The sequence below is a fragment of the Hydra vulgaris genome, chromosome 15, assembly GCF_038396675.1.
Source record: "Hydra vulgaris chromosome 15, alternate assembly HydraT2T_AEP".
Lineage (NCBI taxonomy): Eukaryota > Metazoa > Cnidaria > Hydrozoa > Anthoathecata > Hydridae > Hydra > Hydra vulgaris.
Genome location: NC_088934.1, coordinates 36,488,091 through 36,776,448, shown reverse-complemented (window position 1 = coordinate 36,776,448; position 288,358 = coordinate 36,488,091). Strand labels below are relative to the sequence as shown.

The 288,358-nt window shown below is 28.0% G+C and overlaps 7 protein-coding genes, 1 long non-coding RNA gene and 1 pseudogene across 13 annotated transcripts; 4 read left to right on the top strand and 5 right to left on the bottom strand.

Moving 5' to 3' along the window:
* Positions 1-22,964: 22,964 nt before the first annotated feature.
* Positions 22,965-23,043, bottom strand: LOC136092491 (small nucleolar RNA U3; annotated as a pseudogene).
* Positions 23,044-23,252: 209 nt separating this feature from the next.
* On the top strand, positions 23,253-49,659 carry LOC105848436 (uncharacterized). Of its 3 annotated transcripts, none has more exons than XM_065820638.1 (5): positions 23,253-23,409; positions 34,976-35,026; positions 39,721-39,753; positions 40,385-40,475; positions 48,851-49,659. In XM_065820638.1, exons 3-5 carry the CDS (start codon positions 39,722-39,724, stop codon positions 49,172-49,174), a joined length of 447 nt encoding a protein of 148 aa, XP_065676710.1. In that variant the 5' UTR covers positions 23,253-23,409; positions 34,976-35,026; position 39,721; the 3' UTR covers positions 49,175-49,659. The 3 variants fall into 3 exon arrangements, with proteins under 3 accessions (XP_065676710.1, XP_065676708.1, XP_065676709.1); XM_065820636.1 differs by having other exon boundaries at positions 23,254-23,409; positions 40,385-40,481; XM_065820637.1 differs by lacking the exon at positions 23,253-23,409 and adding an exon at positions 31,718-31,740 and having other exon boundaries at positions 40,385-40,481.
* A 6,234-nt stretch (positions 49,660-55,893) lies between these two features.
* Positions 55,894-58,574, bottom strand: LOC136091915 (general transcription factor II-I repeat domain-containing protein 2A-like). The gene is made up of 5 exons (XM_065819635.1): positions 58,399-58,574; positions 57,828-57,925; positions 57,046-57,492; positions 56,442-56,841; positions 55,894-56,386 (listed from the first exon to the last, which is right to left on the bottom strand). Exons 1-5 carry the CDS (start codon positions 58,572-58,574, stop codon positions 55,894-55,896), a joined length of 1,614 nt encoding a protein of 537 aa, XP_065675707.1.
* A 1,404-nt stretch (positions 58,575-59,978) lies between these two features.
* LOC100202547 (transmembrane protein 208) lies at positions 59,979-84,712 on the bottom strand. Its single transcript, XM_065820166.1, has 5 exons — positions 84,556-84,712; positions 79,049-79,138; positions 75,054-75,107; positions 67,236-67,424; positions 59,979-60,871 (listed from the first exon to the last, which is right to left on the bottom strand). The coding sequence occupies exons 1-5, from the start codon at positions 84,559-84,561 to the stop codon at positions 60,734-60,736; spliced, it is 477 nt and encodes a 158-aa protein (XP_065676238.1). The 5' UTR covers positions 84,562-84,712; the 3' UTR covers positions 59,979-60,733.
* Positions 84,713-84,752: 40 nt separating this feature from the next.
* LOC100211988 (ubiquitin-like FUBI-ribosomal protein eS30 fusion protein) lies at positions 84,753-89,151 on the top strand. The gene is made up of 3 exons (XM_065820167.1): positions 84,753-85,052; positions 88,777-88,832; positions 88,991-89,151. The coding sequence occupies exons 1-3, from the start codon at positions 84,833-84,835 to the stop codon at positions 89,120-89,122; spliced, it is 408 nt and encodes a 135-aa protein (XP_065676239.1). The 5' UTR covers positions 84,753-84,832; the 3' UTR covers positions 89,123-89,151.
* Positions 89,152-106,978: 17,827 nt separating this feature from the next.
* Positions 106,979-220,356, bottom strand: LOC101237638 (centrosomal protein of 192 kDa). 4 transcript variants are annotated; one of them, XM_065819999.1, is made up of 36 exons: positions 219,247-220,356; positions 215,409-215,479; positions 197,219-197,287; positions 196,922-197,082; positions 189,773-189,836; positions 184,819-184,930; positions 184,269-184,330; positions 177,466-177,666; positions 170,030-170,167; positions 168,815-168,880; positions 165,750-165,883; positions 165,107-165,288; positions 162,853-162,889; positions 162,359-162,461; positions 162,107-162,238; positions 161,735-161,773; positions 158,886-158,950; positions 158,305-158,445; positions 152,166-153,407; positions 151,737-152,090; positions 149,301-149,463; positions 148,876-149,006; positions 144,123-144,331; positions 143,181-143,770; positions 141,060-141,264; positions 140,264-140,538; positions 137,981-138,291; positions 131,912-132,110; positions 130,358-130,533; positions 129,940-129,999; positions 123,196-123,252; positions 119,525-119,607; positions 119,011-119,215; positions 112,973-113,037; positions 108,077-108,212; positions 106,979-107,294 (listed from the first exon to the last, which is right to left on the bottom strand). In XM_065819999.1, the coding sequence occupies exons 1-35, from the start codon at positions 219,426-219,428 to the stop codon at positions 108,080-108,082; spliced, it is 6,417 nt and encodes a 2,138-aa protein (XP_065676071.1). In that variant the 5' UTR covers positions 219,429-220,356; the 3' UTR covers positions 106,979-107,294; positions 108,077-108,079. The 4 variants fall into 4 exon arrangements, with proteins under 4 accessions (XP_065676071.1, XP_065676073.1, XP_065676070.1 ...); XM_065820001.1 differs by having other exon boundaries at positions 196,922-197,079; XM_065819998.1 differs by lacking the exon at positions 106,979-107,294 and having other exon boundaries at positions 107,777-108,212.
* A 7,955-nt stretch (positions 220,357-228,311) lies between these two features.
* Positions 228,312-230,051, top strand: LOC136091366 (uncharacterized). The gene is made up of 2 exons (XR_010643937.1): positions 228,312-228,791; positions 228,940-230,051. It is a non-coding gene; the product is annotated as an uncharacterized LOC136091366 (long non-coding RNA).
* Positions 230,052-232,915: 2,864 nt separating this feature from the next.
* Positions 232,916-241,867, top strand: LOC136091914 (prisilkin-39-like). Its single transcript, XM_065819634.1, has 6 exons — positions 232,916-233,087; positions 240,968-241,096; positions 241,187-241,300; positions 241,389-241,499; positions 241,554-241,670; positions 241,776-241,867. Exons 1-6 carry the CDS (start codon positions 232,916-232,918, stop codon positions 241,865-241,867), a joined length of 735 nt encoding a protein of 244 aa, XP_065675706.1.
* Positions 241,868-265,660: 23,793 nt separating this feature from the next.
* Positions 265,661-266,149, bottom strand: LOC136091913 (zinc finger MYM-type protein 1-like). The gene has a single exon (XM_065819632.1). The coding sequence runs from the start codon at positions 266,147-266,149 to the stop codon at positions 265,661-265,663; it is 489 nt and encodes a 162-aa protein (XP_065675704.1).
* Between the last annotated feature and the right edge of the window lie 22,209 nt (positions 266,150-288,358).

Sequence of the window (288,358 nt, the reverse complement as noted above, 5' to 3'; positions counted from 1 at the left end):
AAGTGTACAAAATTTCAGGTCATATGATGATGGCTAGCCTTAGATATTATGTTTTGAAATTTAGTCCAAAAAGGCATTTTTTGATCGTTTTTCCACCATTATGGTCCTAATGCTAATTTTTTTTAATTGCTAATTAAAAAAAATTAGCATTAGGATCTTAATGGTGATTTTAAATTTCAATTAAATCCTAATTGCTTTTTTTTATTTAAATTATTTGAGTAAACTGTATTTAAAAGCATTTGTATTTTGGAGGTCTATTTCATTTTTTTATTTATTTGGTGTTGTACCACCTTAATAATATGTTTTTTATAATTAAGGTTACAGTCCATTGTTACTCTTAGGTCTTTTGGGTTTGAAGACCAAGCCAAAGTACACTCATATAGTTTATATTTAACCTTTATAACTTTACATAATGAGGGAGGTATTCTAAGTGCAAAACACTTACTGCTAGCAATTGTTAGTAGCCAAGTTTCTGCCCATAGTACGAGTCTACTTAGAGCAACAACTAAATATTGGCTTAGATCCATGTCTCGGTATGAACTATATAACTTTAAATCATCAGCATAAGGTTTTATACAACAATCCGTATTATTAGTTATAGCAGTTAAATCATTAACATATAATAGAAACAACGAAGTTCTTCTCAAGCTAACTAACTCAATCTTTATTAAGTTTTGGTTATGATGATACTTCATAAAAAATTTGGCTGCATAAATTCATGCATTATTATAAATTTTTAGCTACTAACACGTAATCTTTTTTTTGCTCCAATATTCTAATAGAGGGGTAGAAACATTTTTGATTTTATTTTCCTATACTACCATGGTATATAACAATCTTAAAAAAATTCAGTTAAAGTTATTAATTTTTATAGTTTTTAAAACAATTTTTGAGTCGAGAACTTTTGATGCAATTGGCGATTTTTAACAACAAATTTTTAAGTATTATTGGAATCGTTTTATTTATTTCCATAAAGACAAATTTTCTATTTTAATCAGTTATACAAAAAAGTATGATATGAATAAGATTATGGTGCAAAGACAAAACTAATTTTATAAATTTACATAAAAAAAACATTTATCAAAATACCAACTTTTTTAAAATTACTATCTTAGTTTATTAATATTAATCATAATAGTAGTCAGGCAAATCAACATCACTGTTTTTTAAGTCTTAGTAATAGTTAACTAAAAAAAGTTCTTTTTCTTCGTCTGTCTTGGTTTCCTTATTGATCTCTTTTTCTTCGTCTACCTCTTCTCCTTTATAGGTCTCTTCTTCTTTATCAGTCTCTTCTTCTTCAACATGCTTAATTATTTGGTTCGTTATTTTCTCGACTTCATATTTGGAATACAAAATGATCTAACACTTGTTAGATCATTTTGTATTCCAAATTTACTTTTTTCTTGTAAATCTACCAGCGAAAGCATTTTACTTGTGAATTTAAGCATCTTAGCCATTGCATTATAACTGCTTTCAATTATTTTTAAAATAATAGGATCACTTGTTTCCAAACATTTACTAAGCAAATCTCTGCTTGCCAATATTCGGCTCATTTTTCTGTAATATTTATCTCTATATTTTCTATACTCTTTGATTCTTTTCTCAGCTGGATCTTCTGTATAAAATATATAACTCCATAATATAAAACTCCATAAAATCCAAACAATCCTGGCAGATGAATATTTGGCATGACTTGAACGCTGTGGACCAGTAGTTTATGTACTGAAACTGGCATGAAAAACCGATTGTAGGAAGCAAAACCTTTCAAAAGTTGCTTTGCAGTAGGCTTCAAATGTGGAAAAAATGATCTTTTCATTTGAGTTGATGACGCTCAATATAGTGTAGAAGCTGCGAATCATTTCAGCATCGACTCCGGTAATCTGGTAATTTTAAAATGCTATTCGCAACGTATTACCTTCATTAGTTGTGCCGTCACCACCTCCATTTGGTATGTCAACAAGAAGACCTAAACGTTTTTAAAATTCAATTTGAATGCGATGTTTTTGGTCTGAAGCCAATTTTTTATGATCTTGATCTCGGATTTGCCAAGTCTTGAAATCAAGTCGAAAAGCAGTATGAAGTATGCATTCAAAACAACAAATTATAATATTTATTAATAAAAAACATTAATTAATATCAAAAACCTCTTGTTTTTTTGTTTTAGTCATCGCATTATGCGTCGCAAAGCAGAAATAGGATTTTACTTTTCTGAAAAAAATTCAATTTTTTTATTTAAAATATTTTTTTGATCGATACAAGTTAGTATCAATTGTGGCCTACTTAAATACACGGCCAGACTTGTTGCTAACATATTCGAAAAACAGTAGGCCAGTTTTCACAATTTAATTATTGCTTATTGAAATAATATTTTTCAAATACTAAATATATTTCAACAAAATATATAACTTGAGAAAAATATATAGGCAAAAAAAAAATACAGCTATGGAAAAACATAACTTATCAAAAAATAAAACAGTTTTAATAACAAATACAAAAGCAAAACTTAGTCCACCATAAATTAGCTTTAGAAAAAGATGACAACTATAGATAAGCAAATCAAAACAAAAATTAAATATACAGGATCCAAACAAAAGTGCATCTATAGGAAAAATAAATATTTTAAATTAAGGTTATTTTTTGTTGTGTCAACTTTTAATGGCTTCTACTTCATCTTTTTGAATTGAAAGAACTGATTGTTCCCTTTAGAACTGATTGTTCATTATTACAAAATATATTAATAACAGTTGTGTGAATATATTGTCTTTTTGTATCTAAATGGTCAGAACACATAAAACAAATGTTATTTTTTAACAGTTCAAGTACAGCTAAAGCTGAACTTTTCAATTTGTTGGAATATTTAGTTAATAATAATTCTGTAGTGATGTCTAATATGCAAAATAAGGAGTAAAATATTCTATCATGTGTTTACTAGGTTCAGTTAAACCTCCCTTTCAGACTCTAAAGGGGATGTTTAACTGAAGTTAAGAGTGTTTCCATATAAATCTTCTCAAGTTGAAACTATTTTCATACAAAGTAAAGATATTTTGTTAGTTTGAAGAAGATCTTGACAAAAAGAACATTTAAATTTGGTTTTAATTTTTTTTTGTTATATACCCAGCAACATAAATAACAACTTCCTTTAAACTTACACACTGAATTATTATCTCCTTCTAGTAGATCACTAAAATTGCATCTGAATTATCACGTCCCACCTTGTAAATTACTAAATTGCAGCTGAATTATCACTTCCTCCTTTATTGTTCGCGCCAGTTATTGTCTGCTGTAATGAAATAGGGTTTTTATGTCCCACTAGCAACATTTGTTTGCATTCAACGTGATTAAAGTGTTATTTTTTACGGTTTCATCTTTAATTATTACGATGAAATTATATTCACAAAAGGTAGTAAAACCGACTCTATCAACGCAATCTGCAATAGCACCAATTTCTTTTTTTAACATTAATGTGTTTTTTAGCATACATCAGGTGTATGTTGTTTTATCTCAGTAATTGCTGAAGCTGCGTATTTCAGCAATCAGTAAAACGTTATAGAGAAGCCATAAATCCGCAATATATTGTTTAACTTTCTAAAGAAAGTAGTCAATTAAATATGTTATTAAAAGTAACTGTTGCGAACCGTGCATTTATATTGGCTTTAAAATCGACTAAAAGATCAGCCGCATTTTTGGCCTTAGTCGCGTGTTGTTGTTTTTTAAACTGAACGTTCGCCTCAATGTCTTTTTTGAGAAAAATTCAGTTTTATCAGCATCAAACATTTGAGCCAGCCAATATTCACTGTTTAAAAGAATTTTTGTTAAACCCTAAGAATACTTATCAGCTGGTTATTTATCAGTTGAAGCAGTTTTGCCACATGTCTTCAGATTATGAAGTTCGTATCGTTGTAAAACCTGATATTGCTTACATTGCTTATAGAAAGTTTATAACTTTTTGTAATGACCCGTATTCTTTATCAAAACGTTTCTTGAACGAAATGCTTATTCAGCGATTTGTTTGTAGAAAATTTACTAGGTTTATTTATCTCATTTGTATGTTTTTGTATGTCTTTTATAATGTTTTTTTTTATACAAATTCTTAGCAAAGAGCTTTGGATCATTCACCATTTTCTAATTTTTTTTATTTGTAGCCCTAATTTCTAAAAATGTTATTACCCTTTTTGTTTATATATTTTTTTTGTAAAATACTTCTTTAAATAATTTTTACCTTCATGTTTCAGGAATGAATTTACTATGAAGGACCTCATTTTCTATTGATTTTAAAATTTGAATTTATAATACTACATTTCTCTTAATCCATTTATTTGTTTAAATTATTGCTGCTGAGAAAGAGAGAAAATAGCAGCAACTCGAAAAATTGTATAATTCAAATGAGAGGACTTGATTATATAAATCATGCTGTCATTTTGTTTTCCTTACTGAATAATTTTTTCAGTTTGATGCCATTATCTACTGCTCTATTGATTTGTTATTAACATCTAATTATAGTCTTTTTTTTGTACTTAACGCATTCACAGGTGCTGCTGAATTGTTACATAGATCTCTTTACAAGACTTTGCTGTATTAGCTATGAACGTTACCCATACCCTTAAGTGTGCTTCTGTTATACTCTTTGCATGTTCTACCTATTTTTCAGTCGATGTAGCAGCACTCCCCACGTGTTCTACGTATTTTTCAGTCAATGCATGTAAACAGTAAAAAAATAAACTTAAAAAAATTTAGTATGCATTTTTTTTGTTATAAAATTCTAAATGTTTTTTAAAAAACTCCTGTCTATTAACATGTTTTTTCGTGGATTTTTTTAAAATTGACAAAAATTAATTCGTTTCTTTAACTTAACTGTATGAGTTGACTATAGCAAAACTTAACTAAAATAAAATAAGGTAAAAAGAAAACAACAAAACCATTTAATTTAATCAAATAAACAATGATTATAAACATAAACAAAAATTGATTCACTTTATCCAATTTTTGATTCAAAAGTATATTGTTTTAAATACAAGCACAAAACATTCTGTATTTTTTAAATAAAACAAACAACAGAAGCGTTTGTTACATAGTTCTATTGACTTTGAAATTTTTAATTTTTACTACTTTTTCACCTGCTACTACCTTAATTAAAAAAACTAGGGATGATCAAAAATAAAAAGCATTGTCATTACTGCTTTACCACAATAAATAATCGAAGTATCATGAAAGCAGTTTTTCAATTTTAAAAAATGTTTTAAGAACGTTTTCAATTAAAAAAAATTTTCAATTCAAAAAAACTTTCCATTTAAAAAAAATTTAAAAAGAATTTTAATTTTAAAGAACCCATTGACCTTCAGACTGAAGCTCAGCTGAAAATAATCAAGTTTCATCCTCGTTCTATAAGTTATGCAGGATCCTCAAAATAAAAAGGAAGATTTCAATTTTGTCATGAGTTTTATTTTACTTGAAAACATAGTCAGTGTATTGTAAAAAAATGAAGAATTCTAAATTTTATATATTTGCACTTTTTGTTGTTGTTGTTGTTGTTGCATTTTTTGCATTTTTCTCAAAATTATTTTATTTTGTGGGAGCGACGCGGAACACTAAACAAAATTCATATATATTTGCAATATGGCACACTTATATATTGTTTTAGTATCTTCAACGTACAAAAGGATAACTTCTACTGCTTTTCTAATTTCTTACTTTTTAAAGATTTTGCGACCTTCATAGCCGCATATATTGCCCAAAAAAACAAAAATGCAAATAATTTATTGTGTTTTAGAACTAACTTAAATTATTTAGTTTGGCTGGATGATAAATTGCGCGTACAATGACACGCGCAATATATCAACAGCAAAAATTTCAATATAATATAAGGAATGAGTGCTTAAAAGTCCTTGTTGTCCATTACCTCATTTTAGGACCTTTAATTAGAAACGAAAAAAATTATTTTATTTGGTTTTCTAATGGGATATTATTTAATGTGAGAAAGAGAATCATTTGTGAAAGATGAAAATTTACTATAAATAAATTTTTTTTCTAAATACTGAACTACCACCTTAAATTTAAATTTTTAAGTACAATAGTAATGCGTTTTTTTCAATGGAATCGATAAACATGTTGTTTTGCGGTGATGCAGTTTTGTTATATTAATTTCTATTTTAAATTAAAAAAAGTGTTTAGAGTTTGCTTTAACGGTTACCGTCAGGTCTTCTTAGAGCACCAAAATAATAATATAAAAAAAACAACTTACTATTTACCAAGACACTAGAATAATACAACTGTATTATTGTTGATTTTATCGTTACAAAATGTAATTCATTTTAAGTACTTTGTTTTATAGATGATTACTAATATGACCAACAACTTTATTTAACGTTTCAATCAAAGTTTTAATTTTAAAATATTAATTTATTTTATTTATTTCTAATTTTATCTACATATAATATACTTTTCGATTAGTTGATACGGAATATACACCTTTTTTCAAAATGCCTTAAAATTCAAAATTGAATTTAAAATAGTAAGCTAGTTAAGATGCCTATAAACGTTGATGAATAAATATGAAAAGTTAAGGTGATAAACGTTGTTGAATAAATATGAAAAGTTAAGGTGATAAACGTTGTTGAATAAATATGAAAAGTTAAGGTGATAAACGTTGTTGAATAAATATGAAAAGTTAAGGTGATAAACGTTGTTGAATAAATATGAAAAGTTAAGGAGATAAACGTTGTTGAATAAATATGAAAAGTTAAGGTGATAAACGTTGTTGAATAAATATGAAAAGTTAAGGAGATAAACGTTGTTGAATAAATATGAAAAGTTAAGGTGATAAACGTTGTTGAATAAATATGAAAAGTTAAGGTGATAAACGTTGTTGAATAAATATGAAAAGTTAAGGTGATAAACGTTGTTGAATAAATATGAAAAGTTAAGGAGATAAACGTTGTTGAATAAATATGAAAAGTTAAGGAGATAAACGTTGTTGAATAAATATGAAAAGTTAAGGAGATAAACGTTGTTGAATAAATATGAAAAGTTAAGGTGATAAACGTTGTTGAATAAATATGAAAAGTTAAGGTGATAAACGTTGTTGAATAAATATGAAAAGTTAAGGTGATAAACGTTGTTGAATAAATATGAAAAGTTAAGGTGATAAACGTTGTTGAATAAATATGAAAAGTTGAGGTGATAAACGTTGTTGAATAAATATGAAAAGTTAAGGAGATAAACGTTGTTGAATAAATATGAAAAGTTAAGGAGATAAACGTTGTTGAATAAATATGAAAAGTTAAGGTGATAAACGTTGTTGAATAAATATGAAAAGTTAAGGAGATAAACGTTGTTGAATAAATATGAAAAGTTAAGGTGATAAACGTTGTTGAATAAATATGAAAAGTTAAGGTGATAAACGTTGTTGAATAAATATGAAAAGTTAAGGAGATAAACGTTGTTGAATAAATATGAAAAGTTAAGGAGATAAACGTTGTTGAATAAATATGAAAAGTTAAGGTGATAAACGTCGTTGAATAAATATGAAAAGTTAAGGAGATAAACGTTGTTGAATAAACATGAAAAGTTATAAAGCAATATATCAAAGTTTCATCATTGAAATGTTATAAAGAAGTTTATGAAGTATAAAAAGTTGTAGTATGCTTGATTAAATTTCAGTGAAACTTTAGAATAATGGTGTGCGATTTTGAAACACTTAGTTTTTAAATGCATAAATTGGATAACATTTTAATCTAGGGCTTGATAAATATTTTCTATATTACAAATGTATATTATAAATATAAATTAAAGCGTGTACTATTCAGATTACCTTAATCTTAATATTATTTTAATCTTTTTATTATTTTAATGAGTTAGATATGTTTTTTTGTAAGTTTTCCGATCTTTTTGAAATATTCTCAAAGTTTAGAAGACTGTGACAATCTTCTAAATTTCGAGATTATTTACAGTATTGAAATCGCAGGCGTAGTAACGTAGTAGCGTACACTGCGCGACATAATGATAAGACACCCCAAAAATATTTATAAAACTCTACTATACATTTATATTTAAAAACTGATTTTTATAGTAAATAAGAGCAAAAGGATTACAAGATCAAATAACATTTAAAAAAATTTTTTTTAAACTTAACTCGCATTTTATTAAAAAAAAACTGTTTTTTTAGTGCGACATAATTGTAAGACACTTTTGGAAAAAATTCGTATAAATTGTCATTTATATAAAAAGACGTCTCAATTTTAAACAATCGATGTTAATAAATGTATTTTTGTAAAATTGTCTTATAATTTTGTCGTACTGAAAAAACGTTGTTTTTTTTTTAGAAAATGCGTGTTACCTTGAAAATAAATTTGTTAAAATGTTGTTTAGTGTTGTAAACCCTTTGCTTTTATTTACAATAAAAATTAGTTTTTAAACATATATGTATAGTAGAGTTTTATAAACCTTTTTGTGGTGTCTTATTATTATGTTGCGCACTTTAGTTCTACTAACACCAAATTGTCTCAAAAAATAACATCATCTGATAAACTGGATTTGGCTTTTGCTCAATGTACCATATTGAGTGTCGAATGATAATTTAATTAAAAGATTATAAATCATATGAATACCTCGGTAAAAACACGTTATTTGTTTGTCTTATTTTTAAACAGCATTTTTTAAACAGCAAGATTGAACAAATAATTTTTTCAAACAAGATTGAACAAATAATTTTTTCAAACAAGATTGAACAAATTAAACAAGTAGCTCACCCTCCATTTAGAGTAAAAAAAAGAAAACATTTACTATCCGTTTAGAGATATATTTATTGCTGCTCTTTCATTTCCGTTGAATCCGTTGAAATACCGTTGTCAATTCGTGACGATTTAAGTTTGTGAAATTATATATAAGGAATACGTTTTTGATACTTGTTTTATATTATTGGAGGATCAAGACACCGGTTTATATTATTAGAGGATCGAGACACCGTTTTTATCTCTAAATAACTCTTAATGTCCAATCCAAGCCAATCATAAAATATAATTCTTATAGATAATAAATTTAACCCATTAAATACCATATGGAAAGAAAATAGGGAGATAGAGAGTATCTATATGAAATATCTATAGTATCTTTATGAAGTATCTATTGTATCTATAGTATCTATATGAAATATCTATAGGAAATAGAGAGTATCTATATGAATGTTTTCTCTCTTTTTTTCTCTAACGATTTCCTGTTAAAATGTTTCTTTTTTAAGTTTCAAAATTTATGATTTGTCATTTCAAAAGTTTTTTAAAATTATTTTAAACCAGTTTTTCTTTCTATATCTTATTAACGCAATTCTCTGTTATTTTCTTTCATAATTTAATAATGATTACTTATTATAACTTAATTATTTAACTTAAGCCTACTTACCCGTAAACATAAAATATTTTGCCTTATTTAGAAATACTACTGTGATCAAAAAGTAAGGTGAATTTTTAATTTAAACTTCCCGCCTTATTCGAATCGTCCAATCTTTTTTATTTTTAAGTTGGTAGGAATGTCATTAACATTTGCGCCAAATTACGTGTCAAACTCATAATTATTTTTTTTTTGTTTACGCTTGTTTCTGAAGTACCAAAAGTGCATTCGGCGATTTTCACGATGTCTAATTTTGTTGAGCAAAGAAGTGCTATTAAATTTTGTTTGCGGAATGATATTTCTGCTGCTGAAACGTATCGAATGTTGCAAAAGGCCTTCGGTGAAGAGACTACGTCTCAAAAAAATGTTTACAAGTGGTACAAAGACTTCAAAGAAGGCCGAGAACGTGTTGATGACTTGGAACGCTCCGGACGACCATCGACTTCGATTGATGATCACCACATCAACAAAATCAAAGAATTGGTGCTTGCAAATTGTCGGTTAACCATTCGAGACCTTGTTGACATGGTTGGAATATCATTTGGGTCGATGCAAGCAATTTTGAAGGATCATTTGGGCCTCAGAAGACTCAAATCACGTTTGGTGCCGAAATTTCTCAATTTCTTTGAAAAAGAGCGTTGCGTTAAAACGTGTGAAGCAATGCTTTCTGACTATCAAGACGTCTACAAATAAATTATTACTGGCGATGAGACTTGGGTCTACGCATACGACCCTGAAACAACCGACCAATCGAGTGAATACCGTGAAAAAGGCGAGCCGAGACTGAATCAACCACGTCAAAGTCGCTCAAAAATCAAGGTCATGTTGACTGTTTTCTTTGATTATTGTGGTGTCGTGCACTACGAATTCCTTCCAACTGGCCAAACTGTCAACAAGGAATATTATTTAAGCGTTATGCGACGTTTGCGTGAAGCTATTCGCAAAAAGAGACCGGAATTATGGGCCAATAACTCTTGGATTTTGCACCACGATAATGCGCCTTCGCACACAGCACTGGTTCTTCGTGAGTTTTTCGCCAAAAACTCTACCCATGTTGCTCCACAACCACCGTATTCGCCCGACTTAGCACCGTGTGACTTCTGGCTGTTCCCAAAGCTCAAGAGACCACTCCGGGGAAATTGTTTTGAGTCCATTGAAGAGATCCAACGTGAATCGGCACGCGCATTGAAGGCTATCCCTACCGAGGACTTTTCGGCATGCTTCGAAGACTGGAAAAAACGTTGGCAAAAGTGCATTGGGGCCGGGGGGGGATTATTTTGAGGGGGACGATATAGATTTGGAAGAATAAATAAAGATTTTTCATTTTATAAAAAAATTCACCTTACTTTTTGATCACAGTAGTATATATATATATATATATATATATATATATATATATATATATATATATATATATATATATATATATATATATATATATATATATATATATATATATATATATTTATATATATATATATATATATATATATATATATATATATATATATATATATATATATATATATATATATATATATATATATATATATATAATATTTCTAGACCAAATTTATTTTGTTACAAAAAAATGCATGTTTTGAACTGAAAAATGAACACCTTTCCTTTGTTCCTATTTATATCAAAGGCATTTGTTCTACTTCTTAACAAAGGTTGGTTATCCGAAACTAAACTTGTGCATGTGAGTGGTATTTTATAATTGTTGGCCAGAATCTACAGGCAGCAAATTTGGTTGCTACTCAGTGCTAGTTTTTTAATTGTCTAGATGACTGATAACAAAAGAAACCAGATTTTTCCAATTGCTAACCAACAACTTATTTGGACAATGTATACAAACTTCCAAGTGTTAATGCAAATGAAAGTAAGGTGACATTTTTAAAACTTAACTATCTAGTACCTTATCGAAAAGAAGATCAGTATTTTGAAGTTTGGCTTGGATAATATCTTTTTGACTTTACTAAAAGTGATAATTCAGGAAAAGTTTGTGTTAACGTATATGGTGTTGACGTATATGGAGTTTTTCAATAATGGTAGTTAAATGTAAAAACTACTTTTTGTACTCTAAGATTTTTATTTTATTAGTATAACAAAGATTGCAAACTCCTTTGTAATTGTATCTAGTAATAGGAGAGACTAGGTCAGATTATATTTGTTAATAGGGAAGACTAGGATAAATTAAAATTTTTTCCACAGTTCTATCAATAATTAAGAGTTGATTTTAGAGGGGAATGTAAATAAAGATCTTGCACATTTTTTACTCCTTTTAACACTAAATTTATGTTATTCTCTGCAATTGTTTGGATGATACTAAAGGCATTGCCAAGCTTTATTTTTTGAAATTATTTATCAACTTGGTGATTAGTTACATATGAAGATAAATATCGTCATTAATATAAATCTGCCCATTATAACGATATATTCTAATGACTATTTTATAGTTTAGTTGCTCGAGTCAGCTATTGCCATCAAATATATAACTTTATCGTATTATTCTGGAAAAATATACAAAGAAAACATTCCATTGAATTAAACAAGTTTATCACAACCAATATAAAAGCTAGACAAGGAGGAGAAGCCAAGGAGTTATAAGAAATAGTTTTTACAACACAATTAAAAAGGCTTTTTTTTGTGTGGTAAACGGGGTTTGCACAAAATAAATCTCAAATAAAAAGCAACTAACAATATAAAAAAGAATTTTTTTAAAAAAATAAAATAACGAGTCTCAAACAGTGTATAATACTTTATTTAAATATTTACTTATTTTAATTAAATATTTAATTTATTTAAATATTTATTATTAGAGGCGTCCTGAGGGGAGACGTAGGAGGTGTCTTGCCCCCTAAAAAATTTATTAGTTGGCAAATTGGACACTGGAGTCGGCAAAATTGGTTATATAGTTGGCAGTCGGCGAATGTTAGACAACGAGGGCCTTTTTTTTTTTTTAAGATCTTAATCGGTCGGCAAAATAATTTTTCTAGGTCTCACTTGGCAAAAAACAGATACGTCACCTCTCCCCCGCCTAAGATCTCTCGGGACGGCCCTGTTTATTATACGTACAAAAAAGTCTGAAAACACGCGAGATTTCCCAATTGACTCTTTACATGCAAGTGAACTATTTCTTTTTTCACCGTTTTCTTATCTGTATATAATGTCTTTCCTTTTTAATTGAATAAAGAAGCCCTAAAAAGTAAGACTTAGCGGAACAGTTTTTTATGTTTTTGAAAAGTACGTTAACAAATTATTTCGAGAAAAATAGAGGTCGCACTGAGTCGTCATACTTTACGGTGCTTTTTTTTCCATTTAAATTAGGACGGGGTCGTATACATTTTAAAAAGTGGTGAAAATACAATTTTCTTGCTTGTGATGAGTTGTTTACGCATCTTTTAAAAACATGAAAAACGTAAAAATATATAGTTCGTATTGGTCGTCATACTTTTCTTTCGATTTGTTTTTGAATATTGTATAGAACGCATGTGGCAAAACATTTTTACGGATTCATTTTCCGCAGGTTAATACTACCCTAGAAAAATATCGTCAAAATGGCTTTGCCATAACAATGAATCAAAGTTTATACATTTTCAAAGATGATACATTTTTAAAGAAACCACTGCTTTACCATCAGACCGAAGTTCAGTTGAAAATATTTAAGGCTCAACGTTCTTCAGTTAGCTGTCAAACAAAGAACTTGTAAAAGTTCCTCAAGATATTAATGAAGATTATTATGAGCTTTTTTTAATTAAACATATTTATGCTTCTTAAATTAAAGTTAAATTAAAGATTTTGTAAATTTACAGTGCGATTCTTAAAAAATAAAAATAAAAAAGGCCTGTGCCGAGGTATTGGACTAAAATCTTGTTGCAATGATTGTTAATGAGAGATTTTCTATTTATTTATTTACTACTATTGCTAAAAAGAACTCCAATACAAAACAAAATGGTCTAGTTAAACATAAAACTTAAGTTTAAATAAGAGTGTATAGTATAAACAATTTGACATAGACTTTTATGCTGCTGCATTTCGTGAAATAAGTAAATAATTGTATGCGCAATAAAGGCCCATGGTGCGAATTCCAGGCTAAAAAACTGGCTGAAAAATGTCATATAATTAAATTTTTGTATTCTAGCTGCTGTTTGTACACTACAATTTCTTCTTTATATTAATGATTTTTACACATCCATTAAGTTTGCTGCTATTTGCCGCTTTGCTGATGATACTAATCTAATGCTAGTTAATAAATCCCTTAAAAAAAATTAACAAACACATTAACCATGGTTTTGCTAATCTAGTTCAGTGGCTTTGCTCCAACAAACTTTTTCAAAACTCTAATAAAATTGAACTCGTTATCTTTAAATCAAATAAAACAAAAATCTATAAACATATGAACTTTAGATTAAGTGGCAAGAAAATTAAACCTGTTAACTCAATTAAATATCTAGGTATAAATTGATTCAAACCTTTCCTTTTTATCCCACTGTAAAGACTTAGCAATGAAACTAAGTAGATCTAATAGCATGTTGGTTGAAGTTCGCCATTATGTTAATTTTGATACACTCATCAACATATACCATCCTATTTTTGGCTTAAATCTAAAATATACATGCCAAGTATGAGGGCAGTCCAATCAACAAGCTCTTATTAGATTATTCCACTTCCAAAACAAGGCTTTAAAAATTATTTATTTCCAGAATGTTAATTTTAATCCTAAACATTTATGATTGTTTTTTTGACATCACGCTCTTTTTTATATTGAGTGATCCAGCCGTGAAAGACCAAGACACTTCAAAGTCCCTGAATGTCAAAAACCTTACTAAAATCTATAAGAAAGAAAGAAAAATTATTTATGAAGTATCTTTAAAAAATCTTATAAAAATAAAATAACTTATAAATATTACAAAAGTATTTTGAAAAATAACGGAAAGATGCTCAAAAAAGCTTTATTATAGTCAGATATAAAAAATACTAAAACACTAAACAAAAATGGAATGTAATTAAGGATTTAGTTAAAAAAATAAAAATAAAAAAACTCCATTTATTATAAATTTTTTTTATAAAAAATGGAAAATTTGTTTATGTTAAATCAATATTGCTATAATTGATTTAACATATAAACTATAACATAAACTTCTGTAGACAGAACTGAACAACTATTTTGTTAATATTGGTCCAAATTTGGCTGCTACAAAAAAATCCTCAATATTCCACTCTATTTGATTCATATTTAAAAACTTATGATAAACTTATGGACGAAGTTCATAAGTTTATCATAAGTTTTTTTTTTATAGTTATTTAGGCGCTCCCAGAAGTCCTTACAGTATTATCACAGAGCACTGCGGGAGAGCATTGCATCACGACTGCTTAAGAGCTGCATATAGCAGTCTCAAAAGTGAAAAAAGTGAATAATTTGATAAAATCAGATATTTTCAAACCAGAGTTTAATACTATTGAACGTTCTTTATTTTATATTTTTAATCTTTCATTTAATACCTGACTTAAAAGTATTGTTTTTGACAAACTAAAAACTGCCAGTATAACACAAATCTTTTTAAATCTGGAGATAAGTCAAATATTTTAAATAACAGACATGTATCTATCCTACTTTGTTTTTTAGAACTGTTAGAGAGTTATGTATAATAGGATTTCTATTTCGTCTTTTTAAATCCGAGATTATTGATTAGCTGGAATCGTGTTTATAGAATAACCAAATAATAATAAAAGTAATCACTGCAAAATTATTTCTTTAATAACTTAAAAATTCACATGTTGAAAATCACAATATCAAATTTGTATTTTTTTTTTTTTTACTTTTTTAATCTAAATATTTGGGCATGCTGTAGGCGCCTTTGTAATACGGAGACCGAAAAAAGTTTTTAAGCCGAATGCATCAACTTTACAATCAAATTTGGCAATGATCTGGAGTTGGATCATGGCCACCTGTCGCGTATGTGAAATGTTTATTTGCGAGGGCAGGATGAATGTAGAGCACGGTGGCCGGTTCTAGACAAGAATTCAGGAAAGCCTTTCTAGGAAAGAAACATGAAAATTCTTGCTATGATAGAAAAAAACATGATTACTTTTTAGGATAGAATAATTGAAGGATAGAAAAGAAGAAAGAAATACATATATCCTTTCTGGCAAAGAAAAATGAAAAACGTGCTAGCAAAGACTTTTTTAGGATAGAAATCGCACAAGTAAAAGTCATTTTCTTTCTAGCAAAGAAAATTGAAAAAACGTACTAGCAAAGAAATTTTAGAAAAGAAATTTTAAAAACGTGCTAGCAAAGAACCCTAACCCTAACCCTAACCCTGACCCTAACCCCTAACCTTAACCCTAATCGTCATTATAGATTATAAGTATAATCTAACAAAATCTTTGTGAAATAATAAAGATTATCTGAAATTTCTGAATCATTCATCAGTGATTCACTTTTATTATAAATGGTAATTCTGTCCTAGCAAGTTTTTTTGGATTAATGAAATAAAATTCTGTCGAAGCAAGTTTTTTAGATTTATTAAATAAAATTCTTTCCTAGCAAGTTTTTCGCATTATTAAATAAAATTCTTTCCAAGCAAGTTGTTTACGTTTATTAAAAAATATTCTTTCTTAGAAAGTATTTCAAGTTTCTTTTCAAAATTTCTGCCAAAAAATATTCTTTTGTAAAAATTCTTTTCTAGTAAGGTTTCTTTATTTCTATCATAAAACATTCTGTTCTGAAATTATTCTTTCCTAGTTTTCTATCCTCATTTTATTCTTGTCTAGCATGGCACACCTAGAGCACTAAATTACCATGCTCAATGGAGTTTTGGTAGTCATCAATATTGAAATAATTTGAAGAAAATGTTCCTAATTACTATTTTTTGCAGGATAACGTTCCCAGCCACAAAGCAAAAAATTTTGGATCAGTTTGCAAGGAACAAAGTTCTCCTCATAAAGTTCTTCATTTTTCATTCTACATTTTTCTTCCTGTTTTGTTGTCAGACTTCTCGCTCACTGAAAACTTATGAGCTAATTTAATAAGGAAGCTGTCCATTTGTAGATGTGAATCTACAGAAGAAATAAAAAAAACAAAAAAAAAATCTGACTGAATGGGAAAAAATACTAGCAAATTTATGCACAATAAATTTTACAGCCAACAAAAATTCAATCTTGTTAATATAACCTAAGGTTGTGATTAATCTTTAAACTTAACCGCACCAATTAAATGCTTTGTTTAATTGAACACTTTAACCGCACCAATCAACTGGTAAATCGAACACTATTTACAAATGTATATGCTTTTTGTTAATATACTTTTCTTATGTCAAATTCAATTATATATGTTTCCTGAGTCAACTTACTCCAACATATAGTCTAACATACTTCGTATGAATAAAGGTACCTCTTTTAAAGAATTTAAGAATATTCATTGCACAAATACATATCTTCGAATAATGATTTTTTAAATTGTATATGGCTTTACCTACGGTTAAAAAAAAAAAGAACCTTAAGATAGATAGATAAAAAAATTAGATAAAAAAATACAAACAAACGTGGATTATGCTTACCTGGAGTACCCTCTACGCTGACAGTTTGTGTGATTCTTTTATTGAATGATTCGTGGTAAGAAATTAAATCAAAATATATTTTTTCTGGTAAAAATGGAAAACCTATAAGTAGAAAAATAGAAGAGGTAAATAGAAAAATAGAAAAGGTCACTGAATTGTAAACTTTATTAATATATATATATATATATATAATATATATATATATATATATATATATATATATATATATATATATATATACATATAATTAACGCTGGAAAGTTTCAAGAATGTCAAAAGAAAAGAAAATTGGCCCAAGATTGGTTAAAACATCTAGATAAAGTAAGAAATAATCTTCAACAGGTTGTCGAGTTCTTTGTTGGAGTTTCTGCATCACCTCAGCTTGAAATTAAACTTTTTTGGAAGCGGCTTAATAATTCTAAATATATCCTAAACAAGTAGAGTTCCTTCGTCAAGAAGTCAGCAAATAAAAACTATTTTAATAACATGTTTACTATAATAATGGCAATATTCTCTTCTGGTCTTCTAACGTAATTTTTGAAATTACTGACAGCGACGGTGTAAACAAAATTGGTTCTCTTTTTTTACATATCATTTTAAAATTCTTAACATATGGATTTTTACCCATATGTTAAGACTTTAAAACTGTTACTTTTTAAATGCCACGCAACCCCTATTTTAAAAAATTTTAACGTTTAAATCTATAAAGAAATCTAGCGCCCTATTCAGAAAAATTAAAAGGTATGACCCACCTTGCTATACAATGTATAAATATTATATTTTTAAATGTGGAAAAATTAAATAAAAGTGTTAAACTATATTCATATTTCTTTTCTAGATATATTGTATTTTTTAATGTCAGCCAGCTACTTGCCTTATTGACGTCCCTCTTAAGAGAGTTAATCTCGTGATAAAAAAAAATCCGTAAGAGTAAAAAACCAAATATAAAATATTTATATCCGTTAAAAACTAAAATAAAAAACAAAAAAATAAAAATCGAAGTAAATTCAAATAAAACGAAAAAGCGAAACAAAACGAAAAAGCAAAATAAAACGAAATTACGGAATTCGAGAAAGTTAAGATTACCTATAATAGTTTTTTATATCAGCGACCAGGTAAGGGTTTCTATTTTAAAAAATATTTCTTATCTCATTAATGTATTTATCTTGTGTGTTGTTTGTTTTTATTATTAGAAGTTCTTTTTTTAATGTATTTTTAACTTTATCATCAAATTTGTTAAGCAAAAATTTTATACTAAATATTTTCTTATCATAATATGACTTCATTCAGTTAAAAAAAATTTCTACAATGAGAGTTTCTAGTAAAATATTTCCAAACTCTCGTATAAAATGCGCTATTTTAAATAGTATATCATTTGCTTTTTTATTTGTGTTTCTTTTGTGTATTTTTAAAAAGAATTGTTTCCAGTCATCTTCGTTTAGTATTTTCATACTATTGTAATCCCTCAATGACCACTTTTTATATCTTAGATTCAAAGGGTTTTTAGGTTTGTTTAGGAGTTTGTACATATTTAGTACTGTAATATTTTTATATTCGTATTTGTCTTTTTGTTTTGCTAAAAAATTGGGTACTTTGTTATGGTCATAACTTTGTCCTTCCTGTTTAATTTTGTTATGCCATTGAAACGGCAAAGCTAACACGATACTTTAAGCTCTGATTCCGTTAACCCTATTGAGTTATGGTGTAGGAATCCGGGCTGAAAAGTTTTCGCAATGTCAGCTACGATCATTATGTCATTAGTTTGAAATATTTGTACGTTTTGGTTTGATTTCCTATGCGAGTTTATTATGTGAAGCATTGCGTTCTTTCATGGGCCTTCCAACCTTGGGTTATATAATTTGGAGACCCATTGCATTTGGATTGCCTTAAGTTTGTTTATTAGACTGACAACTCCAACTCCACCATTTTTTATTTTTTGTAGTGTTGTTTGTTTGTTCAGGTTGGGTATTTTCCTGCCCCATATAAATTTATTTATTTTTATATCCATTTTGCTTAAAACTCCATCATTTGGGAGGGGTATTATAAAGGCTAGATGTGTTATTTGTGGGATTATCAAAGAGTTGATAATAATTTTCCTTCCTTTTAATGAAAGTTTATATTTACTCCATTTGTTTAGGGTATTATCCATTTCCTGAAATCGGTCCCTTCAGTGGGTGAAGTAGGAGAAACTGCCTAAAGCTGAGAAAGTGATTCCGAGGCTCTTAAAGGATGATTCCCCCCATTCAAAATTTAGTAATGGTTCCTTATCTTTAAATTTATTTTCTCCTAACCATATACCTTGGCATTTGGCTAGGTTTATTTAAGCGCCTGTGGCTTTTTTGTTTAGTTTTAAGGCTTGTCCTACCATTTTTATAGAATTATCACCCGAGAGGTAGAAGTTGGTATCATCAGCGTATTGTTGGATTTTTGTTTCTTCTCCTCCATTTATAATCCTCTTAATGTCCTTATTTTGTCCTATATATGTTGCAAATATTTCAGCTTGAATGATGTACAATTTCATTGATAAAGGGGCAACCTTGTCGTACTCCTCTTAAGATATTTATATTTTCGGATAAAAAGGCATTCATTTTTATTTTAGCATTTTTGTTATTATAGATTGTCTTAATATGAGAAATAAAAACCTTTGCAAAACCAAAGTGTTCAAGACTTTTAAATAAAAAAGTTCTATCTACTCTATCAAAAGCTTTCACTTGATCTATGAAAAGTATACATATTTCTAGTCTATCAGTATTAAAAATGCTGTCAATATCTCTAGTGTAACTTAAATTGTTATTTATAGTTCGGTTTTTGATCGAGGCCGTTTAGTTACTATTTATAATTTTTGGTAAAGCTTTGTCCAATCTATTGGCTAAAGTTTTTGTTAGAATTTTATAGTCTACATTTGTCAGAGATATAGGTCTCCAGTTACCGATTTCATTTTTATTTCCTTTTTTGTAAATACATGTGATTAAAGCTTCTTTTTGTGAGGGCGTCATTTCGCCAGTATTTAGCATGTTATTTAACGTGTCTTTAGGGTCATTTTTTATCAGATCGAAGAATATTTTATAGTATTCTATGGTTAGGCCGTCTGATCCTGGTGATTTATTATTTTTCATTTGTGGGTTTGTTTAATTTCTTATTCTGATATTTCTTTTTTTAAAAGTATATTATCTTCTTTAGTTACTTTATTAACTTAAGAATTAATTAAAAGAATTTCCTGGGAATCGTTATCGTTTTTTTTTTATTTTTGCATAGGTTTTTATAGAACTCTCTGAAATCATATAGGATGTATTCAGGTGTATTTTTTGTTTCTCCGTTTTTGTCATTTATTTCTGAAACGTATTGTTTTGCTAGTTTGTTTTTCTCCAAATCGAAGAATAATTTTGTACAATTCTCTCCCTCTAATCGCCATTGAATTTTTGCTCTTATAGCCGCCCCTTCGGCTCTTACTTTTTCAATTAATTCTAATTTTGTTTTAACGTCTTAATATAAAATTTTCATATTTTTATTTAAGTGCATTTTCTTGGATGCGTTTTTTAGAAGTCTTTTTAGTTTATAATCTTTTTTATTTTAATTTTGATTTAATTTTTTACTAAATTTTGTAGAAGTTTGTTTTATTTTTTATTTTCCGGCTTCCCACCATTCTTTTGTGTTTGTAAAATTTTCTTTTTGTTGTCTCCACTCTTCCCGGGTCGTTTCTATTAGAGTTTTGTATTCGTTGTTTTAAAGGAGCGCATTGTTTAATATCCACGTTCCTTTTCCGAAAGTTATTTTGTTATTTGTTAATTTTATAATTTGAGCATTATAATGATCCGTTAATTTTGTAGGTTCAAAGTAGGTTTTTATATTTTGTCTACTTTTCTTACTTATATAGAAACGATATAGTCTTGAGTGAGAAACTCCATTAGCGGACGCAAATGTATATTCGTTTGCATTCTGTTTAAAAACTCTCCACGTGTCCTCTATTTCTAGAATATTTAGAAGAGTTTTTAAAACTTTATTTGAGGGAGATTTTTTTTTATTTGAGATAGGATATCTGTCTTTAATTGAAAGGGTTCCATTAAAATCTCATCCCATGATAATAATAAAATCTTTGAGTTCTTTATTGCGAAATATATTTGCTAATTCAATATATAATTTTTTCCTTAGGGATTACGTGTTTTCGCCTGAGAGAACATATATATATATATAATTAAACAGTTTACGTTTTTTATTTTTATTTCTATATAATTAAAATTCCCATGCATATCATTTCTTGAAAAAATCACGTGCTCGTGATGTGCTTTGCATAGAATTGCAGTTCCACGGGTTTTAGAATTCCCAGGAGAGAAAAAAATGTCTCCATTCCATTCACTTGCTAGTAAATTTACTTTCTCATTATCTAAATGGGTTTCTTCTATTAAAAAGAAATCGTGGTTTTTGTTTTTAAAAGAGTTTATAATTGTTTTTCGCCTACTTAAATTATTCAAACCATTAACGTTTGACGTAAAAAAACTTATTTTCTCCATTTTTAATCGTTCAAATAAACATTATTTTTTTAATATTTCCTTTAAATCTCAGGAAAAAAATAGTGTTAATTTTTGTATTTCTTTCCTAAATCAAAGGAAAGCTTTCAATCGGAGCACATATGCTGATAATATATAGTGTAAAAAATGGTCAACATTATATAAACTATAAATAAAATAAAATGTAATAACAAACTTAGAAAATAATAAAAAATGCACATACCACCGTATTTTCTGTGTAGATAAAATTACTGTTGCCATTTTTGATTTTTTTCTTTCAGGTCATTTTATCTTTTCCTGGTGTTAGTAGTTGCGTTTGTTTCTTATTGCTCGTTTCGTTTCATTGATCAAATCTTCCGCTTGAGTCTTCCTCTATTTTGTCGTCATACTGTGTCTTGTTGTTACATCGGTCGGCGTATTCTTCATTTTCGCTTTCTTCTTCTTCTCTGTCAATGATTGCACTTGTTCTTGATTTATTGTTTTGTTTATTTGTACTTTTATGATTTTTTCGATTCTTTGTTGTTGTTTTTTTGGTTTAAAATCTATGTGTGGTATTTCTACTGTTGTGGTTTCAGAGTGTTGTTTTTGTTGTGCTTGTTCTTTTTCTTCTTTTCTTCTAGCTTCAGCAAAGTCAGCCTCATTCCTTTTTTGTGTTTCTCTTACTTTCTTTTTAATTTCCTCAGGGAGACTAATATCTATTTGGTCGTCGTCAAGGACAACAAATTTAGGAATATTTTTTTTGCTTACATATATTGAGTTTTTTACCTCTCTTTTTGGTTCTGTTTCGCGTTTTTGTTGTCTTTTAGTTTCCATTGGGGTAGTCATTGGAATGGTTGTTGAGATGGGCTGGTTTATTTGAGTTTTTTTAGTTTTGAACCTTTCTCTCGGGATATAGATCGAGCCACATGTTCGGCAGAGGAGTTCTTTTCTGGCAAAGTTAAGAGTTTTCTTTTGCCCGTTTATTTCGATTTCGTGTGGCATTTCTTTAACTGCTTTCGTAAGATTAACTCTTAAGAGTCTTCGTCCGTCTTCTATGGTTCTGTCAAAATCATATGTTGCATGTTTGATTGAATTTATACTTTTAATGTGTGGTTTTAATTGTTCCGAAAGTTCTTCGTCTGTAATGATCGGATCGCATTTGATTGTTATCAGGCATCCAAAATCTTCCTCTTTTTCTAAAATATATTGGTTTTTGAGATTCGGTCAACTCGATTTCCGATCGAGCTATGGTGTTGGCATCGTTTATATTTCTAAACACGGCTATCCAATTTCCGTCTCTATGATAGGTTAGATTCTCAATTTTTCCTTTACCAATTTTTTCGGCAATTCGTTCTGAAATTTCTTGAGCATTTTCAATTAAGTATCTTGCATCACTAACTTTAGAAAAAACAATTCTCGTCTTGAATTCAACAATTCTTTCGGATCTGTCCGTATGAAGCTTGGTTGCATGTGAATATGAAATCGCCATGACAAAAAATATAATCTAAAAATCTTCTTCCTTGAAAGTCTTTAACTTAAATTCGCATTTAAAAACTTTTAAAGATCTAAACAAACTTTAAGACGCATACTATAGAAATGATCCTAGTTAGTACGGTCTTAATGATCCTAGTTAGTACGGTCTTATTTCTTTTCTATGTTTTTTGTGTTTTTTTTAAATTGCGTCGTTAGATTTTGAAATTATTTATTTATAAACAACGTCAATAGATTGTGGTTTGACATTGCTTGGATAATTATTATAAATCTGCAACATAAATCGATTAACGTTTGTTATAAATGAATTATCTTGAAATCTAAATGACGCAACTTTCTATGCAAATATGGTTTACCAAACTATTACGCTTGAACTTGTTATAAATCGACAAAAACTCCAACGAAAAAAGAAAGTTGATAGCGGGTTTTGTGTTTATGGTGTCTATGAAATGTTTGTCTAACAAATTAGATTTAGGTTAAATCACGAAATCAAGGTAATTTTTTAATGTATAAATCAAGTAACTATTTTTAAGTTACTTTTCACGGAAAGGGTAAAAATAAATAAGAACAAAATTAAATTTAATATATATTTACTACAAATAAAAGAAATTATTTTTGATCTAAATATATAAAAATATATCTTTGTTTTAATTTGAATACTTTGTTTTGTTTATTTAGAAACTTAAAAAACATTTTACATGTTGTTCCATTAAATGTATTTTAATAAATAATTTTCAATTTTTGAAGAAGTTGTTTTTTTTGAAGTTCTATTCTAATTCACTGTAATTTTTTGTAATTAAGTTTTATAGTTTTAAATCCTTGACAAGTAACAATTTTTTCCCTGCTTTGCATAACTTCAGTAAAAATAACTACCTTTTTTAGTTTTGCGTTGATGTACTTTGCAATTTTTTACATAAAATGACTTAAATTTCCAGTTGAAGTAAACATGTTTTAAAAATTTTTCTATTTTATTATCAAGTAATTTTAACAATTTTGTTTCTTCTTTGAAGTAAGTACCATCAATACACACCAATCTTTCATCACCAAACAAATCAATAAATAAATACTTATTTTTTGATGCAATATTGTTCATGCAATTTATAAACAAAAGAGTTCCAAGTAAACTACCCTGTAAAATCCCTATATCACATAATAATCCACTAGATTCTTCATTCTTGATTTTGACTACTTGAGTTCTGATTGTTTATTAGTTTATTAGATTGTCTATAATTAAATTTATAAGTGTATTTTTAACCTTGTAGCATATTTTTCTTAAGAATTTTTCTGTTTATTGTTTAATTGTTTTTTCTGTTTATGGTCAAGCATTACTGTTATAACAAACATTTTGTTATTGCTTAGTTTCATTTCATTTTTTTTATTTCTTATTTTTATTAAAGTTGTTATATTGGTTTGTTTATTTGTTTTTATTATACCCATAAGATTTATACTAAAAACATATTTTTTACCACTCTTTTATATATTATTTTGCTATACCTGCATATGAAGAAGTCTTTAACCAGTTACGGTGAATAGATTAATTGTTATCAACTTATCAATTTCTTCTTTCCTATTTCAATGGTAGAGGTGTAGTGGTAGAGTGCTCGCCTCATAAGCAAGAAGTTCCGAGTTCGATCCCCACCATGTTCCTGGTGATACTGCACTTAACTTATTTCTCCCCACTGTGGTCTTGTTTGTTAAGGTTCTTGTTTTGGAGTTATAGAGTTAAGAAAAGGTTGCAATCTGAAATAATAACACCTTTTAACTATTAAGGCTTTATCTATCATATGTCACTAAATCAATACAATAGAAATTTTTAAATAATAATTAATAGCACAGCAATTCTAAAGAAAGATATTAAGTCATTATAAGTTCATAACATTTATAAATGATTCATAACATTCTTCCAATCAATAAAATTATTTGTCTCAAAACCATACCTTTGGAGTGTTCTCCGGTTTTATTGAGATCATCTTAAAAGATGGCTAGTTTTCACTTGTGGATGAGTTTCAATATTAGATTCTGGATCAAGCAAACTTTCTTCATCTATACTTGGGGTTTTATTGGGTTGCAAGCTCAGGCCTTGTTACGAGTAATAAAACAGTTAATACAAACAGTTTTTTTTTCCTCACTATAACTAAAGTTACAACTAAAATTCAAATTCCTATTTGAAAAATCTTTTTTTTTTTTAAATATGAACTAAATTTTATTTTGAAAAAAATCTTTTTTTTTTAAAAAACGTAAATTAATAATTGTTTATTTTCTTATAATTTTACAGTTGGTTTTTGGTTATTTTATTAACTGTTAATAATTTTTATCTTATTTATTTTGTGAACTCTTTTTATTAATGTTTTTAAACAATAAATAGTTTTTTTATTATTTATCAGTTACCGATAACATATTCATGATCATAATTTATTTTCATAAATTAAACGAACGTCATTAAAACTTTTGTTTATTGTTAATTCAATAACGAACGTTATTGAATTAACAATAAACAAAATATCTTATTAATAAAATATTTACTTCAAAATAAATTGTCCATTTTTTAAACTATTATGACAAAAGATAATATTTATACTTAAAAGGAATTTATATATTTAATTCCTTAAGATAAAACTTAAAACACTTTATTTTCTTTAACTAATTTTTAACAACAACAAAAAAATTATTAAACAAACTGTTTCTTTAACAAATAATCTATTAGTTTACAATGCGGTTAAATGCTTTTACTAGCAACTTTATTTCTTCTGAACAAACGTCACATTAACGACATCAAAAGATAATTTAAATATTCTAAAAGATAAAAGTTTTTGCGTAGCGCAAAACTGCTGAACGCGTAGGCAAATCACCTTTTTGCAGGCAAAATGTGAACTGCATAACGCTTCTTAACAAGGCCTGCAAGCTATACTTTGTGTCAATAGTACTATTGTCAGCGATTTCTGTATTTGAATGAGGAGTTTTACTATCTTCTAATGGCGCTAAGTCTTTAATAGATACAGTAGATTTGTCCGTTTTGAAATTTATGTGAGAATACTGTTGTTCTGCCTCTATCAAAATAAAGAGCAAATCAAGTGTAAAACATCCTATAGCACGGTTTCCCAGTTTTTGACTGGTAGCTATTTTAAATTTAGAACTAATGTCATTGGTTTTAATATTATTCCATTAAAGCGCTCTACATGTCCATTTACTCTGGGATTATAAGGCATCATTCTGCTCATAGCAACTCCTCTAGTATGCAAGAAAGTATCTTCAGATATTATAGAGCTACCTCTGTCAGAATAAACATTAGCAGGCATGCCACACAAAGTAAATTCTTAAAACACTTTGATACTGAAAAAGAAGAAGTATCAAAGCAAGGAAAAGCAAATGGAAATCATGATTATTTGTCAATAACTGTAAAGATAAAACTATTTTTAGTTGATGTTGGAAGTGGGTTTATAAAATCTATATTAAATCTATACCAATGGTTGGGTTGCTTTTATAAGGTAAGCAGTAGGTGGTTCGCAGGCTTGGTTTGGGGAGCGGGTGCGTACTCTATATCTGATCCCGCATATAATATTTAGTTGCAACAACATGGCCACGACTTTTTAGATGTTTCAAGAACATTTCAAAAAGCGCAAAAAAAAACTTAACTTGATGGGAGACAACTACTAAAATAACTAACTAAAAAAAGAAATGAGTTCTTAATAAAAAAAACTAAACTAAAACAAAATAAATTACGTTTAGATTAAATTATTTCTAAACTTCTTTCTTTTATAATTTTTTTATAAAATTAAGCTACACTTTTATAAAAAGTAACAACTTACTATTAATGATCATTTAGTAAAGAAACAAACATTCTTCAATTAATCAAAGTGTATAATATAATTCTTTATTTAAGTATTTATGTTTTATTTCCACAAGATTCTAATAAAACTAACGGTAGTTGAGTTATATAGTAAATAAAGGAGTAAATATATTTTTATAACCATTTCATGCTTTGCATAGTTTGCAGTATATAATATAAGTTTAAAATACTTAAAACAATTCTTCTTATGAAAGACAAACAAAAGTTATAATTAAATTGTTGCCTTACTATAAAAATATTATAACGACCATTTCTTTTAACAATGTCTTTACAATGCAATGCGCCAGACTTCTGAAACAGCCGTCTAGAATGATCAGTTTCCAAACTCCCCAAGTGCTGAGACAAGTTGTGTTTATATTAAAGAAAATGTTTAAAAAAAATGTTTGGGCTAAATTTTTTTGATTAAAACTAAATAACGAATGCACGCCATTCATTTTAAAATTCATGTTTTAGTGAAAGCTCACTGTCTACAATTTTTTTTGGTTCTTGGAGTCTGTATAATGTTAGCCACAATCTGCAGAATTGATAATTTATTTCATGCGTGTTTAATTCATAAGGCGAGTTAAATGGTTCTATAATTTTGTTATTTAGTAATTTCTTATTTTCGAATTAGGAGCTATTGTAGAAGAATTAGGAGGTAATGTTCCTCCAAAAGGTATTGTTATGTTGCTATGCTGTTTCATAAAAGCTTGACCAAGAATAACATCAGCACTTAAGTCGGGTAATATTGATAAGGTAATATCTGCATATTTCTGATTTTGAAAAGTAGTATTTACTTTACAATAGCCTTGATTTTTCGACTTGAAATCGGACAATGTCATTGATATGCTCCCAAAACTTTTTGTATATAGGATTTGATACTTATTGACAATATATTTGTTGATAAAGTTGTCTGAGCTTCCAGTGTCTGTTAATGCAGAAAAGATTTCTCCAATAATTTCCACCTTCCGAATTGCATGTGAGCGGCAGTGAGGGGCCCCAGCTTTTATGATAATTGTATAATATATTGTCAAACTGAGTTATAGCTAATAATCTATTCGATTTACATACTTTAGCAAAATGACTTTTTTTTTGACAAGAGAGATGTTAGAACACAATAAACTCATAATGTTTATAAATGATTCTTAATGGAGCAGCCTTGATTGTCAAGGTTCATGTTTTGGAGTTAAAGAGTTAAGAAAGGGTTACAACCACAACTTAAGTAGCCTCCTCGACTCTAGTGGCCTTCTCAGCCATGGGGAGGTGAATTAACATTAAAAAAATATATGTATCATACATAGACAGGAATGGGATGTGATCATCCTTTTGGCATTTTCTTTTCAATAATTTAATTTCACTTTTTAGTGTTTAAGTAAAATTTGTTCATTTATTAAACAATCATTAAAAGTAATTTGTAAAAGCGTTTTGAGTAACTTCGATAAAGTATTTCAAAAGATAAGTCTTAAAGTAATTTATCTCAAATGCAATTAAAAACGTAACAAAAAGTAATTTTTGCTTCGAGTTTCAGTTTTATTAAAGCTTATATATTTTTTTTTTGTAAGGAATTGTTTTTCTTTTTTTTTTAGTCTTTTTAATATTTTCTCCTCCTCTCTCCAAAATTTCTCCAAACTTGTTCTCGTCATGATTACATATATTTTTAACATTTTATTATTGTTGTCTTTTGATATTTTGATCAGTATTGTTATATTAATCAAGGATGCGGAGTTTTAAAATAACTCCTGCTTTAAATCTCTATTTTTTCTTGGTCTCTAGTGTCCAGTAGCTCTAAAAGTGTTGAGTGATTTATGATCTGCAATTAAAAAAATATTTATGAGATTATGTGTCCTGGAGTCTTTGCCACCATTACACATAAAGACTCTCAGCCTGTTTGGGTTATTCCTCTAACCTAAGAGTCTTAATTTTTTCCCCAAAAGTAATTCATAAGCTTCTTTACGTTTTTAGAGCTCCTGGATACCAAAAACTAGGAAGAAATAATCATTTTGTGACTTTTAAATACAGAATTCTTTTTATGGCTCTGCATTCCTGATAATAATGTTGTTATTGTTGCTATTGTCTAGTCATTATTTTATTATTATTGTTATTGTTACTATTATTAGTTAATATGGTTAATAAGTAGTAAGGGATTGTCCATAAAGTGCGCTTGCTTTTATTTCAATCTCCTCCACCCCCACATTTCGCTATACGCTTTTTTGAGTACCCTCCACCTCCCTAAAAGTACCTAGGCTTTTTACCTACTTACCCAATATTTTTTGGTACTGTTTTTTTAATTTAATGTCTCCTTACTTTTATAATTGACCCACTGCCCTCCCATCTCATATACACCATTTGCGGACCTCCTCTTTCCCTCCGAGCGTACATACTTTATGGGCGGTCCCTAATAATAATACCTAATAGTAGTGCTATTATCAGGTATTATTATTAGTTTAATTGTTATAATTATTTTTCATTTAATCTTATTATTAGCATTATTATTATTATTGCTATTATTATTGTTGTTAATTATTTTTTACTATTACTGATATTATTATTATTATATTGTTAGTAACATCATTAGTCTATTACAACATCATTAGTATATTTATTTTATTATTTCATTACAATTATTTTGAGTAATTGCAGGTTGTTACAGTCTTGCATGTTCTAACTTCTAATATTTAAAAATGAAAGTATTCAATGTTGCAGGAACAAAGGATTTTTCTTCTTTGTTAACTGTATGAATTAAGTTAATCTTCATGATCACTTTGATCATCAATATTAAAATGCTTATATAATTTATATAGGTTTATATTTTAACATAACTTATATACATATATAACTTATACAATATAAGCCTTCCCATAAAATTATCAATATTGTGGTTATTTTGACATTTTGACATAAAAAAAAAATTGATAGGCTGTGTCAAATTTCCTTCAGATTTTCCTAAAAAAGTTTAGGACTTTATACCTCTTATTGTATCTTTACTTATTTTAACCATAAGGTTTGTTTTATTCTTAATTGATGGATTTCTAAAGTACAACAATGTATACAACTGTTTAAACAAAAACATTTTTCTTTTTTTATTCAATTCAACTCAAATTTTTTTCAATCTATAGAACAAGTAATCTTAAAATATATTTACTTTGTTAAAATATTAGATTTGAACAAAAAATTTGAGCTCTATTGTTAAAAGCATTGTAAGTTAATTTTTGTGCAGCACTTTATTTAATTTTTATTTTGCTATTATGATTCCTTTTTATAAATTTAAAATCACTTGATGTTTAGAAGTTTGTGAGTGCAGAATATAATTCCTGTTACATTGTTATATCTGAAAGTTTTAGGTGAACCATATTTTTTCAAAATATTTTTAAAACCAAAAATTATGCTTAAATATTTATTTGACAGCAATTATTATTATCAGATAATATTGATACTACAATATGATATTGATATATCAGATAATATGATTTTCAGATAACATGATTTAGACAAAACTTTTATTTTAACCCTCCAAAATAGATTCTTGTTGATTACCTAAACTTATAAAAATCAAAAAAGTAATGTTTTGTTAATTAACCTAATAAAAGTTTCAGTAATGTCTTTCAAAAATAGGTGTTTCAAATACTTCAATATTTAGAGAAGCATTTAAAATTATTTTTGAAAATCTTAATCTGTTGCTTTTAAAATGTGACTTTTAGCTTCTTTTTTGTAATTCATTTGTTGATATTTTTATGAGTTTGTTTATTATAAAATTCTTTGACAATTGACAAAATTAATAATTATGCTCAAAATTACTAATGTTGAACACTAATATTGCATACATAAATTGGCTTTAATAACCTAACTAAAAAATATTTGAAGTCAAGAGTTCTTTCTTTTCATCGGTTTCTGCTTTTTTTATTTCTTTCTTTTCATCGGTTTCTGCTTTTTTTATTTAACTCACTTTATTATTATAAATTTTTACAAATGTTAAATTTTTCTGAATTGTAATTAAAAAAATAAATTTGATTTGTTTCTCAAGAATAATATACTTTTAACACAAGAAGTTCATTCAACATTATTATTAAAAAGTTCAATTTAAATAATTTAATACTTTTTTGATATTCAACTAATAATTCAAAAAATAAACATAATTATTAACAGTGTGTATTCTATGTGTGTGTGTTTGTGTTTGTGTGTGTGTGTGTGTGTGTGTGTGTGTGTGTGTGTGTGTGTGTGTGTGTGTGTATGTATATATATATATATATATATATATATATATATATATATATATATATATATATATATATATATATATATATGTATATTTAACATTTAAAGATATATATATATTTAACATTTAAAGATATATATATATTTAACATTTAAAGATATATATATATAATATATATTTAACATTTAAAGTTATATATATATATATATATATATATATATATATATATATATATATTATATATTATATATATATTTAACATTTAAAGTTATATATTATATATATATATATATATATTTAACATTTAAAGTTATATATATATTATATATATATATTTAACATTTAAAGTTATATATATATATATATATATATTATATATATATAATATATATATATATATTTAACATTTAAAGTTATATATATATATATATATATATATATATATATATATATATATATATATATATATATATATAATATATATATAACTTTTAATGTTATATATCATCTTTGATGTTTTTTTAGAAATATTTAAAAATGTTGTGTATGTGATTTACTTAAAAAAAAGTAAATTTAAATTTACCATTTTCAAAATGAACAAGGATTTAAGGATTTATAAATAATACAGAAATTTTAAAAATAGTTGAATTACATTAACTCTTGTTGTATGAAAACTACTGATCTTTCCAATAGCATCCAATATGCAATCAATATTAATAATTCATTGGTAAAGGAAAAGCTATTCATTTTTTTATTTAAAGATTTTTTCATTATAAAGTTTCTCATGTAAGTTCTCAAGTATTTTCAAATTAAATATTTGTTTACAAAATTTTGATAATTTTTTTGTATATAATCAGTTATAATATAGTATATTAAATAAAATCTATTTTTATATCATCCAATTTTATCATTTAATTTTTGTTGATTGTTGTTTGTTTTTTTATGAATAAAGTTTTTTCAATTTTTATAGTTCATTTACATAGTTTGTTGTCATAGAAATAGTTTAGGTAGCAAATCTTATCATTTTATATTTTTTTGATCACAATTAATTTTTTACCATGACCACAATTAATAGCTACAGATGATAAGTTTGAATAATTCTTTTCTATACTATTTTTTTTAACTTGTTTACCTTTATTTACTTTTGACCATTTTTCATAACCATTTTCTACATTTATCTTTATATTTGTATATTTATATATAGTTATTTATATTCCTAGTTTTTAAATATAATAAAATTTAAATATTAAACCATTAAAGCAGCATAGCTTCACAAAAGTCATGTTTTACAATTTAATTAATTTATATTTATTTTTTCATTAGGATTTCAATAAATAAATTGATTTTAAAATTGATTTTAAAATCAATTTTATTATTTTAATTAATTTTATTATATAACTTTGACAAAAAAGAGTTGTTTAACGTTTTTTCAAAAATAACAAAAAAACGTTGACAGGGTGTTAGTCAGTTAAATGGCACCACATATAACGCAGAATTCCCAATGGGTTTTCAAAAATTCGATAACCTTGAAGAAATAAGACAATTTTAGCCCCAATATTTTTAAAATTCCCAATATTTTTAAAACAATAACAATAAATATTCCCAATATCATAAAAACGCAGTAAAAAAATATTCCTGGCTATTGGCTGGTTTATTGCATCTGTCTCAATGCAAAGCTTTAAAAGTAACAGCATTAGTTGCTTCTACAAAATCTAAATCAATTACAATAAGCAGAGCCTATGATGTTTTTGATGTTGACTGATTCCAAGTAATAAAATTTTATTGAAAAATTTTAAAAATTTTTCTTTTGACTTTCTTTCAAAAATTAAGATAAAAAATAGATATTCCTTTAATTTTTAAAAGGAATTAGATTAACCCAAACGCCTCTGGCTTTTTAAAACAAGTATTAAGCATAAAGGCCACTACAGTCAAGGCTGCTTTAGTTGTGGTTACACTACACCAAGGCCATGAAGGCCACTACAGTTAAGTAGGCTGCTTTAGTTGTGGTTACAACCCTTTCTTAACTATGTAACTTCGAAACACGAACCTTGACAAATAAGGACGCTGCGCAGAAAAACATGTTGAGCGCGGTACTACCAGGAGCGTGGCGGGGATCAAAAGTTATATAATATACATAAAACAGGTATGAACCAAGATGAGCATGCTGCTGGAGCATTATAGGCACCAAAAAATAAATTTTTTTTAATGTAAAGTTTTATAAAAATAAAAAGTATAGGTAAAAATATAGTATGTGTTCAAATGGTCCAATACATAACAAACTGTTTATTTCTACTGCTAATTCAAATTTCTCAAATATTATATGTTATTTGACTGAAGTTGTAATAGTTCAGCTTGTTGTTGCCATTTTACTTGTTCTTTCCAATTCAGCTTTTAAAAACAAATAATTTCTACCAGAACTAGAGCAAGCTTGTGAAACAGATTATTTTTTCAATATGTTTATGTTGTGAATAAAACATTAGTTTTATTCACAACATCTCTTTAAGACCAGTTCTCTTTAAGACCACAAATCTCTTTAAGACCAGTTAAAGTATGCTAATACCTTTTGGTAACAGAGCTCAACTTCAGAATCACCTTTTTCCATATTAGTTTCAGTTAAGACGCCAATCCATTACTTATCAGCATAGATACTACTGCTACATAACTTTGATAAAAAGCGATTGAAATATATCTTTTTATTCATTATTGTGTATTTATTGTCTGTACTACACCATGTTATCTTCAAGATATTTAAATTGATAAAAGTTATTAGTAAAATGTAGTTGTTACACCATTGTACCTTTCTTTTTGTTTTTCATGTTGCATGTGTCTAATCCTTAGATGTAAATAAAGTTAACAACTTTGATTTTGTCAATAAAATATTTATGCATGTCTTCTAATGTGAGAGTTCTTGGCTAAAAAGTTCACGCGACTGTAAGGCCAAAATTTACTCTCTAGTTGGCATATATTGTAAAAGCTTTTATAATTTTTGTACAGTCCTGCACAACCATTAGTGAATAAATGTAAATTTGTATACATAGTTCATATTATGGGTAATGTGATCTTTATCAAATCAGTAAGAAGTTTGTTTTATGTATACCTTTATCGCCCTAATGGTATATTATAAATAGATGTAAAGAATGTTGAATGTGAGTGTTCCAGTGATAGCTTTGTAATTTTTTTTTAATTTGGTATCTTGGGCTACAAGAGCATTAGTTTTCTGCAAAGTCGCCAATGATAATGCCTGATTGATCCATATTTTCTTGAGTTGACTAAGATAAAGTTATTGAGAGTGAGCAATAAAAGAATCAGCTTTTCAAAGCAAAATACTAGTTGTTCAATGAAAATTAATATAATATAGTGTTGCACAATCTGTAGTTTGCCAAATCTTCAAATTCTTGGAAGTTCTCATACTAATATGTGGTCGTGGTTTTTTAGCAAGACAATCAACACTGCAAGTATGCATTCTTTATTTTTCACGGGGCAAACAGTTTTTGAATATAAATCCAGTTATAGTTCCAATTTGACTAAAATCACTTGAGACATAAAAGGTTTTTTAAGATTTTTTATATATGTTTAGGTAAAACCTTAATACAATAAGTAGTAACAATCCTTTTTTGTGAATCAAATTAGTCTATATTTGCATTGTATTCTGAAACTGCAAAGTTATTTTGTACTTCAACTTTCGGGTTCGAGTGTAAGAAGTTGAACTATAGCTGTTTTAAAATAAACTATTTGTTGTATGTTCACTTTACTTATATATATTTGTTAGAATTAATTTTTTTAAATTAAACTTATGTAAAAAAACAAATAACATTGAATATTTTTTTAATAATGTATAATAATAAAACAATTTTACTTTAAGATATTGTAATTTTTGAAAAGAAAAAGTAATAGTAATTAATTGAAAATTATTTTTAGTCATAATTTGGTGTACTTTTTGTTTATTTGTTTGTTTATTGTTTGTAATTAACAGTACAATAGTCTATAGGATCAAAATAAATTAGAATATAATTTTTTTTAGTTAAAGTATCAATGTTGTAAATGGTGCTGCATCACATACAAACATCATAAAGTATGTTTTATTTTGTTTTCATGATCATTATTATTCTAACAACGTGATTGTTGTTATTGTTCGATAATGGTTAATATAAAGTTTTATGTAGAAACTTATCAGATTGTATAGCAGCGCTTAAAATAAAAGTCGGTTGAGGAAATATCACCCAACAGTTAGTCTAGAATTGTAAAGAATATCACCCATAATCAATTCTGGCAAATTGATTTTGGGTGATTTTTTTTTTTTCCTAAAATTTAATTGCCGAGTACTGCAAGTCAAACTTTTATAATAAAGTTTAAGTTATTATTATTTGCACAAAAATTATATTGAGTAGGGGAAAGAGGGGAGCATTTATTTTCTATTTGATTTAAATTTCCCACAAAATTTGGCACTTGAAGGATCGTCTATCATTTCTTGTCCATTTGGATAAAATTTAAGACGTGTTTAGTTAAATTAGCATTTGTTTAAAGAAAATTAAAAAATACATCTAAAGGTAAGATTTTTTTGTTTTAAGTAGTGATCGACCAAAACAAAAACAAACAAAAATTTTAACATTCTTTGAAAAAGAATGCTTAAAATCCCTGAACCTTTTATGATCACCGAGTTATAGCAAAAAAAACTATTACATATATCTAAGCAATTACCATGTAACATAATTTGATAAAAACTATAATATGTCAAGACATTTCAATAATTAAAGTTAATAATTGATATATTTTCTTTGCAGAATACATTTTTTTTCATGTTTTCTGGCAAAAGTCTGTTTCTTTCATTTGAAAGAATGTCTCTATGCAAAATCTGCAATTTGAAAATATCTTTTAACTTGGGTAGATGTTGGTGGAGGTGTAAGGAATTTCTTTGCTACTTTTGCCAAACCAAACTTTGCTTTTAATGTTGTTCTCTAATATAGATCTATGAAACTTCAGACCTTCTTCGGAGTTTGAATCAATTTTTGAGATATTGTCAACCCAACCAGGCATTGTAAATTGCAACATTTCAGTCCTCTGCCATTTTGATTTAATGTCAAATAAGGGTGTTGTTCTTTTTTTAATTGTAATAGGCTCAACTTGATCTGAAGTTGGTATATTTTCAGGACTGCTGGTAGTTGTGAGTATTGCTTTTTCTGTTAGGAGATTTTTTAGAGTAAGCTGTGGGTGTCGGCTTCTTAAATGTAATGAAAGTCCACTAAGTGATTGAAGTTTAGGATTGTGCAATCCACAAGATATTTTCAAATTGCAGATTTTGCATATTGCGTATTTGGAATCACTGGCTGTCACGGTAAAATGAATCTACAAATCGCTTTTTATAGATTATTTTCCATTGTAAAATTTAGCACTGAGAAACTTTTGATGAAATTATTGATTTGGGTTACTTCACTTAAATGTTAATTCATTTTAAGAATGATTTGAGAATAGTAATTTAAAACTAGTATGTAAAGTGATTTCAATTAAAATTTCTACAATTGTTATAATTAAAAATTGATTTACTAACAAACGATTACAATTAGGAAATCGTCATGATCCCATTCTAAATTAAAAAAAAGTTATCTAAACTTAAAAAAAATTTTATAAAAGTTTTGGTTCATTTCGGTTGCAGTTTGAACCAAAATTTCGGCCGAATCAGGAAAAGTAAAAAATTTTTGAAGCAGAAATTTTGGTTTCGGCCAAAATTTTGGCCGAAGCCGAAAGTTTCCGTTCACTAGTTTTAATTACTTTCGTAAATTTTGTTTAAAATGATGTTTTGTCAACATCTTTTTTTGTGACTTCAAATATTGTAAAATTAACAAAAATTGTTGTTTCTAACCTACAAACTCAAATAGTTTCTTTACAAATATATTTCTCTGACTTGGTGTACTTGGGAGCATTCGTCCGCCTATATTGGGTGAGCAATCGGCCGTGGCTAAATGCTTCTTTTATGTTTTAAAATATTTTTTTTAGTTTTAGATATGCCTCGAAAACGAATTTTGAAAACCAACAGGAACCAAATAGATGAAAATAGCATCAAAGCAAGCAATTATTGGTCATTTTAATGTGTCATACTCCGAGTGAGAGGCTGCTAGGTCCTATGGTATAAAGAGATCCACATTACAAAAAAAATATTAGAAAAAAATACCAAAGAAGAGTGTTAGTGAAGAAATTTACAAAATTTGAGTGACTCTGGCAATGAAAGTGAACAAGAATTGCCAAGATATGTAAACAAGTATACCAATAGACAAGTATTTACAACAGAACAGTAATCTGAGCTAGAAGCTTATATTAAAAGACGCTCTGATTTAAATTATAAACTTACATATGTTCGTATTGAAAAGTTGGTCTATGAGTATGCTTCTGTTTTGCCTAATTGCAAAATTTCTCTGAAGTGGCAACAAAAAAGGCAAGCAAAGGACGGATGGCAATGAGGGTTTATGGTATGTCACCCAACATTATCTTTAAGAAAGCCAGAAAGTACAAGCTTGAGTAGAAGCACCGGTTTCAATAGATTTAAAGTGGATCATTTTTTCAAAATCCTGAGAAAGGCACTGGAACAGTGCACATTTGCCCCTGAAAGAATATTTAATCTTGATGAGACCAGCATAACAACCGTAATGAAACCAGTGAAAGTTGTTTCTACTACTGGAAAAAAACAAGTTTCACAAGCTGCCTCAGCTGAAAGAAGAGAATTAATCACCTTTGTGGGAATTATTAGTGCATCTGGACAAAGCTTGCCTCTTGTTTATGTTTTTAATTTTTGTTGCATTGCATTTAATGACTGCATGGTGTCTGTTCCTGGGAAAACAATAACTGTTTATATAAGAGTTTAAATAATGCTTATATAAGAGCTTTTACAAGTGAAAACATTGTAAGTAGTTTCAAAAACCCTGGCGTTTGGGCAATGAACTGCTTGGTTTTTACTGATGCAGATTTTGCTTCAAGTGCAATTACAGACCAACCCTAACGTGAAACCTTACAAAACTGTAAGAAAATAATGAAGGCCTAGCTGAAAATCATAAAATTTTGCTAATCACACCATTGTGCAGTGGTTATCAAAAATAAAATGATTCTAAGCATTAAACCAAAATAACGCCAGAATCAATAAGACCTTTCCCCAAGGCAATTAGAAAAGTAACTAAACGTAAATGGGCGCCAGGCATTTCAAGAATTTATACTGACAGAGAAAGAGAAAGAACGACTTGAAAAAAATGAACAAGAGAAAATGAAAAAGATGAGCTATAAAAGAAATATTTTTAATAAATTAAATGCAAAGAAAAACAAGCTACCGAGAAAAAAAATTGAGAATAACAAACCAGTCAGATTCGTTATTCAGCGAAAGTGATGTTTTATCCCTTCATGACAATTCTGATGACTATTTGAGTGATAATTTGGAAAATATTGAAAAGGTCTGTTAGGGAGGATCTTAATAATGGGGATTTTGTTTTAGTAAGATTTAAAACCAAAACTAAATTGGTACATTTTGTTGGCCAAATTTTAATTTTGGTACATTTTGTTGGCCAAATTTTTGTCATCGCAAATAAGCACTTTTTTTTTTTTTTTGTCATCATTACTTAGCTAATGGATCCTAAAAGTAAATACTGTTAGAAAAATTATTACTTCTGAACTTGAAAAGTTTATGCAAAAATATGTTAAGCAGCTGAATGCTCCCCTCTTTCCCCTATTCAAAAAAATTGAGTGCTTTTGATGAGTGTCAACAGTATTGTGAACTTTAAGCAGTTTTAAGTCCTGAAAATCTGTTTTTAAAAAATAAGAAAAATAAAATTGTAAGTTAACGTTTCCTTAACAGTCCAAACGTTTAGAAATGCTGAGAGTATAAGATTAATAAAAAAAAAGCATTGTTTTACAGCCATAACAGTTTCAGCAAAATAAAATTGTTTCAAGTAAGAAATTCTACCAAATTAGAAATCATAATAAGCAGATAAAAACTGTAATTTAGTATTTTAGTTAAAGATATAAAAGTATCAAAACTAACATTTTGAACATAAAATTTGTAATAACTTAATATGTTAATTATATTATAACTTATTGTTAGTATAATAAATTAATTTGTTGTATATTATTATTTTGAAAATAATTATTTATTATGTAGGAATATTTATGTAAATTTTGAATATGCTTTTGTGCTGCACTCCCTAAGTAAAAATTCAAACATATGTCGCTAGAGTGCTTCGTAAAACAGCAATTTTTAAAATTGCTTTTTCTCACCCATAATTGTATTCTATAAAATAAAATAACACAGGACTTAAATCATAGATAAAACATGATTGTGTCAAATGTCAAGAAAACAAACAAATATTTTTTATATTTTAAAAACTGGATATTCTATTTAAACTTGTTTTGCTGTAATTGCCGAGCATTGAAAAAATAAAAGTTGGATTCTTCAAAGATAATAGCATTAAAAAGTTATCTTTTGTTTAAAAATTATCAAATTAAAAAAAAAAAAACTTCAAAAATTGTAGTATTCAGGTTCCCCAAGGGGAGGAAAGGGGGCCAAAAAAATCTTAAAATTTTCTTTTTCCCAATTAACTATCAACTTTCAAAGATTAACTGAAGATTTTGCTTTACCATATTTTAACTTGTATTTTAAATAGTTTTTTTGTTGCGAAATTGCGTGACCAGTTAAATTTAAATCCTTTTCCCCTATAAAATGTTTTCCTTTCAGATGCTTTATCTAAAATAATGGCTTTGAATGAATAATGTTTGTAAAACCTTTTAATTTAGAATGTCACCACGTACAGAAGTACTCTTTTATATGTAAGTTTATACATTTTAAAATATTCAGTAATATTTTAAAAGTATTAAAGGTTATAGGAGTGACTATGATACTTATAAATACTGCACATATGTATATAATATATTGCATATATGTATATAATAGTGGTAAAAGTTAAAATCTGTATTAATTCTCAAAAAACATTAATAATCTTTAAATTTCTTGATATTTTTAATAGTTATTTTATAAAATATTTATGCTATTTTTTACTCACTTTAAATTGGTATTCTTGGTCACCTCAGAAAATAAGTCAATGCAAATGACTTCATAACTCCAAAGTGACATTTAGTTCATTGTTTAAAACCTTAGTTCAGGAAAAAAACTGCTATTAAGTTCCTTTTTTAAAAAAACCTGAATTACCATTTTATTTTTCATTGATAATTGTAAACTAGTAATAAATAAAAACAGACATTTTATTTTTCAATAAACAATTTTTATTCTATAGTCCATCATTTCACTTTATTATATTTTTGGGCTGTTAATTTTTTGAACCATGATCCTGCAAAAGCCTAATATGGAATTAATTATTAATATAAATAAAGTTGGCTTATTTTTAATGTAAAACTTTCTGGTTATTATTATATTTTGGTTATATTGCTATTATTACACTAGTGTCATCATTGTGGTAATTGTTGTAAAGTTATTATTTTGGACAGTATATCTATATATTAGAAAAAGAAGAAGATCAAGACAATTAAGGGAGGCACGTGTAAGCTTTTTTTTTTAAAACTTCACATTAAAACTTTGCATTCTTAGATTTGTATTATTTGTTGTGTATATATATATATGTATATATATATATATATATATATATATATATATATATATATATATATATATATATATATATATATATATATATGTATATATATATATATATATATATACATATATATATAATATATATATATATATATATACATATATATATAATATATATATATATATATATATATATATACATATATATATAATATATATATATATATATATATATATATATATATATATACATATATATACAGCATATATATATATATTGGTTGAGTAAAGGCTAGAGATGGTGTCTCGATAAAAATACTCATCTTGGGCAGATGCTAAATGCATCCGGCTACTGTCTTGTAGAAGGCCTTTTAGGCAAAGACTTAAGGGGTAAACAGATTCTATCTGTTGATCAGTCTCGCACCCCTTCTTCATCTATTAGGCTGGGGCAGATGTATTTTTAATACATTGTTTCCAGTTTAGCATGTTGAATGCTGGATCTTCTTGACTCAATGCATAGGTTTTGCTTGTGTCTCTGTTTTTATGACTAGGCAACTCATTCTATTATCTCCTAATGAGGGTAGAGTTCTAAAACTCGGTTTTATGGTTCTGAGGCTGGCTGGTAGTCAGGTTTCCTGTACACTGTGGTAGCCTCAGAGAGGCTGATTCCATCAACAGCTGAAAGATATCAAAGTATTAACAGTGCCATGTTGCGCATGGATGGTGTCCCTGTTTGTACTTTTGGTGTGCATTGCGGAGGCTACATTTGGATCCCTTTGTTACAGCTTAGGGTTTATTAGTAGTAATGAGGCAATTGCTTGGGCTATTAAACAGTGTTCTGAGTACTATCTATGCTTTGAGTCAAGTTCTTCAATCAAATTTAAAAATGAATAAAGTACCAAAAGCTATAAAACACAAAAAACCATCATCATCACCAAGTTCTCTAAACCTATCATTCACTAATATTCGTGATCATCGAAGTAACTTTTCTTCTAAGTCTTATCTCTTGCAAAGTTCACCAGACCTACTTGCTCTTTGTGAGACTAATTTGAGTTCAGCTGTCTCATCTTGTGATCTTAGTGTTGATGGTTATCTTCCTTTAATTCGTAAAGACTCCAATAGTCACATGCCTGGGCATTTACATTTGTAAGAATTCACCCATTTGTCATAAAACTAGGTTTGAATCAACAGCCAATTCTTTTATGTGCTTTCGTTTAGCACCACTTCACTCTATCGCATTTCTCTTTGTTCTATATTGCTCTCCTTCATCTCAAGACTGCACTTTTTTTGATGTTATTTCTGATCATATTGACCAAGCCCTCTGTCTTTATCCATCAGCTAATATAGTTGTAGGTGACTTTAATGCTCACCACTCTAAATGGCTTGGCTCTAGTGTCAGTGATTCTGCAGGCATTAAAGCTCATTGCTTTTGCCTTTCTCATTCCCTAACTCAAATAGTCAACTTTCCGACTCGCTTTTCAGACAACCCGGATCATTTACTTTCTCTACTCGACTTATGTTATGTTTCTGATCCTAGTCAGTGCTCAGTTTCTCCACATTCACCCTTAGGTGCTTCTGATCACAGTTTGATCTCTCTAAAACTAATATCTCATTCTTCTTCATCACCTGAATCCCCCTATTGTTGTACCTCTTACAACTACAGTAAAACTGACTGGGATTCTTTCCGTAATTTTCTTCGTGATGGCCCTTGGGTAGAATTCTTTTGTCTTCCTGTCGACAAATGTGCTTCGTACATAACTTTATGAATTCAGGCTGGCATGGGATCTTTTGTTCCCTCTCGATGATTCCAGGTCAAGCCTCACTCTCCCCCATGGTTTTCCTCACACTGTGCTGCTGCGATTGCCAATCGAAACTGTTACTTCCATATTTATCAGCAAAACAACTCTCCAGAAAACAGATGTCTGTTTATTACTGTTATTAAAAAGGTTTTGTCTAATGCCAAAGCCCGCTATTCTCAGGTTATGAAATCTCGTATCTCATCTCAAAAATTAGGCTCTCGTGACTTCTGGAGAATCTTTAATAGTATTAATAATAAGGGCAAATCTTTAATTCCTCCTCTCTTGTATGGTTCAGACTTTGTCTACTCACCTAAAGACAAAGCTGAATTGTTTGCTAAAAACTTTTCATCAATATCATCTCTTGATTCCACTAGTTGCATTCTACCTGATATTGCCAACAAACAGGTTGATCCATTGCTTGACATTTGTATTACTCCAGCTTCTGTATCTAAAGTGATTTCCTGTCTAGACTCTTCTACAGCTTGTGGCCCAGACAACATACCTGTTATTGTCTTACAGAAGTGTTCTCTGGAGCTGTCGTCTATACTCTCAAAACTATTCCACAAGTGCTTATCAGAGTCTTGCTTTCCAGCCTGCTGGAAAGCGGCATCTGTTATCCCTATCTTCAAAAATTCTGGAGAGCGATCTGATTTGTCTAACTACTGTCCCATAAGTCTTCTTCCTATCATAAGCAAGGTTTTTGAATCTTTAATTAACAATCACTTAATTTCTCATCTTGAACCTAATAACTTACTTTCTGACCATCAATATAGATTTTGATCTTCTCGTTCTACAGCTGATTTGCTAACAGTATTAACTGATAGGTTTTATCGTGCATTAGATAAAGGTGGATAGGTTAAGGCCATCGCTCTTGACATTTCAAAAGTTTTTGATAAAGTTTAACATGCTGGTCTTCTCCATAAGCTTTCTTCTTATGGTGTATCTGGCAACATCTTTAAGATTATTGAATCCTTCCTTTCCAATCGTAGCATACAAGTTGTCCTCGATGAACAGCACTCTTCTTCTTATTCTGTAACTTTAGGGGTTTCTCAAGGTTCTATCCTTGGCCGTATACTCCTTTTAATTTACATTAATGATCTTCCTGATATTCTCACATCTAAGGTGGGATTGTTTGCTGGCAATACTACCATTTATTCTTGTCGTGATAAGAAACCAACACTCTCTGATTGCTTGGAGGGGGCATTTGGTCTTGAAAAAGATCTCACTTCTGCTACAGCATGGGGCTCACAGTGGCTGGTGAACTTCAATACAGATAAAACTCAATTCTTTTCAGCCAATCGTTATCACAATAATTTAGATCTTCCTATATTTATGAACGGTGATGTACTCGATGAGTCATCTACTCTTCATCTTCTAGGATTAACTCTTACTTCCAATCTTTCTTGGAAACCATATATCAAATCAGTTGTAAAATTAGCATCTGTTAAGGTTGCATCTCTTTATTGAGCTCGACACTTTCTTACTTCGGATTCTATTCTCTATCTCTATAAATCTCAAATCCGGCCTTGTATGGAATACTGTTGCCATATCTGGGGTGGATCTTCTAATGATGCCCTTTCTCTTTTAGACAAGGTGCAAACATAGTTGGACCTGCTCTTGCAGCCAACCTCCAACCATTATCACATCGTCGTAATTTTGCTTCTCTTTCTCTTTTCTACAAATACTATAACGGGCACTGCTCTAAAGATCTAGCATCTCTTGTGCCATCTACTAAAATTCATTCTCATGTTACTCATCATTCAATTAAATCTTATCTATTTTCTGTGACTGTTCCTAAGTGCTCCAAAAACGCTTATTCGTCTAAATTTTTTCCTCGAACATCAGCTCTTTGGAATTCGCTTCCTTCATCTTGCTTTCCTGATTCATATAATTTGCAATCCTTTAAGTCGTCCGTCAATGGTTATTTTGCTCTACAATCTTCATCTTTTCTCTTCCAGTAACTTCCAACTTTAATTAGTGGCTACTTGCAGCCTTGTTGGAAACGAAGATGTTTAAAAAATATATATATGTGTGTGTGTGTATATATATATATATATATATATATATATATATATATATATATATATATATATATATATATATATATATATATATACAGTGTCTCAAAAAATTATCCGACCAAACACTTTTTAAAATATTTTTCCTAAAAAAAGTGCTGTATTTTCGTAAATTTAGACTTTTTTGGTAAACTCTAGATTAATAAAAATAAAAGGACATGTTTTTAAATAGATTTTCTTTATTTCAATGTAAAATATGAATCACAAAGTTTTCAGTCTTTAAATAAATGAACTTAGGTCGTTTTTTTATTGTCAAAAAAATATTCGACCAAACGCATTATTTGTTCCATAATAAATTATTATATAACAAAACAATTATTTTAATACTTTGTTGGGCCTCCCTTTGCTTGGATTACAGCTTCTAGACGTCTGGGCATTGATTCAACTAAAGATTTTGTTTCTTCTGATTGAATCTTTTCCCAGGCTTCTTCAATTGCCACTTTGAGGTTTTCTTTTTTGGAAAATGACCGATCTTCAATTTTTCGGTCTACAATTTCCCACAAATGTTCAATGGGATTAAGGTCCGGTGATTGTGCAGGCCATTCCAAGACCTCAACATTATTTTCAGCAAACCACTCCTTTGTTTTAGTGGCACAATGCTTGGGATCGTTATCTTGCTGAAATGTAAAATCAGATCCTAGCCGAAGTTTTTGAGCAGATGACTTCATATTTTGCTTTAATATGTTTCTGTATTGCACCTGATCCATTATAGTATCAATAAATTGGAGTTTTCCAACACCCTTCCAAGCCACAGGATCTTTTTCCAGAACCTTAACGGCATGTTTTTGAACTTCTTAGCAAACTCCAATCTTCTTTTCATGTGTTTCTTACTCAAATATGGTTTATTACGCACAAGTCGTCCTTGAAATCCCTGGTCTCGGATATGATTTCTGATTGACTGTTGGGATAATTTGATTCCATAATTCTCTTCAGCTTGCTCAGCCAGTTTTCGAGCAGAAATGAAGCGATTTTTCTTGACTTGTATAATTAAGTTTCTATCAAAACTCTTAGAAGTCTTTTTTTTGCGACCCTGGCCTTCTTTTGTGGATGTTGTTCCGATCAAATTATACTTCTTCATTATGTCGGATACTGTATTATGCGGAATTCCAGTCTCTTGCTGCACCTGACAATAGGTTTTACCTGATTGACTAGATCGACAGCTAAATTTCTCTGAGAAACAGTCCAGTGACGTTTACCTCCAACCATTTTACTTAAAAAAACATTAAACCTTTTTTTTATACAAAACTTTTTTTTTACAAAAAAACAGTTTTTTGTTATCAATTTCATTAATTGTATAAAAATTTGCTAAAATATTTCAACAAATTTCACATAAAATTAATTAAACTTACATAAATATGGCTTGGTTGGATAATTTTTTTACAAGCTTATTCAGTACTAAGTTTCTTTTAGGTCAAATAATAAACCAACTGAAGCATGAATCAAATATAATGAACGCTTAATAACATACTATTCCCAATAGAATTAAAATGACAGACAAAATAAGTATCGCTATTCATTGTTTTTAGTATAATTTAGAGCGTAAACATTTTTTATTGGGACTTTTTTGGTCTGATAATTTTTTGAGACACTGTATATATATATATATATATATATATATATATATATATATATATATATATATATATATATATATATATATATATATATATATATATATATATATATATACAAGAAAAGTATAATATATTTGTATATGTGTATACATATTATATTAGGTAACCAAAAAAGTTCGTGCGGTTTTTGGTAATTGAATTGTTTTTAGCATTTTTTACAACACCCACATCGCACAAGGCAAGTAGCTTTGTTGCGTAATAGAACGCGTGTGTCACGCGCAGTTGCTGCATATATAGTGTAGGCTTGTAACAAGCTTACAGGAAAAGTTTTGTGTAAAGAAAGGATGGCAACCCAACCAACGATTATTCAATCTTGCTTACTTTACGAGTTCAAACTTGGAAGGAATGCAACACAAGCGGCCAAAAACATCTGCACAGCATTTGGAGAAGGTACAGTAAGTGAACGCACAGCACAGAAGTGGTTTCAGCGATTCTCTTCGGGAGATGAGTCCATCGAAGACCTGCCGCGTTCTGGACGCCCATTGTTGGTTGATGAGGATGAACTGAAGGACGCTGTCGAGTCTGACTCCAGCCAAACTTGCCAAGAACTTGCAGTGAGGTTTGCTGTGAGTGTTGAAACCATCCGCCTGCATCTGCATGCGATTGGGAATTGAAAGAGTTGGTGGGTTCCGCACAAATTGTCGATCGACAACAAGAAGCAACGGCTTACGATCTGCACATCACTCTTACCACGCCACAATGTTGAGCCTTTTCTTGATCGTTTATTGACATGCGACGAAAAATGGATTGTGTACAACAATACCAAGCGTTGCTACCATTGGTTGTCCCCCGATGACCCCATCCCAAAGACACCCAAGCCCAATCTCCACGAGCGGAAGGTTTTGCTCTGCATTTGGTGGACTACAGCTGGTGTGGTGCATTACAAGCTGCTCCCAACAGGCCAAACCATTACTGGACTGGTCTACTCAGCACAGCTGCAACGAGTTCACGACCTGTTACTTGTAAAGCAGCCTGCACTGGTGCACAAGAGAGGAGTTCTGCTTCTCCACGACAACGCTAGACCGCACACCGCTCGCGTGACTCAGGACAAGCTCCAAAGCCTTGGTTGGGAGAGTTTGCCTCATCCACCATACTCGCCAGACCTCTCCCCTACTGATTTCCATTTTTTCCTTTCCCTGGGAAATCATTTAAAAGGACAGCAGTTCTGAGACCAGGACGCGGTTGAAATGGAGTTGAAAGCTTTTATAGACTCAAAGGACCGAGAATTTTTTAGAAGTGGAATAAATAAGCTTGTTTTACGTTGGGAAAAGGTTTTAGATGCTAATGGTGACTATTTTGATGAATAAATGTACTTACTTTTGTCGTTTTGTGTGTTTTTATTATATACGGAAAAACCGCACGAACTTTTTTGGTTACCTGATACATATTTATTATATATGTATATATATCTGGTAATTGAACTGGCCTGGGCATTAAATTTACTTTATTTTCTTTCATCTATGCTTTTGCTGTATGAGCTGTGTGGGCAGGCACCAAATCTTGTTGAAATTGCCACCATTTGTTTCAATCAATCAGCATTTCCACTGATGAAACCATGCAGTTCTCTAGCGTCTCTTTATATCTATGTTGGTTGATATGACCTGTATAAATGTTACACTCTCTATATTCTCTGTTGAATATAAAGCAAAACTGTCGCCGCCACTTTTCAACCTCGGTACAACAAAGCGATTGCTATACTTCTCAGATTTAAATCTTTTAACAAGAACTTTGTTTTTTCTATTTATTACTTCAAAGTTTCTTTTATCAGTAAAAATTACTTGCTTCTACTTCTCCAAAGACCACTCGATTCTCTCCTTACACCACCTAAACCTTGTGAGTCGATCTCTAGCCGTCAACATAGGTTTTCTAACTGTTGCATAGACATTTTTTTTCCTTAGTAAAATGTTTCTAAGTGTATTTGACGAAATACGGTTTTCACCGTTTTCGTTGAATGCGTCTGTGAGTTGACGATAACTTAACATCGGATTCAATTTACTTTACAAAATGTAAGACTACAGTAGTTTCTTTTAGCCTTCCTGATCCGGCATTGTGTTGGATGCCACCTGTTGTTTTTAATGTCTTTCAAGTATATCTGACGCAATTCTTTGAAATTTTTAATTTTCTTGCTATTTCTCTATTACTGATCATTGAGCCATCATTCATACCTATTATTTACCACTTTGTTGCTTTGCTTACTGCTTTTCGACCCATTTCTATGTATATTTACTTTTAGGTTTTATTAAATTATTTAAAAAGCCTTTAAACGTGACTAAACTGGTCATCGTAATAAATTTTATCCAACTTATTAAAGGAAGTTGTCAAACAAACATAAATAATTAAAATAATTATGAATAACAGTTGGGTTGACATAAAAGTAGAACGGAAGTCAATTAAAAAGTTTGTGCGCCTAGTTTTTTTTACAATATTTTCCGGTATGTTTTTTTGTATTCCTTTGAAAAAAATAAATTATTAAAAAAAAGTAAATATATATGAACTTGTTAATGACATGTTAGTTGTAGAGAAATAATTTTCCTGTCGTTCAAAAAAAAATTAAGTCTTTAAAATATATGGATGGGATTTTACGATGTTTTGAAAAAGAAAATGTACTCAATTTTTTACTGCGTCTATTTTTCTTTTGAAAGCACTGTATATATGTATTATATTTTTCATATATATATATATATATATATATATATATATATATATATATATATATATATATATATATATATATACATACGCACGCACAATATTTGTCTATATAAAGTTAGTTATTTTTATAAACTTTTTAAACATATAATTTAGGCTGTGGACATTTGTTATGAAGAGCTTCCTGCAGTACCGCAACCTGCCTACGTTTTTAGCGGCTTATCTCCTGAAGATATAAGACAAGTAATTCTTATCGAATCCTTACCAGGATATCAGCATAATGATCCTTATAAAGTAAACGCTCCTCCTCCAAAATATGGCGAATCGTTTTGCTCAAACGCACTTGACTTTGAAATAAGCGAACCCTCAACGCGAAGGTTAACAGTAGATGCGTATATACAGAACGTGGAAACTAGTGAAATATCTCAGCTATTAGAAAATGAAGAAGATGATTATGTATGCATGTCACATACCACGTAAAACACATCGCGGTGAACCGCGTATTGTTTGAAGTTTTTGCAATCAATTCAATTTATAGCACATAAATTTAGTTGATCATTTCCAAATTTTATACTTATCGACATTTCAAATAATATTTTTGTCACTTTTGCGTCAAAAGCAATTTAAATCCTACGTAATATAATTACGTAATTTTTCTAGTTTATATTTGAAAAGAGCTTTTATTTTGTAAACATATAAACTTATTAGATGATTTAAATGCTTTTCATAAATTCTTCTTGTAATTGATACTAATTGATAATTCTCATTTAATGTGTTTTCAAGTGATAAAAAGATGAATTTAATATATTGGCGTGCAGGTAGCAGATGTAAATTTTTAAAAAAATCAAGTTTTCAAAATTTATAGCAGTTATAAAAAATTGTCAATCAATTTATTTTTTGCTTGACTCTTTTGTGTGTATACATTTGTAAATATGTTTTTTATTTGAAATAATCTTTTTCGGTAATTTTTTATTTTTAGTAGTAATTTTTTTAATAAGTGGTGTTCGGTGTAGTGATTTATTTTGTAATTTCTCCTTATTTCAATTTTAGAATGCCATATTTACAAGTTACTTTTTAAAGCTACCTGAAAGAATTTTAAATCGGGAACCAAATAATGACCAAATAGATACTATGTATTTACGTATGTATCCGTGTTGAATATTTTGTTCTTGGTTGTATCAATCTGTGTTCCAAGGGAATATTTACACCTAACGTATTTAACTAATTTAATTAATGTAATTTAACTATAGAGTTTGCAACCATAAAATATTTATAACACAAAACATCGAAAGCCTATATTCAATTCTGACGTAAAGCTAACATAAAGTTATTAACTAATTTACCTACGAATTTTATATCTAAAAATTATAATTTGATATTTTCATGCAAGGCGGGGCAACTCACTATAGGGCAAAATTTATAAAAACATGACTCAAAAAAATGCAATTAATATTCTTACCTCATGACCGGGCAACTTAACCTAAAGTTATTATTACCCGATTTAAGTCCTATCAAAAACTTAAGGTAAAATTGAAATCAGAAGCTTCTCAACCTAACCCAAACTCACCTGCAAATCTGAGAAAAGTATTGAAATGAACGCGGGGTGTCGTAAAATAACGCCTGAATATTGTGAGTGTTTTGTCTTAATATCGCGATAGAGTTTGTTCTGAAAGTTAAAGGTACCCATATAAAAGTACTAAAACATTATACACAAACAAAAGAACTGTGAGTTCTTTTGTTTGTGTATATTGTTTTTTGAATTAGAAATTGGTGTGCTTTGTCGAGGTCTCAAAGAAAACTTTGTAACGAATTAAGGTCAATTAGTGGATCTGAAGCAACGGCATAGATTATTGACATGCACATCTATGATCGCGTTTTCTAATAACTATGGCAGCTGTGTTTTTCTAATTTACTCTCATTAAGGTCTAATCTATATAAATATTCTATAAACAAAGAATGGTTTACATTAGTAATGTTATCAAAGAATAAATTAAGTTTAAAATGGACTCATGTACAGAATAGAAAAATGCAAATTTTAGTTGATAAATAACACTCTCAGAAAATAAAAGTTTACAATTTTTTTAAATAACATTTTATATATTAGTAAAGACTTTAAGATAGTACGATTTTTTTTAAATAACATTTTATACATTAGTAAAGACTTTAAGTTACAGGATCGCACTATGTATCACGGAGTAACAGCAATCGCTCAAATGCAGTTCACATTGTCACGCACGGAAGTAAAAATTTGTCTCGTTCATGTAGTCATTTTTATATAAGTAAGTTAATTTCAAATAAATAATTATATTACAACTCAATTTTAATTTATTTTCAATAAGAAATAGCAGTCATTCAGTATATATATAGAAAAACTTGATGACTGAAATGATAAAAAATATATTATGATTTTCTAAATGCTAAACTCTAGCCATAACTAGAGTATAACTTTTAGAAAATCATTATGTATATTTCAAGCTATTGTGACGCTTACACAAAAAAATAAAAAATAATAGCCTAAAATATGAAGAAAAAAGGCTATGTTATATTTGTTCTTTAAGCCATTCATATTAGTATGTTTATTCTTCAAATTGGCGAAATGTAAAGAGGTTAGGCGTCTAACTATCAAGTTTTCACCCCTTTTGGTTTATGTTTAAATTAATTTCTTAAATCACTAAAACACTATTATTCCAACTATAATACGTACGATTAATTATAATTAATTATATGTAGAAGTTAATTAATTATTAAGATTAATTAACCGCTTATTTAATAGGAAAAATTAAAAAAAATATATAAGTTGTTTGTTTAAAATTAAAAAGTACCAAAATGAAAAGATTAACAGTTTGAAATAAGTTTTAATTTTTTTCAAAATAAAACTAAAAACAAGTGAAATAAATTTAAGAGAATATAGATGCGGATGTTGTTTCAAAAGATTGGATAAAGTAAAAAATAAGCGTGGAATATCAAGAGTTTTTTTTAGAAAAGAAGTTGAGGTTCCTAAATGAAATACGAGAAACAATCAACAAAAACAAAAATGCCATTGAGCTTGAAACACATTGCTGTGCTGCCTGTATTTAAAGAGCACGGAGAAAGGAAAATGAGGAAATAAATTCACCGTTAAGTAGATTTATAGAGACTCAGTCGTTTGATTTTCAAACAACAAATCTTGAGTTGTCTGAAACGCTTGAAACAAATCAAATATCAGCTTGCCCACCGATTATTGAACAAAATGAATAAATATCACTAAAGTCTTCAAAAAGATTTCTAGTTAAGTTTAAAAAAGAATTAGTTGAGCTAAAAAAAAGCGAAGGAATGAGCGAAAAAAATACATCAATTTTGGTGGATATACCTCGAACAACTGCTTCTCATCGCTATTGTTTCGTATGTCACATTAATAACTCTTCAAAAAATTTCAAATTCATTTCAGGGCAAGGCATTATTGACGTTTATGTCCAAAAAAAAATTCTTATACCTACTGGATCAAGATGTGCGGAGAGCATTTGAACGAAGTTGAATTATTAAACAATGAAGCTTTAAATCAGCTGATTGTTGTTAAAAAGAATGTGAAACTAAATGCATAAAAAGTTAAATCTTTACTAGAGGTGTTTTCGATATTACGCTCAGCAGAGCAGTTTATTTTCAAAGTTTTCTGATATTTCAAAACTGCCTGATTCTATTTGCCAGCGAACTACTGATTCAATAGACAACAATTTGAAGAACTAAGTGGAGATTTGATTTCACTCAGAAACACCAGTAGTAGATCTAAATCTCAAGTTCTACCCATCTTTCTGTTTTGGCTAAAAACTGGCCTTGATGGTTAGCAAATAACAGCGAATTGGCCAAAGAAATATTTAGGGCTAAAGAATTTCAGTTGATATTAGTTGTCGACGGAACTTACTGTTATTGTCAAAAGAGCAGCAACAACTATTTTCAACGAAAAACATTCAGCGTACAAAAAAAAAACACACTTGGTTAAACCTTTTTTATTTTCTATATCAAATGGAAAAATTGTCGATGTATTTGGACTTCACGAGGTAACAAAAAATGATGCTTCAATTATGAATGATGTATTTCTAGGCGACCAAAATCTTAGAAAATTGCTTTATCCAGGTGATATTATATTACTTGATAGAGGTTTTCGTGACTTTTTTTTGAGAGTTTTCGAGAGGTTTTTGATAACTTAAAAAATAATTTTAATTTGGAGCCAAAAATGCCTGCATGTGTAGAAAAAGGTCAAAAACAATTGACAACATTACAAGCTAATCAATCTAGAATGATTACCAAGTGTCGTTGGGTTATTGAAGTCACAACTTCATTTCTAAAAACACCTTTCAGAGCCTTAGATTTGCCTTACACACTCAACGACTATAGAATTGCAGCATCCCTTATTAATAGATTTTTCAAGCGTCTTCACTCAGACCAGGATGACAAACAAAAAATTATTAATAACATGAAAGTAAAGCTTCATTTAGAAAATAGTTTGGAAAAGCTGGTCAAAACTGAAAAACTAAACAAAAAGAGTTTGTTTGTAAACATTGAAGCAACACTTGTACTTGGTTTTCCTAAATTGCCTGAAGAAATAATAAAAAACAACATCACTTTGGGCTCATATTAACTTAGGCAATACTAAAGCTACATTTCTGAATATTTCAATAAAAGAAAATATGAATTGGCAATATGTGAAATTGTTCAATCGATAGGGAAATCAAAAGTTCTTTCTCTTATTATCAGATCTCGTCATTCTGGGTCTACAAAGTATAAAGTGTACGTGCAATATTTACCTAATACAAATGATGAAACTGGAATCGAAGGATGGTACTGTACTTGTAAGACCGGCATGGGAACTGTTGGCTGCTGTGCGTATATCGCTAGCGTAATTTATTATTTAGCATGTAGAAAGTACTTGATGCTTCCGAACCCAGCTGGATTACTAACATTTTTTTTTTACTAATAACAAAAAACCAGACACTTCAATGTTGACACAAATTGAAACTTCGGAAGATGAAGTTTATGAGTCAAAAAAAAAAAAAAGTTTTTGAAAAAGAAGCCTAAAATTAATTTAGTTTCTTCTTCTGAGTCATTTGGTGATCATTCAAGCATAGATGAAGATAAATCTATCAAGAATAAAAAGCGTTCGCTGTCTAATAAGCAGGATGTAGTCAGTTCAAAGAAATTGAAAGTTAACGAAAAACAAAGTGAAAACTCGTCGTTTTTTAGTAATATTCCTAAATGGGGAGGAAAGCTTATTAAATCAAATTTTAAAAAACCAGTTAAATTATTGAACACATGTACAGTTGATTATTTTTTACTTGCGCTTTGGACTTCAAGCAAGCTGTCTAAAAACATATTGATTAATTTGAAAAACTCTGATATCAAAGAAAAAATTGCTTCTATAATAGGGTTTATTGATTCCAATGGAATAAAGGAATAGATTGGAATAAAGCAAAAAGTATTTGGCTCTTAGACGGGTGCAAGCTTTGTGTTTCTCAAGACGAAAATGGAAATCACTCGATTTGTACATTCGGAAATGAAATGGAGCATTACATTAATTTCATTATGCCAGTTCAGTTTTTTGAGTCACAAATAGTTTGCAATAATCAATTGTGCGTGCGAAGTTCAACTAAAACTATTTATGATCTCTACTTCTCAAAAGTAGGTGAAGGCGTAGTCTTGAACTTTTTTCATAAAAAAAAAGTGTTCTTATTGTTCACATCAACTTTCGATTTCAAATAATTTTAATGGTGTTCCTTCTTGTCTTTTCATTGAGTCGCATATTCAAGATAAGTTAAATGTCCATCAACTACCGAATGAAATATCTTTCGCCGAAGGTAAAATGTACAAGTTTATATCCACTACCTATTGCAAAAGACAGCATTTTCGAAGTATTTTTAATATAAAATCAAAACTTTATTTAGTGGATGATTTATGCCCACAGAAACATGATTGGATATCCCTAATCATCAGATTTCTACTTGCGTTTATTATTTAGTGGGAACGAGAGATTAAAGTAACATGAATGAAAGCTGTTTTTTTTAAAGTTAGAAACTTTAAAAAAAACAGCTAAGAAGACATTTTAAATAACACTTAGCAAAATTGAAATATCTACTCTCACTCCTCGTGTGTGCAAGATTTTTTTGGTTTTTATTATTTATAAGGGGCTTCTAAACAGTAAATCATTAACAGAAGTTGCACACACGAGGGGTGGAAATAGGGGCGAAAGCAAACACCGTGGGTGGTATACCTCTTTAGGTTTTTTATACATCAATATTTTGATTTTTAAATGAAAATTGTACTTTTATAAATAAACTTAGTATGTTCACAATTTATTTTAGTATTTAGTTTTTTTTACAATAAAGAAAGTAAAAGCTGTTCTTTAAATGTAAACATAAATGGCTACATAAAATCTGATTCCTTTTTATTCACACTAAAAAAACAATTGTAGAAAAAATTGAGAAAGCATCTCTAAAACGTATTTTTTTTTTGAATTAACACAATTACAACAACCATAAATTTCCTTATAAAAATAATTGTAAGCAAGATATAAAAATCTAAAGATAAAAAAGGTTTCTTTGAGAAAAAAAAAAAATTAAATGTATTTGAATTAAACTTGCTTTTATTCGAGTTGAACTTGCTTATAACCACTTAATAGCATAAGTTACTAAAAACTGCACAATTTCAAATAAATAAACGACTACACAATAAAAAAAAAATTTCAATCAACTTCAATTAAGTTCAAATTACTTTATTTTTACAATTGAAAAATATCTTTTCATCATTCAGAAATAACTTAGACATAACAGAGAGAATTCTTTTTATAACATCAATTATTTTGTAAAAGACCATTAGAAAATTCTGCTTACATAATAACTTGCATAATTTACTACAGATTTATTAGACACTAAGATTTTCAACACTACTGGTAAGTTTTTTAAAATCTGGTTTCAAGCTTGTAGTTAATATTCTAAGCAACAGTAACAAATTTTCACTAGTTAGATTGGCACGATACTTTGATTTAACAAATTTCATAGTCGAAAATAAAGATTTACATGTATATCTTGAACCAAAAAATGAAAAAAGTTTTATACTAATCCTTTTTAGTTGAGGATACTTAACTTAAGGAACCATTTTTTAAAAATCTAATAAAGCTAGTGTTTTATGCAGCATTTGAAGATTTTGAACTTCTTGGAGATCTAGTAATTCTATTTCAAATTGATATGTTCTTCAAATATATTTTTTGGTATTGCACAACCATCACTAATAATATCAATTAAAAAAGGGTTTATTAAAAATGCTATTGATGATTTAAGAGCATACAAAACTTTAAACCTGTTTTGAAAGTCTTCGAATAAATTCCGTAGTTTTTCCCGGTATGATTCAATCTTATGATCATCATATTGAATTGTAGGACTAGGATTATGAATCATCTTCTTAATTTGAGGAAAATGATTAAAAGTTTTTAAAGTAAGATCTTTCTGAAATAGAGCAATTTTTTTTTGAGAACTAAATATAGTCTGAGCAAAATCAGATATATCTTTTTCTTTTCCCTGAGGCGACAAATTCAGATTTTGTAAATTTTGCATTACATCAGTTACAAATAAAAGATCTTGCAAAAAATTCACATTGCCAAAGATTTCAAATGTCTTTTGCTTTTCAAGCAAAAAACATTTAATTGGTTCTAATAGTTCTTCAAACCTATAAAGAACTGTGCTGTAAGGTGACTTTGAAGTAGTGACTACTTGAAAGCCACCTTACAGCACAGTAAAACGACAAATCACTTGGTTTGTCAGCAAGATCCAATTCGCTAATGAAATTTTTAAACTGTCTGTGATTTTTTGCATTAGATCTCATCTCCAGCACTGATTTAAAAAGAATTGGAAAATTAAAATGTTTTGCTGCTAAATGTTCTCGATGAATCACACAATGAACTGGGATAAACTCTGGATATGTAGGATCACTATTTAGTAAACCCATAAGCCCAATGTGTTTTCCAACCATTGCTGTTGCACCATCTCTAGCAACACTAACAAGCTTGTTCTTAGGAGCATTGATTTTCACCAGAACAGTGTCAAGGGCTTCCTTTAAATCAGTTCCACGAGTTGTGTCTTTTAGCTCTACTAAATCTAGCAACTCTTCTTTCACAAGTACATCTGATGTTAAATATCTAACATTGTTAGATATTCATTAGTAACAGTATTTGTTAGTAACAAATACTGCCATTTGAGGTTTATCTTGAATATCTATTGATTTATCCAATGCTTCACAATTTTTAAAGTCATTTAACAAATGCTGTTCAACTTCGACACTAATCTCAGATATTCTTCTTTCAGTTGAATATCAAGAAACAGAAATACTTGAAATTAACTTTTGAATTTTGCAATTATTAGGATCTAAAACTGAGATCACATCAAAAAGATTTTGTTTTACAAACTCTCCATCAGTGTAAGGATGTTTACTTTTTGCAATGTTCCAAGCTATAATAAAACTTGCTTCTGTTGTAATACTTGATTCTTTGCTGGAAGATGAAATATTCATTTGTTGATTTTTAAATACTGTTTTAAGCAACTCGATTTTTTTCATTCTATGAAATGAATTTATTGGGTATTCTTCAGAAAAACACATATGTTTTGTTTCATAGTGACCTTTAACATTACATGTCTTATTATGAGCTAGTTCTGTATTGCAAATTAAACACATAGGTTTATTTTCTTTTTCAATAAATGCGTATTTTTCTGTCCAATCACCATGAAATGATCTGTTCTCATCTTCAATTTTTCTTTTCTTATATTTATTGCGAAGTGCTTTATTGTCACTTTTTGCTATATCCTTTTTTCAAACGATATGTTTCCCGGCTAATTCAAGTTCAATAATTCAAGTTTTTATTATCAGTAAAACAATATAACTTTTAAAAAGAGCCGCGTGCGGCTCGCGAGCCGCAATGACATTTTAAGAGCCGCATGCGACTCGCGAGCAGATATTTGGCCATCTCTGACGTAGACAATAATATTTTTTAAGGCTTTGTTTGCAATTTCAATGCGCAACAACTCATAATTGCTTGTGGCTGAGCATAATTCTTTTTTACATTCATATGACAATAAGTTATTTATAAAAATACATAATCTTTCTTCTCAAAAACCTTTCTTCTCAGAGTTCCAAAACTGATGAATTGCTTTATAATTTTTTAACTGATAATTTGAATCATTCTCAATATTAACATCGAGACACCAAGTTTCGCTGAGACAAATAACTTTAAAATCAATTTTGATTTTATACAAAAACTCCTTGAATAATTAAAAAATTTTTTTTAAGCTTCTTATGTTTAAGTGAAAAGTGAGAACGAATTAATATCCAAACATTCAATGAGGTTTTCCGATTCTATATCATAGTATATTGGATTGAAATTTCTAATTTGTTCTTTATAATAGTTAATATCAGGATCAGAATCTTTATTCAATAATATTGTTTTTTTATTTAGAACTGATTTAAATTCAGTGTTTTGGAAAATAGTATTTTGACTCATTGTAAAGATAAATGTATCAAATAAAAAAAAGAAATAATAAAAATGAATAATAATGTAATTATTTTATTAAGTATAATAAAATGTGTTTATTTAAAGGCTAAAATTAGAAAATGTGATTAAGCGTTGGTTTGCTTTCTCCTAAAATCTTTCACAATGAGTTAATCGTAAATAATAACAGAATACTTACCATTCTTTCTGTGTTCTGCGTTTCATCTTGTTTAGTAAATTTTTTCTTACTTCACGTGTTTCGCTGGAAAAATCTTCATTTATATAGATTCCCCATCCTTTGAGTTTATTTACTGCCTGTAACACCTTTACTTTGTCCTTATAGTGAAGTAATTTGACAACTACGGTTTTCTTCATGTTTTTCCCGTTCTGTGAGCTCTTTCTATGTTGATATTGCCAAGATATTAAAAACATTCACGTCAAATGAAAATCCATCTCTACTTATACTTGATAATCATGAGAGTCATCTATAAAAGCTCTTGATCTTGCAAAGAGTAATGGTGTTACTATTCTTACTATACTACCAACTAGTAGTCACAAAATGCAGCACTTAGATGTCTCTGTATTTTATTGTCTCTGTATTTTCTCTATTCCAAGTTTATTATAATGATGCAATAAAACCTTGGCTTCTAAATCATCCTGGAGTCCAAATCACTATTTACAGTATTGCATCTTGTGTTAACATCGCATACGAAAAATGTTTTACTATCACAAACATTTAAAGTGGATTTAAGAAAAGTGGAATATTTCCTTTTGACAATAATGTAAATTCAGAAGCAGATTTTTTATGTTGTATTGTTAGTGATAGAAACAATCCAAATACATATCAAACAAATACTGGAGAAACTCTGAATACCAATAATTTGTTACTCTCACCATAAAAGCATCAAGAGCCTTTTGTCAATTCCAAGCCAAGCCAATGGTTCTGAAGTTATTAACTTTGTAAGCCCTTCTCAGTTTAAAGGATTTCCAAAAGCCACTGAAAGAAGAAATAAAAGAAAACCTCGTGTGAAAGCAACCTAATAGCAACAGATACACCAACAAAAACTGTACTCGAAGTAAAAGAAAAGGAAGATAAAGAAACAATCTTCTTGAAAAAAGAAATTTGTTTCCGAAAGTGATTTATTAAGTGATAAACATGATTCCGATTCTTAATTTTAAAAATTTATAACGAGTCTTTAATTTTGAAAGTATAATATTTGTTTCTTCAAAAATTGATAAAGATTTTTATGTTACTCCACCATCCCACTATGCCTCAGAAAGATAAAAAAAGTATTCTAAAACAATTTGTTAATGTAATACTAACGTATTATACATGAAATAAAAAGTTTTTAGGGTCAAGGATATCATTTTAGAGGTATACTAAGAATGAGACACCCATTACTATTTTTGTGAAAATTTTAAAGTTTAAAACGAACTTTATATAAAACTAAAAGTTTATAGCAGCCCCTAAATAAGATACACGTCGAGCAATAACTATACTTGCCAACAGAGTAATTTATCGTACATTAATTACGACCGTTTTTGACCCCTCCCCCTCGTCAAAACATCGTAACTCTTTAGTAACAAGTCCCGCATGAGTCGTTACAAAAACACTAAACTCTCTCCCACTACCCCTTGAGCGTGACGTAATTTATGGATGACACCTAAGCAGTTCGTAAGATTTCGTTAACATACGCACAAAGCTATAAAACTAGATACAATAACCTTAATTTGCAATAAATAATATGCAACAAAATTTTTTAATTAAAAACAATGCTATTATGTTATATTTTAAAAGCTGATTTTTAATTAAAATAAATATTTTAAATTTTTAATACAATTATATACAACCAAACGGGTATATATTTTTACTTTACATCCACACAAACTCAAAAAAATTGGAAAAAGCCGCTTTAAAAAATTAAAAATTATCTTTAAACGTTAAATAAACTGTAATTTTGTATATTTTAGCGCTAATGGTTTTGTTTTTTCTAATGATTAATATGGTATAGTTTTAAGGAAATTGCTACTGAAATAACCAGTTAATGAAACGACCAGCGTCTAAGAAACAATAAAATGTGTACAATAAAAAAATGAAGCTATATTTGTCGTTTTATTGCTGTTTTGTTAGTATTTTTTCATAAACAAACAACATTTTTTTGAAAAGTATTAAAATATAAAAAAAAAATACGAGTTAATTTTTGTAACATCAATAGTGAATTTTTAGACTTGAACCTTTTGTTATAGCTAAGTTTTAAAAATAGTATTATTTGCACATTAAATTGGGACATTAATATTCTATTAAAACAACAGCATTTAACATGTAGTTTAAATTGAAATTAAATAACCATGTATGGTTATTTCAGTTCAATTTATATAGTAAATTTTATTTAATCTGTGTATTAAATATTATAAGAGATTTTATTTAAATTTAAATGGCTGAATTCCCACAAATATTAAAAAAAAAAAAAATTGGCTATTTCAGTAAGCATCTCTTTTATTTTTTGAATGCAGTTCTTTGAAAAATTTAGAACCTATTTATAAATAACTTGTCGCTTCATTTTTTTTTCGTACTTTTTTTGCTGTTTTTCATCCATCTCAGGTGGTGGAGGTGCAAAAAACCATGGTGACAAAACGTTTACCCATAGCATATAGAAAGCTCTGCCTGGAACCTAATAAGATAATTAAACAAAATTTAAAACAAAACAGAAAACACGAATGAAGTGTTGAAAATATAACATTAGCAACAATGTTTTTAAAAATATAATTTACTTGCAGTATATTACAAAATCGAAAATGTCAATACTGAAATAACACAGAGCATGCAAATGCTGTCATTAATTAAAATCATATTATTGGAATCATTAAAATTATATTATTGGTATAGAGAATAGCAATGCATAGTCTTTAGGGACTCTAATACTGAAATAACATTTAAAAGTATATACAATTTATCCAGACAACTAATTTTTTTTAAAACAATGGTCTAAATGATAACTTGGGATCGTATGCATGCGAGCCTAAACAAATGCATACAACAACTGATGTCGGAATATCATCATGTTTGTTTTAACTGTGTTTCGGTATGTGGACAGGATAGTTTCTCACATCCTAGCATTATCTTTTGTGTTTGTCAGGGCATTTCATACATTGCTATCAACTATAAAAAAAAAATGAAGTTATGAAATACTTCTACTTGGCTTTTTTTTTTGGATAGGCAATTTATTAAATAATACTTTTTTTTTGCTCATCTAACCTCTTTAATTGATTCTATTCTTGAACAAGATAGCATGATAGAAAACAGTTAAATTTGTAATATGCTGTTTTGGTTCAAGTATTTTCTTATATCCCATTCAATACTTGCTTTCATATTTAATTATCAAATAATTATTTTTAAAATAATTATGTAACAAAGTTAATAAAAATATTTATGTAACAAACTATGGAATAATAAATTATTGGAATAATAAATTATTCCAATAACTTTAACTTGTCATTTAAGCTAATGAAAATAATTATGCAATAAACTATGCACAAATTATTCAAACAATTATTTAATACTTAATTAAATTTAAATCAAACCCAATACTTCTGCAACAAATATGTAGAATACAACACATTTGACATGTTTTTTCATTACATAGAGGCTCATAATTTATATCTAAAGGGCAAGAAACAGTTTTAGTGTGTTTTTATTATTTTTGTTGAAAGTTAATAAGGTAGGGTGTTATAGGTTTTAATTTTGAGCAAAAAATATATATAGCAAAAATATATCGTAAAATTATGATTAGACATCATTTTTAATAAACTATATCAAGAAAAGTTTGTGCATCATTTTTAAAGTTGTCTTAAGAGTTGTATTAAATAGACCCATATTACCCATATTAGTGAGGTAACATGGCTTAATTAAAGTATACAGCCTAATACTCCGCATTTTCGCCAAAAAAATAGAAGGCCAGTATGCGGGTTTGAATAAATGTGCAACGATACTATATAAATTTAAACTTGCATTATTGAAAACAAAGAATGGTTAACAAATGTTGTGTTGTTGGCTGTTATTCAAACTATTCTAGACATGATGTGGTGCCAGTTTTTTCATTTACTTGAAATGAAAAACTAAGAACAAAATGAATAAAATTTGTAAATAGACTAAACTGGATACCAACTCAGTCATCAGTTATTTGTGCAAAGCATTTTCAGGAAAAATATTTAAAACATGGAGAACGAGCAAAAAGATTTCATTTAATAAAAAAGTTAAAACCAATTCCAACTACACATCCAAGTGTTCTATCAAAATCATCTATACCAACAATAAATTTAGAAAGAAAGTCTCCATCAAAACGTATTTACCATAATGATCAAAGCAGCAAACTTTTAAAAAATGATTTAATAAAATATTTAATTTGTTTTGCTGATATTCCATGCCCAAGTGGAGAGTTTACATGTAAATCTTTTTTATAAGAATTGTTTAGCACCATTAACACAATGGTTTTGTAGTGGTCATAACTGTACATTAACTCGTAAAAGTATGCTTGAAAACTTTCCTGCCTATTTAAGAAGTCAAGCAGAAAAAAATTTCGCAGTTTTTAAAGAACTCGAAAAAATAAAATATCAGAAAAAACCAATGTACTCTGCTAACATAATTCAATATGCATTATTATTGCGCTATACATCTATGCAATCCTACAAAGAGCTTTTGGAAGAATTTTCATTACCATCTCTTTATTAAATAAAATTTGTTCTGGTAATATTGATGCTCTAAAAGCTGCAAAAATTCAACTTGAAAATGGCCAAATGTCACAAGATGTCTGCATAATAATTGATGAAATGTATTTACAGAAATGTGCAGAATACTCTAGTGGAACTATAACAGGTGTAAATAATGTTGGTGAAGTCTACAAAAGTGTTGTTTGTTTTAAGGAAAATATCCCATACATTATAAAAGCAGTTCCAGTTCTAAAAATTGATAGCAGTTGGTTTAATAATAAAATTATTGAAACTCTTTTGCTTAATAGTGGGTTTGTTGTGCAAGCTATTGTGTGTGATAATCATGCAAGTAATATTTCTGCTTTTAATAAACTGTTATCAGAATATGAAAATGGCTTTAATAGTTCAATTTTATATAACTGCAGAAAAGTGTATTTATTCTATGATGCTGTACATTTAATTAAAAATGTAGAAACAACTTGCTAAATTGAAAGAGATTTTTGTTTCCCTGATTTGAGTTTATTGGATTTAAAGATGATGCTTAAGTTAAAGGTATCTTTGAAATTGTTTCATGACGTCCATGAAGGTGATCTTGCTTTAGATGCAGATTTACATAAACCTTTAAAACTAATAAATAACGTGCTAAACCCAGGAAAAGCAAAACAAAATGTTCATGTTGCTCTTGACTTGTTTAATGAAAGTACAATACTGGTTTGAAATCGTACTTACCTTTATGTGAGGGGATGCTGTTGGCTTTATAAGCTTGTTTAATAAATGGTGGATTTTTGCTAATAGTAAAAACCAGTTTTGTTCAAATAACTATTTGGGAAATGCTGCTATCTTGAATGATAAAAACCTTGAACTTTAACAAGCAATGGCAGTATGGATTGATCATTAGGAAAAACAAAAAATTTTGAACTGTGAGAAACTTGTTTTGTCTGCTCAAACTAGTACAGCATTTAAACAAACACTTAATTGTCATGCCTCTTTAATTAAAGATCTTTTGATGGTTATATATATATGTCATGATGGTTATAATATGTCATGACTGCAAGATTTCAAAGTGATCCAATAGAGAGAAGGTTTGGACAGTACCGACAGATGAGTGATGGCAGGTTTTTGGTGAGCTTAAAAAATGTTTTGTGCTCAGAGCGTATTATCAAATTGAAAAGTTAAATTAAAGAAGGCATTGATATCTGCAATAGTAAAGTCAAAAAGACTAATGATCAAAAAACTATTTTAAATGAACTTTTGGACAAACTTCAGTGCACTTCTTTAAATGTGTCTTTGTCAAAAGATAGCAGAGAAGTTGCCTTAATATTGCAGGTTATATTGCAAAAAAAAAATTTTCAAAAAAATTTAGTAAATGCTGTCATAAAATAATGATTGGAATAGATAAATATGATTCTCCAGATAAATAGTATATTCAAATTTTATCAAATATTGACTGTACCATCTGCCAATCTGGGTAATTATGCTTGTGACGCTTTTGCAATTTTAGACTTTACTTTTGATGTAATTAACACAGATTTACCATTCAGATCAACTGCTCAGTTTATTTTGAAAACATTTTTATTCGAAGAAAATATCCTTTGTTCTGATCACTCAAACTTTGGGATAAATCTCATAAACAAAACAATAAGTAATATATTCTTCAATAATAAAAGAAAAATAATTACTGATGGAAATTATATGGGCAATATAGTTGGTTTAAAAAAAACCTAAATTATTGTAATAAGATAATTTTAAACTATATTGTAACTAGAATATGACTTTGGCATGATTCAAAATTTTATCAACAGTAGTTCAGTTAAGAAGGACTCTTAATCTTAATTAATAATTGATAAAATAATAAAGAATGTAACATTACATATACATTTAACTCTCTGATGACGAAAGGGTCAACAAAAGCAATAAAGATACTTTTACAACATAAAAAATTTTTTAAAGAATCTTTTCATAATGCAACACAAACTTATATGGGCAATATAGTTGGTTTAAAAAAAAAGGCATCGAAATAAGCAAGATAAAACATAAATATTAAAATTAACAAGAGAATATGTTTTTAATAAATTTAATATAATCATTATTTCTAAGAAAAAGTAAGGAATTAAAAAAAAACAAAAAAACTTTTCTTAAAACGAAATTTTGTTATTGTTGAATAAAAAGTGTTTTCAAGAATAAATGGTTTTTGTTTGTCTATTTGCTTTGTTTTTTATATCGGAGAACCTCTTTTTTAATGGCCTTCTAATTTTTGGGCAAAAATGCGGAATATTAGGCATTTACTTTAGGAGACCATGGGGGTAATGTGGATCTAAGTTACATTTTTACCTTTTTTTTTTCAATGAAATATACCAACTTATAGTAAAGTATGACTGAAGTCGTTCAATGCGCTAAATTAAAAATGCAAAATGAATATTTTTTTCTATTTCTGTTAGCTAATTTCCAAAGAATGCAGAGCATTCTTGTGGTTCAATTTCCATAGTTTTTTTTTTTTTTTTTACAAATTTTCTTAATATATTGAATAAATCATATTATAGTTCTCCAAATTTAATATATGATATTTAAATTTAAAAGTTGATATACTTATAAAAGTCAAAACATGTTGAAATTATGTTTAATAAAGAATTTAAAGCAAAAGCTTAATTAAAAATTATCCAAATTTTTTTTTGCTATATATCAGAGATTCATTATCCTACAAAGACGATATAAAAGTTCAGTGTGCAATCCTTCAAAACTGCTACGCTGTGTTATCTACTTTTTTTCGTTGAAAACATATCATTACATCTTTAATAATCTTCTAAAGTAATCCATAGCAACATGACTCCAGAAAAATGAATCCAGAAACATAGTCAGATTTCTAATTTATACTTATTCTCATTTTAAAGGTATTTATTGTTGTATAAGAATTTGACATAAAGACCCACATTACCCAACCCAAAGAATGTTGCTTATTTTAAAAAAACTACGCATCACTCTATCTTAAAACTAATTGAATCTAATTATCTGGTAATTTTTCAACCAGATAAAACATTTTCTATGTGTTACACCCTGTTTTTTATACCTGAAGTTTAAGTTTTCTATAAAAAATCTTTCTTTAAATGTATGTGCCATTTTGAATGAAAAATATACTTAAGAATTTGCCTAGTAAGTCGATAATTAAAATTTAGAGAGCAAATGAAAAGATAAAGACTTTTGAAGGTAGATAAAGTCATTTTAGATTCATTTGTGATTTTTAAATTCAATAGTACTTCCATTGTTTTGGACATTGTTGGTTCACTAAGAAGTTGAACATTTTTGCTGGTCTATCGGTAAAGATTGATACGGGTCTTAATAATCTGTAACCTTTATTAACAAAAGATTATTAACAAACAATACACGATCACACAACAACAAACAATCTATACATTTTAGTAAAAAAACTAAATTTTTCTCACATTTTTCACACCATAAAGAAAAAAAAGCTTCTAACTAAAACCTTTCTTCTGAAAAACTGATAAATGTTGATTAGACCTACATTACCCCTTAGATCAACATTAACCCACCCTACCCTAACCTGCAGATATATATATTTTAGAACCTTTTGTAGGCAACACTCTATTACCAACTTGTTGTGCTAAGGGAAATATTTTAGTATTTGAATGTCATTTTTAATTTATAAAATTTTAAACACAGTGAATTTCATAAAGTTTGCTTTTTTTATCTAAAAAGTACTGAATAAAAAATATGGTAACAATGTTATAGTTTTTCCAACACCTAAGAATCGACCTGTCTAATCCATACAAAAAAGAATTGAAAAAAATAACATGGTTAGTTTCTTGTGTACATGATCTGATTTTTGATACCTAGTTTCTACTGATGTAATAGACGCATTTCAACACACATAAACAAAAGAACTAAACAGAGGCAAAAAAAATTACAATCTGTAATCATCAGTCATTTTATAAAAAAAAAACACCTGAAAAAGTCTAGGTAAGCACATTAAATAAAAGTGAATTGTTTGAAAATGAAATATTTTAAATGCATTCAAAGACTTGATAATATATATTACAAGCACTCAAATATTATTTTTTTTAAAGCTCATTTTAATATAGATTTAATATAGAGAGCTAAAATTGAGGAGCCTCTGGAAAAACATTTATTTTTATCAAATGGTCAGTTTTGAAGCTGTTCTGACCCACTTACATGCTACTTAAGTACAATAAGTAAAATAGAAAAATTAAAAAAATTATAATAAATTTGTATAAAAAATAGAGGTTAATGTAAAAACTTAAATCAGATAAAAATATAATATCATACAAATCTCTTAAAATTAAAAATTGAACTTACAACTAGCCAGAGAATCCAGAAATAATTTGAAACTAAACTTAATAACTGAATGATAGCAGTAACTAGTATTAAATCTTTGGCATGCTCAGCCATTCCACCTTCCATAGCTAGATCCATTCCACCCGACACTATGCTACTTAGAAACTTGTAAGAACCAGCATAAACAAAGATTGGCATGAAGAAACCAAGCTATAAAAATAAATGTTGAAAATATAATAAGAAATAACAATATAACAATAATAATATAAATATTTATACCTGTTCTTTCATTTTAACTTAAAGTTTGTCAAATTAAAACTTTAAAACTTATTTTAACAATAGAAAAATTACAATATTCATGAATTTATAATAGACTGTTTTTTCCTTCAGTTTTCTTATATATATTTATCTTCCCAAGGGTGTCTGAATAGTCAAAAAGACTTTTTTCTCAACAATAAAACTCTGAAATACAAACATTGACAAACAAGGCCACTGCACAGAAAAACTTGACCAATTTTCAAAATAAAATACTATGAATAAAATATTTATTGAACAAAATTAAATTCGATATCAATTTGAGATCTTTGAGATTCAATGACATGTTGAGTTTATTTTAAGCCCATGGTGATTAGAGTTTATATCATAATTTTATAGCATAATATCTATATGTTTATTTTTTTTTTTTGGAATAGAATAAACTACCAGAAAAATGACTTTTTTTGTTAGTTTATTCCATTGTTTTGCAACTCTGTCAAAAAAAATTTTTCCATTGGTTTTTTGCTTTTTATAAGTTCAATATTAAAGTGGGTTTTATGACCTAATATGTTTGCAGCTGAACCATATGCAGGATGTCCTTTACTACTCAAACCGGGATGTCCTTTACTACTCTAACCAAGTGATGGCAAATGAGACAAACCAAAAACATTGTTACTATTATCTACAATTATTAGATCAAGTGTATTTTTTAACTTGTATTCATTGATTCAAAATGTAGCTTGAGTAACACATTGTTCAAAAAAACAGTCATTTAAACATACTACAACGTCCTTCAGCTTGTTGGTTATAAGATTCTACAAAACTGACTTTCTATTTTAAGATATAAGTTATAGTTAGTATAGATAATCATCGATTATCATTACACTAAAGAATTGATTTTTGTCTTATGCCTTTTTAACAGCTTTATTAGAATTTAGGATTTTTTTTATTAGTTTCACAGGATGAGTCAGGAAAACAATCAATGCAACTTATTAAAACCTTTTTCTTCACCATACTCAACGCATGTTCATATCTGTTTGATAATATTGGAATTAAGTTCAATAATACTTGTTTCATGATTTTAAAGAATTTTTAACATATATGTAAACACCCCCTCCTCCTCTTTTACTATTCAATCTATTGATTCTATATATTACACAACCTTGTATTCAAACAAGAATAAATCATAATAATGCTTTTATAAAATATCCTTTTATGATAATAAAGTTATCATAAATTTTGTATGAGCAATTTAACTAAACAATTTTTATATAAATTTTTACCCATTTGAAGTTAATTATTAAACATTTCAAAATACCTTCACCCACCAGTCACACCCAGCTTGTTTATCATGTAATTATTGAGTTTTAACTATTAATTTTGTGAGAAAATGATATAATATTTTTTTTTACATTTCAAATGCTTAAGAAAATACTTTTAGCTTTCTTATAAAGTTTAAAACATTTGCATTACAATTATATTTTACTGTTTAAAAGTCATGTTCATATCTTTTAAACAGTAAAATCTTTATGAAATAGATTTACAAGGCATGAAAATAGTTGTGTGTATTTAATACAATTTAAAAAAGATTAAAAAAATTAGTTTCAAATTAAATGCTTTACTTTATAATTAAAAGTTGAGTTTTTGTTCAAATGAAAAAAGCAATTTGATGCAAACCTGTTCTGACAACTACTTTTAAAACTAGGCTATTAAGAATCCATCCATATTTTAAAACTAGGCTATTAAGAATTCATCCATACTTTTAAACCTAGGCTATTAAGAATTTATGCTATTTTAAATATTAAGAATTTAATTTAACTACCAAGTAGGCATATAAAAAAAATTAACACCTTTTAAAAAAATAAAAAACACCTTTTGCCTACAATACAACCTAAAATGCCTATACATATTACCTAAATGTCTTCTATATATTAAAATAACACTGGATTTAAAAAACCTTTAAACAAAAAATTTTTTTAGAGATCCCCCATAAACTTTGAACATTTAATGCGTCTCTAAGGAGTAGTTATCAAGTCACGCTTTAAGAGGAGAGGGGGTCATATATTTTGTGACAATCTGTGAAAAGGAATTGGGGGGACGGGTGGGAGGGAATAGAAAAATTTTAATAGATTTCTTCAAGTTTTTAGAGCATTAAAATCAAGCAAAGCTTTAATATATAAATATTTTATCAATGCAGTGATATTGTTGAAGGCAATGATTTACGATTTTTCAACTTTTTTTTTTTTAATAATTAAAAAGTAATAAAGAAATAAAGTATAAATAGTAACTTATAAATTAAAAAAAAAATTTTAAAATAGTAAAAATAGTAACTCATAAATTAAAAAAATTTTTTTTTTAAATTGAAAAGCGAAACAAGAAGATAAGGAATAAAAATATTGTTCCTTAACTTTTAATTTTTTAAAAAACTTTTTTAAAAAAGTTTTAATTTTTTAAAAAAGTTTTTTTTTTTCAAATTAAAAAATTCTAAAAAAAAAAAAAAATTTAATAGAAGAGAATAAAGTTTCTTGAACAAAACAAAAGAAAAAAAATTGCAAAAGAAATTTGTATGTACTTTTGTATCTTTGATTTACATTTACATAGTTTATTTATTTGTTTTGTTTTTAGTTCATTGTATATTGTGAGTCAAGTCTTCCCAGGAGATGTGTACAGTTTTTTGTCTCGTATGTCCACGCATAAGTTTTTTATTTCAGAAAACTTGGTCACAGCCATTTGCTTAAGTTTTATTCAATTAAGCGTTTCGATACTTTGCAGAAAAAACTTTTTTTTCTATTTAAATTTATTTTAATTTTCTATTTTGTTAGTTTTGCTTTCTTTTTTTTTTCAAGTATTGAAATACCTTATGTGATAAAACTTGCAAATGGACATGATCAAGTTGTCTGAATTAAAACTTTTTTGTGGACATACAAGACAAAAAACCACACATGCCTCCTGGGAAGACTGTGAGTTGTTTACCTATTTATTTTTCTTTAGGTTTGCTTTGTTCATTATATACATTTTTTTAATATATATTTATTTTTTCATTTTTTATTAGTTTTAATCATATAAATTTTTTTAATCTATTTTATGTCTAGAATCTAATAGATAAAAATAGTTGCTACAAAAAGCTTTTCAATGCATGGACTGAAGCACACCTGCCAAGCAAACCAAAATCACTATCGCAAAATAAATGCAATTTCTTTTGGCATTCGATAAAAAATTGTGTTGATTTTCAAAATAAATGACAAATTAAGATTCTGGAGCTTTAAGAAAGCTTTCAGAAGAATCCAACAAAAAAAATTGTTAACTTCATCAGTTCCAGTTTCCCAAGATACTAGTACTGTATTATCACATGATCAACACACTCTCTGACCAAAAAGCTATTAATTGTGAAATCAGAACTTATTACACTATTGCTTCGAGAATAATGCGGAATTAAAAAAAGTTATTGAAAGTCAATCGGAATTACTATAAACAATTATTCAGATTGTCACTTGTGGCTTCCGCTGACAAACGAAGATGTCAAACATTGAGAACAATTAAATCTCTTGATGAGTTAACAGAAGCTTTGCAAAATCAAGGGTTTACAATTAGCAGATTAACAGTCTATTGTCATTTTTTACCTAAATATTCTCACACAATAGATGGCAACTAGCATGTGACTACTGTTCCTGTAAGACTCATTAAAGCAGGAAAAGACCTTCATAAAAATCATGTGTTTTGCTTTAATTGAGAATTTAACAGAATTGGCTTCAATCTTGGCACCAGCAGAAGTTGCTTTAGTGAGCAAAGCAAAAGTGCCAATTGGTCTCCCAACAGCTACTTTACAAGCTCCCTTAATCATGTATATAGAATATAAAGTAAGATCGCCTGATTACAATTTTGTCATTGCTCCATGCCATAAATTTATTTCATTAGTCTATGCTGGACTGAAAATTGATAAAGATGGATTTGGTAAAAAGAATTGCTACAACAAGAATGCGCTACTTGGGTCCTACCTATATTTCAATAAGATCAGCAAAGCATTTGAAGTCCACTGCTTATTCTCATGCAAAAAATTATGAAAATTACATGAACTACCTCTATTTCCAGACATGTTGGATTTGAATGGTAATACAAAGGCAATTGTTATAATGTTTACTGACGGAGGACCAGATGAAAACCCCAGGTATCAAAAAATAATAGAAATAGCAATTCATACCTTCATCACACTTTTTTTGGATTTTATAAGAATTAAAACAAATGTACCACACAGAAGTGCATTCAATTCAGTTGAACAAAGAAGGGCTCCACTATCATGCTAGCTTTCAGGACTAATTTTGCCTCACGAAACATTTGGACTCTTCTGGTAAGGCAACTAACTTACAGTTGAAAAGAGAAAATTTTAATTATGCTGGCGAAACATTAGCTGAAGTGTTTTCTAATATAGTGATTGATAACTTTGAAACCTACTCAGAATATATTGACACACTCAACTCAGAAATCAATACCAAAAAAGTAATTTAAAAAAATCAAGAATGGATTGGTGTTCATGTAAGATCTAGTCAATATATGTTGCAGATTTCAAAATGTTCTGACATCAAGTGTTGTACTGAGACACAAGGAATATATATACTTTTTTTTTAAAGAAAGATTCCTTCTACATCTCATTACTTAAGGTTATTGCCCTCTTATTGAGCCACAGTTTTCAGTTGACAAGAATTGTTGCTATACATCTCTTCTCCAATCTCTACATCTCGCTCCAAAAAAAATTCAGTTTGACCAACATTATGCTAGTACCAAAAAGTCCTTCAGAGTAGAATGTGCAAAAAGTGTAACATTTATTTTGCATCATTAACTTTGCTTAACAATCATAAAATAATTCATCCAAAAGAGAAAAATACCAAGTGCCCATGTAAAAAAAATTATTTGAACGAAAGAAAATGGCCAACTTTATTCTTAGAAATCAATAGAGGCTTTAAAGCAAAAGAATGGGTAGGTATAAATATTTTACAAGAAGAAGAATCAAACTTAATTGATTTTTTTATGGAAATGCTAGGTTGTGAACAATAACAGTCTATTCCAATTTTTTTTATTGCCGAACATCTTGATCCTGTTTGGGAAAATAATAATAATTTTAAAATAATAATTTATCTAAATAATTAAATTAATAAAAAAAAAAAAATAAGTAATAAAAAAATTGTCTTAATAATCTGCAACACATTAAACATTTATTTTCAATTAGTTTTCGAAATTAAGCCACTTGGGCCTCTCCCAACATTCAACCCTTGTTCCACAAGCATGCACCAACTGACCACATTCACGTCATACAAATCCGTTAAAAAAAAACTTTTGTACCTAAACAAGAACAAATCAATGGGCTTCAAAACAATGGGCTTCATTCATCCACATGTCCTAAAATACTGTGCTTCAGGATTTACTATTCTACTAAGCATTATACTCTCTGATTCACTTAAAGCTGACAAAGTACCGTCTCAATGGAAAAAAACTGAAACAACTCCTATTTTCAAAAAGACTGCAAGTCGAACACCTTAAACTATTGACCTATCTCATGCACTTCTGTCTCTTGCAAGATAATGGAAAGCCCATACACAGACACATTACTGACCACCTAAATAAAAATAAACTGATCAGTTCTGCTTAACACAGGCTCTAAAAAGGAAAAGATTGCGTCACAAACCTACTCAAAACTCGCAACAGTCTGAATGAAGCTACTTGCAAAGGTTACCCAACTGATATCATATTAACAGACTTTGCAAGAGCTTTGGACACAGTTCAACACTAACGTCTGCTGCACAAGCTGAAATCTTACCGAATGTCCAGCAACTAGCATAAATTGGATGTAGCCATGGGTAACATAAATCTAACTGGAAAACAGTCCTTAGCGGTGTGCCATAAGGAATGGTTGTTGGACCACTTCTTTTCTTTATCTACATTAACGATTCGCAAGACAAAATACTACACCACTTTAAAATGTATGCAGATGACTGTAAAATAATTGGAGTTAATGAATCCAACCATGACATCATAACACTCCAAGCCAACATTAACAAAGCAGTGAAGTGGTTTTTTAATCTCCATAAGTGCAAAGTCACATTGGGTGCAGCAACACCAAAAAATCGACTACAATTTAAACTTTAAATAACTTGGTAGGCTGACTGCACCAACAGTCTTGCACAACATCTGAACAAGACCTAGGCGCTGTTATGACTAACAATCTGAAGGTTAAAAAACAGGTCTTCACAGCTGACCCAGCTGGTAATCAATTTTCCTGGTCACCATTTCTAGCTGAAGATATGAGCACTAAACTTAAGCATGTTCAACACCAAGCCACAAAACATATTGCCAACTTAAAACACTTGCCCTATATTCAGAGACTATTAAGACTTAGCTTGCCAATGCTAATCAAATGATGAGAAAGAGCAGACCTTATTGAGCAATATAAAATCATCAGCAAAACCAACAAAGGTAACTTCTCAGCCCCTTAGCTTTAAATAAACACCAAGTCTTTAAAATAAATTCTTCAACTGTGTGGACAAACAAAACAATCGAAAGCACAACTTGTATGAAACTGCACAGAAAGAAACAACTTCCTCATCAACCATGTTGTCAAACCATGGAATGCCTGAACACATAATGCGGTGAATTCAAAGAACCTGAACAATTTCAAATACAAACTTTCTTTGCTGCGGCGTCTTAACTTTAGCTGAAATTTAAAAACTGTATTTTTATCACAGAGTAGCCTGGTGTACTGCTTTGTCAATAACTTGTAAATTATGTTGACCATGAATAAACCAAACAAACATGAAAATTTCAAAAATGATAATTATAATATTGTAATTTATTAACTAAAAATGATAAAAGCGCATTTTTAATAATTTTTTTAAACAAGTTTTTAATAATATAATTAATTATAATAATATAATAATCATTTTTAAAATTTTCATATAATTTCGCTTCATTTGAGACCCAACATGATATGCCTTTGAAAAACTTTTTTTTAAATAATATTAGGGACTCATTAAATGTTCAAGGATCTTGAGATACCTGTTAAAATATTTTTTGATTAAAAATTTTAAAATTCCAGTGTTAATATATATATAAAACACATTTAGGGAGTATATATAGCTATTTAAAAAAATCGTTGTTTTGGAGAACACCCTAGCATCCGCCATAATAATGTCTGTAAGAGGTCTGGTTTACTTTTTTGGGTACTTTTTAAAAACTAAAATTTCTATGATAACTACAATTATTTGAGTAATAATATTCTAATAATGCTAAAAAGTTGTAATTTTAATAATTAGAAAATATCAGAAAGATAATGTTTATAATGAAATCAGCTTGATAATTAGTTTATAATGAAATATTTTAACTTTGAGATTGAGAAATTTTAAATAATAAATTTGTTCAATCTTAAATTGTTTAAATGAGAAAAGTAATCAGAGTGAAATTTTGATAATCAATAAAGTAAACACCTATTATAAAAATTAACTGAAAAACTTTAAATTTAAACATTTAAAATCAAATAAAGTAATTATTTAAATTTAAACATTTAAAATCAAATAAAGTTTTACAATTTGTACTTACATATGTTGACCATCGTAACTCGAAAAAAGCAAAGCTAACAACAACATAAAAAGCCTAAAAAAATATTTATAAACAATAAAAAATTATGCTAAATACTTATTTTGGCATTAACATCAAGTAGATAGTAGTAGTAGTAGTACCGCTAAAATAAGTACTACAAAACTTTTTTTGGCATTAACATCAAGCAGATGTTCTGAGTTCAAATTAAAACAAAAAATTTGATAATTTTATAAGATTTTTTAAAATCAAACATCAAACAGTTTAGTTATGAAATCTTTATAGTTGCTTGTAAACCTAATGTGATATTTTAAATTCACAAGTCATTCAACAATAATTATTAGATAAAACCCTGCCCAGACCTTATGCAAATCTGTTACAATTTTTACTAAATGATATGTGAGTGATTTGTGCTTAACTTTAGTTATTCTGTAGTCATATAACTCAGTTAGTTAAAGTGATAAAAATCTAGAAAAGTTGCGATTTAAGATCTTAAATCTTCAAGTGTCTGGCAACTCAGAGCACATATAACTAGTTAATTAATTATGTAGATTACTTTTGGTCAGACAAAGACTACTTGTTATTCTTTTGTTAATAACTTCAGAAATAAAAAATATTAATAAAGAAATAAACTATCAAGATATTTAAAAAAAAGGTATTACAAGATTTGAAATTTATTGTTTGTTTAACATTATTTATTGTTTATTTAACAATTTTTTAAGCACTATTTACAAATGAAATAAATTCAGATTAAATTAAAAACAAAGGAAATTTAATTTTAATTTTATTTTAAAATATTACTAAATATAATTTAATAATTTAAGCATTTTTTGTCAAAAAAATTTGCTTGTTTTTATTGCAATTCTTTTTCAATTTTTTTTAACTAAAAATTAAATTCTTTTTAAACATGTTTTAAGACTGTACAATAAACTTTTTTTAAACATACGTTAAACTTTTTTTTATAACGCAAGTGAAAGCGCAACGATATATATTTTTTAATAAATGGTACTTGAAATCCTAAATTAATCTTTGCTTTCACAACAAAATCACTGGTAATGTAAGTAGAGTTTTTATTTTTGCAATAAGTTAAATTATTTTATTAGTTATTCCATATTTATTAGAAAGATATTCTTATGACTAAGATCATGACTATTCTTATGACAATTTATTTTATAACTATAGTTACTAACTTTTTTAAATTAAAAAATCAGTTGCAAAGCCGCAATTACAAATTTAACAAATAATAATAATAAAAAAAATTAAACATTTAAATTCATTTATAAAAATGTTGAGGAAAGAAAGAAAATAGTTTGTATTAAATATTTGAAAAAATTTAACATTTAATTTAATATTAAAAAAACATTCCATAATATATTTAGATAATAGAGCAAATTTTGTGGTAATTTATTATACTGTGGTAGTTTAAAAAAGATTACGTCCTTAAAAAAATAATAATAAAGAGAATTTTTTGACATTAAATCTGCATACAAAACAAGTCTTGATACATATATAAATATATATAACGTTCAACATTATTATTTTGTTGATGCCTCCTTTGTTCTGCCTCCTAATCCAATCCAATATTTCCCTAATAATAAAAACTTAATAACAAGTTAAATCTTACTCTCTCAATTTTGCAATTTAATAATTGCTAAATCATTTTGCCCCAAAGTTCTATTTCCGTCAAAAATTAAAGTGATATTTTTTTTAGAAGTGATAGGAGTTTGGAAAGAGATGGGAGAGAAATAACATGGTATTCTAGCAGCAAATAGTAATTAATAACTAATATAATTATTTAGTCACATATACCTAATGATAGTTTTAAACATCATTTTTGCAACTTCAAGACAATAAAAAACAAAAATATATATTAGAGTTTTGAGATTGAGAAAGATTTGATGATTTTTGTACTTAAGGTAATTTTCCGGAAGAAAAAAAAATACAAAAAAATAAAACAATGACAAAGCTTTTTTTTTTTATATAAAAATTGCACAAAAGCTTAAACTATTATAACATTATTTTATTAATTAAAAATAAATAAATTTTTTACTAAATTACTAAATAAAGTATTATTTTTGAGGTTTATGATTGTCACTATTTTTAAATTATGTCTGAATTTTGATTAGTTAAGGAAAACCTTATAGTTCTGATCAAGGAAACTTCAGAATGCAAAATATAGCTCTTTATATATATTAACCTCTGTTTCTATGGTGAAGTATTTGCTGATAGAGGTAGTAATCAACTGAAAATGATACTTTGAAGAAAGTCAAACTAAAATTAAATTAAAATATTATTATTTATAACCGGAGCTGAAAATAAACTTAAACTGGAACAGAAACCAAAAATCAATAATAAATATAGTTTAAAGTAAGTTATAATTTAAACAAAACTCCCTATATATTTTCCCAATATATAATGATATCCCATATTATATATTTGCTATAATATATTATATAGGATATCATTATATATTGCTTTAATATTATATATTTGCTATAACAATTTGATCTTTGGACAAATATCAATCATACATTTATAAATATGTATGTTTGTGTTCTGTCTAATCCTCTGCGCCGTGTTCTCTCAGCCATATGTTGCTATTTAATGTTTGTATTTTGTCTGAACGTATTATGCAGCTGTGTTCACTCACCTGTAAGTTACTATATCTAAGTTTGTGTTCTGTATGAACCTCTAGTTCATACAGAACCTTCTTCACCTATTGTTCTAACCCCTTTTTTATCAGACAAAGATGTGTTACATTGTTTCCTGCCTAGGATGGCAAATGCTAGATCTTTTTGACTTTACTCAGAGATTTTTCTTGTGCCGCCTTGATAGTGGCTATGGAACTCTTCCTGTTATCTCCTAATGAAGGTACAGCTCTAAAATTCAGTTTAATGGTTCTGAGGCCTTTGATTCACAAAGACTCCAATATTCACATGCTTGGTTTGGGGGTATACATACGCATCAATTCACCTATTTGTCATGTAACCTGATTCGAACCCTATGACCATTCTTTTATGTGCTTCCACTTAGCACATAAAAGCTAAGCTCTTCACTCTATCAACTTTCTCTACGTTCTTTATTCTCCTTTTCTCAAGACTGCACTCTTTAGATGTAATTTCTGATCAAATTGATCATGCTCTTTCTCTTTACCCTTCTGCCAATATTGGTGTTATTGGAGACTTTAATGCTCATCAAATTGAATGGTTAGGCTCTAACACCACTGACCCCACTGGCATTAAAACCACAACTTCTGCATTTCTCAATCTCTTACTCAGATAGTTAACTTTATGATTTGCTTTCAGGCCAACCCTAAACACTTACCTTTACTTCTTGATTTGTTTTGTCTCTAATGCTAGCTTGATTCGTTTTGTCTCTGACACAGTTTCTTCTTTTATTCCTCTAGATGGTTCCGATCATGCAATAATAATAATAATATATTAATGCTGAAACAGAAATAATGTATTTCTTTAGAACCTATTTCAGCCGTTGCTATAAATATAGCCATACAACCAATGAGGAGGACAACCATAAAACACTAAACAAGCATATATTTGTAAATGTAGCTGTCAGTAATTCAGTATGTAGCTGTCAGCAATTGTCAGTAGTATTCAAATGTAGCTGTCAGTAATCTGGACAATAAAATAGCCTGAAATGAGTTTAACGATATTGCATTGGTGTCTTCAGTCTTTAAGTTATTCCACAATTTTGCAGCTCTGATGGAAAATCTGATGGAAATGTTAGCTACTTATTAATAGTAAAAATAGTTATACATTAGTTTACTTCGTGTAATATTTTATTATGCATTCATTTCTGTTATAAATCATTACAGATTTTCAATGTTTATAAAATAAAATAAAAGTTTAAGCAAAAAAATTTTTTTTTTTTTTTGAAACTAAAAACATATTGTATAAATATTCAGGAAAAAATTTTTCATTACAACCAGTTCTACTAATTTTAGGTTGTGAAATAAAAATAGCGCCTTAAATTGAACATACTGAGACTCCCAGAATGATGTATATATAAAATTGAAGGCTTCCAGCATTCTCTTTATCAATTTGTTTCTGTCCTTTCTTTAAATCTTTAGGCTAAAAAAGAAAAAACAATTTTACTCGCAAGAGCAGCCCTTTGAGTTTATAATAAATTTAAATTTATGCTAAATGAGAATACAACAGTCAATAAAAACGTTTAATTAGTCTAACAACTAGTATAGGTATGTGCGAATATTTCTAATTTGCTGTAAAAAAAGTATTTCAAAAACTGTGACCAATTTTTTTAACTTGGACACCATCTACGCCAAACCACATTGTGCTGCTATTTATGAAACAAATTAATTAAAAATTGGTAGTCATTTAGTAAAAAGGTTAGGCTATATGTTCATACATTTTATTTTTACTATCATAAATGATAAAATTATATATTTTTAAATGTAAATCCTCACTGTTTTTTAACAAACAACAGCTCTGTAAGTTATGGCAGGTCCTTCTTGAAATTAAAGGGTCCTTTAGATAATTTATCTACTGATATTCAAAATCTGTTGTGCGCATATTGTTTTCAAGAGTCATCAAGCACACTAGGTGTTTCTGTGAAATTAAGGATTTCTCGCATTTTAATCTGTGTTTTATAATCAAAAGTTTTGCTGATCACGGGATTATTTCTTAAAATTTGATTGGTTTAAAAAGCTTCTATTACGGTGTTATAAGAAACATATTTTTCTTAACTCTTGAGAAATATAAGTACTTTGGTTTTTGTTTGGATTGAATTTATTGGTAATCATTTTGATCTATAGGTTACTGTTTGTCAATAAACTACAAGTTAAAAAGTCAGCTATATGTTTTTTGTTTGTTTAAAATTAATGATGGACAGTTTTAGAATTACAAACTTAAAATTTACAATATTTAGCAAAAAGATTGGATTTTTTTAAAGTATTTTAAAAAACTAAAATAAAAATATATTATAAAATAAAAAAAACCTTTTATCGTTGATATTTTGATGTAATTATTTTTGACATGTTAATGTAAGCCTTATTGTTTTATTCTAGAGAAAAAATTTATTTACATTTTTTGGTTTCTCCAGTCCACTTACAATAAACTGCCTATTTCTAAAAATTTAACTTCTTATCATATTTTTTGAATCAATTTCTTTAACTATTTAAGTTGACATTACAACTGTTACAGTGCCAACTACAGTCTACATTGCATCATTTACATCCAATTCTTTGCATTATTTAACCTCCATTAAACCAAATATCTCAGCTGAAACATGTGCTGAATCCTTTTCAAATTCAGGTACTTTATCTCTTGATTCACAACTACTTTTCCCCAAGTTGACCAACTAACTCCAAGAAAAAAAGTCCTTAAACAGAGGTTATCTATATTGGCAAATGAAGTTGTCACAAAAAGGCTAAAACATAAAGAGGATTTAAAAATTTTGAGAGAAAAAGTATGATCAAAATCATATAGGTTTAATCAAATTAATCAGACTTTTGCTCGAAAAGAAATAACAATTCATAAGCTGCATGAGAAGTTAAATAAAAATTGTTCCAACTTAAAGTTAAAGCAACTTCAAAATGCTAATCTTTATTTGAAAAAGCAACTAGCAACAGCCCAGAACCAGTTCTCATCTCTAACATCAATACTACAAAAGCAACTTGTTGACAAAAATGCAGAGATTCAAGTCCTGCAGTATGATATGTCGATATTACAGGAGAAATTGCAATCTATACAGCAAATAGAACAAAACTCAAGACATTCCAAAATTTACTCATCAAGTATTAGGGCTCAAATATATGGCATGCTTATGTGTCATGTTCTTTCTCACTGTGCCACTGCTACTCCATAAAATTGGAGAACACACAAGATATCGTTTCAGTGATATTCCATACGGCACAGCTGTGGAGCAGATGATGAATGAACTAGGTGTTATTAAAGACCTACAGACTGCTGCATTGTCATCAAAAGATCTAATTCAAGTAAAATGCTTTTGTTATATTGAATATGATTCAGAGAAGTTAAGGTTAGTTTAATTTAATTTATATTCCACACTGCACAAATGTGGAGCAGATGATGCGCCAACTAGGTGCTATTTCAGACCTACAGACTGCTGAGATAGCATTGTCAACAATAGATCTATGTTTCAAACACCATGTTTGCTCATGGATATTTTGCCACCAATTTATATGATTGAACTATGATTATATGATTATACCTATAATTTTTCTGTTATCATTTTCATATATATATTAGATACTATTGCAAAGTTTTGATTTGGAAAACAACAGTTTTAACAAGATGATATGAGATCAATACTTTAACGAGATTATATGCTTCTTTGGACTTTTTTCTATTAGGCAGCTAATAGAAAAAAGTCCAAAACTCTTCAAAAAAGAAAAGGGTTATTTTCATAACCATAATTCTCTTAAGAAAATTATTAGGCAAATAAATGATTGCATAATCAAGATATTAGGTTTATTCAAGGTAATAGGTAGTTAAATTAGACAGCCGTGGTGTAGTGGTTAGACTCTGGCTTCAGAACTGGAGGTCCATGGTAGGAAGCTGGCTCTGGCCTACGGTGGCTCTTAAAACAACATTTTTGAAAAAAACCTGTTCCTACCCCTTTACTTTGTTCTATATAATACTAAAACACTAGGTTTAAAATTTTTAAACCAGCATAAAAATAAGTCTTAGAGAGAACTATAGTCTTGATTCTTAAAAAGAGCAACAAAAGTGTGGTGTATTAGGGGGTGTCAGTGGTATATATATTAGGAGGGGGCGTTTATGCTGATGTGTCACAGAACAATTTTTAAAATCTTTTTTTGTACAGTCTATACTTATTTTATTTTTAATTAGTATTAAGGTGCTTCAAAAAGTCCTTAGGACCTTATTACAGAATAGCATTTAACCAGAGATTTTACGCCTCATTTCTTATCAACCATGTATATATGGTCAGAAATAAAATTTTTAAGGGTCTTGGCTAGCTCAAGACACCTAAAAATTTGACTGGTCCCTAAAATTTTGTAAATAAAAGTTCTTCTAAAGTATGTCAACCTGGTACTCAAAAGAAGCAAAATTATATAAAAACTTCAAAAACTGTAATCACTTAACAAAAAAAGCATGTTTAAAAAAACTATTTTTTTAAAACTTGAAAATAATGACTTTTTTTATTTTCAGCTTAAAAACAATAGTTTTTACGCATTTATTTAAGAAAAAAGTTATTTTTTTGTAAATTGATTATTATTTTAAAAGTTTTTATATAATTTCGCTTCTTTTGAGTACCAGGTTGATATACTTTAGAAGAATTTTTATTTACAAAATTTTATCTCTGGCCATATATACATGGTTGATAAGAAATGAGGCGTAAAATCTCTGGTTAAATGCTATTCTGTAATAAGGTCCTTAGAACTTTTTGAAGCACCTTAATACTAATTAAAAATAAAATAAATATAGACTGTACAAAAAAAGATTTTAAAAGTAGTTTTGTGACACATCAGCATAAACGCCCCCTCCTAATATATATACCACTGACACCCCCTAATACACCACACTTTTGTTGCTCTTTTTAAGAATCAAGACTATAGTTCTCTCTAAGACTTATTTTTATGCTGGTTTAAAAGCATTTACATTTTGAATGCATTTAACCGAAAAAAAGAAGTTTTATATTTCATGTCTAAATGCTTACAAAACGAAGGTAGCAGGTAAATCATCTCCCAGCTGTACTATGTGAAATTTTGGTATGTCTTTACTGTATCTCTTAAAACTTTTATTTGGTACAAACTTGTGTGTATTTAGATAAAAAATAACAATACAACAGTTCTAAAATTGGTCACAGTTTTCTTAAGTAATCCTTGTACCGTCAACCGGGGTGACTTCAGACTGCGGGGTGACTCCGGACAGAGCATTACTTATTATTCTACTTCAGTTTCTTTTAGCAATGCCACGAAACTACAAACGTAAACTAAACTTAAAAGTGCTGTATGGAACAAGCTCTAAAGATATAAAAAAAGCTATAGAAGATCACAGTAAAGGCATGAGTATTCGAAAAGCTGCTGATAAGCATAAAGTCAAAAAATTAACATGGCATGATCACATTAAAAAACCCACCTTAAAGAAGGTTGGAGGTCAGACAATTATAAGCAAAGCAGATGAGGTACTTATTGCTCAAATGCAGGAAGCTGTTGCTGATTGGGGTTTTCTTATTGGAAGATTAGAAGTCAGAATGGTGGCTTTTGATTTCCTCTAATCAGGTTGGTTTGATATGGAGAGATTTGCCAAATGGTTTAAAACATGCTTTTTGCCGAACATTTAACAATGGACCCAAGCTTCTTTTAGGAGATAACTTGGCCTCTCATTTTAATCCAGATGTTATTAAACTTGCTAAGGAGCATAATGTTTATTTCGCTATTTGCCACCAAATGCCACACATTTAATGCAGCCATTAAATGTATCTGTCTTTGGTCCAGTGAGGCGTTGTTGGAAACATGTACTAAATGAAAAACTGGGTGCTTTCCCAAAGAACATTTTCCAGCTTTATTAAAAAGTTTATCAATTAAGTTGCAAGACACAGTATATCAGAATTTGGTTTCTGGCTTTATTACATGTGAGCTATATCCAATAAACCGCATAAAGGTTTTAAAAAGAAATCCTACATGCATCAACAGCATCCATTTTAAACGATTCAGTTACAACTTTACTAATGTCTCATCGTGGTGCATATGAAACAAAAAAACCCAGGGGCAATAAGTTGAACATTGCATCTGGGGCAGTTTTAAATGTCGTTGAAGATATTGAAACTGATCTTTCTTTTATCTGTCGAAAAGAAGATAATGATGAAAATGATGAAATCATTGAAGAAGAGGAAGTTTTATTTGATTGGACTGATTGTGAACATTTATGTGATTGTTGGTATCATTCAAGTGTTTCGAAAATGTCATCTAATTGCATTGTATGCCCAAACTATAATTAATGCCCAAAACTAAAATAAAATAAAAAGACAATGATTTATGTATGATTTACTTCCACAGTTGTCAATAGTTTAAACGAAATAAGAAATATTAGTAATTGATTCTTCATAGTTAATCATTGTAGTTGTATTATTAATTATATGTATAAAATCTTTTAAATAGTTTTAAATCTTTTTTAAACCGTTGTTTTATGTTAACAACATATTAAAAGCTGAAAGCCAAAATTTCTTCATGTTCTTTATAATTATAGTGGTACGATCCACGCAAATATTTCTACTTTGTATTGATTTTAATTAAACAGTTTAATATTTTCTTCGGAAAATTGTCCAAAGTCAAATTTTGTCACTTAAATATTCATAACTTTTTATAGAATCATCTAACTTTGATAAAATTTTCATCATTGTAATTCTAATTAGAAGCTTTTTCTAAAGATATATATTATCTTAGTATATAAACATTTTGAAATTTTTACACACATACCTAACTAGTAGCTGCAAATTAGATCAACGTGTATTTTGAAATAAATATTGATAAATGTATACTTACTGCCATTTGTTAATTATTATGTTCTGTAAATAAAAAAATCGTAAATTATGTTATGCAGGGTATCTTTGTCTAAATGCCTTTAAAAAGAGGTAATACTATATAATATTAATGCAACATGAAAACATTGGCTACCATAATGGAATATTTTGCGGGTTCTTATGCGTATAATTTACCATCATGGTGAGCCATTATGCGGGACATTATTCATATTTCGTCTCTTAAGGATCGTTCTTTTTAAAACTGCGACTTCGTGTGCGGATTGAATTCTTTATCAAGAATGCAGTTCTTTATTCATGGCGATAGTATCACAACATATGACCTCAGCCCAAGTGTTAAGATAAGCGATTTAAAAGAACTGATATCGTTTAGAAGTGGAGTTCCTGTAGAATGTCAAGTTCTTACTTTCTCCGGTCATTGTTTAGATGACGAAAAAACTTTATCTGAATGCAACGTGGATGCCTTATCTACTGTTCATCTCGGAGTAAAAATTCTTGGAGGTAATAAAAATGTTTTTTTTATATATCTTCAAAGTGTTTTGGAAGTATGGTGAGTTTAGTGTGGTTTATAAATATAGTTGGGAGACGTGTACTTCAGCCACCCTCATTAAGATAAATTTTACTAGAAGCGAGTATTACCTTACCCAAAACCCCATGCTTATTTTACTTTTTATTAGATTCATTTGTTTTTATTAGCTTCATTTGCATAATGTTAAATTTAAAAGAGTTTATTTAATCTCATTAAAATATAGTATAACTACATTAATAATTATTATACCTTGCTGTAGAATAACCAAACAGTTTGAATCATAATTGTTTTATTGTTCTGTTTTTGTTATATCATTAATCACTATTAATTATTGCAAGTGTTAACATTTATATTAAAACTTGGATAAGGCTGATTTAGCTAAGCATTGTTTACGCTCTGTAGTATATGGTTTTTTTCAGGAAAAAAAACAAAGAAAAATTAAAAAAAAGATTGCTGTTTCACCCCAAACCCCAGAGGGTCTTGGTAGCACTCTTTTCTGCAGCAGGCTATGAGATAGTTAACAGTTATTTAAACTGCATATGTATGTATGTGTAAATGCATGTTTAGAAATATTAATATGTTTAATGTCACATACTGATGAAGATTCACATAAAAACGTTGATCTTGAAATCAAAGGGATGTTCTGTTTACACCATGAATGCACCATAAATGCTAATACTTGCCATTATTTTTAAAGCTCAAGTTTAGTTTATAGTTACACAGTAACTTGCTGTTTTATTCTGTTAATATCAGAATAAAACATTACTTTTTTTAGAGAAATTCGTGTATATAATTATATGCTATTATTTTGGTAGAATATTTCTGTCGAAATTTGTGATTTTTGGTTGTTGAGCATCATGCAGGAAATGTACATGCATCAGTAAAAAGGATAGGTTCGGCTAAGATTGCCTGTGCATACCCTGACCCTGAGTCGATGTATGTACATTTGCATGCTTTCCATTTAGTCAGTTGATAATGTACGCTACATTTTCTTAATATGTGAGTCAGGGGTAAACAGATTTTATCTGTTGACCAGCCTCGTACCTCTTTTTCATCTATTAGGCTGGCGCGTATGTATTTTTAATACGTTGTTTCCATTTTAGGATGTTTAATGCTGGATCTTCTTGACTCAATGCATGGGTTTTGTTTGTCTCTCTGTTTTTTTGACTAGGCAACTCATTCTATTATCTCCTAATGAGGGTACAGCTCTAAAACTCAGTTTTATGGCTCTGAGGCTGGCTGATAGTCAGGTTTCCAGAAATCTGTAGTAGCTCTCAGAGAGAGGCTGATTCCAACAGCTGAAAAATATCAAAGTATTAACAGTGCCATGTTGCGCATGGATAGTTTCCCTGTTCATAGTTTTGGTGTGCATTGTCAAGGCCACATTTAGACCCCTTTGTTACAGTTTAGGGTTTATTAATAATAATGAGGCGATTGTTTGGGATATTAAATAGTGTACTGAGTGTACTGTCTGTACTTTGAGTTAAGTTCTTTAACAAATTTATAAATGAATAAAATACCAAAAACTATAAAACACGAAAAACCATTGTCATCACTAAGTTCTCTAAACCTATCATTCACTAATATTTGTGGTCTTCAGAGTAACTTTTCTTCTGTTGAGTCTTACCTCTTGCCAAGTTCACCAGACCTAATTGCTCTTTGTAAGACCAATTTGAGTTCGGCTGTCTCATCTTGTGATCTTAGTGTTAATGGTTATCTTCCTTCGATTCCTCGAGACTTCAATAGTCACATGCTTGGCCTGGGCATTTACATTCGTAAGAATTCACCCATTTGTTGGAAAAATGTTTGAATCTATAGACTATTCTTTTATGTGTTTTTATTTAGCATCACTTGCTCTATCACCTTTCTCTTTGTTCTATATCACTCTTCTTTATCTCAAGACTGCACTCTTTTTGATGTTATTTCTGATCAAATTGACCAAGCCCTCTTTTTATCCTTCAGTCAATATTCCTGTTGTTGGTGACTTGAATGCTTATCACACTCTGCATGTGTTAAAGCCCACAACTTTTGCCTCTCATAATCTCTAACTCAAATAGTCAACTTTCCATATCGCTTTCCAGACAACCTGAATCATTTACTTTCTCTACTCGAATTATGTTTTGTTTCTGATCCTAGTCGGTGCTCAGTTTCTCCACCTTCACCCAGAAAACAGATGTCTGTTTATTACTGTTAGAAACTATTGTATAAAGGTTTTGTCTAGCGCGAAAGCCCGCTATTCTCATGTCATAAAATCTCATATTTTATCACAAAAATTAGGCTCTTGTGATTTCTGGAGAATCTTTAATAGTATCAATAATAAGGGCAAATTTGTTATTCCAATTCTCTTGTATGGTTCAGACTTCACCTCACCTAAAAACAAAGCTGAGTTGTTGCTAAGAACTTTTCATCAATATATTATCTCTTGATTCGACTTGTTGTGTTCTACCTGATTTAACTGTCAAATAAGTTGATTCATTGCTTGATATTCGTATCACTCCTAAAATAAATAAAATTTCCTTTATTTTTGCTCAAGTGGTTTACTCTGTTATTTGTTTAACTATGCCACATGTATATGGTTGTGTATTATCTAACACCTCATCAGTAAATATGTAGTCTAGGTTACGTATACATGCATGTTGTTAAATAAATCTAAGCTTTGCATAAAATATAAAAGTCAAGACTAGTAAATAGCCAGTTGTTTTAGAAATAAACTAGTTAAAAATAGTCATAGCTCAGTTACAACCAGGGGTTATCTTTTTCTGGATTCTGGATTTTTCTCTAAAAGTTCATTTTTTTCTACATATCTAATTAGTTTTCTGGAAGTACAAATTAAAATTTTTTTTGTTATCAAGTAATTAAAACAGTTAAGGTATCGCTCATTAGTTAATCTGTACTCTATTTAGTTAGACTTAGCGTTTTTTGTATGTATTTTGTATTGATTGTACACCTATATTTATTATTAATTATTTAAACTATTTCACCTTAAAATCTAGTTTCATTCAATTTAATAATTTATTATGTAAACCATATTAGTTTATAAATTTTTTAAATAAGTAATAATAATTTTCGTTTATATAAAAGAATACTTACCTACACCCTCAGTCGGTATATGCACACTTTACTGTTACAATCCCGGTAGACACGGGAGGTAAGAAAAAAATTTTCTTTTTAATGTTCAAAAGGTGTCTCTTTTTAGGTTCAGGCCCACTGGGACAACTATAACAGTTGGTTTATGTACACATTGATGCACATAATCTTTGGGGAAAAAAAGATATACAATAATAGTTAAAAAACATAAAACTACTTAAAAATAAAAAAAACATTTTATTGGAAATTCAAACTTGTAACCTTACCAAATGCACTTTGTATTTTTATCATTGTAACATTCACAGCACTACAATGCTATTTTACTAATTTGAAAGTCTTAGGTTTACATATATTACTAGGCTCATGTCAAGCATGATCAAGACACCTTGTGTTAGAGTATATAAGTCATTAGACTTTTAGTAATGGTAGTTAAAATCAATCACTAAAATCTAAATGTATAAAATTTAGTATCAACTAAAGATATACTAAGGGTGTGAGATAATACTTGAAGATATACTAAGGGTGAGTTAAAAAAGCTGTAACTAGAAAAAAAAGTTGAAATTTTTATAAGATTTTTTCTGTTTTTTAATTTTATAATTTTGTTTGCAGGTAAAGTCCATGGTTCATTAGCTCGTGCTGGTAAAGTCAAGGGTCAGACTCCTAAGGTGATTTTTATATAATTATTATTTTGTGAAACAATTTTTCTTTTTTTAATGTCATAGGTGCGTTTTTAACTTTAAATTTTTAGGCACATTTTTCAAAAAAATTTCTATTATTAAGGCTTGACCGTTACTTATTTTGACTAAGTTGATTAAATTTGTAGGTCGATAAGCAAGAAAAGAAAAAGAAAGCCCTGACTGGCCGTGCGAAACGCAGACATCAATACAGTCAACGTTTTGTCAATGTTGTTTTGATTCCTGGTAGAAGACGTGGACCAAACTCTAATGCCGCATAATGTGAAATAAATTTATTAACTTGTGGTAATTTTGTTTTAGTTCTAATCCGCAATACTATCATTAATATAGCGCAATAATTAAATTGCGACCCTCGGACCGAAAAATTAGTATGATTTTACTGTAAATATAGTATAGTCAACTCTCACGCGGAATCTTACAACTCGAATCTCCATGCAAGTTGGAACTGCTTCCCTATAACGCGGTGTGATTTCCATATAACGCGTTTTTTGTAAAAAATTTCGAAGCCTTATTTACGCTAAAAAGAAAATGTAAATCATTTGCCAAGTAGGTAACAATTAAATATAAACAACAAAAGTAATAAATAAAATTTAGCAAAAGAAATTTCCGATTTTTGATATCGCTCTATGAGGTTTGCGTTTTTTAATACTAGAAGTTTTGTCTGCGTTTAAAGGGTATTTCACTTTTTCTTGGGACAAATTATAAACAGTCATAAAACTAAATAATTTCTCTTAAGTTAGTACTTGAATGTGTTTAGAGGTCGTCGTTAAATTACGATACTCAGTTTTCGACCCCACCTCTCCCGTCACAACACTAGTAACAAGTCCCGTTTGAGTTGTAACTACTAATGCCCTCTCCTAAAGCGGGTTTAAAGTAAAAAACGAGATAAACCGTCGCAAATTGTTTCATTAGCTTGTACGGAAATTAAACAATCAACATCTAATGCATGCTAGTGGCCTTAGTTACTAGGGCCGACGGCACGCGTTTCGAGGTGGAGGGGGGTACAATTGTCAACTTTAAAAAATGTTCACTATATCTAGAATCTCTTTGAAAAAATAAGGTCCTTTTGAAAAAAATTGGGGGGTGCTAGACCCCTCCCCCGGTGTCATCGGCCCTGGTTACCTCAAATTGTTCGAAAGGAAGACAGTATCTGAAAGACATTAACAGAAATCAGAGTTGCCACACGTTACAAGGCTAAGAGTTTTAAGGTCAAGGCCAAAATCTAAGGAAGCATTTTCAAGACTAATGACTTCAATTTTTGCCTTACATTAAGACCAATTATTAACAAAACTGTTTTGTTAATAATTGGCCTTAATGTAACGATAAACCATGTTTTTTAAAAATAGACCAAGGTTATGCGCAGAATTCAACGAAATCATTTAGAAAATATGTATTATTTTTTAAGGCCAAAACTTTCAAGGCGAACAGTTTCAAGACCAAGGCCTCAATTTTCGGCCTTAAGGCAAGGCCAAGGGCTAACAACTCTGACAGAAATAATACATATTACTTCTACTTTTGGCAAGGAAGGATTTGCAAATATACAAGTTCAAGATAGAAAGCAATTATTGTGGTATCTGCTTTAAACTTAACTTATAATTTAAAAAAAGGGCTCAATTTGGCTAAAGAATTAGAATTCCAATTGACCAAAAATGATCCTCTAATACGGAATGAAAAATTTAAAAGAGAATTTAAAAATTGGTTAGCTCCATACAAAGAGGTTTTGAAAGAAATTTAAGAACTTATTTGAAAGAAAACTAAGAAATAAAACTACTTTTGAAAACCACGTTAAAAATTTTCAATGTGACTATACGTTGCGCAGCTTGAGACGAACGTAAATGATTTGAATGTAGCAGGTATGAGTATCAAAACGATAAACTGAGTAGCAGTTTTCAATGATTGGTTTATTAATGTTTATAAGAAGATAAATTTGCTAATATATTACTACTATTGTATAGTTCTTTTAAACACCCAATAATTACATTAATTATAGATAAAGAAATATAAATTGCTAGGTATGTTCTTGCATTGTACTTGTAACGTTCTCCTCCATCAAATTTTGAAATATCTGTCTTTGTTCTTTTAAATTCTATAGTTGGAACGATTGTTTTAAAATTACCACAACATTTTCTTGCTATCGATCATATATTGGAGCACTTTTACGCCAAGTTGCTTGCATATTGTCAATACCTCACCCACAAATGATCTTTGATTATTTATACACGACAACTTTTTTTTTTCTGTTTACTTTTGTCATAAAACAAATACTGTATTTTACAAGATCAAACAAACAAGGCTTCTGAAAGAAGATCATAATGATCTTATCATCAGAACCTTTACAATTTTAAAAACAAAATACACTGTTAAAAAAACCGCCGTAGATTCAACGGAGAATGTCCGGCAACAAAGTGACAGCACTTTATCCGTTAAAATTCACGGTTTCCGTAGTATTCCGTACAAGTTAGCGGAAAAACTCCGTGAATTCAGAAAATAGACTTAATTCATTTTACAGAGTTTAAGAGAAAATTAAAAATAAATGAATAGAATTTATACGTTGTTATAAAAATACAATTCGACTATTAAGAAACTACTCGTATTTTAAATGATTAAAAATCATAATATAATACACGTAAAACACAACATAAAAAAACTCAGTAGTTTTGAGTATTTTAGCCGCTTACAAAACATTAAAGAAATCTATTTTAATCATATAGAAAATATGCAAAACGTGTTACGTTTAAAATATATCAATTTCTGTTGATACAAATACTATTTTATTATGACAAATTATACTATATTATAATAGTCATTATATATATATATATATATATATATATATATATATATATATATATATATATATATATATATATATATATATATATATATATATATATATATATATATATATATATATATATATATATATATATATATATATATATATTATACCAGCTATAATAAATATAAATAAAATATCTTTTGATCTATTGATGCTCCATACATTCAATCGCGGTAGTTCGTTTACAAAATTAAAAATTTTTGGGTGAGGTCCGACATACTGTTTTTTCCAGTTGTTTTTTTCGATTTAATTTTTTTTTTTAGGATTCATTTTAGTGATACATCTACATAATAATTAGATCAGATTAATAAACCATTATTTAAAGTAAAAAAAGAAAAGAAATTAAATTTGAACATATTCAAAAAATGTAGAGCAAGCATGTAGAACATACAGTTGAAGAAAATCAGGATGCAGTGATATAGAAGAAAGTGTAGGTTAGAAGTAGATAAAGTTAGAGAATACATTGCAGGTCATATGCAGGTAATATGCAGGTAATATGCAAGCAATAATTTTAAAAAGACTAGACAAAAAAATATATATATAAAAATACACCTAACATGACATTTTATTTAATATATACCTCCTTTCCATGCGTTTATCCTCCATGTGATTTATCATCCTCCGGCTAATTGCCTTATAAAGGCCACATACCAAGGCCCACAAAGACGAGTTCAGCTCACTAAAAAGCATCATAACCCTTTCGCAGAGCAAGAGTAAGTGATTTTAGAAGAACGACAGATGTTACAGAAAAAGTCAGAAGAAGTTGAGTTAGAAGGTTTGCATAGAGACAGCGGACAGTCTCGCTCTAGGTGTAGGAATGTGCAACTTATGTTCAATAAGAAGTTTTTTATATTATATATATATTACATATATAATATATATATATGTATAATATATATATAAATTAGATAAGTGTTTTTACTAATTTATTATTTCTCTGTTCTTTTAGAACATTGAGCACTCTGTTTGTAGAATACACTAACATAGTTTATATATATATTTTTTTAATTATTAATTTTTTGTTCTTTCTTAAAATGTTTTATAATATTAGTCGTTTTACAATTATAATAATTTCAATAATATAATAGAATAATTACAAGATTAATTAACTTTGTAAGAGGAAGAATGCGGGACCTCGTAAAAGACCTAAGGTCTTATCGTCAAGAACCGCTTTATTTTTCAACTACATCGTTACAATTATTGTGTTAAATATATATTCTCGTCGAAAGTAAAAATAAATAAACGTAAAAGATATATAAAATTTATATATGTAAATACTACGAATTAAATTTTTAAAGTTTTACTTTATAAAAATTAAAAATATAAGAATATGTTATCGATAGATAAAATTATCTGTTTAAGTTTCTTTTGAATGTGTTGTAATTCCACTCTTGAGTAAAATCAAAATATTTCAAATTTATTTTGTTCCATAAAAAAGCTCCTCGATAAGAGATACAAGGTCTACCAAAATTTGTATGCGAAAAAGGTTGTTTGATAAAGTTTTCATTTCGAAGGTAGTATTGTTTTTTTTTTATGTGAGTATAAATTATAAAAAGAAAAAGGGGAAGTGTTAGTTTTACATTTATACATAAAGTAAAGAATATTATATACATTAAGTTGATATACATTAAGAATATTCACTTTAAGTAAAAGAGGCCTGGCATGAGTAAAACGGTCTTTAAAGTTTTTAAGACGTGCAATATGCTACTGTTGACAATAAAGAAGTTCTTGTGTACTTGTTTACACCACCCCATGCAGGATTAGCATAATTAATATGGCAATGAATAAATGAGTAATATAATTGAATTAAAGTATGTTTATTTAAAAAAGGTCTTGATTTGTATAGCATTCCTATATTTCTAGCAACTTTATTGTTTAGGTTGTAAACATGATTTTTCCATGTGAGGTTTTCATTAATGCAAACACCCAAGAAATTAGTAACTTTAGCTCTCTTTATATCAGTATTATCAGTATACAAGGAAGGAATATTCGAAAGAAGATTTTTTTCGAAGCTCGGTAAAAGAGGATTCATCTAGTTTTTTCGATATTTATTGATTATTTGTTTGGCTTAAACCAGTTAGAAATTTTAATGATTTCATTATTCATTTTGATGAATAATGTTGGTAAGTTATTGTCAGTTAACAAAAGATTTGTCATCGTCAGTTAACAAAAGAAGTGTCATCGTCAAACATAATTTATTGTCAAATTTGTTGCGTTATAGTGATTATTAAGATAAATTAAAAAAAGCAAAAGTCCGAGTATGGATCCTTGTGGAACTCCGCGTGACATATTTAATAAATTTGATGATGAGGTTGTATCTATTTTAACAAATTGTTTCTGATTTTTAAAAAGTTTTTTAATAATAATAATACATTCCCTGTGGTTCCATAGAGTTGTAGTTTTTTAAAAAGAATTTCGTGATCAATAGTGTCAAAAGCTTTTGATGAGTCTATGAAGATGCCTAGAGTATATTGTGGTTTTTCAAATGAATTTGCAATATTTCTAGTAAGTTGAAGTATTGCATGTTCGGCAGAGTTATTTTTTTGAATCTAAATTGATTGTTGTATAATATTTTATTTATAATTATATATTCTATTATACAAAATTCTTTCCAAAATTTCTGAAAAAACTGAAATTGGGCGATAGTTATTGAGTTTAGTTAGTTCACCTTCTTTAAAGATTGATGTAACTCTAGTAATTTTGAGAGCATCTGGAAATATTGCTTGTTTATTTGGATTACTATTTTGAAAAGAATATTTTTTATGATGTCATAACAACCAATAACAATATTTCCATTAATATATCGCCTGGTCCAACCGCTTTATTAAGTTTAATCGTTTTGTAGGCCAATTCAAAATTTTCAAATGTTGTTTCAAAAATATTCCCACAAAAATATTCCCACTTCCCTGGTAGTACCGCGCTCAACTTGTTTCTCCGCGCAGCGGCCTTTTTCGTCAAGGTTCGTGTTTCGGAGTTATAGAGTTGAGAGAGGGTAATAAACCACAATTAAGTAGCCTCCTCGTCTGTAGTGGCTTTCTGGGCCTTGGGGAGGTGAAATAACAAAAAAAAAAAAAAAATTTAGAGAAGAGTTTAAAGGAGAGGGAGTGTCACTTGCTAAATTAGTGACAATAGGGACAAATAAATGCTCGCTATTCTAATTATGATCATTTAAGAGTTCGCCATTAATTTCAATAACTTTGGGCAGAGAGTACATTTTTATTTTATGATTACTGATGATTTCATACATATCCATGTTTTTTAGAATCATTTTTGTATTTTTCAAATAAATTGGTGTAGTAATTTTTTTAAAGGTTTTTTCTTTGTTTTGCATAAGTTTAATAGAGTTTTTTATTTTCAACTGTTTTAAATTTTAGCTATTTAACATACAATTTTTGTTTTATTTTCAAGGATTTTCCTAAATCTTTTGTAATCCACGGTGATTTTATATTTTTTATTTGTTTTACAAATCTCGCATTTTGGAAAATTTACATCGTAAATTTAATAAAATATTTAAAAAAATGAGTTGTACATATTGCTTGGTTCAGTAGTACTAATAAGACTCCAATTTATCAAAGATAATTGCTCTTTAAAAAAGAGGAAGATCTTTAAATAAGGACGATAAAAATATCGTTAATAAGTCATTTTATAATTATTTGTTTTTGTAGAAGTAATAATTCAGTAGTTCTATTAATAGAGAAAAAAATTGGAAAATGATCAGATGAATCACTTTTAATAATTCTTTTTTTAAGCAGTTTATTTGAAGTATCGGTTGTAATAATATTGTCTATTAGTGAAGCTGATTTTGTTGTTACCCTTGTAAGTCTATTTATTAAAAGAATTGCTCCATTTTCAAACAAATCGTTATAAAATTTTTTAATATTGCTATTTATGTAATAGTCATAAAATTTTAAGTTTAGATCACCAGTTTAATAACTTAATTTTTTTTCGTGAAAACCTTTTTTTTATGACATCATTAATTAAAAGATTATTAAAACTTTTAATTGCGCCTGATGGTGGGCGATAGCTGCATTTTAAAATTATATTTTTATTTTTTCGGTCATAATTTCAATAGTTAAAATCTCTTTATCGCCATCAGAAATACTCATGTCAGGCCTGTTAATAAACTGCAAACTATTGTTTACATAAGTAAGAACACCTCCACCTCGCTTGTTTGTTTTACATGCAAGCGGGACCATATTAAATGAAAGATGGAGATTTGGGTTCAATGCAATGTCGTCAAAGCTGCACTACGTTTCTGTTACGCATATTACGTTAAAAATCTTCTTTGTTTCTTCTAAGTTATTGTAAAAATTTTCAGTTTTTTTTAAGCTTCTAATATTAAAATGAATAACATTAATATGATCCCGCTGAAGAAGTTCCTTTTAATTTATTATTATAAAAATAAGAGTAGTATTTTGTAAAGAATAGTATTTTGTTAAGCACTTGTATCATAAAAGTAATTTAAGATCAAGTTTTTCGTTAAGTTCAAAGTCATTAGTTTGATGAAAATCTTGTGAATTCAATTTAATTTTATTTTGTTGAATTGAATCCATTTAAGAATTTTTATATTTTGATAATTTTAAAATAAAGGAACTTTTCTTAGTTAATCGCGTGTTATTAATTTTAAATTATATATATATATATATATATATATATATATATATATATATATATATATATATATATATATATATATATATATATATATATATATATATGTATATATATATATATATATATATATATATATATATATATATATATATATATATAGGTGCAAAAGTAGTTTCTAATTGTATTAGACACTACGGTTGCATATATATATATGTATATATATATATATATATATATTCATTTTTTTTATATATATTCATATATATATATATATATTCATTTTTTTCCCCTTGTACCAGTGACGAATCCATGAACTTTTGGTGGGGAGGGGGTGGGTGGGTGATGATTAAATAATTTAAATTTTGTACTATACTTTTGTCTCAAAAAAAAAAATGGCCTTAGTTTCTAAGATATTTTAAGAATTTTAAAATCTGATAGTGGTGGTGGGGGTTGGAAATGCATACCCCATCCCCTCCCTGGATCAGTCACTGCCTCGTATTATTATGTAATAAATGTATTAAAAATACCTCGCTGTGTTTTAAAATCTATGGTTTCTTATAAAAACTAAACTTGTTTGAGAAAAATTTACTTTAACCTTTTTTCTTGTTTATTTCGTTCGTTTTTATGATGCCAAATAATTTTTTTCCGAATATCAATTCTACAACCATTTGCGTTTCGAAGAAATTCTATTGTTTCTGTGCAATGTTTGCCCGAATATCTCATAATGCCTTATAATGATTTTTTAGAACACAAACTTTACGCTATCTGCGACAGTAATATAAAAATATCAATTAAACAAAATAACACAAAACTAATTATGAAAAAAAAATCACCAGTTTCTTCTCGGTTGACTCTCCGGTTTAGAAACTGCTAAACATTAGAACAAAAAACAGAGTTTTGTTCCAACACCAAGAGGCTCTGTTTTCAACAAAGCTCGGCTGCACAACCTTCCTAAAAGTGAAATCACTTGGCTTAGAAGCTAAGATCGGAATGAAAATATCTAAAGAATAGTCCAATTATAAAGTTTCTTATTACGACGAAAATAGAGAGGAACAGTTAAGTTCGATTCGTTAGAAAACATTTGGTCACAAAAAATGGGAACTTTAAGATGTATTAAAGATAAGAAAAAAAGCTTAAAAAGAGACTCTTTTAAAAAATATTATAAAACCTTTAACGCGTGAGAAAATTGTCACAGCAAACATTTTCAGAACTGCATAAAAAATTGCAAAACAATATTTACGGGTTCCTCAAACTAAAGATCTTTTTGTGCGTACCATTCTTGTCTTTATAAACGTCAATTTTTTCAAAATTTAAGATTTGAAAATAAAATTACTACAGAGTGGATTGATTCACCTGGAACACGTCATATCTGTAAAACGTCAATACGTGTTTTACTTCTGAGACAAGTTTAATGTCTGACTCAATACAATTAACTAGTTGATATAATGATGTAGGAACATGCTTAAATCAGCCCCATACATTAGCTTTTCAATTGCATTTAGCATAAAGTACTTCACCAGTAGACTGCCCCATGTGTATTGTTTACGTATCGCAGACGCAATATTACACTTTGTAACAAACACATTTATGGATGCTTTTACATTTTTACTAAATTTTTAAATAAATAATAGCCAAGATTTCGATGTTTTTTGGCTCTTATTTTACAACTATCTATATATGAATTCAAATCAAAAATCAAAAGAGGAATATTTAAATGCGACATTTCCGATCACTTCCCTGTGTTATTTGTCTCGCAAAAATGTGATAACATCTATGCACAAAAGGGTAAAAAAAATACGCGAAATATAAATGAAAAATCCATGAAAAATTTTAATACTCTTTTATCAGATATAATTTGGGATGACCTCTTGATATTGAACACACAGGTAAGGCATACGATAAGTTTATTGATAAAGTACATCAACTTTACAATACGGCTTTTCCTGTAGTTACACAATGTGTGAAAAAAAAGCATTATAAAATCCATGGATAACGCCTGGAATTAAAAAGTCGTCAAAAAAAAAGCAACGACTATATAATGAGTTTCTCAAAAAAAAAAAAAAACTTTCAATAATAAAACTAACTACAAAAACTATAAACGTGTTTTTGAGATGGTTATTAAAAAGTCAAAGAAATATTACTATACCGAGCATTTAATAAAACATAAAAATGATCCAAAAAATACTTAGAATATAATGAAGGAAGTAATTGGCACGAAACAAACTGACGGAAATAGTCTTCCTATAAATCTAAATATTGAAAATAAAACTATTACAAATAAATCTTTAATTGCTGAAACACCTAATATTTTGTCTGTGCAGGTACCACTTTATTTGAAAATAGAGACTACTGAAGTAAACTTACGGTCATATTTTACTCCAAATAAGACCTCTAAGATGGATAATTATGAAATTACTGAAAAGCAACTCTTAGATGCAGTATATCTTTTAAAACTAAACAAAAGTGTAAGGTATGCTAATATTAGTAGTAATGTAATTAAAAAATCGATAAAATACTTAACATTTTTTACATAATTTTAATCTATCTTTAAAACTAGGTATTTATCCGGAGAAACTTAAAATTGCGAGGGTTATACTTATTTTCAAATCAGGAGACATTTCTATTCCTGAAAATTACAGACCAATTTCAATTCTTCCTTGCTTCTCGAAAATCTTAGAGTGAATTATGTATAACCGAATTTTAACTTTTCTAAATATAAATAATATTCTATATAATAAACAGTTTGGATTTTCAGCCAGGGTGATCAACTGATCATACCATTAATAGTATTGTTCACGATATATTTAAAACATTTGACGAAAGTAAGTTTACCCTCGGAGTTTTTATAGATCTTTGCAAAGCCTTTGATACAGTAGACCATAGCATTCTTATAAAAAAAAACTTAAAAGTTATGGAGTTAAAAGCACATATTTAGAATGGCTCAAAAATCTAAGCAATAGAAAACAATACATAGCACACGAATAAGGAAAAACGGATTACTTGACTATAACTTGCGGTATTCCCCAAAGCTCAAAACAAGGATCCACTTTTATTTCTTATTTATGTAAACAATTTCCATAAGTTTTCAAACATTTTAAATTCAGTTTTATTTGCAGATGACACGAATTTATTTTATTCTAATGGAGATGTCAACCTTTTATTTAAAATAGTAAACAAGGAATTTTTAAATCTAGCGGAATGGTTTAAGGCAAACAAATTGTCCTTAAATTTAAATAAAATTAAATATACTATTTTTCATAGAATTCACGATAAAGAAAAACTTCCTGGTCTATATATTGGCAACTATAAAATAATTAGAGAGTCATCATTAAAGTTTTTAGGAGTGATACTTGACGAAAACTTGATATGGAGAGAACACATAAGAACGTTAGAAGATAAAATTTCAAAAAATATTGGCATTCTATACAAAGCTAAACAATTATTAAACTAAAACTGCTTAAAAATCTTATATTTCTACATCATACATTGTCATATAAATATGAAAATATTGCATGGTGCAGCTCAAATGTAAGTAAGTAAAAAAAAAACACGCTGTAAGAATTATTTCAGGTGCAGGTCGTTTCAAACATTCTAAAGAACTATTTAAAAATCATCACATACTTAATGTTTTTTAGTTAAAACTTTATCAAATTCTTATATTTATGTACAAACTTTATAATAAAGTAACTCCTATAATATTTAATACACTTTTCAATAAAATTATTCACGAGTACCCTACAAGATTTTCAAATTACAATTATGAGCAACCTAAAATGCACTATTTGGTTACTAAATTTTCTATTGCCATCAGAGATCCTAAATTATGAAAAACTTTATTAAATAACCAGCTGAAAAATTGTTCTTTACTTTCTCTATTCAAACAAAAACTTAAACAAAAACTTCGAAACGAAACTTTAATTCATTAACAAATGAATTAAATTCTTTTTAAGATTTTTTTTTTTTTTAATTTTTTTTTTAATTTTTTTTTTCTTTTTTAACAACTATCTTATTGACTGGTCTTTAATTTAAATTTTCCTTAAATTATTCAATTAACTTATTTTTAGTTTTTAAGTGCAATTATTATTATTTTTTTTTTAAATCTTTTTTTAAGATTTTCTTTTGATTATAGATTAGTAAATGATCTTAACATACTTGTAAAATTTGTATTTATTTTTTATTTGGTACAAAGTAATTTTATGTTTACATTTTAATGATTGTACACGCTTGCTGATGAAAGCACGTCGGGGCGTAGTGATAAGACAAATATTGTCTCCTTTTAGCCCCATTCAAGTAGGTTTTATTTACATAAAACAGCATTGTATTCTTTTTTTAATGAGGAAATAAATAAATAATTTCATCATGTTTATATTCACGAAAAACAGCTTTAGATGCTGAACAACAGCTCGGAGAACAATTAGTATCTGTGTTTTTTTTCTAAATTAGCATTAAAAGAACTCATCACTGTAGTAAAATCTACTTCAAAAAAACTTTATTCGGATTGTTTAGATTTGAATACAACTATCACAATGCATTGCGCATTTGACAACTTGCGGGAAAGGTCTATTGCTACATTTTTGACATAACACATCGCTCAATAAGTCCGTAGGATAGCTAATAAAACAACAACATTTTGACATAATTTGATTTTATTCATCAACATAGTCTCCTTTTAAGGCGATACAGTCATTCCAGCGCTTCTCTAACTTTTCGATACCATGTTTGTAGAACGATTTATCTTTTCCTTCAAAATATGCTTCAGTTTCGGCGATGACCTCCTCATTCGATCCGAATCTCTTTCCCTGGAGCATCCTTTTGAGATCTGAGAACAGCCAATAATCGCTGGGGGCCAAATCAGGCAAGTATGGTGGATGGGGCAACAATTCGAAGTGTAATTCATTCATTTTTACCATTGTTTTCATTGACTTGTGACACGGTGCATTGTCTTGATGAAAGAGAATTTCTTTCTTCTTCATGTGCGGTCGCTTTTCGTCAATTACAGCCTTCAATCGTTCCAATAATGCCATGTAATATTCGCTGTTGATCGTTTTACCTTTCTCAAGATAATCAATGAACAATATACCATGGCTATCCCAAAATATGGAGGCCATAACCTTGCCAGCAGAAGTTTGAGCCTTTGGGCGCTTTGGGCGGCTTTCACCCGCTGGTGTCCACTCAGCCGACTGTCGATTTGACTCAGGAGTGAAATGGTGGATCCATGTTTTATCCATTGTGACGTGGCGACGCAAAAAATCCTTTTTATCTCGGTGAAATAGTGCCAGACATGCTTCAGAATCATCGATTCGTTGTTGTTTTTGGTCCGGTGTTAGCAAACGCGGCACCCATTTCGAACAAAGCTTTCTCATACCCAAATGTTCGTGTAATATTGTAAACACACTGCCTTCTGATATCTTTATGGCCTCGGCAATCTCCTTCAATTTCAATTTGCGGTCGGATAAGACGATTTTATGGATTTTTTTGATATTTTCCTCGGTAACTGCCGAATTTGGGCGACCGGAGCGTTCAGCATCATCGGTGTTTGTACGACCACGTTTAAAGTCAGCAAACCACTTTTCAACCATTTGCCTCGATGGAGAGGAGTCCGAATAACACTTATCAAGCCATTGTTTGGTCTGCACCGTGTTTTTTCCCATCAAAAAGCAATGCTTAATGAGCACACGAAATTCTGATTTTTCCATTTTTTTCAATTCACAAAAGTTGATTCAATCGTTCACACACTAACTTGGTAAATAATGGTTCGATTGTCATGAAACTTTGACAGATATCGTTTGAAGGTTGGTACTTTCTAAAAACAATACGGATTCGGTATTTGTGTTGCCATCTATATGTCATCCTACGGACTTATTGAGCGATGTGTTATAAAAAAAGTAGAGTTCCATCACCTTTTTGTCTAGAAAAAAAAAGCACTGTATATATATATATATATATATATATATATATATATATATATATATATCTATATACATATGTATATATATTAACGAAGAAAAAACAACTTTTTCTATGGTACATTAAGTTTCAAGCCTAAGCGGCAATCATCAGCCATTGAATACAAAATCTGAAACAAAAAAAACCGCTAAAAATTACAAAATACTGAGTAGTGGGATTTTTACGTCGCTAAGACATGCTTGATAGCGACCAAAGAAAAAAACAAAATATTAGCTAATCACCGGTGTCAAAAAAAGATAAGAGAAATTTATTCTTGTGTCTGCATTTTGAAATCATTTCGTTTATTTATTAAGTTATCACATTTATATGTTAAAATATGTAATTTTTCGTATAAGCAAAGATTGCAAATTTTTGACGAAGTGTTATAAGGATTGCAACGTTTTACAATTTTCCACTTAATTAAGGGTGTAAACATTTTGTCTTTTATGTCCCAAATTTTTTTAAACAACTTGGTATCATTTTTATATTTATTAATGTTAAAAAACTTTAGGTGGTTAGCTTACCGAAGTTTGAATGGAGTTTCACATAATCCAAAATATACTTTTTCTTTGTAGTCAGGTTTATTTGACGACACTTTTTGTCGTCAAATAACATCAAATAAATCACCGATTGTTCATGGAACACTGTTCCATGAACAATCGATTCTTGTCGATTGTTCATGGAACAATCGGCAAAGAACCGATTGATTCAAAGAAATCGACAAAGCACCGATTGTTCATGGAACAAATGGATTTGTTCACACAGTTACAAGTTTTTCCTCATCTTTACCTTGGTTATATAATATCCTGTGATTGTGCGAATTAATGATGGACTTGATGTTTGGCATACGGCATGCATGAATAGCTTATTTTAATGGTATTTCGATTAAATATCTTACGAAGTTTGTGACCAACCGGAAAGTGCAGGTTTACCATGTTCAAAAAACGTCTGCCTATTTTTGTTGCAACATTGATGCTGAAAAGTGGGTTGTACCAGACTATGTTTTGCTTGTGAATTTTGAATGGGTCGGTTTTTTATTTGGATGGTAAGCGAGTTTGCAGATAAAACCTAATTTAAATAATGCATCTTAATAAGAAGGAATGGATTGTTTCAAGATATTTTGGTTAAAAGAATTGTTTGACAATCTTTTTCAATTCGATAGTTTGAGAAATCAATTCAATAGTTTGAGGAAGGCTGTTTTTTATACTTGGTGGGCGGTTGGAAAGAACTGTCATTAAGATTTAACGTTAAATCCAGATAATTAACTACAGCTGATGGATATAAGATCATTATTTTTAAAAATTTTCACAAAGTGCATTTTAATTTTTTCCAACCTCTCGGCCATTCCGGTTCTTAAACACTGCTAGACCATCATCTCAATACAATTCGAATTCATCTTTATTGTAAAACTTTGATGTGTACAAAAAGTGTACAAAAGTTTATACACTTGTTTTTGCCTTCTTTATCAAATTCAATATATAAGAATAGGTTTTTATACCATAATCAATCAATCATTTATTTCACTTTATAAAGTAAATACAAAGTTAGATCAGTCACAAACAGTTATTTAACTGACAAAAACGTGACAACCTACAAATATTCATTATAAATTAGTAGTAGATGAATAATAATATCAGGTAATATTAAAATAATAATACTATAATAAATAAAAACAAAAAAAAAATACACTGAAAATAACAAAAAAAAAGACACTTAAAAAAAGAAAGAATAAGAAACAAAAAATAAATGAATAAATAACAGGCTCTTAAATAGAATGATAAGAAAAGAGACAAAAACAACTTGAATTTTACAGGTATAAAGGATAATGTTAAAACAACATGAAAAACAATAATTGAGATAAATAATGCAGCCGAAGCTTTACTTGTTATTTTTAGCTTGGATAAATTTCTTGACTTTGTTGATGAAGAGAGATCTACTTTTTTTTTTTGAAACATTGTCTTGATTTCAGAGGAAAGATAATTCCATGGTTGATATTTAATGTAATTAATACCATAATACAAGTACTCTTCATTTGTTAGACCTTGTTCACTATTTTTATTTTGACTTATCTGTTTTAAGCAATATGTCCTGTAGCATTATCAAATCCAGGCTTGCATCTAAACGTCATTTTAGTTAGTTCCCAAAATATAGTGATTAGCACAGAAGTTTGTACATCACACTGCCTTTTAAGAGCATGGTTTAAAAGATCTTTTAGTGGTTTGTGTACTAAATAATCATCTAGATGAATGTTCTAAGAATATATGTGGTAGCCTTTTTTCAGCACCATTTCTTAAAAGCTAGTGTGTTGATTTTGATATATCACCATTAATAACTAATGCTAAAACTTCATCAGGTGAATATTTCTTAACAGCTTCAATGTAGTTTCTATTTCGAATTTCTGCATCTTTTGTGGCATTCTTGTACTTAAACTCACTTTTTAGTTTCAATTTTGTTGCATGAAGTAACTTAGGACTTGGGTACTAAGGTAACTTAGGGCATGGGTACTAAGGTAACTTAGGATTTGAGTACTAAGGTAACTTAGGACTAGATAAACTGTTAATAAAACTATTATTCTTTTTTCTTTCTTTTTTTTTGTTCTGTTCGAAACTTTTTCAAAAGAGCTACATGCTTTAACAACTTCATTAACTGATGCATTTAATAAAGTCTAGGTATATTTAGATCTTAAGCCAATTTTCATTACTTTACTCAAAATGAGTTTCATTATTGCTTAAAGCTTTCCAATTTCTACGTTATACTTTTGTAAAGTTTTTGCACTCAGAATCCTCTAATTTAATATTTACAGAAACTAGAAGAGTTATTATCGATGAAAAGAATGATTTATAATTAGTAATTATTTTATAAGCCGGTCAATGCCACCAAGTTTCATATTATTGCTAAACAAAAAAACTTTTTTTTTGCTAAACTCTACAATTTGCATTGAATTAAATAAAAAATAATGTAAAATGTATTTTTGTTTTTGAGAAAAAAAAGTTGATTTCAAGCAAATAACATGAATTACAAGTCACTTTTTTAAAATGTTAAAGAAATCCAAAAAAGAAAGTTAGGGGCAATGCTTATAGTTCAAATAGGTTGTATACATATTGCATTTACTAGTTCAAGCACTAAATAAAGGTTCTCGTAGGTTCCCTAAATTATGTGATGTACAAAATAATACTTTTTGTACAAAATAAGAGTAATAAATGTTAAAAATTTACCTCGTTATTTTAAAGCCAGTTTATAAGTGTATTGTAAATGTTGTTCTTTACTTTATACTTTTTTCGTAAAGGTATGCTGTTAAACAGTTTAAATATATAAACTAATTCCGTATTCTCATAGAATTTTTAAAGTTACTGTTAAAATTACTGTTAAATTAAAATTAAAGTTACTGTTTAAAGCTACGCATAAAATTTAAAAATTTCGCGCTTTTTGTAAAAAACTGATTTTTGTCGTCTTAAAATATACTATTTTACTAAAAACAATTTACAAAGTAGTAAAATAGAGCATCACATGTTTTATTATATGGTTGCGAATTTAATAAACATATTTTTTTAGTTTTTTTTATTTTAATTTTTTTTTGGCCCATTTTGCTGCGGTTTTAATGAACACCTTTTACTAAACAATGATCTTGGACAGTAAAATCTTATCAACTATTAATTCATGTTCAAATGTTATTAAAATAACACATATGTGGCTGTTTGTTTGCAAAATTAATTAATAATATTTTTAGATATTGAAGTAATACGTGTTATTAGAAGATTGGAAAGAAAAAGCTTTTATTAAAAGTTGTTTCAACATAAACTGAAAACATCGTAGTTTGTAATAATTCTTTGCAACAGTTTGAAAAATGAAAAATATTTTTCATTTTTCAAACTGTTTTTATTGAAAACAATTTACGTTTCAAAATAATCGTTAAACATTATTTTGGTTAAATATGGAAAAGATTGCCATTTACTTTTGAATTTAATTTTAAGTAAATTTTTAATCAGCATACAATCTTAATTGTTAATTTTTATTATTTGTCATGGTTTAAAAAAATTTTATTCAACATTTTTTTTGCTCTATTTAGAAAATGGATCAATTAAATATAAGTGCTAAATAGTTATGCCGTGACTATGAAATCTGTTGACTTCATTTTTTTAAATTTTATTTTATTCAAAGAACTGGGAGGTTAAAAATGGTTCACTATCTACAAAATTGGAAAAAAGGATAAAACTTTTTCTAGAGGATCCATAAAAATCTAGCTTAGGCTCATCGACCTCTAAACAGCTCTGAGTAAACTCTACTTTTTATAGATCTACTAAGTGTCCATATTGTTGCTCAAATTATTCGGTTTTTCATTTGTTGAAAACAAGATTGATCTTATAAAACCATACGTTGGGACTTTAATTTTTTCACTCATATCTTTGCCCACGGCCTTTAAAGCATGATCCATTCGTGAATAGTTCATAAGAAGGAAGCTAGCTATGAAGCTACAATATTTATAATATGGTAGTTGTCGAGCAACTCGATCATCATAAGGGTAGGATAACGATATGAATATAGTTATAAAAATTATGATTTGTTTTTGACAACAACTTAATTGATGTAAACTTAACAAGTTGATGTAAACTTAACAACTTAATTGATATAAACTTTTGTAAGTTAATTCACTCTGGAATATAAGAAGTGTACGCTAAGGGTATTTCTAATGTAAAACAGCAAAACAAAATAGCGGAAGTAATAACTTTTTAACAACATTTTTTTAATTTTAGAAGCTTCAGGTAATTTACCGTATGGCGTGTTTCTGATTGCAACAAGTTTTTTTTTCCTCTTTAATTTCAACATAAGTAAAAACCTGATCATGGTGTCTCTCTTCCCAACTGTTATTTAACCTGATCATGGTGTCTCTCTTGTTAACTGTTATTTAACCTGATCATGGTGTCTCTCTTCCCAACTGTTATTTAACCTGATCATGGTGTCTCTCTTCCCAACTGTTATTTAACCTGATCATGGTGTCTCTCTTCCCAACTGTTAAATGGTGTCTCTCTTCCCAACTATTATTTAAAAAAAACTATTGTATTCATATTTATTACATATTTTATGCGTACACAAAATATGTAATAAATATACATATATAATAAATATACAATAAAATAGCCATATAAAGATAATAAAACAGGTAATAAAATATGTTGTGAAAAACATTTGTCATTAAAAAAGATATAAAAATTATTATAAAAATCTCTTGAAAAATCAGTTAGATAAAATACAAAAAAATATATATTTATATAATACATATATACAAAATTAATATACTCCCAAACATGAAAAATACAAATATTAGGTTACAGAAAATATTTAATAAATATAGTCAAATAAAAACAAAGTAAAATGTCAAAAACTTCGTTTATATTTATTTTGGTTTCTTTTTATCTTTTCTTTTTCTTTTTGAAAAAGTGTCGTCATTAAATTGTTTACTGTTGGTAATTATGTTAACTATGATAATTATTAGTTCAGCTTCAATTAAGCTTGATTATTTTTTCTTTTTGTTACATTTCGTTTCAATTTATTTGTTCAGTTGATACTTGGTCACGTTTTGTTTCAAGTTAATTGTTCAGTTATTTTTGTTTAACTGTTTAACTTTTTATTTCATTGCTGTTATGTTAACTGTTTCATTGTTGTTTGCTTTATAATACTGCTCTATATTATAACACACAGTTTTAGAACCCAGAGTGGTTTTTTTCCTAAGTGAATTTTTCCTCGTCACACGTTGTGTTGGATTTAATTGAATGATAGATACAATTTGATCGGGCGGAAATATCATCAAAAACATTACCACTTATTTGCTAACTGCCTTTAACTTTACACAGAGTGGGTTTCCTTGCTCAGGAGAAACAACCAACAAACCTTCGTACGATGTCTTCGGTGAAGTAGGAGAAAAGTAAACAGGAACACGTATGTAACTTTTTGGTCTAAACATGAAAAGAAAAAAAAAGGTAAAAAAACTGTTGAGCTGTAGGAAAGTATGCCACGCCGGGTGACAGACCAATTTAAAAAAGTGAATTAATTATAAATTTGCCAAAGCGCAATTTTGAATCTTGAAGCAATTTTTCGACATTAGGGGAAAAATCATCGTCCTTCAATATTTAAAATTTTTTAACCCATATCGTAATAAATAAGAAAATTGTTAATTGCGTAAAAAAAAAAATCTAGCATACACGAGAAAATACGTAAAGTGAAAATATGAACTTACTGAATAGAAATCTCTGAAAACAAAAATTGCCTTGAATCACGTATATATACGTTGCATAAATCGACTGATGGATATGGGCGGGAAAAGGAAAAAAAAAGGGTAAAAATAAAGTATAAAACAAGTAGATGTGTTGTTTATGTTCTTGAGTAACAAAGAAATGTTTTTTTGCAACCTATGTGTTTTTTTGAAATGTTTTTTTGCAACCTATAAAACACTATGTGTTTCGGGGTGGCCAAAATACAAAAAAAAGTTGTCTCAGATTTTTGAAAACTAAATTCCTACTGCTTCAAAATACTAAGATTAAGGAAAATACAAAATATTTTTACTCTGGTGATAGTAACCCCAGAGATAGTGACCATTAAATTCAAAAATGGTTGCCAAATTTAAGTTTTCAAAGAAAATTATGTTTTTGTTTTTCTTGCAGTGTTTCGGGAATAATTTTTTTTCTGTCAATTTGTTTATATATTAAAGAGTATCAAATTATATACGTCTTAAGATGCTCAAAAAAAAAATTTTTTTTTTTTCTTTTTTAATTTTCATGATGTTTTAAGCCGAAAAAAAAAGTTTAAATCATAACTTCCAACTTCCGTGAACTAGCAAAAAATAAAGTATCAAAAGGTATCGACCAAATTATTATTAAATAACGTGGAATTGAGTCTATTTTTAAGAAATTAAAAAATTAGCTGCGACTTTTTGCGACTATGCGAGAAATTTTTCTTTGAAGTTTGCGCTACCTGGATTATAGCCAATTTTCAAGTTTTTGTTTTCCCAAGTGTTAATTGATCTAAAGTCTACATGAGACTTTGTATTCAATAATCAATTGAAAATTTTAGTTTATTATTGATAATTGACATTTAATTAGATAATTATTTGCATATATGTTATTATCCTGTCCTTAAAATTAACATTCCATGCTTGCAATTAACACAATTAAAAAAAAAAAAAAAAAAATAAAAAGAACAAAGCGTTTTATATTCAACTAAAATTAAAAGCAATGGATTTTACAATTAAAGATATTATTAGCTGTTTCAAATATTCAACAAAAGAAGAAAATATAAACAATGCTTTACTTTTTATAACCTCTAGAGTTTGTATGAGTGATGGTAAAAAAGAAAACTTGGTACAAAAGTTAAATGGAGTTGAATCGAATTACCAAAGATTTTGGAGAGATTCATCAAGAAACACAGTTTTTTTCCAAAAAAAAACACGAAAAATGGTTAAATCAAAAGTTTGAAATAGACTTTTTGTCATTGGAGTTGGCACAAAATATAAAAGGCCGGCCAAAGAAAGATTTTGACGATATGAGTAAGAGAAGTAAACGTCGGGTAATCGCAGGAGAGCATACAAATTTTGATTCAATTGAAAAGTCATTGCTTATAGCCCGTAGAAAAGTATATAATCAAAAAGATTTTTCTTTATTCAATGTGTTAACACATGTCATCAAAAATCTTAAAGATACACATCATATGTTTGTTCAGTTGACAAATGGCAACGATAAAATGACAGCTGAAGAAGCGGCTGCAATAATAATTGACGTAGATCTTAGCGTATCTGGCTACAAACGAATCCAACAGGCATCTAAAATAAGATATCCATCTTATTCAACAGTTAAAAAAGCACTTAAGTTGTGTTATCCACAGGATAATCACTTGGAAGTCAGTGATTTAAGAGTCAAGATTTAAGAGTAGATTTACAAGCACTTATGAATCATACCGCTGAAAGAATTGTAAAAATGAGGCAAAAAAAAAAAATGGGTTATTTGGATATCAGTAACAAACTAAGTGAAAATATGTTGCTTTTAAACAGTTGGGGTATGGATGAATCTACCGGGCAGGTATTGTATAACCAAGCGTTTTCCGATTCTGTTGACAGTCAAGATTCAAGCATGTTTGCAGTTGTAACAACACCTTTGAGGCTTAGTGTGTCAAATTCAAAAAATGACTTTTTATGGACCAACTTTATGCCTTTTAGATAAGATTTTGTAGGCCAATTGAACTTCATTTCATCAAAGAAACTGCCGAAGTCGTTTTAGGAAAAAAACGTCAAATAGAAAATGAAATTTCGGATTTGCATTCAGTTAGTATCGAATTGGTTAATGGAAAGTTTGTTATTATTGATTTCAATTTTATTTTGAGCATGATTGATGGAAAGGTTTTAGCAATTATAACAAACACATTGTCAACGCAGTGTTGTTGTATTTGCAGAGCTACACCAACTGCAATGACTTGTTTGAAGAACTTTCTAAGTGGATTAAGAGCAAAAAAAGGTGATGATAAGCTTATCATGCTTAGATAAGATTTCTAGAGTGTCTTTTACATATTTCATACTGACTCGAATACAAAAAATGGAAAGTTACCAAAGAAGTCAAGACAGTATACGATAACAAAAAGAAAATATTCCAGCAATTAATGTTCAAAACGAAGCATCTCCGAGTTGATTTTCCTGCAGTTAGTGGAGCAGTAACATCTACCACCCGAAATGTTTGCAGAAAAGCGTTCTCTGATCCAAAAGAACTAAGCGAAATATTAGGAACTGTTAAAAAAATTATTAAAATGTTCAAAAATATCTTAATTGCAATAAGTTGTCAGCAAACATTGAATCCAGAGTTAATTGGGCTATACTGTAAAACAGTATACTGTCGATATTTAGATCAGCATTATTGGTATAAAATGCCGTCAACAGTTCACAAAGTTCTTGCACATGGAGCAGAAATAATGATAAACTTGCCAGTTCCCTTGGGAGTTTTAGCCGAGGAAGCATCTGAATGCCGAAACAAATATTACAGACAACATCGTGAACTACATGCTCGTAAATGTTCAAGACAAGTAAATTTTAAAGACGTCTTTAACCGTGCAATGAGATGATCCAATCCTCCTATTAGTTCTATCTCCTTGGAATCTAGTCGGACAAAGAAAGTTGTGCTCAAACTTCCAAAAAAAGTAAATAGTTTTTTAATTTTAGAAGTGGACATTAAAGAATCAATAAAACTGACAGAACTAGAATCCTCAGACTTAGAATTATCAGAACCAACAGAAATGATTAACTTAGAAGATGAAATAATGAACAATTTAGAAGCTACTAACGAAGATTATTTGGAAGATGAAAACATTGACGTGTGAAATAAATATAGCAATATTAAAAGTAAAAACTATGAAAAATTTCCACTTTGAAGAAAGTTTTTTAAATATTCTCTTTTTAAAAATTAAAACAAGTTTGTACCCTTTTGTAGAAGTACTAGTGTCCTCTTAGGTATTTATGGCCTACACAGTTTACTAATTAGGTCTGTAAGGGTAATGTTCATAAGTTATCTGCTCCAATGAAACAATATAATTAATAATAAATAATGTAATCAGTGGTGTGGCTAGTTTTTCGGAGTTGTCCCTAAAAAAACAGTCCCAAAAATAGGGCCCAACAAATTTAAAAAAAATTTGAAATTTGTACTTTTATAAAAAACTCTTAAAATTGGGTCAAAACGCAGCGCCGTCCAGGCGTTTGAACTAAATAAGTTAATAAATTTGTTTAAATGACAAAAAGTTATTACTTTCTTCAAAACTATTTTTGGCCACCCATTTGTATAAAATTACGACATAGTGCATTAATATATAAATGTAATTAAATTTTTATTGCATAACTCTCTTTTAAAATATATATCTTACTAAAGATTTAATTTTAAACTTAATTCTGAGGTAACAAGTGTTTAAAATAATTATGCTTAGAGATAAATGCTTAGGCTTAAAGATAAATGTGTAAAATTAACAATATAATTCAGTTGAGTTTATTTTAAGTCAAATTTAGTGTTCACATGTTTTATGAGTGCGAGTCAACAGCTAGTTACAAATAATATAAACACACATATTGTACCTACTTTATATCTTTTATATCCAGCCTCGTGCATAATTTTCTGAGCATAAAATAACAGTCTATTTAACATTTTAACATTTTTTAACAATTTAACTTTTTACACAAATCACACACTTTAGTACAGTATTGTGTATACAATTGTTGTCTTTTTATAATCAATTTTAGTTATATATACATTCTTTAGCAACAGCTTTATGAGAACAATTGATATTTGGTATTTTCCAGACTGTTATGTTTTGATACTCTTATTGAAAAAATAAACATTTATTTTACTATATAAGGCATATAGCTTTCAATAAAATATGTAAAGAGTTTAAACAATGTTATTGTTGTTAAGAGTCAAAAATTCAATCATAACTTTTTATTGGCAAGAGTTACATGTACAGTGGCTGCAGATATTATATTGACTGCTGTTTAATATTATAATTTTATGAATAAATTTCTTAAGAAACAAATAACCAAGTCTACAATGATGTCGATTTATATGTAAAAAGAGTTACGCACACAGTTATAAACACTTATGTTATAACTTAAAAAACTGAAGCACTTATAAAGTAGTTTATAAAAATTAAAGCTGAATAAAATTTAAACAAAATTGAACCATATCTTAAAATTTACCTTATGGAAAGTCGTGTATGTTTTGGTATCAACGAAAAAGGTGGCTGAAACCCAGAAACTCTAACCTGTAAAAACATACATACTTTATATTATAAAAAATTTAGTTTTACTTTTAGATTAAAAAATCATACTATTATCGATAAAGATTGTAAAATAGGTTATATCTTAAACGATATGCCATTGTTTCAAACAACAACATATCTGTTATATGTGATATTGATCTATAAAACACAAATATTAATTTAATATTGTTTATATCTTAAAAGATGTCTGTTTCCAACAACAAAAATTGTTATTATTTGCGTTAAAATGTTAAGACGAGATATAAGCATACTACAGTAGTGGCCAAAAATTTAAGGTAGGCTACATTTTTTAAACTTTTTAAACTTATTGTTTATTTATGGCATTATTACCTGGGATACAAATAATTTTTTTATTATATTTTGATTTTTGAAGATATTTTGATTTATTTTACACAGTCAGGTTGCCATAGTTGTGATATTATGGGTAAAAAGCGTGATACTAATAACTTTGTTAAAGGTAAAAATAATGCACTATTTTCGGAGGGCTATTCTCAAAGTAGTATAGCAAAACAATTAAAAATATCAAGATGTGCCATGCAAAAAGCTTTACGTGTGGAAGACTATTCAAATTGCAAAAATTGTGGTAGAAAACGTGTGAGTACATCACGAGAAGACCTTTTTTTAAAGAATGTTGTTAATAGTGAGCCCCACACAACATTTGCAAGGTTATCACAACTTGCTATGGAAAGGGGACTTACTATTAGTTTGAGAACAATTAGAAGAAGATTGTGTTATGACTTTAATCTAGTTGCAAGAAGACCAGCTAAAAAGCCTTTATTAACTCCATCTCAATAACAAGCTAGGATTAAATTTTGTAAGGGTTTAAAAGACAAGACACCGGAATGGTGGGAACGTGAAATGTTTACAGACGAAAGTACCTTATAACAAGTTAGAAGCATAGGCTATAATTATGTTAGAAGACCTGTGTGAGAACGCCTGAATCCAAAGTATACCATAAAAAACAGTAAAACGACCTCCTTCAGTCATGGTATGGGGAGCAATCACAGCGCAAGGCCGATGCGGGTTGCACATCTTTAAAAAAGGTGAAAAAGTCAATGCACAAAAGTATCTGTGTATTGAAAGACAAAGTGAAACTGCACATGGAAATTACTAAAACCAGCATTTTCCAGCAAGATTCAGCACCTTCTCATACAGCTAAAACAGTTAAGAAGTGGTTTACTGATAATAAAATTGAATTATTATCTAATTGACCCTCAAGTTCACCCTATCTTAATGTTATTGAGTACTGCTGGAATATAATGAAGCAGAAAGTTGCAGCACATCAGCCAAAATCTGAGGAACATCTTCAAAAAGTTCTTAAAGAAGTGTGGACTAATGAAATCACTCGAGAATTTTGTAAAACATTAGTACATAGTATGCCAAGAAGAATACAAGCCGTGCTTGATAATAAGGGACATCCAACAAAGTATTGAACTATAACATTCAAGTCATTTAAACTTTTGCTATAATTTGGTGCTATAACTATTATTTTATTGAATATTAACAATTTTTGATAATTTTTATCTATTTTTTTTTCATTTATTTTACATTTTCTATTGTGTTTATTCAATAAAAAATTTACACCGCAAAATTTTTTGGCCACTACTGTAGATTCAATGCAATCAAATATCTGAAAATTCTCCTGTTATCAATTGCTTGATAGTTGTGAACATATACAACAGATATCTTTTATGCACTAAACACAACACAATCTGATTCCATAGAGATAGAAGAATGTATTTGGATAGATTGAATATCCATGAATAATCCATGAATGTATTTGCACTCTCTTAAGGAATATGTAGACTGATAAAACACACTAGTAAATTGTTTACTTTTCTCTATAAAATTATCCAAAATTTTCCATTGTACAGAACTCCTACCCCTGTACTACTTCAAACAATTAAACAGTCAAAGGCCGCTAGGACATTCACAAAGGCCACCAGGACTATCTGTGCATAATGTAAAACATTTTAAGCTTTTATAAATATGTATAAAATCTGTTTTACCAATTTATGCGAGTAAATGAACAATGAAAGTACTTTCCCAGCAAAATCATTTAAAGTTGATGATGGGTTAACAATTTAAAGTGAGAAAAACTTTCTCATTCTTAAAAAAATTAGAATAAATTATTTTAAAGATTTTAATCTCAGAAGTTGCTTTATTAAACTACTGTAATGATATCCAGATCAATATAGTAAACTCTAAGATTGATGCAGTTCATAAAGTCATTCATAGATGCTTTCACTGACTTATTGTCTAAATATTTGTATGTTTGTGTTTAAACCTCTTGGGCGGTATTAACTTACCCGTAAGTTACTTTATGTATGTTTGTGTTCTGTTTAAATCTCTGATGCAGTGTAAGCTCAGTAACTAACTAGTGATTCCAACTACAAAACCTATGCTTGCCTTATTATAAATCTCTAGTATTTTGTTAGATGTAATTTGTTTTTCCTAATGCATTTCCAAAACATCTTGTTTAATGTTTTAAAGTAATGTTTACAGAAAGTAACTCCTCCTAACTGCTCCAGTTCGGAGCAGTTAGGAGGATCATATAACCCAGTACTACCTGACCCATGCCCTGCTGCCTTGTAAGGTTTGCTTTTATAGGCAAGGATTAGGAGAAACAAACTCAGACTTAAAAATCCTCTTGATGCATTTTAAGCCAGAGTTTATATATTAAAAAGCCTGAACTCAATCAAGAGCATTGTGGCTCTGGATTGAGTAAGGCTAGAGATGGTGTCTCGATGAAAAAACTAAACCCTAACCCTAACCCTGAATGGATGCAGAACTTCATTGCATCCAGCTACTGTTTGTAGAAGGCCTCCTAGGCAAAGACTTAAGAGTAAGCAGAATAATTCTGCTAACCAGCCTGGAACCATATATCTTCATCTATTAGGGTGGTGTGGATGTAACACAGGTTTTCCTGCCTAGGATGATGAATGCTAGATTTTCTTGACTCTACGCATGGATTTTTGTTAGTTCCTTATTGATAGTGGCTATGCAGCTCATCCTGTTATCTCTTAATGAGGGTACAGGTTTAAAACTTAGTTTAATGGCTCTGAGGCTGGTTGGTAGTAAGGTTGCCCGAACTCTGTGATGTAATAGTTCTCAGAGAGGCTGATTCCATCAACAGCTGTAAAAAATCAGAGCATTAACAGTGCCATTTTGCACATGGATAGTGTTCCTGTTAGTGCTTTTGGTTCGTATTGTCAAGGCAACATAATGGGCCCTAAGCTACAACTTTATGTTAATTAACAGGACTGAGACAACTGCATAGTTCATTGCTTGGGTGGCTGTGCTCTATCTATAAATAAAACTTAAATCATGCCCAAAGTAACTTAAAATATTAAACATAAAAAACCATCCCTACCACATAACTCTTTAGACTCACTCTATCATTGCACTACTTACTTACCCTAAAGCTGACTGGGATTCTTTTCTTGATTTTCTTTGTGACAGTCCTTGGGCTGGTGTCTTTTCTCTCTCAGCTAATAAATGCACCTCCTCCATAACCTCCTGGATTCAGGCAAGAATTAAAGCTTTCACCTTCTTGTGCATCTGTTATATCTAACTGTAACCATATTTTTATCTTTTTCAAAAGAATAACTCTCTTGAGAACAAAGGGCTATTTATTATTGCAAGAATTCGATGCAAAAATGTGCTGTCTAATGCTAAGCTCCAATATTCTCGTTCACTAAATCCTGTATCTTATCTCAGAAGTTAGGCTCCAGAGACTTTTGGAAAACCTTCAACAGCATCGTTAACAAGGGTAGATCTAACATTTCATCTCTCATACATGGGAATGATCTTATCAGCTCTCTCAAAGATAAGACAGAACTATTTGCAAAGAACTTTTCTTCTAATTTGACTTTTGAATCTTATGACCATTTTCTTTTTTCCATTCCAATCAAACAAGTTAACCCATTGTTAGACATTCAAATCACTCCAGCTTTTCTGCTTTCTGGAAAATGCCATCCACTTATTGTCTGATTGCCAGGTCAATCTTCTTTCTGTTATTAGCAAGTCTTTGAACAGCAAACTTTTCATATCACACTTTGAGTCAAAAACTTACTGTCAAACAGTCGATATGGTTTCCAATCCTCTTGCTCTACGGCTGTGTCTAAAAGATTTTATTGTGCATTAGATGAAGACGGATAGGCTAGGGCCATTGCTCTTGACATATCTAAAGCTTTCAACAATATTTGGCATGCTGGTCTTTTCCATTAGCTTGTTCCATATGGTGTATCTGGGAAAGTTTTTGAGATTATCAAATCATTTTTATCTAATCGCTTTAATAAAGTCTTCTGCATTTCCAGTAACTTCTAGGGTACCTCAAGAACCTATTCTTGGTTCTGTTTTGTTTCTTATCTACATTAATGATCTTCCTGTCAACCTTAGATCTAAAGTAGCTTTTTTTGCTGAAAACTCAATTTTATACTCCTGTCTTGACAAAAAGTCTTCTCTTTTCTATTGTTTAGAACACGCAGCCAATCTTGAATTTTATCTCACTTCTGTAACAGTATGTTGGGGATTGCAGTAGCTTGTGAATTTTAGCTCCAACAAAACTCAGTCATTTACTGCAAACAACTATCACAATACTGTCAACATTCCAATATTATTAAATGGCAACCTTCATACTGAGTCCTCTTCTTTACATTTTCATGGATTATTGTTCACTACTGACCTTTCATGATAAGCATATACAATCGATTGCTAAATTAGCATCTGCTAAGGTTGCTTCTTTTATTGTACTTTTTCTGCTCCTGATTTCATTCTTTACCTTGAAAAATCTCTTATTCGTCCCTGTATGGAATACTGTTGTTATATTTAGGCTGGTTCTTCTAATGATGCTCTTTCTTTTCAAGACAAAGACAAAAAATGGATTTTTAACATAGTTGGACCCGCTCTATCTGCAAAGTTTGAGCCTCTCTCCCATTGGCATAAAGTTGCATTTCATTCTCTTTTAAACAAATACTATCATGGTCACTGTTCAAAGGAGCTATCATCTCTACTTTTATCAACTAAAACTCATTATTGCTTGACTTGTCATTCAGCAAAGTCTCATTCTTTTACTGTATTTATCTCTGCATGTTCTAAAAATATTTATTTGTCTAGTTTTATTCCATGCACTTCAACCCTTTAAAACTCCAATCTTCATGTTTTCCTGACTCATAAAACCTACAACTTTTTAAGTTTTCTGTCAACCATTTCCTTGCTCTTTAACTCTACCCTTTTTTTTTCTTTTTATTAACTCCCAACTTTTTAGTGGTTGCTTACAGTTGGGAGTGAATCAAAATAATAATAAAATTTAATTTATAATTTATATGGCTAGGAGTTAATTTTGTCTCTGATATAATGCAGATATAAAGATATTCACGCCATACACAAACACACACCATACACAAACATTACACCATAAACAAACTCTTTTTCAAGATTAGAACTGTGAGAATTCTAAAATGTTTTGTGAAAATTAGAATTTAAAAAAAATTAAATTACACAAAAATTGTAATAAATAAATAAATAAATAAAAAATTAAATAAAAATTTTTTTAAATATAAATAACTGGATTGAAAAAAATCTCCAAAACTAAACATTTTCTGATACCACAATTCTAAAATCTATTAATATATCAAATATAATATGTGTATAATATATTTTATAGATAAATCTATAAAATATATTATACACTTTATCCTTTAAAGACTATAATAAATCTTAAAGATAAAGTTTTTTAAGGATTAAACGTTTAAGAAAATTTTTTATTAGTTTATCAACTGTTTATCTCATCAGAAATGAGAAAAAAAAAAGAGGTGAAAAAATCTGCACTTTATATTCATCTCTTTTTTACAATCATTATGACTTGCCTATAGGTTATAAAAAATAAAAAACAACATAGCATACATAACATACATAATTATGTAACAAAAAACAACATAAATAACATAAAACCTTTTGTATTTCATTGCTATCATTACACAGTCGAAATTTTTGTTCATTGGTTTCACCAACAGCAACTTCATTAAATAAAATATTTTCATCTTTTACAAAAACACATCCATCATTTAGTGAACTTTGTGGAATAACATTTACTTTGTTTGGCATATTATCATTGTTTGAATTGTTTTCTTGTGAAACAACTTCTTGAATATTACCACTATTAAATGAAGATTACCAAATATAAAATTAATATTACCACTATGAAATGAATATTACCAAACATAAAATGAAACTATTATTGAATGAATAATATAAAATGAATTACCACTATAAAATGAATATTACAAATAATTATTTTTTAAATTATTATGTATTATTTAACTAATATTTACTTACATTTGTTTACCGATGCGAAAAATTTAAAAAATAAGTTTAAAACCATTTATAGTATGCTAACTATTAAACAAATTTTGATGTATTGGTATATTTGTCAAAAATTAAAAAAATTAAAAAAATATATATATACTTGATATCCGTGCTTTTGGAATGCAGAATTGGTTTAGCAGTTCCAATTTTTTTTGAAGAAATATCGTCATCACTGAGAACACCCTAAAATAGCAACAACAAAAAAAGTTAACAAAAGAATAATTTCCTTAAATATACAATTAAATAATGTTGAGTTGTGTAAACAGATTGAATGTGTTTATAAATGTATATTTTAAAAATATATGCTTTTTATGTATTTTTTTACTTCTCCAAGGTTAAGATAGCCACTAAAGTTAGCGAAGCTACTCATTCTAAGTTTGGCGAGGTCACACATTCTATGGTTGGCGAGGCTATTCATTCTAAGGTTGGGGAGGCTACTCATTTTAAGGTTGGCAAGGTTACTAATTCTAAGTTTGGGGAGGCATTCTATTTTGAATGCTATTACAAAAAACTCTCTTTATCCTTTGAATCAAAAATCACACACAACTAAATGTTAAGGATACTTTATTGTATTTGTTAATATAAGGCACAGTGAACTTATTTTTCTGTGCGGAAGTTTTGTTTTTTCAAATATTGTGTTTTTAAGTTTAAGGGTTAAAAGATGATTGCAATAATGATTTAAAAAAATACCCTCTTAACTGTAGTATCTACTGAGGCAATCAGCAAATTTCAAATAAAAAAACTTTTTTCAGATTTAAAAGGAATTGAATTTGTAAGGAAATCAAAAATTATTCAATATTGAATATTTTGTTTGCTATTTTAGAGTTTTTATGCTTTGGCACTCTGACATCATACCGAAATAGGAGTTGTATGGGCTTCAGTACATACATCAACTGATATAAAAAGTACATGCAAAGGAGTTGCAGCTACATTGATTGAGGGTTTGGGTTGAGGCAGCGTTTCATTATTCTTAACATTTTTTTATTTAAAAAAAAACCCTATTAAGTCAGCAAAAAAAGTTGACAAATGCATACCTATATGCTCTATAGTAGATATGTATGTGTGTATATATATATATATATATATATATATATATATATATATATATATATATATATATATATATATATATATATATATATATATATATATATATATACATATATATATATATACATACATATATATATATATATATATATATATATATATATATACATATATATATATATATATATATATATATATTTATATATATATATATACACACATATATACACACACACACATAGATAGTCAATATATGTACTGAATAGTGTTTTATTGATGTTTTATCCAAGTTCCGTATCATGCATATTCATTTTTTTATTGATTGCTTAACTTGCTCCACACAGTTGCTCAACTGACCCTCAACTGATCAAAAAAATCGCTTTTTTCTTGACCGATTTTCAGCAAGTTGATATCTTATGAATAGTGAAAAAATTATGTAAATCCAAAGCACTGTTTATAAGGTCTATTAGATTTAGTAAAGCCCATGACAGCCACCTATTTCAGTATGATCTCAGACTGCTAACTAAAGCATGCATTTATATATCACATAGGCTTTTAAAGATCTTTAGGGTTAAAAAAAATGTTCAAGAGAAAATTTTTGTACCAGAGTTTAGGTACTTTTTATTTTCAAAAAAAAGTACCTAAACTCTGGTTTTCATTTTACTTTCAAAATTAGAAGACCATCAATTAACTTCAAGTGTTTGTGGTAGGTGTAGAAACCTTCTTTTAAAAATTGAGAAGAGGAAAAAACACCAGACTTCTATGGACCATTTGATTTTTCAAAAGTTATAATTTCAATACCAATAAGATCAAACCCATTGTGTCAGTGTATTATCTGTGAAAAAGCATGTTATGATCTGATGGTGATGGGTCCTCTAGGGTTTTTTATTCCCCTTATGGAGACCTCCAGTAGCACAGGATTTTTTACCATCTCGGCGTCAAAGTATGCCAGCATTATTGGCAACCAATAGGCCAAGGAATCTCTCATCCAAACCCTTGTAATGTTCAAAATGCAAGAGAAAATCTTAGTACAGCTCTAAATCAGGTTACTGGTGCATCAGAGATTGTTGTATCTGACATTCAACATCACAAAAAAGTTAAAACTGCAGGTATTACATCCACTGTCAAATTAGGTAAAAATTGGATTACAAGGAACAAAAATAATTGCTGCTTTCAGAGCTTTCAATAAAGTTGTAAAACTATGCTTTGGTAATGGTATTGATCCCATGTACAAAAATGCCTAATCATTTGAAATTGTATAAAGAGATTTTGGAATTTCAATTATTCCAAAAGTGCATGCTGTAATCCAGCACATCACCCAATTCCTTAAAAATCAGCCCAAAAAGCATGACATTGACAAGCAAAATAAACCTTCAAATACTCAGAATATTCAGAAGAACTTATCAAAAAAACTTGGCTTTTATAGTTAACAAGCATCATAATCATTTTATTTCAATTTCATTAAGTTTTTTGGGAATCTGGTGCCTTTAAAAGAAATACTATTTATCATCATTAAGTCTTTTGGGAATCTGGTGCCTATAAAAGAAATACTATTCATCTTCATTAAGTATGGGAATCTGGTGCCTTTAAAAGAGATACTATTCATCTGGAATACAGCGCAAAACTTAGGCTTGGTTAGGAATTGCGTGTGATTGCATGCTGTGCTTGACCACAACTTTTTAAGTTTGTTAACTAATCAAATCACGAAATGGTTTTGAAAAAAGATTGAATTTTTTATTAAATAATTTAACATTTCATTTAAAGTAAAGCTAAAGTATGTAAATAAAATAAAATCTATAACAAATAAATTATATAATGGAATTACATTTTTTTCCTTATTTAACGATCATTAAAAGTTGTTACTTTATATAAAGGAGAATTGCTTAACTTTATAAAAACATAAAAGATTGAAATTTCAAAGTTATTAATTCTAAACATAAATGTAATTTATTAAAATTTTCTCATAAAGTTATAATTTTTTGAGCTTTGTTTTGGTTTGGCTTTAGTAGAGCTTTATTTTTTAAGTTTTTTTTTATCTTAAATTCTTTCCTTTTTTTAGAAAAATTATTTTTGCAATTGTCTTTTTTTTTGCACATTTTTGAAATGTTCTAAAAACATCTAAAAAACCATGGTCAAGTTGTTGCAACAAAATGCTTTATGCGTGGTCAAAAACAGTGTGCAATAGCCTGATCAAGCCTGAAAACTCAAAAAACTGAAAAATAATTCAAGAATAAAAAATAAGAATAAGTAGCAACTTTTACTGAAAAATGTGAAACATTTTTTTAAGAAAGCATTTCATTGTGTTTGTGTTTTAAAAATCTTTTGCATTTAAAGTCTTTGTTTTTTTATTTTGTTTTAAACTGCTAGAATACATGAATGCATAATATTTGTGAAGAATTGGATAATTTAAACAATATCTATTTTATGAAAATTATATATTTTGATTATTACTATTATTTTTCTTGATAAAAATAGTAAAATGGGCATAACTTTTTTGGATCCTCTAAAATAATTTTGAAAATTCGTGAAAAATACCTATATACATAAACTTTTGAATTTTTTTTAAACCTAAAGAAATTTAGTCTATGTGACCAATTTATCTATCTATATATAAACACAATTTCTTCGTTTATTTTTTCTTCAACTGATGAGTTTTTACACACACACACATGTTTTTAGAATGATGTAAAATTTCCTATAAAAATAATTAAAGCAATAAACCTTTCCAACAAGTTCTATCCTATGTTTTTTAGAAAGATGATTTCCTTCATACATTATCTAAAAAAGAGTTAAAAAATATATTTAGTAATGAATTTTTATATTACTATCATAAACATGTATATATGTGTGTGTGTATATATATATATATATACACACACACATATATATATATGTATACATATGCATGTATGTGTATATATATATATATATATATATATATATATATATATATATATATATATATATATATATATATATATATATATATATATATATATATATATATATATATATATATGTATATATCAGCCCTCAGAACTAGGGTCAGCATTTGGCTGAACCTGACAGTGTCTAAGGTCGGCAATTTTTTGCAGACCTAGTTTTATATATTGTTGTGGTGAAAATATTCCTTTTCTTAAATAATAATACTTTTTTATGAAATATATCTACATGATGAAAAGTGCTTTTTTATGAAGTATTTATATACATATGTCTATAAGCTTTTTTCAAGTTTTATAAACATCTCAATATTAATTGGGGAACAACTTCTGTCTTAACCACATGCAATTTACCACAAAAAATGAACATTTTCTTTATATTCTGAATTAAAAATGATGATAAAAGCAGCAAAACAAACATTTTGTTTAATTTCTAAATAAAATAATTGAAATAAAAACAGCAAAACAAACGCTTCATTTAAATTCTAAACAAATTTAAAAAAAAACAACAGCAAAACAAACATTAAATTTAATTTCTAAATAAAATAATTGAAATAAAAACAGCAAAACAAACGCTTCATTTAAATTCTAAACAAATTTAAAAAAAAAACAACAGCAAAACAAACATTAAATTTAATTTCTAAATAAAATAATTAGAATAAAAACCAAAAAGCAAAATTATGATATCAGTGATACATTATGTATCAGCGCAAAGTGCAACATATCAGTGATTGATAGGTAAGTCATGTTGCAGTGAACACACTGCAAACAGCTTATCTTGCGCTTCATCTGATAACATGAAATGCTGCCATATTTGACAGTCTAATCCTTGTGTTCATCCATCTAATCCTTGAATTCTTTAAAAAATCAGAGGTAGTCACAAGTATTTGAGAAAAAGGTGGCTTAAATAAATAAAAAATTTCATAACTTTGCATTTATTTAAGCCACCATAACTTCAAAAGCAATAAATACAAAAACTCATAAATTAGTTTTTTTAGGAAATTTATACTTTTTTAATGAAATTTTATGAATGTTGGGGGAGGAGGGGGGCATTTGATACCCAATCCACGCCTCCACCGTAGAATCTGGTTATCATATCTTTAAAGTAATGAAAAATACCACATAGGTGTAATCATGCTATTTCAGTATAACTTCACACTTATTAATGATCACCTCTGGTTTGGTTAAGACCTTACCACTAACCCTGACAAATGCAAAGTGGAACAATGGCCTTTTTGTCCTTTATTCAGATTTTTGACACCTTTTTTTAAATTGGAACTTTTTTGAATCATTTTTACCATCCTAGAAGATTCAAGCATTCAATTTCAGAAAATTCAACTCAAATTTATTAAAGTTATATCCATCATTCAGACCTTGAAACAAATTTTTGTACTTTAATTTTCAATCTTTTTGTATGGATTTGTGTTTCAAAACACATAGACAAACAAGCTCCACCCAGGAAGAAAAAAAATACCTGCAAGATTTAAAGTCTGTTCCAGGGATACTTATTACTAGCCAAAAGACCCAAATGAGATCTACAAGCAGTTTTACTTTACCATTTTAGATGTGGTTTTGGTTAGCCTCTGCAACAGATTTGAACCAACTGAAACCACTAATCATTAAAAAAGAGTAGAAGAATTTGTAATCTGATAAATTAACACTGAATGCAGTATCAACTTCATCAAAAGCTTCTACTATGAAAATTTTTCTCATTACCAAAGATTGCAGCTTTATCGGGACCTTTTCATTGATAAAGCTAAGAGAAAAAAAAAGTTTAATTAAAAGATTTTCAATCAGCTCATCATTAAATCATCAAAGTTGATTTGTTGAACAAATTAAAATGAGAAGAATCTCTTTAGATTATATTTATTTTATTTAAATCATTCTGGCCCAGTCTGTGTCAACTTGCACAGCAGAATGGTCATTTAGTAGTTTGCGTAGACTGAAAACTTTTCTTTGATCGACCATGAGCCAAAAGGCTGAGCATAGTTTCTCTAATGAATACCAAAAAAGAAATTGTCTGGAATCTTGAAAATGGATTTTTTGTTAAATGTTTTTTTTTTCAGAATAATTCTATTTTTTTTTTTTAAATAACTGCTTGCACATTTATTTTTATTATTTATTTGCTTAATACATATTATATGAAAAGACATAAAAAAGCTAAGAAGTTTTTAAATTCCAAACATGATTACTGTCACCGGGGAAGAAGATGTTTGTCTCTGAAATATGCCTGGACTAGTTTTTAGAACCAGAAGTCAGTTATAAATCCATGCATAGGTGTTTAACCTATCAAGGTTGTCTAGATTATGACTGGACTGGCTTGGTGTGGTTTAGAGATAAATCTTTTATGCTGGTTACTAACAAAACAAGACCTTACTGAAAAACATAAACAGCACAGACTTACGCATTACACCGTTACACCCATATGCACATTAGGGTGATGCTATTTTTTATTTTCTCATGAAACCTTTTCCATAATATCAATAAATGTATTCATATTAAGGAAAATATTATAAAAATTTATTCAGAAAAGTTTAATAAAAAACAATTAAATATTTTAAAATTTTATTAGGTCAAAAAAAGAAGTTACTTTATAGAAATAAGAAAAAAATTACTGATAATTAATACTTAATTATAAATTAAGTAATACTTATAAGGATTACTTAAGTACAATTATCCTTAATTAGAGAATATTCATACCATTTTTAAATTAGATGAAGTTAATTGTTATTATATTATAAATTTAGTTTAACTATCATTTTTGGAGTAATTTTTTAAAAATTCATTTTTTTCTAATTGATTAAAAATATAAATATATTTCCATAAATATGTCCTGCATAAGTGCTAATGGAGCCTCTAAGGGAAGGCGGACAACTCTAGACCACTATGTTCAAAAGAATCGAGGAAGCTTCTAGCTTCAGCTTCTGTTTTCCCTTACTTGAATAAGAATTTTTACCTAATCTAGAGCTACCAACTAAATTGTCATGTTCTCACTCACCAAGATGGAACAGAAAGCAATTTATATCTTACTGGGCTACTTTTTAATCCATAAAGAAAGGCAATCATTGAAAGAAATAGCTAAGTTTATTAGCTGTTCTTGGTCACATGCATGGTTTAAAATGATGGAGGAACCCAATTGGGTGTACCTGAAAGAGGCCACATCAGCCTGCATTACAGCCCAAGAAAGCTCTGACCAGACATATTCTTGGTGTTGAAGTCACATTAAAAAATGTGCATAGAATGAATGAGGTTGCTGAGAGAGGACTCCAAGCTAAAGACATCCGAGCTTACCGGGCTAAGTCTGATGATACTCTTGAAAAACTTTTCTTAACTGAAATGTTTATTAAAATGTCTAATCAACAAAAATCTAACTTTTTAAACTTTGTTTAATTATATTATAGTTTGTACAGTAAAAAAAAACAAGAAAATAAATATAGAACTTTTGTCTTATTTTTACAAAGTAATTTTTTTTTTGACCTAATAAAATTTTTAAAAATTTAACTATTTTTTATTAAATTAAACTATGTTTTGGACACAATTATTGATGTTTTAGAAAAGGTTTCACATAGTGTTTTAACAAAAAGTTATTATAGCATCACCCTAATGCACATACAGCCTGTTACATTGTTTTGCATGCTTTTTGTTTTTTTATAGATAAACTATCTTTGTTTGAACTCATCCTTATTTAGATAATATATTATTTTAATAGACAGTCTGTGTTATGTTGTATATATGTGGTGTAACCATGCGTGTTTGAGTTTTGTTATATTATTTTTGTTAACTAGCTGCTTTTTCTGTTTTTTGATGTGTTTTACTATGTTTTTGTTATTGTTTCAAAATTACATTAGTCTGACCATAGAGAAAACTTTATTTTTAGTAATCTTGATTTAGTTATGGTTTCAAGATTCGAACAGTAAAGAAAACTTTATCTCTAAAAAAATAATTTTCGTTTTTTACATTAATCTTGTATCACATATTATACCATAGTAATATTACACAAAAAATTTTTTAAGTTATTCATATGTTCAGTATTCTAGCATGTATAAACTGATATTTAATGTGTAGATTTCTTTTAGTTTGACTATTTTATATCTATTTTACCCTTAGGAAAAAAGTAACAAGCAAAAGTTTCTTCTTGATTGAATATTTTTACAAAATAATATTGACTGCAATCTTTTTTAAAACTAAACTTTACATAATTTTTTTATTATTCAATAAAAAGTTTAAGACTTTGGTAGGATTTTGATATTTATAAATAACCATTTTATTTATTTTCATCTACTTTATTTATATTTATTTTTATCTTCTTTATATTTTTGTTTTGATTTTGCAAAAAAAATTTCATCTTTAAAATAAAAGCTTAGCATTTCCAATTTAGTTTCAAATCTGCTTTTTAAAATGGAGTTGCTTCTATAGCATCCAGCTCATATTTCAAAGTCATTTGTTTTGGCCCACAGTGCTATTGTTAGATATGTTCATTGAAAAAAAAAAAAAAACATGCCATAAAATGTTTTACTTGGAAACCAAGTAAAACTATCTACTCAGTTCACTTCAATTTTTTGGTGCTATATATATATATATATATATATATATATATATATATATATACATATATATATATATATATATATATATACATATATATATATATATATATATGCATAATATATATATATATATATATATATATATATATATATATATATATATATATATATATATATATATATATATATATATATATATATATATGTATATGCATTTATATATATATATATGCAAAAATCTATATATATAAAAGCTGTTTCAGTAATCACTTCTTTACCATTCTTCAGATTCTTCCTGAGCCGTTTGCCGTTCTTTATAATTTCTACGATAATCGGATATTCAATATAAGGCAACAGGTTGTTTCCTCCAAGTTCTATATCTATACTACGCAAAGGACTAGGTCAAGAACATAATATTGAAAACCAATTAATAGTGGTTCTTCCAGTTCCTTTCCAGCAAAATGTCATTTTAACTGACTGACAATTCCATTCTTTCTTGTGGTGTTTACATTCGTAGGGTTTGCTACAATTATCTTTAAACTCTTCTATAAATTGCATTCATTGAGAATAGCGGTTATATCTTTAACAACAATATCTGTTTTTCCATCTGGTAGATCTTGTGCTTGTAACTTAACTTCTCTTTGTTTATTCTTTGAAACTAACACTTGATATTCTTGGTGACTAATATGTTTACCATCAAAGTACAGTGATCAGTATTCTAAATGTACTTTTTTTTATTTCTTTTTTAAGTTAAACAACTTTCTTTAATACTCAATCTAAATATACCAGACTGTGAAGGTGTCTGAATGTCGATCCCATCTTAAGATAACTGCTGGTAGGTAACTTTAAAGATGTTACTATTTTAGTTGCAGTTTTGGATTTGGTTGAGTTCTTGCTGGCACTTGTGGACTGTTCTTCTGAATCTTCAGACTCTTGATATTCTGCCGCAGACTTGTATTCAGAAGTTAGCGTTGTTGCTGTTGCCGTTACTGTTGTTGAAGTAGGCTTCAAGGACATTTTTCTTCTTTTGGATGGATGAATAGTTTTTGAACTAGCAACCTTTCCAGATCCAGTATACTTGGCCTGTCCTCTGCTTTCAATTTGAAGATGATACAATCTTTTATCCTCACTGCAGAGTCATTAACTATCTTTTTTTGTGATGTCAAAAACTTGATTCAATGGATTGTATTAACTTTGTTTTACACATTTATCGTACGTCTTCAGCACTTGATCCAGTTTTGCCTGTGCAACTTTAATTGATAAATGTGGAAAATTTAATTTCTTTTGCCATATACCTGTTACTTCTTTCTCAATTTGTTTTATGCGTTTCCATCTCTCTTTGATGGATTCTCTCAAACACAGATAATGACCAACAATTTGGACTTTGAGTGGTATCCTGCTGTTTTCTTCAAGTGATTGTTCTTCTAATGGAACACTTCTTTTTTTCCTATGTAACTAAAATCTTGCAAGATAATTGATTTGTATAATTGAAGATAATACTTGAATATATTTCTGAAAGGCAATAATAATAAACATAAGTACATTTCTATGTTATTTGATTACCATCAGGCGAAAACAGATTCATATATAATTATTAGCATTGCTCAATTATGCAGCTTATATAGTCTAAATCTTGCTAATTTCCATAAACTTCTAGAAGACTCCGGATTTCTAGAAAGTTACAGAGATTTCTAAAAACATCCATAACAGTCCAGAAAATTTCAGAAAGTTCCATAAGGTTCAAGAAAATTCTAGGCATCAGAAAGTCATAATGCTACTGCCTGCAAATACTGCTTCTACTCGTAGAAGTTGCTTAAATAAGAAATAAGTATATTTCTTATTTAAGCAACTTCTACGAGTTATGACTATGGTTAAAAAATCCTATCAATAAATACAAAAATTCACAAATTAATTTTTTCATAAAAAACTTTTTTTCTTTGTATATAAAAAATTTTACAATAAGAGAAAAATAATGAAACCTCAAAATCCCAGAATTGTGAGTAAACACCCAATGATCGAGGATGAAATGAAACTGATAGCTAAAAAACATATCAAAGATAAATTTAAAAAAAATCAACCTTAAAAGTTATAACTGCTTGCTTTTTTATAATTGCACTTTTTTAAAATTCACAAAAGAATCTTCTGTTGCATTTTCAAATATATATATCTATACATATGAATAAGTTATACATGTATATACATATATATGTGAATATATATGTATATATATATTTATTTTTTAATTAAACAGTAAATTAAAATGACAATTATTATTATAAGTAAAGTTATATTAAAATAAGTAAAGAAAAATAATAAAATATGCAAAAAAAAACAACAAATTAAGTAATTTAATAAGGTAAAAAAATACAAACTTGAAACCTAAGAAAACCTCTAAACCTGAATTGTTTGGTATTCACTAAGTTTTCCAGAGTGTTTAGCAAAACGAAAAGCAGAGTAAGTGGTTCGCAAAATTTCACCTCTTCCGTTAGTGCTTTTAAAATATGGAGGAGCAATTGATGACAAAATCCATCTGCATGGTTTTGAAAAAAGGCTTTGTACAGAGATGAGAGATTCTAACAGGAAAAAAAAAGAAGCTAACATAGCGTTTACAAATATTTTCATTTAGACATTAAAAAAAAAAAGATTTATTTGCTATTCTCCTAATATATAAAAAAAATCAGTTCGTCCCTTTTTTATTTTTGTTTTAGTAAAACAAATCGTTTTTAAATGCAGTCATAGGAGGTCATCCATAAAGCACACCGCCCTATATTTATCAATTCTTAACCCCTTTTGTTTTTGATTTGATAACTTTCATAAATGTTAGGAAAAATCACTCAGAGTGCCACTAGTTTTTTAAAATTTCCTTTGTTAATTAATGAATGAGTTCAATACTTTGTTAATTATTTTTTTTAATTTGTTTTAATTTGTTAATTATTTTTAATGAATAAGTTCAATACTTTGTTAATTATTTTTAATGAATGAGTTCAATACTTTGTTAATTATTTTTAATGAATGACTTCAATACTTTGTTAATTATTTTTAATGAATGACTTCAATACTTTGTTAATTATTTTTAATGAATGACTTCAATACTTTGTTAATTATTTTTAATGAATGAGTTCAATACTTTGTTAATTATTTTTAATGAATGAGTTCAATACTTTGTTAATTATTTTTAATGAATGACTTCGATACTTTGTTAATTATTTTTAATGAATGACTTCAATACTTTGTTAATTATTTTTAATGAATGAGTTCAATACTTTGTTAATTATTTTTAATGAATGAGTTCAATACTTTTGCAATTCTTTTATTAAGATATAAAAAAATCCACAATAATAATTGCTCAGTAACGTAAGTGATGTAACTTAAGTTAAATACATAGTATCAAAAAAACCAGTTTATTCTCCTTAGCCGGTCAACTCTGATAAAATTTTATATATTTTTTAAATTGGTATAGAATTCTCAACATCATGTGAAAGTTTCTAATACAAACTGCTTCACTGATTCGCAGAAATCTGACCTTTAATTTGAAGCAATTTTTTTACCTTGTTTTCTGTGTAACAAAAGTTAAGTAACATTTCCAGTAATAAGTTCGCCCTCTTTTGGCCAGACTCAAAACTTTTTAGTTTATTTTATTCTTTAGACTAACAGCTTTCATACAAAATAGCTAAAAGTTTAATTTACAGTTTAAATAGGCAAATATTTGATAAAGTTGTTGCGCATGTAACGTAAGTTAAAAATGGAATTGTATATATATTTATATATATATATATATATATATATATATATATATATATATATATATATATATATATATAAATATATATATACATATATATACATATATATACATATATATACATATATACACATATACACACACACACACACAAATAAAATAAAAATAAGAAGAACAATGAAAAATATAAAAATATATACATAGCATACCATCACTCATATTAACATTAGTATTGTTAAATTCAAGAATACATGGTGAAATAATAACAACAGGTTCTAACTCTTTGATGTTTTGATGCTGGTGTGGTATGAAAGAGACATCTTGTACTTCAAGGGGATTCATCTCTGTAGAAGATATATATGGAGAAAGATCACTGATAACATCATTTCGAATGTAAACTTTTACTTCCTAAAAACAAGTTAAAATAAGAATACAAAAAAATAAATTTTTTTGTATAAAAACTAAAATTTTTTTAAATTTACAGGAGTTCAGGGCTGTCCTGAGCTTACTTGGGACACACATTTGAATGCCACAATAGTAAAAAAAATTTAGAAGTACTACTATTGAGTTGATTTAACATATTTCAACAAATGGTCTGTGGTACACCATTTCCGATTTTCTTGATTTTTAATAAGTTAAATTTGAAATTTCCAAACTCTAAGTGTAACAGTTTAGAAATCATAGCCTTTTAAACACAGTAGCCCCCCTCAATTTACAAATGGTAAAAATTGGAAGGGCAATGGTTTCTAATAACCCATTTAACTGTTGATGTCATTTAAAAATTTTTAAATAACCATTGAGATATTTAAAAATGCTGCCATTTTTGGTGTGAAAATAACAAACATAAAAATGTTTGCATTTTTAAATAGTTTGGTCTAATACTCTGTAAATCTTAAATCAATGCGAATAATTAAAAAAATTTACAAGCATCTTAAAATGGCTGAGTTTTGGAAATTTTAGGCAAATGGACAATATATGTGTAGATATACTTGAGTTTTAAATTGCAACAAGCTGCTTATATTTTGCAGACAGTAGTAGCTAATCAGAAAACTTGCTTGTAAAGACTTGTGGACATAAAGAAAAATACTATAATTTTTTTCTATAATGATAAAAGATAAAGAACTATCCAGAAAATTGTTATAGAAAAAATGAGACATTTGTTGAAAGTGAGAAAAAAATTATAATACTTTAAAGTAATCAATTTTTTTACCATTCATAAATTGAGGGGGGCCACTGTGTCGTGTTAATAAGGTGATAATTTTTATTTCTATTTACTATTTATAAGGCTATATTTTCTTAAGTTTTGATGCCTGAAACTTCAAATTTAACCTATTTAAAGAATGATAGGGATATATAAAAATCAGGAAAACCAGAGATGATGTCCCACAAAGTTTTCTTCAAGTTGTTTGAAAATTTATAAACTGTCCCTATCACCAAAAAAATACTTGTAACAGAAGCTATAAGACAAATTATTTTGAATTTTTTTATTTAATAACATACAATAAAATTAGAAAGTAAAATTTGTTATCAATAATAAGAAGTGTTCACTGATTAAGCTGTTTTGCTGATGAACATAAATAAACTTTAATTTTGGTAAAAGAACTTTTCTGTTGATGTGCAAATGTAAAAACTATTTGAAGACAAATATTTGACTAAGTTAATTTCTTAATTTCTTTTTTATATATTCAAATAGAAATAAAAATAAATGCAACTTTTTCATTTTCAAAAATAATTATCGAGACATTACATATTTTGTAATAAATTTATTTTTTAAAGGAAACAATTTCAGCATGATTTTTAAAAAAAGTTATCACACTGTTCTTCTGTTTCTGATTCCAATCATTACAGAATTTAGTACTAGATAATTAACAATGTAAATTCAAAAGAATGTAAACATGCAATCAGATCAAAAGCTTCTAAACAATTCTTTTTTCTATTTTTGTCATTCACCTCCTCAAGGCCGAGAAGGCCACTACAGATGAGGAGGCTACTTAATAGTGGTTATAACCCTCTCTCAACTCTATAACTCCGAAACACGAACCTCAACGAACAAGGCCGCTGCGTGGAGAAACAAGTTGAGCGCGGTACTACCAGGGACGTGGTGGGGATCGAACTCGGAACCTCTCGAATTGGATTGGCAGATCTGCTTTATTTACAACAAGAGCAAGTAAATTAAAAATTTCTAAATTATTTTTACATAATGAATAAAATACTCATTTATACTCATTATTTAGTAGTTGATACCAAATATATTAAAAATATATTCACAATATTTTGGCCCATACAATATCAGTACCCATTATTTTTTCATAGTGCTGTTAGAATGTCTTTAAAAATACCTATCATTGTTTATTTCAACTAATTCCTTCCATAATAAATATCTTTCTTAATATTTAATGTTACCATGATGTTGACAATTTTGTTATAAAGTTTCTTTCAGTTTTTCTGATTTCACAATATTTGGCCTACTTTTTGTTCCAATTTGTTGATCCATTATTCTCAAATTACTAAATCTTGTTTTTTATCCCAAAAGTTAGGTTCTAGAGACTTTTGGATAATTCTTAGCAGTACCAAAAAGGCTAGCATTTTATCCCTCAAACTTGAGATCTCATTCATGATCTTATCTTGAGATCTCATTCATTTCTCTACTGAAAATGAGGCAAACCTAAAAACTGAAAATGAGGCAAAAACTTTTTCTCTAACTCATTTAATGAACCACATGACTTTTACCAAATCATAACCACATGACTTTTACCAAGTCATAACCACACTCTTCCTCTCATTCAAAAGAAATAGTTTAATTCATTGTTGTCCAAATCTCTGCAACTTCCGTAGATTCTGTTGTTACTTGAACTCTTTACCTAAACTCTACAGCTTGTGGTGTGGTCAACATTACTGTCACTGTGTTGACACTGTTGCCAAGATTACTGTCACAGTCTTACAAAAGTTTTAACCGCAACTCTCGCATCTCTAAATTATTTAACAAACGCTTAACAGAATCTTATTTTTCTACCTGCTGGAAAATGTTAACTTTTCAATTTTTAAAAAGTCTGGAGATTTCTCTGATCTAACTATCACACTCTATCACAAACTATTACTACTATCACAGCCTTCTATTGCGCACTATTCTTTAGCCCACTATTAGCAAGCTCTTTAATAAATAAACTTCTAATATCTCATATTGAGTTCAACAACTTTTTTTCTTTCTTTTTGTTTGCTTCTGCTTTTTCTTAGCTTCTTATGCTTTTTTTTTTTTTTTCCTTATGTATTTGGGAAAGTTTTTGATATTTCAAAATCATTTTTTTCTAACTGCACTCTCATGCTAAGCAAAAAAGCAGTAAAACTTCAATTTTGGTCAAAATTGAGATATTGCTACCTATAAGATTTTGTACCATTTTTTGCAGTAAAGAAGCAGTAAATTCAATATTCAACATTGAAAATGAGCATTTGAAATTAAGAAAATAAACAGTAAATCCATAATTTTTGTGAAAATAAAAGCAAAAATACTGTGAATCCCAATAAGTAGCAAATAAGCAGTAAGTGACGTAGAGTTACCTTTATTTCATTTATTTTCAAAACATTTCAATGCTTATTTTTAAAATGGATCAGTAATGTATCTAAACCTGTTTAGCTGATTTCCCAACATTTTACTTAAATAGACCGCTGTTCTGCTTAGCACAGCTGTGTTGTATTAAACCCTAACACTCTTCTTCTTTCCAGTAACTTCTGGGGTACCAAGCTTCCATCCTTAGTGGTTTCTCATTTATAATATGAATTTTACTGACAGTATATCTTCAAAGATGGCTCTATTTGTTGATGATACAACAATATACTTAAGTCTTGACAAAGTCATCACTTTTTGCTTAGAACAAACAACTAATGCTGAACATGATTTTCTGTGACAGCTTGGGGCTCGCAGCAACTGGTGAATTTTCACCCAAACAAAACTCATTTGCTTTACTGCTAATAATTATCACAATGTTAATACTCCTATATTGATGAACAACTACACTCTTACTGAATTCTTTATTTTACTCCTTCCCTGATTATTCATTACTGACTTCTTATAGAAATCATAACCCAATATACATAACCCATCAATAAATTGTTGTTCGTATTTGCATAGAATTATTTAGGTTCTTCAAATAATGTTCTTTCTCTTCTAGACAAGGTCTAAATATGCCTTATAAACATAGTTTACAAGGTATTACAAGACCTTGTCTAAATAGGTAGCAAATATGTAGTTAAAATGTAGTTAATACCATTCATAATACGTAGTTAATACGCAGTTAATACTATACATAACATGTAGTTGGACTTGTTCTAGCTGCCGAGCTTGAGTTTTTGTTTCTTTGTTTGCAACTGTATCAAGTTCTACCATGGTTGTTGCTCTATTACAATAGTTATAGTTCAAGTATGCACAATCATCATTAAAAGCAATGCTATTCTGAGACAAAGAAAGAAGTAATGAAAATAAAAATTGAACTTGAATCTACATAACAGTTAGTGATTAGATTGGTGTACCAGAAGAATTTAAAATCCAGACAAAGACTAAAGATCAGAATAAATATTACAGCTTGTCTTGGGACCAATTAAACTCTGATTTAATCAATTTAAACAGAAAACTTGAGTCTACCAAAAAACTACAATAAGCAAATATAAGTGTCTAGTAAACAAATTTAAAATTTTTTTTTGTAGAATCTGATTTACTAAATCAGAAAAGTTTTTAAAAGTGTTTAAAGGTAATGAAATAAAAAAATTTAAAATCCAGATGAACTTGAAAAAAATTGTAGGAATGTATAAAAACAGAGATGTGAAGATAAGCCAGAAATTATATATGATAACAATAATAATTATCCAAACTTACAGGTTACAATGAGTCAAAGGACAAACATTTTTAGATCTTTACTTACTAATATAAAATATGGTAGTATGGGGGCTTTGTTCTAATTTCAAGAATGAAAATACATTTGACACTACTTTGTCAATAATCTTAAAGACCTAGTCAAACTTGAAGTTTAATAATCTAAAGAAACAATAAAGATTTAGTGAAAAGATTTTTAGATAAATAGTAACAAAATATTTAAATACCTATAAATAATATCTATATAATAATGCTGAACTTAAAAGTAGTAGTAATAATAGTAGTGTCCTTATGAGCGTGTTTGACACAGAACACTTGACATCCATTGCAACAGAGGTAGTAGTAAGAGTCGCAGCACTTTTTTAATAAGAAAATATGTACCAAAGTGTATGCAAATATCATAATACAATATATGCATAATACTTATGTAAACTTCAAATTATGTAATGTTAAAACATCAAGTTTTACAGCTTTACTTTCACTTGAAAATTGAATTGTGGCAACATCTCCTTAATCTGCTTATCTTATCTCCTTAATTTTGATCTGTTGCATTTATTTCCTTTTTATAAAGTCTTTTATTTATTACATAGTTTAAAAATTTTCTAGGTGAGTGGTTAGCTCACAGAGCTTCTGAACAAAAATGCTGTGGTTTGAATCCTGCCACTTTTTTTTTTAAATATAAAAGAAAACACTTTTGAAGTTTTATAGATTTTATATAAATAACATATTTAAAGATATTATACACTATAAGAAACAAAAGGATTGTTGAAAAAACTAAAAATTCTAAAAACATCAAAACACTGAAAGAAATTTGTTCCGTATGTCATGATTGAGATACTTATGTTATTAATGCGCTCAGGTAATTAGTCCTAATAAGCTGCGGATGTTCTGAAAAAAAATTATGGTCTGAAACTTAATAAAGAAAAAATTTAATAAGACAGTCCTGCTACTCCACAAGGTGCTGCTGCGGAAGCAAAAAAAAAAAAGAGAAAGAAAAGCCCATAGCTAGAAAAAACTTAATCATTTATTTCAACAATTATGAGTCATTTTAGCTATATTTATTTTTTTGCTATAAATATATAAAGATTGAAAAAATTTTAAAATTCATTACGCTAAGGTCTTTTACTGCTCGAAATAAAACTGATGACAGTGCACTAAACCACTGAGCTACCAATGATATGCATTTAGGAGAAAAACAAACCTAATTACAAATCTCTTATGAGTTCTACGTATGTAGAAAAGGTGCTAATTTTTTTGCTCTTAACTTTTCAGAATTTATTAACATTATTAAGAAAATCAATTTTTTAATTATATTTATTATTTAAAGTATTAATATGTTTTAGATATTTAAAAATAATTTCTAATCATAAAACTTATTTATTAAGCAATACTTTACTATCTACTCTATTGTTACCTTTTGTTCATTGTTGCACTGAATGTACAAACTACCAGACCATGGAACATCTTCTGGTTGAGATAAAAATGATGGTTTTATACTAATTCTAACGCCTAAACTACTTTTGGCTGCTATTTTTTCTTTGCATGGATTTATGATAAGTGTCTGAGCGGGCCATATGAATTCAAATGAAAGATTAACATCAGAATAATTAATCAGTTGGAGCTTCACATTCTGATTTTTATTTGAAGCATTCAAAATTAACTCAACAGGTTTTACTTCCCACAATATCTTTTTATTGGTTTCAATAATTTTAGAATCAGAAGTACCTAAACAAAGTACTTAGTGTTTTTAAGTATAATATTAACAAAATTCAAAAATATTATAATTAATAAACAACCCATGTAGCAACTTATACTTAAAAAAACAAAAAATGCTTTGAAAAACTGTACTTTTTTAGTGTTTTTTAAAACTAAAAATTGTCGGTTTTTAGTATGTTTTAGTGTTGTTGTAATGACTTTAGTACAAACAGATTTTAATAAGTGTATAAAAGTAAGATATATTATATATATATATATATATATATATATATATATATATATATATATATATATATATATATATATATATATAAAATTAAAATTATTACTTTTATATAAGAAATAAAAATTATATTACCATTTTACCATTATATTATATGCAATAAATACATCAATAACTTATGGATGTATGAAAAATTAGGGGTATCTAGAAATGCATAATTATTGATAATTGATAATTCTATAATTTAGTTGATAATTTGATATTTAACAATAATTTAGTTGATATTTGTCATTCAAAGTATTGAATAATGTAATGTAAAATATTTAATTATGTGCAAAACAACCATACTTTATTTTAAAAAAAATATGCACTTTTGTTTAACATTTTGTTCAACTATAAACTGGGAAAATAAGCCAATCAAATTTATGAAATAAATTTAGCTTTTTTGTATATGAAAATTTAGAGATGAATTGAGTTAAAGATCTCTAATAAGAAACTTGGCCTCAATTATAGCCACAACAACGGTTACAATTACAGATGCAAAACCATAAAACAATAGAAATTCATCAGTATTTTTTTCATACCAACTTGAATACCAAACATCTTTTTCTCTTATAGTAACATTTATTATATTTATCATGATAATTATCTACCAAAAACTTGCATGATGCTACCAGATTACAACATCTCAAAAAGCAAACATAAGCATTTTTTAGTAAAAATTTCAAAATAAATGATAGCTGTGTTACATTTTTACATATTTTCAGCATTGATATACTTAAGAAGCATTGGTATACTTAAGAAGCATTGATATACTTAAGAAGCATTGATATACTTAAGAAGCATTGATATACTTGAGAAGCATTGATATACTTAAGAAGAATTGATATACTTAAGAAACATTGATATACTTGAGAAGCTTTGATATACGTAAGAAGCATTGATATACTTAAGAAGCATTGATATACTTAAAAAGCATTGATATACTTGAGACATGTTGGTTACAACTAAATAAACAAGAATTCCACCTGTAAGACAGCTGTCCATAGAAACCAATTTAAACCTAAATGCATAGTTTTGTTCTATTTAAATCTACCAGCCCTTCTTATTTAAGAGATGGAGTAAAGGAAAAACTATAAGTTTCCAAAATACACTTCTACCATAACCTGTTGTTAGCACCATTTTGTCATGCACTAAAAACATAAAAATCCTGCATGACAACACAAACTGTTTAAAAACCATGATAACACAAACTATGACATGTTTAAAAACCAAAGTTTTCTTGAGTAATCAAAAAATTGAGGGCTATGACGAGGAGGCTTGTGGTTATAACCCTCTCTCAACTCTATAACTCTGAAACATGAACCTTGATAAACAAGGCAGCTGCGCAGAGAAACAAGTTGAGTGCGGTACTAACAGGGACATGGTGGGGATCGAACTCGGAACCTCTCGCTTATAAAGCAAAAGTTCTACCACTACCGCAGAGACCACTCTACCACTACACCTACATTACTGCAGAGACCACTCTACCACTATCTTGCAGAGATAGTGGTGTAGTGGTAGAGTGGTCTCTGCAGTAGTGTAGGTGTACCACTATCTTGCAGAGAAACAAAGTCAATAAAAGCAAAACATTAAATTAATTAAAATCATTAAATTAAATGATAGTAATATGTAGTAAATAATAGCAACATAATATTTTTTCTTTAAATTTATTACTTCTGGATACCCCCTAAGTAGGTTTTATTAAGAATGTTTTACCCTTTTTTAAACTCAGCTTTTGAGCAGGAGTAAATTGAGTTATGGCATCATTTAAGTTATTAGGGTGCTCTGAACTGTCATTAAACTGAGTTGTTGAAGCAATTAAAGTAACATAGTTTATTGAAACATTTCCAGCAAAAAAACTTTCCCAATCAATTATTCCTGAATAATCCAAATTATTATTAACCGATTCTTCTCCCAAAAACCCTTTATCTAAGCATGTTCCAAGTTCCAGTTTGAATGGTGTGATAAAATGTTTATCTTTTGATCGTTTTCTAAATGATTTGAGTTTGTATTAAATATTTGAAGAAATTATTTATAAATATATTCATTACATTTAATATATACTCTATGAATATATTTAAAATTACCAATATATAACAGTTATGTCCCCATAAAGAATTGCAGTTATTATTTTAACATAAAACCATAATAAAAGATAAGATAAAAGTAAAAAAAGAAAAAAAAGAAGACAAAAGAAAGCTAGAAAAACACAACAAAAAAAAAGAGAAAAAAGAGAAGTAAACCTTAGAGGAAAAAACAATGGAAACAAAACTTTAAATGTATTATAGATGGTTTATATATGATAAATAATAGATTATATGGTAAATATAGGTTATCTACAGCAAAATAAATTTTTTAGTGTTGACTATTGAACTAAAATTTTGACTTTCAGTCAAATCATTAAAAAAAAAAATTACAAAACAATTAACAACAAAAAATTAAAAAATTAACAACCATCACTGAACACTATTAAAATAAATTTTAATTAATTGGAAAATAAAACATAACAAACCTGCTTTTCTTATACTGTTGCCTTAAAATTTCATCACCAGATACAATAATAAGATGTGCAAAGGCACCTTGAAACTCTTTTATTATGTCAACAACCATTGTCACTTGTTCAGTACAGTATTCTTTTAAAATAAAATTATTTGGGGAAATGTCCATTTTACTTTCTGGGTATCTGGTGGGTGATGTGCCAGTTGGAGATGTGCTATCTAAAACACCATATTCTACTACATAATTTTCTTTTTGGCAAAATAAATTCATACAATTAATATTTAGATAAATATTCAAAATGAGTAAAACTTCTGAAATACTTTATATGAAAGAGGGTTAGGGGTCTAAGAGCATTCCAAAAAGTTTAGGGTCAATGGAAATACCTTATCATTTGCCTCAAGTAAGGTGTTTTAAAATTTACAAATGATAAAAATAATTTTAATTTTTAATTAAATAATTTTTATAAAATTTTTAAATGATTTTTATTTTCTTTATTTTGAATTTTGAAATTTTCCAGTAAACGAATAAAAACCTTTTATCTATTTGCTGGAAAAATTTTCTGAATGCAGATTACATGAAACCTTGGAGTTTATACACTTACTACAATTTCAAAACAGGGTGATATAATCTCAACCATATATAAATTGTAATTTTGAAATGCAAAATTTGAAAAAAAAAACAATGCTTGGGTGCAAAACTTATGCATAACTGAACCACAAGTCCTATAAGCAAAAGAAATAATTCTTAAGACCAAAACTAGATTTTTATATTGTTATATTGCTATATTATTAGGTAAATCTTTTTTAAAACAAATAGATGAAAGGTACAAAGTAAGGATACAAAGTATCATGAAGGTATCATCCAGAGGTGTATCCTCCTGTTTTTCCCAACTGAAAAAGTTTTTGTCTTACTTGAATTGTCCGCTATGATTATCAGTAGTCCAGTATAATTATTATTTTGGGGTATTTTTTTCTTGGGTAAAAATACTGAAGAAAAAAAAATTAAAATGTCTGACTACTAAAATATGACTAATAAGAAACGGCCTTATTAAAAGTAAATTAATAAAAAAAGTGAAGTAACTTTAGTTAAAAAGAGGTATTGGTAAAGAGATAAAGATTGAAATACAACTTTTACAGATTGGCATGTTTGTTGTAGTCGATATCTGTTTCATGTCTTTTCTTTTTGTCAGTCTTAACAAAGGTTTCGTTATGCGGAGCAAAATAAGTTGAAAGCCATAACCGCAAAGAAACATTTTTTAAAAAGAAAACTATTCTATTATTCTCTCTCAATCTTCAATCAAATTAATTTAGTTGAATGTTTATAACATGTTTTTAGTGTAATTCATTATACTATAAGACATAAGAATTTCCACGTGCATCATTAAGTGCATTCTAATAATGTTTTTTACAAATTTTTATTAATTTTGTTTGACAAAGTTAAAATAAAAATTTATTTTACTAATGAAAAACAAAAGAGATTCAGTGTTATTAATGATTCAACTGCTCATTCACATGATTTAAAATGCGACTATAAAGTTTAAAAAATTTTACATTAGCATTTGGAATTGAAAACTCATTTTAAATTGAGAAGAAATGTGCTTCAAAATGCAACAACAACGTTTAAAAAAACAGTTCAGTTGCACTTCAAAGTATTAAATCACATGTCCGCTTCTTTTTAAGTTTAGTAAATTTATACAACACAATGTATTATAGTCATTATTAAATGAAGTGTGCGCTACTTTAAATGCTTTTTAAGAGTTATTAATGATTCTATTAACTGCCCATTCAAGTGATTTTTGAATTAAAAAAAAAATGTTACTTTAAAACTCATTTTCAATTGAGAAGAAATATGCTTCAAAATGCAACAACAAAGTTAAAAAAAACAGTACAGCTGCATTTTGAAATATCGAATCGCTGATGACTGATAGAATTTTTTTTTTAATTTTAGTTGTTCTACGAGAAAAAGTCGCCCTGTGCCACCAGACGACCATGAGAGTATACCCCTGTCACCAACAATTAAAGATATCATAATTCATATTTTATATTTTTGAAAAGCTAACAACAAATATTTTGAAACTTTTTCATTCATAAACTGTTTAATTATAAATATTTTTTTTGTAAATGTTATAAGTTACCTGAAAAACAATTAATTGACACAAATGCTGTACGTGAACCTTTATTTCGAACAATTATTGTTGCTGTTGCTTTCTTGCCACATTTAATTTGCCCTAAATCAATAAATAGCTTATCATTCACACTCTTTGCTCCTTTTATTTCAAGACTGCTTGCTCCACCATACCCAGATAATGGAATTACAAACTTTGTAGAACTCTTGATAACACGGAGAACAAGAGAACTAGACACAAAATCTAACTTGGATGGAATGAAAAGAACATAGACAGGCTGCTCAGCTTGTGGCTTCAAAACTACTTCAAATCTATTCAGTTCTTTAATTTCTAATTCATGACTATGTTGAATTTGAAAACTTGAGTAGGCATCTGCAACAGCAATGCTGAGGTATAAAGCCTGCGTCTCAGAAGAATTTCGTAAAATAAGCTTTTGTTGTCGAGATTGTCCTATTTCAACTCCACCCCAATTTAGCGCTAATTTATTACACAGCAAAGAAGGAACCTCATTTTTACTAATAACATTGTCAAAACATGCTGTGCCATGTAGAATCCATTCAAATTGATCACCATCAAGTAACAATGACACCACTAATTTCCTACACCAAAAAAAAAAAAAAATAACATTAATAATAAACAAAAAAGTTATAGTAAAGTTATAATAAAGTTATAGTAAATAACAAACTATTTGTTAAATTCATAGAAAAATGTCATAGAATATTTTTAAATGCATTATTAAAAAAAATAATAATAATAAAAATCAAAATTTGTGATGCTTTATTTTAAAATAGTTAAATAACATTTATTTCATTTTATTTTCATTTTTGCATATTTTATTCCATATTAAAATATCTATGATACAAAATACAATACCAGCAGTAGAAATATTATTAAAGAAGCTTATACTTTTACTGATGCAGCCATTTTTGGCTTATAATTAAAGAAACATACCCTTTTACTGATGTAGCCTTCTTTGGTTTAAAAATAACTTTCAAATTCAATTCATCATCAGGTTTGATTTGAAGGCGCTCTGGAATCACAGAGAACTCATCAAATGATTCAACTATTTTTGCTTCAATATCCATCAAAATAGTACCAGCATTTCGAAGAGGTATCATTCTAACTGCTGTTTCACCAACATTGCATGAAAATTCTATTACCTATATAATAAATCAAAAAAAAAAAAAAAATTTTCTAAACTTATAAATCATAATCAAAATCTGATGCATTGAATCTATATTAGTATATAAAATAATAATTAGTAAATAAAAAAGAAACATTTAAAACAAAAAGAGTTTAATGCCTTGTTATTAAAAAGAGAATAATGCTTAGCCTCATCATTAAAGAGATTAATGCTTAGCCTCATCATCAAAAAGAGATTAATGCTTAGTCTCATCATCAAAAAAAAATTTTCTTTATGTTTTTATGCAACAAGTTTACAAGTGATATTGTGGTTTAACTCTTTGGATGCAAATTTATTTTTCAATTTAATGTGACTTTAATTGAAGGTTTCGAAAATCAAGAAAAACAACAAAAATTTATAAAACTTTTTATAATCATATGGATTAAATCAATGGAATCAATCTGTCAATGGAATCAATCTATCAATGGAATCAATCTATCAATGGAATCAATCTATCAATGGAATCAATCTATCAATGGAATCAATCTATCAATGGAATCAATCAATGGAAAGAATTTAAATTTTTTGTTTAAAAAATAACAACAAAAATTATAAAAACTGTTGGGTTAAACTTAAAAATTAAAAACAATGAAAAAAAACATAAAAATCAATTTTTAAAAAAAATAAAAAAGTATCATTAAATTTAGTCAAATTGTCTGTTTTACTTTAAACTAACAGAAAAGATGGACATTTACCAAATCTTACATAATCTTTTACAAAATTATTTTAATTTTCCATTTTATTATTATTTTACTAAGAAATTAACTGATTTTACAATTTTAAAATTTTTTAATTCAAAATAATAAAACAGCAAACAAAAATGCGTAACCAACACAAAAGCGTGTAGCTTACATAAAAATATGAAACTAACAAAAAAACGTGTAACTAAAATATCATATGCATTTGAAGAAATCTCAAGACATGATGTTTGAAATGTATTATTAATATAAATGTATTAAGTTTCAAGCTAAATTATGAGCAGCCCATTTTTTAATAGATAAGTAAGGTTTGTTTTGAGTTATTATAAGTTCAAACAAAATGTTTGATAAAATAGTTGCAAGCATTTAGGAAGTGTTTTTGCAGCTATAAGGAGTCTATAATATAGCCTAGTCAAGAACAGCGGCTTCATGATATGCTGAGATTGGAAAGTCTTTTGATATGCTGAGATTGGAAAATCCATCCACTTTATTATACACTACAAGCTGGCCAGTTGCTCTTTGACCAGCTCAGCAATAAACTCTTTGAATGTGACTTCTTTGACAACGGCAGTCACCTTATACAATTTTTTTATGTATCTTATATTAAATTCTAAGTATTAAATTGTAAATATTTAAAACTTAATTTAATTTACCTCAATTTTAAAAAAGCCTTTGACAAGGTTCCACACAAATTTTTCATTTCTAAACTTGTAGCTTATGGTATAAATATATCAATACTATGTTGGACAAAAAACTTTCTGGAAAAAGTAGACAAAGAGTTGTCGTAAATGGTAATTACTCAAACTGGGCATCTGTTGAAAGTGGAGTTCCCCAAGAATCTGCTCTTTCAGCGCTGCTTCTTATTATGTACATCAATTATATCAATTAAATCAATTATATCAATTATATCTTGATCAATACTTGATATATCAAATATATCAATTAAATCTCTGAAATCATCAAATCAAAAGCTGCTTATTTTGCTGACCATACCAAAATTTTCCATTCTCTTGAAAATATTCTGAGATACAAAACTAAATTCCATACTTATAATATGATTCAAAACAAAATATGAGTAAACATTAAACCCACAAATTGCAACTGGGATTTAGGTGTTCACGTATTCAATAACCAGAATTTAAATTTATTATTTTCAAAACACATTTTTATTCAAGTCAACAAAGCAACACAAATAATAAAAAGAACATTTTCATCTTATTCATATTTATTTTTCTTCATAAAATTATTTTCAGCTCCAGTCAATAAAATATTGTAGTAAATTAATATCGAGTGTATCCTCCCTTAGATTTAATTACAGCCTGATTTCTTTCAGGAACACTAGCAACCAATCTGCAGCATTCCTCGGGTGTAATTGAGTACCAAACCTCTTGTACTCATCCTTATTCTTAGGAGGAGTAGGAAAGTTGTAGACCCTTTGTTTAACTATTGCCCATAAATTTTCGAATGGGTTAAGATCAGGGCTTTGTGCTGGCCAGTCAACGACTTTCAATTTCTTCTTGTGAAGGAATTTAATGGTCTTATCAGCCTTATGCTTGGGGTTGTTGTCTTGCATGAACATCATGTTACGTACAGTTCTGCCCCATTTTCAAAGGGACTTGAAATATCTGACCTTTAATATGTTGATATAGTCATCAGCATTCATTATTCCATTAATTTTCACTAATTCACCGACTCCACGAGCACAGAAACATCCCCAAAACAAGAGTTTTCCTCCGCCATATTTAAAAGTTGGTGTAAAATCTCAAGCACTTAATGGTGAATTAGGCTTTCACCAAATATATCTTATACCATCCGATCCAAACATATTAGTTTTACTTTCATCTGTCCAAATCCAGTCATAAAAGTCATCAAAAGTATGTCATGTTGGGTCTTAAAAGTAGCAAAATTACATAAAAATTTCAAAAAAAAAAGATAATTTCATACTACAATTATTATTTTAGATATAATTGCACAAAAACTATGGGTTTTTTTAACTAGAAATAAAAAAAGTACGTTTTGACAAGTTTTTTTTTATTTATTTTTTATAAAACAGGTATTATTTTTGAAATTTATATATTATTTTGCTTCTTTTGAGTACCAGGTTGACCTACTTTTAAGGAACTTTTTTTTTTTAATTTTAGGACCCCATTGAAAAGTAAACTTAATTGAGCTGTTACATAATATTGGAATAATGCTTTGAAACTTTAATGATTTACTTTTTTTCATCAATTAACAACATGTATATATACTCTTGCTTGGTTGTCTTTGTTTTTCACCATAAAATATAAACTTTATGCTGTTGTTTTTTTGTAAAATTAATTTAGAAGACCAGAAAAAGTTACAAAAAAATTTTTTTTTAATTGATAGATGCCTGCCCCAACCAAAATACTTAGTCGATGTAGCAGCACTCTTCACATGTTCAACCTATTTATCAGTCAATGTAGCAGCACTCCATGCATGTTCAACCTATTTGTCAGTCATGTATGTAAACAATAAAAAAATAAAAACATTCGGAATGTTTTTATTTTTATTAAAAAAATACAATACTTTCTAGTCTATAAAGTTGCGCTTTTATGGTTTTTAAAAAAATGATAAAATGTAATTAGTTTCCTCAATTAAATTTAATGGTTTTTACATAAACTTGATTTTGTCACTTTTAAAGAAAAAGAGTCATTAAGAGTTGTTAATTTATTGATATGTTTTTTGTTAACAACAAAAAAACTTATTGATATATCAATAGATCAATACATCACTATTATATTCACTCTGCCTAGTGTTGACATCAAAACCCCATTTGAAATAAATTTTCAGATTTACCACACCATCTGCTAAGTTAGTTCTCTGTACCAGTCTTCTGGAAGTGTTATCAAGCAGAGATTGTAATTTTATTTCAGCCGTGGTATCAGTAATGGTCATAGAGCTTTCACAAGGATCATCATTTTAGCTTTAAGAACTTCATAAGTAGATAAGCATCATAACTTTTTTTACTAATATTTTCTGATTATGCTTTTAATTATGGTCAGTAATTGTTGTACCTCGATATAACATTATTATTAATGCTCTAATTTTTACAATTTTAACTTTCTATTGAGTATATTTATTACCATAGCTACCTTTTATTTAGCTTCACAACTTATTTTTCTTTATACATTTTTTTAATGGAAGCATTTCAATAAAAAAGAGTCAACAATTTCTTGATCAAGGTAAAGTACTTATAAACTCTTGTAACTTAGTGACACTGTTAAACAATAGTTAACTTGTTACTGCTTGCAGTGGCCTTGAGATGGGTTGTCACAACAAAGATACATACAAAATACAAAAAAATGTGATTACCAAACATTGATGCACGCTTAATTAAACAAAACAAAACAAAAACAAAAACAAAAAATGCAGTGACAAGTAAGTGTTAAAGGTGAAAAAAACTTATTCAGATTCATTCATTCAGAATTTATTTATTCATTCATTTGTATAGTTTGTTAAGTCATTCATTTCTTATAATTATTATACAAAATACTTTCTCTTTCTTCTATTTTTATCAACTTTAAATAAAGAAAAATCAGTAACCTTGTTTTGCTTTCCTAAATTATAATATTTTTTAAAGCTTTGTTAATTGTTGAGCCACTATACATGACATCATGCTGTGCTATACATGAAACTGTATACATGACGATATCTTGCTAAGTAACTTGTGTGTGCATATAGTACCTCTGCGGCTGGCAGACATACATGTAACAACAATAAAATGTTGTAGAGAAATGAAACTGGTAAATAATAATTTTAAAAATGTTTAAAAAAAACTTATTCAAACAGTAAGTAAAAACACCTGCAGTGTCTTTAATGAATGAAGCCTTGGTTTACCAACTTTAGCTTTCATTGTTATACTGGTTATAGGAATGACAGGTTCTGTTTCAGTTTGTATGTCAATTTGGCAAGAGATTTCTTCACACCCTAAAGCTGAAAAAAAAGTTAAAAAGTTGAAAAAAAAGGTAACGAAAATTAAAAGTTATTTAATATTTATACGTGTATTTAAAAAATCATAAACAATTTATAAACAAATTTAATATTTATATGTGTATTTTATATATTTATACTAAAATACACATATAAATATTATTTATATGTGTATTTTATATATTTATATTAAAAGTTATTTAGTATTTAAAAAATCATAAACAATTTATAAACAAAATAACAACTTACCAAAAGATAAAAAATTCTAATTACTATAGAAATAAATAAACAACTAACATTGTTTTGATACTTCAGGAGCAGTAAACCTCAGAGTCACTACTGCTGGTGTTAAAGCAATACCAGGTTGTTTCTGTCCAAATGCTACAATTGAATGAAAATTTTGGGGATAACTCTCTGCTTTAGTCATTCCAAATGCAAAATATTTTGATGAAGCTGTGCCCTATTTAATGGTATCTTTGTTTACAATATATTCAATGGTATCTTTGTATAAAATATATTATTGGTATCTTTATACACAATATTTCAAATGATAGCTGTGTATACAATATATTACTGGTATCTTTATACACAATACTTCCATTGATAGCTTTGTATACAATACATTCAATGGTATCTTTAATTACATCAAAGAAACTATTTAATTAGAATTAATATTCAAATTAACTTTAAATATGATAAACTAACAAACAAGTAAAATAAACTTAAATAATTAAATACTTTAGAAAATTGAACTAAATCAAAAATAAAAATCCCTTAACATATGTTCCTATGTCAGGCATAAGTGCTTTGCTAGCAATTTTGTACACACTCAACTGACATTTGACAAAGCATGCAAGAAAAATGCAATTTTTCTTCAAATCCTATAAACAATATCTAAAAAGAACTTTTGCAACAATAAAGGAACATGAAAATCTCATAAGACAAATGAAAATCTAAAGGTGCATGAAGAGCATTGAAGTTAGGTCATTAACCTACTTAAAAGAGTGAGGTCAACATTCCATTAAAAATAAGACTATTTAGAGTCAAAGCAGGTCTATGCAAGTCAAAGTCTGGTTATTTATAATAGTATAATATATACAAGATAAGATACACAAATAAATGTTAAATACAAGGATTTATCTATGTCTTTGTATAGGTTATTCCTTCGATATAAGTTATCAATTATAAAGTTAGGTATAGAACATTTCCTAAAAACAAAAAACAAAAAAAAGAGAAACAACCGAGTTTCAGAGAGAAAAATTAATGATCATAAAATAAAAAGACATTTTTTTTATCTATTTATAAAAACAAAGAAAACAATAATTCATGACTCAACCACAACAGTAATTCATGACTACTCAGCCACAACAATAATTCATGACTACTCAGTCAAAACATTAATTCATGACTACATGACTACTCAACCACAAGAAAAATATAAAAAAGTATTTTACTATCAGATATTTCAGTTTAAAATGCAATTGTATTGTACAAATAAATAAAGGCTAGAAAATTAAAGATATATTTATATATATATATATATATATATATATATATATATATATATATATATATATATATATATATATATATATATATATATATATATATATATATATATATATATATATATATATATATATATAGAAAAGACAAAACAGAAAAGAAAAATTGGAAAACTTAACCAACTAAAAAAGTTTGAGAGTTACTTGGTAAAAAAAATTTTGACAAAATTTTCAATTACCTTTAAAATGTCTGCAGCAACTAGGTTTTAGCTCATTTGATTTGAGTCCAATGATAATCCTAAGAGGAGAGCAACAACCTCTTCAAGGGATTATAAGTTTTGAGTTTTTATAGCATGCTTACTGCCTATGAACTATTATTACTTTTGTTACAACTTTTTCTGTTATGAACATCTGTTCAACGTATTTTAACTTATTTTATCATCCTATCAATTTTCTTAGTTCTTTCCTTATTTCACTTAGGATTAACATTTCTTTGATGCAATTTTTTGTATTTTCTTAAAATGCATCTCTTTTAATAAAATATTGACCAAAACTTTAAACATCTGATTTTACCTGCTTGTAGCAAAAAATTTTAAAATATTTAAAATTCTACATTAATTTAATCACCAAAACATTTTCATAACAAATCTTTTTGGTGTTATTAAGGTATATTATAAACTTCCTTGATAAATGAAAAAGAACTTATTTTTTCTTTCTTTTCTTTCTAGAAAAAATAGCTTTTTATATTTACAACTACTTCAAACATTTTTATGATTAATTTATTTGGGCTCTAAATGTAATGGCATTTTTTTTTTTTTTGTTATTCACCTCCTCAAGGCCGAGAAGGCCACTACAGATGAGGAGGCTACTTAATAGTGGTTATAACCCTCTCTCAACTCTATAACTCTGAAACACGAACCTTGATGACCAAGGCCGCTGTGTGGAGAAACAAGTTTATGCCAGTGTAGAAGAAGAAACATATCTATGCCAGTGTAGTGTTATTTTGAAAAAATAATACATATTTTATTTTAAATATAATAATATTATTATTATCATTATTTTTATTAATATTATTGTTATTTATACTATTACTATTATTTAGGTTATTACTATTATTAAACATTAGTTAAATTTAATTTGTCTGACTTTCTAATTTATCAAAATTTTTTAACTTTTTAAATTATCAAAAAAAAAAAAAAATATTAAACAAAAATCTCAAAATACTAACAGAAGCTATGCATAATTGAAGTGGTACATCAGCTCGTCCTTTATTTAAAATGCACAAACTTTGTGTGGTATTGGCACCATATCCTAAAAGTCCAAAATCAATAAATTTTTTTTCACTTAATAAAACTTCTATATCAGGTGACTCAGCAACAGCTGTTACATCCATTAGACCTCCTACACGTGTCCAACGTAAAGGAGCATGTTCTGCTGTTAGTGGTGCAACGAGAACTTCAATTTTCATAACATAGGATCCCGGATGAAAGGCATAAAATTTCATCTTTAGATCCTCTGAAGCGTGTGGCTCTAGCTGGATTTTTGGGGGAAATTTAAATGGTTTCTCAGAAACTTTATCAACCTGAAAAAATTATCATTTTTTAAAATCAAACTTGACAAAAAAATATGTATCATATCACAACATTCAAAAAAATACCTCTTTTCCATTATGAACAAGTAACACAGAATGAATTTGACATTGCAACCAGAAATTGTTTGAATTATGCAATTGAAAAACTTTACTTTGAGCAATACCCACGCAAATAACTTCAAAGTTTACTTCAGAAGGAAAAATGACACTCTCAGATAATTGCTGCTTTTTTAAATACTCAGTCGAATGATGTCTTCTTATATCAGTTGCTGATTGCAAGCTTTCTGAGTAAAATTCGGATAAACTGTTTGTTTTTACTGTAGAGATCGGATGAGCTTCAAACAGTTTCTCCCGCTGATGAAGTAAATGAAGTTCATTAATTCTTAAACTTTCAGGAAGTGAAACAGGATTTTGAGAAAAAAAACTTGATTTGCTTTTAAGTCCTAACTCTGGTTGTTTTGGAAAATAACTATTATCTTGCGATGAATAATTTGTTAAAGGGTAATTTTTGTAAGAAGGATTTTGAATGTTTCCAACTTCAAGTTGGGTACTATGAAATCTTCCCTCATTGGGATAACTAATAATACGTCTTAGATCAGCAGAGTTTTGTAATACATCAGATGCATTAGCCCATGAATGTTGCCCTGGTCCTAATGGCATCACTAATGATTTCAATTCAGGTGATGTATTTAAAACAGATGATGCATTTGATATCGGTGATGTATTTGAAACACTGTTGACACAACTGCTTGCAGATGTTGTTTTTTGTATCTGTTTACTTTTTTCTACATCAGTTTTCAGAAGATTTTCCATGGATTCTGTTAACTTTGTTTCCTTTGACAGAATATTGAGTACTTTATAAACAAGACTTAAATTAATCCCAGTCATAGTCGCTATGCAATTTGCAAGTTCAAGAATTTGACTATTTGATAAACCTAGCACACTTACTCTTCGTTCTTGAATGTCATTAAACAAGCTACTCGCTTCATTTTTAGTTTTTGGAACGAAAGCCTGAAAATCTTCTGGAAATTTATTGAGACTTTGATTAGAACATGTTTTGATTGGCTCATTTGCTATCTTTTGCTTCTGTAGCATGGTATCACAACTTTGCTTGTTCAGAGTGTAATGCGATTTAGGTGTTTCACACTTTGATAAAAGTCCAGAATTTTCCTGATTAGAAATTTGGTTAGTAACCCTCTCAACTGAAAATGTTTTATCTTTATCAAAAGAGTACTTTGGTTTTAATAATGGCAATGGATCTAATGATGGCGGAGTCTTTATTATGTGGCTGTCATCAGAAAATTTTGGCTGAAAAAATAAAAATTTATAAAAATTATATATATATATATATATATATATATTATGGACTTATTTATGAATACTTACACAATAAGGTGCAGTGAATTTTTTTTTATCTTTGTAAAAATATATAATAGTGAGGAAAAGTTGTCTGACATATTAAAAGTAATGTGTAAAAGTTTCAGTGGGATTGTGATAGAACTTGAGGATCCTCAGTAAGCTTTGAGTTAAGGGGGTCAGCACAACAAATTTGCATGTTTCCATTTTGTGCGATGTTTGAGCGGATGTACATGAGACATCCAAATAATAATGCAGGATATGGTAGAATTGATCCTGGAGATTCTACAGTTACAAACCAAAAGCCATTGTAATGAAAACTGCCTAAGACATAATTCATCAAAGTAGGCATAAAATCAATAAAAATAAACCAATTTTGCTAAACACACATTCAGTAATACAATGTCTTTGTTCAAATGCTTCGTTGTTTAATCTTATTTGTTTTTCAAAGATCTGAAACTAAATATTCTGTTTAATATCAACTCTTTACTTACATTATTATTTGGAAGAAAATTAATGAAATAATATTTTTAGTCCTAACCAGAATAGTATTCTATATATTTTGAATATTATACCATAATAGTATTCTTGATATTCTAAATATCGGTGTGTAAAGATTGTTACAAAGGCATTGCTGGCTCTTTGTGGACAATTGGCTTGCGATGGTTTTATACAATCGCGTTTAGAGGCTCACAACATAATGCCAGTTTTTAACACTCGCATTATGCCAGTCGAACTATCGGGTCTCTCAATAGACCTAACTATGAGTAGGTGACTTGACCCAGTGTGATTTATACACAAGTCAACACAAGGCTAGTTTTAAATTAACTAAATATTGTAGATTATTTGTTGAAATCATTAGCATTCATTTCTGCTAAAATATTGTTCAAAACATTCATTTTGACTGGTATGAAATACAAACTAAACAAATAAGAATAAGCAATTAACATTAAACAAACATGGTACTATACTAAATGCGAATTTTACAAAATCAGTCGATTTTATTATTTTTTATACCTACTTTGATGAATTATGTCTCGGGCAGTTTTCATTGCAATTGCTTTCTATATGCATCAAATTTTAGAAAAGATATTTTTACCTAAAATTTATTAAAAATGTGTTGTGAAATACTGAATGAAATTGTGAAATAACGCTGAAGACTCTTAAAACAAAACTCTTAAAACATTTTACCGAAATGTTTTTTTATATATAAAGTTTTCATACAAACAAGTATTATTTTTAAAAACTTTGTAAAAATAGGTTTTTTTGAGACTTAGGTTGACATAATTTTGAATTTTTGTTGTTGACAATATTAGGGATTTTACCACAAATGCTAATGATTTAAGGTGGTAGACCACTATTAAAAATCGAAAAAATCATTTTTTCAATTTTAAAGTTTTGAAGTAATATAATTATCGTAGATTACGAATTTCATATTAGTTTTATATAAAAATAAAGCTAACCCTATTAAAAATCAGTTTTTAATAATGCGGTTTATGCATTTTCATAAAATTGTCCGTAGCAATGGATTGTTTATTCCGTTGCTATGTAGCTAAAAAGGAAGTTATCCCACAAAATAGCATAAAAATTAAGACAAAAAAACTTCATTTGTGGTGACTGCTACTCTAAAACTACTTTTTGTTTATTATTAAATGCTTTTGGTGCAGTGTGTTACATGGTTTTTAACGGATTTCTTCAGTAAATGTCTAATTACTTTACAACAACCACAATTTTCTTCGGCTAATTTTCTGTCTTCTATACTTTGGTTAAATAATAAGTAAAATAAAGGGAAATAAAGATAAAAGAAAAAAAATAAGGTATAGCAAGAAACGTAGACTCTTCAGAGGAAACCAACATAAATCATCAAATGTTGTAGCTGAAGAAAATCTATCTAATTTAGAAGAATTACAATTCAAATGTAGCTCTGCAAAAAAAATGAAGATATTGTCATCCTGTTGCAGTAGTAAATCTTCCGTCGATATTGTAAATAATGATTTTGTAAATAAAAATAATATTTCTGCTAATGATGATCAGTCCAATGACTGCTATATTTTTATGAACACTAACATTTTAGAAGAAATAATTACTGCCATAGGCTGCTGTCCAAAATGTTCTGCAAATGTTAATTTTAACCATGATGCTAAACTTAAAAAAGGTTTATCACACTGTATATTTATTTCATGTGCATCTTGCCAATGGGAGCAAAAGTTTTATTCTAGTAAAACTAAAAGCAAACCAGTAAAAGCCGGTCCGAAAACTTTTGATGTTAATTTAAGAATAATATTAGCTTTTCGAGAAATAGGTAAAGGATACTCTAGTATTAAAAAAATTCTGTGGTTTAATGAATATGCCTGATCCTATGAACAAATTTTCTTTTAACTCGTTAAACGAAGAAATTGCCAACTCTTACAATTGCCGAAGCGAGAATGAATGATGCAGCTAAAGAAGTACGAATAATAAGTTTGAAAAAAAAATATGATGACCATATTGTAATCGACAAGGACATTTCAGAGGACGGAGCTTGGCAAAAGAGAGGATACTCATCACTCAATGGATTAGTTACTATAATTAGCAAAACAAATGGAAAATGTAGAAGATTATCGCATACTTTCTAAGACGTGCAAATCTTGTGAGTATTGGAATGCATACAAAGGTTCTTCAAAATCTATGATGTTTAAAGATAATCATGTCTGCTCAATTTATCACAAAGGATCATCTGGATCAATGGAGGCAAAGGGTATTGTTGAATGTTTTCAGTCCTCTATTGAGGCAAGAAAATTAAGATATGTTCGATACATTGGTGATAGTGATTCTTCCACGTATCCAGCCATACTTGCAGCTAATCCCTAACCAGGACAGACAGTTAAAAAAGGTGAATGTGTAGGTCATGTCCGAAAACATATGGGCACTAGACTGTGAAACTTGAAAAAATGTACCAACAAAAATGATGATGAAGATAAAAAGTCACTTGGTGGCAAAGGTAGGCTGACTGAAAAGGAAATTAACAAAATTCAAAATTATTACGGCATTGCTATTCGCCAAAACATTAATAATCTTTATCAGATGCGTAAAAATATTCTAGCAGTTTTACATCACTCATGTGTAGCAGATTCATCTGATGCAAGGCATATTCTTTGTCCGAAAACCAAAGATTCATGGTGTAAGTACCAAAGATTAAAACTCCAAAATAAAGACTATAAAGAAAAACCAGGTTTACCTATAAAAACATTTATAAAACCAATATTTAATGATTTAATGTCTGAAGATCTTCTTTCAAGATGTCTACATGGATCAACACAAAATAACGAGTCTTTAAATGCTTAGTTTGGAAACATTGTCCAAAAGATGTTTTTGTTGAAATTGATGTATTAAATTTAGGTTGCTGTTCTGCAATCATTAATTTTAATGATGGATTTAATGGTATCAATAGAGTTTTTGAAAAACTTTATTTAAAACCAGGGCATTATTCTTTAAGTTTTTTGGCATTGTCTGATTTGAAAAGAGTTAAAAATATGGAAAAAAAATGTAATGAAAAAGAAAAAAAGCAGGCGAAAGCAGTTATGAAGTATTCGTAAGGGATTTTTAGACAAAGATGAGGAAGAAGAGAGTTTATGGTACAGGAGAATTTTAGTCTATATTTACTTTTTATTTATTTACTATAAACAAATATTTAATTAAGTTGATAAGAGTTAAAATTGAAACTAAATCGCAAATCAAAAGAAAAACTTTTTTTTTCAAACTGAAATACTACTTTAATAATAGTACTGTTTATTAATATTATCACTTTTTTTAAACATAATTTATTTTAATTTTGCGTTAGTTTTACTACACAAAACGTTTATAATAAGATAATATTTGTCAATAGGTTTTTTTTCATATTTTTAAATTTTTATTTGAAGTGTTACATGTTTTTTTTTGTTTAAATGTGTTTTTCTCAGTTCTTTAAAATTCACGACTTTGTGGTAATTATCTCTTGATTCTCTTAACCGATTTTCATAAAATTTTCAGGAGTTGTTCCTTTAGTTATTATGGATGTCCCCTACACTTTTATTGCATTATGATAACTTGATAAAAATATATTAAAGTCCAAATATGGTCAAAAATGCCCCTTTTTTGTTTTTGAAGTGTTTTTTTATTTAAAAAAAACAGTTTAATGTTTTTCTTTTGTTTTGGTACAGGATCTTTTTCATTATATTAAAAGCAAGTCTGAAAAATTTCAAGTTGATACCATACATAGTTTTTGAGATATTCACCGCAACGAAATAACTCTATTTTGGGGTTTTCAGGACCAAATTTATCAAGCCATTTAATAATCAAAAAAAAAAAAATTGTCATTAAAATGTAAATTTTAATCAACTTATATAAAAATAATTTCTAAAATGTAGTTTTTGAAGGATTTTTTTTTATTAGTGGTCTACCACCTTAAATCCAAATATCTTCACAACTTAACATGATGGTAAAAAATGGGATTTGAAATCGAAATGAGAAATGCTATACAAAAAATATAGTTTGCTAGGCAACAACAAAAAAAATTTTTTGTTGGCCTGTGTTATAATTAATATATATTTATAATTATAATTAATTAAATTTATAGTTATAATTAATTAAAAAATTTTATTACTATTTTATATTTACTATATTATTCCATACTTATAATAATTATTCAAATCAAAAATTTATTTACTTTGTTTATTGATTATTGACAACAGTCAAAAAAAAAAAGTTAGGGGGTTTCTTTGTCTGAAGTAAAGAAACTCCCCAACAAAAATTTTTTAATTAAAAATTAAAAACTTGAAGTTAAGATAAGTTTTTAACATAAATACTTAAAATGTTTAAAGTGCAACATTACCCTGGGACCATCAGTCTTTGAAAGGTTTCCTAACTCATTAGACTTGACTTTAAAATAGTTACTAACTCTTCCAATATACTCAGATGAAGAAACAAGCAATCCAGAATTCGTTGACCAATCCACTTCACTTTTCTCTGACTCCTTGCATAATAAAATAAGAAACATTGAAAAATATGAAATATTTTATTGGAGTTAAAATAGCTTATGCTATTATACTCCAATATATTAATTTAATTCCAAATGAAGATATTACTAGATTATTATCCTTAATTTTTTTTATATTGGTATAATCTCTCCAAACAAAATTGCAGATAATCACTATTTAAGTTAAGAGTTACATGGAAAGTTTATAAGAAAGAACACTTAATAAGAAAGAAAATGTTTATAACAAAGAATTTTTAAAGATTGAGATGAATTTAAGATTTTAGAATTTAGGGAGAATATTAATTTAGAGAGAATATTAGTTTAGGGAGAATATTAATTTAAGGAGAATATTAATTTAGGGAGAATATTAATTTGAATTAAGAATACTTAGGATTGAAAAAACAAATAAAGAATGAAAAACTTATGATTAACAAAACCTTGTATATAGAATTATTATTTTGTGCAACTATCCTTTCATCTTCCATGAGTAATTCCTCCAAATCTAAAAACAGTTTTATAAACAACTAACTTAACTATTTTATTATTACTTCTACTTTAAAATTTTGTGTATGTATATTTTAAATTTTATATTTTTTTAAAATATTTTTTTAAATTACTATTTCAAATGTTTGAATAACACTAAACATTTTGAAACTTTTAAAAAATTTTGTGAAAGAAACTAAAAATTATATGACAAGGTGAAAGAAATAAAAAAAAAACTTATTTAAAATAGAAATAAAGAAAAAACATGTATTAAAAGTCTAAAATTGATAACTATACATAAACTATTTATATGTTTAAATAATAAAGACATCAACCTAAAATATGCACTAAAACCAAAACAAAAGGAAATATAAAATTTAAAAAAACTCCCAATACCTGTTTTTACTTTTAATTTTTTTTTTAATATTCATTACTATAAGACCATACATATTTTAAAAGTTAATCTTTAAAAGGTAGATGTTAATATAGCAAAGAACAAACTTCAAGAAAGGAGTGTTTTTGAAGTGAGTGTTTACAGAACACAATGTATTAAAAATGTATAAAAACCATTTTTAACCAAAAAAAAAACAACAACAAAAAAACAAAGCATAATTTAATCTTAACTTATTAAATATAAAATTTGACATTAGGCTGCTAGGCCCAAACTTCTAGTTTGCAAAAAATGCCTAAAAAGTCAATGTCGTGTTTGCTCATTTCTAGGTAAGTACATACAAAACTTGCCCTGCAAATAATCAAGAATTGTTTAAATTAGTAATGATAGTGTGTGCTAATTATTGATAATAATTAGCACACAATTAGTGTGTACCATTAGTATGTATAATAGTTTTATATTGTCCAAAATTTCTAAAAATAATAGTTTCAAAGAAGAAACAATGTATGTACGCATTTTTACATAACTTTGCATATTGTTTTTTTGTTATTTCATTGGACAATAGGCATTACTTTCTTCTTGTCTGTATTAAATGAATTGTTGAATGGTCATTTACATGTTGAGTGAAAAACCACTAAAAATCATGTTTTTCAAACTTGTTCAATATCTCATTATCACCCGCATGTCATTTGTCTCATTATTACCATCTGCATATATCACATGTCTTATTATTACCCTCCACACATTACATTTTTTATTATTACCTTCCACATATGTCACATGTCTTATAAGTTTTTTTATCTTTTTTTTTTTCTTTTATAGGATATTTAGATGCTCCCAGAAGTCCTTACGGTCTTATCACCCAGCACCGCGGAAGAGCATTTAACTTTTAACTAAGTTCACGCCTCTTTCCTTACCAACGTCGCTTATTGAGCTAAAGCTGGCGTCGAACCTCGGACCTCTGGGTTTTGAGCCAGAACTCTAACCACTGCGCCACAGAATTTATTTAAATAAATTTATTATTTAAATAAATTCCTAAAAAGGCTGGAAGCAACCATTATTTAAGTTGGGAATTAACTAAAAGGAAAAATGAATTGCTAATGAGAAAAAAAATCCAACAACTTTTACAATACAATATTAGACCTTGTCTAAAAGAAAAGAGTTTAAAACAAGAACAATATGAGCCCAATATGACAACAGTTTTCAATGCAAGGACATCAAATACTGTTACAGGAACACAGAAGGACAAAAAGAGTAGAGACCAGTGAAACCAGGAGTAAGAAAATAGTGAGCGTATTAAAAAGAGGCAACCTTAGCAGATGCTAACTTGCAATAGATTGTATATATGATTTCTATAAAAAATCTGTAGTGATGGATAATCCACTACATTATCAATCCATGAGAGATCAGTGATGAAGGATAAAAGAAATCAAGTTAAAGACATAGCAGAAATGTTACCATTCATCAATGGTATATCAATTGGCTCATGTCATAACATTTTTTCAAATGTTTTGGACATGAAACGATTGCATGAACATCGCTCAGGAGCTGCTAAATGACATCAACGACAATCCAAGTTTGCTTCAAAGCACCATAACTGGTGATGAAACATGGGTGTATCATTATGGCATCGAAACCCAAGCACAATTGTCGCAATGGAAGCACCCTGAATCACCAAGACCGAAAAAAGCACTTCAAGTGATAAATGTTAAGGTTTTGCTTACTGTTTTCTTTAATTACAATTGCGTAGTTCATCATGATTTCCTACCACAAGATCATACTGTTAATAAGGAGTAATACCTTTAGGTTATGCGGCGCTTACGTGAAACAATTCGAAAAAAACGCCCCAATTTATGGCAAAACAATTCATGGCTTTTGCACCATGATATTGCATCTGCTCACTCCCCGTTGCTTGTTCGTAATTTTTTGGACAAAAACAACACCGTAGTCATGCCCCAACCTCCATATTCACCAGATATGGCTCCACGTGACTTTTTCTTATTTCCAAAAATGAAGGAAACCTTAAAAGGTTGTTGTTTCACAAGAAAAGATTTGATCTCAAAGATCAAGTTTGAGAAGAGTTTCAAGCATTGGCAGAAGTGCTGTCACAAGTGCATAGTATCAAATGAGGACTACTTTGAAGGAGCCAACATTAATGTAGGCTAATAAAAAAACATTTTTTTGAAAAAACGAAAATTGCGGGTATTTTATGAACACACCTTGTACACTACCATATATAAACACCCATGTATGTCTCATGTTATATACACTATTTTTATATATCTATTATATGGTATTATAAATATTAAATGTATTTTAAAAGTATTACACCAAAAATTGTTTTAAATTGAAAAAAAAATTTCAATACAAACTGTATCAAAATAAAACAAAACAAATTATAATAACTTTTACCTTGATTATTATGAAATTCTTCACTTGTAAATGAACTACCTATGTTTAATTATTTTATTTAATAAAGAATCCTGAAATAACGTCTTGAACAAAATTAAAAAATATATACTAATAGCACTCAGAATAACAAAGTGAAGAAAAAAGTTAACAAACAGCTAGATTTGACAAAAAAGGTTAACAAACAGCAATTATTGCAAAAATATAATATACAGCAAAAATTTGACGAAAAAAAAATCTTCAATCTACTTTTCTTTTTAATTACTGTTTGTTTTAAACAATCAACATTGATCATTACTTCTTATTTTGAGTGCCAATATAAAATTATTAAAATTAGTAATATAAAATAAAACATATATATATATTGTAATATACCCAGGTCTTGTTCATTATCATTTTCAGACATACTTTCAAACGGATTCTTCATAACCTTTGAGCGTGCTGCTTCAAATGGATTATTTGACTTCTCGATAGAATATTTTAAGAACTTGGAAGCATTGGCAGCATCTTTAAAAAATAATAAAGGTTTTAAATTGACAGTTTTAAACTGTTCTTTAGGTCTATGAAATAAAATGCTAAAATGTCCATTTTAGCATTTTAGTACTGAGTAAACAAGTTTAAAAAAACCTGGATAAAGATTTTTATTAGTAATAGTTTGATCATTTTCAGATTGTTCATTCCCACTGCTTTGATTTAATTTTGTTGCCATCATAGTTGTTGAGTTAAAGGTCTAAATGAAATTTATAATTTATATATATATATATATATATATATATATATATATATATATATATATATATATATATATATATATATATATATATATATATATATATATATATATATATATATATATGAACCAACTGTAACCAACCATAGAAATAATTATTGAATTTTTTTTTTGGAAACTAGAAACTTTATATTTAAAGCAACCCGAAAATTCACCGTAGTATTTTTTAACTAGATTGTTATATTTCCTATCCTAATATATAGATTAAACATTTTACTAATAATGTCATCATGTCATCTGGAGGGGATGGGGGGGGGGGCTTAGTAGATACATCGAATGAGAGTTGAGGTAGGCAGTATATATTTATGGGCAGTAACATAGAATATTTTACCCAGTCTGGTGCTTCTCCATGCAACTGTCGAAGTTTTCTAAGAATTATAATAAAAATATTTTTATTAAAAATATATATGCATATAAAAAAGAAATTTAATAGTTATAAAAAAGTTTATTAAACAAATAAATGAGCAATTATAAATATTTAAAACAAAATAAATATTATAAAACAAAAATTTATAGAAATAATATTAACTAATAACAAAACTTCATTTAGAATACTAATTATAATAACAGGTGATGCATAATTATCATAATTATCAAACAAAACAACTACAGCTAAAATAGGTAATATTATGCATAACTATCAAACAAAATAAAAACTTTAGTATCATAATATTTGATTTAAGACCTTTTATAAGCAACCTGGGTTGGGGTCAAACATGTATTTGTATTTGTAAATTAATGTATTTGCAGTTGTATTTGTATTTGATTAAACATTTTTGACCCCAACCAACTGTAAAAACTAAAATCAACATCATTTAGCTTTTTTTTGATGCAATCGATCAAGACTTGCTCTGTTGAAACATGCCAACATCCCTCAAACTGAATGTCCTATAAGTTCTAAATTGACTATGCTTGTGAATTATTTAATGGATTCAATTTCTTATTCTTGTTATATCTTATAACATAATGGACATTCATCCATTCCAATTAAAAAATCTTTAAAACAATGAGAACTTACTAAACCTGACCAAAATAAAGCATTGGCTCTGGAAGCACAAAACATATCACTGTGAGATACAAATATACACAATGACATTTTCAGAAATTTTGCTATATAGCAAACACTTGTTTTGTTAAGCATGTTTTTTAGTTTGAGTAGTATCCAAAAATTCCATGCACATAAAAAATATTTTTCACCATTGATCACCAGAAGTGATTTCATGTTGTAGAGGTTAACAGGTTTTTTGCTTTTCCTTTTTATACATTGCTTTCATTTGTTGTTCAATATTTAAAAGTCTTAACATTTTTTTGCATTAAAGATTTTTTTGTTTAGTTTTGTCAATTGATTTCCACCAAATTTAGGTATGAAAGAAATTTATGATTTAGCAAGCAACTTTCAGATGTGGCAAGAAATACAAGCCATTCGTAACTTCAAAGATGATGGGCATTAATCTCTACAAGACAGAAAAAGACATTAAGGTAATGGATGTTGTAGTCATGATGTAATCAAGATATAGAAAATTGTAATTATGATGATGCAATCAAGATAATGGGCATTGTAATCATTATGATGGACATTCTTCTCTACAAAAAAAAAAGATTTTTCTTTGTAGAGATTAATGTTGATTTATGATATATATATATTTATTGTAATACATATATATATATATATATCATAGATCAGACCATTTTCGACAACGCCGACCGTATTTGGGCACTGTCCAAATTAAAAATTGAGGACCTTTTTATATTTTTTTAAATGTTTTTTACAACAAATATTGTTTTTTCGCAAAAAAAACGTCAATTTACAGCAATATTACCACTATATTTCGCCAGGACGGGGTTACCGCTGCCCAAATTTCTTTCCTAGAATAGCCCCTATATATATATATATATATATATATATATATATATATATATATATATATATATATATATATATATATATATATATATATATATATATATATATAAATGTATACATATTATGCCTTGGTGAGCAGTCTGACATCATATTAAAATAGAGGAATGCCGAGAGCATCAGTACATACATTGACTGACTAAATAAGGAAAACATGAAAAGAATACTGCTAGATTGACAAAAGGTTTGGATTGGGACAGCAATAATTTATTTCACCTTTTTTTTTCTTTCCAAAAAAATAAAACAGAAAAAAAAGCAAAAAAGTAAGTAAAAAAAGTAAGCAAAAAAAGTTGTTAAATGTACGTTTATATATGCCATAGTAGATAACTATATATTTGTATATATAAATATATATTTAACTATACACATATACATATAACTATATACATATATATATATATATATATATATATATATATATATATATATATATATATATATATATATATATATATATATATATATATATATACATAAATATATATATATAACTATATACATATATATATATAACTATATACATCTATATATAACTATATACATATATATATATATAACTATATATGTATATACATATATATATATATATATATATATATATATATATATATATATATATATATATATATATATATATATATATATATATAAAATATGTAAATACCCCATTACTGTAGAACTAGGTGTATCCATAGTAAAATCTTGCTGTATTACTTCTTGAGTTGATTTGTGAAAACTATTTTGATGCAACCAGTTCAAAGTACTTTGATCTTTAAAAGGTGTACTGGCAGCCAAAAAAAAACGAGCTGAAAGACGAGAATCTTGACTATCCATTTCTTGCACTTTCTAAAAATTATTTAATTAAAGATTCTTAAACAAATATTAAACCACAACAATCAAAATTGTTTACAAAAAAAATATTCTGTTTAATGCAATTTAATTTTTACCTACCAGTGATATGATCTACCAGTGAATTTTACTATTATATTACAACTAAAATAGTTTTTCTTTAAAATCATAAATTAAAAAAGTTGTATTTATGTAAACAATTTATGTAATTTTTTTTTTGGAGTTACGCTACTTGTAGAATACCTAATAATATTTAAAACCTAATAACTGATTGCAGAATAACTAATATTGTCTGAAAACCTAATAACTGATTGCAGAATCTATCAGCAGACTTATACCTGGCAAGTAATCTAGCATGTAAATTGCAAAATAATAACCCTAATACTCCAACAATTAAACCAATAAAAAAAATCTATAAGTTATTTTTATAACTGGAAAAAATTGAGAAAAAAAAAAACCTCGGACAAACTTGATTGATTTGTAACTCCTGAATCACTTGTACTAGTCACTGAAGCCTGTTGCATCTGAATATATGAAGAAAACTGTACTTGGCGCTCCTGGCTTGAAGAACCACCAACAGGTCTTTCACGATCTAATGTTTTGAAAACATTATGCAAGAGTAATACTATTTTACAATAACTATTTTATATGTTAAAACAATCAGTTTGAGGCATCATTTTCTTTAAAAAAATATTTGTAAAAAAACTAAAAATAATTCTCAAAAAATTGTTTTTTTTTTAAAAAATACATATATTGTTTTTAAATAATGTAAACATTTTCTGTAATTTGAAATAACAAAAAAGTAGGAATAATATGGGTTCAAAGAGCTTGAAAAAAAAACAAAAAACATGGGTTCAGCTAAACAATCCTTTCTCGTGTTTAAATGTAAAATTTTTTTATTTTATTTTGTTTTATATTTTGAAACAATAGTTGACAAAAAGTGTGCTCTTTTTACTAGAAAAAATGCACTTTACAGGCATGTGATATTAAATGAAAGTATTTTTAAAAAGCAATATTTTTTTTATTCTTTACTTTTATGTTCTTCAATGTTAAATTTAATGAACCTTATTATTATAGATAAGTTTACAAAGTTTAGACCAGGAAATTTATGCCTTATTTATAAGTTCTTAATGTTTCTCCATATTTCTTTTATGTGCCAAAAAAGTCCACTAATATCATTTGTTTTTTGTTTTTTTAATTGTCTGGTGAGTTTAGTGTTTCCACATTTCAGGATGAATAAGTTTGATTTTTTGGTCAGGTAAAAATTTTATGGTTGGTTTTAAAACACTCTCTATATAGTTACTTGAATTAATTCCTGCTTTGATAAATGTTAGAGATATTAATCTTATAGCACAAATTTCAGCCCATACCTATATCTCTACCCCATACCTCTAACCCGTACCTCAACAGCTTTTTAGAAACTTTTCTATTTATAATAGTGTACTCTTAGTGCTTTTTGATATTCATTCATGTAATAATAACACCAATCAATTTTCATGTAAATATAATTGGATTTTTGATCACAGTTAGGTGGAATAGTTTTTCATCTGTTGTAATGATTTTTGTCCAGTTTTTCCTAATGAATTCATAAAGCTTTTTTAGATGTTCTTTCAATCCTACCAGGTGATAATGCATGTACATTAGGGTGGGTCATACTTTTAAAATTTTGGATATGGGAGCGCGCACAATACTCAATTATTAAAGATGAGTAGCACATTTGAGTACAAGTTGTATGTGTATAAAAATATTTATTAAAATAAAAAGTATTTGGATGTCAGCAAATTCTACAATCCCATTGGTCTCGGAAAAATATGCATTCGATAAACTTGTTCTTGAATGGAACATTGCAAAAAGCATTGAAAAATTGAGAACTATGCCAAAAAGAAATATGTATGCAGTTAAAACAATTTTAAAATTAAGAGGAGATTCAGAATACGGAAACACTATCTATGTAAGAAGTAGAAAACATCATATTCATAATTAAAATGCTGATTCAATTTTTGATCTAATTAATTGGAGTTTGGATGCTTACAAACCTTTATTTACAATTTTTTTTTTCTTATAAAACCCATAATGGTTGACAACTTTTCTAACGTCTACCATGCTTGTATGGCCTTAAGGAAAGTACCACCATAGGTTATGTCTAATTGTTTTTTGATGATTGCATTCCCATAGGCTTTTTAAAAAAGGCAGAAAAGTGCCATTGTGATGAGTTTTTAGTAAAACTTACATTTTTTGAATAGCTTTAATAGTCGCTAAACTTTTTTGCCATTTATTTTTAATGATCACCACATTATTTTTAAGTCAACTATTAGTGGTTATTGAAACTTTGAAATATTTCTTTTCTAACAATTTCTTAAACATTCTATACCAGTATTCAACTTGTATCAAAAAAAAAAAAAACCTTCAATATTTTCTTAAACTTTTTCTTCTTACAATTTTTATTATAACGCTAACTACTTTAAATATTTGATAATATAATATAAACTAACCATTGTTTAATTAAATTTGTAATCAAATTTTAAAAGTTTTTCCATTTCAAACATGACTGTACTATAAAAAGTAATCACAAATGCCAAACAAAACTCAATTTTATGAAAAAATTCTTAAATTCTTAAAAACTGATCATCACCATTGCATATTCCTTAGATGTCTTTACCACCTTTACCTTTCCTAACATACATTCTTAGTAACAATATTTCAAATATCTGACTAACCATCTAACATATTTAGATATGATTCAGATTACCACTATAAATCAACATAAATATCATGTTGGTATCATTTGGTTTTGTATACCTTCTGCTTCAGGTTTTTTATTTTTTTATAGATAATATACTCTTAATAAATTTGAACCCAAACCATGCTTATTCAAATAAAAACCAAATGAGCGTAGCACAACAGTGGTCAGCTTTAGAACTAATCATCAGATTAAACCTCTTTAGTTTATTTACTATGCTTTAAAGCATTTTTTTAAATTGCTGAAAATTCATAAATGTCGTAAATAATGTAAATAATGATTTAATTTTAAATATAGATATGAATAAATGGTTAGATTCTTTATTTCTATTTTAGCCAAATAATTTTACCAAATAAAGAAATGAAACGAGTACTCTCAAAAAGCATTTTTTATATATGTGTGTGTGTGTGTGTGTATATATATATATATATATATATATATATATATATATATATATATATATAAACACATAGATATATATAAATTATTTTTGTGTGTGTGTGTGTGTGTGTGTGTGTGTGTGTGTGTGTGTGTGTGTGTGTGTGTGTGTGTGTGTGTGTGTGTATGTATATATATATATATGTATATATATATATATATATATATATATATATATATATATATACATATATATATATATATATATATATATATATATATATATATATATATATATATATATATATATATATATATATATATATATATATATATACACAGACACATATATATACATATACACACGCACACATATATTAACTATTATATAAAGAAAAATCTTACTTGTAGGAGTGAGCTCATCAGAATTATTCGGTCGATTGAAGTTTGAACTCGTAACCAAATGCGAGCCTTAGAAAGAAACTAATTTGTATAAGTACAAATATGGAAAGTCAGTATTTAGAATCTTAAAAAAAAAAGCATTAATCCTCATTGATCCTAACAATGTTTATGTTTGCGCCATATTGTAACATATGTTATAATATATTATAATAATAATATGTTTTAATGTATTTTAACGATTCCAATAATTTTTAAGTAATTATAATGAAAAAGTACTCATAATGAAAAAGGAAAATTGCACACAAAATATGCATAGCCCTTGAGAGATAATAAGAATTGCAATTTTCTTAAACTTGGGATATAATAATAATTAACAATGAATAACAAATTTAACTAGCGTAAAAATTGCAGTAAAATTATCTTAATAATATTATTATTAATCATATTTAATATTTTATATATATACTTTTATATATATCTAAAATCTACATAATTAATTATATGAACTATATAGTATATTTTAACTAAACCTACCTTTACCTAAAGATATGCATTGTCATAACTATTAAATTCTTTGATGATTATTACCTTTAAATGCCAATAAATTAAAACTGATACTGGTTTATGAATTTTTATCTAATTAACAAAAATATTTTTTATTCAATAACTATATAAGAAGTTAGGATGGACTTTCATTCAGCATAATAAGCTGGATAGAGAGTATGTGTGTGTTTAAAATGTTTTTTTATATTTCATTATTTATACAATGTTTTGTTTGTAAAAAAAACTTTTTGATTGCATACTTTTTTATCACATATTTTTTAATAATTTTTTTTGAGATTAGGTTTTAAATATCATATAATTAAATTACGTATTTTGTTTCATCTATGTGCCCAATTTAAGTTCTTCTTAAATATTGAACAAATTAAACCTTAAGAAAGTATTAAAACTAATGTTTAATATGTGTGTGTGTGTGTGTGTGTGTGTGTGTGTGTGTGTGTGTGTGTGTGTGTGTGTGTGTGTGTGTGTGTGTGTGTGTGTGTGTGTGTGTGTGTGTGTGTGTGTGTGTGTATATATATATATATATATATATATATATATATATATATATATATATATATATATATATAATATCATACATATTAATAAATATGTTAAACATACTTTAGACAAAATCAGTAGTCATTAAAGAAATCAATAAAGTGTGCTTTTTATTACCTCTTATTGACACACCTCCATCGCCACCATCTCCACCTCCAGTATCACTATAACTGTTTCCACTGCTTCCATCACCCAATCCACCTCCATCACCATCTTCTTCTTGCCCTGTATCCCTCCCTTCAGCAGTTTGACGCTCTACATGAATTAAAAAAATGTTAAGTTTACAAATTTTTGTTTTAAATATTTTTAATATTGATGCCCTTTTAAATATGTGATGCTCTACAATGAGATCACCTTAAGTACTTTAAAAAATGATTTAAATTGTGTTCAAAACTAGCCAATCTTTAATTCATCAACTCTTATAATTTTGCAGAATTAACACAGTAAACTAGTGTTGGTTAAATAAAAAAATTATAAAGAATTAGGCATATAAAGATAAGTTAAATATATAAAAATGATTTTAAATAGATAGAAACAACGAATTGAAAAAAAAATTTTTATTATAAAATATCCTTTTGTAAAATAATTATTTATTACTTATTTTACCTGCAAATTTAAAAGTTAAAAAGTTTAGAAAAAGAATTTATTGGTGCATTCAAGAAATTACTAAGTATTAAAAAAAATAAGTTTAATGCATTCTTATCACACTGTAATATAAAAAATTTTCATACTAAAAACAAATATTCACCAAAATAACTAAAAACAACATCATTTTTTTCGTGAGCAAAGGAAACATAGAAACTTGACTTTTATTAACTATTTTGAAGGATAATATACCAGAATATTTTCAATGTCAACTATGACCTTTTACTAATGTCTACTATGACCTTATTTTTTTATTGTTTTAAATAGTAAATTATAAGTTAAAAATGTTTGAATTAGTAACAGGTCACAAAATTTAATTTGTAATTTTAATTTATTTAAAACCATATATTTAATTTCTGTGAGTTAAAAATATTTGTTTAGACTAAAATTGATCAATTAAAACTAAGTTGAAGCTGAAGATAAGTTGAAAATATTTTTTTAAAGAATTGATTATTGATGAAAGAAAATTTTTTGAAGAATTACTATAATTGATGAAAGAAAAATTTTTAATAACTATAAAACAAATTTCTTAAGATTATAAAAGTAATAAATGAACAAGTAAAAAAAAATAAAAAAAATAAAAAGAGAATACAAATAAGTAACAGTAAAAATCTTTTCATTTAGAGAGTTTTAAACAAAATGTTACCAAAAATATGACATTATTAATAAATGTAATTTTAACTGATTTAAATGTTAACCCCTTACGGACCGATATTTTTTCAAATAAATGCACCAAAAAAATTAATTTTTTTTAAATTTAGAACTTAGATATTGACATATAAAGAATAAAAAAAAAAAAGTCTGTTTTAAAAATAAACTTTATTTTTATACATAAATATGTTGTTTGTTAATTCAAAAAAATGTAAAAATGATACATATTAGTAAAATACATATAGATATATAGATAGATACATAAAAGAAAAAATATAATATATAACTGAGAAAATATAATAATATAACAATAAAAAAAATAATAAGACATAAGCAAAATAAAATAATTAATAATTTAATTGTGTATTATTAAAATCTAAATATTATTAATCTGATTGATTCTTAGTTGATTTAATATAATAATATTGTTATAAGATTATTTTTACGAAATATTTCAGGCTAATACATGAAAAGTAAAATATATGACCATCCGAGTTATCTCGAGTTCGGTCTTTTTGGACCATGTAGCATGACCCAAGATGTCTCGGGTCATGCTACATTCTTAAGAGGTTAATAATGGTTGCTAAAATAATATCTGTTTTGTTTTTTATGGTTTTCTATCTTTCATATTTTAAAATAATCATACCTTTTAGATAAGACTTATTATTTAGTGATCAAAAGAAAGCTTATTTTTAAATAGCTTGGTTAGAATAATTTACATAAAATTATATTGCTTTTTTAAATAAATTAAAAAATTTATTTATATAATAATTTAGGAACTAATTTTTAAAAAAAAAAAGCTGAAAACAAAACAATAAATATCAAAACAAACTTTTTAAAAAAATGAAGAAACACATTCTTAAATGTCTAACTACTAATTGGCTGTTTGTTTTTAGAACACTAATGTTTGTTTTTAGAACACTAATGTTTGTTTTTAGAACACTTATGATTGTGTCTAGAAATAATAGGTGTTGCCAGTTTGAACATGTTTCATTTCAAATGTTCAAACTTTTTGCTAATTTTTCAAAATTTAGATTTTGAAAAATTAGCAAAAAATTAAAACTTTTGGAAAGTTTTTTTATCATAATTTTAGTTAATACAACTAAAATATCAAGAAAAAACTACTTAAAACATTGTAATACTTTTAAAAAACAACTTATTATTTTTTGGCCGATTTAGGTTGTGTTTTGTACGGTAGCTCTAAAAATATAAAGTGATATCGCTTGTACTGTTATTACCATTCAAATAGCGCCATTTTTATTTCATTAAAACATAGTAGCTGTCAAAAATGAAAAAAATAATATGTTGAATAACGATTTTAAGTTAAAATGAAAATGGCGAATTTTAAAGAAACAACTACATCTGAATGATCAGAGGCTTGATTTGATTTTGATCAAGAATTACAATAATCAAAATGTAAAATTTGCTGAGTTGAACTAAAACCTTCTGGGTCAACAGTGCATCACCACAAAACACTTAAAAATGAAGCATAAAATTGATATTTTCAAATGCAATACATCAACCTCTGAGGCTGTTGAAACTAGTCCTGCTTATAAAATGCTACAATTTGAAAACTTTTTTGTTCTGGACTTTAAACTTCAGATGAAATCTTGTAGATTGACTGCTATTGATAGAATAAGTTTTAGAACCATTGTTAATAGTCAAGTTTTAAGATCCACATTTTGTGCTTTAAGGTAATAATATCCCAAAAAGTCATCAAACTGTTTGTGATCTAATTTTACTATGACTTAAAAAACAACTTATTAGTTCATAAAAAAAAATCATTTCAATTTTTTCTGAAATAGTTCTAACCTGTGCATGTTTCAACTTTTATTAAAAAAAGTTTGAATAGGCAGTAGAGTCATTTTATGTTGAATCAACCAAAAAATAATTTTTAACACAATGTCATAACAGATTTTGACTCCTTTTAAAATTTTTGCATAAATTAATGAAAAAATCTTCAATCTTAAATTTAATCCATTTTGGACATTCACATAGATGAGTTTTGACTTTATGAAAATCCCTGACTTTGTTACTAACTTTTTTCTATGAAAATCCCACAAAATTATTTTAATAAAAAATCCAGAAAATCCGGTAAAATTATATGGTCAACAAATTGATGAAGGTATGCGGGTAAAATCTGGAACATTGGTAAAGGGATAAATGAAGTAACTAAAAACTACTGAATAATTATGTTTTTCTAAAATTCTCTAAAATCAAATATAATACCTCAGTTTTACCGAAAACAATTTGCAAAGCGTAATAATTTATTTACTTTTTAAATATCTGACAATGGTTCAGAAATTAATACTTTTTATTCTTATAACTTTCTGCTGCGAAACGTTTGTCAGCTTTTCTTTTTCTGCACTTTCTTGCATGATCATTAATAGATTCTTTAATTATTTTCACCGTTCATGTGAGACGATCTTTTTTTTCCGAATTGAATTTATATAGGCTGAATAATACTCTTCACTATTATCTTTCTCTTGAAGCCAATTCCAGCGGAACTTGTTTTTAATATTTTTGTATCAAAATGTCAGATAAACTCTTAACTTACATTTTATAATTTTTTTTTTTTGATTGTATCAACTGACAACGAAAACCGGAAAAAACTCATCTACACACTAAAAACTAAAGGTAGAAATTTTTAGTTAAGGTAGGATATGTGATATACCCTTAGTGAGGTATAATTTTCTACCTTATAAGGTAGAAAATTATACCTTTAAATTAGAAAATTGTATGACAAATAATTGTTTTTAATATAATTTTCTACCTTAAAAGGTAGAAAATTATACCTTACTAAGAGTATATCACATATCCTACCCTAAGGTAGAAATCTCTACTTTTTTTTTTTAGAATGTATGCATCTAAATTGATACTCTTTCCCAATATCATTTTTTACTGTTTTTTTTTTTTTCAGTGTCATTGGTTTTTAAGTAAATTACACCACAATTTGAAAAACTTGACATACTAATACTGGTACTTAGTTGTAAACTAAAGCACTCTTATACAGAAAAAGATTCAACTGCTTTATAAATAAAATTAAAAAAAAAAAAAAAAACAAGTCACACAATTTAACAAAATTTTTCCCACTCAGGTTTTTTAATGTTTATAGATGTCTTTTTTTTTGCCACTGAATTCAAAAATTACATTTGTTTTGAGGTAACATCGATAGTTCTTTATTTATACTTAATTTTAAACATTCTTGATACTAGCTAAAATCCGTCAGTATGTTGTATCTATTCTAATGTTGTAAAGATAATTACATAATTGCTCTTTTTTGAATATTAAAAGATATTTAGAAAGTACTAGTATTAGTGAAAACAAAAAGAAACAATTCTTTACTATAAACACTCTTCTCAAGGTTAAAAGTACTTTGATGATTAGGATTTTTGAGAGTGCATACTATTATCTTTTTTGGCTAGAGACCATATATAATTTTGCATCATACTTAATATCTATTTTTCATTTTTGCAATGTCCTGATGAAATCTCTCACCATGCTTCTTAATCAAATCATTTTTTATCATTGTTTTTTTTGAACTTCTTGGACTTCAACATTGCTTTTATTTGGGATCCAACAAATATATCATCTTTTATCTTTGCTTCAGATAGCTTTGGAAACACAAGATGAATTTCTTGTAAAGATTTTTATCCAAAATCTAAGGCTTTTACAAACTGTTTTACCAATCCTAGTTTGATATGAAGTGCTGGTAATAAGATTGTCAGAACCTACTAGAGGGTGCTTGAAAGCATTGAACAATCCTGGCTGTAGTTCCACTTGTGGGGGCATCCTAATAGAGAAGTTCCACAAATTCCACATTCACATGAAGGGCCCATGGTTTATCATGATCACATGCTCATGTGATCAGGATAAACCATGGAATTTCTAAAATTGCCCATAGAATTTCTAAAACATTTTGTATAGACATTTTAAAAACAAATTACTTAGGTCTTGAATGCAAAATGCCCATTTGATAACATTTGCAAATATTTAACATGAAAATATTTAGTATTTAAGCATGCAAAAAGCTTTTTATACATTTTATAAAAGGTTTTAAGACGTGAAAACAGAAAACCTTATATTAGTATCATATTAGTATCTACCAATGAAATGTTCCATATACAAAATTCATAGTATTATCTGTCTTTTAACCCACTACAATTTTCTTTCCTCATCCAAGCTTAGGCTGTAAAAAAAGTGCACTAACAACCTCTCGTCAAATGTTTTGTGAGGCATTAACAATGAGTGGGCCCTCAGTTGATAATTGGCACTAAAAATAATAACTTTAAAACAATAGATGATACTGACAAAATTTTTACATTTTTGGAATAAGCAGAGAAAATTCATTAATAAACAATAAAAAAAATTTATAGGGCGCAAATATTTTGTAAAAATTTGTAACATTGTGTTTTAACTTATGTAATTTTAGTTTAATAGTAAAAAAATTTGAACCTTCTTATTTTTTAGAACTCACAAATGATTTCATAATTCTGCATGAGTTTTTTATTTTTTTATTTATTTGCATTGAAATTATATAATAATATATGTTATATTTATTTATTTTTCATTTTTTCCAGTATTCCAGTATCTCAGATACAGTTCTGGTATATAAACTTGTACTGTACACTTCAAAGGTATACAGAGCTTATAATGTTTAATAGTTTTCAAATAATTATTTTCAAGTTACAATATTTTAGAACTAAAAGCGTAAAAAATAAAAAATTGAATAATTAAGGAAGATGTTTCATTAGTTTGAATGCAGTAGTGGTGTAGTTGTAGAGCGCTTGCTTCATAAGTAAAACGTTTCAGGTTTGATCCTCACTATGTCCCTGGGATTAAAATGGATAAAAATATAACAGTTTTCCTCCACTATGAATATACTTGCTTTAAGTGTTACTCCACAATCCACCTAACTTATTGTGATCCATTTTATTTACACAATTATTTAACCATAAATTTTTTAAACTTTATTCTAATTATAAGTTAAAAGAATTTTTAGCAAAATAATCACTGAAACATACAAATACGCTTAATGTTTAAAGCTTTTCATTCATGTTTTTAGATGAACCAACTTGCAGCTGGATTTATGAAGATAAAGATAATAAACTTACTATAAACAAATTTTGAAAAGAAAATTGTAATTCTTCACTGACCTCTATGAACATAAATTCTCTTAAAATATGACCTTTATGAATATAATTTCTCTTAAAATATGACCTCTATCAAAATACTTTCTTTTAAAATACATGTTGTGACTAGTCACTCAAGACTTGCTCTCAGTATTAAAAATTATTACAAGTTCAACAAACAGTAAATTGCCCTGCAATGTTATTGGGGGTCTGTGAAAAGACTAACTTTAATTGCTAAATTTCATAGAACAATAACCATATACTGATGACACCAGCAATGGTTGATTTTATAAAGAAATCATTAAAATAAGTTTTTATTCCATATCTAAAAAGCCAAACATGATAATTAAGAATGATATTTAGCAAAGATACCTAACTGCAAAAACTCAAAAGCTTCACTTGCAGCTATCACAATTTCACTTTTAAAAACACACAAAAAAACTAAAGGCGCTACTTAAAAATTAAAGTTTCATTCATCTCTTTTTATTTTCCAATGATAAGACTATTAGAGAATTTAAACAAATACAAGCTTCAGAGTGTTTGATATATGATAACAATCTGTGGATTGGACTACTTGAGGAGATTGACATTGAAAACAAAGACTTAAAAATGAGATTAAACTTCATTTAGTTTCAAGAGATGATGTGTGTTGGGTTATCAACAAACTTATTGTTAATGATCATTATTCCAACAACTGTCACATTACATTTCTTGTCACAGGAAAATACAAAATCAGTGAGGTTAAGGTAAAGTTTTAATTTTTATTTTCATTCTATTTTCTGTTTTATTTTCCGATTTTTTTTAATTTTATATATATATACATATTATATACATATATACACATATATATTTACTTGTGTACTTTTCACTGCGAAATTATTTTTCTATGAACATATTTTATATATATAACTATAATATAAACGATAAAAGTAATAATGGTACCTTAAAAAAAACAATTCAATATAACTGACTTATTATAAAGTTTGCCAATATAATTGTATTAATACTAACTACAATAAAAACAACAATTGCAGTTTTAAAAAAATAACTAAGTAAAATCAAGTTATGAAATCTTATCAATTTGGTTTAAAAAACAGAAAATGCAATAGTAAATATAATAGTAACCAGGAATAGTCATTAACTGAAGATTTCCTAACTCTGGTAAATTAGATCTTTCAATTTGATGAGCCAAAATGCCTGTGCCCAAACCAGACCGAGCAAAGTTTGATGCACTGCTAGTTACACTGTCGCTATCGCTACCACTGCTACTGCCATCCAAATTGGGCCTTTGGACACTTTCAATGCATTCTCTGTTATAGATATTGTCTAAAAACAGAAAAACAAAATACTGCAAAAAAAAGATTTTTCTATCAAACTTAAAGAGAGCAAGGATTAACAAAAATATAATGTGTCAAAAGTACATATAAAAACTTTTACCACAGGATTATTACACAAGATTAGAACTAAAGATACGGCATCTAAAGTAAATCCCTACTTAAATCACAACAAATTACCCACATCTATTTAAGTACACTGAAGTTTTAAAAATTTTTTTAATTGAAAACAAAATAGAAAGTACTATTTTTATATAACTCTATAAAATACATTTAAATCTAAAGAATCACAAGTTTTGTGCTTAGTAACTAAATTCATTTTTGTAAAAACTATATTGGTTTTTATAAGGCTAGTACAACATACATCACTAGTTTTTATGAACCTCTAGGGTTTGCTAATAAGACTAAAAGCCACACAAAACGAATGTATCATATGTATTGAATTTGAAGCATGCATAGCACTTAGAGCACCAAAAAACCTGCCAGATTTTATGTTGTGTCACAAGCTTTTTTTTATTAAAGAGTATTTGTTTTAATAGAAAAGAGAAACAGAAATAAAAAAGAAACAATAGAAAAGAGCCTTTTAAAATCTGAACAAAGTACTAAAACTTACAAATGGGGCAAAATGATATAAATTAGGGGAGGGGTTTAAGCTAATTTAATCATATATATATATATATATATATATATATATATATATATATATATATATATATATATATATATATATATATATATATATATATATATATATATATATATATATATATATATATATATATATATATATATATATATATATATATATATATATATATATATAAGCAATGCATCAAGACCATGTAACATAATCTTTTAATTATTATAACTAAAAAAGTGATGTAAAGTAAACCAACAATAATATGTTAATAACTACGTATAAAGATCTTAATCTTCTTTGGGGCGGCATCACAATAAAAATACTCACTCCTGACTTCCAAAACAAGTTAACAAAAATTAACTTACAGTTAAGTTAAATAAAAGAGATCCAGTTGTAAAAAAGTGATACCATTATAATAAGTGTAATCATTATATATTATTACTGAACTTAATAGTAGCATTAATGCTCATTTGTGCATGTTTGCACCAAACCCGTAGCAGTCATTAAATCCAAGATAATAGCGAGAAAGAGTCTCTCAACACTTTTTTGTAAGAAAATTTGAACAAAAGTCTATGCAAATATTTAACTCATGTAAACATTAAGATATGAAAAACGTAAAGTTTCTTAAAGGTTTACACTTTTGTTCTACAAGTTTTCTACAAATAAGCTTAGTTTGCTTAAAGAAAAGGGGTAAGGAATATGTATATATATTTAGAATAAAATAAACTATAAAATTAACTATAAAATTGTTTTGTATTGCATTTCAAATAACAAAAATTTAAAAAAAAAACAATCTGATAATTTTAACTTAGCACGCAGCAACCTTAACTTTTCAAAACCAGTAAGGGGGTTTTAAAAAGTTTTTATTAGGAATTAAAAACTCTAATTTTATATTTAAAACAAATCATTTTATTAAACTTATTTTATTTAAAAATAAAAAAATGTTAAAATTACCCAATATATTAGTAATAAGAAAATTTAGAGTTATACAACTACTTTACCCCCCTCCCCCCTAAAGTTAATTTTTTAATGTTTTTAGTTAATGAAACATGTTCTGTTTTGTAGGTGATGTATTGAAATTGTCTCAACAAGCTACTAATTTTATAGAAGCTGAAGATGACCTTATTTTAGATATAAGTAAGTTGTTTTTTTATTTTTTTAATTGTTTTTGTTTATTTTAGATATTCAATCATGTTTTATATGAATCTAACTATTTAGTACAGTGTTATTTTCTGGTGGCATAGGCGTGTTTTTAAACTTTACCTTTATTATCTCTTGATGGTTGAGTTATTTTTCATGTTTAACTGCAAAAATTACGTATTAGAAGCATTTGAAATTTAGTTGTTATTCTATTTCTTTAGTTCTACTTTGATGGTCTACCAATATGATCTATGATTTAGTTCTACTTTGATGGTCTACCAATATGATCTATGATTTAGTTCTACTTTGATGGTCTACCAATATGATCTATGATTTAGTTCTACTTTGATGGTCTACCAATGATCTACCAATTGTTAACTGATGATGCAGATGTAGTTAAATTTTTTTTGTAAACAAAAATTTTCTTTATATATTTTGTTTTGTTTTTATGTATAAATAAATTGATTTCCAGTTAATATATTTGGCGTACTTTTTTCTTTTAATTCGATTATTTCTTTTAGATTAATCAGATGGGGTGTTTGTTCAATAATATAGACTTGAGTTTAAAACTATTGAAAACTGTTATGTTTTATTAATTTGTTAATAAATATGTAAACAAAAATAACTTTATTTTAAAAAGCTATTAGGCATTTTTTTGAAACCACAATCCGTAATAATTTTGTAATTTATCTATGTGAACGAAAGTCCATGCAAATACCTAACATAGGGTGTCTGCCAGATCAGGGAATTCAGAAATCTGCAAAAAAAATCAGGGAATAATCAGAGAAATCAGGTTAAATTTTTGAAAAATCAGGAAGAAATCGGGGAAAATGGCCTATTCATCATCATCAGACCTACATAATTTAAGTAAGTTTTATATTGTACGTATAATATAAAATTTTATTCAGCAAATAGTTTTATAAACTTATCTTAATACTTCAAACGCGGGTTGTATAATTGTATAATCGTGGGTTGTATAATTGTATAATCGGGTTGTATAATTGTTTACATTTTTGCTATTAAAGAGTTTTTTTCCAAAAGAATCCAAGTCTGGTTTTTCTGAAGTTGAGTTTTAGTAACTTTAAATTAAATCAGGGAAAACAGGTAGTGGATCATTTTAATAATTTACATAACTTGATGTAAACTTTAAGTTATATAAATTATTAAAAATCATATCAAATTTTACAGATTTACTTTTACTTGAAAACTTCAATGTGGCAATATCTCCTTAATTTTGATTTATAGCATTTATATGCCGTTTTATAAAGTTTAATAAATAAATAAGTCTTTTATTTATTAAACAGTGTAAAAAGATGATATTAAAGCATGCTAAAGTGGTTAAAGTGCTTCATGTGGGTTCAAATCCTTTTGTTTACATACTTAATTTTATTTTTAATCTTTTCCAATTTTCTAGAATACAAAGTGAAACATTTTTAAAGATTTATAGATATTATATGCATAATATACATAGATATATATTATAATAAACTAAAGGAAAATAATTTTTCAAAAAGCTTTTTAAAATTTCTAAAAACATTAAAAAGCTTTTAAAAATTTCTAAAAACATGATAATACCGTTAAAAATTTGTTGCGCATATGTCATGATAGAGATACTTAAGTTATTAATGTGCTTACTAATTAGTTAAGTGTGCGCATTTAAGAGACAACTTTCTTTTCTTATAGAAAAAAGATTTTACATGCAAACTTTAATTTTCTTTAAAATTAATGAGTCCTAATAAGCTGCAGATCTGAAAAATATAATTAATAAAAACTTTTTAAAGAGAAAAATAAAAAAATAGGTTTTTTTTTATGTTTTTAAACAAAAAATAAAAAAAACCCTATCAACATTTTTTTATGTTTTGTTTTTTATAGAAATTTACAGAAGTTTAAAGTATTGAACTATTGTTATAACATTTAACTCAAAACAGCTTTTTGTTTTTTTTAAATTATTGAAATAAAGCGGAATTATTAAAATGGTCGGTGTGAAAGACTTACCATGACTAGTATTAAATCCACATATTTTAGTCATCTCATGTTTTTGAAACCTTTTATACCGATGGTAATTAATTAAAACATTTCATGCAGGTATTCTAAATATTATTTAGACTGGTGCTAATATTCAATCCTATGATAAATAGCAACGTATACCGAAACGTTTAAAGTTTTTTAAAGTTTATTATAATTTTTTTTTTTATAGCTTTAAAAAGTAAACAATAAGCATAGTTTTTCTATATGTATATAGTTATTTTTCAATCTCTTACTAAAAAATATTGAATTAAGGATTAAGTATAAAAAAAGGTTGGTGCAAAATAGATTCCCAAGATCTGTATTTTACCGGTCATGACAGCTAGTATCATAAATAAATAAGAAAATGGTATCATGGAAACCTGTTTAAACCAAGTGTGGAACTATAGGCAATAAATAAAAGCTGGATCACAGGGATTAGAAACTTTTTTAAATTTTAGGGTTTCAAAAATTAAGGTTATGGAACTCTATATAAAATAAGGATTTTGCAAACCACATCATATAAAAAGAATTTCTAAAAACAGACTTTTTCTTAATACTATTTATACAATTTTTAATTTGTGTGAATGCAAATTAATTTTCAGTTATTGGTTTGTATAAGTTTTTGCTAATAGTAATTAGCAAAAACTTATAAAAACCAATATTTCAAGAAAAATCTTGTGCTTTAGAATTAAAGCAAAATTTGGTAAAATAATCAAATTATAACTCTTTAAAGAAAATATTAAGGAAAAACCAAATAAAACAAATTAGTTAACTAAAAATTATAAAAATAATTATATTTTTAATTTCTATTTTCTATAATATGTTTTAATCGCTATTTTCAAGAGTAAATGCAGTAGTGGTGTAGTGGTAGAGTGCTTGCTTCATATGCAAGATGTTCTGAGTTTGATCCCCACTAAGTCCCTGGTAGCACTGCGCTTAACTTATTTCTCTGAGCAGCGGCCTTGTTCTTCAAAGCTTGTGTTTTGGATTTATAGAGTTGAAAGAGGATTATAACCACAATTTAGTAGCCTCCTTGTCTGTAGTGGCCTTCTTGGCCTTGGGGAGGTAAATTAACATTGAAAAAAATATATGTATAAAAATTGAATTTATAACCGTCCTATCTCAACCTCTATTTAACTCTTTTTCACACAAATAAATTTTTTTTTAATTTTTTAAACAATTTTTTTGTTAAACAATAATTAAGTTCCAGGCTTTTATAAAACTTGTGCTTACCAAAAACCAGTTTTTTGGGTTTTTTACTCCACAAAATTACTTATTATAATCGATGTTTTTTTAATTTTTGATTGGTGGAAATTTGACACTTGTCTCTTTTTAAAGTTTGTGGATACTTAAATTTTTTTTTTTTTTTTTGTATATGAAAATTTATTACTTGATTTGAAAACTTATTATTTGTGTAGAGACTACACAATGTAGAACGTATGTATGTATGTATGTATGTATGTATGTATGTATGTATGTTTGTATGTATGTATGTATGTATGTATGTATGTATGTATGTATGCAAAACGTGAACAACAACAACAAACAATAACAACAACAACAACAACAACAAGCTATATATTTTCCTTAAATCATTTTTACAATAGTATCATGTTGGGTCTAAATTGTAGAAAAATTAAATACAAATTTCTAAAATATAATCTTCATTTTATACCAAATATTAAAAAAAAAAAAAAATTATATTAAAAAAAATTTATCTTGTAAAAATAAACTCTTTTATTTTCAGAAGAAAGATGTAATTAAAATGCAGTAAAATCTAAAATAATATTTTTTTTACAAAATATTGATTATTTTTGAAATTATTATTTAATTTTACTTTATTTTAGACCCAACATATAAATACTTTTAAAATTTACTTGTGTATTATTAGGGGTCTGTGAAATGTTTATATATCTTGAGCTACCCCTAAAAATATCGTTAAAAATTTTTAAAACCTAGTGTTTTTATAAATAGAACACATTAAAGAGGGAAAAGATTTTTTAAAAAAAGTTGTTTTTATTGGCACACTATTATTTATACAACAGAACAGAGCAGAACTAATAAATAACAGAACAGAACAGAACTAATAAATCATTAAAAAAACACTTCTAACATGAGCTTTTACTTTATAGCTTTTATTTATACATTTATATATTTATACTTTATAGCTTTTATTTATACAACAGAACAGAGCAGAACTAATAAATAACAGAACAGAACAGAACTAATAAATCATTAAAAAAACACTTCTAACATGAGCTTTTACTTTCAGTTTCTCCTTAAGTAGGATCATCAAGAATACCCAGCTGAAGGATCATCAGGATATTCCTGATTTTTTGGGATGGTCAGCTGAAGGTGAAAGACAGTAAGACAGTAGCTTAAGTTAGATAAGTATTTTTTGCTCATAATAATAATGAAAACTGATTTCTGAAAATTGCTTCTGCGTCATATGCTAAAGCATCTTATTGCTTCAAACATTTCAATAAAAAAAGCTATGAGTTGGAAGATGAACCCAGGACATCTAGACATCCTCTGGACTTGGACCCAGCCCAATAAAAAGAGCTAACTCAGAGCAACCTTCAGCAAACTGCAATTGCAATTTCTTACAACTGGATGCTCTTCACAATACATGCAAAATTAAGATTGGATTACCATCTAACTCTTCTAACAATTAAATTAAAAGTTTAAATTAAAACTTTTTCTTGCTTACATAATTTATTAAAAATTATCTAAATTTCTTCTACAATAAATTAATTTCATAGACTAAGCTTATAAATTATGAAAAAAATTAATACTTGAAATTATACCTGAACTTTCTGTTCGTCTAAAAACAACTGCAAGACTTTTCTCGAGCTCCTCAATTTCTGCTCTAAATAAAAAAATTGTAGAAAAATAAAAAATTGTAAAACTTGTAAATTGCTAAACTTGATGTCGCTAAAATTACTTCAAATAAAAAAAGACTTTAATTACCCTTTCCAACGCAAAGAACTCTCCTTCTTTGTTATTATTTGTTACAAGGAACTCTCCTGCTTTGAGCATAGAAAGTTATACAAATTTGTTACATGAAACCCTCCTGCTTTGAGCATAGAAAGTTATACAAATTTGTTACAAGGAACTCTCCTGCTTTGAGCATAGAAAGTTATAAAGATTAGTTACAAGGAACTCTTCAGCTTTGAGCATAGAAAGTTATAAAAATTTGTTACAAAGAACTCTCCTACTTTGAGCATAGAAAGTTATACAAATTTCTTACATGTAACTCACCTGCTTTGAGCATAGAAAATTATAAAAATTTGTTACAAGGAACTCTTCAGCTTTGAGCATAGAAAGTTATAAAAACTTATTAGATAAATTATTCACCGACTATAATCAGGATTTTCATCATTATCTTCCAAATCTTTCAAAGTCATGTTGTCCATAAAAGAACTTTCGTTTACTTCTGTTTTTGACATCTGCAAACGAGCTCGTACTTCTAAAAAAGAGTAGAGATTTGGCTTCAAACTTTGTATAAAAAACTCCAATAAAATAAACTTTAAAAAAACTTTAGCATGCCATACAAAAATATTGAAATCGCAAAATATTATATTGCTAATTTTGGTTTTGTTCATACATACATACATTAATACATATATACATACATACAAACATACATACATACATACATACATACATACATACATACATACATACATACATACATACATACATACATATATACATACATACATACACTCTGAGCAAGTATATTCGCATTTTGTTTTAATTTAGTTTGCTACTCAGGAAGGCTATTTTTGCCACATATTACCTACGCCTGTGAACTCAATAACCCTGACACAACCATGAAAAATATGCGCACAGTGAGCACAACATCCCAAAGCATTTTCTGTTATTCAAAAATAATTTTAAAGTTAATCATCTAAATTCAACTTTAAACAAAAATCTTGTTTTAAATTTTTTTCACTCAACAAAATTTATAAAGAATTAAAATAGTTAAAAGAGGGGTGCAAGCAATTGCACAACTTTTTTAACCATAGATCAAAATATTGAAATCAAGCGATTGTCAGGCATTACATACTTGCATTAGTTTTATATGTTTTGATTAAAAGAAACTTAAATAAATTGATAGAGTTTTTAACTTAAAATTTTAATTATTTATTTCTGATGGTGTTTTTGTTCTGATATTGAAATTAACCCTATAAGATAAATATTTCTAAGCAGACGAGGCATGATTAAAATTTCTGATTAAAAATAAATCATTGGTCAGTGGCAAAAATGTTACAGCAACTGTGTTTTAACACTACCTTAAGATAGAACAGATGATTTAACACTACCTTAAGAGAGTAGATATTTTAAAGCAAATATTTTATCAAAGAAAATATATATTCTACATTATGCTTCAAAAATTCAAAAAAGGATTTAATTCAAATTTGTCTTATCGATGTTGTAAAAAGCATCTGGACAATCAAGAATATAAATCAAACTTTTTTGCTAAAATATTATAAAAATTGTAAAGAAAAATCTCTTAATTTTGCTGGGTGATTAAGTAAAAGAACTATTCCAAGATTTCTTAAATAGAAGGAATCTACCCAATATTCAGTAGGAAGTCCATACTAAATATACCACCTGCAGATTTTTGAAGTTTTTGTACATCTGAAGCAGCTATTACTAAATCTCCTTTAAAAGTATTGTGATTTTCCATGTTTACAGTATAAATCATATAAATTGCTTCAATTAATCAAAAAATAGCATAACAAAATTTTTATGAAAATTTAAACTTTAAAATTTAAAAAAGATTATTAAGTAAAAAATGAATCTTTGTAATGAATTTTATAAACTTTTAAGTCATTTATTAAATGAACAAATAATATATTCTGATTGACAAACCAAAAATGTTGAAGATGTGTATTCTCAAATATTAATAATCATCTTTAATAAAAAATCAATTTAATAATATAGTTAGAAGATAAATTTTCAACTTTTGTTTAGAATGATATTATACAGATTTTTACAGATTTTGTAAAAATATGTATTTTTACAAAATCTTAAACTATTTTTCCTTAAAAAACATGTATATGGCAAAAAAAAATCTTTTACTCTAGTTGTATTCACTTAAAACAAACAGATGATTTTTTTGTTAAGTACAGTAAAAAAGTACATGTATTTTATAAAAACTTTGGATTTGTACCAAGGGTAAGCAAAAAAATGCTCTACAAAAATATGTTTTAGGCACTTAAACTAAGTTGTACTCTACTTTGTTTTCTGTTAACTCTAAGTTTATTTAGTAGTTTTTTAAACAAATTCATTCAATTGGGAATGAATTTGTTTAAAAAAAAAAAATCCAGTTAAGTAATGGTAAAAGTAAGAATGTTGAATGATATGATGTTGAATAATAAAAGGTGCAAGATTAAATAATGGATCAGTCAATGTTGTTGGGCCTATGCAAACAAAAAGTTAAAAAAACTGCTGAAATGACAAGTAACGGAATACTAGGCATCAGGGTATACCATGTAAATGCATTTTTTATTCAGTCACTAATTTTTACTTTTTCACTTTTTACTATATATTTATACAGGGCACAATTTAACGGTCAGACATTCCCGCCCCTCAGACCATTCTTGTGACCTGCTAGAGGAGGGCAACAAACCATTGTTGATATTTTCAGTAAAAATGAACAATGGTTGGTTGCCCCCATAAATCAGATCTCAAAAAAAGTCTGGGGCAGCAATATCCAACCGTTAAACTGAGCCCTGTTCATAAAGACTGAGATAAATGAACTTTTTTTTTGGTTAAAATCATGCCTACCTAATCTTTTTTCCAGCAACTTTTTCTCTAAATGTTTTTATCTGTATTGTAGATGTCACTTTCTACTATGTATTCATGAAAACTGAGATGAATGGTGAAGCCAGGGAAGTGAAGCCAGGGAAGGAAATGAACATGACTCACTGATGTGATGTCTTTTAAAGTTCCACACAGAAAAAACCTTGATATTTGAAAACTCAAAAAACCTTTTGATTAGAAAAAAGTGGTCTAGTAGTGAACCATACTGAACCAGTGGTCTAGCAGTGGTCTAGGTTTCAACAAAAGCATTAAATAATGCTTTTGCTGAAATCAAAAAAATATTGCCAGAATTGAATGTTAAGTTGAAATCGAAAAAAAAATTTTTATTAAAGTGATAGAAAATATAAATAAAGTAGAAAACTATAAATAAAATGTTTGTTTTCATACAAATTGATTTTACGTTAAGCCAATTTTTTATTACTTAATTTTTTTAGCTTATATGTATTTATTGTATTATATGTATCTATTGTATTATATGTATCTATTGTATTATATGTATCTATTGTATTATATGTATCTATTGTATTATTTGTGGTTTCTTTTTATTTTAACATTTTAATGTAATATTGTCCTAAAACCTTTTACAATTAAACCTTAAATAAAACTTTAAATGTTGTTTCCCATATCTAATTATTAAAATATATCAAAAATATTAAAAAAGTAATAAATTTTATTTAAGAATCAAATTCCCAAAAATGCATCGGAATCTAAGCAAGTAGGTATTTAAAAATAATTTTGACTCATATATGATATATTCTATTAGATATATGTTGCATGCAAGAGACTTGCTGAAAAAGTGGCAATGATAAAATTAATGCAAATAATGATTCTTGGTACAAATTCTTCTGAGTTGCAGTGTAAAGGAGAGTCAGCTGTTTTTAATTTTTATATTTTATATACACAAACTATATACATTATCTAGAAATACGTTGAGATAAAACAAATGAATGAGATTGTTATGGTATTAGGATTTGCTATTGAATGGTCACTGCCTAATATAGTTTTTGTATTTGAGCAGTAAGGGCAAGAGAAAAAAAGAAAGAACTCCACATTGTTCTTATTAGTGTTTTAAACAAAACATTGGAGAAAATGAGAGGCATTTTATGAAAAGATATGAATGGTCATGTTGGTGCAGATATAAATGGCTTTGAGAGAGTACATGATAGAGAGTATATGATAAAGAGTACATGATAAATGATACATGATAGAGAGTACATAATAGAGAGTACATGATAGAGAGTGAGGAGAGATGGAGAAGCCTAAAATTATTTAGGGAGAAAAGTGGCTAGAATACTTAAATTAGATTAACAGTCTGTAAAACATGGGTTACAAAAAATGATTGTTTGAAGAAAAAGTGGATTAAAGTCTTAATTAGAAAGATAGAAAATGGGTAACATAAGAGTAATATAAGATGAAGCTTGTATTACACAGTACAAACTAGTTATGTGTGTGCTTTACATAGAACAAACTAGTTATTAATGATATGACATTCCTAAAAAATCTGAAGAAAAATAGATCTTGGTAGATGTAGAATTCAGAAATTGAAAAATAATTAAGTTCATAATTATTTTGAGAAGGAAACTCAAATAAGAACAGAAATAGTAAGAAATATATGAGGAAAGTAGAAGTAAAAATATGAAAACTTAGCAAGAGTGCAGATAACACCAAAAACTTAGTGAGAGTGCAGATAACACCAAAAAATTTTCTTTTAGGAAAGAAGATACTTAAGATTTTGTATATGGAAGAAATGACACTATGAGAAACGCCCAACCTGTGCTAATGTGGAAACGCCCAACCTGTGTGGAAACAATGACACTAAAAATGTGTAAAAAAATTTTTTTTTTTACCAAGATAAAAAAGCTACAAAAACCTTTACAAAATAAATTTGTGCATAAAAAATACAGGAAAAACTTATTCAAGTAGTTAAAAATTGTTGTTTTTATTCCTTAGCACATTTTTGCCTGGAACATTTTTATTTCTACATCTATGAAAATAAATACTTCATACAAAAAGTTAATATTTGGGGGATTTTCCATGAGGTCAGGGATTTTAAATCAAAATAATTTTATGTACTACTGTAAAATGCAGTATACATTATATTAGACAAATACATATTGTCGGTATACAAGGGAAATGCACTGTCCCAATGTCACTGTTATAAATGTCCATTTTTATATTACACAAAAACTTATTATTTTAGCTATTACGCAAAAACTGTTCATTATCTCAAAATGATGTTTTTAGACTTTTCCTTTGTGTGGTATATTATTTGGTATATTATTTATCATTGGTATACAAGGGAAATGCACTTGGAAAGTGCATTTCCCTTGTATACCAACGATATATGGAGTACAAATATTATTATTTATTATCGACTGACACTCTTCCTTATTATCAATTAAAACTTTTATTTTTGATTGTGCTATTTTTAAATTTTATGAGCATTTTATAAGAATTTAGGATGAGAATATTATACCTTTTAGAAAAAGACTATCCATGTCTGTTTGATTTGCTTCAGTTAATTCAAAAAGTGAACGATACTAAAAAGAAGATAACTGTGTATAACAATCTGAAATAAAATAAATTATGAAAAGTTATTAACAATATTACTTGTCAAAGTAAATATGTAATATGATTTATATGTTTTAAGAATCGAATATTATGGGTGGTTATTAAATTTGTTTGGGTGATTTTATTATTATTTTGTCATTTTTTCCAGTTTCTTAATTTTTGACGATAAGCGGTTTTCAAAACAAATCTTCAAAATTTGAAATTCTTTTTACTTGAAATTTCCAGAAATTGCTCTTTTGAATCTAACCCTGTAGCTTTTTAAAAAAGGTTCTTTGTCGAAAGATATAAGGAATAAAACCATTAATTTTTCTATTTTAAATCTAAATTTTTGAATACTAATATACAATTGTTAACAACAGTCTTTAATTAATAATTAAAACTTTTAATACTTGTTTTAGATTTATATCATAGTATTATTACTATATTACATATCTTTAATAATCAATATATAATTCTTTTAATGTTTATAACTTAATATAGTTTTGACAAATGTAGTTTTGACAAATCTAGTTTAGACAAATCTGTCACAACAATCTAAATATAAAGATAATTTTAGTTTTTTCCATTAAAAAATTAAGTTTTTTTTAATAGTATGCAGCAAACTGAGTGTTTTTTTTTATTTATTTTTATTTATTATTTATTAAAATTCACAAAAGCAGTCTATCTACAACTTTTTACAAGCTGCAAATAGAATTACTTATTTTTTTAGTTAATAAAGTACTCCAAAATCAATTAGATTATTGCAGAGCACCATGAAGAAAGGAAATTCACACCTCTTTTTTTTACCAATATTGTTTATTGGGGTAGAGCCAGCATCAAACCTTAAACCTCTTAGTAAACCAGAACTCTAACCACTGACCACTCAACCACTGTGCCACAACTGCTAATCTTTTATCATTTCATTTAAATAGTTTTTTTTTTTCAATTACTATTTTGCTTTTGTCTTTTATTTAATTTTTATTTAACTTTTCTCTTACCTTTATATTGTTTTAAAAAAACTTTCTGTTAAAAGGTATAAAAAAATTGTTAGCTTTTTTTGCAGCTTTTGTTATTTTATTGAATAATTCAACTTTAAATTTTGTATTCTGCTTTTTATTGCAAAAATGGTTTCTTGAATTGAATACAATAAAGATTTGTTTCTTTGTGTTTTCAATGCAGTTAGTTATGCAGTTTTTAAAATAAAGTTTGCTTTTGCAGTATTTGAGTGGTAAGTTGCATTTTAGTTTAGTTTTAATTTGTTGTATAATATCGCATGTATTTTTGTTATATATTGTATATGCTTATATATTCTTCTTTTTTTTTTTCTTCTTCTCTGTTTAGTTGACAACAATGATGATGATATTGATAAAAATTATGAAGACAAGTTATATTTGATTATATAAAGATTTTATATATTATTTTTCTTTTAAATCTTTTATTGAAATAAGTATTGAGTTTACAAAAACTAATAGTACAATATTTTTATAGGATGTATTGAGAAGTATTTTTATAGGATGTGTTGAGAAGTATTTTTATAGGATGTGTTGAGAAGTATTTTTATAGGATGTATTGAGAAGTATTTTTATAGGATGTATTGAGAAGTATTTTTATAGGATGTATTGAGAAGTACTTTTATAGGATGTATTGAGAAGTATTTTTATAGGATGTATTGAGAAGTATTTTTATAGGATGTATTGAGAAGTACTTTTATAGGATGTATTTAGAAGTATTTTTATAAGATGTATTGAGAAGTATTTTTATAGGATGTGTTGAGAAGTATTTTCAGGTAACATAGAGTAGAATTAGCATTGGATTTATAAGCATCATTATGTAGGTGGTTGATAAATTTTTGTAGATGGGTGTTTAAATACATTTTCAATTTTGCTATTCTAGTGTTAAATATGAAAGTCAAATAGTAGAATATGAGTAATTCATTGTGTCACAAAATGACTGTTAATTCGAACCTCCTTTCTCAAGAAAAACCTTTGGCAGTATGATACTACAAGTATGTAGGAGATTAGAGTTGGTTTTGAAATCTTTCATCATTGAACGTGAAAGAAAAAATGATTTGAATTTTTAATTTCATTGCTCTGAACAAATGAATTACGTTTTCTATTGAAAACATTTGAAACTTGTTTTGACATGTTCTATAAAAAGCGTATTTACAACTTAGAAAAAACAACAAAAATTCAATTTCTTCAGAAAATTAAAAAAACCAGATTCTAGTTCAACAGATCGAGTAACTTAAAAAAAAGGGTTATTCTTATTAAATATAATTTTTTTAAATTGATGTTGAAGGGTAATTTCTTACATATCATATGGTTGCTGTTTTAATCAATCAAACAGTTTAGAAAATTCTTAGGGTAGTTCGTATGATTACTGGGCCTTTTCAACCGTTGCCAATGATGGTTGAAGTCATGATTGAGTGATTCTATTGCTTGTTTTTAATAGATGCCCAGCAAGTGGTTGTGACAATCAACAAACTGTGTTACATGAAAAAAGACAGCATGCGCTTTGGGAGTGACACTCGTGTTTTTGCGAGGTAGGAATCCTTGAATTCTTCAATGAAGATGCAATAGTTGTCTTGAAGAACATTTCCAATGGAGGCATCAAAAACTGCATCAAACTTTCTGAATGTGTCAATGAATAGAAATGCTAAAAAACAAGTGTGCTTTTCTGCAAGTTGTTGAAGCGAGTCAACATTTCATAAAAGCTTTCTGCACTCATTGCCTGCAAACTGTCCTCCCTGAAAAGATTGTTATTGAAAGTTCATCATTTTTGCCAACTCTGGTGCATTTTTCCACTGCAGACACAGACACTTGAAGAGATTGTTAACAACACCAAGAAGCAAGTGAAGTTTCATGAGTGGAATGAAGTCCAACATGAGTGTTCCTTCAGGTAACTTAATAACTGACTTATGCATAACATTCTGAAAGTTCCTGGCTTTTTTGTTTGAGTACCTGCTACTTGGAAGCCTGTATAATCAATTTGAATGAAGCAAATTGTTCGAAGCTTGCCACTCTGATGAAGATTCTTTGACTCAATGTCATGCCAGGTACAGGGATGAATACTTGAGCGAGACTGCAAACCACAAATAATGTTTGCAATCTTCATGTCACATGACAACACAAAAGGCAATCTCTCAAGGCTCACTTTTCCATGATCTGCTTTACATTGTCATAATTTTCAGAGTAATTTTCTGCGATAGCCACAAGAAGTTGATGCTTCACTCTTGAGTCTTGAAGAGGGGTTTCTTAGCCGGGGGAGAAGCATTTGCTTTTAAGTCAATAACCCCTAGAAACATTTTCAGGAACCCTCCATCCTCCAACAATTTCCACCTTGATGAATTTATTTGACTGAAGACATCTGATCTGAACTAAAGTGTTTCCTGGGGCTTCAACATCTTTGCAGTTTGGATTATTCTCCAATAGATGTTTGGATGTGTCTGAAATTTCTGAGGTGATAAACAAGTTAGAAAGATGCTTTCCAAGAGACTCAGGTTGTTCCCTGAAGTTTTTTTCAACTACTTGCTGGGAAGCTACATTATTAAGTGTTTGAAAACCTAGTCTGGTTTTGAACTTGTAGAAGTTGTTGCGCAGTCAAGGTGAATGTAGCTGCTAAAAAAAGTTCTCTTTGTCTTGATGGCCCTGGAAAAAAAGTTTACATCAACATAAACACAGTGTCTCATATTTTAAGGTTTGTTACTTGTTGTAATAAAAGAGTCACTAAAACAAAAGCATATTAAGCATATATGACTAAAAGAAAATATATTTTACCTGGAGTAACTGGATGATGCTTTCCTATTACTTGACTAAGACGCACAGTGCCATGGGGTGAAAAAACCTTGTTAGCTATATCAGAAGCAGCTACTCTTTCTGCTGCTTTCATTTCTTTTACTGCAACTTCAAGCAAGTTCTGTCGAAGCATTCCTTTTGTACAATTATGTGGAATTCCTGTTCCAATCAGTAAAAAGGATGCTGAACAACGCTTCTCAACCACTGGCTGTTCTTTCGGCTGACTGGTTGTGTTTGTTGTTTCAATCTGCTGAGGGCTTCCAAACTTGGCATTTCCCACATAACAAATCGGGGAATCACATAGTGATACTCTGGTTGCAGGACGAAACTTTATGTTTTGGTTGTAAGGCAGTGAGAGAAGTTGAACATCTTCACAAATGTCTCTTTTTCTAAAGCCTACTCAACAGTTTTTGCAGATACTAATTGGGACTTTTTGATCTTTAAAGTCGATAGCTTGACCAAAAACTTCTTGACAGGGTATAATCATATCAGTCAGTTGCCTGTTAGCTTTTTTCAAACAGAGAAAACAGACAGTTTTTCTGTGGTCATCGTGAGTTTTTGCTTAATTCAGCATTTTAAATAGTTTTGCACTTGTATTTTGCTCAAAAGGCACAATGAAACTGTTTGCAGTCCTTTCTTGGATCTCTAAAATCAATAAAGGGCCTAGGAACTCTTACTTCAACAAGTTGCTTATCTTTGTTAATAACTTATGTAATAAAATTTTTATGTAAAAAATGTTTTATTTATTTGATTAATAATCTTGTCAATAGGCCAAAAAATCAAAATTTTCAAATCAATTTTTCTTTCACAGACGATGATGAAAGGTTTCAAAACCATTTCTAATGTACTCATACATACTTGTACTATCATACCCTTAAAGGTTTTTCTTAGCAAAAGAGGTTCAAATTAGAAGTTGTTTTGGGACATAGTGAATTGTTCTGGTATAGAATAAGTGGGATTGGATAGCTCAGAATGCTCAATATTTGTTTAAATGTACTGCATAATAGCATTAAGATGTTCCTCGATTGGAAGGATACCATAACTGGTTCCATCATAATAGATAAGGATCAATATCAGCTGCTTTTAGGAGACAGTTTTGAAAGAACTGCATATTAGCATTTTTGGTTGTGGAGGTGAAGACACCAAGAACACTTCCTTGTATCACTACAGATAACGGGTGATGCGTAATTTATCGGACAAAATAAAAACGTCAATAACTTATTTATAAATAAAAAAAAAACTATTATATTTTTTTTAAATAAAGTATTTATCTTTTAATTAAATAAGTTATTTTGTAAATGAAGAAACACCACCATCTGCAATTGATCTCGATTATGCTCTGACACCTTTCATAAGCAACTGTAAAAAATTTAAATCAATTTTTTGTAGTTTTAATTTAATTTGATCAATCAAAACTTACATTGTTGAAGCTTGCCAATCTCCTTCGTAAACCAAATGGGTTTACGAAGGAGATTGAATTTTTCAAATGGGTTGTGCTTGAGGCACATTTGGGGGATTGGATTCTTTATCAACATAATAGACATATTGGTCCATCCAATTTAGAGAATCTTTAAAATAATAAGAACTTGCTAAATCTGGCCAAAATAAATAGTTAAAGTCTCCATGATACCTGTGAATGAATGGAAGAAGTCGTTTTTCTAAACATTCATCAATATAGATCAATGAATAAATTGCTAGAGCCTTGGAAGTGCAAAACAATGGCTCGGATATACATGGCCAGATAAGGTTATCCATATTAACAATTTTTTTAGAAATTTCTCTTTTCCTATAAAAACAAACACTTTCTGGCCATGTTTTTTTATTGTTTGTGTAGTATCGATAATTTCCAAGCATGTTGTCCCCTGCAAAATAAAAGTATTTTCGTCATCGATGACCAGAAGCGATTTTGTGTTATAGAGTTGGTTAACTAGTTTCCTGTCTCTTTTCTTTGCCTTTAATTGTTACTTTAGAGTGTATTTTGGAGTCTTTTCACGTTTTCTATATTTAATATAGAGCTTCCAGTTTGAACATGTTCAGGTTCGAACGTTTGAACTTTTGCCATTTTTCAAGAAGTTTCAAGTTTAAACTTTTTTCTCTAAAAGTTCAAACATGTATATATATAAAAATTAGGTTCTCTATTACCATTATTTAACAGTTAAACCAAAATCATTTTTAATCTGTGTTTTTTTTTAGACAGCTTTTGTTACTCTTAATTTTTGTTGTGCAATACTTTTTTTTAAAAGTAACACTTTTAAAGTTTAAGTCACAAATAAATTATGTAAACATAATGTAAACATTATGTAAACTTAGAATGTTACTTTTATGTTTTAAAATCAAAATAGATACGTGTGTTACATATTTTTAATTGTTAAAAAAAATACCATGGTGATACCCATCAAATAGATCGTTAAAATTTCTAAATTAAAAAAAAAGACAAGTTAATAAAGCTTTGATGAACTAATAATAGTTTTTAGAATAAAATAAAAAATATGGATAAGTTTAAAAATGTAAGCACAACTAGAAGATATGAGGCATGAGGCTATTTCGAATTTCGGAAAGAATTACAGAGTTCAAAGTGTAAAACCTGTAAAATTATTCTCAAAACACCTGGCTTAACAACAACAGCTTTTACAAGGCACTTAAAAACAAAACACAAAATTGAAATTCTTAAATGCAATAACTCTGCGTCCGAGGCAGCAGCAAACATTCCTGCTGCCAAAATACCACAAATTGAAAGTTTTTTTAAGGATAACCATAAAACTCTACCTGAAATTTGGAGTTGCCAAATTTCAGGTAGATGATGGAATCTCCTTTGAACTATTGATGGAATTACCTTTCACACCATTGCTAAAAGTAAAGCAATCAGCATTTTGTGCCCAGGGATACCAATTCCCATTTGCCATCTTGACATTAAATACTTCAGGTTAGGTAAGAAACAAGTTATAAGTTCTTTGAAAATGAAACTTGAAGATAAACGTAAATTTAGTCTTACATTATATGAGTATACTGCAGTAAAAAACAAAAGATATATAAACTTAAATCTACATCATAATGAAGGATTTCAATTGCTCGGAATGTTAAGAATCCAAGGTACAATGCCAGCAACAAAAGCCATTAAATTGATCAGTGATAATTTATAACTTTTTGAAAAATAAATTTAAACTTATTGACTTATTACATAATATAAATTTATTAATATAAACAAAATTATTTTATAATAAAACAGTAATACATTATAATTATATTAGAATAATAATAAAAATTTGTGCATAAACATTTACTTGTTTTTCAATAGCATTTGAGGATTTTTCAATAGCTTCACTTAATAAAACCTTATCATTTTCTTTCCTGTCAGATGTGAATCTGGCTTCATCTAAAAACTTTTGTAGTTTTTTCCCTTTATCTTCTGATTGAGAGCTCAGAAAACTATCTTGTATACCTGCTAAAAAAAATTTTAAGATCTTTAAGTGGTAATATTAAATATAACTATTTTTAAAGTGTTTTTATGTTATTACTTTATGTTAAAATGTATTTCAAAATATCAAAGATGTCTTATGATATTATATAAAATTACTAACCTTGCATAGCTTCTAGCTTACTCAAGGAAGATTCATTAAGTGTATTAAACTGTGATGCTGAGAATGATTCTAAAAAAAACTCAATATTATTATAATGTGTATGTGTGTGTATATATATATATATATATATATATATATATATATATATATATATATATATATATATATATATATATATATATATATATATATATATATATATATATATATATATACATACATATATACATCAGCCCTCAGAATTAAAAAAAATGAGGAGTTTAAACTGTTAGAGGTTGGCATCAGGTCGGCAAAAAAAATTTGACACAAAGAATTTTTATTTAGGTTTGCCAAGGACCTCATGACATGAGATGCAGAATGGGAAAATGTTATTTTTCCCATTCTGCATCTCATGGATCAAGTTTAGTAAAAAGGAGGTTGGCGATTTTTTGCCAACCTCCTTTTTACTAAACTTTATTCTATTTTTTGTATTTCTTCAGCAAGAGTGCTCAATGAATCTAATATATATTTAGCCAGGTCACTGATTCCCTAATAGTGTAACGCTGATGTAACACTTACATATTAATCATGCGGAAGTTATTTTATTTTAAAGTGCGTTAATTACTTTAAAAATATAATAATGCGTCAAACAAATGCATTTTATTTTAAAATTTTTAACTTATTGAGTTACAATATTGTGCGGTGCAGTGGTCAATCAAATCTTTTGGAGTCCTTTTTTGGTTTTTTTTTAATATTTTTTATTAAGTAACTAATTGTTGCTAATATATTAATAATAATACTAATATAATAAAAGATACAGTGGTTAAAAAATAATTAAGTGATTTGATTTATAAATAACTTAAATGCGTGTAACGCATTTTGCCTATCTTGCTTTTAAAGAAAGACGTTATTGTTATGCTCCTAATATATTTATAAAGAAATTCTTTAATGAAATTTTTTAACTTTTTTTATTTTTAACATTTGTTTTCGTCATTTCAATTTTTAATTTTAATTCTTTTTCACTTATAAACGCTTATTAGGTATGCATAATATATATATATAAGATTTATTTGCCTTCACCGGCTTCACTTCACTTGTCAAAATAAACATCATTTACAAGCGTAAATGTGCTAAAAATGGGCACCATGGGCGCTCATGAATTTTCTAGTGATATCAGAATTGTATATGTTTCTTTGACAAGATATAGTAAAAAATAATTAAAAAATCAAAAAATCAAAAAAGCATGCTTGTGAAACAATAACAGCTTTATAATTTTTTTTGCACATTAGTTTTGTACAATAAGATTCAAACATTTTTAACAAAAAAAAAAAAAAAATGTATTTTTATCTGATGATTACACATGACTAACACATGAAACCTTTAGTAGTAAACATTATGTAGCTATTTTTTACTTTATCTCGTCAAACAAATCATCAGGCTCATCTAAGTTTTTTCTTCAGAAAAAATAACATTTTCCCATTCTGCATCTCATGTCATGAGGTCCTTGGCAAACCTAAATCTTGCATTTTTATGCTTTTTTGTCAATGGTGGCTTTGTGATCATTTTTTTCCGCTGGAATCATCCTGATTTTGATAAAATTTGTGAGACACGTCTTGTGTTGACAGGTTTCCGGTTCAGTCTTTATTTGTCTTGCTGTATGGAAAAAAATTCCATACAGAACAAACAAGTCAAAATCTTACTCAAACTTCAATCAACTCTTATTAAGTGTTCAAAACAAACTTATGGAACTGTGGAAATTTTGCTTGTATATATACTGAATTTTAAAAACATTCTAGAAAATTTAGTTTTAATTGTTTCAGAAACACTTAAAATTGTCATAAAGGCATTTGTTTTCTAATTGTTCTCTAAAGTCTAATAAAGATAGCTTTAGTGGTTAATTTATAAATGCATTCCACATAAAATGTGTTGTTGCTCTAATGTCTTGTCAAAACTTGTAAAATTTTTTATAATAAACTATGTATGTATATAAAAACTATGATATGTAAAATATTCCTATAAAAGCTTAAATAATATTGCTGATGATGATCAGTTTTAGTCACATTCAAGGATTTTGAGATGATCTGAAAATTAATATATACAGAGAAACAGTTAAAAAACAATAAGTGGAAGCAAGTAAAAAAAAGTAAAAAATTTTTTAAAAAAGAAAAAACTTTGAAAAAATTTTTTGTGAACAAATAGGAGCTGCTTTATATCAAAATTAGAGGTGAAGGTAAAAAGGTAAGTACGGTTTAATTTAAACCAATATGAAACACACTGATCTACCAATTACCACCAATAAGAACACACTATTTCACCAATTTCCACCAATAAGAACACACCATTCCACCAATCTCCACTGATTTCCATTAATAAGAAATTCCAATTTCAGTTTCATGCTAGATCATAAAACCATTCTATACAAACTTAAAAACAGCTATTACATTATTAAAATACAAATAATTTATTGATTATATATATATTCAACACATGACTTCAAAGATTTTATCAGCATTTTTTTCAATATGCAAAAAAAAATCTGTTTGTTTCTTGCTGTAAAATGACAGCTTATATAATTGTATTATGTAAACTCTTGCAATTTATGAAACATTGGTACATTTGATATTCTTTCAATATATGATACATAGGTACATTACAAAATACAAAAAAGCAATAACAGTAGCCTTAATTTTTGTTTCATTCAAGCTATAGATAGTTGTTTTACACCGTCATTAACACATTTTAATACATCTTGGAATTTGTGTAGGAGATATTAACATAAATTGAAATTAAGATACTAGCTGCACTTTTTTATATAAACTCAGAAAAGTTGGTACACAGTGGTAATGTAGTAAACTGTATTTCTTAATGTAGCAACTTTGTTCATCAAGTTTTCTGCCTTGAATTTAGAGAGAGGGTTGTTACAACAATTAACAAAAAAAGAGTAGCTTAACTGTTGTGACCCTCTCACATTAGAGGAGAGGAATACTTTAATAAATTAAAAATAATGATAATTGAAAATAAAAAATATTTTTAACATTACCTAAAAATATGATTCAAATAGATTTATATAAGTCAAAATAATACAAAGTAATAATTTACAACAAAAACCAAAAAAAAAATTAACTCATAGTTGTAAAAATTACAATAAAAAATATGAAAAGTAAATACTTAAAAATTAAAAATCATTGTCTTTATTATAGTTTTACAAACATACATAAAGAGTCTACAAAAATTTGACCTGGAAAAAAATGACCTGGGTCTGATTTCATAAAACGAAGCCAAAGCAAGGGACAGGGCCAGGTTTGCAAAAATGTTGATAAATCCTGTTTGTATTTTTTTTTTTTAATTTAAATTCAAGTTATTTCTTTTGTGTGCATATTAAGGTGATCCAGCCACCCTTATGTGTTCTGATTAAGCCTGATTTTTTTTTTGGGGTGAGGTTCATAATAAATAGTAGGAATTTGAAATTTTAAGAAAACTGGATAATGTTGGGTGGTAGCAGATTTCAATTGATTTTTCAAACATAGTCTATAATCAAGCATGAAAGCCATTACAGTCAAGGAGGCTACTTAGTTGTGCTTTCAACCCTCTCTTAACTCTATAACTCCAAAACACAACAAGGTCGCTGCGTGGAGAAACAAGTAGAGCACTGACTACAAGGAGCATGGTGGGGATCAAACTTATATCAATTATAGAGAACTTATTCAAATAAAAATGTTTTATCTGGGCATGTTTTATCTGGGAAATGGGCAAAGTGTGGTTTTCCCTGGATTTAATAAACCAGGCATTTTGAACAATGCAAGGTGAATATCAAAATTGTTATACTCTATAAAACTTGTACTGTTGAACAAGAAAATTGAACAAGAAAACAAAGGGAAAAGATTACAAATAAAATACTATCGCTAAAAAATTATGTGACAATGAATGAAATAACTTCAAAAAGAAAAAGGTTGGGGTTTGCTAAACTTATATTTCCAATGATTCCTGAAATGACTGTGAATGAGTTGACCAACATTATTGGTGAAGACTCTTTTTTTACCATATTAAATACAAAATTTGGCTGAACAAATTCAATCGCCAACTTTTGCAAATCAAACTTTATAATAAAAATAATTTTAACATTTAAAAAATATTAATGTTATTAAATTAAAGTTAAAAGTTTTAAAATATTTATGCCATTTCTGCCAATCAGTGTTGATCAGCAAACCTTCAAACAATTATTTTGAGCGCTGTATGGGGCAGCAGGATCACATACACACAAACATATATATATATGTGTGTGTGTGTATATATATATCAGGGGTGTACCCTCATGGTTGTCCGGTGGCATGGGACAACTCGCTTTTTCCAAGGGCAACTGAAACTTTTTTTTAAATGTCTGTCAGTAGCCTGGCAGGACGACCAAACAGTTTGTTAGCAAAAGTTTGTTCATTAAAGTTTCTTACAAAAGTGTGTTTATAATAAAACCATATTTTGATCTATGAAGATTTTATTCCTTGTGATTATTTACAAGAAAACTTTAAAAAGCATTTAAAGTAGTATACACTTCCTTTAACAATGAATACACTATGGCAGGGCCATAGTGTATTCATTGTTAAATGAAGCGTAATAATAAGCGCCAGACACCGGACATTGTCTTGCACTTGTCCGGTAAAAAACAACATCTATCTGTCATTTAGTCCGACTCATATTTTATGTGCATTTATTTTCTAATCATTTTAGTTGTTTCAAAATTATTAATAAATTCAGTATTGTATATACACTTTATTTTTTGAACTTTTTATTTTTTATACAAAACAAAATTGAAGTTGAACACACGACTACATTAGTAAAATATGTCATTTTTTAAAAGATGCCAAAGCATTACATGTTATTAAATTAAGTAGCCCGGTTTTTATCATTTATATTAAAAGATTGCAACTAGTTATTAATGTAAATTTGTAGTTTAGTATTTATTTTCTTTTTTGTCAGATGGTTTTTATAAATTTCAATCAAATATTTTAGCTTTTAGAACCTCTTTTAAATTTATTTGATAAAAATTTTAACATAATAGTTATTTTAATGCTTAAGTAAACTTAGAAATTTATGTATTTAATATATTTACATAGTAATTTATGTATTTAATAATTTTGTATTTTTATTATACATTTTTATTACATATTTAATTATGTATTTAATAATTACATATCTTATGTATTTAATATATTTACGTAATAATTGATTTTTTTAATAATTTACAAAGCATTTTCATAGTAATGTAATTTTTAAAAAGTTAATATAAATATATTTTCCTTTTCAAATGTTAGTTTTTTGAGTTTAGATTTTCTTTTTCTTTAAGATTTTCTTTTTGTTAGATTTAATTTATCTTACAAATTGTGTGGTAAAGTTGCAAAAACAAAACAATTTATGTGTGGTCAGGAATGGCATTTGATTGCACTTTTTTAATTTTTATCAGACATGTTTGGCAAACTTGAGTCTTCATCTGACAAATTGTCTGGTACAAAAAAGGTTATTATTTCAAGCCCTGCACTATGATGCATTTTACCAAACTTAATAAAAAGAAGCCAACACACAATTTAATACTTCGAAGTACAACTGGACTGTTTTTTTAAACAATCTTGTTGTATTTTGAAGCACGTTTCTTCTCAATTGAAAATGAGTTTTAAAATTACATTTTCTTTCATTTCCAAATGTTATTGTATCATTTTTTTTTTTAAACCTTATAGTCATATTTTGAATCACATGAATGGCATGAATGGCATGAATCACATGAATGAATGAATGGCAGTTGAATCATAAATAACACTGAATCTCTTTTGTTTTTCATTAGTAAAATAATTTTTTGTTTTAACTTTGTCAAACAAAATTAACAAAATAAAAAACATTAAGATGTACATGAAAAATCATGATTAGAACACAATTGATGTGTTCTAATCATGATTTTTAATGCACGTGATTAGAACACAATTAGAACAAAATTAATGATGCACGTGGAAAAAAAAAGAAAGTCTATAATAATTTTGAAAAATGTATAAAACATTAAAATGTTTTAAACATTTTAAAGAATGTTTAAAACATAATGTTTTAAACATTCAACTAATGTTTAAAACTTTTTTGCTTCACGTAATAAAACCTTTGTTAAGATTGACAAAAAAGAAACGATATGATACAGATATCGACTACAACAAAAATGACAACACATTTTTAATTAATTTACTTTTAAATAAACTTTTAAAATTCATTAATTTACTTTTAAATAAACCGTTTCATATTAGACGTATTTTAGTAGTCAGACACTTGAATTTTTTTTCCAAGAAAAAGTACAAAAAAAAAATTTAACACCGGACTACTGATTATCATAGTGGATGACTCAAATGAGAAATAAAAACTGTTTCAGTCGCTCACAGGGAAACCAGAAAAAAACCAGGGGGTACACTCCTGTATACACTGGGCAGCAAAATTATTAGTTACAGTTTGTTTTTCACAAAAACAACAATTAAATATTAAGCTAAAATATTAAACTAAAAATTAAATATGGATTTTAAATGAATAAATTTGCTTCTACTCTTACATTCTTTAAGATTTTAATAGCAATAATAGTTTTCTACATTTTTTATATGAAGTTGTAACATTTATAAATAATTGGGGCAATTTTTAGCATTGATAACTAGAATATGCAAAAACCTGTGAAATACGTTTTTATGTATATTCTTTGCAAAATTGTTATTTGCACAATAACGTGAGTATTAAATAAAGTTTTTGTCAATTATTTAGTGTTTTTGTGATTCTGACTTGTTTTTTTACATTAATTACTAATTTACACTAAAAATATTTGAAATTTGGTGCCAAAAAATGGGAAAAGCTAAAGATATATTAAACGAAAAAATTACGGAAATATCTGCTTTATTAAAACATTCAAACCTCTCCCAAAGAAAAATTGAAAATTTAGTTAAAGTTTTTGTAATGACAGTAAGCAGAATCAAAGGTAAACCTGATAAAAAAAATACCTGTACAAAGTGACAGAAGTGGAAAATGTGAGAAGACCATGCAGCACTACCCCATGAGATGAACAGGCAGTTCATTACATTTGTGTTAAAAATTGAAGAAAAAGTACAAAAGCAGTTACTAAATATGTATAAAGATTTCGTACAAAAATACAAGGCGCCGAATAGCAGAACTGCGGTTTAAATGCTACAGACCAATGAGGAAACATAAACTTATGCCAGCAATAAAATTTAAATGCCTCATTTAGGCTAAACAACACCTACATATCTCTGCTGAAGATTGGGAAAATGTAAGTAAATACTTAATTTATTTAAATAATTATTTAATTGTTTATTTTAACAGTATCACTGATTAAAACATTTATATGAGTTTTTATATTAATTTTAGTAATATAAAAAACATAATTTTAATAAACATTGAATTGAAAATTGTTTTTTTTGCAACATAACACTGATGTTCGGCAATATTTTGGCTAAATTTCTCCCCGATATGGGGTGGGGGTTACTGCTGCCCAAATTTTTTTTCTAGAATAGCCCCTGTATATATATATATATATATATATATATATATATATATATATATATATATATATATATATATATATACTTTATTTTTATGTAAATATATATATATAAATATATATTTTTTATTTTATAATTTGAGTTGGTAAATATATATATATATATATATATATATATATATATATATATATATATATATATATATATATATATATATATTAGGGTGATCCAAAAAAACTTTTTTTTACTTTTTGTTATTCCTATGGTCTAAATGTGTTCATTTATGAAAGAAAACATTGTACCAAAATAATCAGTCAAATCGGTTAATATTTAGAGGTTGCGCTGGGGCGATCTTTATACCCCTCTAAAATTGGAATTTTCAAAAAATTCAGTAAAATATTGACCTTCGTTTTCTGTACAATTTTCGGTTATTTACTGTTCAATTTTAATAAAATAAAAACGAAAATAAAGCTCTTATTACACATAATAATTTTTATTAAACAACATTAAACAACAACAGCTGCTCATGTCGCCTGGTTTGTTTAGCACTCAATGTTGATTTTTTTGCATCTGGTAAGACAGCCCTGTTTTCTGCAACTGCTGCTCTTCATCTTTTGTTAAGACAGCATTAAAGTCTTGTATTAACTTCACCCCTCTTTCGGTGCAATCATTAACAACTTTAAGAGACTTCACTACTTCTTTAGAGTCGGCATACGACTCATTGTTTTTCCAGTTTGAAGGATCTTCTTGAAGAAAGGAAATGTCAATATTTAATAAATTAAAAAATGAAAGTGATTTACACGTTACAAAGTCCTCAAGGGATTTACTCATTACATTTGTAATATCTGCTAATTTCTTTTATGGCCTATTATTGTCTACGCATTGATAACAAGGGCAGTTATCATTTTTCTTTTAACTTTAATCTCTACATCATCACTAAAAAAGGCCAAAGATATAAGTTCTTCACTTAAATACCATAGATGCCGCTTCATTGCCTTGGTTGCAGCGGTCGCTATAATTTCATTCATTTCACGATATTCCTCAATATTTTTTAGAAATCTAAATCATTAAATGGGGCCGAGGCACTGAGTGGTGCAGTAAACCACTGTCGAACATATATTAATGCAGCAAACATGCTAATATCTTTTACTGCGTTTAATTCATGTTGCACCATTTTAAACTGATCTCTAAATAACCATATTTTAATTGAATAAATAAGTTTTGCCATCCACCGAGCATGATGGAAGGCTCCAGGTGCTTTAAATCTTATTTCACTAGGAGGTTGCTCTCCTAAATATATTAGACATAATTCAAGAAGTTCTTTATAATCATCTCGTGGTTGTGAGTCTTGCAAACATTTTTTTAAGAAATAATTATAGACGATTTTTTTTCAATCGAGACGTTTGAAAGATATCTTTCAGCTTCTTCATCTTGCACTGTTGGGCTAAAATCATCTTTCTTGATATTCTTCCAGGCTTGTTTAAATCGTTTGAAAATAGCAACATCTGGTCCCGACGTTGTTGGAAAATAAATTTTAAACACAGATCTTGCAACAATTTCAGTAATGTGATGATGACAAGCTAAATTCAATAATTCTTTTCTTAATTTTTCTTCAAGTAAATTACAAACACCTTTCTCAGATCCTGTAATGCTAGCTGTGGTATCAAACGACATGCCATAGAGATTATTAATAAGATTCGAAGCGTCCCATTCATGGAGGGAGGCTACAACTGCAGTAGCAATGGCTTCTCCTTTTGAATCAGGAAGTTTTGGCACTCCCAGAAGTTTTTCAATACCACGCCCTGTTACTAAAACTGAAAAACGCTCAACATTTCCACTTCCATCGATGTCTGCCATCATTTTTCCATCCCAATGAACTACAAGAGATACATCCGGTTTGAAATTTTCTTTTGTTTCATTGTAATGAGTTTCACGATAATCAGTTCTTGCCCTATGAAAAGTAGTAACAGATAAAGAGAACTCTTCAATAGGAGCTCCTAAACTTTGCATTGTAGCTGCTATAGTTTGCATTGCCACACGATTGCTTACTTTTCCTCTATCTAAGGAAGCGACAACTTCAGGGGTAATAATTTTTTTTATAGAACGCTTCCTTTTCAGACCGGAGCTTTCTGCAACATCATCTTTTCCTTTCAAAACTACGATATCATCATGATCGCTACTAGCAGAACTTGTAGGCGAAGTTGAATTCTCAAGAACAACTACTTCTTCAGAGCGTTGTTTCCTTAACGCTTCTTTTTGCTAACATTTATCCAAACTTATCTCTCTGCAAACTTTATTTTCTTCTTTCTCTGCATCATCTTTATCAATGATCATGTTTCTATCGTCTCATGTTTCTATCAAAGATCATGTTTCTATCATCATTTCTATCATGATCATGTTTCTATCTTCTCATGTTTCTATCATCCCAAGACCATGTTTCTATCATCTCGTTGATCTATGAGGAAATCGCGATCTTCAGCAATTTTTATTAAATCAAAAACATTAGTTGGCGCAATATCAAAAAGTTTCATAATTCTCTTTTCAAAGTCTGTTACTTTGCTTCTAGCAACAGCTGATTTCTTATTTCTGTCTTTTAATAGATCCGTATACTCTTTATGAAATTTTTCAAGCCTTGTAACTGCATTATCCTTTCGAATTGTATAATTTTAGCTTTTTCCCAAATTTCACAAGTTGATTTGATAACTGTTACCGAACTTTTATGTGTTCTCAATCCTTTCACCTCATGGTGGAAGAAAAAACATTTTAATACTTCCAAAATCGTTGGAAGCTTAAGATGGGAAAGCATTAATATTGGTTGACCAATTAACCATTTTGCTGTAGAACTGCGTGTTGACTTTGCGACTGCTGCCATTTTAAATTTTCTTTAATACAGTGTATGAATGAAAATATATTTTGTTGTCACCTATATTTCCAAACAAAATTAGTTTCATTGAAACTCGCAATTATATCACTTTCTTAAAATACTGTAATTAATATTATTAGTCAAGCAAAATAGATAAACTATTGTAATTTTATTTCAGGAATCACAACACTCTCGATAAAGTCTCGAACTGAACTAAACCATATAATAAACCAATATAATAAAATATAATAAAATTTGGCTTAGTTAGCAATTTATTTTGCCGTTTTAATATGCATTTAAAAAGGAAATGTTGTTTAACAAAAATTATTATGCGTAATAAGAGCTTTTCGTTTTTATTTTATTAAAATCGAACGGTAAATAACCGAAATGTGCATAGAAAACGAAGGTCAATATTTTACTGAACTTTTGAAAATTCCAATTTTAAAGGGGTATAAAGATCGCCCAGCGCGACCTCTAAATATTAACCGATTTGGCCAATTTTTTTGGTACAATGCTTTCTTTCATAAATGAACACATTTAGACCTTAGGAATAACAAAAAGTAAAAAAAAAAATTTTTTGGTCATTTTTGGATCACCCTAATATATATATATATATATATATATATATATATATATATATATATATATACATTTATATATATGGGTTATTCCATATGAAATCACCTAGTTTTTCAAAAGTGCACCAGGGTACCAACTCAAATTTGCTTCAAATTTTGACCATCCACAGCTTATAGAAATAAAATAGATGGTCACCTGAAAATTTTTGTGTTAATGGTTTTTCCCCCAAATTATCTATTTTTGCAGGCGTTTTTGACTGATTTTAAACAATTTTTGAGCCCTCAAAGTTGCTAAATAACGCAATATTAGAAAAAATTTTGGAAACTTCAATGTGCTACAGTCAATACAAACAGACAAGCAGTGCCAATTTTTTGTTACTTTTGTGTACTTAGAGTAACCACTTGCGGAAAAAATTAAAATTATGTGCTTAAAGTTATTTTAGCACTTGCAGCAGCCTGTTAAAATATCACTTTTTTAAAAAAATACGATATATTACATTCACTTTGTAGGCATAGAAAGTAGCTTAGACAGTTAAAATAAATGAAACTTTTTACTGGCAAAGTTCTATATATAGAAAATCACCAGAAAAAAATTTAAATACTTATACCCTATCTTATGTAGCCCTATGACTTAGGTGCATATTTTTAATTTTTTCCTGAATATCCTGAAGTTCTTCCTAAAACAACATTATCAGTCTTAACTTAATTTGATATGATTTTATAATATGTATTTGTTTAATTTTATGAATATAATATAATTGTAATGATATAATTTTCACATGGTTATAATTTTAGTATAAAATACTTCAACTGCTTCAAGTGTTTGTATTAAAATCTAAATATGCACAGTATTTTCTGGATTTTATTATTTTAGTTTTTAATATTGTAAGAATCAAAAACTAAAAAGTTTTGTGTATGCAGAAATAGTTATATATAGAAATAGTTTATTGGTTGCATTTTAGACAGTTTTAATCACATTTGTACTTGAGATTTCATTTTTACTAATTTTATTACTGAAAAAATATAAAAAAGATTTTTTTTAAATTATAATGTTACATGTTTAACCCTCAATTAATATATTTTTAAATTAGTAAAAATGTCAAAGAAATGTTGTGTGGGAAGAGTTTTAAATGAAGATTATGATAAAATGCCATATTGTAGATTGGTAGAAAGAATAAGACTAAAAGATACTGATATTGAAGTTTTAACTCAAAGGATAGGATACACTTTCTAACCAAATGAGAAGATATATTTTCACCATGAAAAAGCCTATATTTCTAGATATGAAGCACTTCAAAAATACTGTTTTGATCCATTTAAAGTCCACAAGAAAAAAATTATCAAGGGATTATGTAAAGCCAACATATCAATAGCAAATTAACTTAAGATCAAACCTGGTTAAAAAGTTTGTACTAACTGTATTAATGAATTCAAAATTGAAAAAATTACAGAAGTCAGTCAAGATAAAGCTGCTGAAGAAAATTTTAATTGTTCAGACCTTGTTAAGGCAGTTCTTAATAAGAGTGTGTCTTTATTGGAAATATCTCCACTCAAAAATGTAACTAGGCGCAACAAATTAGGATATGGAAAGCAAAAAGCTAAAAAAATTGCAATAAGTATGACAAACCTAGTAGCATCAGCATTAGATATAGACCCAAAAGATATAGAATCGGAAAAAGAGCAAAAATGTACACACTGTAATGATCTGTAATGATTTAGACCAACTGTTAGATGCAATAAAAAATAAAATGAAAATAAGTTTAAAGGAAGAAAAAACTCATCTACTAACACTAACTCATGATAATTGGTCAATTAAATTTAATTGGTCAATTAAATTTAATTGGTCAATTAAATTTAATTGGTCAATTAAATTTAATTGGTCAATTAAATTTAATTGGTCAATTAAATTTAATTGGTCAATTAAATTTAATTGGTCAATTAAATTTAATTGGTCAATTAAATTTAATTGGTCAATTAAATTTAATTGGTCAATTAAATTTAATTGGTCAATTAAATTTAATTGACCAATTAAATTTAACTGGTCAATTAAAAAAGAACTTTTTCAATATTTTGCAAGTTTTTTCAATTGAACATCTCATTAAAAAAGCTCAAAAAAGTGAAAAATGAAAAAGGAACACTTTCTAAACTTGAGGCTAAAATAGGACAGCCTTTGGAAGATATTGTTAAACAAAAAGTTATTGAAATTTATGAATCTGAAGAGTTTACAAGACAATGTCCAGGAAAAAAAGACTTTGTTTCTGTGTGTATAAATAATGTAAAAGTTCATAAACAAAAACGTTTAATATTAGTTCGATTAAAGGAATTTTATCTTGAGTTTAAAAAGTTTAACCCTACACACAAAGTTGGATTCAGCAAGTTTTGTGAACTAAGACTGAAGTGATGCATCACAGTTGACAGTAGTGGAAGTTACTCAGTTTGCATATGTTCTTATCATCAAAATGCTAAGTTGATGGGCGCTGCTTTACCTAAGGGCCATTTAATATATTACAAAGACTTGATGAAAGTATGTGTTTGTAATACAGATAGTCAATGCTGCAAGTTTTATCTATGTTCCAACTGCCCCGGTAAAGTAAATTTGAAGACTTACTTGGAAAATGTGTTTGAAAATAATGATTTTGATTTTGAGGATTAGATCACATACAAACAATCGGTGTCAACTGACCAAACTGCATTTTGCAGAGAACTATAGTTTTCTTGTGCAAGATGCTGTACAAGGATTTTACTGGCAAGCCGATCAAGCTACCTTATATCCACTTGCTATTTATTACAAAAATGAAAAAACTCAAATGTGAATGTTATTGTACAATTTCTGACCATCTTCACTTTGACCAAACAACAGTTCATTGTTTTCTCACAAAGTTACTCCACATGATAAAAATCAAACTACCCACAATCAACGAAGTAAAATACTTCAGTGATAGTGCTGTGTCACAGTATAAAAATGTACCATCTTGAAGATCACAATATAAATGCTGAGCATTACTTCTTTGCTACACCCCATGACAAAAGTCCATGTGATGGAATAGGAGGAACTATAAAAAGAGAAGCAGCAAAAGCAAGTCTACAAGCAACAAATGCAAACCAGATTCTCACACCAAATGAACTGTTTACATGGGCTGAAAAAAACAGTAAAGGTGTTAACATATATTACATTTCAAGTGATGATATCAATAACCATGAAACTTATTTTAACCTAAAGAAACGATATGAAGAGATGAGCACAGTCCCAGAAACAAGAAGCTATCACAGTTTTGTACCAGGTGTAGAGAAATTATTTTTACGGAGAATCTCTACTGATACTGTCTATGATACCCATTTGCTGAATAATATTGGCAAAAAAAGATCCTTCAAACTTTCAACCTGGTATATACATTGCATATTTTTACGATGATGAATGGTGCATAGGGCTTGTGCTTGAGATTTGTAATGAAAGCCAAGATAATTTACAAGTTAATGTAAAATTCATACATAGAACAAATAAAATTTGGGTTAAAAACTATTAACATACAAAATTTCAGGTGATCACCTTATTTATTTACAAAGTTATGCTCTGTTAAAAACCAAAAAAATCTACTGTAATCTACTTAAATTTTTCTGATTTTTGTCAATATTAAATCAATCATAACTTTTGAATGGTTTGGCCAATCAAGCTTAAATATTGAGGTTTGTATTTTTTTCATAAATACTGTGGGTGGTCAAAATTTGAAGCAAATTTGAGGTGATACCCTGGGGACCATTAGGTGATTTGATATGGAATGACCCATATATATATATATATATATATATATATATATATATATATATATATATATATATATATATATATATATATATATATATATATATATATATATATATATATATATATATATATATATATATATATATATATACAGGCCCTATCAGAGGGGGGGCCACACGGGCCATTTGGCCTAGGCCTCGACCTAAATAGGGGCCTCCAAATTTTTTCGGAAATTTAATATATTTTTATTAAATTGTGATAACATGAGCAATTACATAAAATTTTAATCAATGTTGAAACAATATTTTAATATACTTAATTAGTTGATTATTAATACACATAATTATTATTTTAATTAAATTATTTGTGTTGTATTAAGTTTGTTCTGATATTTATTTTAATTCAGTCATTAATAATTGTTGTTAGCAGCAAGATCGAAAACTTTTAAAACTAATGTCATTGCTAAATTTAAACATGAAGTGAAAATTTGAAAGTGGTGCATCCAAAAGGCGAAAAAGACAAAAAATTGAAGAAGAAACAAAGAGCCTAAAGTCAATAACATCATTTCTAAGACCACTGGAAAATCAAGCCAACCCAACACACGGTAAATCAGATATTGAAATATCCGGAACTACATCTTCTGAAAAATTAATGTTACAACAAAACAAAAATCCCCAGATAGATACAAATGTGCAAGACATCTCAAATACAACTTGTGTCTCTGAATCTGGAATTACAGATTTAGAAAGCTTGGAATCAAATTGTGAAAATTCATTGATTCACCAAAGCAACAGTCAGCAGAGGGAAACAAATTTGCAAGCCATCTCAAATGATAATTGCATCTCTGATTCTGAAATTTCATATTCAGAAAGTTTGGACCAAAAATGTGAATTAGATTGTTCTAATATATCAAAATTGATTGTCTGACATTGGCACTGTTGACAAACGAAATATTACTCAAATGCAAGAAAGTTTCCAAACAAACTTATTAATTCCAAACAATATTCCACGAGATTCTTATAATCATGCCTTTCCTACTCGTCTGAGATCAAAAATTCTTCCCAATGGTGAGATATGCACAAGAGATTGACTTTGCTGGAGTGATGTGCAACAGTCATTCTATTGTGCACCCTGCTTTCTTTTGAACAAAAGTGATTTCAAGGTATCCACCTTTTCAGAACAGTTAGGTTGGAATATCACCAGGGGTTGGAGAAAGTTGAAAGACCGAATACCAGCACATGAAATGTCTGTATTACACAAACAAAACTATGTCAAATGGAAATCAGCCAGTAGAGCAGCCATCAGAAAAAGTTCTATTGAGAACTTACTAATAACAGAATTGTCAACTGAAACCAGTAATTGGACAAAACTTCTTGAGCGCCTTTTGAACGTCATTCTTTTTCTTTCTGAACGTGGGCTTGCTTTATTTGGTTCCAGTCAACACATTTATGACCCTGACAATGGAAACTTTTTCGGAATAATTGAGCTCCTCAGCAAATATGATCCAATTTTATCAGAGCATGTGAAAAAGGTCCATGAATCTCAACTGAACAAAAAGCGCTTACAAGTTCATTATCTGTCCACCCGGAGTCAAAATGAATTTATTGAACTCTGTGGATCTTTTGTTCAAACCAAAATTATTGAAGAGATTCAAAACACCAAATATTTTTCAATTGTTGTTGATGCAACACCAGACTGCTCTCACAAGGAGCAAACAACTTTCATTATCCGTTATATAAAAATTGATGGATCTAAATTTTCCATTGAAGAACGGTTTCTCTATTTTGACGATTACTCAAAAAAAACTGGAAAAGAAATTGCAGCAAGGATTCTTCACGTTCTAACTTTGTTGAACATAGATTTTAAACTGTGTACTGGTCAGGCATACGACAATGGTCCAAACATGGCTGGAAAATACAAAGGTGTGCAAGCAGTTTTGCTAGAAGAAAACCCAAACTGTATGTTTGCCAGTTGTGGAAATCACACTTTAAACCTTGTTGGTGTTGACTGTGCTGAATCATGCAAAGAAGCAATTCTTTACTTTGGAATTGTGCATCAAATGTACAATTTCTTCAGCAGTAGTCCACAAAGGTGGGAAATTCTCAAGCAACATGTACCTGCTTCACTACATGGTATTTCCAAGACCCGATGGTCAGCAAGGATTGAAGCAGTAAAACCAGTTGCCCGTCACTTGAATTCACTGAGAACAGCTTTAAAAGAGCTGCAATCTCTCAATCTCACAGTATCAGCTCAGTCAGAACTTCAGTCCATTCAAAAGTATTTGTCAAAATTTGAATGCATTGTAATGTCATCTTTATGGATGAAGCTCCTCACAATGATTCACCAAACCAATCTTATAATTGAGGCAAGAGATGCAACTCTAGATGTTGAAATGGAAAACATTAAAAATCTCATGGACAGCATTCAACAGATTCGTGAAAAATGGGATGCTGTTCTGAGTGAGTCAAAATTAATTGCAATGAATATTGACATTTCACCAGAATTTTCTACCACTCGAAAGTTGAAAACACAATTTGATTCAGAACAGCACTATAAAATCAATGCATTTTATGTAATAATCGGCTCTATTCTAGCAGGTCTTAAACGTCGATTTGAGTCACAACAACAAATTTGTAGTATTTTTGGATTTCTTTGGCACTTCAACAAGATGAGCAATGAAGAACTACTCAGTGCCACAACAAACTTTCAAAAAAAGTACCACAAGGAAATACTGTCTGATATTTCTGATGAGATAATCTTTCTGAAACAAATTTACTCCACAAACTTTACATCAGATTGCAAACCAAAAGAATTGTTTCAAGAAATATTAGAACTTGGACTGTCTGGTGTTTTTCCTAACATATCAATTGCTTTGCGAATTTTTATCAGTTTGCCTGTCTCAGTGGCTTCAGGAGAAAGGTCTTTCAATGTGTTGAAACAAGTAAAGAACTATCACCTTTCAACCATGGGACAAGAACGCTTGAATGGACTTGCAATGTTGAATATTAACTGTGATATTGCAAGAAAACTCGATTTTTCAACAGTTGTCAGTGCATTTGCAAAAGCAAAAGCAAGAAAAGCATTTTTAAAATAAAAATTATTACTAATTTGCTGTTTTTTTATTTATTATGCAATGGCAGTTATTTTATGGTAAGGGCCTCAAAATTTGTAAATGGCCCGGGCCTCACTCAGTCTCTGAAAGGGCCTGTATTCATATAAACATTTTGAATGTCTTTAATAATATAAACAATATTTTATTTTTACTTTTTTTAATATGTTTTTATTTTTATTTTTTTTTATTGTAAATCATGCATGGAGTGTTGCTACCTCAACTATCTTATAGCCTGCTGCTACAAGGAAGTGCTACTACATTAACTATCTTATAGCCTGAAAAGAAAATGGCACTACGAAAACCCTTCCTAACCATACAAGTGTAGAGCCATGGACATTAAATCATTTTAAAAAATAATAAAAAATTTACTTGGAGGAGTAGAAATTTTTAAAAATGCGCTTAAAGAACTGTGAGTGGCTTCATTCTGTAAAGCTGATTTTCTAAAGAAAAAAAAAAGTACTTTAAAATACTAATATTGTTACAAACAACAACTTTTTAGATTATAATATAGCATAATTAAATTGCGGTACATTTGATAAAACCATAAAATGTATAATACTTAATATTTGCGGTAGCAAATAGAATTACCCTCATCAATAATTATTTTCAGTTTACTTGTATATTTTGATCCAGTGATACGCATTTGTGACTTGATTTTTTACTATTATTTGTAAGTTAAACAAAGACTGTGAAATCATGGCTCATAAAATTTTTAACATTTGGTTTTTGATACCTGAATTTGAAATGGGACGTGGTAAGCGTTTAACAAATGAAGTATTAGCAGTAATCAAAGCATGTAAAGATGCAGACTTATCTAATCGGGAAATTACAAAGAAAATTAGAAGATCTACAAAAGTGGTTAATAATTACTTCAAAATTAGCATTAATTATGGAGCTTAAAAGGAAAGTGGTGGCAAACATAAAATTGATAATCGTACTAAACGAGTTATTGCACGTCGTGCTACTGCTGCTCAGCACATGACTACATCTCAAATTCATTTTGATTTACAATTACCTGTAACTATTCAAGGTGTGAGACAAATCTTACATAAAGATCCAAACACAGTTCGGAAAAGCGTAAATCAAGATCAAAACTTACTGTTCGTTATAAAGAAGTTAGATTACAATTTGCAGAAGAACACATGTCTTTGCATGAAGAAGGGCATCAAGTTCTCTTTAGTGATGAAAAAAAGTTCAATCTAGATGGTCCTGATGGCTATCAATATTACTGGCAAAATCTTCAAAGAAAGAAAAAAAGAAACTCGAATGAGCCGTAACTTTGGTGGTGAAACTGTTATGATTTGGGGGGCTTTTTTCTTTGCTGGAAAACAACCACTGGCATGGATTTCAACAAAAATCAATTCACAAGACTACATTGACTTATTTTAGAAATTAGTTTGCTTGAACATGGTGAAGAATTGATGGGTGGAAGTTTCACTTTTTAACAAGACAATGCTGCTATCCATAATTCAAAGCTTACAAAAGCTTGGTTTAGAGAGAAAAATATTCACATAATGGAATGGCCTGCATGCAGTCCAGGTCTTGACTCAATTGAAAATCTATGGGGAATACTTTCTAGAAAGGTTTATGAAAATGGTAAGCTATATGAATCCGCATTGTAGCTGAAAACTCGTATCAGAGAAGCTTGGAATGAAACATCTATAGAAACTATCTAAAATCTTGTGACTAGTATGTCAAGTCGCATATTTGAAGTCATTAAAAATTCAGGAAGCAATACTAAATATTAAATGAGCATAAAACAAAATATTTTTTGTATTTTCTTGTATATAACGTAAATGAGGCTAATTCTATTTTCTCCACAAATTGAATACTTTTAATTTTTTTTCCACTTGTAATTAATTAAACATACCAATTTATAAACTTTTTATTGTAGCAGAAGATAATAAGATATAGGGTAGATTTAATAATTGTTTTATTGCCATTTTTGTTAAATTAGAACGAAAAATAAAGGTGAGGCTAATTCTATTTTCTCTGCTGTATATATATATATATATATATATATATATATATATATATATATATATATATATATATATATATATATATATATATATATATATATATATATATATATATATATATAAATATATATATATATATATATATATATATATATATATATATATATACATATATATATATATATATATATATATATATATATATATATGTATGTATGTATGTATGTATATATATATATATATATGTATGTATATATATATATATATATATATGTATATATATATATATATATATATATATATATATATATATATATATATATATATATATATATATGTATATGCATATGTATATATATATAAATGTATATGTATATGTATATATATATATATATATATATATATATATATATATATATATATATATATATATATATATATATATATATATATATATATATATATATATATATATATATATATATATATATATTGCAGAAGTCAATCAAGAAAAATACAATCAAGCTTCACCATTCTTGCTTTTTTTTTTTGCAAATGCCTATTTATTTGTATAACTTTAATAACTGTCCATAGAAAATGATATGTACAACCATTACAATAATATTGGAGGATATCTTGAACAGTGTTTGAAGTCTCTCCCAATTGGGTGTATTAAAAATATCAAGGGAATTGTAAAAAACTCATTTATAGATTATAAACCCATACACTCCAATGTTGTCCAGATGTAAACATTTGTTCTAAAATAAATTGCTCCAACACTGGCAGAGTTCATAACTAGGATCTGAATAATTTACTTGGAATAAAAAATTCTGTATAAAAGAATGAAAAAAAAAGTTTTTTCACGCTAAAATCAGTTTTTTTGCAGGAAACTGTTGCCTTACTATTTTAAAGCTAAGACCATGTCTATGAACATATCAATCATAGAGAACATTGTTCTAATATTAACAGGATAGGAGATTTATAGGTGTTCATTCTCTCCTAGTTTCTGAAGTCTCCCCAGTCTTCCCTATATATATATATATATATATATATATATATATATATATATATATATATATATATATATATATATATATATATATATATATATACACATATATATATATATATATACAAATGCTTTTATTCTTTTGGTGTGAACATAAAAATTTTAAAAGGTTTCCATTTTTAGATAGTTGGGTCTAATGATCTTATATGCTAGTAATCTTAGACTTATGCTAAATGTTAAAAAAATTTACAAGCATCTTAAAATGGTTAAATTTTAGACTTTTTAGGTGAATGGGCTATATCTGTTCTGCATGGCATTAACAGTATAAGTAAAAAAAAATTGATTTTTATTTTTTGATGCTATTTTGTTTCTACAGAAACAAAACACTACAATTTTTATTATTAAAATGTATATATCATGTCACTATGCCATTATTTGACTTCAGATGCTTATTTGAATAACTTTGAAATGCTCATCTGTAAAATGTTCAAACTTGACATATACTGTTAATGCCAACAGATATATATTTGAGTACTAAGCTGCAACAAGCTGCTTATATTATACCAATTTATTTCAGACAAATTAATCAGAAAATTGCCTTTAAAGTCTTGTTGGTGAAAAATACAACAGTTAACTTTATTTTGACATTTTTTAGTGATTTTTTAGAAATGAGGATATTATTTTTCTTGATTGCGATAAAGGTTAATAAAAACAACTACTTTATAAACTTTCCAGAAAACAATTTAAGAAAAAACCTGTGATAAAAATAAGAAAAAAGTTATAAGGCTTTAAAGTTGTCCATATTTACAATTTCTAAATGAAGGGGGGGAGGCCACTGTGTCATGCTTATAAAGCTATAATTTTTGAAATGTTGCACTTAGAAATCTGAAATTTCAAATTTCACCCATCTATATAAATCTATCAATTTATTTTCATTTACTGAAAGTGAACTAGGTAATGTCCAAAAAAATTGAACACACAAATAAAAAAACCCTCTCTAATATAAAAATATTAAATAAAAGTTTTTTAAAAAAATTTAGAATGTGTTGTTCTACTATGTAAACAAGCAATATATATGTTTTTTAAATGATTTAACAAAATTTTAAAAATTTAATAATTTCTTGTAAGTCATACTTATCATAATTCAATTTAAGTAAACAATTCTAATAAATAAATAATAAAAATTAAAGAACAAAATTAATTTACTAATTTTTACCGTTTATCAAATTTGAATTTGCTAATAGTTTTTTCTCTTGTATCTAAAGTTTCATTATCTGTATCTTCTTCTCCTTTTGAAACTTCTCCAAAATTAAATGATTCAAATCCACTTACATGAGAAGGGAATGAAATATCACTTAAGTTTGAGTCAGGAGAGCCCGGTATAAAGTCTTGATTCATAATGATAACTAAAAAATAACAACTTAATCATCACCAAATATATGTATATATTAAATTTTTTTCAACACTTTTTGAAAAAAATAATGAATAAAAAATTTTTGTTAATCTTGAATTTGAATTTATTATTATTATAATGAAAAAAAATTTTGATTACACTATAATTTGCATTTTATTGAAAAGTTTATCAATAATTACTTGTGTTAGTTTTGTAGTGTCAAATTATTTTATACTAAATCATACAATGCTGATAAATTGATCAACATTTAATTAGTTCAAATTATAAGAGATTGATTTTTTGAAGTTAAATTTTTTAGGCTTTACTCTTATGTTTTAAGTTTAAAAAGCTTTAAATTTTCAAAAAAAATTGAATAAACAGATATATGTAAATATATGCATATATGCGTGAGTAGTATGACTATATATAAATATATAGATAGTTTAACAAAAACATTTAACATTTATTGCATTGTATTGTATTGGATCAACATTTAATTCAATTCAAAAAACTTGTGATAAAATTTTTGAAATTGATTTTTTAACTTAACACTTTTTAACACGTTTAAAAGTTTGAAATTAAAAAAAATTGAATAAACTGATATTTGTAAATATATGCATATATGCGTGAGTAGTATAACTATATATAAATATATAAATAGTTTAACAAAAACATTTAACATTTATTGTATTGTATTGTATTGGATCAACATTTAATTCAATTCGAAAAACTTGTGATAAAATTTTTGAAATTGATTTTTTAACTTAACACTTTTTAACACGTTTTAAGTTTAAAATTTAAAAAAATTGAATAAACTGATATTTGTAAATATATGCATATATGAGTATGTAATATAATAGTATATAAAGATAACCTGTATCTTTATAAAGAAATTTAACAAAATTATTTTTCGTATTCAATTGTTTTGAAAATAATTAGAACTCGCGCTTTTATTTTTTTATTTTCAGACGTCGGTTATTGCGGTAATCGCCAGTTACGTCAATCTTTTTGACTGTTTAAAGCTTGAAAAAAATTCTTTTTGATTATAATCTTCAAAAATTATTCTGATGTTTTCATAATGAAAAAATGATAAAATAGTTGTATCAAAAATTATAAAATTTAATTTGGGGTTTATCGTTAAATTTTTAGCTTTTAATTCGCAATCAGTTACGCGCCCAATAAGGTTAACAGGCTCACCAGCAATATACAGCCGACGTAAGGAGAGGGAGGGGGGGAGGGGAGAGCACAATTGACAATTTCAATTAAAGGTCTTTTATATTTTGACGTTTCTATTAAAAAGAGGGAAAAAAAGCCCTCTGTCATAAAAAGTGGGAGGCACCTGCCCCCTTGCTCCTGCCTTGATATAAAAAGAAAGACAAAAAATTTATCAAATTATCTGCGCTAGTCAAGTAAAAATAAAATGCTGGGCCGAAAAATCGCGGGTTTCAGAGGTAGGGAACAAAATGATTAAATAAACGTTTGTTAATGAATTATGAACAAATCTCGGTTACAGAAACATCGAAATTTTTTATCAAACTGTTAAGTAATTTTGCAACCTTTTAAGTATATTTATTTTATTTATGCGTGTCCTTAAGAACATGTAATACTGTTCTAATAAATTTAAATCAAACCAAACCAAATAAATTGAGCACGAGTTGCAATAAAATAAAATGCTTTTTTTTTTTATTTTGTTTAGTACAATTTAGTTTTGTTTTCACGTTTTAAACTTTTGGTATCTTTTTTTTTAATCTTTTTTTTTCTTTTTTCTTTTTTAATTACAAAAACTTGATAAAGTAGCTTAAGTGAAAAGATTTGTTAAATCAACATTTTGGTCTTTACCCACAAATTGAATTATTCTATTGCAAAAAAAAAAAAAGATTAAAAAATAAATAAAAAAAGATTTATTCAAGTTAAATTGTGACTACACAATCTGTTTGGTAAACTATTTCTTTACATTTAAAATGTAAAGAAGTAGTTAGGCATAGCGAAAAAAAAATTTTTTTGTGTGTTTTTAAAACATCCGTTTTCCACTTTTTTTAAACTTGTATACAAAATAATAACCTTTCTTTTATTTTAGGTCAGTGGTTTTTTGAGAAAAATCAATATTAAACCACCTGGGGTCTTATACTCAACTTTCCGGTAAGAGTAGAGGAGCGCTAGTTTTATTAAATTTTATTAAAGTATTTTTAAGTACAGAAAATGGCAAAATATTGTTACAATACATTAAAACAAACAAATTAAAAAAATTTTATTTATAAATTTTCGTCTTATTTAAAAAGCAGCAAAGGATATTTTGGCTAACGTTTCGTTAAACTTAACGGAGAGGTGTTACTTTAAAATTATTTTCTTTTGAAAAAATTAACAAATAAAAGATAATTTGAGAAGAAAAAAAAAGCCCTAGTATTAGGAAAGATTTGATTTCTATTGTTATTGATTGAGTGAAAGTTAACAAAAATCTAAAATGGTTACCAGGGGGTTTGATAATAACTAGAATATATTATAGTTATTATCAAACCCCCTGGTATAACTATAGCTACAAAATCCAATTTTTTATTTATCTACTCGATTTGAATTAAGTAAGTTTTATTTCTGTAATGTAATCTTACTTGATTTTAAAGTGTTTTGAACACTTTGTACAACTTTTATCCGATAAATGTATTCTGACATTATAAAACGTTTCCAGTTTATCTGAAAAATACCTATCACTTCATCAATGGCTATTTTGGGCACACGCGTTGTCTGTATATACGAGAAAGATTAATTTTTTTAACTTTGCTCACGTTGGTCTTCGTCTTCAATATTTTTTATCCTGTTGATCTAAAAGAATTGTATAATACTCAGGATTATTTTTGAGAAAAACCGAATCTTATTTCATTTTTTGACCCTTTTTTCTAATAATGTAAATCGTTCAAAAAATAAGGGAGTTCTAAACTTTGTATGACCGTATCTTTTGAACGCCGAAATATTTTTCGATAAAATTTGAAACCTAATAATAAAATGTGATCGTATTTGAGATAAACAAAAAATTTTTTATTTGATTTCTCTAAATCAGGGAGATATTGTGGGAGTTTTTTGTGGGTATTTTCGTTCCATATTGCAAACTACGTGCCTCAAAACAATGTTTTTTAACTTAGAGGCTAATTGTAAGAGGTTGGCACATGCGACGAAGAATAATTTTTTATTTTTACTAACTTCTAAGTCCACAATATTTTAGACACATAATACTTTCTTTTTTTTTACAATAATATATTTACACTTCATTACAAGGTATAAAATATATAACATAACATAAGAATACGAAATTTAACAAGCTTAACAAAGTATAACGTTAAATTAATAAATAATGTTTCTTATCATAAAAGTTAACAGTGTTTTTTTTTTAAATAAAAACTAAAAACTATTGTTTCTTCAAATATCTTGTTGTAAAGGAGTCTCGTAGAAGACTAAGAAGTCTTATTATCGAGTACCTCTTTAAATGGTTAAATCTATATAGTCAATTATATAGTCAAAAGTGGTTAAACAATTTATAGTCAGTGATACACATAAATATTTTAATTTTTAAGTTTAATACATTCCAAACTTTTTTTTCAAGGTGGCAAAGTTATTTAATGCTTTAAGTTCAATATTTTCGGATATTGTTTTGTTATATAGGTATGGACCTCGGTAGAAAATAAAGAATCGTGAGAATTTTGTTGTATTTTGAGGCAATGTGAAGCTCCCCTTTGCATTTGTGAGATATCTATAAGAGTTAATTTGAAAAGATTTATTTAAAAAATGGGACTAATCCAAAATTGTATTTAATCATGAATATAATATTTTGATAGATGTTAATTTGGTAAACATTTAGTGCATTCATGGTTTTTAGTAAGGGTTCAGCATGGGTGAGTTTATCTTTATTAAAAAATAATCTTAAGGCATGTTTTTGACTTATATAAGGATTTGGATTTGTGTGCACTTGCCAATAAAATATTAGCGTACCTAAGGTAACTTTGGATGTAAGAAAAATAAAGCGATTTAAGATTATGTTGGGACAACATAGGTTTAATTTCGTAGAATATCCAAAATATTTTTTGAAACTTTAGTGTTTATTGTACTAATATGGGCTTTTCAAGATATATTTTTGTTAATAAGTATCCCAAGAAATTCAGTTGTTTCTGTTCTTTCAATGTTTACCTTATCTATTTTTAGTAAGGGAAATAAAGTTGGTATATTATTTTTTTTGCTTTTTTGGAATAAAACAATTTTTATTTTGTTTTTTCTGTATTTAATGATAACTTATTTAATTTCAAACGCATGTTTAATCTTTTAAGTTCTTTGCTCATACATTCGTAAAGGTCTTTGATTGAGTTAATAAAAGGAATAAAATAAATTTGTGTCATCGGCAAACATTATTGTATTAATTTTTTTCGAGGTTTTTGTAACGTCGTTAATATATAAAAGAAATAGGAGGGGTCCAAGAATGGAACCCTGGGGGTACCCGCACTCCATTCTTTGTAGTTTTGAATATTTTATAATTTTCTGAAATAAGACATTGTTGCCTGTTGCTTATTATGCAGTTTTTGACACATTCCAGGGTGATTTATCCAAAGCTTTCCATCTTTTTAAGTAAATATTATGGTTTACAGTGTCAAACGCTTTTAACAGGTTTATTAATATGCCTAGAAAATATTGTTTTTTTATCAAAAGAACCACTTATACTATTAACTAGATCTCGGATTGCCGAATTGTTTTTATTTAAGATTTTGTTTTGGGTTAAATATTCGTATAATCTGTCATAGGTAACTCGATCGAGTAACTTAAAGAAGATAGAGAGCACGAGATCTATAGTTCTATACGGGATCTACGGTCTATAATTGTTAATTAAGTATGATTTACCTTTTTGATGTACATTGGTAAGAAGAACTCTCAGATTATCAATACAATGACAGAAAATGTTGTTGATTACAAAATAAGCAAACAACGGTAGAACGTGACCTCGGCGCGTTGATCTCGTCAGGCTTCAAATGGCATCGTCAATAGTGATAGACCAAAATACTATTTGGGTATCGGTTTCTGCCGAAGTTTTAATTTGAACCAATACCAAAATTTCGGTTTTGGTACTTTTTTTAAATTTGGTAAAAAGTATAAATTCGGTTGAAAAACATAGGGAAAACAGAAAAATTTGTACGACTTTAAAATATCTGATTTAGAAAAATAGTTACTTTTGAGAATTTTTACAAAATATTTACTAATTTTAAATGAAAGTTTAAGCCCATTATTCACAAACTACTTAACTTTTTAGTTACTAAATAGTGCGTTTCCATCTGCTTCTTAAAAATATCAAAACCCCAAATAATCAAGCTATTGCAGTACCCATAATATTTTGAATGGATACGTTTGTTTAAAGAAAACAAGTTTGCTTAACAATTCGAGTAATGATGTCAAACTAGCCCTTGCTAAAATTGTGAAGAGGTTTCTCATCTCTCCAGCAACATCAAATAATTTAGAAAGGTTATTTTCAACAGCTGGAGATATACTATACAATGAAAGAAACAGACTATTACCAGATAACCTAGAAAAAATCTTGTTTTGCAGAGAAAAGTTGTCAGTTGTTAACTTTCGCTATTAATTTATATCGATAACTTATATATTTAATCTCAATTTGCGAAACACGTGTAATCAATTTTAAAATAATACACTCTTAAAAAACAATAAATGTAAAATTGCATTTTAAAATAAAATTTTCTAATGAAATTAATTTTGACTAGCCAAAATGTCGATATCGGTTTTGGTAAAATATTTTCCAAAATGTCGGTTTCGGTACCAAATTAGAGTACCCAAAATTTTGGTTTCAACTTTTTTTCTGTTTCGGTCGAATACTAATCGTCAAGTTAACACAGCAGCAACAAAAGCGCAGAACCTACTCAGAGTCATCAAGTGTACTTTCACTTATTTAAATATAGAAATGATACGTAGTCTGTTCACAGTTAAACCTCACCTTTGCAATCCCTGTATGAAATATTATTTAAAAGGTGACATTGAAATACTAGAAAAGATCCAACGTCGTGCAACCAAACTGGAACAAAATCATCTGCGTCATGAGGAACGACTATCTAAAATGAAAATGACTATGTTGGAGACTAGGTGTTTGTGCAGCGATCTAATACAAGAGTACAAATTATTGAACAATATGCACCCTCATTACAAGCAAACGGACCAGCATCAGCAATAAGAGTTCATAATCTAAGAATTGAAAATGTCAAGAATTCTTTGTCTCGGCAAGCATTCTTCAGTAACCGTATTGTAAATGAATAGAATGTATTACAAATTCACGTGGTGAATGTTTTTATAATGTTCCATGTGTTTTTAATGTCACTGGTTGCATTTTTTATTTATTATTATTATTGTTATTATTTTATTAATAACCCTCTGCAAAATATATTTACAAGGTAAAAATACAAACTAAGAAAATAGACAGGTAAAAAAAGTATCATTTAGGAATGTTTTCTTCAAGTGTATTTTTAAAAATTGTTCGCTGTTGTTTTACATTCCAACATTGAACCACCTGTAAAAAAGTATGAAGAGTAGCTTCAGGAATTACATTCTCTGAATTTCCAAGTTTTATTTTTTTTTAACCAGCATTAAGATTTTCTTATTCAGTTTATGAATATTACATAATTCTTTTATATCTAAAAAAGAAGATTTAACTGAACATTAGTTAAGTTGGGAATTAATGATTTCAAAAGGTTACTTTATTGTTTAATTGGCGGATAAATAGATTTATTATGTTTTGGTGTATATAATTTGACATCTCTTAGATTTTAAATAGAGAGTGTATATAGTTTTTACTATACTTGGAGACATTGAAAAGCGATTTAACTGCGTTCCTTCCAAATGTGTCGAGTCTTTTCATTGTTGACTCTTTATTTTCACAGAGCTCTAGACGGTGGGTTAGCGTCGGAACTGGTAATGATTTATATAATTGGATTATATGTGCAATTATATGTGCAAACCGGATTCCAGTACATTACATGTGCAAACCGGATTCCAGATTGATTCAGAGTTTGCACCGTTGCCTGGAAATTTGATAACTACTGTCAATATTCATTCTATTAAATGAAGCAAAAATGGATTTTTTTGTATCCCAAGTAAAGCCGAGATGATTAAGTTTTTCATGAGGTATAATTTAATGGTCGTCTAGGGATATTGTGCAGTTAGTTATTTGCTTTTTCCGGAGAGTAAATGTTCCGTTTTGACAGCGTTAAGCTTTATTAAACTGTTTTAAATGTTGCACGTCGTAATAAATATTTCTAGGCCAGATAAAGTAGAGCTGAGAAGAATGATGTCATTAGCATAAGCTACAGCACTAGTCAAGTGTTCATATATAGTAGTACTGACAATGTCATCATTTTTTATAATTTCGAGTAGCTTTTCAGTGTATATATTATATAGGTAGGGTGACAAAATCGATCCTTGTCTCACTCCTTGTTTAAGATCAAATGAGACTGATTTGGAACTTAGGTATAAGAGAGTTGCACTTCCACTACGTTATAAAGAAGGTATAGTGTTAACTATTAGATTTTTATTTCTATTACAATAAAGTTTATTAAAAAGAATACTCCAGTTGCAGCTTTCAAAAGCCTTTTCAGCATCTAGTGAACTTAAATAAACAAGCAATTAGTTGCGGTTATAAGTAGTAATTTTTCTTTGAAATTTTTTTTATTTTTACAAATATATTTATTTATTACTTGTAAGTAATTTTTCCGTTTCTCTTTTTTAAATACATGATGCAAAGTTTTTTGTTTTTTTTGTTTTTTTAATTTTATTTAGGTACCCCAAGAAGTCCTTACGGTCTTATAACAGAGCATAGCCGATGAGCATTTAATTGGAAGTTCACGCCTCCTTCCTAACCGATGTCGCAAAACTTGCCCCGAGGTGGGGTTTGAACCACGATCCTTTTGAGGCAATTTCACTACCACTGCGCCACGGCTACTCTTTATACTTTTATACCTCTTGTAAGTATTTTACTTCTAATTGTTGTTCTATAATAAGGAAGTGATTGTTATAATACTTTAAGAATATTTCTTAAATTGTTACCTGAGTTCGCTAGTGCGAGGTTGTAGTTTTTAGTAAATCTTATCCCACCTCACTGCCGATAGTGTCTTTAAACTGTTGAATAGTAAATTTATTAAGCTTTCGTTTATAGACTTTGGTTTTAGAGTTATTAGTTTTTCTATCTTAAAAAAAAAAAAAAGTATATCGGAAAGTGATCGAACATATCCGCTTTGATTATAACTGCTTTTAATGAAGAATCATAAAATGAATTAGTCAATAAGCTGTCTATTGCAGTGACTAAAATTAATGTTGCCCGTGTGGGTTTGGTTATTATAGAGAAGATGTAGTGTTGAAACATATTATCAAAAATAAATTTGGTAACAGTATCTTCATTATACTGTAGACATTTTATGTTAATCTCTTCAATACAGAATAATATTTTGTGCACTTTGTTGTTTTTTAGAAATATTTTGTTTTTGATGATTTGAAAATTTTTTTATATTACCTTCAGGTGGTCTGCAACAGGTGGGCACCAGTATATTTTTAAAACTTTGGTTTATTATTTCAATTGTAAAAATCTCACAATCGACATCAGAAGCCAAAAGATCGTCTCTAAGTTTAGTTTTCAGAACATTATGAATATACGTCACAATTCCACCTCCTCGTTTTTGAACTTTTCGCTTATAAGATATAAGTTTGTAGTTCGGAATTAATAGGTTTAAATTTTTTCTGGAAAATTTGTCAGAACACCAAGTTTCTGTTAAGCAAATCGCACTGAATAAAAAATTACATTCTAACTACTATTGTGCTATTTGCTGTATAACTGCTACTGTGTTACTTGCTGTATAGAACAGTGTACTAGAAGTAGTAGTAAACTTGGTCTTTTTGCATTCATCTGCAAAGAAAATAAAAAGATTCCATTCAAAAACAGAAATTAATTTTAGTCCCGGTAATTTTTCAACTTTGCAACAAAAAAATAACTGTTAAAAATTGAAAAAGAGTTGTTTCTTGTACGCAAAATAAAATTTGTTTCATGTGACAGTACAAATATAAAACTTCAAACTACAAATATATAAAAATGGAGAAAACGCTTTTCTTGTTAAAGTGACAAAGAGAACGATCACCTGAAAGAATATAAGAAGTGAAACCATCATGAACTTAAAGATAAATCCTGATCTTCTAAATTGTAGTATTAGATAAAACAAAAGAATTATAATTATAAAAAATTAAGCTTTTTAGCAAAGATGTTGGAAGAATTGGAATACAGAAGATTACTTGAGCTGATGTTACGAACCGGTCAAGCTTCTTGGATAAGTTTTACAATGTCAAAAAATGTAAGTTTAAGAGTGATAAAAACCTTATTAAAAATGAAAATGTTTATTTTACTGACCTATCTATGCTAGTAACTGAAGTGTTTTCTTTTAGAAAACAAAATTTCCTTAATTCTATTTATCTTATATATATTTAAATTATCTTCTTAAGTTAGAACGCTGGGGTCAACAAAGTGCTCATACAAGATGTTGTTCGAAATGCAGAAAAAAACTGTCACAAACTGAAAACACTTATCAAACTCTTTCAACTCAATCAATTAAAGTTTACCGTAGCATTCGACCTCAAACTCAAAATTGTCCTTGGACTAAATGTATATGGTGATAACTTGTTTCGTTATCACCAGAATTATTATATTATTATATTAACATAATACTTCGCAATAAAGTTACGAACAGATTGAGTCTTATTAAAATCGATGGCTTTTAGATGCTTTTGCAACCAAAGAATTAGTCAAACAACAATTTGTAGACTTTGAGTAAATCGTTGTGCCTACTCAGGATAGTGTTGCAGTAATGCAAAAATATGAAAAATAATTAATTATGAAAACAAACATGGAAGATAATCAATTATGGTTATGCGGTATTAAGTTGCAGCAATATTTTTAATGATATCAATTTTTAATGGTATAACTCGATATGCATTCAAAAAGCACTCGCGGAACAAATTATCGGGTAAACTTGCTGATAAAATCTAATAAACTTGACAACACAGATGAAACATTTCGTAACAAAGTTTTGTTTCAACCAAAGAAGTTCTAATTCCTATGATTCATATGAATTATTCTAGTGAATGTATCATGATTCTATGAACCATGATTCCTTCACTTATGCAATCATGCAATCTCTCACAATTACTCATTGCATGCAATCGTGCAATCTCTCACAATCACTAATTGCATGCAATCATCCCGTCACTCACAATCACTGATTGCATCCAAATTCACCTCATGAGCAAAATGATACCTAGATATCAATTTTGTTTGTTTCATTTTAATGGGTTAAGTTTTAAAGGGTAAATTTTAATGGGATAATTTATTTCAGGGCGAAGCTTTCCACTTTTGCTTTAATATAATATTGTATCAATATAATATTGCATGTAGTAATACTTAAAACTTAGCTTTAATATATTATTGCATAAGTAAAAAATTTATTTAGTAATAATACTATTAAATCTATTTTCTTATTTTCTTATTATCTATTCTTGTTTTTTATTATTATTGTTTTTAAATTTCTAAAATACTATTTAATAAATGTTTTCTTTGTTTTTAGTGTTCTTTGTTTATTCCATAAATAAACAAGTCAACAAAAAAAATTTTTTTTCGTCGAGTAAACAATTTTTGTAAAGCCTTTCTCATTTTGATTTCACTATTAAGTCAAGTTGTAAAGATATTTGGGTTCAAATCTTTAGTATTTGGGGTAAAATGCCTAATATTATCAACAAGAACAACAAAATTATTTAAAAGTATGTCAACCTTCTCAAAAGAAGCGTATTTTGATAGAGTTGTAAAAAATAATTTTTGTTTGTAATAAAAATAAATACTTTTTATGTTATTGCAGAAAAATAATTTAAATTTTTTTATAACTGGCAAAGTCATTGAGGAAGCTTTTTATAAATTATAATAATTTATAAATTACGAAGAAAGAAAAGCTCTGTAGTACGGGGTCATTGCATAATACGTTACGCTCGAGAGTGGGTGGGTGAGCTCCTTGAAAACGTGACAAAACGTGACGTGGTCTGCGGTTTCAGACTCATTGTTTTGCTTAACTCCAGGTTTTTTTCGTCGCCTTCAAAATTCTATCAAATCCTTTATCTGACTAAGTTCTGCAAATCATTGAGACGCATTTCGAATTCAGAATACTGCAACATTACCTGACAGATTAATTCCTTGTAACTGTTTAGTAGAGCATCAAGAACAGCAAGTAATTCAAAAGTGGTTTGCAAATCAAAAAATGTTATTACTGATAAAAGCTGAGGTATAAACGTTTAACTTTTGCTTTTGTTTCTGCAGCAATAGTCTTATTTAGTTCTAAATTGTATATCTTTTTATTTAAAATAATATATACCTTTACCTGTATACTATTTTAAATAAAAACACAAACTCAAAAACTATTGCTTTCCATCAATTTGTATCAAATAAAAAATTGGTTGCCTCTGTAGTAACCAAAGCCTATTTACTTAGCGAAGCTCTTGCTAATTGATCAAAGTTGCGTTCTGGGATGTCCTGCTGGAGCTTTTTCGCAACTAACACTTAACGTTTTGTTTTTTTTGAAATAAATAAACTTTATTGCTAGTTATATTCATATTTTAACATTACTTCGGTTTTATAGAGATTACCATTAAAATGTTTCATTTAGAATGGAATAATAGGGAAAAAAACATGTTTAAACTTATTTTTTTGTACAATATAAAAGTTTGTTGTTTTTTTAAAACATAAAAGTATAATAGTAAGTGAATAATTGTAAAGAAAAGTAATTTCGGGGCAGTGGCTCACCTTGTCTCTATCCGGGACCGCTAGATATTTATGAAAAATTCTAAAATAAGTTTAAAACGATTGCAATGGTACTAGCAAAAAAGTTATGAAGTGGTTTTTACATAAAAAATTTTATTTCTTATTTTACGGCCAAAAACATGTAAAATAGAATAATAATATAAACAAATTGTGATTTAGTTTTCAAAATTTTATTTTTGTTTTCTTTTCTATAAAAATTACCTTACCAAAAACTTTCTTTTAATTTTTATACAATTTTGGAAGAGATAGAACAAAAAGTAATTATTTGATGTATTTTGCCTAGTGGCTATCAGGGATCGCTAGCAGAGACGCCGCTTTGAGGAATTGGGGAAGGGGGAGGGAGTCTCCCCTCCCCCCATCAGAACCTTGGAAAGAGAAAGTTGGGAATTTCCTTGCCACGAGTTGGGACAGTTGGGAAATTGGTGATAAAAATTACGGTAAATTATAGTATCTGCGTTTGTTTTCCAGAGCATTAATTATGAAAAGCAAGAGAAATAAATTACAATAAATTACGTTGCGTATGCAAAGCAGTTTCTAATAACGACTATAAATTCGACTAAAAAGATCCGACTAACAAGATCCGTTCATGGTGGTAAAAAGATTCATATACAAACACCGGGAATCAGAGAATCCTTTTGTAGCCTACTTAGCTTCAAAAAAACGAAAAATCGAATATCAGAAAGTTGATAACAATGTCAAAGCGGATGATGAAATACAAAAAAGTAAACATAAAAAGTTACAAGACATAATAATAATTGAAAAATCAACTTCAACATGTAGTATATCCATAGGCGAAGAAACAACATCTTCTGATAAAAAACTTAAAGAGGACGCAAGTTCAGAAGTTCAAGATAAGGACGCATATTGTTGTCTGGAGAAATTTACAGAATTAAATTCTAAATCAGATTATTAACCCCAGTTTCCTGGCCAAGAAGAAAAAGATGACACAAATATTATTAACTTATAAACTACTGAAGTAAGCAGTGAAACAACAAATTGGCCTTTGCTCATTGGGAATTAGGACATTTTGGTTGATAATATAAAATATTGTAGTGACATTTATAAAATATATTGTAAAAAATAGTTAGTAAATGAAAAACTTACTGCAGTTGAAATTGTAAATGCTACAAGTTCTGTATTGGAAATTTCATATAATGTTTTGGAAATGGGAAATGCTTTTATAAAAAAACTCGATACCAAAGTTCACAATATTATAATTTACATACCAGATTTATGAGCATTGGTAAGCCATGACCCAGGTTTGCGTCCTCATACAATTACGGATAATCAAAAATTGTATTTACTCCAGTTAGGGCCACACCAACCAAAACTTACTAGTTTCCCAAGTGACAGTAAAAATAGATTTAATCTCCAGAGGTACAAAGACTTAGAGTTTTTACCAAACTGGTACAACATTTAGAATATAGCACCCAGAAGGATGCCAAATTTTGTTTTGTCTGCTGCCTTTTCCCTAAGGGTGTTAGAAAGAATGAAAAAACTGAAAATGAAGATAATTGTTGGGTTGAGATCTTGGTCCAAGATGAAAAGCTATGGAAAAGACAAACTTTAGGCTCTTGAGCACATAAAGATGCATGAAGCGAACAATGTCACTTTCTTATGAAAAAGGGTTTTATAGATCAACTTATTGATAAATCCAAGAGACTTGCTTGGATAGAAGTGCAAAAAAGAGAGGAGCAGAATAGAAAAACTGTTGAAATTCTTATCGATACACGCAAGACTTTAGGAAGCCAAGAGCTGGCGTTTAGAGAATCTGACTGTGCTCACCAAGGTAACTTTGTTGCAGTAGTGAATCTCATCTTACGCCACAATCCCACACTAAAAGCCTGGATTGAAGATAAAGCCCTTTGTCCATCTAGAGTTACATACACGAGTCCATCATCTCAAAATAAAATGATTAGTTTAATTGCGACTGAATTGAAGAGACAGACCATTGATGAAATTAACAGCTCCAATTTTTTTTTGTGATGGCCGACACCTCCAGATATGTCACACATAGATATAATGAGTATGGTTGTGAGAATGACCAGTGAAAACGGTGAGATTCCGGAAAGGCTTTTGAAATCAGTTGAATGCACTGATAAGGCTAGAAAAGGAATGACTGAGCTAATTTTATTTTCTTTACATAAAGAAGGGATTGGCACATCGAAGATGGCCTTTCAGTCATATGACTAAGCGAGTTCAATGTCTCAACAATTTAAGGAGTACAAAAGTAAGTAACAAAAAAAGTTAGGCCTTACATACCTTGTAAGGCATAATATGCTTTACATACCTTGTCAAGACCACAGAACAAACACAGGTGTTGAACATGTCTGCAATTTTAATACTTTATTTCGAGAATTGTTTAATGTTCTCGAACGGTCGCATGTTTTCTTCACATCAAGTACAAAAAAGTTTAGTCATTTAAAAGAAAAACTTGAAGACATTGACAATGCAATACAGCTTGTAAACCTTTCTAGAACAAGATTGACCGCATGAGCAAAGTCTGTCAAGGCTCTAAATCAGTGTTTAGAGAAGGTTATTAATCTTCTTCAGATCATCTCAAATATTTGATTGAAAGTGCATTGATATTTTCTCGGAAATTGAACATTGATGCAGAAAACGATAACGGACGACACCATAGATTAACAGCAATGGAGATCTTTTTACCGGAAAGAGTTCAAAGAAGTCATATACTCTTTAGCCATGGGTTTAACCGAAAACTCTGCGGCTTTAAAGGAAATATTTGCCCCCATCACTAAAATCTTTTCCTTTAAATAAGGAAATTTAAATATTGAAACCATAACAAAAGCAAACAAACTTTTTCCACCTGGATACAAGGATCAAATTCCAGACGTTCATGTGCTGAAAAGCCAGATGGAAATGTTGATAAATATCTGTTTATAAGTAGATGATAAAGAATTAAAATCATCAAGAATACTAGCTAAGACTCTGCAAGACATTTTGTACCATGTTGTGAAATTAAAGGCCATACTGAAACACGCCTCTAAACTATGTATTATTGAAATCACAGCTTTTTATGGTGTAGCATCAAATGAGCGTTCTTTCAGTTAAATCAAGATAGTAAAGTTACATCTGAGAAAAATAATGAGTGATAAGAGATTGGATAATCTCATGCTACTCAAGTGCGAAAAAGAACTTTGTAAAGGAATTAACTCCAAACATCTTTTTAAAGGATGGGTTCAATTGAAAAAGAGTCATATATAAAATCTAACGTTACACACAAATATTGAGTGTAACGTTTTAACTTTTCGTTGTATGTCAAATTCTTCAACAATAGAACAATTCTAGTAGAGTGATGTTGCACTCTTTCTGAAGCTTCAATTTCAATAATATTTTCCATATTACTTTGTACTATTTTATATCCCTAAAATTTTAAACTGCTATATCTGCTGCTAGAATCGTTTGTGAAGTTATTAAATTAACCGATAACATTTTTTTGAACTAATACAATTTCACTATGAATCGGTAGAGATTTTAGATGTTTTTTGAATTGAATATTTTGTATACATGTAAAGCGAGCTATGTTTTGTTAATACTAGTTAATATAAACGGATAATTGACAATTATTGAGTGTGAGTGCAGTGTAGCATAATCATTAATAGATTTTGTAAATTGGACTGAAACTGTTTTCTTAAGATAAAAAAAAAGTTGGAAATCTATGCTAAGCCGTTGGGAAAATTGAGTTCTCCTTCCCCCCCCCCTCCCTCGAATTTTCCCACGCAACGCCACTTACCACAAGGAATTTCCAAAAATATCTATAATAGGTATAAAATGAGATAATGGTGCCAGTAAAAAAGATATGAAACAACTTTTTAAAATAATATTCTTGTTTTTATTTTAAGGCCAAAAAGCTGTAAAACATTATTTCTATTTTAAAATTCGCTTTTGATTTTAAAATTATTTGGAAAATTATTGTATTTTAAGATATAAATAATTATGAGTTTCAAAAAAATTAAGTTTTCTTCATAATTGATTCTCTATTTATATTTAACTGATTTATTAGATATATCAATATTTGGGTCTGAAAAAATACATCCTAAAAAGCTAACAACTTTCAACAAAGTCGTTAAAAATCACAACTTCTAAATAAAAAAACTACGCTATAAAGTTTAAAAACCAGGTTGATGACATTTAAATAAACACTTTTTATAATTCAAAATGCAATTTGTTGAAACAATAAGATTATAAATATAAGCTTTTTGTGAATTACATAATATATATGCAAACTTCAAATTATGTGAATATATATTTTTTGATTGCTAATTGAAGTACAGTCAACAATTCAAAAAAACCATTTGCCTTTAAATTTTTATTTTTAATGACTCCTTATAAAAAGCGTAATCAACACCTTTGAATTGAAAATAAAACGCCTAATAATTCTCATATTAGAGTTCAGAAGAATTAATCGATATCTAAAAAAATGCTTAAAAAAAGTAATAGAAAAGTTTTTGATTTGGAGAAATAAGAACGCAATATTGAAGATTTGAGCGAATTTCATGTGGATATGGTTACAAATACTATGTGAGAAAGAAATTGGATTTAAACTGGAACGATTATTTAATCATAAAATTTTTATGGCTCCTACACTTTCAAAGTTCCAACGAATCCAAATAAGTAGAACCATGTCAAGTTTAGTAATATTAACTGTTTTAAATTGATTAATGGAGAAGAAGAGATTCTATAATCTGACAATCGAGGTAAACACCATCGCCACTCAATGTTTGAACATAATTTAAATTTAAAAGAACATATTTACACTTTCATCATTGATAAAGTTTCTCAGAAAAATAGTCCATTTAGCATTTGTATTATTCAAAAATAAGTTAATGCATTTTTAGAAGGGTCAAAATCAAAAGATTCTCTGACGGTGAAAATCGAACCAAAAAAAGACAAAATATCACAATATAGTGGAAGTTATAAAGCAATTCAAAGTTTACTCTTTAGTTGGGGATATTTTGGTCGAATAACAAAATTTGTCCATTTGTTAATCGACATGAAAGAGAGGGCGTTGTAGTTTGTAGAAAAAAGTTCGTCAATTATTTTGCCAACAAAATAAAAAACTATTAAATGTTTTTGACAAACAGCATCTTCTGAATACATATGGAACGTCCTGAAGTTCAAACTGCGCAAATAGTTATGGCTCATGATAAAAGTACGTTGCTCTCGGGTGCTCTTTAGTCCAATGTTTAATAAAAGAAGAGGAATCAGTAGAATGTTAAGTGATTTTATTGTGAATGGAAATGTAAAAAAGCTGTAAATGAGGAACCGCAACTAATAAAAAAAACTGAGTTGAATTTTTTTCCTCAAACAGCAACGAGCATAATTGTGCCCGGAAAAGTCTGCTGTTTCGACAATGAAGCAATTCTTACTCAGTTCACTCGACTTCTAACTCTACTGCGATATAGCGAAATAATGAAGTCAGTAAGTTTTCGAATTTACATTCTCGTCAACAATGCAACCATACATACAAAAGCGTTATTAGATGTAAGTATGTTTGTTAAATCACCTAGTACAACTCGTCCAGTAAAGCAACTAAAATGGCTTGATGAAGCTGTCGAAAAGGCAATTAACTGTTTTGATTCCAATGGTGTTTCTAAAGGCTTGTTTTTGTTATGCAAAGTATAAGATAGACGTAATAATCCATATTCCTAAGTTTCATTGTGAGCTCAACCCAATAGATGTATTGGGCTCAACTGAGAAATCATTTGAGAAAAATCAAAGATCAAAGTAATAATGGAATGTTAATGGAACAAATACTTCCTTAGTCAAAAGAAAATTACTAGTGATGTCAACAATATTTGAGAACTTGAAAGTTAGAGTGATGTCAACAATAAACCTTGGGGTCGTTTTTTAGAATCATAATTAACTAAAAAGCAGATATGAGTTATAAATAAATCATTAAAAAAAACTTTAAATGTGTAGATGAAATAAAATCTAATTGTAAACTACACCTCTTCAAGATGTAATTGAGAACTTGAAAGTTGTAATCAAGAAACGTAAGAAGTAGTTTAGAACATGAAAGATGTAATTAAGAAACGTAAGATATAATTTAGAAGATAAAAGTTGTAATTGGGTAACGTAAGATTTAGAACAAGAAAGTTGTAAATAAGAAATCGTAAGATGTAATTGAGAAAATAAAAGTTGTAATTGAGAAAAGTTTATAATATAGATTGCCAGAAAGAAGTTTTTGTATTTTTAGTTTACCTTAGTTTACCTTGTAATTTTAGGTTGGATTCTAATTTGGTAAAGGTGACCATATGGTTTGATTTTCAATAAATAATAATATATTATCAATAAAATAAAAAAAAGTAATGAGAAAGGCATTAGTAGTTTTGGCGGTAACTACACCTCTTCCAATGAAATTTAAATTTCCGCTGCGGATACAATTGTCTGCTGTCTTATATTTGACACCTAAACTTTGCGCCAGAGTCACCCAATCGTCGTTTCACTCAGCACATTCAATTACTCTTCTTCTATCATTCGATGAAGATAAAACATAATGTTTTCTGTCAACTTGTTCAGTTGTATGTATTTCATGTCAACAAATTGGACAAGGTGGTTCTGGTTGTTCCAGAAGTGGTTGTAAACAAATTTGGTGAAATAAATGCTTGTACGGATTCAATTTAATAACAGACTTTCTTTTCATAGTGTATTGACAAATAACACAACGATCTTTCAATTCCATTACTGTATTACTGAATTGCTGGTGCATACAAATGCTAAATTTGATATTATTAGCTTATTAAAATGTATGTCCAAGAAGACCTTTTATAATAACCTTTAAGCTTACATTGAACTCGCAATCACAAATAATGTATTCTCATTTACATATTACGATTTCTTAATTACAACTTTTGTCTTTCAAATTACATATTACGATTTCTTATTTGCATATTGGGTTTCTCAATTACATTTTAAAATTTCTTTATTACATGTTGTGTTTCTTAATTAGATATTGTGACTTTTAAATTACATGTTGTATTTCTCAATTACAACTTGCTTTTTTTAGTTATAACTTTTAAGTTCTCAATTACATCTTGAAAAGGTGTAGTTTAAATTTAAAATTTATCTAATTAATTAAAATCGAAGTTAGTGCTTCATTTAAAAAATTTTATTCAAATTTTTTTTTTGAACCAATTCTTAGTGATTGAATTAAAGTCTGCTAACTTTCTTTTTTGAACTTATTTCCAATAACTTTATGAAAACTAATATTTTTTATTTTTTTAAATTATTAAAAAAGCTAAAATAACAAGTTTTGTAATCGTCCATTTTCCAAAAAATGTCCATTCCAATGTCCAGTCCAATAAATGTCCATTTCAAATCTCGTTCCACAAATGTAATTTTTTAAACGTAAATAATAGTTAGCAGTGTAATGACTGTTGTTATTGAGGTTATATGCATACCAATTGCTTATTATACAATTACACAATCTTTATCAATTACAGAAGACGTTATTCACAACAAGTAACAAGAATGATTTTTTTTTATAAAGTAACCTCTTTTCTGAGAACTTGTTTACAAAAGTTTAGGCTTTATGAAGAGTAAAATGATAATGAACCAGTTGTATAAACCTTATGAAGAGTAAAATGATAATGAACCAGTTGTATAAACCTTATGAAGAGTAAAATGATAATGAACCAGTTGTATAAACCTTATGAAGAGTAAAATGATAATGAACCAGTTGTATAAACCTTATGAAGAGTAAAATGATAATGAACCAGTTGTATAAACCTTATAAAGAGTAAAATGATAATGAACCAGTTGTATAAACCTTATGAAGAGTAAAATGATAATGAACCAGTTGTATAAACCTTATGAAGAGTAAAATGATAATGAACCAGTTGTATAAACCTTATGAAGAGTAAAATGATAATGAACCAGTTGTATAAACCTTATGAAGAGTAAAATGATAATGAACCAGTTGTATAAACCTTATGAAGAGTAAAATGATAATGAACCAGTTGTATAAACCTTATGAAGAGTAAAATGATAATGAACCAGTTGTATAAACCTTATGTTAAAACAACTTTTATATTAGCACATTTTCACTTCTGATGATGTTCATGCTGTTCAATTCGAAATATAACAAATATTTCGAACTGAAAAGCTTAGACTATAACAATAGAATTTAAACTATTTATACTAAGTATACTATCCTATATATTATATAGGATAGTATATATAATACAATATATACTATCCTATCTGTCAAATAAACGAGGGGATCTTAATAAACAGGAGGGTCAGAAATATAGTTATAAAATCTAATAAACAGGGGAATCTTAATAAATGGGAAAGTCGGAATAAAAAACATTTCAAAAAATATAACAGCCCGCATTTTAAACTTTGGAAGTTTAAAAAAGTTAAGTTTTTTTTAATAGTCAAATCTTTTGCAATAAGTTACATAAAACGAAACTTTGATGTCAAATTTTTAACATTTGTTTATAATTATAATTTTAACTGCTCGTTAACTTAAAACAACGTTAAAACAAACGTGAAATTATTTTTCATTACATCTGCCAGCCGGAAGGCAAAAGCGATTGCAGGCGGCTTCAAAATTATTTTGTTTCCGAAATTTTTTCTGGAGGCTACCACCAATGGTTTTCGCTTCCCTATTTGCGTCAGTCTTTACAACGTTTTGCCTCCAAGAAAAAACTTTGGCTGCGGCAGCTATTAAAAAAGCGGAAACCACTAGAGGCGGAAGTAAAATATTTTTCGCTGAAAATTTATTGCCAGATCACCCCAAACAGCTTTCGCCTTTCGAAAATGTCAGCCCTTTTGTCAGAAAATTACTTTGCCGCCGGGCGATATTATCAACTCTTCTATATTTTGAAATTTCAAATTACACGTTGTTTAATAAAATTCGCTTTCACAATTAAAGAAAAGCAACAAACACCCACAACAAGTTATAAAAAACACCGTAAACAAGTTTTTGGCATTGTAATTCTAATTTTGTTAAAAATTAAGTTTTTTTTAATATTCAAACCTATCGCAATAAGCTACATAAAACGAAACTTTGATGTCAAATTTTTAACATTTATTTATAATTATAATTTTAATTGCTCGTTAACTTAAAACAACGTTAAAACAAACGTGAAATTATTTTTCATTACTTCCGCCAACTGGAAGGCAGAAGCCATTGCAGGTGGTTAAATTTTGCATAAGTAGGCAATATTTTGAGTGTGCTCGTATGTGTAGATTGTGTTTATTTAGTGTAACTTATTCAACCTGACCTAAAACATGAACACAGTAAACATATTGTTAATCTTTGTGTTTATGGAAAAAGTGGAAAGATACTAAGTTCGTACAATAAAGGAAATGGTAGATTTTTTAATTTTTTATTCAATAACTATTTTATGTAAGTATTAGTAAAAAAATTTTATCGTTAATTAACATAATTTATCAAATTGTAAGCAACAAAGAAACTTCAAAATAAAGATTTGTAGCTTCGTTTGACTTAATTTTGACTTAAAGTTAAATCTTCATATCATGTTAATAGTTAAAATGATCTTATATTCAATAATTAATGATTAAAACTATTATTATATTCAATAATTAAAAACTTTATTAAACTTGTTATAATTTCTATATAAATATATTTTTTATAAAAACCTTTTAATGTTACTTTGTTTAATAACTTATTTATAGGTTATGGATACGGTAGGTACGGAGGATACGGTGGTGGGTTATACAACAATGGAAACGGGTATGGAAACAACTATTACAGTGACGAATCTATACCGTCTATGAAAGAAGATCCCAGTTATAACTCATACAGTAAACCATATTTAAAATATTGGTTATAGCAATTTTCATTTAAAATAACATTTTTTTATTTACACAACTTGAATTCATTAAATCTTTTAGACAAGGAATATGGATATGGTGGATACGGTGTATACGGTGGATACGGTGGTGGATTAAACAACTACTACAGTGATGAGTCAAAAAAAACTTTAAATCCCAGTTATAATTCATACAGTAAATTATGTTTCATTATTTTATAAAATGTTTTTTAATAAAAAAAGGTATTATATGTAAGTTTTTATCTACATTTACAATCTTTTAGACAAGGAATATGGATATGGTGGATACGGTGTATACGGTGGTGGATTAAACAACTACTACAGTGACGAATCAAAAAAAGCTGTAAAAGAAGATCCCACTTATAATTCATACCGTAAACTTTTTTAAAGTTTTTATAACACACTGAGTGTTTTTTTAAATCTTTAAGACAATGGATATGGCTACAATGGATACGGTGGATACAACAAAGGGTACGGATATGGAAACAACTACTACAGTGACGAATCTAAATTAGCAATAAAAGATACCTCATACAATTCATTAAGTAAACTTTATTTGAAAATTTCTTTTTCATTTTTTCCAAAATAATAAACAACACTCATATGTTAATCAACAGTTTCAATAAAACACTTTGAATTTATTTATTTAGATAAAGGGTATGGATATGGCGGATATGGAGGTTATGGTGGATCGTATAATAAAGGTTATGGATATGGAAAATCTTATTTCAACAACGAATAAAAAAGAATTATTAGACGAGTTATTTTTTTAAATTTTTTAAATCCGTATTTTGTAATGGATTTCTTTTTTTTAATTAAATGTTTAACATAAGTTTTTGAATAATCTTTTTTTCAAACAGGAAGAAATTTTAACTTAGATTGTAAAAAACGACTTTATGCAACAAACTCGAACTTTTAAATCAAAAAAAAGTTTTATTTAAGAATAAATTTATTGATGTTTTTTTTATTTGCTTAGCTATGCATGATTAAGATGTTTACGTTTTAGAAATTTACGCTGGAAAAATAACTCCTAAAAAAAATAACGCATCAAACAAGAAAGCATCAATGTTAAATGTATTTTTTTCACTTTACCAAAAAATTATACCTTTTTAGAGTATTTTTTTTTTAATTAAAATCATAATTAACTTCTATTTGTGCAAGAAGTTATTTTTATTTAACTATTTAGGTTTAAACTGTTTGTTTCTTTCATTCTTTTGTTATTTAAAATTTGTCAGTATCAGTGAAATTAGTTAATTTTGGTATAAGAATTTCATTGATCTATCAAAACAATCAGAGAATTTAGTCAATTCATGTTATATACATTTTCTAGAAAAGTTTAATTTCAAAGTAGGTAAAATAAGCCAAAAAAGACACACATTCGAATTTAGTGAATTCGAATAACTTAGACTTTGAGTATGTATTGCAGTTTTTTGATATTATAAATTTAGTCATTATATATATATATATATATATATATATATATATATATATATATATATATATATATATATATATATATATATATATATATATATATATATACAGCAATAAAATTTCAAATGACCGTGATGTTCGCTCGTTAGTGAGATTAATGAAAGAAAACAGACAAGCATCATCTACAGACTTGTCTACGAAATGGACACTGTCAAATGGTCTGAAAGCAAGCCCTAGAACTGTGCGAAGGGTCCTCCACAATTTAAGTTATTTATGGCGTCGTGCTGCAAAAAAACCACGCTTAAATAAAAAACAAAAATTTGCCAGGAAAGAGTGGTGCAAACTACATAAAATTGGTCAACAGATCAGTGGAGCCGTGTAGTCTTTAGTGATGAAATGAACGTTGAGGTAGACAACATAAAAGGTCGCGTAATGTTGCGTAGACTTCCAAGCGAACGGTTCGATGAATCATGCATTTTGAAACAAACAAAACAAAGCAGTGGTTCAATAGGCATTTGGGCCTGTATGAGTGCCTGTGGGGTTGGCGTTTTTTATTTATTCGATGGTAGACTCAACAAAGAAAGGTCCATCGAAATTTTGGAAAACTCGCTTATTCCTAGCATTGATTTATGGCAGTTGCAAGATGGATTTATTTTCCAGCAAGTTAATGCACCGTGTCATAAAGCGCATGTTGTTAGCAATTGGTTCAATTCTAATAAAATTCAAGTGCTTCCATGGCCTGCCAATAGTCCAGACTTGAATTCAATAGCAAATTTATGGTCGTGGCTTGATCACAAGTTTGGTAAAGAACAACTTTACAATTTGGAAGATTTGAAATCTTCTATCTCTCATCATTTGAAAAATGTGCCTGATGAAGTAATCAAAACTTTAATGAATTCAATGCCAGAACGATATATATATATATATATATATATATATATATATATATATATATATATATATATATATATATATATATATATATATATATATATATATATATATGTGTGTGTGTGTGTGTGCGCGCGCGGGTGTGTGTGTGTGTGTACAAGCTAGTAGTAATATAATCACAAAAATACAATAAAATCAATTAAAAAGTTTACCATGTCATACTAAAGAAAAAGGAAATAACAAAAGAATAGGTTAAAAAGATACGCAATATATATAGAAAGTAGTAGCTAACAGAAAGTGTCATTCGAACATGGTTATCTTGTTTATTCATAGTAAGTTTTAACCATTCTATGAGCATACTTTCTTTAAGTTTTAACTCAAATTTATTAGAGGCCGAATCTAAAACAGAAAAACGCTCATCATTTAATTGCATTAAACAATTTTTATGAGCATAGGATGCTTATAGACTTTTTCCCTCTTGTAATAATTAGATATCCGCGTCTTGAAAAGGCGAGTACCCAGCGGGCACACGACATTAGAACAACGTTGAAATAACGTTGATCAACGTCGATCAACGTCAATCAACGTTATTTTAACGTTATTTCAACGTCGTGTGCCCGCTGGGTAGTTTCGCCTATATAACAGGAGTTACATCCTGCGCATAAGAATTCATAAACCACGAGCGATTTAAAATCTAAAGGAATAAATACTTTAGAAGAAAAGAGTTTTTATTGATGTAAATACTAATTTAGTATTTGAAGAACAGCAATATCTAATAGCAATTGAATTCATTTTTTTTTTTGGTTGAATCAGTTATTTTTCCCTAAACCAGTAGTTTAAAATAAGACAAATATTCTTTGATTTTTGCTTGTGATGGAGTATTTGTGTTAATCTTGTTCAAATAGAAGTTATGTATTTTTTGAAATTAGTTAAGATGGGTACAAGCTTCCTAGAAATATTTTAAAAGATCGTTTATGAAAAGAAACCCAAGTTTAACACTATTAATTTAAAAAGTTCTATTGTTTAATCAAACTAAATAAAATGGAGTGAAACTATAATATTTCGTACTTCTTATATATCTAATAAAAATATGTGCGTCATTTTCTGACTGGAAAGCAGCACAAAGTTCATCTTGGTATCGTTTATAGATAACTGGTTTTTCACATTTGAAACTTTTAATCCATTCATTTTTAAAATGACCATGAATAAATTGGTAAGAATAGGTGCTAGTGGAGAACCCATTGCTACACCATTGCTTTGATTATGAGTTTGTCCTTTAAAAATGGAAATGTGTTTGCAAAGTGGCAAATTGGAATAGTTTTTTTAATCATTTTTAGTAATTTTAATGTTTTAATTACAGAGCAAAATTGAGGTGGCTACCCACTATTGAAAATCTGAAAAACACAAAAAAATTGAAATTTTAATTTTTTTATTTTTGGAAGATTTAAAGTTTATAAACAATAAAAAATGTACAATAACGGAATAAAAGTTTTTAAATATGTCTTAATTTAATTTCTTAAATGGGATAAGTCAGTTTTTTTAATGTTATTTTATTTGTTTTTGTGTTTTTCTCTGTTTAAAAAATGTCCACTTTCTAACAAAGTGGAAATTTTTTAAACAGAGAAATTTTTCAAATATTCGGGTTGGTTTTATATTTTTCTTCGAAATTTTTTGCAGAGATAAAAGTTAGTTAGATGAATGTGCTGAGTCGAAAATTTTTTTACTATGGTGTCACATTTAAATTAAAATTTAGATAAAACATGGGCAATTTCGTTTCTTATTTTAGGCGTCATACTAAATTCTAATTTCTATTTTTGACTCACCAGTTCATATAACAAGCAATGTTTTTAAAAAGTTTGACTTAATTTGAATAATTTGGCAACTAGTTAGATGATGAAAAGGTTCAAATAGATGATGAAAAAGTAATTCAACAAAAGTCTTTAAGTTTTTTTTTTTTTGTCTAGTTATGGTGTGTACTGCTTGCATCCATCAAACTACTGAGTCTTCTTAAGCACTGACTTATGCAAACATTATTGTCTAGAAACCTCGAAATAAATATTACGTCTAAAATGAAAATAGTTTAAAAATAGAATGCGGATAAAAACGTCCATAATTTCAATAAATATATCGTCTTGCCCTAACTCAATCTCATTTGTCGGATATAATCGTTAGAACCGTATTTGTCAAATATGGTTATTTAAATCTTATTAATCGAACATAATAAAAATATATTTGTGTACCTCCAAGTACACATCTAGATTATCCAAAAGGTTGTACAAAAGGAAACTAAAGAGCCATACGATAGTGTCGCTGTATATGAAGCCAGAAATTAATTGTTGTTAAACGTTGGTGCGTTTACGCTCCAGCCGACAAAAACGCCAAACCACTGCTAAGGGATGGTTTACTTCCAAAAGTAGCATACATGCATATATTTGCAGATACGCATAAATCCAGACATATGGGTTCATTCTTTTTTTTTTCAATTTTATTGATTTTTTTTTTAATTTTTTAATTACTATCATATTATTAATATTATTTTTAATTATCATTATTATTATTTATTAAATATATATATACTTTTTAAATATTCTTTTTAGTTTCGTCAACTACATTTTGCTTATAAACAGTTAAAATTAATAAAAACTAGCCATTAAAAAATAAAGAATGGCGTAAAAAAAATTAATTACTTTTTACAATATCTAAAGTAATAATAGATTAGATCAGATTAAAATTTGTTAGAGTATTATACATGTTTTAAAGACACGCGGGTCTATAAAATACGAAGGACTGTGACAACGTGCCCTACAATCACATAATACATGTGTTATAGCATATTAATACATGTGTGATATTAGTAGTGCGTTTTTTACGAAAAATTTCCGGCAGCTGCGATGACCAAACCTCCCGTTGTATTACGAAAAAAAACATAGTATTTTAACGAATACATCCGTTTTTTGACGGAAATTTCCGTTTAAATAGAATATACTTTGTTTGTGAAATAGAATATTCTTTGTTTTGTCGACGTTCATGGTTAATTTTTTAGATTTAAACTAATTTGATATACGTTTAAGTTCTTTGGTAATGTTGAAAAATAGTTCATCAAAAACGTCTATAGTAAATTGATTCTTATCAAAGAAGCAGATGATTTTCCGTAAAATTTAATAATTTTGTGTTCCGTTGAACTCGTCTTTTTAAAACTTATTATTACAACATTATTATTATATAATTATTATATAATTATTATATTTATTATTAATTATTGTATTACAGTTAATTGTAATTAAGATATTTTTATGTTCTATTATAAACTATTCTTTCTAATAATTTTGAGTATATCGGAAGGATTGAAATAGAAAAGTACATTTGTTTTGTCTCCGTTTTTGTATATTGGAATAACTTTAGCTATTTTCAATTGATCTGGAAATAACATTAGGACGGTCATTCCAACCATTTATGCTTCGTATAACGAAGAAAAAGTTCTCAATCCTAATTAAAACAAGAAGTACAAGCAAACTGAAAACCTTCAGAAAATAGCTCTCTACTTAAGGTTAGAACACTATTGATTGTGACATTTAAACCCATACTTGCTTGGCTTCTAACATTACAAAATTTACATTTTTCAATCCAGTAGTTTAACACTTCCAACTGAGAAGTACTGGCGAAGTACTGGCTACTGACTTTCTACTAAATGAGGGGGATCAAAAATAACATGGATGTTTTTATCATTGGAAGGATTAGGAAAGTATGATAAATTTTTGGAAATCCCAAGCAAACGTAAGCAAAAGTAATATTAGTCGATCCTTGATCATAAACTACACATCTAATGTGTAAACCAGTTTCTTAAACCTTGGACCATGAATAATTAATGACTGAAAACGCACAATTCAAAAGTTTATCATACGTAATACTTTTTTAACTTTGCAGAGTTAGCAAAATTGCTAGGGTTTATACTAACACCAATTAAAAACAACACACATATGCTTAAACATACATGCGTTATCTTTAATAACTTCCTTCGTTTTATGTATAAATGAAAATCAACAACTCTCTCTCTTTTTTATAACTTAAACTAACTAAAAGAAAAAAGCAAGTGCCATTTACAAAATGAAAATTATAATCGACAACCATTTTTTCATATTAATTTTGGTAAATATTGCATTTTATCTCGAGAAAATGAAAATAAAAACATGAAAAAAATCATTTTTATCTAATGATAGCATACTCTTATATTTTAATTTTTCCAAAAAAAGTCATCTAACCCACTTTTTAAGTATGAAATTAATTGTTATAATTATTTACGTTACACATTTTTTATGCATTATATTTATATATAGATTTAGGGTTGTCCGGCTTTTTCTTAGGAGAATAAATTGCTGAAGAGAAAAAAAAAAAAAAAAATATATATATATATATATATATATATATATATATATATATATATATATATATATATATAATACTGCCGCGCTTTGTTAGACAATGCGGATTAAACAAAATTCATTTTAAACGCGTAACAAAAAGTTATAAAATAGAGAAGTTAAAGAGAAATAAAACATTTAGGAACTTTAGGAACTTAACATTAGTAACTTTAGGAAATACGCAAACATTAGGAACTTTAGGAAATACGCAATACGCTTAATAACAAATAGTATTCCATGCAATTTTTGTTAGGTATTAAACGCGTATTCAAAGTTTTCATAGCTAGAGTTGTTTAGAAATATATTTACAGAGCTGGATAAACCAATTGACCATGACCTGGCCCAAAAATTGGATGTTTCCAAATTCAAAAATCTTACTTTTTAATTTGATTTATAGTGATAAAAATTTTATTGTGAACTCAGTAATGCAAATATTCGTTATTATTTAACTTTTTTACTTGAAATATTTATATACAGTTTTTAATCTACGAATTTTTTTCTTAGTTAAAACAAAATAAAATACGCCAAACCTTTAAACATCAAGACATTGGTAATCATGGGGCAGAGCAGCGTAACTTAAATTTTGATTACTTTTTTTATAGGGTTTTATTGTTTTTATTTGTTTTTTATTAATTATAACTTTTTTTTTTCGCTAATATTGTTGAAATTTATTTTATTTTGATTTTATTATCAATCTTATGTTTAAATTTTTAAAATGCGCGCGAAAATTTTGGTTGCACAGGAAATACATCGTTTAAAACGCAAAACGTGTTGCTCTGAATAGAAAAGAATAGTGTTGGCGTCTAAACTAAAATTGTAAAAGAGCTTTTCATTAAAAAATCCTTGAAACCGGGCTGTGATTCATTAGGGATTGATGTTTAGCGTTGTGGGGGGCGAGGCAAGGAAAATGAGTTGGGGGCAATAGTGGTCAAGGGTAATCCGCCATTAACTAGTTTTCTTGAGGATAGCACATTTGATAAACATATTTTATCGATAATATTACTTAAACTTTATCATAACTATTTTACATACATCTAAGACACTAAACAACCTAAAATTTGAGCTTACTTAGTTCATTTTTGTTAATAATTTTTCGTTAATGAAGAAAATGTAAGATTACTGGCTTAATCATGCAAAATTGTATATTTTTTTTCTAGTTTATACTAATTTTTTTCTGGGATATGTCATTCCCAACGGGTACAGTTGGACGTCTTAAGGACATCTATTGGACTTGTGACGCCTATAAGACGTTGCATATACGAATTACGGACGTCTGTGCCCTCTGGGTTGAAGCAAAACAATTTATTGACAATTCAAAGTCAATGCTTTCAGCAAGCTCACGTTCAATTAAAGTTAATGTTAATCCAGAACGACATTCTTTATTCATCGTTAATTATTGACAAATTTAGATAATCTTTAGTTTACTGAAACTTCCTTAATCATTATTTACATTAACTTTAATTTAATAAATAATAAATAAACTTTGATAACCTTTAGTTTATTGAAGCTTAATCATTATCAGATGTAAAAGTCAAGAAGATTCTGCAGATTATAGACAAGTTAGGAAGTCATGAAGTCATCTATTTCTCAATCAAAAATCGTTCATATATAGTTCTGTCGTCATAACTGAAGATATTGATGCATAAACAGATTTGAAAGTATCAAACCCATCGGCTTCTTTTTTAATATATGTGTCTTTAAGTTTTACACAAACTTCTAAATTAGGTATGTGACATGAAATCTTTAAATTTATTATTTACTAGATTATTATATATCATTGGAAAGACCTTCATTACAGTATTTTAAAGGTGATAAAATTATTATAATCGAACAACTCTACGAAATGTGTCGAATTTTCGAAATATGGATTTGTTAAAGTAACGGTGACCAAATCTAGAGCTTTTCCTAACTTTAAACGTCATAACTTTATCTATTTTTATCAAAATTCATAAAACTTGGTATCAAAACAAAGGTCTCAAAATGGAGAATAAGAATACATAAAAGACGTATGCAGAGTGTTAGAAGGGCGTCTATAACGCCCTGAAAATTTAAATTTTTTAAAAATCTTTTATATTTTATATATACTATTCCATATTATTTTATATCATAATACACATCAAGTCAAAAATAAGTACCTATATTGAGTGAAGTTTTAAGCAACAATAAATTCATTATAAACAAAATTTTACAAAAAAGATTTCCATGCAGAATTATAAACTATTCTAGTACTCAAAAAAAATCTATGTTGATACAAATTTCTTGAAAAATAACACAGCAAAACATGTTCATACCATGCCATACTTAAAAATAGTGAAAAAAGCGTGGCACAAAATTTGGGAGAAGAAAACAGTTCCGTTAAGGTCGGATTTACGCGTACCTATCTAAATGAATCTGTATTTTGCTCAGTTAAATTTTTGAAGGTTGAAAAAGAATTTCCGAAATATGTAACTGTGTTACTAAAGTTATGAAGTTCTTTATCTACTTGGGCTATAAGTGTATCCTAAACATAAAAATAGGTTTCACATTTAAAGTGTTTAGCTGAATCACTAACGCTTCCATCTTGCTAAATTTATCTTAGGATGCGTTTCATTAAAAATAAAATTAAAGTTAACTGATGTTAACAGTTGGATGCAGTTGCACTTAAAAAAGTCAAACGTTGGATATATAAAAATATTTAAATCAATTTATTATTTTATTAATAACAATAATTACTATCATAGTTATTGTTATTAAACGATGAAAAATTAATTTTGATGGTATTACAAATAAGTTTTAAATATAACATTTACAACCGAAACAAAAACTAAATAATGATATGTAAATAATATATGTATAGGTTTTTAAAAAATGTATATATATGTTACTTAGGGAAGTGATTTTTAAAAATTTACAAATATTTTTAATACATAAAACAAATGTAATTGCCGCACTATGTTGACATCAGTTAAGTAATAATTCTTTTCTTTTTCTTTTAAAAAAAAAGGACGTTTCCTGCTTGCAAACTCATTGTATTTTTTATCAACATCTCATCGTAGCTTTATGAACAACTCTACAGTCACAATAGTTTCGATACATGAAAATATGTTAAAAATGCATTGATTGTGTACATTGTGATTTTATGAGATATTTTGTTAAAACAAATGGAGACGCTTTGTTTTCTGTCATAAATACGGGCAAATTCGTAAAGCAGGTATGTATTTGATGGTTTTTTGTTGTCTAATTTTTATGTTTGTTTAAAATAAATTCAGGATTTTGTAATGAGAAACTTATATTAATAGCAAAATTAAATGTTTCAGGGGGCGCAATTCGACCGTCTAAACGGGCGTGGGGAGCAGCTTGCCCTTTCCCTTCACCTTATACTGAATCCGCCTCTGCTGTGCTTTAATTTTTTTGTTGTTAAAATGAAAACAAACCCATTTATTTCAGAAACCACTTAAATGCGCTTTTATAAATTTTCAGTAAATTTAAAAAAACTTCTAAATTTTAAAAGGGTCTCTGCAGTAAACGTAAATTTATGAAATAAACGATTCGGGTTTCTGAAATAAATGATTCCATTCATAACATCATAACAGTATATACATCATATAACATCATAACATCATATAACATCATAACAGTAATCAATTGCTAGTTCTTTGACTTCTTAATATGCCACACATTTGTCTAATAAAATTTAAAAGTTGTTAATAAATTTTTTTTGTTTTTGTTAAAATAGTTAATAAAAGCGCCGTTTAAATTCGCACATAATAAAAGCGTCGTTTAGATTCGGACACGATAAAAGGGTCGTTGTAATTCGCACACAAAAAGCCTAAGTCGTCAAATGCAAGAAAAAATTATAAATTAAAGGGAAACCATTGCAAAATTAAAAGTATTCTAAAGCAAAAGCAGTAATCTGTCTATTGCAGTTGCATCGTAATTTGGTTATATTGTACCCAGAGGCGTACCGAGGGGGGGGGGGGTAGAGAATGTCTAACTATTATCTAAATTTATTAGTCTGCAAATTTGGACACTGGAGTTGGCAAAATTGGATTTATATTTGGCAGTTAGCAAATGCTAACATAAGAGGACCTTATTTTTATTTTTTTTCTCAGTAGGCCCAAAAAAGTTTTCTTTACCTTACTCAGCAAGAAACAGGTACGTCAATCTCCCCACCCCCCACTCTAAATGATTTCTTTGGAACGGTCCTGATTGCATCTTATTTATAACCAAAAGTAAGTGCTAGTTTCATATTTAATGTTTACTCAAAGAAACATATCTAACAAAGAAACATATATACTTTTTTTCTAATTTTCCGATAAAATCTAATTTATATCAACGTTTTCATTTTTTAATTCAATGTGATAATAAAAAGTTGTTGTTTTTTTAGTTATAACTGTGCTTTAAAAAGTAACGGTTTTATCAAAGAGCACCGCGGAGAAGTATTTAAACAGAAAGTTCGTGTCTGCTTCCTTGCCAATGTCGTTTATTGGGCATTTAACCTCGCAGTAAATTCTCAGGTCAATCACAAATAGACAAAGTTGATCATTTTGACTGCAGCGATTCACTTATTCATCAAAATGAATTCTCAGAATTATACTTATTCAAATGATTTTGAACAACACAAATTTAGATCTGGTCCTCTAGGCGGAGTATGGGGTGAATCTATTATCGAGAAAGATAGTTGGTCAACCGATTCTGGAAAGTGAGGTGATATAAATAAAGATGACGTCAATTTTCGGATCAATCATCATTCTGGACCGTTCTGGCGTTTTCGTAGATTTTACGATCCAGAATACAAGACATGGTGTTGTTCAAAAAAAATCTTTTATGGGAAAAAAGCGAACGGGGAAAAATTTTTTCTAGGATTGCTCATTTATTTCCAACAACTGATTGTTCGGACTTTTTTTTGCCGTAAACTTTTTGCACGTAAAAAGTCAAGCAAACTTACTAGCGACGGATTTAATAATTGGAAGAATAGTTTTTGATTAAAATGATCTCTTCCCAGAGAATGCATGTTGACATATATTTCGAGAAGAATATCTTCATTTTAAAAGTAAGACTGAAAAAATAACTGGAAAAAAGTATTGAAACGTTTTATACTACATATTATAACGCTATCGAAACGAGATTTACCTTACAACTGCGTAATGTTGTTCGGTTCGTTTCGCCTAAGAAGGGAAAGCCAATTGAACAATTTTTGACAACTTTAATTATGAAAAGACACGTCGGTATAGTCATTGCAGTTTTTAAAAGCGAAATTTTAACTTGTCACTTAGATTTTAAAAATTGTAGATATCAGTCTTAAAACAGCGTTTGAAATATGTCTGGAGAATACTGAGGGATGCATACGATATATATATCGTGTGCCGTATTTGCTGAACTTGACAAACTTCTGCACAATACTGTATGTTTACATTTAATTTTTTTCCATTAAACGATTTATGGTATATATTTTTTTCAAATTCAAACCATTGCCAAGATTTTTTAAAGCAACACATAGGAAACAATGTAGTATTAAAATTGTTATTAAAAACCCGTTTGGAAGTTTACGCAAATGCCACTAAAGCAGTTTTCAATGTTTCAATGCAATTTTGACAACATTAATAAAAAAGCTCTCAAAAAATAAAAATCAGTCACAAAGCTGAATGTTAGACAACATGAGAAAAATTTTGATTAACATGAAAAAAAAAGCAAAACCAACCTTATCAGGTACTGTGTTATGGTACAGATTATGCAAATTTTACAACACAAGTTCGTCGAAAAAGAAAAAATTTAACGACGGGAGTGCCTCGCAAGCGGCATTATCTGTTTGAAATTTTTGTATAAACGGTTTAAAAATTATTATGGATAGACAAGAGAGATTAATGAGAAAAGCAAAATTTATTTAGAGATAGCCAAAAATATTTTTAGATTGTGATCAGCGAATCGATCGTTTTCACAATAAAAATAAATTCAATGTGAGTAAAGAAGTATTATGGAAGAAGTTTACTAAAAGTTAGAAATGCTGAGACGTCTATTGAATCAGATATATTCGTGAGATCTACTTTGATGATATCATAAACAATTTTTTGAATAAAGTTTTTGGAAAAAAAATTTTGAAGGTATATTATGTTGATTTTTTAAACTGCGCTTTCCTTTATAAATTATTTTTGTAGTATATAATAATTATAAACTATTAATAACAAAAACCGTAATTTTTTTAAATCAGGGTTAAAAATGCATCAACAGAATTTTACAATTGGTTAAAAGATAAGTTTCAAGTTGATGGCAACAAGACTTCACTTTCCTGACCGAGGCAAAATCAACACACTCATAAACATTCATATTTTATTGAGAAAAAAGATTTATCACTAAGTAGAACAAACAAAATTAAAGCAATGGACAAGCTTTTAAATTATTTCTAGACAACGGACAACTTGAAGCTTGTCAAAAAAAAGTTCAAGAACAAGACAAGAATTAAAAGCAAAATCAAGACTAGAAAATCTAAAGACATTGATATGACGAACGATGATAAAACTAGAACATTATAAAGTAGATTTTGAGATATCTCAAAACTCTAGGTCTTGAGACACAATTATTTCTTAAAAAACAATTGTTAAACAAAACTTTCACTTTGCTGCTCCTGATCAAACTTTTGATAGTTTAGTATTAGCATTAGTCTTATCCAATTATTTTTGTGAAAGTGATCATGTCTAAAAATAAAATTAAAAAAGAAGAAAAAAAAGAAACTAAGGCAAAATAAAATTGAAAAAAAAACGCAATAAAGATGTTTTTTGACATATGTCTATCATTGTATATTATGAACTTTCTACAATATCATGAACTTTCTACAATATCATGTTCTCTTAAGTTGGTCTCATGTTCTATTAAGTAACTGATGATAATAAATTCAAGAACTATCTTATATATGTTTATTGAAAAACAAAATAACTTTATTTTAAAATTTCTTTCTTTCTTTCTTATATAATTTAATAAAACTGCTTTCAAAAAAAATGTTGCCCCAAGTATGTTTTTTTTTTTTTGTGCAAACTGTGTTGTATTATCTGGATCAACGAGTCCTCAGTTTAGATCAAATTGTTTTCAGCTGAGAGTACTTTCAGCTGAAAGTACATTTAACTGTTCAGTACTTTCTGGACAAGTTCATCAAAAAAACAGAAGAAAATAACATTACAAAACAACTTTTCACAACTTGAACAAGTTCGTTAAAACAACCTGAAACAAATGCAACAAAATAATGTTATCAAAATCATAATGATATTTTTATATTAATATTTTATGTTAATGTATTAATATTTTTATATTAATATATCATTATTTTTATAATAATATATTAATATCTTCATATTAATACATTAATATTTTTATATTTACAAATGAACATTTTCATGTTATTATATTAATATTTTCTTAATAATATATTGTTATTTTCATATTAATATATTAATATGAATATTTTCATGTTAATATATTAATATTTTCATATTAATATATAAATATTTTTTCAGATCTTAAAAAAGTTAAAACAATATAATAGTTAAACTAAATAAAACTATAAAAAAAAGTTCATCAAATTTACAGCTAGTTGGCTTGAATTTAACATAAATAAATACTATGATAAGTTAGGTATTCTACAATCTTCATCCTTGAACTCAATCTTCATTCTTGAACAAATGAGTTTTGAGGGAAATCTAACAATTTTATAAGTTTCATCCATCTAACATAGATTCTTTTAAACTAGCGAGCTATTCCGATTAAGGAGTCAATGTGTTCCAATTTAAGAATCTGGTTACCTTAATTGGAAAAAAAAGGTGTCTTGACAAAACCGAATTAATTTCGAACATCAGCGCAGTCAAAATTATGGTTAAAGGTATCGTAAGGTGGTCTATTTGTAATGGTCCATCAAATCATAAATGTTTTCATATTTAAGCTCTTGTTGAAAATTTTTTTAACTGAATATATGAGACTACCGTTATTTTGACGCATAATCAAATAAAAGTATTAGTACGTGACCCACCTGCTAACTATTAAAACTGTAAACTAATGTAAACCAATGGTTTCATAAACCAACTAGTATTGTGGTTTATCGTCTTTCAACTAAAAGCCATACAGATGCACTTCACAATCTAACTTGACACTACACGCATTGTAAGTATTTGTACTGTAGAGTTTGACCAAAAAATAGTGAAACCTATAAAAAATTTTATAGAGACATATATCATTAGAAAGATAATTTTATCTGCTTTCAAATGGTATTTCTTGTCCCTTTTTTGGAGTTGAGCAAAAATAATGGTGGATCAAAATGTAAATGTAGGTTTTTTCATTTTATTTAAAAAATTAAATAAATATGAAACAGTGTTTTTAGATATCATAGCTTCATTATTAAAAAAAAGTGTAGCTCTATTGCTATGATGTTATTGAATGACTGAACAAAAGGAATTAAATTTTTCTGAAAGCTTAAGTATTCATTTTAGTATAAAAATGAATTACTCTTTGAACTCGTAGCTATTAGGAAAACAATTTAAAAAATACTTATATTTATCAATGTGTTTGAAACAACTGTGATTTAAATATTGAATTAGATATAAAAAAAACTATTTTGTATAGTTGACTGTCTTTTTATTTAAAGAAAAGATAATAATGAAAGGTGAAATTGAGTCTGACATATCAAATGGAATAACGTTGTGTGTTAAATATGGAGAAGGTGTAAGAATACATGATCCTTTGAATCATGTTAGTTCGTTGTATTCTGATTATAGCAAGAAAAAACATCCCCTGACTGCTATTATAGAGCATACTGTGAAGCTTAATTAAGATATTTTAGTAAATAAGTTCAAACTGAAGAAAAGAACAAAAGCAAACACTTGTATCCATTTATCCTGTAAAAATTTAAAAAAAAATCGCTCTCGAAAAAGATCAATGAAAATCGAGACAGAGCCTATTACTAAAGCCAAAGTGAAACTATTTGATTTTATAACACAGTGTTTTTATTGTGGTAGTGATTGTATCTATGATAGAAAAAATGCAAATTGCAACAAATTTGAAGAAGTACGTACAAAAAAATCAGCCATCCATTCTTCCACCATCGAAATATGCCGCAATACAGAAGACCAACTTGCTAAAACTATAGAAGCACGTTTAATCAGTTTGAATGATCTAGTAGCAGCAGAAGACAGATATCACGTATCATGTAGAGCCAGCTTCGAGAACCCTTTACCAAAATATTTAACATCTGGACGTCCCCTTGCAGTAACAAGACATCATTCAATACTATATGTGAATTGTTAGAAAGAGACATCTAGTTGTACACGTTGTCAGAATTTCATTTGAAAATGATGTCTATGATGACGTTTATTCAATAAAAATGACCAAAATCAAATTAAAGGAAATGTACGGTGAGTCTTTACGCTTTGTCAAAAGAGGAAGCAGAAGCAATATAATTCTATTGGACAGTGCTAGAGTCATTTTATGTGAAAAATGTTACCAAGAAAAAAACACAATGTAAACGAGGAAAGAGAGCGTGTTGTTTTAACAGCTGCAAAACTTTTGAAAAATGTCATAAAGAATCATGATCACGTCCCAGGTCTATTATGCCATTGCAGTTTGGACTAAGCGTTGCTGTCGATAGCCGTCTTTCATCAAAATGGCTGAACATACTGCTATCAAAATTGGGGTTTGGTGTTAGTTATGAAGAGGTAAGTTTCGTTTCATTAGAGTTCTGATATGTATACTAATGTTTATGTAATTTTTTAAGGTTATCCGTTACAAACAGAATGTTGTGATGCATGATACTATTAACAAGATCATCTTTGGAGAGGGAACCTCCTTTCTTCAATTTATAGCTGACACAGACCATGATATTGCTATTGTTGATGGAAAATATACGCACCATGGACTTGAATTTTTTATCACATTATATTTATAATGGTAAAGACAGCAGTTTAACCACGATGGTTGCAAGCTAAATAAGCTAACAACTAGCTAGCGGCAATTCGAAACTATAAAGGCAGCAATTTTAACTCATAACGATAAAGGCAGCAAATTATTTATTTTTTTAATCTTTCTACTATACCATACTATATATTACTTTATATTTTATATGATTAGTTATGCAACTTACTATATTTATATTATTATATAACTTCATCATATATATATATATTTTTTAATTTATTTCGTCATTTTCATGATAAGTTATTTACAAAATATTTTGAGCTAAAGTATGACCGGAGCAGGCAGAAGACAAGAGCCTTATCATCTAGCCTCGTTGTATCGTTATACTATCATAAATCTATCATAAAATTGTACAATATTAGTAAAATAATATAAATACTTTTAAATAAACATTTTACATTTTTTTATACATAAAAGAAAATATTTTTACACACATAAAAATATATATATAAAAAAAGGAAATAAATACAAATTTAAATAAATAAGCAAAAAAAATTTGTCTTACTTTTTAGCAAACGAAAGAAAAGTTAAGAATTAAAAAACGAAGATATTAAAAATAAAATAGAATTTGAGATATGTCACAATTAAGTAATGTTTTTTTAAAATGATTTTGAAAGTTTGAAGTGAAATGGTAGTTTTACTTTTAATTGGAAGGAATGAATTCCATAAATGTGGCCCTCAGTATGTTATTTAGAAATTAGATTGTTTTAATAAGGTTTTTGGTACCTGATAGTTATGCAATGAATGCTTTGTTTGATATTTATGATTTATAATAACAAAAAGGTCGTCAAAAATATTTGGCTGCATACGATATTTTAATCTAAACATGAATAAAAGAATACTGTAAATATTTAATTGATAAACATTAAGCACTCCAAGCTTTCTAAGCAGTGGATTGGCACTTGTGTATTTATTAGCATTTAATATATGGCGGCTTGCTTGTTTTTATTTATTTAAGATGTTAATTTTGATGGGTAAGTGCTGGCCCACGCAATATTACAATAACTGATATAGCTATGGATAAATGAAAAGTAGATAAGTTTTAAGCAGTTTTTATCCAACATAACCACTGGTGACAAAAATTTGGCACAATCTTTGATAAGCTAAAACTTATTGGATTTTTAGTTATCCAGTCTTAATTTTTTAGTTATTTTGTTTATAAAGTGTTACTTATCTTTTACTGAAAGTTTTGTTTACTTAGATTAATTAATAAAAAAGTTATCCAAAAATGAAGTCGACTACATTAATTGAACAAGTGTACAACTATTGTAATTTGCATCCTAACGCTAAAACGAAGAGCACCGTAGAGTATTTTGTTGCCTCTAATCACCCCGAAAGAACCATTAAACGTTATATGGCAAAGTGGAAGAACAATGAGCCAAAGTCTCGTAAGCCTGGATCAGGCAGAAAACCAAAAATTATGACTGCTGGGAACATCAATCGCCTGAAAGGTCTTTTGAACAACCGGTCTGGAACTTCAACAAGAAAAATTGCAAATAAATTCAAGTGTGATCATTCCTACATTGTAAAAACAATAAAAAACAAAACAAACATTTGTTATTTTAAGAAAAAACAAATCCCTGATTGCACTGAGAAACAGTTAAAGCAGTTGCAACTGAAGTGTGGAAGAATTTGTCGCAAATTCAGAAACCACGACTATGTCATTGACGATGAGTCTTATTTTACATTTAAACATACAAATAAAAATTCGAATGTTGGATTTTACTCAGATGGCGCAAAAAATGCACTAAAAAATGTAAAATATAAGCGCAAAAGCAAATTTGAAAAAAAAATTCTTGTGTGGATTACCATATCCCCTCGTGGAATCTCGAAACCATTTATTGTTCCTGCGAGACTGGCAATTAATCAAACAGTGTACAAAAATGATTGCATCATCAAACGATTGATTCCTTTTATCAACAAACATCACAGTGATGGTAATTATGTATTCTGGCCTGACTTGGCCTCATCACATTATGCTAGAAGTGTGACCAATTACCTCGATGAGAAAAATATCCGTTATGTAACAAAATTTGATAATCCAGCATGTGTCCCAGAATTACGACCAATTGAAGATTTCTGGTCAATCCTTAAAGGCTACGAGTATGAAAACAATTGGGAAGCTGAAAGTGAAGATCAGCTGCAAAAAAAAATCTATTCTTGTTTAAAAAAAATTGATAAAAATCTTGTACAAGGCATGTGTGAACATGTATACAAAAAAGTTGATGCCGAACGTCGTAATGGCGAGAAATCATTATTGTAGTCCCGAAAATAAAAAACTAATATATTGTTTAATATTCTGTACAATATTTTTTGATCATTAAACTTTTAGTTGTACTATTACTGTCTGTGTTTATTTTGTGCCAAATTTTTGTCACCAGGGGTTATGTCTTGTCTTGTAGATAATTCCAATACTCTTTGAAATTTTTTTTTTTTTTCCTAAATTAATGTGGTCTTTCCAACTTATTTGTTCGTCAAGTAAAACGTCTAAGAATTTAATGCAGAATGTCCGTTAAGATAGTTTTTTCTATTGAAGTATTTGGGAGTTTTAGGGGCAAAGTTTCAGATTTGGAGTATTTAGAAAAAAGAATATATTTGCTTTTAGTTTTGTTTAGAGAAAGTTTGTTGGCTTTCAACCATTCATTGAGATTGTCAAGCTCACGATTTATGGTGATAAAGGCTGACTCTATGTTTGAGTGGGTATAAAAACCCTGAGTATCGTCAGCAAAAAGATTGAAGTTTAATACACTAGAAGATAAGTAAATATCGTTTATACAGATAATAAATAATAAAGGTCCTAGATTAGATCCCTGTGGAACTCCGCAAGAAATGTTTCCTAGTTTAGTACAGGTTTTGTCATAAGATACACATTGTTTGCGATTATTAAGATAAGAAAAAAACCATTTATAATTATTATTTTTGACTCCACAATTTCTAAGTTAAGTAAAGAATTTATGTCATACGACAACCCGCTGAGAAACAACAACAATGACAACAACAACAACAACAACAACAACAACAATAATTTTACCAGAAACATAGATATAATTGCATAGGTTTCGTTTGCTAACTAAAAATCGTAGACTTCTCTAAACACTGGATAGTATACTGTCTTATCGCTCATAAATTGCTTTATAGCAATTTATGAACAATAACTGTTTTTTCCTCACATAACTGTTTCATTTTGTCTTTTACGTCTTAAAAATTTGATTTTTATTATTAGATCTAATATATGGATACATTACGCAGCTTTGTAGCTATCGATATTATTACCTTAAATCAATAGCTACAAGTTGTAGATGCTTGTTTAAAGTATAAATAACCTTCAATAACAAAACAATTTTACAGTATAATTAACCTTCCACATCAAAACAAGTTTAAAGTATAATAGAGTAGAGCAATTTGAAAAACTTTTGAAATTAGATTTTAATAATAAACAACTTTGTTTTCTTTTAATAATAAACAACTTTGATTCTTTTTTCTTTTTTTTTTTGAAAAAAAAAATATACATATAGTAAATAAACGATATAATATAATAAATAAACGATATAATATAATAAATATAATAAATAAATGATTTATTGATAGATACGAACTGTAGCTTTGTCAATAACTCCTATATAAAAACAACTCTACAGCTACTACCCAACTAGCACACATACGTTGGTAAGATGTTAGAACAATGTTGAGAGTTACGTTGGTGCAAATGGTGTTTTTATATCATTTTGGTTACAAATGCAACGTCATCAACATCAAAAATCTAATGTTGGCACAATGTTGTATTTTAAGTTGGCAAAGTGTACTATTTTACGTTGATTCAAAGTTGTATTTTTTAGTTGGCACAGCATTGTATTTTGCAGCAGTATTTGATGTTTATCGAAATAAGATAAACATCAAATACTGCTATTTTCTTTTTAATTATATATATATATATATATATATATATATATATATATATATATATATATATATATATATATATATATATATATATAATATATATATATAAATATATATATTTATATATATATATATATATATATATATATATATATATATGCATATATATATATATATATATATATATATATATATATATATATATATATATATATTTAACGTAGGGTTGTATATATTGTATTAACGTTGATTCATATATATTAAATATATATAAATAAATAACGTTGATTCATATATATTAAATCAATGTTGGGTTATATACATTGGGTCAACTTTAATCCCTATACATTGAATCAACGTTGTGTTATTTACATTGGATTAATGTTGGATTTAGATCATAGAAACAATCAAGTTTTGTGATGGTTTTACTTACGCTGGCCCAATGTATTTGTGCATGCTGCTTTTAGTTAGGTCGGTATAAGGCTTTTTATTTATACTATTGTTAAAAACGTTGATGACGTTGAATCAACGCTGATGACATTGAATCAACTTTGGATTGGAAAAAACAGCCGACGTTTGCAATGGTTTTACATACTTTGTCCCAATGTAGGTGTGCTAGCTGGATTGGTGGCTATAGTTACCTATCGCTTTATCATATCGATATTTATTAGAGATGGGCCGATTCCGAAAAATACCGATTCCTATTCCGATTCCGATTCTCTGTAGCGATTCCGATTCTTTACCGATTCCGATTATTTTGCGATTCTTATTATTTTAATTAAAACTGGTAGTTAAATTAATAATTTAACCGTTATATCATGTTAATTTATTACTTATGCAGATTTTAAATATGAAAACACCAAAATTAGTTATATTGGTACAGGTGATACAGGACCAAAGACACCAAGGCCCAGGGGCATGCCCCTTTTTAAAAAAATTGACATATAAATAGACTTTTTTTTTTCGAAATAAGGGAGTGTTCCCCCTCTATTTTGAAAACCGTGTCGTCGGCTTTGTAAAATAATAGCAACTAAACAAGAAACATAGTATCAAACAATATATATGTTTGTATGGAACTAATTATTATTAAGAAACAAATAATATAGTCATAAGTAATGGTAAAAGTGATCAGATACACAGAATGTTGTGTTTTCAATCAGCTTTTACATATGATATTAGTACCGTTAGTACTGATAATTAAGAAACGGGAGGTTCTTGTTCAAAAACACAAGCATTTGCACTCGTTCCGGAGTTAACCGGCTTCTTTTCCGGTCGCAGATAAGACCCGCAGTACTAAACAACCGCTCCGAAAACACTGTACATAGAGGCGTCCCTAAATATTTCTGTGCTAGTTTTTTCATGTTAAGAAATTTGGATTTCTTCCAGTATTCAAAGACGTCCTCGTGACTTGCAAGTAGAGGTTCTTTCAAGTACACTGCTACTTCGTTTGACATTGTGCAATGCGCGATATAAATCTAAAACATTAAAACAATTTATAGACTTGCAATATTTAAAGTACAATACTAACATAGAAGCACAATACTTACTACAGAATTTGTGTTGATTAATTGGTTATACATTGACCAGACAGCACCTGGAGCAGGTGTGGTAGGTTCTTGATTTTCAGCAGCTTTAATTTCATGACCCTCGTCTATGTCCAATGCATTTAACTTGCCAATTAATAAAGTAACAGGTTTCTCAGCCATCGTCCTGCTCCTAAAAATCTTGTTTTTAAATCTGGGATCTAGTATTGTTGCAAAAGCATATATAGGTTCGTTCCCGCAGTCTCCGTAACGTCGATGCCAAGATTGACACAGAGATTCTTTAAAATTTCCGTAGTCCTTGATGCGATCAATTGACATGTTAACTGCATTTATTATTGGGATAACTTCTGATGTGGTCACTTTCGATGAACTTGCAGTAAGCGTGACCTCTTCAAATACTTTTAAAGTAGCAACGAGAGGAACCAAACTATCCCATTCTCCGGTTGACAACTCCTTGTTTTGTCGAATAGCTTTTGGGAAATGTGGCGTTACCAACAGAATCGCATCTTTTTGTTCAATTAAGCGGTTCAGCATGTGGAAGGTGCTATTCCATCTAGTTGGCTCATCTTGAATAATGCTGTTTAGGCAGTCCCAGAATCTCCTGAGATTGTCTCAAAAGTTTGTATGACTTAACCGAATGTTTAAAGTGTCCTACTATTCTTCTACAGGTAGCAGTTAGTAAAGATATGCGTTCATTGTCGAGGCAGCCGTCTTTCACAACCAACTGAAGTGTATGGGCAAGACAAGGAATATTTGTAAACTTCCCGACTTCCATAGCAGAAACAATATTTCTGGCATTATCTCTTACTACTACATTGAGTTTTTCAAGTAGTCCCCAATGCTTAAGTGATTCATTCATAAAGTTAACAACTGAATTTTACTTGATACCTTCTGATAAATGCTAGGAATTTCAATAGTCGAGAAGTATTTTCTGCTTGGTATTGTATACCTTGGCTCCAAAAACTGTAGTAACCTCTTGAAACCGGGATTTTCTACTATTCTAACAGGTTGGTTATCTGTGCATATCATTTCAGCAATAAGCCTTGTAATTTTTATTGCCTTCGGATCTGTAGATGTGAGAGGTCTGGTCTTTGCAAACACTTGGTGTGTTGTTGGTTGTTTAGTAGATGAAGATCTAGGCTTCATTTTTATAGAACTAATTGTGGAAGAAGAGCTTCTAGAATTGATCTCCGCATCCTCAGACTTAGGGTTGAGACTTGTGAATGCGGATGCGAGTGTAGTAGATCGAGGTTCACTTGGCATAGGAGTTTCAAAAGCAGGGTTAGGACTGGATTTACAAGATGGTCCTGCGGTAGAGCTATCCTCGACTATATTAAAATCGATAACGCTAGCTTTATCATGCTTCTGATTTTTGATTTCAGATTTATGAAAGGTTTTTAAATGCTTTAGCATGTTCGATATTGTGTATGACTGACAAACTCTGCCACCACCCCTGGATATAACAGTTTTGCAAAAGTTGCATATTGCAGAGTTAGTGTCATTTGAATTGATCACAAAATAGTCCCATACCTCGCTTTTTTTACGTTTCAGCATGATAATGACACTATATATATATGTTTATATTCTGAAATTAAAACAGCATTTATAATAATACAAAATAATAATACTAACAATAAAAATTATTATAATAAAACAAGCAAATAAGATTTTTATGATAATACTTACTGTCGGTAAATCGATTAAAATTGAAAAAATTAAATCAATTTAAATTTAGAGTATAAACCTTTACTTTTATTTTTAACGTTTACTGTTGTTAAGGTTTTCCTTCACAGTTACTTAACTCAACGATGATATTAAATGCGAAAGTGAAGATTTAACGTAAATTAAACAAAAAAAAATCTCAACGGCAAAGAGTGTAAATATTAACTTAAATTATCAAGGGAGTAATAATAAAATAAGTCGTTAAAAAGTCTTTTAAAAAAGAATCGGAATCGTTTAAAAAAGTTGAGAATCGCGATTCTTACGATTCCTTGAGAATCGGTGGAATCGGGAGAATCGGAATCGGCCCATCTCTAATATTTATACATATCGTGGGTTTTTACTTACAAATTTTAAAACAATCTATTGATAACTATATTTCGGAACTTTGTTGCTTACTAAAGCAACTATAACTCTTTAGGAAATCGGTGATACAAAAATAACGTTTGCTTTACAAAGGCATTTACGATTATAGTAAGTAAAAAAAACAAGATAATATATAATAATAGCCAGGGCCGTACCGAGCCAATTTTGCGCTTCGGGCAAGAAAAGAAAATTGCGCCCCCTCTTCCCCTCCCTTCCCCCTCCCCCTCCTTAAAAAAAAAAAAGAAGAAAATTAAACGAAAAAAATGATTTATTAATCACAAAATTTATCACATCAAGTTATAAGTAAAATTTGTCATTAAGGTTGCACAAACTTTAGTTCAATGCCACTTTTCTGGCTTTTCTTGAGGCAAATTCACTAATGACATCATCAAAATCAATGTTGTTTGCCACTTCATTTTCAATTGAAATTATAGCCAAACTAGACAAACGTTCTTGGCCAATTGTTGACCTCATATAGTATTTTATGAGCTTAAGTTTACTGAAACTTCTCTCACACGTAGCAACTGTGACTGGTATGGTGAAGAAGATGCGAATAGCAATTGTTGTGTTGGGATAAGCATCGGTCAAAGAATATTTATGAATGAGCTGCAAAATTTTGATCGGGCTAGATTTTTCAAAGTTGTCCATCATTGCGGCAGCTTGATATTTAAAGCTTGCCATTTCTGACTGGAAATCGGAAGAATCTAAATCTGCCTTGTCAATTTGAGATAAATTTGCAGCTTTTTTCTTGAGTTCATCCACTGAACTTTTAGAGAGTGAATGCCCACTGAGGTAGCCAAAATCAGAGGATACAGCAGACATCAGCCTCAAACCGCCACTCTATTTGTGTAATAATGCTGTCAAACACAAAGTTGCACTGAGATCCGAATTCTGTTTCTGCTGTGAGAAGGTGAGAGTCATCTTCAGCTTCATAAAGTGCTATTCGCTTCACTTTGCGCTTCCTCTTAATTGGAAAGCCACCATCAATTCCGCTCTGGTTAGCTTTTTCTGTGGCATCTTTAATAATATTGTCCACCCCAACATCTCAAAAATTCTGAATGAAAGCCTTCAACCATTTCATTTTTTTTACGGCAATGTCAATTGAAATGGTTTTTGACTGAAGCAGTTTATTTTCCCGGTCAATTAGAGAAAGAATTTGACACCAGAAATCCAACAAACACAAAAAACTGAAATCAATATGAATGAGATGTTCTTTTGCACTGCCAACTGTGACAGCATTTGTCATGGGATTGTGGATAATGGATTCCAAAACTTGAAGAACATCTTTGATTTGTCTGTGCAATTGCTTCTTTTTTGGTAGACCATCTTGTGTCACTATTTCCCTTTAATGAGATGGTCAACGTTTTCATCAGTTTTTCCCATCTTGACGTGAAGCTTGAAAAAAAGTTAAAGATGGCTTGAACCTTTCCAAAAAACGTAATCATGAGTGGGGAAACCTCAGCAGCATGAACACCAACAAGATTTAAAGTGTGAGCTGCGCATGGAACAAATCTTGCTGACTCATTAAGAGAATGGATGTGAGCTTTGACGCCATTGTATTTTCCAGACATATTGGCTCCATTGTCATAGCCTTGGCCCCGGCAATCGGAAATGCTTAGACCATCCTTCTCCAATTTTTCACTTATTTCTGTTGCAAGACCTTTTCCGGTTTTTTGGTGAGATTCAATAAAGTCCACAAAGCTTTCCTTAATTGTGCAGGTTTCATCACTGATGCGGACATACCTGATGATCTGAGTCATCAGCTCTTTGTGGGAGGTATCTGGAGTGCAGTCAAACAGAACAGAGTAGTATTTAGCTTCTTTGATGTTTGAAAAAATTTCTTTCCTGACTTTCTGCCCAAGTAACTCAATCAGCTCATTTTGAATTCAAGGAGAAAAGTAGGATGTTGTGGTTTTTTTTGCTTTAACGACGCAATGTGTTCAGCCACTAAAGGATAGTAATGGCTAATCAACTCAATTAAGCTCAGAAAAATGCCACTGTTTTGTTGACCGATGTCTTCTGTTGTTCCCCGAAGGGCAAGATTGTTCTTGGCACAGAAAAAAATTGCATCAACAATCACTTTTAAGATATCTCTCCGCTTTTTCATCTCTCCACTAATAACTCTCTACAGATCAGAATTCAGGGTCTTTCCTTCCTTGAGGTTTTTTTAAAGAGTTTTCCAATTAGAATAGCATCTTTGGTGTTCATTGTTGTTTTCATGCTCAGGAATTCTTGGGTTTAGTTTTTTCCAGTCACAAAACCCTTTAGAAATTTCTGAGAAATTGTTGGTTTTTGTTGTTAAAAATAACAAACAGCAAAAACAAAATAAAGAATCTTTTTTATTGCTGTACTGCAGCCAAGTGCGAACAAATTTTTTACCATTGGGATGAATTTTTTCATACCATTTTGAGCTGAAGTGTCACATTCTGTTGTCAAAATCACTCAGCGTGTTTGGGAAAAATTCTCATCTGTCTTGCTCTGGCCTATGCTCAATCAAAAAGCATCTTGTTTTGTTTGTTATTTTAGGCCATGTTGCTGGATCCCTATGTTGAAAATTTTCTTCCGAGGCCACTGGAATTTCTGAGATTTCTGAATGAAGTTCATCCTCGTCCATTTCAGCTGGGCCTGAAAGCTAGGCATTTTTATCTTCCCTGGTTGGTTCTGAATCAGTTGTGCAAAATTCTTCTTGACTTTGGCTGATGAAAATCTCCTCTTCAATTAATTCCAAATGATGATCTGAACTCAATTAAAGTCAATTATAGGATCTGTTGAATTGTCATTAATTTCAATACAAATATCCTCTGAAATAATTTGTTTCTCCACTGAGTTTGTTACCAACCACTTTTTGAAACAGTTTTGTAGTTTCTCGTCACTTTCTTGGCGCTGTTTTTTATTCTTCTTAAATTTAGCACCAGATAACTTTTGGGTTCGACTTATGATAGAATTATAATGCTCAAAAGTTATCAAAGGTATATTAGTGTTATAGGGCGCTTTTTTTGTTCAGTATAAGAGTTTGTGTCAAGAGGCGGAATTTTAATTAATTTTCTTATCAACAGCAGCGACGCCGTGAAAATTAGTTTCATAAACTGATTATTGTTTTTTTAATTTATTAAAGTTTGCGCCCTCCCAATTTTGGCGCCTCAGGCCGCGGCCCGGCCGGCCCCGCCCTTGGTACGGCTCTGATAATAGCAATACTATATGACGTAAATATGATAAAGTTAATATTAGGCGCACGATGCGAAAAGACCAAGTCTTCGAAATTAGTTTTGGGGGTAATGAACAGAAAAGGAAGTGACCTCGTTAAATTTGCAAAACAATTTTTTTTCGGATCAATGATCACCTTAAAAATAAGAGTAACACTTTTTTTTTTTGACTTTATGCGTAATGAAAAGTCTAAAATTGCATAAAAGGTACCAAGTCTTCGTACTAAATGTAAAATCTTATTACCAGTGATTCTCGGATCTTCTATGTGGAAAAGTTGTTATATTAAAAAGTTGTTCTTTTTAGTCTTTTAGACTTTGTAAAAATATTTGATAAAAATTAAAAATTTTTATTGCTTTTTACACTGCTTATTAACATAATGTGCTTATTAGCATAATAAACTTATTAGCATAATAAGCATATTAGCATAATAAGCTTATTAACATATTAAGCATATATTATACTAATTAGCATAGTATGCATGTAAGGAATATTATCTTTATAAGCGTTATACCTATTAAAGCAATTGATAATATAACATATAAACAAGGTTGTCAATCCCTTTTCTATGTATTCAAAACATCGCAAAGAAGAAGAAAGAAAGCAAAATGAAGTTTAAAACACTTTTTTTAAGAATATTAACAACTTATTATGCCATAATTGAGCCCCTGAGATGCATAGTGGTATAAGTCATTCATATCTTGTTTTGAGAAGTCTGACTAATATCACTATGGCTGTGAACAAAAACAGCTGTTAAGTGAGGAGCATAACAAAAAACATTTCCAGCATCATTATCGATATCATTAGACTTATACCTCTCTGCCATGTAATAGAATAAACAAATTGCTAACCATCGGTGGCAATAACTCAAAATATTGAAAAAAGTGACTTATACCACTATGCATCTCATGGACTCAATTATAAATAAGAGATTATTAAAAAAAAATATTTCTAATATCTAACATGACTTTTTTAATTTTTAAAATAAACGAACTTGTTTTTACATTTTTCTCAAAAACATGTTGGAAAATATTTCATTTAAAAGTTTGCTAAAAGCTCTATAATTCCACCTTTTATGAAGATATTAAGACAATTGTTGTTTTTATTTTGTAGATTTTTCTTTTCGCTATTGAACTCTCGTGATCACTAAGACTCGGTACCTTTTAACAAATGTGACAAGGTACCGAGTCTTACACAATTTATATCGTGCCTTATAAATCACACTTTTTACTAACTTATCTAGCTAGCAAACTTTAAAGCCAAATCAGTATGAATATCGCTAGCCCATTACTCGCATGGTTTTTTAAATGTCATTTTTATAACCATTCGAATACGGCAATGAATACGAGCTTGATACTTTGATCTACTATACCTTTGTACGCCAGGTTTCTATTTATAACAACCAAACTAATTTAACTTTTTGCTTGTGGTTATATCTTCTATGTTGCTATTATTTTAATAGTTTTATCTATAATAACCATATTGATAGCTACAAAGCTACAATATTTATGATTAAATAGAAACAGACTTGATGCAATGTTAGCTACCATAATATAATATTAACATCGCTAGCTAAAGAGCTGTGATTTTTACCAATTGATACTTACAGATTTATAGTTTTATTTTTTGAAGCTACAAAGCTACGATGTGTAACTTTGTATGTAGCGTATGTAGATATATACAAAAGTTACGATATGTAACTTTGGGCAGATAAACCTTTATTAACTCACCTTAAATCTTTTTTAATCACAATAAATTGACAATGTGTTTGTTATTAGTAAATGTATTTTTTTAATACATTGGCTTCTGAACGAATTTCAAAATCCCAACTCCACATATCTGACTCGACATCATTATACCGATCATAACCTCGTGCGGACGTAGTTGTAAAGTTCTTCAATGGTACTAAATGTGCTGTGACGCTCAAGCCATCGTGTTTTCAAACATTTTTTATCTTTATCCCTTTTAACTTAGGCGCTTGAGCAGAAGTAACAGGTCGGAGGAAGCGTTGGCGCTTTTGTGATTCATCTAAAAAAGAAAATAGTTGTTGACAAGAATTCATTATATTTCTAATAGACCAAATATCACATCCATGGTATACTGATAGATTTAGAGAGTGAAAGACGATTCCTTGATACCCCGCATACGGTGCCCATTTTTTAAAGAAAGTCTGCAACTTTTTTCTGTCTGAACTTATACCGTTGTATCATATTCTTGTCCTCGGCAATCTTTGATGTTAATACATTCTTTTTCTAGTGCATTTCTGATAAACAGTGCAATAGATTCTTTACCGATCACATTATTACTTCCATCTTTTTAGGTTATCCTTCCAATGTGTCAAGCAGAAGAATACAGACTGAAATAATTTTGACAGACCCCGTGGACATGCGTCGTCCGGGGGACGTCCGTTAGACGTTTACCAACGTCTTGGCGTCCAGGAGACGTCTTACGGACAACACGTGCCTACTGGGTGTGAGCTTGTCTCATTTGCATTTATTGTAAAATGTGGACAAACGATTACACATTTAAAAGATTAGTCACGAATCAGTTTTGAAGCAATGTTAATGGTCTCGTTTTGTATCGTTTTGCTGGTAAATAGTACATTTTTTGGTCCATTAAGTAAATGTTACTTTAAAACATCATCTTTTAAAACATTAGCAGGAAGACGAATCAACACAATAAAATTTCTTTTATTTCTTGATTGTTTTTAGCAAATTAAATGTTATCTTCTCGATGGCTTCACAGTGCAGTATGTTGGTGTTCATGATGGCTTCAAAAATTGTTGGAATCAACTTTTGATTATTGCTTACCTTTTTAGCAATCACTGAATTAGTTGCTGAGTCAATACCCAATTTTACTAAAACCAAGTGTGTCTTGGTAGATGACAACCGTTTCACATTCATTTGATGATACATTTTTAATTCTACGTTTTGATATTACATTTAAAAGTTCTTTTGATTTGTTGTAATTTGAAAAGGGTGTTTTGACAAAACACCTAACTTCTCTTTTTTTAGATATTCTTTAGAATAACACACATTCAAAGCACCGCCTATCTTTGTTGCATGTAAGCCATTTGTAATTACCAAACCATTTTATTCGAAAAGAAATATGCTTTGTCTTACCTTCACTAAACGGAAAACTCCTTTTTTCTTTCAAATTTGAAATTACCCGATGGTTTCAAACAATTGTCTAAGAAGATCACTTTTTCCGAATCAGTTATTTCTCGACAAATATTTTCATTAAGAATCAAAGCAATATCAATGCAACTAATGGTGTTGTTACACAACATCTGAATTTACTAAAGACACATTGCAATGATTGTCTTGTAGAGATGCAGTGCTAATACCTGAAGATGAAATGCGTACAAAACTTGGACACTGCTGTTTGCAAAGAAGTTTGCTTGGTAGACCACTGGACATGCTAAAACGCAGTATAAAAAATAAAATAATAAAAAATTCTTCAAAACTTCTAGATATAAATCAAAGTTAAACTAGGTAAAAATAATTGCTTATTAACATTTATTTCTTATTATATTCCAAACAATTTGAAAAATATTTTATGTAAATGCTATTTTCTTAAAAATGTGTAAATTAACTAACAATAAATTAGAGCAGAGCCAACCTTAGAGAATTAAAGGCCCTATGCAAAGTGAACTTGATGATCCAAATAAAAAACTACTAATAAAAAAAGGCGCATCGGAGAAAAATGACCCGATAGGGGTTACTGGGCGATGGCTTATCTATCGCTTCACCAGAGGCAAAAAATTGTAAAAATTGAACAAAAAAATTATTTATTTAAATGTGATTCTTAATTCATTTCATGTACAAGATATATCCAAGATTTTGCGGAAATCGAGTTTTTCACACTTCACATTCACGCAGATTTTACAAACGTTCAAAAAATTTTTTCGTGCGTTGATGGCTACAAAGTCTTGAATTAGTTGTGCATAATACAAAGACTAGGCGATACTTGTTCGATAGATATCATTGCCTGACTGTTTAAACATTCTTACATCATAGTCGTTCTTAAATAAATTTGGATTAACTTGAACTTGGTCAAATTTTTTTCACTAGATGCAACATTTATCATAACAACAGTTATCAGATCCGTCAAATTTATACAAAAAGGCTTAGCAGTATTCAAACCTCAGATCTCAAATATAACGTAAAGCATCAAGTGAAAAAGAAACACTCTCTGGAACAATGTTGGAAAATATTTGCGCAATATTTAAATCCTCACAACATTTTATGAATTTTGGTGTAAGTCTAATATTTTTTTAATATTGTGCAGAAATCCAAAAAGACAAAGAGTCGAGACGGCCACTACAGTCGAGGAGGCAACGTTATTGTGGTAACAACTCTCGCTGTCAACTTTTTTACTCCGAAAATCTTGAAGAAGAAGGCTGTTGCGCGGAGAAACAAATTGAGCGTGGTATTACTAGAGACGTGATGGGAATCGAACTCCAAATTTCTTATTTTTGAAGCGATTTATAATATTATTCCACACTGCAATAGTTTGATTATTTGCGGTTTTGATATTTTTAGGAAGATGATGGATACGCGCAACTTACTAACTAAAAAGTCAAGGCTTAACTACTTAAGTAATTTGTGAACGATGCTGTGAAGATGCTGTGAAGATGGGCTTAAATTTCATTTAGAATTGGTAAAATATTTTGTGAAAACTATCAAAAATAAATATTTTGTGAAAACTATTAAAAATAAATATTTTATGACAACTATCAAAAATAAATATTTTGTGAAAACAATCAAAAATACATATCTTGTGAAAACTATCAAAAATAAATATTTTATTTGATTTAATTAGGATTACTTTAATGAATATATTTCAAATAAAAATTTTTCTATTATTTCTTCACATATAAAGTTGACGACAATCAGCAATCAAATATCATGGCTTTTTTTCTGGAAAACTCAATTTTTTTTAAACAATGAAATCAAAACATTTGATTAGGCGATAATAAAAAATATTTAAAATTTAAAAAAATAACATTATTGTTCAAAATAAAAGATTATTGTGGAAATAGGGCAAAAATTGTTTTTGTTTTTGAGATTTTCTCTAAGTTCTTTTTTATTTATTTTACAAAATATAAAAATATGTATAAATATAAATATAAGAAACAACAAACGTGTTCGTTGAATAATACAATATAACAAAGATTATAGCGTTAAACTATTGTTGGTTGGACAGTGAGTTCGTTTTAATTTAAGCTTATTTGTTTGGACTAAATGAGGAGCACATTTGCTAAACGTGCCTAGTCCGAAAACGACGAAAAAACTGAATTACTCAGAGTTGCGCATCAACAGGAATTAATATTTTCTTTATTTATCTATTTATTTTATTTATTTCGTCCTTTGAAATAAGCATTAACAATATTTTACAACATAACAATATAAAGTTTTGAAAAATTCCGACTGCAGCTGGCAGAAGACATATTTTATCTTTTTTTCAATATAATAACATAACTTTGAAATCCATACTTATTGAAGAAACAAAATAAAAACGTATTGCGTCAATAAGATATTATATAACTAAGGTTAAATAAAGGCTTTAAAAGTAAGTTAGTAATTGTCTATAATCAAAATTGAATGTGTTGTTTCGTTGCACGTTTAAAATATAGAGTGGAAGTTATAGTCTTTATATTACTTGTTAGAATCGAGTTCCACAATCGTGGCCTCGGCAAGATATTGAGAAGTCAGCTTGTTTTAATAAAGTTTTTGGTATGACAAAGTTGTTAATTGAGTGCTTAGTTTGGTATTTGTGGTTCATATAAATAAATTGATATTGGAAATTGTTTGGTAGTAGTAGATTCTTTAACTTAAACATAAAGTAGTATGTTAAGAATATTTACTTCGAAGGCATTAAGCACTCCAAGTTTTCTTAGTAGAGGTTTGGCACTAGTGTACCTGCGTTTAATATTAAGCAACATGCATGATTTTGTTTTTAGTAAACTGCATTTAACTTCGTTGGATAAGTACTCGTCCAGATTATGTTACAGTAATTGATGCAGCTGTGAATAAAAGAGAAATAAATATTTTTTAAACAAATTGTCTTAAGAAGTTACTTTGATTTATACATAGTTCCAATAATTTTAAATATTTTCTTTTCCACATTTTTGATATGATTACTCCGACTAACACTTTCAAGAGTTGTAAGTTTTATCTTATATAACAATATCTTTTAAGTTTACTTTTGTCGATAAGCAGTTCAGGAAGTTTTAAGGGAAGGGTGTCTGAACCAGAAGATTTTGTAAAAAGAATATTATTGCTTTTTTCTACGGTTAGCGAGAGTTTGTTGGCCTTAAACCATTCATTTAGATTTTTTAGTTCTTGATTAACTGTTTTAAACATTAGGCTAATATTTTTACTACATTCGCGTTAATGTCGTCAAGCCTTAATTGCGACATTATCGACAGCCTTATAAGCCTTATAACATAACATTATATAACATTATATAACATTATAAGCCTTAATAGCAACATTAACGCCAAGCGTTAATGTTGTCATGTTTTGCTTGATTGTAGAGAATTAAGTGCTCTTCCATTACGAGATCCTTTGTGATTTATGGTGATTTAACACGGCATTGGCAGTAGTAACCAGACTAGTCTATGGATAGACTTACAACACAGACATAGACAATTCTGTATGTTGTAATGGACACAACAAATGTTTAATTTTTTGTCCATGTTGTGTCTATCAAATTTTTGATGGTGTCCTAAGATTGCTCAGTTAAAAAATAATTTTCACTTCATAAGTCTACATAGCATAATTTTTTGTCTATTTGGTGTCTATGATTTTGTCTAAATTTACTTGATTTCATAAAACCAGAAATCTTTCATTACCGTATTATTTGAAGATTGTTATGTAGTAAATTTATAATATTAAAAAAATATTGAAATGACATCAAAACTTCAAATGACGATCATTGCCCATGATTAATTATTGTTTAAAACTTGCGTACATATTCATCAATAAAATGAAAGTAAAAAACATTTTCCTTTTTCACTATTGTTTTATTCACAAACCTAAATAAATTTTAACACCTATTGGAATCTTCTACTTACTAATCCACATTTTATAAAGGACAACTCCTTGATCACATATTTTTAAAATAATTTTATTGAAGGTGATAAAGATTTTAGTGACTAAGGAAAATTTTTTAAATGAAAAACTTACCTTCAACTTTTTTGAAGTAATCCCAAACTGGAGAGGGCATTTTAAAAATAAATTTTCACGCACATTCACTGAGAATTGAAAAACAACTGAACTGAGTAATTAATGAACTTCAATTGAGCACAAAATAGTCCATTTTGAGGTTTTTAAATAGACATTAACTTTTTAATCAACAGCACACGCTGGACAAAAAATTAAAAAATGAACTTCTGTTAGAAAAATTGTATTTTTAATTTTGTGCTCGTTTTCAGTTTTTGAAACGCTGCTGCAGTGAAAATTTAATTACTCGTTATAAGTCCAAATTATATATTAAATAGATCTTCTATACCTCATTAAAAAATCGAGATTGTTCATTTAGTGTCCGTTTTTAAAATGATTGTCTAGAAAGACAAACATTTTTTATAGACAATTCATTTTTGATAGTTGTAATTAAAATTGTTGCAATTAGTGCTTTGTCGAAGTCTATTTTTGTCCTTTTATAATAAGTCCATTAGAGATTGTCTGGTTGCTAATTGGCAGCTGGAAAAATTTACATATATATCATATAAGAAGCTGATTGTACGCGAGTGGATGTCTAAGAAAACGAAAGAAATCCCGAATCCGTGTCAGTAAGGGTTAGGGTTTATTATTTTTCTTTTAACTATTGTTAACTATTTTATTAACTATCTTGCGTTTATTTATATATGCTTTACTTTAAAATGGAGGAAAACTTTATAATTAAATTTTTAGATGAAAATGTCGTACTGAGTGACGTCGATGACTTTAATAACTTTAATCAGAAAATATCTGAAACCAATACTATACAGTTATATCTTCTCAATACCTTCGAAAAAATAAAAATAGTTCTTCAATTTTAAACATTAATATTCGAAGTTTAAATAAAAATTTTGAAAATCTTAAGTTTTTGTTGGATGAATTAAAACACGAATTATTTGTCTAACGGAAACTTGGTGTAAGTGTGGTGAAACAAATGCCCAATTTGAACTAATTAATCATCAGTTCACCAACCACGTGGTTTTGGTGTTGGTGGAGGCGTATGTATTTTTGTTCACAACTCAATTAGTTATAATTTACGTCACGATCTCTGTGTAAATGAAATAGATTGTTAGTCATTATGCATTGTAAATAAAACCACAAAAAAAAGAATTTATCGGATCATTTCCCAGTTACTAATTCCTAGTTACTTACAATATATTATTTAACAGTATTCCTTCTCAAACCATTATATTTAGGCGATAGATCAATGAAAACTAGGTAAAACGATTTCAAAAAGAGACAACATTGATTGAAATCTGGTATTGCAGTCACATGGCGTTACAACGCATAAGATCTATTTTTAAATCAATTCTGCAAGCAATATGATAAAGCATTTCCTGAAAAAAAAACTATTGTAAAAACCAAAACTGTTTTAACTCCATGTATGTCTAACGGGTAACTAAAATCTTCAAAAAGAAAACAAAAGTACTTAAAAAAAAAAAACTTATAAAAACGAAATGACATATAAAAATTATAAAAATATATTTGAAAAAATAAAAAGGAACTCAAAAAAGCTTTATTATGCAAAGCTATTAAGTAAAGCCACCGGAAACACAAAAAATACATGGAGTGTAATTAAAGAAATAATCGGAAAAAGTAATTATGCGAGAAACATTTTGCCAAAAAATAACAATTGATAAAAACACAATTTATGATAAATCAATTATTACTGAAAAACTAAACAGCTTCTTTACTAATGCTGGTCTGAATTTGGCATCAAAAATTCCGATAAATTCAACACCATTTGAATCTTGTTTAAAAAATTACGATAAAGTTATGGATGAATCTAATTTAAAACTAATTGTTTGATGAACCTAATTTAAAACTAATTGCAAACCATCTTTTTTTACCTTAAAACTAACAAAAGTGATGGATTTGATAAAATTAACGTTAATGTTGTAAAACCAGTATATAATATAACAGAACCCTTGTTATTTCACATATTTAATCTTTCATTTAAAACAGATATTGTCCCTGAAAAGCTAAAAATTGCACGAATCACGCCGATATTCAAGTCCAGAGATGACTCAAATATCTCTAATTATAGGCCTATATCTATTTTACCTTGTTTTTTAAAATTACTTGAAAGAATAATGTACAATTGGCTTTTTGATCACTTATCAGAAAACGACATGTTGTATTCAAAACAACTTGGCCTAAAAAAAAAATTCAACGAAACATGCATTGGTTGAACTAGTCAATCAAATATTAAGTGCATTCAGTAGTAACTACTTTAACTTAGGAGTTTTCATTGATCTGTCAAAAGCTTTCGATACCGTTAATCATAATATACTCATAAAAAAAACTTGAACACTATGGAGTAAATAATAACAATTTACTTTGGTTCAAAAGTTATTTGACTGATAGGAAACAATTTATAGTGTATGAACAAAAACAAACATTCCCGACTGCCGTAACTTATGGGGTTCCCCAGGGCTCTATTTTAAGACCACTGTTGTTCCTAGTGTACAATAATGATTTAAATTTAGCATCCGTTTTTAAATTGTATTCTTTTTGAAGATGACTCTAAGCTTTTTTATTCCCACAGAGATATTAATACACTATAAGAAACAACAAACGAACAATTACCGAAAATCAATGAGTGGTTTATAAGTAATAAACTTTTTCTAAATGTGGATAAAACCAAATTTATTTTGTTCAACAAAATCAAAAAATATTTTATCAAATTGCCTAAGCTAATAACCAATAACACTAACATTAAAAGAGAAAACTCAGTAAACTTTCTAGGCGTAATCTTAGGTGAACATTTACGTTGGAGTTTACATATAAAAAGTATTGAAAATAAAATATCAAAAAATTTAGCAATGATATATAGGACTAAGCCATTTTAAAACAATAGTTCTTTAAAAAGTTTATATTTCTCTTTTATTCATTGTTATTTAATTTATTGCAATATTGCATGGGCAAGTACAAACCATAAAAAATTTTAAAAAATTGTACTGTAAACAAAAATACGCGTGCAGAATAATTTTTGGAGCTGAAAGAACTGTACCTTATGACCCTCTTCTGCGTATAGGGGAGACCGGGGCTAGTTGGCTCGGTTTTTACTCTACGAGCTCTGCAGCCCTAACAGTACATTTTTTTCAAAATAATAAAGTGTAGTCTTAAAGAGAGTTTGTAAAATTTGCAAGTATGAATTTATAAAATTTGAATTCATTTATAAAAAAAATTCTTGGGGCCATCCTGGGCCCACAAAAAAAAAAAAATAATTGCGCCAACTTACCCCACCACGGGGTAAGTTGGCGCTAACTATAAAAATGATTATTTATGTACTATTAAGTGTAAAATTAATAGAAATTTTTTTACTATTTATTTTGGCAACAGTTTTATTCTAAAATTTAATATTACTTTTAACTGGTACTAAATATTAGTCCGTATAACAGCCAAAACAGTAGCCTACTTTTTATCTGTGAAAAAAAAAACCTAAAAAAAAAATTTTCTTTAATTTTTTTGTAAGAATAGGTTTTTTCAATGTTGTTAAAAATTAAAAAATAAAAAAAATTAACTTTATAAAAATAAATTTTTTTTTCCGTAGTAAATGCTAGCCAACTCACCCCGTGAAAATTTTGCCAACTTACCCCGAAAGCTTTCTTTTTAATAAACAGTCTACAGATACTGAAAAACGGCGACTTTAAAAAAAACTCTGACTGGATAAAGTATACCAATTGTGACTGGAACTTCCACAGTAATTTTTTTTTATATACGACTATTTTCTTTGTAAAGTAAAAAGTAAGCGATGTTACGTTTTTGTCCAAAAAACGCATAAATCTTAATATCTTTTGTTCATTTTGTTCATTTAACAATATTCTCTGGTAAAAGTGTCGTTGGTACATAATATATGAAGAACACGGAAATTCGAAGAGGATCGTAAGATCCTGTCACCGAAAGCCGTTTAACAATACAAAAATTATAAACCAATTATTTCAAAAAAATATATAAGATGAAAAGTAAATACCGTTTAAGAAAACCTTCGTACAAATAAAATAAGGTACCTCAATTATAAAACACCGTTTAACAAAACAATAAAAAATAAAATCAAATATTTTAAATTAGTAAATATCGTTTTTATGAAAACTTCATACAGATAAAATACTGATTAACAAAACAATAAAAAATAAAAACAAATATTTTAAATTACATTTAGATAACACTTATAAAAGAGAAACGAGATCAGAAGAACTCGAAAATATTTTCTATTGTGAAAATAACTTTTTTCAGTTTGTTTTTGAAAGTAGAAAAATTCCAACTTTGGGAAAAATCAAAATTTTTTAAAACTATTTGGTTTCACAAATAAACTCCGCGATAAGATATGAGACCTTCCAAAATTTGTATGCGAATAATGTTGATAAATAAAATTGTCATTTCTTAGATTTTTTTTTTAATTTTTTTTTTTTTTTTTTTTTTGCCATATAAATTTATTAAAGTCGTAAAGCATAATATAAATACAAATAGCAGGGGCAAGAAGAAGACATAATTGGTCTTATCACCAAGCCCCTTAGTCTATACCGTAAATATAAGACAATAAAAATTAAAAAACGCAACACTATATAATATAAAACGTTTTTCTAAAGACTTAATAGAATAAAAATCAATCTTTAACAAAAAGTTAAAGTCCTACTTTAACTTTTTTCAGATCATAATTGTTTTTGGGCTTTATTGCATATAAATTTTGAAAAGGTATTGGAGCTAAGTTTATCTTACATTTAAATATAAAGCAAAGAGTGTTAAAAACATTTAGTCGGTATATATTAAGAATACTCATTTTGAATAAAAGTGGTTTTGCATGAGTAAAACGATCTTAAAAATTTATTAGTCGTGCTAGATGCTTCTGTTGCGGATAAAGAGGATCTAATTGACTTTTTTTACCACTACCCCATGCGATATTTGAATAATTTAGATGGCATTGAATAAGTGAGTAATAAAGTTGAATTAATGCGTGTCTATTTACAAAACTTCTCGCTTTATATAATACTCCAATATTTTTTGAAACTTTGTTGCGCAAGGTTTCAATGTGATTTTTCCATTTAAGGTTGTCATCAATAAGAACACCAAGAAAAAGTATAACTTTTGATTGTTTTATTTGAAAATTATTTATATATATTTGAGGCATATCATTTGGCAGAAGATGTTTTTTGGATTTTGGATGAAATAGAGTCCATTTAGTTTTTTCTATGTTAATTGATAACTTATTAGACTTAAACCATTTTGAAATTTTAATTAGCTCTATGCTCATGTCATTAAATAGTGTTATGATATTATTGCTAGACAGAAAAAAGTTTGTGTCATCAGCAAACATTACTGTTTTTAATATTGAGGCATTATAAAGATCATTGATATAAATGAGAAAAAGAAGTGGTCCTAGTATAGACCCTTGGGGGACACCACATGTCATATCTAGTAAATTTTTTGTAGAGGATACATCAATTTGCACATACTGTTTACGATTGGTTAAATAGCTCTTAAGTAATTTTAGAAAATTACCACAGATTCCATAATTTTCTAGTTTTTTAATAAGAATCTCATGATTTATCGTATCGAAGGCTTTTGATAGATCTATGAACACTGCAAGAGTAAATTGTGATTTTTCAAACGAATCTGCAATATTTCTAGTCAGATGAAGCACTGCGTGTTCAGTGGAATTATGTTTTTTAAACCATATTGGGTTGTATTTAGTACTTTATTTTTAGAAAGGTGATCATAAATTTTATTGTAATGAATCCTTTCAAAAATCTTTGAAAAACCAGAAAGTACAGAAATTGGACGATAATTAGTTATATTTGATAATTTCCCCCTCCCCCCCTTTACATATTGGTGTAACTTTGGCTACCTTTAGTTGATCAGGAAATATACCTTATTTAATTGAACAACTAAAGACCTGAAAGAGTATAGTTTTTATGATCTCGTAAGAACTGATTATAACGTTACCATTTATTTGATCTGGGCCTATCGATTTATTGATTTTTAGCATTTTGTAAGCACATTAAAACTCTTTAATCGAAAGTTCAAAGTTATTAAGTATAGAAATTATTGGAAGATTAAAATCATTTATTGTGTTAGTTATAATTGGAATGTTTTTTCTAAATTTGGACCAATAGTTGCAAAAAAATTATTTATTTGATTTGCTATATCTTTAGGATTATATCAAAAATCATCATTGTTTTTAATAAATTTTGGTAAGTTGCATGTTTTAATTTTTTGATTGCCAGTAATTTCATTTAAAATTTGCCATGTGCGTTTAGCATTATTCTTAAACTTCTCTAATAAGTTTGAATAGTATTTTTTTTTTTTTAAGTTTTTGTTTTTACTTTCAAAAAGCTTTACACAATTTTTATAAATCTCCTTATTTTTATCTGTTTTTGACTTTAAATATTTATGACTTTATATATTTTTGTTTAACTTTGGAAGATTTCCTGAGCTCTTTAGTAATCCATGGTGACTTTAAACTTTTTTTTATTTAATCTCTTAAATAAGGGTTAATTAAAAATGATGTTTCAGATCATTTTCCTATCTTCTTTTCAATGAATACTGGTATTGAACAATTACAAATAAAAAAACAAGTTATCCTAACACGCTGTTTCACTTTGTATTGTGGAAAGTTTGCATCATTAACTTCATAGAATGTTCTAAAGAATGAGTTATAAACCACATTTGCTTCCGACGAAAAATTTATGTTTCCAATGTAGTAATGATAGTTGTTCATTAAATGATGCTATATTTACTTCACTGAAACAGCGTTTTAGGATAACTTGTTTTTTTATTTGTAATTGTTCAATATCAGTATTTATTGAAAAGAAGATAGGAAAATTATCTGAAACATCATTTTTAATTAACCCTTTTTTAAGAGATTCATTAAAAGTGTCTTTTGTATTAATATTATCTATTAAAGATACTGACTTTAAAGTTTCTCTTGTTGGTTTATTAATAAGCGGAATTGCACCGTTTTTAAATAAATCATTATAAAAACTATTAATTTTGGAATTTACGTGATATTTTAATGCGTCTAAATTTATGTCACCAATAATGTAATTCAATTTCTTTTCTATTGTACAATTTGTTATAATATTAGTATTTAAAAAGGACTTGAAACTATTTATTTCACCAGATGGTGGGCGATAACAGCAACTTAAAAGTATATTTTTAGTTTTTTTGGCTAAAATTTCAATTGTTAAAACCTCTTTATCGGCATCAGAAATACTCATGTCAGGCCTATTTATAAACCTTCACTTTCATAAAAAGTACTCCACCGCCTCGTTTTTTTGTTTTACGTGCTAAAGAAACAGGATTAAAACCTGGCAGGTGAAGATTCGAGTTAGAACTACACCAAGTTTCACCAATATTCTCGTCAGAACTACACCAAGTTTCTGTTAGGCATATAACGTTAAAAATATTTAAAGTTTCCTCAATATTATTCTTAAAATTTTCAAAATTCTTTTTTAAACTTCTTATGTTAAAATGTATCACATTTAAGCGATCTCGCTCAAGAAATTCATTTAGTTAATTGTTATAAAAATAAAAACAATCGTTTAACAAAACACCTGCTTTACTAAAATAAATTTAATACTAAACACCTGCTTTACTAAAATAAATTTAATACTAAATACCTGCTTTACTAAAATAAATTTAATACTAAACACCTGCTTTACTAAAATAAATTGAATCAGTTTCATTGTTTATTGTTTGAAAAAAGTCAAAAGAATTAAACTCAAAATTATTTGCATGTTTTGAGTCCATTTTTTAGATTTTAAATATAGAAATAAAATTTCGGTAAGAATTTAAGCTTAAGATAAATGTAAATGTTACATTCATTTAAAAATATTAAGTTAATAGTTTGAAGAATAAAAATATTAAAAATATCCCATAAAATATTAAGTATAAAAAAATAAATAATTAATTTATACTTTTTATAAATATATTAAATAATAAATAATTAGTTTATACTTTTTATAAATATATTATAAAATTTATAAACATCTCCCATGCGCATGCGCGAATCCTGACAATACTTTAGTGAATAATGAAATGGTCAATTAGAAAGGTTCTGTGTAGTTTTTGTCACTTTCTGATGAAAGGCTCTGGGGCCGTATTCTCATTTCTCCGTTAAGCTTAACGGAGCTTTTGTCTGAAATTTCATTACAATATTTCTAAGTAAAGAAATGACGAAAATTTATATAAATTCGTTAAATAAAAACTTATACCAAAATAAAACATTTATGTTTAAAAAATTATAATTTTAAATAAATTTTTTATTAACGTAATTTAAAAGAAACTTTTGACTAACGCTCAGTTATGCTTAACGGAGAGATGAGAATACGGCCCCTGAAGATAAACGCAGTTCGTCAACTTACCCCTGCGGCCAACTAGCCCCGATCTCCCCTACTTGGAACATTAATTATATAAAAAATCAACTTACACTAAGTTTTAATGTTCATGTATAAAACAAATATAGGATTATCTCCTAAAACATTTCAATCTTATTTTGACAAAATATTTCATAAATATCCAAAATTTTCAAAAAACAACTTTGTTGTCCCAAAATATAATTCAAAACTAACTTCATATTCAGTTCTTTATGGAGGACCTTACTTGTGGAAAATGTTTCCCAAAATTGCATATACATATAAAACTAGTATAGAGCAGTTTAAAAATGAATCAAAACAGGCATTCTAACTTATGGATTTTAATATATCCGATTTTTATTGTTTTTTTTTAAATTAAAACTCAAATACAAAAATATAATTAATAGAAAAATTATTTCACTGAGTGTATCAACATTTTTTTTTATTACCTTAATTATGGTATTACCTCTATGGCGTTTGCTAATTTATTTACCTTATTTCTATGAAGTATACTAATTTACTTATGTTATTTCTATGATGTATATTAATTTATTTACTTTTTATTTTTAAATCTTAGTTAATATTTTTAAGTATTTAGCAAATGATAATATCTTATTTATTTTTTTCTTATTTACTTGATCTTTCTCTTTCCTTAAACTTTAATTCCTTGAATTTTTCTTAAAATGACACCGAATTGTTATCTATTTTACTTTTATATTTTTTTTAATAAATAGTTTGTTATCCAAAGATATTTAAATATTACGGTTTTTGTAAATACGTGAGAATGGGGCTCGGTGATAAGGCTAAATAAGTTTTCTTCTTGCTCCGCCAATATTTATTTTTATTTATATGCTTCGAAACTGTATATATTATTAAACGGCAAAAATAAACAATAAAAAAAAAAACAACACCTTCTATAAAAGTAATGTCAGAAATACATTTAAAAAAAATTTTTTTCATATCGAAAATTAAATAATGGTCTGAAAAAACCACACATGTCGCATTTTTTACTTGTTGATTTTATTGCAAAAAATGTTCCTTATGTGTAGAATAAATAATATTTTGTAAAAATCAGACATGTACTTACGTCATCAAGAAATACGTAATTTTCTCATTTTTTGGCGCAATATTTAATGAGAATATTTTTTGGCGCAATTTTTAATGAGAATTTTTTTAATGAGAATTTTTTTTGAGATTTTTAATGAGAATTTTTTTTTAATGAGATTTTTTTCTGGCGCAATTTTTAATGAGAAGTTTATTTTAGTTTTTGTTTTTAAATTCTTAATGTATAATTGTTGCTTCAATATAGAGGATTTTTATAAGACATTTTTATAGAAATCAAATTGCATACTTTATTATAAAAAAGGTTTATTGTAATTTAACACCTTCTATAAAAGTAATGTCAAAAATACATTTAAAAAAAGTTCCTTCACATCGCGGTAGAATTAGATGGAGCAGCCGTGGTGCAGTGGTAGCGCACTTGCCTCAGAAACAAAGGATCCGTGGTTTAAACCCCACTTCTGGGCAAGTTTAGTGACATCAGTAGGAAAGAGAGAAAATTTCCAATTAAATGCTCATTCAAATCCAATTAAAAAGAAAAAACTTCTAATTAAATGCTCGTTTGCGGTGTTCTGTGACAAGATTAAGGGACTTCTTGAGACACCTAAAGAAAATTAAAAAAAATAAAATTTCAATTGAATAATGGGCTGAAAAAACTACACATGTCTCATTTTTTTTACTCTTCCATTTTATTGCAAAAAATGTTCCTTATGTGCGGAATAAATGATATTCTGTAAAAATCAGTCAGGCACCACATTACCAACATCATTAACAAAACGTGATTTTCTCGTGTTCTGCAACCGCCGAATTTGCTACTATTTTTGAAAAACGATTAAACACTGAAAACATCACTCATAAGTCAATTAATCGTCGAATTTTCACCTTGTAAAAAGTCCTGATTAGACAATAATTACAGATGAAAATTATAAACAACTCCTGTGTTGCACACGTGCTGTTTTTACAGACCAATTAGAAGTTACTAGGTGTCCGGACCCGTAAAATACGGGTCTTGGTAAATCTATTCTACACCGACCTTTTTTATACTCATTCTTTACATCAATATTTTTTAGTAATTGGTAGAAAAACTACACATTTTGTCTATCTTTTTAAGTTATGTTTAAAAAAACAATTTATAATATAATTAACTTTGAACGTTTTGGTAGTCGTTGCGCGAACGTTGTTGCAGTTTGGATATTAGTACTGAATTAATAATTTTTTTTGAATGAACTTACCATTACCCGTATAATACGGGTCATGGTAAGTCTATTAAAAAAAAAAAAGGTGCGGACTTACTAATTTTTTTCTTTAATAAGTTTTTAATAGGCTTTTATTAAATTTTTTTCCAGACCATCCGCAGCTTATTAGGACCCTCGCCCCGTTATTTATTTTTGAAGAAAATAAAAGTTTGAGTATAAAATTTAATAAAAACATATTAGTCTAATTGAAGCAAAAATATCTTCTGCTATAAGTGTATTATATAAATCTAGGGCTTTTTTTGATTATAAATCACGCAAAATGCTTTACTTCAGTCTTGTTCATTGTCATCTCTTCTACGCTAATAATATTTGGGCTAACACGCACAAAACTAATTTAATAAGATTACAGAGCCTACAAAACCACGCATGTAAGGCATTTAACTATTTAAAGAGATTAGAAAACCCTTCCCCTGTAATGAAATACATGAATGTGGTAAATATATCAAAGCTTAATTCGCTTCGAATATTAATATTCATGTATAAATTTGAGAACAATTTGCTGTATTTTCTGATATTTTTATATCGGTGTTTTCACAAAAATACAATCTTCGATTAAATGCCAACCATAACTATCACTTGAGTAAAGTAAAATCGCAAGTGTCAAAATTCTCAATTATTAGCCAAGACCCGTCATTATGAAATCAATTAAAAAATAACAATATAAAAAATTTGAAAAGCACTTTCTCTTTTAAACGGCAAATAAAAATGTGTCTCCTTAATTTCTGACTTATATGTAAGTATGTTTTTATACGTGTGTGTGTTTATGTGTATATTTATACATGAGTATGTATGTTTATATGAGTTTTTATTCTTCACGTAGTATTTTTCAGAAAAAATATTTTATTGTAAATTTACTAAAGTCAAGTGGGCTTTAAATGTTATTGTAAAGGGGCTCAATGAAAAGATTGTGGTGACACTAGTCATCCGTATCTTCTTTGAGCCCCTGTCTGTTTTGTATATATTCTTTGAGCCCCTGTCTGTTTTGTATATATTCTTTGTGTAACGTAAAAATTTCATTGTAATTTTATTATTTTATTTTTATATGAACAGCGACGTATATTTAAAAAAAAAAAGCCTTATTTCCAGTAAGAAAAATATTTGTCCCTTTATAGTGTGTTAAACGCGCAGACTTAACTGATTACCTAAGCACATTAAGAATCTACTACAACTACCGTGGTATTAGCATGGTTCCGATATTTACGAAACTTTTAGAATACCTTATTATACTCATCTGCCCGGAAATAAAAAAAACTCATCCGCTTCAATTTGGTTTTAATATTAAGAGTTCGACCTTGCATACTGATTTTGTTATAAGAGAAAAAACTAAACCTTATAACAACAACAATTATTTATGTTCGCCAAACGTTGAGCTTTTGACAGCTGCAACTTGGATATTCTCTTTGGTAAACTTTACTTCGATAAAAACAAACCTCTCCAAATAGCCAACACAATATCTTCTTTATACCATAACAGCAGTGCAACTATTTCAAACCTAGGTTCCAAATCAGTTTCATTTCCTCTTAATCAAGAAAAAAACAAATTACTAACTGCATGTTAACCCTAGACGACCATCAAATAATACCTCATGATAAACTTAATATTCTGGGCATTTCTTAGGAAAAAGCAAATCAACTTTTGCCACTCTTAAATAGAGTATCAAGTTTTCAAACAAGAGTGCGAACTCTGATTCAATTTGGAATCTGGTATGCACATCGGAGTTCCATTATCGAGTTGTATAAATCATTTGCAAAATTTTGCTAAGCTTATTAAGTCTGCGCGTTTAAAGATTTAACAATGAAAAAACTTGACAAACCTGAAAGGAATGCAGTTTTATCGTTTTTTAATGTCTCTAAGTATAGTAAAAATTATATATATTCTCTATTTAAAGTTCAGAAGATGTCAACTCACATACAGCAAAATAAATCAATCTAT

Coding starts and splice junctions, on each gene's coding strand:
- LOC136091915 (XM_065819635.1), bottom strand. CDS start 58,574: ATGAAGAAAACCGTAGTTGTCAAATTACTTCACTATAAGGACAAAGTA. Junction 57,926..58,398: donor CGCAGAACACAGAAAGAATG/GTAAGTATTCTG, acceptor TATTTGTCTCAG/CGAAACTTGGTGTCTCGATG. Junction 56,842..57,045: donor AATTCAAAAGTTAATTTCAA/GTATTTCTGTTT, acceptor ATTTAACATCAG/ATGTACTTGTGAAAGAAGAG.
- LOC105848436 (XM_065820636.1), top strand. CDS start 39,722: ATGTCACCACGTACAGAAGTACTCTTTTATAT. Junction 39,754..40,384: donor ACAGAAGTACTCTTTTATAT/GTAAGTTTATAC, acceptor TTATTACACTAG/TGTCATCATTGTGGTAATTG. Junction 40,482..48,850: donor GACAATTAAGGGAGGCACGT/GTAAGCTTTTTT, acceptor CATATAATTTAG/GCTGTGGACATTTGTTATGA.
- LOC100211988 (XM_065820167.1), top strand. CDS start 84,833: ATGCAGTTCTTTATTCATGGCGATAGTATCACAACATATGACCTCAGC. Junction 85,053..88,776: donor CGGAGTAAAAATTCTTGGAG/GTAATAAAAATG, acceptor TTTTGTTTGCAG/GTAAAGTCCATGGTTCATTA. Junction 88,833..88,990: donor TCAAGGGTCAGACTCCTAAG/GTGATTTTTATA, acceptor TTAAATTTGTAG/GTCGATAAGCAAGAAAAGAA.
- LOC136091914 (XM_065819634.1), top strand. CDS start 232,916: ATGAAAAAGGGTTTTATAGATCAACTTATTGATAAATCCAAGAGACTT. Junction 233,088..240,967: donor ATCTGACTGTGCTCACCAAG/GTAACTTTGTTG, acceptor ACTTATTTATAG/GTTATGGATACGGTAGGTAC. Junction 241,097..241,186: donor TCCCAGTTATAACTCATACA/GTAAACCATATT, acceptor TAAATCTTTTAG/ACAAGGAATATGGATATGGT.
- LOC100202547 (XM_065820166.1), bottom strand. Junction 75,108..79,048: donor ACATCATTCTGGGAGTCTCA/GTATGTTCAATT, acceptor ATATTTTTTTAG/GCTTTTTATGTTGTTGTTAG. Junction 60,872..67,235: donor TCTGGATTCTCTGGCTAGTT/GTAAGTTCAATT, acceptor TTATCTTATTAG/GTTCCAGGCAGAGCTTTCTA.
- LOC101237638 (XM_065819999.1), bottom strand. CDS start 219,428: ATGAATCAAGACTTTATACCGGGCTCTCCTGACTCAAACTTAAGTGAT. Junction 165,884..168,814: donor TGATGAGCTCACTCCTACAA/GTAAGATTTTTC, acceptor TCAAAACATTAG/ATCGTGAAAGACCTGTTGGT. Junction 132,111..137,980: donor AGTGCAACAATGAACAAAAG/GTAACAATAGAG, acceptor ACTTGTTTTTAG/GAAGTAAAAGTTTACATTCG.
- LOC136091913 (XM_065819632.1), bottom strand. CDS start 266,149: ATGTCTGCTGTATCCTCTGATTTTGGCTACCTCAGTGGGCATTCACTC.